General features: G+C 36.9%; 18 protein-coding genes, 2 long non-coding RNA genes and 1 other non-coding gene across 39 annotated transcripts in view; 9 read left to right on the top strand and 12 right to left on the bottom strand.

The window, feature by feature from the left end:
* LOC113046644 (uncharacterized) overlaps positions 1-1,234 on the bottom strand; it is a 4,846-nt gene extending 3,612 nt beyond the window's left edge. Inside the window, exons 1-2 of one of the 2 annotated variants that reach the window (XM_026207509.1) lie at positions 1,100-1,234; positions 1-353 (exon numbers count right to left, since the gene is read on the bottom strand). The exon at positions 1-353 is cut by the window's left edge and continues 470 nt beyond it. In XM_026207509.1, coding sequence (XP_026063294.1) covers positions 1-266 — 266 coding nt within the window. In that variant the 5' untranslated portion in view covers positions 267-353; positions 1,100-1,234. Of the gene's footprint in view, positions 556-1,099 lie in introns of those variants that run through there. The other variant, XM_026207510.1, reaches the window with a different exon arrangement.
* An 8,478-nt stretch (positions 1,235-9,712) lies between these two features.
* LOC113046646 (C-Jun-amino-terminal kinase-interacting protein 4-like) lies at positions 9,713-43,132 on the bottom strand. Of its 6 annotated transcripts, none has more exons than XM_026207513.1 (31): positions 42,539-43,132; positions 38,008-38,128; positions 35,412-35,482; positions 35,039-35,130; positions 34,571-34,721; positions 32,705-32,788; positions 29,334-29,493; positions 28,707-28,797; positions 28,391-28,512; positions 26,906-26,917; positions 24,846-24,903; positions 24,611-24,763; positions 24,283-24,337; positions 23,761-23,891; positions 23,364-23,420; positions 23,111-23,275; positions 22,595-22,724; positions 21,120-21,209; positions 20,854-21,006; positions 20,175-20,340; positions 19,708-19,929; positions 16,399-16,582; positions 16,192-16,314; positions 14,753-14,833; positions 14,472-14,539; positions 14,243-14,391; positions 13,946-14,117; positions 13,329-13,442; positions 12,780-12,959; positions 12,424-12,540; positions 9,713-12,178 (listed from the first exon to the last, which is right to left on the bottom strand). In XM_026207513.1, the coding sequence occupies exons 1-31, from the start codon at positions 42,836-42,838 to the stop codon at positions 12,042-12,044; spliced, it is 3,909 nt and encodes a 1,302-aa protein (XP_026063298.1). In that variant the 5' UTR covers positions 42,839-43,132; the 3' UTR covers positions 9,713-12,041. The 6 variants fall into 6 exon arrangements, with proteins under 6 accessions (XP_026063298.1, XP_026063301.1, XP_026063297.1 ...); XM_026207516.1 differs by having other exon boundaries at positions 32,705-32,785; positions 42,539-43,131; XM_026207512.1 differs by having other exon boundaries at positions 20,175-20,346; positions 32,705-32,785; positions 42,539-43,130.
* A 2,113-nt stretch (positions 43,133-45,245) lies between these two features.
* On the bottom strand, positions 45,246-48,860 carry LOC113046647 (ER lumen protein-retaining receptor 2). Its single transcript, XM_026207517.1, has 5 exons — positions 48,637-48,860; positions 47,842-47,942; positions 47,517-47,675; positions 46,924-47,176; positions 45,246-46,284 (listed from the first exon to the last, which is right to left on the bottom strand). The coding sequence occupies exons 1-5, from the start codon at positions 48,725-48,727 to the stop codon at positions 46,250-46,252; spliced, it is 639 nt and encodes a 212-aa protein (XP_026063302.1). The 5' UTR covers positions 48,728-48,860; the 3' UTR covers positions 45,246-46,249.
* Positions 48,861-50,212: 1,352 nt separating this feature from the next.
* Positions 50,213-52,260, top strand: LOC113046648 (40S ribosomal protein S2). The gene is made up of 8 exons (XM_026207518.1): positions 50,213-50,235; positions 50,669-50,806; positions 51,039-51,128; positions 51,263-51,370; positions 51,465-51,638; positions 51,719-51,878; positions 51,963-52,054; positions 52,136-52,260. The coding sequence occupies exons 2-8, from the start codon at positions 50,672-50,674 to the stop codon at positions 52,214-52,216; spliced, it is 840 nt and encodes a 279-aa protein (XP_026063303.1). The 5' UTR covers positions 50,213-50,235; positions 50,669-50,671; the 3' UTR covers positions 52,217-52,260.
* Positions 52,261-53,755: 1,495 nt separating this feature from the next.
* On the bottom strand, positions 53,756-55,959 carry ndufb10 (NADH:ubiquinone oxidoreductase subunit B10). The gene is made up of 4 exons (XM_026207519.1): positions 55,696-55,959; positions 54,350-54,488; positions 54,130-54,269; positions 53,756-53,926 (listed from the first exon to the last, which is right to left on the bottom strand). The coding sequence occupies exons 1-4, from the start codon at positions 55,841-55,843 to the stop codon at positions 53,841-53,843; spliced, it is 513 nt and encodes a 170-aa protein (XP_026063304.1). The 5' UTR covers positions 55,844-55,959; the 3' UTR covers positions 53,756-53,840.
* Positions 55,960-59,126: 3,167 nt separating this feature from the next.
* LOC113046653 (acylpyruvase FAHD1, mitochondrial-like) lies at positions 59,127-60,547 on the bottom strand. Its single transcript, XM_026207524.1, has one exon. It carries the CDS (start codon positions 60,372-60,374, stop codon positions 59,691-59,693), a length of 684 nt encoding a protein of 227 aa, XP_026063309.1. The 5' UTR covers positions 60,375-60,547; the 3' UTR covers positions 59,127-59,690.
* LOC113046652 (hydroxyacylglutathione hydrolase, mitochondrial-like) lies at positions 60,194-65,184 on the top strand. Of its 2 annotated transcripts, none has more exons than XM_026207522.1 (9): positions 60,194-60,212; positions 62,325-62,488; positions 62,561-62,625; positions 62,740-62,857; positions 63,035-63,143; positions 63,623-63,726; positions 63,902-64,003; positions 64,085-64,164; positions 64,268-65,184. In XM_026207522.1, exons 2-9 carry the CDS (start codon positions 62,384-62,386, stop codon positions 64,365-64,367), a joined length of 783 nt encoding a protein of 260 aa, XP_026063307.1. In that variant the 5' UTR covers positions 60,194-60,212; positions 62,325-62,383; the 3' UTR covers positions 64,368-65,184. The 2 variants fall into 2 exon arrangements, with proteins under 2 accessions (XP_026063307.1, XP_026063306.1); XM_026207521.1 differs by lacking the exon at positions 60,194-60,212 and adding an exon at positions 61,178-61,318.
* Positions 65,185-65,455: 271 nt separating this feature from the next.
* Positions 65,456-70,839, bottom strand: narfl (nuclear prelamin A recognition factor-like). The gene is made up of 11 exons (XM_026207520.1): positions 70,696-70,839; positions 69,644-69,739; positions 69,401-69,544; positions 69,193-69,325; positions 68,982-69,116; positions 68,790-68,908; positions 68,038-68,167; positions 67,871-67,943; positions 67,663-67,800; positions 66,511-66,668; positions 65,456-66,183 (listed from the first exon to the last, which is right to left on the bottom strand). Exons 1-11 carry the CDS (start codon positions 70,759-70,761, stop codon positions 65,942-65,944), a joined length of 1,434 nt encoding a protein of 477 aa, XP_026063305.1. The 5' UTR covers positions 70,762-70,839; the 3' UTR covers positions 65,456-65,941.
* Positions 70,840-71,226: 387 nt separating this feature from the next.
* LOC113046654 (hexosaminidase D-like) lies at positions 71,227-79,405 on the top strand. 2 transcript variants are annotated; one of them, XM_026207526.1, is made up of 14 exons: positions 71,227-71,791; positions 72,384-72,471; positions 72,584-72,866; positions 72,945-73,054; positions 73,848-73,935; positions 74,055-74,219; positions 74,340-74,523; positions 74,863-74,934; positions 77,000-77,204; positions 77,319-77,401; positions 77,509-77,584; positions 77,663-77,758; positions 77,861-77,950; positions 78,568-79,405. In XM_026207526.1, exons 2-14 carry the CDS (start codon positions 72,392-72,394, stop codon positions 78,764-78,766), a joined length of 1,731 nt encoding a protein of 576 aa, XP_026063311.1. In that variant the 5' UTR covers positions 71,227-71,791; positions 72,384-72,391; the 3' UTR covers positions 78,767-79,405. The 2 variants fall into 2 exon arrangements, with proteins under 2 accessions (XP_026063311.1, XP_026063310.1); XM_026207525.1 differs by having other exon boundaries at positions 71,231-71,791; positions 72,318-72,471.
* Positions 79,406-80,095: 690 nt separating this feature from the next.
* Positions 80,096-90,661, top strand: LOC113046655 (transcription factor E4F1). The gene is made up of 14 exons (XM_026207527.1): positions 80,096-80,241; positions 81,428-81,537; positions 81,813-81,903; positions 82,115-82,260; positions 82,358-82,478; positions 82,574-82,726; positions 84,286-84,395; positions 86,812-87,036; positions 87,123-87,237; positions 87,326-87,543; positions 87,621-87,819; positions 89,044-89,177; positions 89,860-89,892; positions 90,012-90,661. The coding sequence occupies exons 1-14, from the start codon at positions 80,148-80,150 to the stop codon at positions 90,348-90,350; spliced, it is 2,088 nt and encodes a 695-aa protein (XP_026063312.1). The 5' UTR covers positions 80,096-80,147; the 3' UTR covers positions 90,351-90,661.
* Positions 90,662-93,931: 3,270 nt separating this feature from the next.
* LOC113046656 (delphilin-like) lies at positions 93,932-119,162 on the top strand. 3 transcript variants are annotated; one of them, XM_026207528.1, is made up of 24 exons: positions 93,932-94,614; positions 94,792-94,833; positions 95,301-95,554; positions 96,524-96,856; positions 97,269-97,423; positions 104,302-104,577; positions 106,571-106,656; positions 107,378-107,447; positions 108,249-108,536; positions 108,690-108,841; positions 108,919-109,050; positions 109,189-109,295; positions 109,396-109,570; positions 109,708-110,063; positions 110,183-111,901; positions 112,250-112,337; positions 113,588-113,677; positions 113,884-114,080; positions 115,539-115,694; positions 115,903-115,989; positions 116,134-116,263; positions 116,465-116,583; positions 117,161-117,325; positions 118,345-119,162. In XM_026207528.1, exons 1-24 carry the CDS (start codon positions 94,527-94,529, stop codon positions 118,426-118,428), a joined length of 5,349 nt encoding a protein of 1,782 aa, XP_026063313.1. In that variant the 5' UTR covers positions 93,932-94,526; the 3' UTR covers positions 118,429-119,162. The 3 variants fall into 3 exon arrangements, with proteins under 3 accessions (XP_026063313.1, XP_026063314.1, XP_026063315.1); XM_026207529.1 differs by having other exon boundaries at positions 93,933-94,614; positions 108,922-109,050; XM_026207530.1 differs by lacking the exons at positions 93,932-94,614; positions 94,792-94,833; positions 95,301-95,554; positions 96,524-96,856; positions 97,269-97,423 and adding an exon at positions 102,483-102,667 and having other exon boundaries at positions 118,345-119,160.
* A 2,466-nt stretch (positions 119,163-121,628) lies between these two features.
* On the top strand, positions 121,629-125,749 carry LOC113046658 (uncharacterized). Its single transcript, XR_003276135.1, has 2 exons — positions 121,629-122,516; positions 122,630-125,749. It is a non-coding gene; the product is annotated as an uncharacterized LOC113046658 (long non-coding RNA).
* LOC113046657 (rho GTPase-activating protein 17-like) lies at positions 125,121-158,900 on the bottom strand. Of its 5 annotated transcripts, none has more exons than XM_026207534.1 (21): positions 158,555-158,899; positions 153,335-153,374; positions 146,730-146,834; positions 146,577-146,653; positions 145,487-145,598; positions 145,323-145,399; positions 144,931-145,048; positions 144,776-144,844; positions 144,354-144,435; positions 143,806-143,933; positions 142,297-142,408; positions 141,885-141,966; positions 140,810-140,890; positions 140,610-140,723; positions 140,405-140,496; positions 136,857-136,992; positions 134,669-134,899; positions 132,265-132,404; positions 130,445-130,822; positions 127,371-127,417; positions 125,121-126,631 (listed from the first exon to the last, which is right to left on the bottom strand). In XM_026207534.1, the coding sequence occupies exons 1-20, from the start codon at positions 158,605-158,607 to the stop codon at positions 127,410-127,412; spliced, it is 2,235 nt and encodes a 744-aa protein (XP_026063319.1). In that variant the 5' UTR covers positions 158,608-158,899; the 3' UTR covers positions 125,121-126,631; positions 127,371-127,409. The 5 variants fall into 5 exon arrangements, with proteins under 5 accessions (XP_026063319.1, XP_026063317.1, XP_026063316.1 ...); XM_026207533.1 differs by having other exon boundaries at positions 126,499-126,637; XM_026207532.1 differs by lacking the exon at positions 127,371-127,417 and having other exon boundaries at positions 158,555-158,900.
* A 3,253-nt stretch (positions 158,901-162,153) lies between these two features.
* LOC113046660 (chromobox protein homolog 8-like) lies at positions 162,154-165,612 on the bottom strand. Its single transcript, XM_026207537.1, has 5 exons — positions 165,470-165,612; positions 165,271-165,314; positions 164,812-164,877; positions 164,639-164,705; positions 162,154-164,458 (listed from the first exon to the last, which is right to left on the bottom strand). The coding sequence occupies exons 1-5, from the start codon at positions 165,536-165,538 to the stop codon at positions 163,727-163,729; spliced, it is 978 nt and encodes a 325-aa protein (XP_026063322.1). The 5' UTR covers positions 165,539-165,612; the 3' UTR covers positions 162,154-163,726.
* A 2,823-nt stretch (positions 165,613-168,435) lies between these two features.
* On the bottom strand, positions 168,436-172,978 carry cbx4 (chromobox homolog 4 (Pc class homolog, Drosophila)). The gene is made up of 5 exons (XM_026207538.1): positions 172,653-172,978; positions 172,515-172,558; positions 172,146-172,211; positions 170,784-170,850; positions 168,436-170,391 (listed from the first exon to the last, which is right to left on the bottom strand). Exons 1-5 carry the CDS (start codon positions 172,719-172,721, stop codon positions 169,135-169,137), a joined length of 1,503 nt encoding a protein of 500 aa, XP_026063323.1. The 5' UTR covers positions 172,722-172,978; the 3' UTR covers positions 168,436-169,134.
* A 10,401-nt stretch (positions 172,979-183,379) lies between these two features.
* On the bottom strand, positions 183,380-187,873 carry LOC113046662 (uncharacterized). Its single transcript, XR_003276136.1, has 3 exons — positions 187,630-187,873; positions 184,544-184,619; positions 183,380-184,029 (listed from the first exon to the last, which is right to left on the bottom strand). It is a non-coding gene; the product is annotated as an uncharacterized LOC113046662 (long non-coding RNA).
* Positions 187,874-193,176: 5,303 nt separating this feature from the next.
* tbc1d16 (TBC1 domain family, member 16) lies at positions 193,177-212,111 on the bottom strand. 3 transcript variants are annotated; one of them, XM_026207541.1, is made up of 13 exons: positions 211,965-212,091; positions 211,737-211,850; positions 207,853-208,059; positions 207,208-207,619; positions 201,388-201,576; positions 200,731-200,878; positions 199,843-200,007; positions 199,502-199,650; positions 196,446-196,580; positions 195,338-195,524; positions 195,066-195,245; positions 194,276-194,422; positions 193,177-194,011 (listed from the first exon to the last, which is right to left on the bottom strand). In XM_026207541.1, exons 3-13 carry the CDS (start codon positions 208,025-208,027, stop codon positions 193,745-193,747), a joined length of 2,154 nt encoding a protein of 717 aa, XP_026063326.1. In that variant the 5' UTR covers positions 208,028-208,059; positions 211,737-211,850; positions 211,965-212,091; the 3' UTR covers positions 193,177-193,744. The 3 variants fall into 3 exon arrangements, with proteins under 3 accessions (XP_026063326.1, XP_026063325.1, XP_026063327.1); XM_026207540.1 differs by lacking the exon at positions 211,737-211,850 and having other exon boundaries at positions 211,965-212,111; XM_026207542.1 differs by lacking the exon at positions 211,737-211,850 and having other exon boundaries at positions 207,853-208,109; positions 211,965-212,092.
* A 1,094-nt stretch (positions 212,112-213,205) lies between these two features.
* Positions 213,206-222,992, bottom strand: gaa (alpha glucosidase). Its single transcript, XM_026207543.1, has 19 exons — positions 221,912-222,992; positions 221,336-221,487; positions 220,990-221,155; positions 220,808-220,904; positions 220,605-220,724; positions 220,406-220,524; positions 218,747-218,878; positions 218,506-218,616; positions 218,234-218,347; positions 217,334-217,418; positions 217,132-217,249; positions 216,880-217,013; positions 216,480-216,631; positions 215,409-215,557; positions 215,185-215,326; positions 214,722-214,820; positions 214,480-214,644; positions 213,512-213,664; positions 213,206-213,413 (listed from the first exon to the last, which is right to left on the bottom strand). The coding sequence occupies exons 1-19, from the start codon at positions 222,434-222,436 to the stop codon at positions 213,351-213,353; spliced, it is 2,796 nt and encodes a 931-aa protein (XP_026063328.1). The 5' UTR covers positions 222,437-222,992; the 3' UTR covers positions 213,206-213,350.
* A 152-nt stretch (positions 222,993-223,144) lies between these two features.
* On the top strand, positions 223,145-238,292 carry LOC113046665 (transportin-2-like). 2 transcript variants are annotated; one of them, XM_026207544.1, is made up of 25 exons: positions 223,147-223,286; positions 224,523-224,622; positions 225,008-225,083; positions 225,222-225,371; positions 225,825-225,931; positions 226,157-226,290; positions 226,379-226,460; positions 227,150-227,272; positions 227,349-227,467; positions 228,864-228,924; positions 229,108-229,279; positions 229,490-229,642; positions 230,962-231,187; positions 231,847-232,018; positions 232,099-232,185; positions 232,269-232,376; positions 232,452-232,610; positions 233,803-233,890; positions 234,025-234,123; positions 234,224-234,319; positions 234,528-234,603; positions 234,690-234,789; positions 235,453-235,527; positions 235,637-235,778; positions 235,867-238,292. In XM_026207544.1, the coding sequence occupies exons 2-24, from the start codon at positions 224,524-224,526 to the stop codon at positions 235,742-235,744; spliced, it is 2,670 nt and encodes an 889-aa protein (XP_026063329.1). In that variant the 5' UTR covers positions 223,147-223,286; position 224,523; the 3' UTR covers positions 235,745-235,778; positions 235,867-238,292. The 2 variants fall into 2 exon arrangements, with proteins under 2 accessions (XP_026063330.1, XP_026063329.1); XM_026207545.1 differs by lacking the exons at positions 234,224-234,319; positions 234,528-234,603; positions 234,690-234,789; ... (1 more) ...; positions 235,637-235,778; positions 235,867-238,292 and having other exon boundaries at positions 223,145-223,286; positions 233,994-234,125.
* Positions 228,967-229,035, top strand: LOC113047689 (small nucleolar RNA SNORD41). Its single transcript, XR_003276347.1, has one exon. It is a non-coding gene; the product is annotated as a small nucleolar RNA SNORD41 (small nucleolar RNA).
* Positions 238,293-238,995: 703 nt separating the features above from the next.
* LOC113046666 (transmembrane protein 104-like) lies at positions 238,996-282,194 on the top strand. 2 transcript variants are annotated; one of them, XM_026207546.1, is made up of 10 exons: positions 238,996-239,305; positions 239,604-239,692; positions 241,722-241,843; positions 245,054-245,135; positions 245,914-246,010; positions 246,109-246,189; positions 250,061-250,160; positions 250,976-251,072; positions 266,762-266,855; positions 280,646-282,194. In XM_026207546.1, exons 2-10 carry the CDS (start codon positions 239,648-239,650, stop codon positions 281,407-281,409), a joined length of 1,482 nt encoding a protein of 493 aa, XP_026063331.1. In that variant the 5' UTR covers positions 238,996-239,305; positions 239,604-239,647; the 3' UTR covers positions 281,410-282,194. The 2 variants fall into 2 exon arrangements, with proteins under 2 accessions (XP_026063331.1, XP_026063332.1); XM_026207547.1 differs by lacking the exons at positions 238,996-239,305; positions 239,604-239,692 and adding an exon at positions 239,943-240,011.
* Positions 282,195-288,358: the final 6,164 nt, after the last annotated feature.

Genomic DNA, 288,358 nt, shown 5'->3' on the forward strand with positions numbered 1-288,358 from the left:
ACAGATATCTGGGTGTCAGGCGTTTCATTAGCTGGTAGCTGCACTGGTTGCCAGTTTTTACACCCGTAGCTATCTAGTCTCTTCTTTCTACACAAAGTATCTTCTTCACTGTTGCCAGCTGCTTGTCTCTTTAAAGAAAGTGATTTCTTTCCTCTCCTCACATTGTCCAGTCTGTTAATCAGCTGTTTGATGACTGAATCATACCCACTTGCAACAACTTCCCCTTCAATAATATCTTTGAATGCTTCAGGATAAGCCATGGCCATCTTCCGTGCAATCTCAGTGATGTGTTTTTTAACATGTGTTGGACATAGTGTTAATATTTCACTCACTACCAGTCTTACAGAAGTTATCTGTAAGGAGAAAAAAAAGCATGTAAATATATGAAATTTTAGCCAATCTACAAAAATACAAAGAAAAATATTGACAAATGTATTATATCTATAGTTCTGAACCCTGTCTGTGTCACCTGTGAATTCCTATCAGCGAGTCCCTATCAATAATCCCTATCAGCTTCAATAACAGTGCTTTAATATAGAAGGTTGATTAAAAGTGTCTTAAAACAAAAGCTGCTCGAAGAGGGAAAAGTGCCTAAGAACATAACATTACTAACGCTTCATATCGCCCTCGGAGGAGTTTAGTCACTTTAAGCGCTTGTTCTCATGAATCTGATTTTGAATTCAGAATTTTCATCCAATCTCGCCTAGGAAAATAAAATATTTTGAGCTTTTAGACGACGCCTACGATTATGAATCGTAACTTAACAGTTAAAGACTTAATTTTCCTCAAAGCCATCCAGTTTTCCCTCAGGGACAATATAGCTTAACAAAACCTACAACTACAAAAAGTATGTGGTAAGATTCGGATAAATTCTAGCAAATAATAATAATAATAAAAAAATAAAATAAAAAACGACACAATACCCAACGTTATATTTGAAACTTTTGAAGATTTTAAATGACTAAGGGCACTGGTCAAAGCGCCAAAGTTTGAAACGCTGGTTTAAAGATTCAAAAGGGTAAACATTCTAAATGCTAGAACTCCGATATAGTAAAAATAACATATAATAATGACAAAAATGATAAAACATGAACTTTACCTGCTTATTTTCACCTCACATCGAAGATTGACCGTTGCGTGAAACTGAAGGTCGAGTGATTCCTTTGGCGCGCGCAGCAGCCCCACTGCGTGCTTAGATGAGAATGTATCCTTGCGCTAGGGCGGGAATTCCTTCAGTTCGAATATTTAAAATATATATATATATATATTTTACATTTAAATATCAGCTTATTATATTATTATATCACATTATGAAACGATACTGTGAGAATAAATGCGTAAAACACTAAACTGAGCAGAACTACTTTGACAAGCGGAAGAAGATGTGTTCAGTCAGTTGACAGAAGTATGGAAATACGATTCTTTGATCGAATTGATTCCTTTGGGAAGTAAGTTTTCAACAACTATGAGTTGTATAACTATAAGTTTCATAAACTATGAAAACACGTTAAGAAGATGACAAATCCTAGGTTAACGAGTTATTGAGACTCTGCTTAGAATAAGCTGACAAAAGAAAAACCTGTGTTTGCTTGAGACAAATAATGGAAATTCAAGGCGTAATTTGAGAGTGTGATGACATGCCTGCACTGCCTTTTGCCAGGATCCATACTTTTGAAATCAATTTGGAAACATCTCACACCACAGACGTATATTTACATTTCAACAGGGACAGTTTGGTTCGTTTGTGTTAAAAACGCGACAATCCAGCGTTGCAATGTCCTTTTTTTTAATTTATTTTTTTATAAAGATTAAATAAAAAATAGGCCTTCGGCTACATATAAATGTGCTGATCTGTTTATTTATAAAGAAATGTCTTCATTAAGACATGCTTTATTACAGTAAATAGTACTAAATACAGTACCTCCTGATAAGCTCAGTGAACCTTTGTACAGCTGTTATATATATTTTCTAATAAATATGAAATTATATTATTAATGTCACACACACAAATACAAATATATATAGCACACTGATTTTGGTGTGTTATGTGGAAAAAATCATCAAAAAATATTTTTGGGCCATTATGCACATTTACATGTTTTTCATTTTACATGGGATATGTACATTTACAGTCTTTTTCTGTAATTTTACAATTTTAAACTGTATTTCAAAATTACGTGAAAAAACTGTAAAATAAAACAGTAAAATTCCGTAAATTAACAGTTTTTTTTTACAGTGTACTCAGCATTTTCACTGGCCACAATTTTTTTGTTGGGAAATAATGTTTTCTATGACTGTAGTCAGTTGCATACAAAAAAAAAAGATTTTCGCCGATTTAAATGCCATTTTCCCTAACTGTACATATATGCGTCATCTTTCATATCAAATTCTTAAATTTTATATATAATTTCACAAAGTGCCTCTGTTATGGATTTAAAAAAAAATGTAATTTCATGTAGTGTGTGACACAGCTATAAACGAATGAAAACATCCAGCAAAGTTTTAAATCTGAATCGACTCAATCAAGTCACTGAAACGAGTTGTTTTTTAAACGAATACCAAGCAATTTCATGTTGACGTCAACATGAAACATTAGCATATTGCCCGCCCACTTGTTGATATTTGTTGACCTGAAAGAAAATGCAAATTCTATCTTTGTCACTAGCCGATAGGTGATTGATAACAAACGCTGCTTTATCAGGCATTACAGTCATAATGAATGAAAATGAGACCATTCAGACAGATCACCAAAGATTAAAGTCACGCAAAGGAAGGGTTTGGAAAAATGAATGGTTAAACCAATCTTTTGGGAGTCGCTGAGGAAATAAGGTAACAAAATAAATGCATATTATAAGACAATGAAAGTTTTTTGACCTTGCATGCATCTCAACCTGTTGTTGGGGCCTACCAAACCCAAAATATGAACCTTTCATTACCCATAATAGGGGCACTTCAATATGACAATATATGGCTGTACAATCAAATGAAACCAGTATCAAAAAACCTATCTATCCACTGTAGAAGAAACTGTGGCATTTGGATGCATTTATAAAGACAGGGCACTCTCCTTATAGCACAGATGATTTTGACAGTTGACCGGAAATGACTGACCTGGCTTATCAAAAACCAGGAAGTAACCGTCTATATAGTCCAATATCCCTCACTTTTCAACATGAGGGTATTATTTCAATTCACATGTCACAGTTGTGAGTTTGTGTCGCACCAAAAATGTTGTACTACTAACGTCAGGACTGATTTAACACAACAACTGCTTCACCTCTGCAGTGCATCTACAAGGATTGCTCAACCTCGCTGATGGAATCTCTTGTGCTCAAAATAGCTCTAAAACACTTCCCTGGTGTGGGACAAAAGTGTACCAAGATGAGCGTAGTTCCTCAGATGTTCTCTTGAGGGGACAAGACCTTTTACATTTCATTCTCCTCCTGGGTAGAATGAAGGAGGTTTGTTGAGGACGTCAGGAAACATGTGACACGTTTCACTCTAAAGAGCACATTCTGTACCTTAGTGGTGACTTTTAAGACAACTACTGTACCACTATTACTTTTGCAGTTTTTTTTTTTTTTTTTTTTTTACAGTTAGGGATTTCAATAAACCCATTGTTTTAAAAACTGTGTTGATTATCCCATCCTACACCTTTCATGCTACAGACATGAAAGACATCAATAATTACGCCTGTTGTATGTTATATGTTACCGGTTTCTGATGCAGAAAAGCTAGTTCATGCATTCATGACCTCTAGATTGGACTTTTGTAATGCACTTCTAGGTGGTTGTCCTGCTTCGTCAATAAACAAGCTACAGGTAGTCCAAAATGCAGTGGCTAGAGTCCTTACGAGGTCAAGAAAATATGATCATATTACCCCAATTTTACAGTCTCTGCACTGGTCACCTATTCAGTTCTGTATCAATTACAAATGATCATTACTTACCTATAAGGCCCTAAATGGTTTAGCTCCAGCGTACCTAACTAGCCTTCTACCACGCTACAACCCATCACGCTCCCTAAGGTTAAAAAACTCTGGACTTTTGGTCGTTCCTAGGATAGCAAAGTCCACTAAAGGAGGTAGAGCTTTCTCACATTTGGCTCCCAAACTCTGGAATAGCCTTCCTGATAATGTTCGGGGTTCAGACACACTCTCTCTGTTTAAATCTAGATTAAAAACGCATCTCTTTTGCCAAGCATTCGAATAATGTATCTTTTAAATTGTGGCTGCAGTTGTATCTGATCAAATGTGCATTCTTATTCTTTAGCTTGGGTTAAACTAATTAATTTTACTTTGGATCAGCAGCTATGCTAATTATGTCTCTATTTGTTTCTCTGGATTTACACAAGCTCCAGTCTGGATCCAGAACACCTGAGAAGAGACGATGCTGACCCTCAGAGGACCCCAGATGATGCTAACCCTGAATCAACAAACAGAGCTAACAAATATTGCTACTTACTATGCAATCACATTATAATTGCTTTTAATAGTGTTCATCTTCTGGTTGACTATGTCTTGTATTAATTTTTTCTGAAAAATCCTGCCATATGTACATAAACTGACAGTCGCCACTTATAAGTTACTACTAAATATTGTAGAAACTTAATTTTCTGTAAAACTGCTTTGTAATGATTTGTATCATAAAAAGCGCTATTCGAATAAATACACTTGAATTGAACTGTTGTGCTTCTACTTTTCTTCATGATCAAATTTTGGCATTTAAAAAAAAATAATTTAATCGATATTTTGTGGCTCTTTAATGTATCTTGACAGATCACCGTAGAGCCTCAGTTCAAGCGTCATGTGAATCAATCATCTCTTCCTCTTTACAAGTTATAGCATGAAATAAACATGAATGAACATCAGAAGGTATTTTATTTCAATCAAGGAAAGTCGTCAATAATATGCATTATTTTTTCAAGTTTAAGTCCACCAAAGTTACTCTCCTGTTTAGTTTGTTTGTTAGGCAGAAATAGCAGATTCAGCATTCTGATTGGTCAGATCGCATGTCAGTCAAACCCCCAGCGAAGGGTCAATTTGTTATAGGTGCTGTATGTACCGGTAGTAATGACTTAGAACCACATCGCAGCTCCCCGGACATCCACCCCGGTAACACAGCATCAGATGTGAGAATATACCTGGCTTTTTATATTCTGTCTTACTTCTGGTAGTCTACTTGTGCTCTTAGGGAAATGTTGTGTACTTTTGACCTGTCAAAATCACAGAGCAGGTCTGTTGGAATTTTAACGTCCCGCGACAGGTTTTGTTCTAGAGAAACGTCTCGGCTGCTCTTGTTCTAGTTTTGTGCTCTGCGAGCCCCGCTGTGGTTATAAGCACTGTTCTCCAGGCATTTCCCCAGAGACTGTCAGGATAAATTTAGGGGCGCCTTTGTGAGCCGGGCGGAAAAAAACATGCTGAGTACACACACACACACACACACACTCACTCACTTTCTACCTCTAAATTTGGAGGACTGCAGTGCAGGGATATTAAAAAGCGTGACTCATTACAGCCTTCAGAGGCCTTGATAAATTACAGACACATAACAGGGCGGATGGGTCAACGGATGGACAGTAATGAGAGGAATAACAAACTTCAGACTCACTTTTACTTCATTAATAGCCCACTGAAACCACACACAGACTGAGCAGAGACAGCAGAGGCTTTATACCTTGTTAAAGGAATAATTCTTGCATCATTTACTCTCCCTCATGGCAATCTGAACCTGTAGGAGATTGTGGAACATGAAAAGAGATGTTTTGAAGAATGTTCAAGCTGTTCCTTTTTAGGAGTTGTACAGACTAATTGACTAGTTCACTTGAAAGCTCTGCCACGATGTTTTAAAGGGCACCTATTTACAACATTTAATATAAGTGTCAGATGTCCCAAGAATGTGTCTGTAAAGTTACAGCACAAAATACCACTAAGATAATTTATTACATCATTTTGAATTGCAAGCAGAAACAAGCTGGTTTCATGCATGTCTCATTATATGCAAGCCCTACAGGCATATTTTCCAGAATAGGGCTGTGCCTTTACAGATCATACCAGAGATACTCTGCTAAAAAACACATCTGCTTGGTTTTGATTATCTGTTTTTCATCAATCAATCAATCTATTTGATTGTCTATTCTGCTGAAATCATGCATTTTAAACATTTTAGTTCAAACTTCCTATATATGTTTTTCAGAGCGCACACATACTAAATATGCACACAGTAAGCAGCATGTGAATAGTAAAACTTTTGTACTTTTTGGAGTACTCTTTCATGTCTTATTGTGCTTAAACTGTCAAATACACACAAGTTTACATTAAAAACAAAAGTTACAAAAACACAATCACGCGGTTAATATGACCCAAACAATAAAGTAAAAACATAATACCCTTCAATGCTCTGAACTGAAAATATATATAGATTTAATAAAAGGACATTTCTTACTTGAATGCTGCTTTTAAAAGCTCTGTGGTGAAGATCAACATGCCTCACTTAGGACAGGGTCTCTGCTAATACAGCAGTGTCAGTCAACAGTCATGGGCGGGGCTTGTAAAATGTGATGTCACATTTGACAGATTCTGTAAACAGCTTGTTCTGAGACACTGCTCATGATTTTTAGGGATAAAAAATAAGGGGTGTTTTTTTTATCATTATAGGGTGTTTGACGTCAGTGCCAAATCTGCTCCTGCATGTCAATTTTGAACATGCAGAAGAATGAATGACATTTGAAAACCAAGTGAGCAAATAAGGATAGACTTTTAAATAACACATGAACTGTTCCCTTAAGAAATGCCCTTTTATAACCTTTTAAAGAGGTTTATTTTATTTTAATCAACCTAAAATGTCTGTTGTTTTAAGGTGGTGCTTTAAAATAAAATTGGTTAAGATAAATATAATAATTATGTTATTAAAGCGACAGTACACCCAAAAATAAAATATTCTGTCATCATTTAGTCATCCTCAAGTTGTTCCAGACCTGTGTGTTTCTAACTGTTAAGCATAAAAGAAGATACTTTCTAGAATGTTTGTAAGTAAACAGTTAACGATAGCCACTGAATTCCCTTTGAAAGTCGACAGGTTTGGAACAAGAGAACAGAATTTTCATTTTTGGGTGAACTATCCCTTTAAATGTTTCTACAGTAAGAATATGGGCAACAAATAGACAGCAGTGCAAGTGATGATAAACAAAGCACTGGGCAACACTTCAGCTGTTATATGTGTGTGTATAAATATAGAGATACCAATGCAATGAACAAACCTTTCACACTCTTCTAGCTCACACATGAGCTCGTGATCCTGGCCAGACACACTAACACCTCACCTAAATATACAGCACTCAAAAGCACATGGTCACTTCTATGTTTAGATGGCTCTTCTGAGGGAACGTCCTGCGGTGAGCAGGGGAAGGATAGCCCTCGTGCTCCTAAACTTTACATGCACCGTTTGTTGCACGCACACCACTCCATGTGATTCATAATTCCCGATTCAGCCGCAGGGAAACCCTGACATTTTCCTGGACGCCTGAAATGTTAGCGCTGCCCTTTGACCCGTGTCCAACTCATCTGAAATAATACTTTTTGCACGCTCTGTAGAAGGACATACTCAAACCCTTGTGAAAAAGAAGTAAGCTTAATTGTACTGGATGTGTACTTCAAATCTTAAAAGCATATTTAAAAAAATAATGCACTTGAAGATAATATAACATTAACAAAATAAACTTAAGTCCACTTTTATGATTATGTTTCACGCTTAACACACTCAAGTACACTTTTAAAAGTGCATTTTGAAATAAATTGCACATTATTTAATTGGTTTAACAATCTTTTGACATGCTTTGAAACATGCATGCTTGGTTTGATATGCTGACTAACACAACAAAGAACAAATAAAATACTTGATTTCATTTTAACTGTAGTTAAACAGGCTGGAAACTTTAACCATATTTCAAATACAATAGCTAGATGTAATTATGAAATTACATTTAAATGTGTATTACATAAGTCCTACTTTTTGTCTTTTATAGAAACTGCATTCTAACTCCACTTGGCTCAAAAATCTGACGGGTAAGTGCCCAATGGTAATAAGTGCTCTCTCTCTTTTTTTCTATGCTAAAAGTGTACTTCTTTTTCACAAGGAACCCCAAAGGACTGTGTGTACTTGGTGTACATTTGAAGCGTGCAAAGTCCTAACACGGTCTAAATCACATTAAAAGATTATAATACTCACGTACACACTTGGTACTTTCTAACCTTGAGCTAAGGAATCTGAAAGATGTTAAATAACTGTGTAGCTTCTGAAAGGCCTGGAGACATTATGAAATCAAATCACACATTTTAAATCCTTGCAACAACAACAAAAACAAAAACCCTTAACATGCACCAGATGGTAAAACCAAAGACCTGAATGATTGCCATATTCATATGCTATGTTCATTAAGGAATATCGTTATGTTTAACAATAATTAAAAAATTGTATTTCAAAAATTGTTGCATGTTTAAAAACGGCATTTTGATGAGTTTGCAAATGATATTAAAATGAACACAGCTAAAATATGACGACAATAACAACAAATGACGGAGGTGTGGGATTCTGTCCTCTAAGTGCGAGTGGGCAGCTGAGCAGAAGAGCCTCTCTTATGTAAGCGCTGCAGCTCTGTTTCTGTCCATCTCGCGCTCTGTTCCCATCAGCACGTGCTGCTCTGGGCCTGCGCTGCCACCTGCTGGACAAACGAGGAATGGTGTTTTTAGCTATATGGATCAGCGACGTAAACAGTACCAAATCTGTAATTCCACAGAGTCAAACATCGAAATTAATGTATTACTCTGAAGCGCATTATAGGTCCCTGATGGTTTAAATACCAGAGGGTGTCAGCAGAAAGTTATCAAACCGATTTCTGTAAATATATCCACAAGGACTGATGTTTTAGATCGAAAATAACGAATACCTCAAAACTAATCGGAGCTATTGGCAATACTTCGAGGTGTCTGTACTGTTGATTTCCCTCCAAAATGATGTCACTTACTGAAGTATGATGTCATTAAGAACGTCTTTTTTCTTTTTGTAAAAAAAAAAAAAAAAAAATTATTGACGAGAAATGAAATGCAAAAATAAATAAATACATTTTAACAATGTTCAGTGTTACAAATGATGAATTTTTAACATTATATTTAACGAGCTCTACGTTTAAAACATGAATTAAATAAACCGTTAAAAAATTCTATTCATTTGCCCATTTAAAAATACATTTATTTCCATTTTTGATTTCTATTTGTTATAGTATCATTCCTAGTCCTCCAACAGGATCTCGGGTTAATACTGACAATATAGAAAAGTTTATGAAATAATTACCAGTATTAATATAATTATTACCAAAAATATTATTTTAAACATTTAATTTACTTTATATATTAATATATTTATATATTTCTAAATTATATATTTACTTTTTTTTTTTTTTTTTTATTATTATTTTTCTTTTTTTGAAAACCTGGATTATCAATCTTAAAATCTACCTATAAAATTAACTCATTTTCAATTTCAAAAATTGTGTTAAGTTTTACCCTGAATATTTTGAGACATTTAATTTGGGACATGAAATAAATGTAATGCGTAACGGGAAAGACTAAAGAAATGGTTTAAACACACAAACATTTTTGTGAATGAGACATCACAACATAGACATATGAACCAGAGAATAAAATTGAGACAGAAGGTGAATTCCCCATGAAATTGATTTTAATAGAGTTTAAAAATAAGGCTATGATGCAGTTTTAGCAAACAGTAATGACGAGCTGTGACACACACACACAGCCAGTCCAGTAAGATTTAATGGAAATAAGCGACAACACACACACACACACACACACACACACAAATGCGGTAATATTTCTCAATATTTCACACACTCGCACATATACACACAACCACCCAAAAAGATGGCTATAAACAAAGTTGAACTAACAAACTGCAGAGGACTTTTAAAAAAAACATGCATAGCTTCATACAATAAAGGTGTATTTCCCAATGACCTCCGGAGGTGATGCGGTCTAATACTGTCAACATTATAAGTCAGTTCCTTCAACATGAAAACATCACTTCCTAAAGGTGTCTGATGTCAAACAAAACAACGATAGCGTCCTTGTTCACAAACATGTAAAAAGTTACATTCTGAACCGCAAAGTTCATTATGAAAATAAATACTTAGAACGGCAATGACAATGATATAAAGATTCCCTTTGTGTGTCAGAACTGAAAACAAAACAAAACAAGAGACCATAACCCGACCCATTTCCACATAAAAAGTCAAATATCATGTTGCATTTGTTTCAGCAGACATCAAGGTACAATAAAAGTGTTGTACAGACCAGATACAAAAGGAGCGCATTAGAAAACTCAACACACTCGAACCCAAGCCTGGGACACACAATACAGACAAAACCCACATTAATTATCTGAGATGCTTGGTGCTGAAGCAAACAAAACTAAATCAGACACACTACAAATAATTTGTTATACAATCCCTGTCAATTATTAGTATTTTTTAAATTAACATTATTTAGTCCGTTTCTGTCCATTCAAGAGAATCACAGAACATCGAAAAGCCTTGGCAATGCTTAATAATCGATAACTAGGCTGTTTAGTATTTGTTATTTGTTCTACGTTTCATCCGTTGGTAAAAGGGCGGATCTTCTCAGCGGCTATAAACACTAGCGCATGTTGTTCTTTCCAGAAATTAGGCATGTCTACTGTATGTTCAGTATGTTTTTAAAGTGCCAGCAAGCTCTAGTGTGAGGGAGCTCCGGGGCTCCGTACAGGAATGATACAGGACTCATGCAAATACACACGTACAGATGCCATAAGGTGCTGAGACACCATCGCTCACCAGATCAGCGCCGTACAGATAGCAAAAATAGCTCTCTGAGTTTCTATATACATGAACTACACAATGCTACCACTGCAATAGTGCACAGAAAAACCTCCGATCAGTTCTGTGAAGAACAAAAACACAAAACATCTCAAGCAGCTTACATCAAGAAAAAAACATGGCCCTAAAGTAATCATGTAATGTAAACTGTTAAAGGGGTAGCTCACCGAATAATGAAAATTTGCTAAAAATGTACTCATCCTCGGGTCATCCATGATGTAGAGGAGTTTGTTTCTTCATCAGAACAGATTTGAAGAAATGTAGCAATATAGTACATCACTTGCTCACCAATGGATCCTGTGCAGTGAATGGGTGCCGTCAGAATGAGAGTCAACAGACTTTTGGTGCTTCTGACCAAAATACCAAAATCCATGTTAACACTTCTCGAAGACAAGTATTTAATTGGAAAAAAAAAAACAATATGGATAGAAGGTGTTGTATTTTGACCAGAAGCAATGGTTTAAAGTTAAAACTCCGTAATGATGGATTTGTGTCTTACAAACAAACTGCTTTTTACCTTTTATCAGTTGTTTGGACTCTCATTCTGACGGCACCCATTCACTCGATGCTAACACTTTGAAGACAAATTTTTATTTGAAAAAAACAACAACAATATGGATAGAAGGTCTTATATTTTGACCAGAAGCAATGGTTTAAAATTAAAACTCCGTCATAATGGATTTGTTTCTTACGAACAGACAGCTGTTTGGACTCTCATTCTGACGGCACCCATTCACTCCACTGCTGAACAAGTGATGCAACACAAAATTTCACCAAATCTGACAAAAAACTTCAGGCCTTCTTGGAAGGGTACATTTTGATCAAATCTTCATTTAGGATTTCCGTATAAAGTTGCAACATAGCTGTGGACGGCTTCATGTCAATGTTTGGTTCCTTCATTTCAACACTGATCTACTTTGTGTCAACGCCAGACTCATATAAAACAGTAAAATGAAATGAACATCTAAGCACAGATATTAGAACTCATTGTGATGTAGGTATTAAGAACAACACTATTAATAATAATAATAATAATAATATCTGCATTAATAAGAAAAGTAAAATAATAAGCCCATGTGGGTTGACCTAGAGTTCTCGGTTGAAGCTGCAGCAGTGATTTATAAGTCACTGCCTAAAGCAACCTGCCAGACTATAACATAACTGCGCTCAGGTCTGGCAGGAGCCGACTGCAGCTTCAGAGTGGCTTCAGCCGATTCCTCCTCTTCATCTCGACCCAAACCACCATCCTCATCACCTGAGAGAGGGAAAAGAGAGCCACTATTATTACGTCCCCTCAGTAGTATCTGTAGTATCACTTTAAAAACTAGACAGCTTAATTAATAATGTTTGCAAAGGTATGATAACATTTCACAATCATAACTTTTACTGTGATTTTGAATATGAATGTGGCTTGAGCCCTTTATGAGTGAACTGCAGAATGTGCACAACTACATGTTGACATTAAAACATGAAGGAGAGATGTCTCACTGGAGCTCTTACCGATCCTAAAGTCGATGTATCCCTCTCCTCCACTCATGATGAGCATGCTCTTGCCGTCTGGGGCTGAAGAGTCCGAGTTCTCCGTCGTACCTTCAGCTCCTGGCACAATAACCTGACCTGAAGCACATCGTTAACACATGAGCACAGGTTTGCACTTCACCAGCCATTACATCAAACACCACCGCTTTACACATTCTGTAGGAGCCAGTGTACGCGTAACTAACCACACAGTTGACTTCTAAAATATCAGGTTTGGACAACTTACAAAACCTTTCGTGAAGCTGACTTCATCCGTCATGAGGCCTCCCCGTCAGTCTCTATAATCAATACTGAGGCACTGTGTCACTATATCTAACCTGGGACAGTGGCGAAGAATTTAACAGCGTCTCTGTGGCCGTGGAAGCAGAGCTGAGCGTGTGCCATGGAGCAGTAGGGTACATACGAGCCCGTCAGCGCACCATCCACAGTGTCATCGGCGTACACTCGCACCGCCCCACCTGGACGTCCGGCCATCGCTCCTACACTCTTATGAGATGCTGCGGAAACAAAAAGATGCTTGATCATACGTGTCTAAAGCGTTTAACAGAGCACCGGAGACACCGTATCTCACAGAGCAAATGCTAAATTACTGGGAGACACTCATTAATATTAAAGCAAATTTGGGCTAGATGCAGATTCACTGTTGACCAGCCCAGAAAGATTGAAAAACAGTCGAGAGAGTGGACGATCTGAGAGGAATTAAGAACCTGAGGATGAAATACTGAACAAAGCTGAGCCAGATCCAGCAAAGAAGCAAAGCAAGAGTACGGAGACATGAGAAAGACAAGAAGAGACTGAAACTAATGCTGCCTTCAACATTGAATACTGTGTGTGTGTGTGTGTGTGTGTGTGTGATATCGGCTTACAGTCTGATAAAGGGATAGAGATGATGACACCATTTCCTGTTCCCACCCACAGCCGGTTACAGGAAACCATTAGAGCCGTGATCCTCACAAAGGAGAAGCCCAGTTTTCCCGTTCCTGTTAAAGACACGAGGAAGTGCATTCAATTGTTCATTTATTGAAAAGGGCAATATAAAAGAGCTCAGATCTTATTTCTAGTGTTTTGTCGACATACACCAACATTCAAAGTGTTGGGCTCAGTAACACTCTTTTGTGACAGCAAAGGCATTTCCAATGTAACAAAATATTTCTATCTCAAATAAATGCTGTTCTTTTAACTTTCTTAACATCAAAGATTCCTAAAAGGTTTCCAAAAAATAAAACATAAAAAAATATCGTCATGATTTCTGAAGATCATGTGACACTGAACACTGGAGTAGTGACATTTTACAATATATTCAAATAGAAATAGACAGTTATGTTAAATTGTAAAAACATTTCACAATAGTGATGATTTTTTTATATGACATATGATATGAAACAAGATGTGATAAGACATTATATGGATATGATATGAGATATGATTTGATATGAGAGGTGGTCCCCATGAACCTAGAAACATATATTCCCAGAATTCTCACCTAACATTTTGCTGACGTAAGGTTCGATGTCCACGTCCTGGAGATGCTGGAAGGTGTGAGCGTGGAAGAGGCGGAGGGTGGAGTCGAGCCGGATGGACACCCAGATACCGTCCCCCACCCAGGCCAGCTGACGCACCTGACTCTCCTTACGCGGGTGGGCGTCAAAAGACTTCTGTCTCACACACAGAAAAATCACAGACAATCACAAACAATTTCATCAAATTCTATCTATCTATCTAATACTGCATGCAACACATTTCACAATATGCATATGAAGACCAAGACATAAATATGAACCTCTATTTTCATGGCTTTGGGGTGAATCACATAGATCTTGTTCCTGTAGCCGCACCACACACCATCGTGCACGACGGTCATGCAGCGGATCGAGTGATGCGGCCGGCCGAGGTCCAAGAGGTGGTAGTTGGTTAAGTCCCACTGGCTGTCTGTAAAAGCAGAACGAGGGTGGTTTTAACAATTCAAGTCAAACTGAGAGGAGTTCCTTAGTAAACTGACAGTGTCTTACCAAGACCTCTGTGAAAGATGGCCAGTGTACCGTCAGCCAGAGCCACCAAAACACGGCCTTTCACATGTCTGAGTAGAGAAATAATGGTAAGGATCACTACAACTCATGTTTGCTGCAGTGGTTTCTTATATATATATATATATATATATATATATATATATATATATATATATATATATATATATATATATATATATATATATATATATATATATATATATATATATATAAAAATTAACTAAATTTCAAAAGTTACAGTGTATTCTTGAGTTTGAACTTACACAATGTTCAAGATGGAATCCTTCAGCTTGACAGCATGGAGACACTTCCTCCATCGAGCGACAGACGAGTGCACGTATAAACTACATCAAAGACATTTGTAAATGAGAAAAGTTCAACTCTCAGATTGCAAAACACCGGTGCTCTGATAGTGTGTGCTTTTAACATCAATCTACATATTTTTTTTCAATGATGTGAAGTCATTGTCCTGTAGATCTTGGTCAAAGTACACTACATTTAATTTGGCACGTTGATTGTTCAGCTGACTTTAATAAACCGGATTCTGGTTTAATTAGTCACTTCAAATCATCCAAAAAAAGCATGTCTAATTAACAAATTAATGATTTATAAATATTTTGACAGTGATAGCACCCTATGAAATATCTAAACGTTAATTTAGAATTTAAATACCAATGAGAAAGTGTCTTAATAAAATCTGTTTTAATTAGTGCTGTCGAACGATTTATCGCATCCAAAATAAAAGTTTTCGTTTATATACGAGTATGCGTTGTATATATTTATTATGTATATATAAATACAAATACATATACATATGTATATATTCAAGAAAACTATGTTTATATATTACATATATTTATATATAATATAAAATACAATAATATAAATTGTATATGTAAATATTTTTAAAATATATACTGCATGTGTGTTTAATTATATATAAACATACACATACATATATAATGTAAACAAAAACTTATTTTGGATGCCATTAATCGCAATTAATAATTTATAGCACAAATTTTAATTAACCGTTTTATTATTATTATTATTATTGCTTTATTATTATTATTATTATTGTTGTTCAATTTGAGAAGATATTTACGTCAATTTCTTCAAGTTTTAATCAAGCTTTGTATTTAGTCGGTTTGTATAGAAGACCTTTCAGTTTTTTTCTGTGTGTATTTGACAATAATCCACAACATCTGAGATGTGGTTCATGCAGAGTTCCTTCATATAGTGAGAGGACAGATGCTGAAAACACATGTGTAGTGAATGAAAAGCGTGCTGCTCACTCTCACAGAGACAAACAGAAGAGGCAGACTGCATATCTAAAACAAAGTCACAGATCCAAGTTCATATTGCAATTAAAATCATATTAATTGTGCAGCTCTACTTTTAATTAGTCTGATTCTGTGACATTCTCAGTTATACGGTATCATTTCATCAGCGTTTTCTGCATCACGGAACTCAAAGGACCCTAATTTGACTTACCACGAACTTCAAGTTGACAAAAATACTCCAGGAAACACGGGCTGTCAAACTGAGATTGAAAGACAGTACGGCAAATAGAAAAAAAACACTACTACTATCCCTGACAGACCTATTTCCTTTTACTAAATGATGGCATTTTACAAAGTCTGTTGTGGCCAGATGCTGTTTTATGTGTGTGTGTGTGTGTGTGTGTGTGTGTGTGTCTCACCAGCCGTTCTGAGCCCCCAGCCACATGGTGGGCAGCGCGCTGCTCATCCGCTGGATATCTTCTTTTGCCAGATTCGTCTTTCCACCTGCTGAGGCCGTGCCGTCCCTGTCCTGATCGGACTCCCTGACAAGGAACCCAACCAAGGATGAGTTCCCATCCCCACCTGGATATAAATCAGTGCTGATAAAGATACTGCGCCTGGCTCACCTCTGGTTATCGTTGCCTGCTGAAGCCCCAGAAGTCTCTGTTCCCAGTGGGTCTGTGAACACGTGCTCCGTGTAGATTCCTGGCTGACTGGTGTCCTGTCCCGGGCTCTCCTGCTCTTCCTCAGTGGCCTCCGTAGCTTCCTCGGCTGCAGGGAGCCCATCTTCACTGGGAGCTCTGGAGAGATCTACAACAGAGACACTTCTGTCACTTTACTTTTAACCCTATAAAACCTGCTTTATCATATGTGATAAGCAAATTCCTAGGGCCTTTAGCAACATGATCAAAACTTGAAAAATGCCCCTAAAGCTTTACTATCCTCAGTTGTTTCATGCACGATTGGTAATATCACCATCTCTGCTCATGCACCAGTTTATGGAGCTCCTACATGGTGAAAAAGCACTTCAATCTAATAGATGGAGATTTCATGCCTACTTACTGAAAGACCCTAATTTCATTTCATATTTTCATTCAGAATTTACTTTTTTTTTTACACAATTACTCATACCACAGAGGTTTCTCCTTCAACATTGTGGGAAACATGTCAAGTCTTTAAGAAGAAACTGGAGAGTGTAGAAAAACGGTGAGTACTGGAGTTGCAGCTGGCTGAGGCTGAGAGAGAGTACATACTGTATGAAATACCTCCAATACCAAGCTAAATAAAACTTTCGCTTTAAGAGCTGCACTCAACTCCTTTCTTACTCAGAAACCACGTCACAATATTTGGTTTGTCAAACAAAAATTGTATGAGCTTGGCAACAAAAAAATTAAAAATAGGGCTGACTTGCAAAATATTCAAAGATATGTCAAAGACTCTTCTGGCCAAAAACTATTTAATACGAAGAGTGTTAATCTTACATTCAAAAAGTTTTACACTAACTTCAGTTCAGTAGGGCTGAGCTGATTAAACGTTTTTTTTTTTTATTCTCCCCAACCTCTTTTCCTTTTAAATGGACTAGGCAGGTCTTTACCTAGCCTTAGCCTCAGATATCACACTCATGGACCGTTGGCTAAACGTCTGATGCATATGGGACACAAAAGTGGAAACACTTCAGGAGTGTCGAAGTCGTCATCGGTTTGGTTGAATTATACAGGATTTCTGGGAGACGTGTGTGTTGCGTTTTTTTAACGTTCCACCTGGAAACAAAAATGCTGTGGCGCCAAACCTCCTCACTAAAAAGAAAGCCGTTGTGTTTAAAACTGTGATGACGAGCACTTATCAGGATTGATTTTCAAAAGTATGTGAAGTATTTATAGTTCGCAGCATAGAATATTTAATATACTTCTGAGAGTTTTACACACCGGTCTGTTATTGTGGCGACATTTCCAAGTCCTGAAATGTGATGCTGAACAAAACAAACTGTGATTGGTTGTTTGACATGTCAGTCAAATGGCCTCATGGGCGGGGCTTGGCCAATGAAAGCAGCCACAGATTCCAGACCTTCAGCCTCAGTCTGAAAGTCTGGCTGTGCGAGACTAGGCTTTACCTATCTTAGGATATTTATTACTCCACTGTTACAGCAAATGTATAGGAATTCTTCTGAACCTCTTCTGTGATGGGTGCATGGAGATTTGGAAAGATGGACTCCACTTCCATTGTCTAAGGATAGCTCTGATCAGGATCTTTTATCTGGAACCGGAGGAAAGCAAGATTAAAATTGACTAAGATGCAACTTCCCAGAAATATAGGAGTTCTTGTGCTTCCGGCTGTACCAGCTAGCTTCCCGGCTTCTGTATCTTTTTCATTGGGAGAAAAATAATCCAGATTCAGCTTGGTTACACATTGAAGCATTTAATTTGGGTGATGGCCTGCCGGTCCCTTTTGGCCTGTATCCCATTAAAAAGATTTCCGGTCTAGGGCAGAACAGTATTATTAGAAACACATTACGAGTGTGGAAATTAATCAGGGATTGGGAAGGGAAAGCCAAAACTTTGTCATCTATTACTCCAATAAAAGGAAATTTAGATTTACAGCCTGGAATAATGGACAATGGTTTCACATTCTGGAAAGACGCTGGTAGAAGCACTATAAAAGATCTGCTTCAAAAGGAGGTGCTGTTATCACTGGAACAGTTGAGAGCTTCTTCAGGTATTTACAGATAAAGAGCTTTGTGCAGAAACATAGCATCCCTGGGTTTTCTTCTTGCCCCACTCCAACAGAGCAAGTGCTCCTGGACAACAGATCTAAGAGGTCACTAATAAAGCGATGTTATAAAGTGCTTTTGAATGGGAAAAAAGCCCATAATGAGGAAACCCTAGCTATTTGGGAGCAAGAATTTGGGCTGTCAATTGATACAGATACTTGAACACAAATTTGGCAGTATGTCGACAATATATCAATTTGTAACAGAACTAAAGAACTACAGTTCAAACTTTTATATGGTCTCCAAATTACTCCATTACGCAGGCACAAAAACTTTTCTCCATTTTGTATAAAATGTAAAATAGAAGTGGGTTACTTTATTCACTGTACTTGGAAATGTTAAAATATTAAAGCAAATCTGTGGGAGACTATCTCTTATATTAAGTATAGGATGCGACCTCAATCCACTTTATTTGTTGTTAGGTGTTGCTGATAAGAATATAAAGAGCATTTCGGACAGGAAGTTGTTTAATCTTCTTACTTATGCTGCTCGTAAGAGTATTTTACTTTGATAAACCGCCGACAGTGTCAGAATGGCATGAAGTAATATTTGATTTTCTTTCATTGAAATATGTTACCTACTGGTCAAAAAGGAAAATGGATGCGTTTAATAAAGATATGGACTCCTGTCTTTAAAGGTGCTGTATGTAGGATTGACACCGAGTGGTTGAACTAGGTATTGCAGTCCAGTATTGGGGGGGGGGGGGTGTCACCCAGCCGTCCTCCTCAGACTTAAAGATCCCGGTTGCCAGATTGACGACACCAACAGGAAAGAACGCACTTGACAATAAATGAAATAGAATACATTGTGTTTTCTGGCAACCAGGGGTGCAGAAATACAATTGGGTAAACTGGCAGTGGGCGGGTTTTTAAAAACCAAAACAAAGATCAACATTCCGGCCTGGAACACATTTTAAAAGTAGAATAACTGACTGTAGCATTGTTTTTCAAATAAACAAGCATGTTAACTTAGCATGTTTCTTAAATATCTGCAAACATAGTATGGTACTTTTATGCTTTAGTAAGGTCAAAATTTTAGATACAGCACCTTTAAGTATGTAGGTCCCAGGATTTCACATAACTTTTGGAAAAACCAGAGTCTGGACTATTACTTCTATAAAGAGTTGTCAAAATGACATGACCTCACTGATGTCTAAGAGAGTTCTTACCACTTCCTCTGGCTGGACTCTGCTCTGCTGACTGTTCGTTGGTGCCTGTGCTGCCCGCCTGAGATCCTGTGCTGGACTCTTCAACACTGCAGCCCACCGCTGACACGTCACTCAACACCCCCTCACTACCCTGAGAGCTGCTGCTGGCCAATAGAGCGTCTGGCCCCGCCTCCAGGTCCTGAGGAATCTCCTCCCCTGCAGGATAGTCTGTCTCCAAGACTCCTGGAAATCACAACAAAATACACAGACAACATTACTGGGATCATTTATATTTAGTGCCATTGACATTAGTTTCCTGAAGTGAATTGTAATCCTGATGTGAATTATTTTCCACTCCCATTTTCCTAATTTTACACTTGTAGAAAATGAAATGATTAATATAATTACTATTTTTTTATTGTACTGTATTATACAGTCACAAGGGGTGTACTAGTATTATACTGTTACAAGGGGTATACATTTCTGACCTGGTACGCTGGCGATGCACAGCACACATGAGTTACAGACGTAGAAGCTGTCCAGCAGGTCGTCGGGCCGCGTCACATCCATGATCATCACCTTTGTGGAGGAGTGTGTACTCGTACAGATCCAAACGCGACTGGACATCTCCACATGCACCGTCTGCTCCCGCTCCTGCTCCTGTCAACACACACAATATCACTGCATGAAGAACCAACACTGTCAATGCTGTCTACGAATGCTTTTAGAGGTACGTGTGTTTTTATGTGGATCTGATCCATTTTTATACATCACAATGACTCTCTCATTGAGAATTCAAGCCTAAATACCTAGTTTAAAATGACCACTTTTTAAGCTTTTTATTTAGTGAAAATCCACTTACAATGAAAGTCAAGATTTCTCACATCAAACCAGATTTTATGTAGTTTTTATGACAATTTTGCACACACTCTGTGATTTATAGGTCTTTGCCATAGTGTCTTTCTATATGTAAATGAACTTTATTATAGTTTCTTCGCATTTCAAATACGTTACATGACAGGGTATGTAATTGTGGGTGGTCAAATGCTAATGACTGAGCTCATACATATGACTAGTATTGTGTTAAAATATGGCTACTTTCTACATCAACTCTTTTATTTCAAACAAGTCCATGTTTTCCACAATATGACTATGGAAATCTTTTACCTTCTGTTCCTGCTCCAGCTGATCTAGGCTGCTCTGGGAGTCTTTACATTGTTTGGAGGTGTCTGTCTCCACCAAAGACGCTTCACCAGAAATGCCAGAGCTTCCCTTACATGAGCGTCCTCCTGACAGGTTCACTCCAGCTGCACACAGGAGCTGCGCAAATATTACATATTGATTAGACTTCATAAGACTTCATAAACCTATTGAAGTTAGGCAACAAAACAGTTGATTTCAATTATGATTTGAATTTATTTATCTTTCTTCACCTTCATAGAAGCATCTTTCTGCTCCAGTGGCCGGAGACACACAGGAACAGGAAGGTTTATTTTGTTTTCTGCATGGCCACCATTAGCAGCCTAAAAAGAACAGGATAACAGTACAATTATAGATTATTTTTTATTAAAAGTAGAAAATGTGGAATTAATAAAATATAATGTTGCAATGTTACAAATAGTTCTTAAGTGCAAGATAAGTACAATTTGAAAATGTTATAAATAAAATAAAATGTAAAAACATGAAAATAAAATAAGTTATATACATATATAAATAAGATCAGTGAAAATATGGAATAAATAAACCAACAAAATAACAATAATAAGAAATAAACAAAAATAAATAAAATGTTACAGGACAATTAATGATAATTTACAAAAATAAGTAGAAAATGTGTAAACAATAAAACAATCGAATAAAAGATGTGTGATTATTTAATCGTAATCTAAATCTGCTCCATTAAATTGTGGTGTTCCCCAGGGTTCAATTCTAGGTACAATCTTGTTCTTACTTTACATGCTGCCCTTAGGTTCTATTTTTAAAAGGCATGGAGTAACTTTTCATTGTTTTTATGATGATACTCAGATGCATCTACTGGAAACAGGACAAAAGGACAATTACACTTTAAGTTAAACTATGGATGTCAGCAGAATTTTTACATTTAAACTAAAGAAATACCTAGGTAATTTGGTTCGGAAACTCTGAGTTTCACATCCTCTCTGATTTGGGGCCCCTTTCTGTAAATCTGTAGTTAAGAATCTTGGGGTTCAGTTTGATGTATCTCTGAAATTGAATAAACAGATCAACTAATCGGTTAAGTCTTGTTTCTGTCAACTGAGGTTACTAGCTGAGGTAAAACCTTTTCTGTCACCTAGCAATTTTAAAAAGCTTATTCATGCCTTTATTTCTGTAAGACTGGACTACTGTAATTCTTTGTATGCGGGTGTTGGCCAATTGCTGTTAACTCGCTTACAACTAATGCAGCCTGCTACTGCTAGATTACTGATGAGTGTTAATAGACACCAGCATATAACACCCATAGAGTCATTCTTTGCCACGATGTTTGTTTTACTTGCTTTCTTCCTTCTGTGCTGTTGGTCTCCTTTTTATTAGTTTCTATTGTACAGCACATTGATCAACCTTGTGTTACTTAATTGTGCTCTATAAATAAATTAAAAAAATTAGTTTGAGAACAGCGCTCTAGCTGAAAATAAAAAAAATGGTCTGATAAGGTAAAAAAAACATACACACAAAAAAAAATAGCACTGTGATTACTTAGGTGCCTGCTGTACTAATTAATATATTATAATACTGGACCTATAAGGTAAAATAAAATTAAATGAAATGTATATTATGTATACTCATACGCACATTATACTCATAGCATTTTGATTTGCTTGGCTGCTCTACTAATAAATATATTATAATTCTGCATAAAATAGCATAAAATAAAATAAGATAGTATTGCCTTGTATTTTCCAGGGAGACTCCAGCCATGTGCTGTAACCCTGCCATCCTCCTTCTGCACATGGGCTTTCACATGCTCGTATTGGGCACGCTTCTGCTCCCGGCGGGACAGAGAAACACTCGAGTCCACCCTGATGGAAAAAGGAAAAAAATAAATAAAGAGGGGACGCTTATGAATTATGAAATGCTAATTAACACATTGGTGTGCTGCATAACGCCAGACAAGAATATCTTCATATTCTAGATTTACATGGATTTCAACTGGTGGGTCTTGATACCAAAACACTGTATGTGAGAAAACAATGCCAAATGCATATTATGAAATGCAACTAGTTATATGACACTTGACCCAAATACATGCATTTCAAGTTCGAATTTTAGGAACATTTTGGTTTCACTACATCTTTGTTGCTATATTGGTTTGCCAGTAATGCACATACAAAACATTGCATCCTGAATTTTATTTGATTTGACTTAAAAACATAATATTTTTAACAAGGTTAAATAGATGATTTACTCTTCTTTGAGGAAGTCGAACGCTTTGGACTTTTCTCTTGGGAACTGGGAGAAGGTGTTGCTCTTTTTCATGATGCTGGGTGGGTTGTACTTGACGTTGGATGGTAAACCTCTCGCTGGGTTGGTGGACGCTGAGGAACTGGAGGAACTGAACAGGCGACTGAAGCTGAAACAAGACATAGATAAAAACGGCTGTGATGAGCCCGAGCTCACATTTGTGATCTGTGTGACTAGCAGTTGAGATGAGGTCTCACAATTGCCTGATGCTTGACCTCTTCTTCTCTGCAACTTCTGAGCTTTCCCTTGAAGCTCTGTGGAAAAACAAGACACATCACTGTAGGAGAGCCGAGAGCTAGCAGACAGTCTCCATGTGGCGGCACGGGGCTTTTGTTCAAGAGCCAGGAAAAACTGGCCTACTTTCTTGGACAATTAGTTTGAGAACAGAGCTCAAGCTGAGCATAAAAAGCAAGGTCTGGTCAGACACCGTCATTAAAAATGTGATTTGCTTGGCTGCCGTACTAACAGTTATATTGTAATTTTAGACCTACTAATAAAATAAAATAAATACTCATAACCATTTGAAATTTAAAAAAGGAAAGAAAAGGGCTGTAGAGCAAATTAAAGCTATCCGTTCTTCAAAGCACTGTTTACCTGATCATTTCCGTCCACCTGACGGCCTCCTGCAGCTCCATCAGTCTCTCCTTGAACTGGTTTCGCTCCATCAGGACTCGGGCCATCTCCACCCGCGTGAACCTCCTCCTCTGAGCTGTGGGCACATCGCTCTGCGGACACCCAGCGAGGTTACATGGGGACACGAGTTACATACTGTACACCGTTTGGGCATAACAATTATTATTTTAACATGCATTAGTCAATGAATTTTGTTTGAAATAAAATAATGAACTAGAAAATGAAGTCTAAATTTGTTGCTCAGGAGTCATTTCTTTTTATTATCAATGTTGAAAACAGTTAACATTTTTGTCAAAAAGTCATGTTTGCTTTTTTCAGGATTCTTTGATGAATAGAAGAAGTTTAAAAGAACAGCACTTAGTCGTAACAAATGTCTCCTGAAACAGTGCAACAATCCTTGCTGTATATCAAATTGTTAATTTTATATAGCATTAACCTCATTGACTCTTATATGTATTATGATATTTAAATATTCATACATACCTCATCTTCCTCTTTAGTATTGTTCTGTTTGGCCACCTCTGCCTCAGCTTTCACTCTGTGTTATGAAATATTCTTATAAGTCCCCCGTTTTCAGTGCAATTGTACAATCTAGTTACATATTTAATTAACACAGTCCAAATAGCAATAGCTTCGCATGAAAAAGACACACGTTAATGTGATAAACCACCTGCGGCTATTAACCTGAATACGTCGTGTTTGATTTATTTAAAAATTCGGCTGCTAATGCATGATAACTAGATCCAGGACAACTGCATATGAATGCATCCCTCAGGTGTTTTTGTATTATTTGGTTGAAACAATGACTCACTTTTTGAGTTCCTCCTCCAGCTCCTTGTTTTTCTCCTCTAGTTTGGCTTTGGCCTGCAAAACCGTATCCAGCTCCCCCTGAATGACCTCTTTCTCACAGGAGAGCTCGTCCACACGAGCGATCAGATCGTTCTTCACCACATTCAATGCATTTCTGTGCACACAAACAATGCAGTGTCAACAACAAAGTGACATAAACCAGTAAATAAACTGTAAAGAGTTACAATATTACTCACTTTGTCTCAAGCAACTGCACATTTTCCTGAATGAGGTGCTCTACCTCACGACCCATGCCTGCAAAATACATCACAGAAAACTCTAATAGCAGAACAACAGAGGCAAACTGATGACAAAGCAATAATGTGGTAAAAACTTTGGAGATGAGATTTATGTGCCCTGTGTTTCTCAGGTTAGACGGGCCATATGAATAGTCTTACCGGACAGACTCGGGTGTGAAAGCGCATGCACTGCGTGTGTTCGACAGAGAGACAGACACATGGAGAGTGAAACAGGAATGGACAGCTGTGAGGTGAGAGTTAACAGGTCACAGAAAAACCAAGAGGGGCTGGAAAGAGTGGAGACCACTGACAGATCAACCACATTCAGATTAGCTATAACCAGACCCACACAGAATCTGAGCCAAGTTCACTTAATATTATGGCTAATGTGACCTACAAGACAGCTACTAACATTGAGTGTAGTAGGGGAGACCAGGCATCAATTTGTGAAAAAGATTTAATAAAAACTGTAATTTTGTCATTTTAAGTAAGTCATTTTGGGGTATACAATTATTATTATTATTTCATTTTATTTTTGGGACGCTCAATGTTACCGTTACTATACTATTGAATTCTGTTCTTTTGAACTTTTTATACAACAAAGAATTGTGAAAAAAATATAAAAATTAAATACATTTATTCAAAGAAAAATGTCATTTTTTAAACATACTAAATCAAAACTAAATCAAAGCTAATTTCAATAATATCTCATATTATTCAAGTTTTCATTCTATTTTTATATGTAAAGGAATTAGTGAATTGATGGTATCAAGGAAAACATATTATTACTTTGAAGTGTGTTTAAATTTTAGACAATTATAATTTTGTGTTATAATTTTTTTTAACAATTACCTCAATGGAGATGATTGTAACATTTTTAACTTCTCGTGTTAACTTAAATATTAGAATTAAATTATTCTAAGTGAATATCAATTGTACTATTACTATTAAAATATACATTAATTTCTATTTCAAAACATAGCAGAAAGATATGGCAGTCTGTTTGTGCCAATGAACAAAAAAATAATAAAGTTGATTGTGTTTTAATCTTAAAATTTGGATATGTTTTCTCACAATTGCAAATTTACATCTCGCAATTCTGACTTTTTTTCCTCAGAATTGCATGATATAAACACAATTGTGAGTTATAAAGACAGAAAAGCAGAATATGAACTAAAAAAATTTGAGAAAGTCTCAAGACTTTTTTAGCAAATGCGCATTTGTATCTTGCAATTCTGACTTCTTTTCTCACAATTCTGACTTTTCTCGCAAAAACAAGTTTGCATCTCGCAATTCTGACTTTTCTCGCAAAAACGAGTTTGTATCTCGCAATTCTGATTTTTCTCGCAAAAGCGAGTTTGCATCTCGCAATTCTGACTTATTTTCTCGCAATTCTGACTTATTTTTTCACAATTCTGACTTTTCTAGCAAAGGTGAGTGTGTTTCTTGCAATTCTGACTTTTTCCTTGCAATTCTGACTTTTTCACATATGCAAGTTTATATCATGCACTTTATCATTTTTATTTTTTTTATGTGAGTTTGTATCTCACAATTCTGACTTTTTTTTCTCAATTGTGAGAAATAAACTTGCAATTCTGAGTCATAAATTCCAGTTCTGAGGGGGAAAATATGTATATGTTATCAGAATTGCAAGTTTATCTCACATTTCTGACTTAGTAACTCAAAATTGCGTGTTATAAAGTAAGAATTGTGGGTGGGTAATCACAATTACGAGATACATCATAATCAGTGCAGAAAATTTAAATATGTCAGCAGATTCTGTGTAGCCTTGAGTCTAACACCATCACCCCATTCTGTGCTACATCATGCTACCGTAGGTGAAAATGTTCATATCATGTTGCTGCAATACGGTTGGCACTATTTGCTACTGTATGATTCCATTAAAGGGGGAAGTATGGAGAGGTATGAGGAACAAGTGAAAGATTTAGATACAAAAATGATGCTAATTGAAACACAAGCAAAGATTCTCTGACAGAAAGAAGCAAGGTATTACACACCAGAATACTCCACTGCAGTTAGAGGGAAGAACAGGGCATAGAGAGAGAAATCTAGGTCAGTTCAACATGCAAAAAAGAGCATCATGGTACTTTGCCACCATCACAGAGCTCAACTCATTATGATGGCAAATGACACATATTTAAAGGAATAGTTCACCTAAAAACTAAAACTTGCTGAAAATGTCATCACCCTCAGAACATCCTAGATGAGGATGTTTCTTCATCAGAACAGATTTGGAGAAATTTAGCATTACATCACTAGCTAACCAATGGATGCTCTGCAGTGAATGGGTGCCATCAGAATGAGAGTTCAAACAGCTGATTAAACATCACAACAATCCACACCACTCCAGCCCATCAATTAACATCTTATGAAAAGCTGCATGTTTGTAAGAAATAAATTCATCATTTAAGGGATAGTTCAACCAAAAGTGAAAATTAGGCTGTTTTACTCACCCCTGAGGCATCCTAGGCGCACATGACTTTCTTCTTTATTAAGTTATATTAAGTTAGTTAGTGAGTTATATTAAAAATTGTTTTTGTTCTTTCAAGCTCTATCATTGCAGTCAGTGGGTGTTGCATTGCTTCAGTGCAAAAGACATGAAATAAAAAACGCCCTTCATTAAAAAAAAAAAAAAAAAAGTGTCTCACATGATTCCGGGGGTGAACAAAGGATTAAAGTGATTATTACATTTTGAATATTGATATTTTTCTTTCACATAGACTCATAGAGGTTTATTTTTTAAGGGAAGGGCACTTTTTATTTAACTTCTTTTGGATTGAATCAATGCAACACCCACTGACTGCAACGAGCTTGAAAGATCAAAAACAATTGTTAATATAACTCTGGATTCGTCTGAAAGAAGAAAGACAAATACACCTAGGATGCCTTGGGATTGAGTTAAACGCAGCCTAATTTAAATTTTTGGGTGAACTAACCCTTTAAGGCATTTTAACTTTAAACCATTACTTGTGGCCAAAGTACCATAATCCATTATAATGATCAAAATTCACAGACATATTTGTTTCAAACTGTTTTTGCTCGTAAACAGTGCTTGATCTGAGCAAATTTCTCTCCTGATTCAGACAGGATGATTTTTTCACTGGAGAAAGAAATATTAATGATAGAGGACTCTGAATTTGTTACATTCGTGTAACTTTTCACTTCACTAGACATTCACTTATAGACTGGAGTGGCGTGGATTACTTGTGGATTATTGTGAGGTTTTCATCAGCTGTTTAGACTCTCATTCTGACGGCACCCATTCACTGCACAGGATCCACTGGTGAGCAAGTGATGAAATAATACATTATCTGTACATACAAATCTGTTCTGATGAAGAAACTCATCTACATCTCTGCAAATCTTTTAACAAATTATTACTTTGATGTTAATAAAAATCAAGCTCAAGTTAAACTGTTTTATGCTTGTGTAATATGTTTTCCCCTTCATAATATCTAAAACACTAACAGCAACGAACGTACCCAACAGATCTGCTCCTTCATCCACATCTCCAATCAAACCTGTCCCTGCTGATGACACTTCTTCAAAGAGAGAGTCTGTATTTCGGTCAAACGCCATGTTCTCAATCCCTCGGCTCGGGGTGCTTCAACACATCAGCAACGAGCACGTTACATCATTCAATTATAGGCCAGCCCTGCATTTAGGATCTGATACTTTAATATGACAGCATAAAAATGCAGTTACCAGAATCCTATTAAACCTAAACAATATATCTGGGCATCATAGACACATTCAAATGATTTAGACACACTGTTTGATCGATGGCTTATTGGCTACCTTGAACCTTTACATCCGAGGTCCATGTCCAGCTCTGGTGTGGACTCAATAATGGCCTGAACATCTGACTTTTCCTCATTATCAGCCAGACCTGAATAATCAAAAATGGACAAATGCGTGTTTAATGATCATTTAAAATGTGATCTGCAATGCATTGTTTGAACTTTCTATTTATCAAAGAATCCTGAATTATTTTTTTTTTGAGTTACCACAAAAAATATTAAGCAGCACAACGATTTAAAAATAATAGTTTCTTTAGCAGCAAATCCTTATATCATCAGAATGATTTCTGAAGGATCATGTGACACTGAAGACTGGAGTAATGATGCTGAAAATTCAGCCTAACATCACAGGAATACATTACATTTTAAAAATATAATTAAATAGAAAACAGTTATTTTAAATTGCAAAAATATTTCACAATATTGCTGTTTTTAAAGTATTATTAATCAAATAAATATAACCTCACTGAGCATAAGAACAATGTTACTGACCCTAAACTTCTGAAAGGTATTGTACAACTCTAAATGAAGTTTAGACTACTCTAAATTATTTGAGTAACACAGAGCAATTTTAGAGTAATTTAAAGCTGTGGCCCTTTCCATGCACAGTAAAAGAGCTACTAACCCGCAGAGACGCTCCTGGTCCCTGGAACAGCCTGAACCTCTGTGTTCTTCCAGAAGCCCTCTCCATCCTCTCTGTGCGAGTCCAGGGCCAGATCAGAGGCCGTGGTGGACATGGGAGTGACAGACTTTGAGCCGCCCTGGCTGAGGTCAGACAGCTCATCCTGAAATCATTCAACACACACTGCTCATTACCTGAAGGTCAGAGGTCAGAGCTCAGGGACAGAGGAGAGAAATCAGCATGAAAACACAAACGGGGTCGGGATATTCACTTAAACTCTGAATATTTGACAAACTGAGGTGAGACCAATGGGCAAACAAACACACACAGGACAGACGCAACAAAATATAGAATGGATGGCACGGATTGTAGACATCAAATTTTTTTTTTACTAGTGTCAAATAATAACCAGACAAATCAGTGTCAGCTCAGGCTAAAAGTATTAAAATAGAAGACTGCAAACACAAAAAAAGGCAAACACTTGACAGCTCATTGATGCAACTGCAAGAAAACATAAATAATACACAAAAATAACAAAATAACAGCGATTAGAACAATGCCAAAAAATGGAGATCGACCGATACAGATCATTTTTGTTTTTTCAAGTGTCTGATAACTAAAATGCTGAAATATTTTAAATATTACTAATAATATTTTAAAGTTAAAATTTCTGCTTTTTGATAATAAAAATGCACATTTACTTTTTTTCCAAATACAACTATGTTATGCTATTATATTAATGCAAAGTTGTTTTGTAACACTGCAGTCTGATTATTAGGATACATATTTAAAAAAGTTATTAATGTAGTATATTAAATAAAGTGATCTATACAGGTACTATACAATACTTAAGAACTGATAACAGAAGAGAAGAACAAAAATCAATCCAAACCAATTATCAGTCAATCTCTACAAAACAGTACTACAAAAACACACCCCAAACAACAAAGCAAATATCATTTACACTAGTAAAATAGGTAAAAACACTGCTGTAAATGCAACACAATTGAAATTAATTCAGTATTTAATAGAAAAGAAGAAAAACTAGTGTTGGGGGTATGTATACTGTAGAAAACCCATGTCTACAGTACATGAATCTACTAAAACTGACCACCTTTGCCTTGTTCTATGTACCCAAACACTCCAAAATAATGTAAAACTAGCATTATTTTCCCACTATACAAAAATCAACAGTTACATTTATTAGGAGTGAAGAAATAATGTAACATTTCTTTTAAAGGGGTTCATGAACTGAGAAACCAAAATTGACGTAAGAGGTCATTGTACTGTAGGTTTCAGAACTTTAAACTTTCTTGTTAGTCTAAAAACAGCTTATATTCAAGCCAGTCTGCCAAAATCACAGCTTGGGTAATGTTCTGCTTCATGATGTAATAGTGTGAATAAGCACCGCCTCCACAGAAGATCATCAAAGCCTGCTTCTACATCACTGCCTGTTTAGCCCCGCCCACCGATTCACACATGTAGTGTGAATAACAAGTGAGGCGAACGCAGGTCTATGCAGTAAACAATAAACTTTATTTGATCAACTTTATTCTTAAAGAGTTGATGAACTTTATTTTTGAGGAAGTTCCAGACCGTGTCAGTAGGAACTTGGTCCTTCGTTTATTTCAATGCGGATTCATATACAAACAAGGCACAGTTTGCTACAGGATTTTCAGAAAGATTGAAACTAAAAGACTATGCTGTGCCGAATATATTGAATCTGACAGTAATGTCGCACCACACAAGTGTGAGTAACTGTTTTCATTACATGGGCACTATTGCTTTGTACGTTATCCTATGATATGTACTGAGTATTTAGACATTTTTAACCTAAATCACAGCGGCGTCCATCTGTGAAGGATGTAGGCTGTCAAACATACACAACTGTTAGACAATCAATTCATCATCAATCAGGACAGAAAAAAACAGCCTATTACTTCTAAAACATGATGTTTTTGATGTAAAAATATTGATAGCATTATAAGTAGACCTCAGAGAACAGTACAAACAATATTAAAAAAGGCAGTTCATGTCCCCTGTAAAAGTAACATTCCCAAACACTGGTTAAAACCAATTCATAACGACAGTATGTGTTACAACTAAAGACATGTTATTGTCAGCTGAGCACAATATTAGAAATGTCCAAATGATAAATGAAATCTAAAACAGGGAGAAAATGAAATGACATGCTGTGAAAAAGCTAAATTAACACCATGCATTAGCTGTATGCAACTATATCCTAGATAACAAAAAATATTTGTGCATTATTCCATGGTAACATGCTCTTTTTTTGTTTTTAGGATTTATTACTAATCTGGACTAGTGGTTGACCGATATATCACCAAAGCCAATATATCGGCCGATATTTGGCATTTTTCAAATATCGGCATCAGCCGATAAGTTTTCTTCTTGGTTAATGTGTTATTTTGACGGCACTCCAGACATTTATTTTGACGCCGTTGATAGCAACTTTTTATTTCAAATTATGCTGCACTTTATGCATTTCCCCACTGTCATATTCATGTCATTTTCACTGTGTAACGCATGTAAAATGAACGTTGCCTTTGCATTATTTGAAAAATATGATTCCCAATGCACACAAACTTGCCAGAATACTGAGCGCCCTGTGTTTACTTCCCTTTTAATTATATTTTTATTAAATATCTATTTGTCTGTGAAAATTAATTAGTCATCTAATGTACAAGTATGTTTATTTTACACATTTATTTGTGATCCTGGACCACAAAACCAGTGTTAAGTGTAATTTTTTTAAAATTGAGATTTATACATCATCTGAAAGCTGAATGAATGAGTGCAAAAAAATCTAAATACTGAGAATATTGCATTTAAAGTTGTCCAAATGAAGTTCTTAGCAATGTATATTACTAATCAAAACTTAAGTTTGGATATATTTATGGTAAGAAATTTACAAATTATCTTCATGGAACATGATCTTTACTTAATATTCTAACGATTTATGAGATGAAAATTTATTTTTTGCATAAAAGAGAAATCTATAAGTTTGACCAATACAATGTTTTTTGGGCTATTGCTAAAGATATACCCCAGCAACTTAAGACTGGTTTTGTGGGTCACATTTTTTAATACACTGTCAAATGATTTAAAAATGTCTTTAATATTAATAATAATAAAAAATATATAATTATATCTGCCTCCCTGCTTTCCAAGATATCGGCATCGGCTGTCAAAAAAAAAAACAATATCGGTCAACTACTAATCTGGACTTTCTACATCTCTGTAGTTGCATGCAGTTAAGACACCAAACCACATTCTGTGAATAAACTTTCGGACTATTAGAGGACAACAGTGATTTGCAGTACACACTGTCCGCCGGCACACAGCCTTGCTACCTTGCAATCGTCTGCCAGCGAGTCCCAAGCATCCAGAACATCCTTACCATCCCTTTTCTTTGGAGTGTCCTCCGCCTCCAACTGCTTGGACAAGAAAATTGGGATGTGGCATCTTATATTTGTTTGAAACACAAAACACAACAGCGCTCTCATGTGTTTGTGCTGTGATCTAGCATTGGTGGTTGGGAAAACACAACTCTAATGTAACATTATTATGCATGAGAACATTTAAAGCAGCGATCCATACAAGAGAGCTTGAGATTCTTAATGTTGCCATGTTTCATGCAGGTGAACGTGGATGTCGAAGCATCAAATCAGTTCACGTAAAGGAAAAAGGACTTTAACATTAATGGAATGAATGTTCTGCGTAAATGACTCTTTTCAAATGATGCATTTCTTTTGGAAAGTCATAGAAAAAATATTACGTTTTTTTTTTTTTTACTATTGGAAACAATGTGAACACAAAAAATATATTTGTTTTAGTTTCTTCACCTCTATAGAAGAACTTCCTGTTCTAAGTAGGGCTGTGCAATATTTATCATCGGAGATAATATTGTAATTAGGGCTGGGCGATATATCTAACGATATGATCATAAACCAGCCAAGGTACCAGCACAAATCACCCTCAATAATATCAAATTGTTTAGTTATTGTTATTGAAATAATCCCAATAAAAACAAAGAGATTAAAAAAAAAAGTGTTGACAGTATTGCACACCCCGTGTTCTGAGAACCCTGGAAATGTGAAAAGGGTCCATTTGACGTTCCTTAAGGAACACTACACTACACTTTTTTTTTAAAAAAATAGGCTCATTTTCCAACTGCCCTAGAGTTGAACAGTTGAGTTCTACAGTTTTTGAATCCATTCAGCTGATCTCCACGGCTGGCGGATGAAATTTTACCTTCGCCGTACCCTGGGTGCACCAGGCGCAATGATATTACGCAGCGTCTGAAAATAGTCCCAGCTAGGTCACTTCCAATAAGCCTATTTTCAGGCAGTGCTCAATTTCACTGCGCCTGGTGCAACCAAAGTTCCTTGATTATTACTACAGAATGAGAGTATAGGTCCTAGCCACATCAGCCTCGGAAATTGAAACTTTTCCTTTTCTGCCGGTCTTAGTACACGATGTAACTACAGAAGAGTCAAGTTTTAAATAGAAAAAATATTGAATTTCTTTGGTCATTTTTTTGTGAGATGCTAACGGTCTAATCAGATTCAATGATCCATGCTAAGCTAAGCTAAAAGTGAGTAAGCATTGAATCCATTTCAAACCATTCATATGATGAACTGCTAAATATTTTCAGAATTACTGCATATTACACTGCATATTACTGCATATTACACACACACACACACACATATATATATATATATATATATATATATATATATATATATATATATATATATATATATATATATATCTATATCTGTGTGTGTGTGTGTGTGTGTGTGTGTGTGTTAACATAGTAACTTTGACCCTCAAGTCAATGAACTGTAATCGCAAGCCCTAAATTCTAATTTAAACTTGTATTTTGGTAGTAAATTTGATCAAATAGGTCACTGCAGACGTTCAAGGATGCTTAAAAATGCGTCATCACTGCTTAATGTTTCCATGGCAACATCTTTCAACCAACCACTGCTCATATTTTATATTCATATTTTATGTACCTTTACAAAAGCAGAGGATATCCCCACAAAACAAAGACATCAAATGTCTATCTATCATCTTCTCTCCCCAGAGTTCTTTCATATCATCTGTCTATTATATCAGTTATTTTCTTCTCATGGCCTGGTGTAAATTCCCTCGAAATATGTTTTGGTGATAAAAGAATGAACTCTGATGAAGTTGTGATGTTCCTGTACCTTGAGGCTGGCGTTAGAGCGCTGATGACTGAGGTTATTGAATCTCCAGCCCTCCGTCCCAGGAGTCTCGGCTCTGCTCTGGATGTCAGGCGTCAGTGAAGAGCCACCGCCGGACATGGGGAAGACTCCCAAAGACTTGGGACGCTCTTTCCTGTTTAATGTTAGCGGCGAAAGGTTGTGGGTTCGATTCCCAGGGAACACGTGTTAGGTAAAAAATGTCAGCCCTGAATGCACTGTAAGTCACTTAATATAAAAGCATCTGCTAAATGCATGCATTTATTTAGTTGATTTAATGAGAAAAGGATCCAAACTAATGTATCATGTATTAACATAAATGTTGAATTCAATCGATCTTTGTTCTGATGTCATTTAATTTTACATAAACAATCATGAAAACTTTTTGAAACAACCACATGATGGTGTCTGGTGTTTTTTTTAGCACAGATAATAGGATCAAGTTGATCCTACCGAACTCGGCCAAGTGTCCCGGTGTCAGAGGTCTCTCCTCCCGTCTGCTGCATCCGGATCCGCTCCACATGCTCCATGTAGTTGTGGATCATCTGAAGAACAAATGAACAAAAAGTAGGCATATTAATTGCCCTTAAAGAGTTGCAGGTAGTCTGTAATGCTCACCAAGGCTGCATTTAATTAATAAAGTAAAAACATTAATATTGTGAACTCTTATTAAAATAACTTCTATTTCATATAATTCCTGGGAACCCAAGCTGCCTATCAGCATCATTACTCCAGTCTTCAGAGTCACATGATCGTTCAGAAAAATTAATCTAATCTGCTGATTTGGTGATCAAAAACATTTATTATCATTTGCTCTCTTTCTTACCTCTGTGTGGCGCAGGTGAAGGGAATTATACTCGCGCTTCAGTTCAGCCTCTCGCTCCTCTAATCGACTTACTGAGAAAAGAGGAGTAAGAAATATATTAAATAAATCCGGAAAGATTAACTCGTTCAACAGTACAAGTGTAATTTGCAAAGACTTTAGTGATGTCTTCTTATAATGTCTAAATAAACTGCTTTTAAAAACTTTGAAAGGCAATATTTTGGCTTTTTTTTGCATGCAAAATGTTAGTCTGCGATGTCTTGTAAACACAAAGTACAAGCTTGGAACAAGGGCCTTGAGATAAATGAGGACAGAGAAACGAGGCTAATTATCACAGCCATTGTCGTAACAGGTTAGAAAACTCCCAAATGACCGATGACGACCCAAAGTTCACTGTACAGCTCTCAAAAACCATGCGAGCCAGCCTCCCTCTGGCCAGATTTAAATCTAGTTTGATCAGGCAAAGCTGATGCTTTCAGTGAGGCCTTTACAAATACTTGCAGTTCTGTAGAGAGAATATCCACAGAGGATATTAAACAGGCTTGATTTAAGAGGTGGCACAAAGACGTAATCCACTTTTAGCTGTCAGGTTTAAATCTAAGCCTGCAGCAGATCTGCCCAATGTGTCCCACAATCACACCGGCTAATTCACTTTGTACAGACTTCATTTCAGCACCATGATTTCTAGTAGAACTGATATCCATTTCAAATCTCAGAAAAGGCTTTGCTGGAAACGCACTATTAATTAGTTGCAGAATTAATTCATTAGTGCCAGACATCCATAATTAGCACGTTTTGGTGCTTGACTAATATCATTATCACCCACTGGCCTATTCCAGCACACACGCAGTCTGAACTGACTCTGGTTTAGATTTACTTTCCAGCGAGAGAACACAATTAATGCTATTCAGGGCCACAGAAAACACTGCATTTAATAAGAATTAAGAGATAAATCACATGAACAAAACTCCCTAACTCAAAGTCAGAATACTACAAGCAAATTCTGTTTTTGATTCTTTTGGAAAAGATGCAATGCATCACTAAATTTGGTCACAACTTTCATTTGGCTATTCTGATGTGATTCATAATTATTTTCTAAAATACGGAGAGGAGAGTTTCTGCATGCATGTGATCTGGAAAGAAAATTACTGCTTTTTAAAGTTACATTAATAAAGGTTGTTGTACTTTTTTAAGTTGTTGTACGTACTGTTTTAAACCGTGCATGCACAAACACACTCAGCTACTGTTACCTGTACACAGTAAATGACTCTTCAAAAAGGGGTAGTTCAACCCAAATATTTGCTGAAAATGTACTCCCCTTCAGGCTTCCATGTTTCTTCATCAGAACCGATTTGGAGAAATGTAGCATTACATCACTTGCTCACCAATGAAGTGAATGGGTGCCGTCAGAATGAGAGTTCAGACAGCTGATAACAACATCACAATAATCCACAGCACTAAAGTCCATGTAAACAGCGCTCAATATGTGCATATTTCTCTCCCAATTCAGAGTCTTTTTTATTATGGAATGCATAAAATAACAGATTAAAGCTTAAATGACAAATTCATTTATAAAACTAGCTTTTTACTTCTTAAGATAATATTTTTTTGACTGGAGAGGTGTGGAGTTACTTGTGCATTATGGTGATGTGTTTGTCAGCTGTTTGGACTCTCATTCTGACGGCACCCATTCACTGCAGGTGAGCAAGTGATGTAATGCTAAATTTCTCCAAATCTGTTCTGATGAACAAACAAACTCATTTACATCTAGGGTGGCCTGAAGATGAGTACATTCTCAGCAAATGTTCATTTTTGGGTGACCGGTTCCTTTAGATTAAAGGTGCTGTATGTAGGATTGACACTGAGTGGTTGATTTAGGTATTGCAGTCCAAATTCAAAATATTAGAGAGGGTTTTTTCACACGGCCCCTCCTCCTCAGACTTGACGCAGGCAGGTTGCCAGATTGATGACACAAACAGAAACTAGTGCACTTGACAGTGAATTTTAAATGAGGTGTGCTGTGTTTTCCGCTAAATGGCTAACTGGGTAAACTGGCAGGTTTCATAAACCAAAACAAAGATCGACATTCAGGCCTGGAACACACAAAGTAGAATAACTAACTGTAACATTGTTTTTCAAATAAACATGTTAGCATGTTTCTTAAATGGTGTCTTATGGTATTTTTATGCTTTAGTAGTCAAAAACATCCTGTACCTTTAATGAACAAATGTAAATGGAGATATGAGCTACACTAGTGGACTATGCACAGAAACCAATACAGCACGTTTTACATTCATATCCATGCCAGAAGCAAATTAGACTGATTTTGAATTAATCTGTTGAATGCTGACACAAATGCACAGCAAGAAAACCTTGAAAATCATATCTGTGTAAGATAACTAGTACCCAACTACTTCACTTTAATGGAAATCTCGACAGAGCTATGGACATTAGCTATTTATTACTAAAACAGAAGGACTTTAAGAGCAGATGCATGGACATATTACATGTAGAAGACATATGTGAAGGTTTAAAATACTGTCAGATCATGGAAGTGTCAGATTGAATGAGAAGAGGGAATAAATCAGGCGATTCTTACTCTGGTCTGCATAGTTCTTGATCTTCAGCTCCAGCTGACGGGAATGTGATGAAAGACTTTCCAGATGGGTCTGCAGATCCTTCTTCTCTTGCTCTTGGGAATCTTCCAATTCAATGAACTTCTGCTCACAGAAAACACAAAGAACAAATTAAATATTGCAGAATACATTTATTTTTCAAATAACAAACAGGCCTTATAGGATTTTGTTTTGTTACATCATGAAAATCAACGGTAAGTGGTATTTGTCATTTAAAGGAAGGGGACATTTTCAGTCTTCAAGGATGAGTCATCAATATTTCTGGTCTTGTGTGTGTCTGCTAAAATGAACTTTAGTAAGCTAGCATAATGATTATACACTAAACAGACTAAAAGCTACAAAACTTCAAGCGGAAAAGGCACTTTAGGATTTCCGCAAATTAGTAGAATGCATCAAAAATAGGATCAGGAATAGTATAAATTTAAAGTCACATTATCTTCAGTTTTATGGATATTTCAGCACTCCATGCCTTTTTATGAGCTGAGGACCAAAATTAAAATGTCAAATCTATTAAAACTCACACAAACAAGGCAGAAAAGTTCTAAGGATTCATTTTATTAAACTACATCCAACATGTGCAAAATAATAAAAACAATAATCTATTATGTGAAATATGGATACATGGTTGACCAAAGTGGCTGATGCTTTTTCAAAAGCTGATGCTGAAATATAGAAAGTACAGTAGTTGATATAATGACTGCAGATAAATGACTGAATGACAACAAATTTACAACATTGCTTAATGTAAAAAAATGTGCTTAACAGTTAAGTGTAAAAATTCACTAACCAAATTCAAAACCTCGAGGTCAGCAATATTTTTTTTTGTTTGTGAAAGAAGTTTGCTTATCTATGCTACATTTATTTGATCAAAAACACAATAATTTTCAGCATCATTACTCCAGTCTTCGGTGTCGTATGATCCTTCAGAAATCTTTCTAACATGCTGATTTGCTGCTTACAGTAAATTAATAGAAAGTTCAAACAAACAGAATTCTATTTATTTGAACTAGAAATCTTTTGTAATTTTATAAATGCATTTCCTGTCACTTTTGATCAATTTAATGCATATTTGCGGCATAAAAATAGGAATTGCTTTCAAAAACTCTTACTGACCACAAACTTTTGAGTGGCACAGTGTAAGAAAATAGCAAAAGGTGCATCATGTATTGACAAAACTGTAAGTTTCTCAAGCAAAACACTGTGAATCCAGCAAGAGTTTTTATAGCTGGTCGCAGGAAAAGACCCCTTGACCTGAGAGTCATATTTTGAGGCATTTTCCCCAATTGGAATCTCTCTCCTGCAAATCCCAAAAGAACACATGCTCCGTCTCGGGAGTACAGGGGTCTCCCGGAGAGCCTGGTGCAGTGTGAGTATCTTACAAAGGGGAGCTGTTTCAGTGTCACTTCAGGTTCCCGTCACACTGGCACGAAAAAACTCATTCAGTGGCCCCCTGAGCGCAGAGATCAACAAACATAAGGTTCAAGTCACATTCAATTCCCCTTCATTTTCAGTGACACACAAAGCTCTCAAACACAGTTTTAGTTGCAAAGTTCAAGACGAGACATACGCTACAATGACATGATAATATATACAGTTTCTGTTTTCTGAGTAAATATTCTGTAAAACATGGGGTCATGTCATCTTAAGTCAATAAACTGTACTATATATATCTGCATTATATCAGACACTGTTCTCTCTAGATATCAAAAATATCATCATCATCCATGGAAAAACTCAAATTAAATCAATTCACTAAATTCAATTGAATTATCAAGGAATTACAGTATACAGGTCCTTCTCAAAAAAATTTGCATATTGTGAAAAAGTTCATTATTTTCCATAATGTAATGATAAAAATTAAACTTTCATATATTTTAGATTTATCGCACACCAACTGAAATATTTCTGGTCTTTTTTTGTTTTAATACTGATGATTTTGGCATACAGCTCATGAAAACCCAAAATTCCTATCTCAAAAAATTAGCATATCATAAAAAGGTTCTCTAAACGAGCTATTAACCTAATCATCTGAATCAACTAATTAACTCTAAACATCTGCAAAAGATTCCTGAGGCTTTTAAAAGCTCCCAGCCTGGTTCATTACTCAAAACAGCAATCATGGGTAAGACTGCCAACCTGACTGCTGTCCAGAAGGCCATCACTGACACCCTCAAGCAAGAGGGTAAGACACAGAAAGAAATTTCTGAACGAATAGGCTGTTCCCAGAGTGCTGTATCAAGGCACCTCAGTGGGAAGTCTGTGAGAAGGAAAAAGTGTGGCAAAAAGGCTGCACAACGAGAAGAGGTGACCGGACCCTGAGGAAGATTGTGGAGAAGGACCGATTCTAGACCTTGGGGGACCTGCGGAAGTTTAATTTTTTTTCTTAAAGAAAATTATAAGTGATAAAATAAATGTGTAAGTTCAATTATTAAAATAGCTAAAACTAAAATATAAGTTAAAATAAAAGCTGAATAGAAGTGTTTAAAAAGCTAATAAAAATTACAAAATCACAAAGCAGCAAAAACACTAAGATTTTTATACAAATTAAAATGAAAACTACAAATATAAAGCTAATGTAACATATGAAGAAACTACACTGGTTTGAGATAACATAATAGTTCAATGTCTTATTTTAACAATTATTACAGTGTAAAAATTTACCACATTATTCCTGAAACCCGATTAAGATCCCAAATGGTCTTAAAGGTTTCTCTAGTATACCAGTGAACTGAGACATGAGAGAAAGTTCAGTGTTTTCAGCACAACTGAATATTGATCTGAGCCTTCTGTCACTCTGCTGTTGGTAGTGCAGTCTGTCGGTCATAATGAGATGCATCCAGATCCTGTATCAGTACACTCACAGATTAATGCAGCTCATAGCTCAGACATATTGCTCATAATCCCAGTTAACTGTTGCTGTGTCAGGAACACATAAAGCCATTGGGCAGCCTTAATCTGTCCAAATTCAGGCTAACACACGTTGAGAAGAGAACTTTACAATGTAGTATACTCTTATTTCCAAAACAGATTAGAGTCACATTTACTCACACACTTCAACTGTGAAAGGTTCATAACTTAAAACTAATGACACACCCAATACTATTTCAACAGTTTAATGTGGAAAAAGTCACCTAAAAAAGCAGTGCACATGTGTTTCTGTTCATGATGACAGACTATTACATCAGTCAAACCCATGCCATATATGGACGACTTGGACTAAATTACACTCACTGAACATTCTGTCACATGAGATGGGGTAAGAGGTCAAAGCGAATCCTATTTTTAGCTTATTAGCCTAAAATTAATGGAATAGCGCAATTCATGGTCAACAAATGTTGTGATCATTAAAATACTGCCATTTTTAGAAATGAATAAGCTTGTGACAGCCTGGCTAATTTGAAAACACGCAAGACACCAAAATGATAAATATGATAATGAGATGTTTTTAAATCCACATACAAAACCACTGCTTAAAACTATCAGACTTTTGAATCAAAACCTACAGCTAGCCATCAAACAAAAAACTATATTCTAAGAACACTCTGCTAATGTTATGAAAACGTTATTTCTGGATGGTCTCTGAATGTTTGAAATGTCCAGTTTAAAAAAAACAAAAACAAAAACTTCTTGGTTATGCAAACGTTTCATTTTATAATTTAGCTAACTTTATGAGGACATTACCTCACACAGGTAACTTAAAGTGATAGAAGAACATCAAACTAAAATGTTTCCTAAAAAGCGTTCTATGAAAAACTTATAAAATAACGTTTTTGTGCTAATGTTATTAAATAGCAGATAACTTTGAACGAACATTCTATTAGCGTTCTCAGAACCTTCTGAAACAGGTAACATTTAAAAAAACGGATGAGCATCCAACTAAAATGTTTCGGAAAATACTTTTTATGAACAACGAATAAATAACGCCCTTGTGTCAATGTTTTCACAACATAATTAGACCAGATTAACTTGAACATTCTGGAAAAGAACGTTTGTTCACAACATTGGCAGAACACTGTGACAACTTGCCCCGGTCTCTCCTCCCGTATGACACAGAGGAAAGCATCTGTCTCTGTAGCATGCATGTTGTTCTGTAGTTACATGCTGTTTGCTTGCTTGTTTACGTTGTTTTCGATCTCTGGTCTTTACTTACGAGCAAGCAAACAACATGACTGCGCCACTTCTATTAAACGAAATGTCTGTACATTAAGTTCTAGCCATCAGCACGGACCAGACAGACCCTCAGAGGGCATAATAATGACCCGAAGCACCTTAATGCATATTTATATCTTCATTCACTTGAGGTCCAACTAAGGCTGATTCACCCTCAAAGGTCAGAACTGGCTAAACAAGGCATGACAAAACCATAATGATGATGATGGTGGTGGTGGTGGTGATACGTGGCGGCTGCAGCTGTGATGATGCTGCAAGAAAACAAAGATGCCAGGCTCCCGGTGATGATGTTTGGCGCTAACTTCAGCCTCCTCGTGCACTCACCTCCTCGGCGTGTTTCCTGAGCGCTTTCTCGCGCTCGTACTGAGTGACCAACTGCTCGTTGTCCTCCTTGAGGAGCTCCAGGTCCACCTCGTGCTCCTGATTCTCGGCGAACACCGAGTCGAGGTTCTCCAGCACCGCCACGACCAGCGGCATCAGCTCCTTCACCACGTCCTCGTCGTATTTGCAGATGAGCCTCTCGAACTCGCGGTAGATGGAGTTGGCCAGGCCCGAGACCCGCTCCGACATGATCGCCGACGTGCCCGGATCGTCCTGGTACACAACTCCGTCATCCAGCTCCATATTGCTTCCTCTCCAGAGAGACTGTCCTAGATCTGACGTTAAACCTCCGCTATTTCACACCAACGTGTCTCGGTTTATATCTGAAGAATGATAGCTGTATTCCCGTTATGTTCTCCAAAACACGGCCACAATGGCCCCACGGAAGTCCAGAGTCCCTCCCTGGACCCGGCCGATGTATTACGTGGAGTATGTTTTTTTCTTTTTTCTTCCCGCGGTCAAATATAACAGCTGAGCTGTTGACTAGACAATCGCGCGCTGACGTCACGCTCGGTACCGTGAGACATGATAGGGCAAAACCTGTCCCACAACATTACCTGACATTATATTACTTTACATTTTTTTTTATTTAAGTTTCATATATAATGTTATATATAATAGCACAGATCCCACTTTGGAATGAATCAATTAATAATTGATAATAATGAATTGAGAACTAGACAAAATGGCAAGATACGAATTATGGGGATTAATATTCAGTCCACAAAGGAACTACAAGTTAATTAAAAAAAATAGTAATAAATAGTCGCATAAAAAAATTGCGTCATGTTGCGTCAAAATTGCGTCAGGTTGCCTCAAGTGGCAATACAGTGGGGGAAATATATATTTGATCCACTGCTGAATTTTTAAGTTTACCTACTTACAAAGAAATGAAGGGTCTGTGATTTTTAGACCAAAAAACACAGGGAAAAGAAAAACATTATATAAAAGGTTAGGAATTGATTCGCATTTTACTGTGAAATAAGTATTTGATCGCCAAGCAAGAAACCCTTGTTGACAAGCACACAGGTAAGATGTTTTTTGTAGTTGATCGCAGGTTTGCACACATCTCAGGAGGGATTTTGATCCACTCCTCTGTACAGATCATCTCTAAATCCTTAAGGTTTCTTGGCTGTCATTTGGCAACTCAAAGTTTCAGCTCCCTCCACAGAATTTTTTACAGGATTGAGGTCTGGAGACTGGCTAGACCACTCGATGACCTTAATGTGCTGCTTCTTGAGCTACTCCTTTGATGCCTTGGTGGTATGTTTCGGATCATTCTCATGCTGGAACACCCATCCATGACCCATCTCCAGTGTTCTGGCTGAGGGAAGGAGGTTCTCATCCAATATTTTACATGCCCCATTCAATGGCCCCTCAATGCAGTGAGGTCGTCCTGTACCCTTAGCAGAAAAACAGCCCCAAAACATAATGTATCCACCTCAATGCTTAACTGTAGGGATGGTATTCTTGGGGACATAGTCAGAATTTATCTCCCTCCAAACATGGCAAGTCGAGTTAATGCCAAAGAGCTAAATTTTGGTCTCATCTGACCACAGACCTTTCTCCTAAGCCAATGTCTACCAATGTTTTGCTTCGTGACAGTTGTCCCAACTGCCTTAAGATCATTAACAAGCTCCTCCCGTGTATTTCTGGGCTGAGCTGACATTAGTTCTTAAAGTGACAGGACTAATCTGTGTTCCACAGGGGCACATGACCTGTCTGTGGGAGCAAAAAATCGTTCTGGTTGGCTGGGGATCAAATACTTATTTCACTCACTAAAATGCAAATCAATTTCTGACCTTTATATAATGTTTTCAATGGATTTTTTGCTTAGTATTCAGTCTCTAGCTGTTAAATTAATCCTACTATAAAAATTACAAAATCAGCAGAGGATCAAATAAATATCTTCCCCACTTTAAGCTGGAATAAGTAAACTTTGTTTAATAGAGCAAGAGCATCTAACCTTACATTACGTTGCAGACTTACATTACTTGAGTTGTGAAAAGGCTATAGTGTCTTCTGAACGGTTGTGAGTTTCATAAAGCACATTAGAATGGTAGACATCACTTTATAATGGTTTGTGGCATTTTCTCATGACAGTTTATATTTAAATGTAACTCCTTATAGGCAAGTGTCAGTTACTGGTGGCACGTTTCATTTTTTTATTTTTATTTTTATTTAATAATTTCAAATGATACACCTGAACTGTCAAATATGTGCAAAAAAAAGAGCGTATTTATGTATTTTAATGCATTGTACAAAGCAGGCTACTGAAAATAAAATTACAATGAAAAATACACATTAAGAGGCATTAGACACATTTTGAACTCAATATTTGTTTCAAATGAACTGTGATGTAATAAATCGTATGCTTGACCACAACATACTGTTAATTAATTCAATATCATTCTGCCATTAAATGGGTTATGCAATCTACCATCTTTCATTCAAATTTAATATAGATTATATGATAAATGTACAAATATATTTTTTTTTAATTTAAAAATATGTTTTTTAAGAATTTAAACTTATGTAATATGCTGCTCCACAGCATGTTCAACATTTATTCATAATTATTCATGCAGTTTATATGACCTTAATTATTCAAAGTCATGGAAAAAGTGGAATAAAAGGAATAACACACAGATCATGTTCCTTAAAATATTTATTGAAGACATGTAAAAACTAGAAAAATAACTGTAAACCCTACAGCAATGCCTGGAGAGGGGAAAACATTGGGGGTGTTGAACTTAAAGAAAACAAGTTGTTGTCCATGTATAAAAAAAAAAAAATCTACACTACAAAACTCACTCCAAAATGTGCTTTGACAGAATCCACATCACTAGATTTAATGATCTTACCATACATTACTGCATTTCAACAAGCTGATGTTTGCAGGTAATAACTGAATATTACAGCAAGGTTGTTTAAATATCACATATCATTGATAAATGTTGACATCCTAAAAAAAATACGAGTCACACAAAGAGAACTGTGCTAAATGAAACACGCTCTTATTTACAGTTGACTCGTTGCTATGGGGGAATCAGCAAGAATGGTTGAGTACATAAACTAAAATACAAATAAGGCATTTATGTAGATAAAAAAAAAATGAAAAGGGCTTTCTTTTTGAGCACAATTTTCATTGGTGGCAAAACTGTTCATTGAAACAAAGGATGATTTTACCACATGTACAAATGTGGGGAAATAAAAAAAGGGATATAATCATTTGAATTCATGAACACACATTTGATCCCCCCTCCCCTCTTAAATCAGGAAAGAACCACAAATTTCTTCGACACTGGGAACTATTTTATAATCATGGACAAATTTACAATTATGCATTTAACTGTTAATGTGTACAATACACTGTTTAATATTTCAATACAGCTTGCATATAGAAAAGTGTTTTTTTTCTTCTTTTTCTTTTCAATGGCAATAAAAAAGTATTGCAAGATGCTAAAGACAGAAGAAAAGTTTGCAAAAACGTCCTCGTTTCTGTAAGGGGGTGGTTGGCATCCAGGCGGAGAGAAATAAAACAGTGATTGAACTGGCGTTATGCGGTCTTTGTCTTGGGCATCTTGCGGTGGCATCATTGGCTTGTGCCCCTCTAGAAGTCTGATGGAGACACAGCTCTCTGTTCTTTGGCACTTAAGCTGGTAGACTCAGCTTCTTTCCTTTCAGTACTGTGGACCAGACGAAAGAAAGTCAGAAAATGAAGCAGGAAGATTATTTTTTTTCTTCTTCTATTAAAACATGCCAAATCCTAAAAACGGAGGCCAAACAAGTGCTAATACTTAAATTAATACATGCATTAATGTTGAGGGATACACATAGGTACCTTTCCTAAAGTAATAGTTCACCTTAAAATGAAAAATGACTCCAGTCCAGTAATAAATGTATTATAAAGTGAAAAGCTGCATGTTTGTAAAAAAAAATCCATTATTAATGCGTTTCAACTTTTAACTGTTAAGTCTGGTCAAAATATGGAAACTGCAATCCATAACTCTTCCTCAGTTGTAAATGTCCATAACCTATTGTTCTCTCAAAATATAGGAGCACACACTGTTTGGGACCATTTTTGCATGTATTGCATTGCTGCTTGATCTATGCATATTTCTCTTCTGATTCAGACAAGACAACTGACAACTTTTTTTACTGGAGAAAGCAATATTATAGATTTGTTTCTTACAAATATGCAAATTAACTGTTGAACTGGAGTCATGTGGATTACATTATTGTGATGCTTTTATCAGCTATTGGAGTAGGACCACCCAAAGTAGATGTCGCTCATACCCACAAACCTTAAAAGGGTTAAAACTCACCCTTTGTGATGTAAAGGTAGAAGAAGTCACAATAGAGGATAGTCTGGACCACCCCAGCCACGATGGCAATCATGTCAAAGAAGCCCTCGAAGTAGAACCTCCAGATCCAGTTGAAGAGGTAGAGGGCACGGTAGACCCCCAGACAGAACAGATAGTGGGTGGTGATGGTCTCGGCCTCGCCGGTCTTGCTGATCATAAACAGCTGAGGCAGGATGGCCACAGACTCAAGGTAGATGGAAAAGGTCCACAGAATCTGATAAGAAATGAAAAATTCATACAGGTTTGAAACTAAAAATAAATAATGAGAGAATTTTCATTTTTAAACAAACCGTCTCTTTTAAACTTAATTTACAACAAACTGTAATTTGCTTATTTCAGTATCTATTAATTGCAACTAATTGCTCTTATTCATTTTTTAATACACTTTATTTGTGTGTGTGTATATGTATATTTCTCTTTCTGTGTATAGTGTTCGGAATTATTATGATTGTCGTTACTTGCAGATGTCTTATAAAGGTCCAAATCAAACCTGGCGAGAATAACATTTATGATGGTCGAATGCCCAAATGTGCCGTGAAGACTCCAATACTCACCTCCAAAGGAGAGAAGTCGTGGTTGACCAGAAAGGCGAGACCTCCCACAGGAACCACAAGAAACTCAATTCTGAAAGTGTCATGGTTTCCATCATAAGTTGCCCTGAACTTTGCATAGATCAGGTAGACTGTGGCATACGCACATCCGACGTAAATTATCTGTTTTCACAGAACAGAAACAAAGAAACTGTTTGACTACAAGAGGTCAGAGGACATATAAACCCATTTACGCCGATGTGGCAAAACATTGATTGTGCGATCGCTGATATCTAAGATTGAAAAATCCATTGCTGTGTGCATGTAAGAGTTCATTCTATGCCTTTACCTTCATGCAAGTGTTGTACAGAGAAATGAAGGATGTCAGGAGATCCAGGTACCGAGTGGTGAACACCAAGGCAAAGAGTATCTGGCTCTTCCCAGAGATACCTGAGGGCAGAAATATTTGCACTCAGACAACTGCAACTTACAAGTAAATAAGAGAACACAGCAGCAGAATATCAAACTCATAAACGGTGCAAAAGAGTTGAATCTAGGTTCTCTAGATCTTTGTAAATCAAAAGTCTGATGTCAATGTATCTAGTCTACCCAGATGACCCACACACAACTACATGCACTGCCACGTCAAACCAAGGAATGCAGTGCATTTTAGGAACGTATGGCAAATAAAAGGAGAACGAATTTAAAACGAATAACTTCAAGCATAAGAAATAAATACCTTTTAACTATTATTAAACTGTAGTTAGTAACTAGGCCACAAGTTTCACATATTTCAGTCACTCAGAACAAGCCTGTGATGTTTGATACCCTTTGAATCAGTATGCAAAACATTAACGATCACAACATGTTAAAAACATACTGATCGGTCCATTTAAACATAACTTTCATTGTCAATTTCAACAAAAACCGAGCCTTCAACAGCTTTCAAGTCAAGCTAACCCACTAGCTTGAAGGCTACACTAAATGCACTTCATGTTATGCTTCATGCTTGAATTATAAACTCACAAGACTTTTCCGACAGCTCAACCCAGTCTAAAGTCTCCTCTATCATTCGTAAATACACATATTGAGAACGACACGTATGAGGAAAGTATGTTCTCGTGCGAGTTTTACGTTAGCTCACCTGCGCAGGACCTGGTCTTCCAGATCTTGAGCAGCAGGATGATGATGGCAGCCAGATGAGACAGGTCTCCGGTCAGCCTGAAGATGTTCATGATGTCTTTCTCTCTCTGGCTGGGTTTAGTGGTGTGAAAGAAAGCTCGGGGCGAGTGCGATATCTGTGAACCGGCTCAATGCCGCTCTCCTCCAGAGCATTCCTCCACGAAATATGGCGAACGAGGGGCGACGTGGCCGCTGGACGTGACGTGGCCAACTGAAACCACTATGAATTCTGGGAATAGTAGTTCATGCGACTCTGGCCGTGCCCACTGAGGCTCCTTACAAACATAAAAAAATGCTAATCAAAATAATATTATATAGTTTTTTTTAATAGATAGATGATAGATGAACTTTGTTTTCCTCTTCAACATCGCATTTCTTCTATTTAGCACAGGTCAACAGAAACTGGATTGTTTTAGTCTAGACTAGAGGATGCATTTTTAAAGCTATTGTAACTTCTTATACATCGTAAAAACTGTTGTGAAATAAATAAAGTTTCACATTTAATTCAATGTTTGTTTTAGTTTTTTTTAGTTTTTTTTTTTTGGCAATTTCTAATAAAGACTTTCACTACCAGCTTGATTTGAAAAGCCACTTATGGAAATACACACTGTAGAACCAGGACCTGACCATCAGCTCTTTTTGTCAGAAGCAGACTCTGGGGTTCATAACCGTGCAGCAGCTCTGCTGGATGTGGGCGCAGGCAATCGGATAGGGAACCATTTTAAAAGTCTCAGGTAAGAACTAGCAGAAGATTCAGCACAACCTTAGACCATCATAATTTACATGTGTCAGGATGTTCTTGCTTTAAAAAAGTCAACTCTATCATTAAATTTGCAGACGACACCACAGTGATTGACCATACACACACACCATTCACACATACTCCTCCCCCTCTCATAACTACATCTGACTGATTTATTTATTTACTACAAGCAAAAAACTGTGCACTCCACTTGCACTACTGTTTGTTCATTCAGGAACACTAAGTAATCCATTTGCACACTTTGCAAATATTTTCTATACTGTACTGTCCATTGCAATAGTGTAAATGATGTTCATATGTTCATAGTTTCTGCCTATCATGTATATACACTTTTATATAATCCATCTGTATAGTATGTTGATAGTACACCTATCTGTATATCATACAGATAGTATTTAAAATCTGTGAATTATGTCCATAATAAATATCTGTATAGTTATTGTACATACTGTAGCCCTTGTATATTCTGTAGTCACTGCTTATTGCACTTCTGAGATGCTAACAGCATTCCGTTGCCTTGTGCCTTACATGTGCAGTGACAAAGTTGAATCTAATATTTTATATATATACAATTATATAATTAGATAAAATCATATAAAATTAAAGTAACATAGTGCTTCATACGTCTTTTTAGCTTTTCTGTTTCTAATATTGTCCAAAGTCTCTGCTAGAACAGACGTCTCGACTGCCGCTAGTGGTCGCCATTATCATGGCTGCGATCAAATATCGCGATGTTTGCACTTGAATAAATACTCCGCGAACTCTCGTAGGGCCTTCTTCTTCCTGCATACACATCACGTAAGTGAGCACGGGCGTCTGTCTTTGTCGAACAACATCTGTCTACATCTCCGACATCACGAGATAAAATCTCTTCATTTGTGTAGAAGACGTTTGTGTGCGTCTTAGTAACACTATGATCGCGAAATGAATTTTGTGAATTAAGCGAATGGGTTATTTTTAGAGCAATTTTATGTAATGTTAGATGGTCTCAAAAATGGCGGGGCACTGATGTAGCTAGCAATTTATTCTTAATGTAATTAACTGTATTATACGATTCTTATTAATTACTCAATTTCACATACGCACTTTGGCTATAAAGTCCATGTTGGCTTAATGTCATGTTAGGCGATTGTAAAAGGGAGTTGTGCGATACACGTGCGTTTGTCTTTATCATGTTTCTGACATTCTAGTCACTTGTTAGTGAATTGACGGTTTTTTTCGTGTCTTACAGCAAATGGCGGACGACGCCGGTGGTAGAGGAGGTTTTCGTGGGGGTTTCGGCACCGGTGGCCGGGGTCGCGGTCGTGGTCGAGGCAGGGGCCGCGGAAGAGGACGCGGGGCCCGCGGAGGAAAGTCTGAGGACAAGGAGGTAACAGCCAAACCCAGCTCCTGCTCTGACGGTTTCTAGATGTGCATCAAACAGTATTCTATTAAATAAATGCATTCTAATTTCTATCATACACCATGTACTGTTATGTTGGACTTTTATAATGGCTTTACTGCATGTTCTCTCAATACTGTTGTAAGTAGCTGTCAAACAGTTTAAAAGTGTAGTTGTGGTCTGTGTTCATTAACTAATGGACTATTTCTGTTTCATATAGTGGGTGCCTGTGACCAAACTCGGTCGTTTGGTGAAGGACATGAAGATCAAGACCCTGGAGGAGATCTACCTGTATTCTCTGCCCATCAAGGTAAAGTTGGCAAAATAATATTCACTAGGAAAGAATAGCTGTTACTTACAGTTCATTGTGACTTTAAAGTTACCAAAAAACCTCCACAAGGTGACTTTGGTTTTTGTAAAACCTGTTGGGTTTCTGTCCTGTAGGAGTCCGAGATCATCGACTTCTTCCTGGGCTCAGCGCTGAAAGATGAGGTGCTGAAGATCATGCCTGTCCAGAAACAGACCAGGGCTGGTCAGCGCACCAGGTTTAAGGTGACACTTCCTACTTCCTGAGGGTTATATACTAGTCCGATTCCCTTTAATTTTAACTATCCTTGTTAATGGTTCGTGTTTCTCAATCCTTTAGGCCTTTGTTGCTATTGGTGACTACAATGGCCATGTTGGTCTGGGAGTGAAGTGCTCCAAAGAAGTAGCGACCGCTATCCGGGGCGCCATCATCCTGGCCAAGCTGTCCATCATTCCCGTCAGAAGAGGATACTGGGGGAACAAGATCGGAAAACCACACACCGTGCCATGCAAAGTGAGTCTTCAAACATGGTTTCTCGCTCCGTTTGACTTTGTTTTGGAAGGGTTTTAATGGCCGAGTGTGTGTCTGCTCAGGTGACCGGTCGCTGTGGTTCGGTCCTGGTGCGTCTCATTCCCGCTCCCCGTGGTACTGGCATTGTGTCCGCTCCCGTGCCCAAGAAACTGCTGATGATGGCCGGTATCGACGACTGCTACACCTCGGCCAGGGGCTGCACCGCCACTCTGGGCAACTTTGGTAAGGGTCTTTCATTTGAACCACCAGTGTTTCAGGATAAAAGTCCATGCTTGAGCATTTCGACGATGTCTTTTCTCATCGCAGCCAAGGCCACCTTCGACGCGATCTCAAAGACGTACAGCTACCTGACCCCTGATCTCTGGAAGGAGACCGTGTTTACCAAGTCTCCGTACCAGGTAATGTGTGTTTTCACACATTGTTCCTGTTCACAAATGCATCATGGTGTTGTTGAAACTGAAGTATCCGTTCTGTTTCAGGAATTCACTGATCATCTGGCCAAGACTCACACCAGGGTCTCTGTTCAGAGGACTGCGGGAGCTCCACAGCCAGCCTCCTAAACTTTGTACAATGGATTGAAATAAAAGTCCAGAAAAAGAACCAACTTTCAGTCTGTGGTCTGTTGTTTGACATTGTGAAAGCAAATGATTTAAGAACTCTTTAATTTACGTGCACAAAACTGTCCCAACAAAGTGGGCAAATTAAAGTTCTCCGGTGTTATCAGGTGTTTTATAATTACCAAGAGATTTGCGATGTCTATACCTGAAGGGGTTTTAAACATTTGTAGCATCATTTGTGCATCAAAGCTAAAGGCTAGTCAAGTGTCTGAACATAAAAATGACAGCTGTTTGGTACACATGATCTTTAGGGTGTCTAGTATAAATGTATGCGTTCACATATATTTAGTTTTGCTGAGTGATCATAGAATGAGTAAAAACTATGATGGTCACAATAGTGGCCGGTGGGACTTGGATATACAATATAAATCTAATTGCAGTTGCTAGTGAAAATGACAATAAAATGTTTCAGTGACATAATATAACTAAATTAAAAACTCAAATGTTACAATAAATTTAAAAAATGATGTTGTAATACTCCAAGTATTAATATAAAAAATATATATTTTACAAAAAAAAAAAAGTAACCAATTTTTTCTTTAAACTCAGTGTTCCTGTCAATGTTTCCAGAGTTTTTTTATGCATAATAGTAACCCTAGAATGTGATCATACAGTTTAAAATCGCTATCTAGATATCAAACTCTTACTTTTATGACTGCAGAAATATGTTATTTCAGTACACACAGTATCCCAATTGTGACCGGACAAAAAACAAAAATTTTTCACACACTTTTCCAAAAATAATTAATAAAAATTATTATTATTTCAAAGGGTTACTATTGAAACATCAATTGGATATTTTCATGTCTGGGAAAAATTTGGGATTAAATGGGTTAAGTTAACCCTCTTTGTACAATGTTAAAAGGATAGTTCATCCAAAAAAATTAATCTGATGTTTATCTGCTTACTCCAAAGGCATCCAAGATGTAGGTGAATTTGTTTCTTCCGTAGAACACAAACTAAGATTTTTAACTAGAGTTATAACTTTAACTCAGATTATCGGTTTTATAAACACCCATTGACTGCCCTTATGTGACTGACAGACTGCAGCGGTTTGAATTAGAAATCTTCATTTGTCTTCTGCTGATAAAACAGTCACCTACACCTTGGATGCTCTGGGGGTAAACAGATAAAATCTTTTTTTATCTATTTTGGGGTGAATTATCCCTTTAATGTGTACCTGCTGTCCAGTAGCTGCCCCTGATTTCAGTAAATCAGAAACCAAATCTGAACTTGGCTGGAACAAATGATATTTATAGAAAAGTGTATCGTGGATTTATAGACTTTGAGCCGCAAATGCCAATAAGCCATTACATATCAAATAAACTATAATACGTTTTTTAAAATGTTGGAAACATTTATACATAACACAATTGATATTAAACAGAAGCATAAATGTGAATAAATGTACAGAAAAGTCATAAGTAGTAATAACCACTCTGAAACTGACTTGTTCATTAAATAACAACAGCTACTGAGAAGTCTCTTTCCAATAAGCTTTATTGTACACTTTGATACACCGGTGAGAGAGACTGACATAGGAAAGCCCAAGGAGAGCTGTATAGGTTTATGCCTGCTGTTGCTCTGCCATCATTCTCTCCTTCTGTTTCATCAGACACTTTCGTCCGCTAGCGTACGCACCAAGATCCCCATCTAGAAGAATTAAAGATATTAAGAGCCAGAAAATAACTCGTGGACATTTCTATAAACGCTTTTGATTTCCTTGTCAACTTAAAAGGCACTGTAGGCAACATCTAGTACAACTTACCTGCTCCCATGGTGTTATATATTGAATGTATTTTAAACGACACTGCTAATAGCAAATGAAAAAGACTTCTATCAGACATGATACTCACAGCGTGACTGAAAGGCCTTGGAAACTTGCTCAAACTGCTGCAATTCTTTATAACAGTTCTGTCTGTAACTGGGACCCTCACGCTGCTGGCAGGCCCGAAGACGCTCCTGGATCACCTTCACGATCTCCTGATCCACCTTACTGCAGACAAAGAAAAATACTTTATTATGTAATGCAGTGCTTAATGATATAGTACTACAAGTCCTTCTGAAGCAACATACTAGTCTCTTCTCCACTGCATCTCGGCCTCATAATAGCACACGTAATCTCCCTCCTGGCACTGGGTCAGCTCAGGAACACGGCGAAACTTCTGGTGGTAGTAGTGAGACTTCTTCCCGCTCTGGATGCCTTCGACGGCCTCTGGTAGATCAAGAAGCAGGGCAATTAAATAAGGCTGGTGAATTACAAGCCAAGCAGACTTTGGTTGCCATTTCGTTTGAGTCATTAAAAATTAAAATAAGCTGGAAACTCTCAGGCCATCCAAGAGATTGTTTCTTCATGGGAACAGATTTGGAGAAATTCAGCATTACATCACTTGCTCACCAACGGATCCTCTGGAGTGAATGGGTGCCGTCAAAATGAGAGATGATTAAACATCTGATTAAAATAAACTGAATTAATCTACATGACTCCAGATAATAAATTAATGTCTAATGAAGCAAAAAGCTTTGTTTATATACAAATTCATCAAGATGTTTTTAACTTAACACCAGCTAAAATATTAATCCTCTATAATATTGCTTTCTCCGGTGTAAAATGTGCCTTGTCTGAATCAGGAGAGAAATATGCACAGATCAAGCACTGTCTATAAGAACAGAAAACAAATATGACAAATATATAAACAAATATGTTGGTGGATTTTGATGTGGGAGGACAACAGGGTATGAACTTTTTCACTACAAGAAAAATTATTAAGAATTATGGACTCGCTAGAAATGTTGGTTTAAAGTCAAAAACTCCTCAATGGATTTGGTTCTTACAAACATGCAGCTTTCCACTTGACAATATGATGGACTGGAGTCATGTGGATTACTTTTTTCATGTGGATGTTTTTTTTAAGATGTTTGGACTCTCATTCTGATGGCACCCATTCACTGCAGAGGATCCATTGGTGAACAAGTGATGCATTGGTACATTTCTCCAAATCTGTTCCTTGGATGGGTCTGAGTGAGAGTAAATTTTCAGCATATTTTGGGGTAGACTATTTCTTCAATGAAGTATTTCTTTAATTCTGATAAGACAATAAATGAAACTAAACCAATCCCCCCCAAAAAACCCAAGAAAATCTAAATAGTTAATATTTCCAATACTCATAACTCAAAAACTGATGCAACTTAACATAAGGGTTAAACGTTTGTGTTTGATATCAAACAACATGGACACTTGCACTGCACCTGGCGTACAGCGTGAGTTTTCAGAAATTACGTCCCCTAATACAAAGGTTAAAACACAAATGCATGTCCATAATTTCACTTTGACAATTCAAGGGTTACTATATCTCAGCCTGGATGAATAAGCATGTGTAAACAAGCAGTATCTCAGATGCATTAGTGTGGAGGCGCTTCACCTCTGAATGTAGTCACTGGCAGATCCACCGAGTAGTAGAAGAGCTTCGACAGTATTAAAGCTGGATTCGGCAGAAGCGACTTTCTATCCTCCACCGGGGTCCGACTGGAAGGCTCTGGATACACATCTTTATCGTGATCTTTCGGCATTTTCGACCATTAATTGGAAAGGAAGTCTCAAAAATCCTTTAATCGACCTCAAGCTGCCGTCGCTCTCCTCCACAGTGCGCATGCGCGCTTCTCACAACATGGCGAGAAAGGTCATCAAACTGTGACGAATAAACCTACTGTCTATGGAATAAACCGAGCGAAAATGACTTTGATTTGATTGAATTCTAATCGTTTTGATTAAACAAATATGCCATTAATCCGTTAAAAATAGTATTTTATCTCCAAGATTCGTTTGTAAACATCCAGGTTGAAGGTGAAAGGTTATAGATGCTGTTTTATCTTTCTACAAGTAGATGTCGTCTTTGCACTCATATGATATTGGATACATAAAAGTTGTACTGTACATTATAAAACTAAAATAATAATAATAAATTGATTTATAAAATATAAATACAAATATTTTAATATGTTTGATTTGTGCATGACCCTCTTGTTTTATTCCACAGTCAAGAATGAAGAACAGAAGAGCCAGATGTTGGATAAGCATGTGAGGATGTTTCAGTGAGAGCGCATGGAGAAGCTCGGATGTGTTTTGTGTGTGGATGGCGTGTGAAAAGCTCTGATGAAAAGCCCACAGAGGAAAGATCAGAGAGCAATGATGTGTAAACAACCTCGTGGGGAACACGAAGAAGATCACTCCCAATAAATACGCACAATGCAAGATCAGATCTTTTATAATATTCATGATTTACTCAATTGTACAGAAGTCTGGGGTCAGTAAGGTGTTTTAATGTTTTTGAAAGAAGTCTCTTTTTATGCTCACCAAGGCTGTGTTTATTTGATAGAAAAATACAGTACAGTAAAAAAAAAAAAAATAATATTTTAAAATGTAATTTATTCCTGTCATGCAAAGCTGAATATTCAGCATCATTACTCCATGATCCTTCAGAAATAATTTTATTCTAATATTCTGATTTGATGCTCAAAAAAAACATTTCTTATTATTATCAATGTTGAAAACAGTTGTGCTGCTTCGTATTCTTCTGGAAAGCCATGATACTTCTTCTTTAGAGTTCAAAAGAAGAGTATTGATTTCAACTAGAAATCATTTGTATGCTGAATAGAATTAAATTAAAACAATTAAATAAATAAAAAAAACTTACTGACCCCAAACTTTTAAAGGTACATTTGATCTTAGTTATAGATCAGTTACCTTTTAAAGAAAATCATTTGGTTAGTTGATAACATGAGAATCACAAGTGCTGATTGAATCATTTCTGCAGCCCCACTTGGTCATGTAGAGATAATCTTTTAGATATTGTTTAGCACATTTACCTCTTGAAATAATTCATCCAATAGCATATTTAGAACAATAAAAAGATGCAAACGACTGTACTGTAGATCACCGTTTCAGTCACTGCAGAGATTTCAATCACTAAATCTTGCCTGCATGTAAACTTTTGGATATTTCTGCTGTTACATATTAAACCCAAGAGATGTACAAAGTCTAAACTCCTCAGCGAAGATCTCTATAGAGGTCAATAAAAGCAACCTATGCCAGGACTGCAAATGAAATATTTGTGTTTGTATGTGGTATTTTATTTGCATTTTATGGGTTAACTAAGAAAAAAACATTAGCTATAAATAGAGATGTTCCGATACCCTTTTTCTCTTCCCGATACCGATTCCGATACCTGGGCTCAGGGTATCGGCCGATACCGAGTACTGATCCGATACCTGGGTGTGTATCTGTATATACAGCTGTATATACTACTAGCCCTGTGTAAATTGCTAGAATTTTTTTATGGTGTGCTTCAGACAGATCCCTCAATAAAACATGAACAAATACATGGTGAACTACTGTATTTATTACAGTATTTTTATTATCTAACATGAATTTGACAGTATTATTTATTTTCTTATGCAAAAAAGAACTTCAAATGCAGCCAAAAATCTAACACCGCAAACTAAAAAAGGTATTTAAGTTTTACAATATAACTGTATAAAAAAACTGCAACAAATAAGTCTAGGAATATAAAAAAAGATCTATTAATCAGATAATCTCTAACAAGTAAAAAACAAGTAAAAAACAAGCAACCATCTAGGCATAATTATTATTATTATAGAGATGTATTATTATTACTGTAGGCTACAACAGTAGCTTTATATATTGTCAATTTACTCATGTAAACCAAACATTTATTTTAATGGGCTGCCATGAAGATCTTTGAGTGTCTGTGTTTATGATATGACAGTATTCTCAAATGAAACGGTAAATTCTCATGAAGTGACGGTTTATGCGTTCGTGTCCTCATGACACACAGCAGAGACTACAAAACAGCGAGCTCTCGCGCATCTGTGCCAGTCACCCACAGAGATGTAGATTTTGCGGGAGTAATATTTAAATAGTATTTTGCAGTTTAATATTCACAGACACTAGTATATATTCGGCTACTGTCTGGAGCCCTGCGTTTTGACAGAACGCAGTTGCCGGTACTGAATATACTCGAGAGTCTGTAACTACCGGTACTACAGAGACATACTGCTAACCACTGATCTATAATATAGAAGCGGCTTCACTGTCTTTTGGCAGTTTAGAATGTGATGAGTGATCCAGTCATATATATAGATCAGGGCTGCTAACGCGTTTTCATTTCTTCTTTGCTGCTCTAAACAGGGGTTGCTTGTGGCAACACAGCACAACTTCCTGTGTTTTCAATGCATTTTGAGCAGCGAAGAAGAACCGTGCAGCGGTTAGGCAAAGCTTGCGGTCATAACTAGGTCTTTTTTAAGAAAATGGTATCGGATCGGTATATGGGTTCATGTACTCGCCGATGCCGATGCCAGAATTTGTTGTGGTATCGGAGATATTTCCGATACTAGTATCGGAATCGGAACAACTCTAGCTATAAACATTTAATGTTAATTATGAACACTGATTTACTCCTAGTGAAACCACATCTGATTTTAAAAACAGCCTGAATGTTGTAAAACTGTATAACAATTACAAATGGCTATTAATAGTTAACAATTTTTGGCTACTATTATAGACCTCCTTGAGCTTAAACCATGCACCGTGTCATTATTCAAGTATCATTACTCGAGAAAAGTGCAACCACATGCAGATTTTTCTACATAATGTGAGACGGGGCTGCTGTTTTCATGTTTCTTTCTTTAACTGATAAACCATATATGTGACCCTGGACCACAGCACAGGTATATTCAAAGCAATAGCCAACAATACATTGTATGGGTCAAAATTATTTATTTTTCTTTTATGCCAAAAATCATTAGGATAATAAGTAAAGATCATGTTCCATGAAGACATTTAGTAAATTTCTTACTGTATATATATATCAAAACTTAATTTTTGATTAGTAAAAAATTAAGAACTTTTTGGACAACTTTAAAGACGATTTTCTCAATATTTGCACTCTCAGATTCTAGTTTTTCAAAGAGTTCTGTCTTGGCCAAATATATGTTCCTATCCTAACAAACCATATACTAATGGAAAGCTTATTTATTCAATAAAAAAGACCCTTATGACTGGTTTTGTGGTCCAGGGTCACATATGTCAATAACCTAGTCAATCTGAGGTGAGTAAAACAAAGCTGCTCTGATTAAAGAACATTTAGACCTTATAAAATGTAAATGTGACCTGTCATAACTTATAAGACCAGCGGGTCAAATAAAGCCAATCAACCTCAAATAATTTTACAGAAAGACAATGGCACAAGATCTCCAAACAAAATACAAAAAAATATTTAAAAAATAAAAAAAACATCATACAATGTTTCCAGTTCAACTGACTTTAAAATCACTGTGTCACTTCTATTGCAATGGCTGTGCTTTGCAGCAAACTGTCTTCAATTCTAATTTAAATCTTTTAAATCTTTTTTTTTCGATCCACTTTGAACGTCATAGTCACAATGCCATCAATCCCAGCTTGAAGTTCATCTTGTTCCTGGACACTTGACACTCCTTTAGGGGTCCCAGTGAGAATGAGATCACCTTCCTCCAAAGATATGATCTGGCTGATGTACTTGATGAGATACGGGATGGAAAAGATCATCTGGGATGTGCTTCCATTCTGTTTCACAATATGATTCACCTTCAACCACAGGTTGATGTTCCCCGGGTCTGGGATCTTCTCCTTGGGAATGAAGTCACTGATGGGACATGAGGTGTTAAAAGCTTTGGCCAGGGTCCATGGAAGACCTTTGGACTTGCATTCGTCCTGAACGTCCCGAGCTGTCATGTCCAGGCATAACACGTATCCAGCCACATGGTCCATGGCTGAAGACTGAGGAATGGCAGTTCCTCCTTGACCAATCAGCACCCCCAGTTCGACTTCATGGTGGAGGCTGCTGGTGTAGAAGGGAAGCAGGATAGGAGACCCTTCCCTGACGTAAGCAGACGGGGGCTTCAGGAAAAGCACGGGTTCGCTAGGAATCGCATTTTTGAGTTCGATGGCGTGATCTTTATAATTTCTCCCGACGCATATTATTTTCTTTCCCCATTCCCAAAAGCGAGCGATATTCCTTGTGCTCATTTTAGAGACCAACACCATGCAGTGAGACCTGCAACCGGAAATAAAATGACCTTTGGTCGCTCGATTACGAAGGGCGGTTAGAACAGGGCGAATTACCTAGTGCAAATAAAACGAACAAGAAACACTTGTGTGTAATTCAGACCAGAAGACATTATTCGTTCTGAACTTTTTTACAAAAACTATTAAAACTTTTACTGTCTATGGCTAAACCCGAAAGCGAAATTAAAAATTCTACTACGGAGAAGGCTTAGCTTATGAATATTAATTACGTCTCGCTAACGTTCTTGAAACCTGCCCAATGGCAAGAGCTGCGTTATTGAATATTAATGAATTTGTTCTGACGCCACTAGTAGACTCTCCAATGGCAAAGTTTCGATTTATAACTAGTCATACGGTTTATTTCGATTTACTTTACAATGTCTCCTATGTTGTTTGTTTGTTTTTGTTTTGTTTGGGACTCCAGTTTCAAGGACCGTTAACAAAACTATTTGAAAAAATGGGGGAAAGTAAACAAAACAAAAACAGCTGGTAAAAAATCTATTTCAATAATATATTTGCGACATGTTTCGTCCCTCATTTTGTTCTAATTTTACTTTTATAGAGCTGTAGTATGTAGATGAATGCTGTAATTACCTTGCACTTAACTGTAATGGAATATTCATAAAAAAAAAAAAGGGAATGAATATGAAGGGTAGCCTTCACTATAGTAGAAGTCGTAAATAACCATAAATACATCGCGCATTACAGCAGCACGCGCGACACTCGCCAGTTTTGGATTGGTTAAAACGAGAGGTCAAAGTTAAAAAGTGGGCTGATTTGCACGGTAAATCAGACTTTGCACCTCCTCCTCCCCGTGCTGCTGACTGTAGTGTCAGACAGCTGTAGTCCTGATATGTGGTTCAGGTCGCTGGCGGCGAGTGCCTGCGCTCTCGGTGTCCTCGGAGCTGTCACGCGCAAATTCGGTATGTTTACACGAGGATCTTTTCTCGTGCATGATCATAATGACCTGCCTGTCGATATGTAACGATATGTCAGCGCTGTCAAAGAACGATTGGAGTCAATGTTTTTATCTAGTAAAGATCTAGTTGAGTTTTGAGTCAGAGAGTAGAGTTACATCATCTTGGCTGTTGAAATACGTCATCGAGCACGACATGTTGCATGTATGCGATGCACGATTACAATGATCGCATTATATACACATTATACAGAATGCAACACTTTACATGTCGTGCGTGCGTTAGGAGGAGAGAAGCAATTGTAAACACTGCGGGCTTTCTGATTTTTTTTCTTTTCTGCGTTGTAAGTGCAATTGATAGTTCCGAACAATTTATCAAAGATTTCTTAATTCTCACTTGTGTGATGTTAATAGGGGTGCATTGCAATACTATGCCATACATAATCTTTTACAGTATTGCATAGATGCAGTATGGAGAGAATGACCCAGCATCAAAACATTGGGCATAATAGATATGTATTTATTTTCAGAGATCAATTAGGCAGATTATGATCCCGACATGTTCTGATGTTAAAATCAAAACGCACACCAAGTGGGCACGATTTTGCATTTAGACGATTATTAAACGAATAAATGTTATAAAATGTATTTAATTGTAGATACACTACCGTTAATTACAGTGCAGATATTTATCATGTCACACAGTATTTATATTTCAAATAAATGCTTTTCTTTTAAAACTGTTTATTTAAAAGTGAAATTATAAAAAAAAAAAAAAGTCAGTTTTCACAAAAATGTGAAGCAGCACAACTCTTTTTTAACACTTATAATAATACGAAATGCATCACATCAACATCACTGACTGAATTCTGAACGATCATCAGATCATTATGATTTTTTGAGCTTTTACGAATCAGAAAATTATATAAAACCATACAAAATTTGATGTACGGTAATGCACAATCTGTAATTCGTGCTGGAGCATTTACTGATCGTGGACCTCTGTTTTCTAGTTCCCACAGCCTTGTTTGACTCCTCTCTCAGGAAATCCTCTCTGGTGGAACAGAGCGACATGAAGGTAGAACTGCTGCCCGCGCTCACCGACAACTACATGTACCTCCTCATCGATGAAGACACGAAGGAAGCAGCCATAGTCGATCCAGTGGAGCCTCAGAAAGTAAGAAAATGTCACTGTGCGCATCACACATTACTGACTATACAATAGATTTATAATTGTCATCCGTCTCAGGTTGTAGATGCAGTCAAAAAGCATGGCGTGAAGCTCAAAACCGTCCTGACAACCCACCATCACTGGTGAGTCACACCTGGAACAAACCACAGTCATTCTATGTTTTATATATGTATGTCTGTATGTACGTATGTAGTCTATATGCACTGATATGACAGAAGTTGTTCTGTAACTTGCAGGGATCATGCAGGAGGTAATGAGAAGCTGGTGAAGCTCATGCCGGGACTGACAGTGTACGGCGGAGATGACCGAGTGGGAGCTTTAACTCAGAAAGTCACTCACTACAACACTTTCAAAGTAAGGCTGATTAATATCATATATATACTACTGGTTAGTGTGGATTTTTTTTGTGTGTGATTAATGTTTCTATTCAGCAAGGATGGATTCAAATGATCAAATGAAGTGACATTTATAATGTTATAAAAGATTTCTATTTCAAAGAAATGCTGTCAGTTATTGTTGTGATTATTGCAGGTGGGCTCTCTGAATGTGAAGTGTCTGTCCACGCCGTGTCACACCAGAGGTCACATCTGCTATTTTGTAACTAAAGAAAACAGCACTGAACCCCCAGCTGTGTTTACAGGTGAGACATCGTTTATACACACCACTAATTAAAAGTTGTACGATTTTAATTTCAATTAAAAATATAATAATTCTAAAAGAAGCGAACTCTTTTATTCAGCAAGGATGCATTAAACTGTAAAATAATTGTGTTCTGTGTTAATATATTTTCAAATGTAATGCCTGTGATGGATTCTTTTTAGCATCGTCACATGATCCTTCAGAAATCACTCTCATATGCTGATTTTTTTATTATTTTCAATGTTGAAAACAGTTGTGCTGCTTCATATGTTTGTGGAAAGCGGGATCCATTCAGGACTCTTTGATATAGAAAGATCAAAAGAACAGCTTTTCTTTGAATCAGAAATGTATTTTTTTTTTGTAACATTATAAGTGTCTTTAATGTGACGTTTGATCACTTGAGTGTGTCCATAATGAATAAAGCAATATTTCAACACTCTGAAATTAGTTTTTTCGTTATGTTCTTCACATTATAAACAGGCGATACTCTGTTCGTGGCCGGCTGTGGGAAGTTTTTCGAGGGTACCGCTGATGAGATGTACAAAAACCTGATCGATGTTTTAGGCCGTCTTCCTCCAGAGACGGTAAACAGAAAATCTCTGCCCTAGTGCTATAAAAAGTTACAGATGCTATAAAAAGTTACCGATTCTTAAATCGTAAACGCTATTGAACTCTTTAAACACCTTTCAGTCACTGAAATAGTTGTTTTAGGTCATCAAAAGTCCCTTGTTCTGAAGTCACAGTGGGCTTTTGTTTCAGCGTGTATACTGCGGTCACGAGTACACCATCAATAATCTGAAGTTTGCACGGCATGTTGAGCCAAATAACGAGGCCATCCTGAAAAAGTTATCATGGGCTAAGGTTATTAACTCTTCTTTAACATGCATTCACTAATATGATCATAGCGCTAGTGTTTGAATAACCTTTTCTTACACTGCTTAGGAAAAATATGATAACGGAGAGCCAACCATTCCCTCTACGGTGGCGGAGGAGTTCACATTTAACCCCTTCATGAGAGTGAGGTATGAGAAATAATTCCTGACTGTACATCATATTATATTATAAGCCGTCTTGCTCCATCTACACAAATTAACTTAAAATCAATACTTTGTGTTTGTACTTCAGAGAGAAGTCAGTACAAGAGCATGCTGGGACCAGTGACCCGATTGAAGCCATGGGAAGCATCCGTAAGGAGAAGGACGCCTTTAAAGTCCCGAAGAATTGAGCTTTGCAATGGTCATCATCAGCACTACGCTTATATCTGCTCATCACTTGACTAACAATAGCTGGACATGCAGAAACTTAAAAAAAAGCAAAAGCACAATCATTGAGCTGGTTTGTCTCTTCCATGTCTTTTCTTTAAGGAAGCGTATCGTCTTCAGTGAGCAATACACGGGATTGTTAACCTGTAAAACAATGTTGTTTAAAACATTGCTGCAAGCAATAGATCAGACAAAGATGTTCATGAATACATTTATGCCATTGATTCGCATTTAGAGAAAACGTTTTGTAGGCAGTTTTATTTACGTAAGATGACGCAGGTTTTGTTTTGGGAAGATACTGGCCATGAACCAATGTAATGTGGTTCAATTCTAGTTCTGTTTCGAAAAGTGTTTGTCTAAATGTGCAATTTATTTTGTAAATCAAAAGTAATTATTTTTAAGATGTTATGAACAAAGCGAGGTGTTCCAGCAAGATTATATTATATATTCTGAAGTCCCTGAATGATTTTGAATGTAGAAATGATTGAACACTGTAGACTGGTTTCAGCTTTTCGCCTTGTTTTAGCTCACCCAGTTATTGTTTCAGCTGAACTTGCACTTTTTGTCATGAAAAATAACAGATATTATTAATTATAATTATAGTGCTCGAAAAAAATAAAGTCTTAATGTAAACTGACATAGCTGTTTTTTTTTGTTTTTTTTTCATAAATCCAGCTACAATCTTGATTAATGATGTGTTGTTTTATTACCTTATTTTGTATAAAACAATATTAAGTATGAATTTTCTTGTTGCAATAAAAGTCTTCCAACCTTCTTGAATCGGTTGAATTACCAAAAGATTTAAATACAATTGTGCATAATAAAATTATAAGAATTCAAAGTATGAAATTACTGTTTTAAATGTCACGTATCAATGAAAAAAAAAAAACAGTATCCAGACTAATAAAATACTTCCAATTTAATATGCAATACGTTTTTTTGTTTTGTTCATTAAAAAAGCAATCAAAATACCTATATTAATGAAAAAAGTAAAACCATCTCATATACAGTATATATATATGTGTGTGTGTGTGTGTATAAATCAATAGAATTAAAATATATTTATAGTTTATTTTCTCCATAAATAGAATTACATTCATGGAATGACTTATATATTTATTATCATCATAAATCAAAGAATATTTAAAAAAGAAGAAAAGGTATAATTTTCAGTGCATACTACATAGTAACATCTACTGCATTTTCTTTGCCTTCAACACTTTGAAAGAAACAAACTCTCAAATACACGAAAGAAAGAAACAACACAAGGCAACACTCATGGACGCAGAAAAATTGCCTCCTGCTATAAGACACACAAAGACCAGTTTGACCTCAACCTTTTTCAGCGGATACTTTATAGAAGCATACTTGAAGGAAATATAACTTCATCTGTTTTATCAAACATAATCACATTTGCTAATGGCCTGTCTATAAGTGTGTAGCTGGTGTAGTGTCAAATGCACCTTGACTTGTTAAAGTTTAACTCGACTTCGTCAAACATTTATCAGAAGGCAAAGAAGCAGCGTCTCGTGGCTCCTCACCACTTTATACTGAGTCCACTGGTGTTTTTCTCTATGGCGTGGTACTGCGTGTGCAGCAGCTGTCTGGCTCTCTCCCGTCCCACGCTCTCGATCCAGCTCTGGTAGAGTTCAGCCACTCGTGAGTCCTGCTCTGGCACCGAGGCACGTTCACCGTGGTACAGCTCCTCCACCTGCTGCAGCAGCTCTTTGTTAGTTTGACCTGATGAAGGCTTCAGCTGACCGCCACCGTTCAGACATCCTGCAGAACACAACCCAAAGTCTCATTACGCTCTACCATTAATAGGTTAAGCACATGTAGAACAGATATCATTCTAGAGAACGGGATCAGAATATTATCCAAATTCAACAGTGACAAAACCGTGGCCCACAGAATTTCACTCTATGCCTACGAAAAACCTCTAATTCTACAACATGTAATACAAAAGTGAAATAATCATATTTTCCTTCAGTGATGTTAAAAAGCAACACTTTTTCTCACATGGAGGCATCACATGGCGTGTGTTGAGAGGTAGCAGGAAGTTTACAGAAAGAAGGTTTTTAAGCACTTATGGGTGTCACTTCTGACCTGACGGACATGCCATCACTTCCACAAAGTGGTAAGGCGACTTTCCACGTTTCAGCTTCTGCACCAGGTTCTGGATGTTCCTGAAGCCGTAGACGGCAGCGAACCGCAGCAGAACCTCACCGTCCTTCTCTAGGGTGACTTCCTGGAAGTCTTTGTTCCTTTTTTTTTTTTTTTTAGGGGGAGGGAACAGAGACAAATCAAAAAATGAGACGTGACCAATAAACTATAGTAGCACTATAGGTATTTCTGGAAGTGTTATGGTGAACAAAAACATTGATTCTTTTTAAGAATTTTTTTATTCTCTTTAAATAAAATGTGAAAAGTGATGCATTATTCCTTAAATCACCAGTACTGCGGTATCATCATGGTTGAGTCATTTATTAGATGTTAATACTACAAGCCAAACGATTGTCTTATTAGTTATTATACTGTCATATAATTCATATAATCGGTCGTTTCAAAACTACTTTCTAGGAATTTCTACTCAAAACGATTCTTTAGAAGAACTAAGCATTAATGAAAAATTATATTGGCTTTAGAAATCATAGTAGCATGATTTAATACATTTAAAATGATTTAATAAAATGAATATTAACTATTTACAGTAAATATCAATAAATTCTTTACACTAGTTTAGGTCAGTAAGATTTATTTTTTTATATTTCTGAAAGAAGTCTCGCCAAGGCTGCATTTATTTGATCAAAAATACAGAAAAAACTGTAATACTAAATTACATAAAAGTCGCCTATTTTAATGTGGAAAAACTTTATTTATTAAGTTTATTCCTGTAATGGTAGAGCTGAATTTCCAGTATCATTATTCCAGTCTTCAGTGTCACATGACCCTTCAGAAATCATCCTAATATACTGATTTGATACAAATTTAAAAATCTGATTATTATCAATGCTGAAAGATTTTTTCCAGTATTCTTTGATTAATAGATAGTTTAAAAGATCTGCATTTTTATTATTTGAAATGGAGATCTTCTGTAACAACATGAAAGTATTTTAGATACATTTAATGCGACTTTGTTAAATAAAGGTTTGAATTTCTTTAAAAGAAAATCTACTGACCCAAAAGTTTCTTTTTAACAGTGGTGGAGAAACAAGAGATCTGGGATCTTTGTAACAATACTGCTGTGTTCAGACATACTTCATCGTCTTGTAAGTGAGTTCATCTACTTCAATCCCGAACAGCTGCTGGGCGGCATGTTTGTAGATGTGATGAAGGTATCCTCCCGATCCACTTCCTGCGTGACGCAGCAGCTCCTCTCCACATATGTTACTGAACCTGAAACACATTCACAGTCAGATGAGTCACAAGTGCTAGCCGGGTTTCCCTGCCAAACAGAAGAACTTACATCGTGTCTAAAGGTGCCACTTCCACGTCCCTCAAGGACACTTTCTCCTCTTCCAGCATCTTCAGCACTTCACCTGTGAAGCAGACACATAAACCCTGAGGTCTTATGGCTCTAATCTAACCCGTTTTCCTTCAGTTCCTGATTCTGACCCTATTGGATTCCCTCACCTGAAGTGATGACGCAGTCCACCTCTCTGGTCTCGTTCTCGCTGAGGTAGAAGTCAGGTCTGGAAGCCTCGAGTTTCTTGTCATAGCAGGGCATCACGGTCACATGGTAGATCTGCTGTGGTGGGACGCCCTGTCAAAGCAAAAGAAGGAGAGGCAAAGTCTCATTCTAATGTGCTTGATTATTGGCCGTTTACTGGAATAATAATTTAATTCATATAGGGCTTAATTACATTCAAAATAAAAGTTATATGCGTGTATGTATTATTTATATGCACATGTATACATTTTTTAAATATTTGTATTTACATTTATACTCGTATGTAATTTATATTACATACAAATTTAAATATTTTGTATATAAATCTAACATATATTTCCTTATTATATACTGTATGTGTGTGTATTTATATAAAAATAATAAATATACTCAGTACACACACATATATTATGTAAACATTTTTCAATTATTCAACTATTTTGAATGCGATTAGGTCTCTAAATTTAATGCATTAATATCTGATGTAAATTAAAAGTATGTTTACTAGTATATTAGCTTTGTGCGAGTAGACCAAAAAGGATTAATAATAACAAATAAATTAACTATATATTTAAACTACACAAAAACAACTATAACGCATGAAGCGGTCTCTAATCAAGTCTAAAAATACTTGTTTTTAATGTGAGACTTTGTGTTTGCCACAAAGCATCGTGGGCCGTTTCTCCCTCTCTGACAGACGTTTATTGTTCGGTACCTTCTGAGAGGCAAAATAGCCCTTGACCAGAGACCCCATCATCTGCTGCGGCGAGCGGGTCGTGCTGATGTACGGCAGGATGAAGTCACCGTGAGTCTTCTCAGCATAGCAAATCCAGCCTGAACCAATCACAAACGATCATTTAACAAGAATGAATCCATATCGGACCCATAATAAAACCGATGCATCTACCTGGACAGGCAGACGCCAGCATCGGTAGAGCCTTCTTGTCTACTTCCCTCCGTCTGAATCGCTCTAGAAACTCCCTCTGGCTTTCTAACAGGCTGAAGGAGCGACTGAAGCTGGTGTCAAACACGTGATGGACACCTGAAAGAGCAACATGCTGTTTCCTTGATCTCAGTACAGACAGGACGGTGTCTTTGACTGGTGGGCTCAATCTCACCCAAGTTCTTCAGGAAGCTGGTGAGTCTACGAGCCACTTCGCTGCTGCTGAGAGCGTAGTGTGCTGCTAGAGAGGCTCTGGACTGAGGAGACACGGACACCACCACCACCTTCTGCTCGCTACTGCTGACCTGCTGCTCACACAGACACAAACACGCTGAAGGGGGAACGTTCATTCGGAGTGAAGCTGCATTAGTGTAAACGCGCACCCTATTTTGACGCAGCACGCGGTTCAGCTCCTCGTGACTCTGCTGGGTGATCAGGACGCTCTCCGCAGACGTGATGCAGCCACTGCAGGCCAGACAGTCGTTTAGAGTTATCTTCGCTTTCTCCAACTTTTCTCTTTGACCATCCTGGGGAACAAGCATTCATTTATCATATCGGACGATTGAAACACAGACAGGGCTTCCACAATGCAGGCTGAAAATCAAAGTCGCATCGTTTGTACTCACCTGATGGACCTGGAAGTAACTGCCATCATCTTCAATCTGGATTTTAGCCACAGATCTGCCCTGCTTCTTTTCCACTTTTACAGGCTTCACGCATTCCTGATAAATTGGACAAATGGACACCAGTGAAATTATATTTCAGTACGACTGTTCGAAAGATAGGGTAAGTCAATACTTTTAGCCTAGTCGATAATTGAATTTAACAAATGTGAAAGTAAATAAATTAATAATGTTGCAAAATTCTATTCGATATGTTTTTTCTCTTTTATCAAAAGACCCTGGAAAGTGTCATCATTTCCACAAAAAGTACAACTGTTTGCAATATATAATCAGAAATGTTTCTTGAGCAGCAAATCATATCCGAGTGATTTCTGAAGGATCATGTGACACTGAAGACTGGAGTAATGATGATGGAAATTCAGCTTTGATCTCAGGAATAAATTACATTTAAAACATGTTTAAATAGAAAACAGTTTTTCTATATAATTATTATTTCACTGTATTTTTTTTAATCAAATAATGCAGATTTATTGAGCATAAGATACTTCTTTTAAAAACAAAATCTTACATTTTAAAAACAAAATCTTACATCAGCAATGACTCTTAATTAACTGCTGCATTAGCAGTAATTATCAGTGTTAAAAAAATTTCTAGTAGTCTATAATAATGATATAATATATTATTTAATACATATAAATAATGTGGTTCGCTGTTTTGTTATCCAATGCAGTGACATCCAGACATTTCAACGTGGCTGAAGTGTAACATTACAGCTTCCAGTATCTGACTTTGCAAATAAAGTGAGCCTGAACTTGGGAGATCTAATTAAATGAATGTCCTTGATAATTAGCATCTATGGTATTTACACAACTTAACGTTATCAAAAAAACTTGTCAGGAACATTTTGTAATTTGTGTCGTTATCTACACGATGTTACATGCGTTTAGCTTATGGTCAGCTGACCGGTGTTATTTGCCCATCATATCGATATAAAGTAAACGAACTGATAATAATGTGTCTGTTTCAAATGTTACATGCAGAAACATGGTTAAAACCTGAGACGGAGTGATAAAATCATCCAGATCCGTGAGCTGAAGCACTCCACTGAAATGGGACGCCATTGTTGTTTGCTGCGACCCGTATTCCTGTGAAGCGGTTGGCTGGGGTCTGTGAATGACTTCTGAACCGTCCAATCGTAGGCCGCTTGAAAGTGTCTCTGACCAGTCGAAGCAAACAGTGAGAGGCTAAGGGCGGGACTTAAAGATAAAGGCAAATATGAAAGGTGTCACATGTCTTACTGCTGCTGAAATCGATTCAACATCGAAGATTTTTCATCTCGACGGTTTTTTTGCATTCAAAAGATAGGATAGAGAAATTTGAACATGTCTCATTTTAAGATTTCCATATCTTCATATAAGACTCACATTTAAAGACACCTTATTTTAAAATCCTGAAAGAGAGAGAGAGCGAGAGAGAAATCGTATTTAAAATTAAAATAATGCATTGGATCTGCAATATAAGAAAATATAACTGGTAAAATATATTATTTATATGTGTTTTGTCTTGAAAAGTAAGCATATATCATATGGTAAGAAAGCATTTATATATAGTAGTCCTTTAATTATGAAAACATAAAAAACTGCATGTAAAATTAATAATTATACAAGGCTGTTTTAAAATAAATATATCTTGTAACACAACAGGACTCTGCTGTCACTTCTTGACATGTTATGGCAACTATCCAAATGTTATTGTTTTTTAAACCAAATTAAGTAATATGATATAACAACCTTAGACTGTATCCACTGTCTTTATTTAAGTGCGCATTTACTCGTGATGTTACGGTCCCTCGTTGTTTGATGCTCTGGAAACCGGGCGCCGTAAAGCGTCGACGTGACGCGCACGCTTTCACTATCATGCTGTCATCATCCAGGTGCTCGCTCGGTCAAGTACGAAAAGATGTCTGCCGACTATCTGTCACCAAATTATCAATTCAAATAACCTCTTGAAAGCAAGTCACGTTAAACAGGTTGAACTGGTCGCGTTTTTCAACCACACTAATGCACTTCATACGGAAGTAAATCTATGTCCGCTTATATGCTTCATAAGTTCATCAAGTCTTTTACCTAAAGATTAATGGTCATCAATAGAGTAAGTATACATTTCACTGTTTCTTAAACATTACGATAACATTCATTTATTTTTAAAGAGTCGTGTCAGCTGTTTGAGCAAGATAAAAACAAAATCTATTTTACTGCTAAAGAGTACGAATTGTGAGAAAATATATTAAATGCATGCTATGTCATTGATCTATTTTGATTATTGATGCATTCCCACATTATTATTATTATTATTATTATTTAAAAAGACCAAGTTTTCATTTGCATTTGTAAAGTGTTTTATTATTATTATTTGTCGTACTCTTTAGCATTAAATAGATTTCTTTAAATGCATAAACTAGGGCCATTTGCATGAAAGGTTTAGACTGGTCTTATAAGTTATTCAGTTAAATAAAAGCAACTGCTAGTCGGACTTAAGGCACTGTCTTGATATAGAGGTTAAGTTTATGCAACTGGCCCCTGATGTGTTTAGAGGTGCAGGCTTTTCCATTGTCATTTAAACAGGGAAAGATTCTAAAGTTTTTCGTTACGTCTCTTGATTTCCAATGCAAATTTAGTTTTGAAGGTCACCGGAGTTCAGCACCTGTCTTCATTTCTATGGTTTATCGCCTTCGCCTGCACAGAAGCAGACATGAACACTCAGAGGTGTATGAGGTTGATCGTGGGCTGCTTGGTGATTGTTGCCATGGCGAAAATGTTCCTTCGTCCCAGGTGAGGTTTGCAGTTCTCGTGGGCTCTCCTTGTACACGTGCTTCAGCATCAAGCCATGCTTCACTGTCCCAAACAAGCTTGTGATTAAACTTTACTTACCCTCTATTCATAGCTCAAGCAAAGGCACAAGTTCAGACTCCCACCAAATCATACAAGGTGGTCCTTTCTGGGCTAACCAGCATATCCCACAGCTGAAATTGGGTCACAATGAGGAGGATCCTGTCAAAAAAGAACATGCCGACAACACAGAGGTTCAGCCGGAGGAAAAAGAGACGATCCATTCAAACCAAGAGGAGTTAGAACCAGAAGTTCCCGATGATACACCCTTGGCTCCATTAAAAATTGTGCACTTAGATCTGAAAGGTGCCGCACCCAAGGTCAAATACCTCGAAAAGGTAGGAATGTGTGCAGACAAGTGGTAAATCGTAATAATAGTTTGTTTTTTCAAAGTTTGCTTTGATGTTCTTTTGTAGATATTCCCTCTATTGTCAACTCTGGGTGCTACTGGGATATTGCTGGAATATGAGGATATGTTTCCTTACGAGGGGGAGCTCAGCATTCTCAAATCAAGCTTTGCATACAGGTGATTCTGAGCATCTGATTAACTAAACCTGGCTTAATTCGACTCAGTTTGCCCACAAATGAAAGGTCTTTTATTATGTACTCAGCCTCGTGTCATTCTACACCTGTACGCTGTTATTTCTGCTGCAAACAAAAGGAGATATTTGAAGAATATTTACCATATGCAACATTTTTCCAAAGAATGACGGTGAATAATAATCACCAGTATTATTTATATACTTAATTTGAATTATTTCCTATTATAAATGCTGTTATAAATATGTTATATGTTTTTTAATCTTCTCTTCAAACTCAGAGTACCATTTATGTATTGTTTTATATTCTTCTTAAATTATTCTGTTGCATGTTCTCATTTAAAAATATATATATATTTTAATGTTTTAAGTATATTATTAGAATTTTAGTACTTCTGAATATTTAAAGTTTATATAATATTTTGAGTTTTCATTTTTATGTTTTGTTTGTTTATTTTAAATAATCTCATTTAGCTTTAACCAATTTTTTATATATATAATATTTACATTTAATTTTATTTCAGGTTCATTTTAATTACTAAAGAACATTAGCACGCATGCCAAGCCTCAAAGAGAACCAAAAAAGAAATGAAATATAATATAAATACCATAGAAATAGTCAAAACATTTAAAAGCAGTCCACTGAAGCTAATTACAGTAACTTACACGAGGAACAGATTGACATCTAGGTGAACTATTGCTTTATTATAGTCCAAGATCATAAGGTGATGATTTGTTAATCCTTATTTCTCTTGCTTATTTTAATTGTTTCTGGGAAAGTGTGGAAGATATCAAGGAAATGAAGTCTCTGGCCAAACGGCACAAGCTTGAACTGATTCCTCTGGTGCAGGTGTTCGGACACTTGGAGGCAAGTGCAGAAGAAGCTCACTCTCACAGAAACTGTAGCTTTTTTCACTTTAGGAAAGCAGTAGAAGGCACAACCAGTGATGGTGGTTATGTTGATGTCTTTCTGTTCACATTTCACAGTTTGTCTTAAAACACGAGAAGTACTTCAAATTAAGAGAAGTGGAAACGTTTCCCAACAGCCTGAACCCCCAGGCCCAAGGAAGCATGGATCTGGTTCAAGACATGTTAACGCAGGTCATGAAGAAGCACCCAGAAGCAAAGTGGTTCCACATCGGTGCTGATGAGGTTGGTGGAGCTTTATTCCCTACGGATCATTGAAAATAGTTGTATTTCATTTCGTTTTTGATTGAGCTATTCCTTTCAAATGTAAGCTCATATCTACTACTGTGGATGAAATACATGTAGGTACGTGGCCTGGGCGAAAGTGAAGATTCGAAGCGCTGGCTGGAAACCAACAAAGGAGACTTGGGAAAGCTGTTTCTCAATCATGTGACCGCAGTTGGGAGATTCATGAACAAACTGAAGCGAGGAATCAAGCTGATCTTGTGGGACGACATGTTTCGGAAAGTTAGCTCCGACACAATCAAAGGTACACTGAGAGAGTCTGCAAGCCAGTGAACGTATGTTTGCCATTCAAATACCAGCTATTACAAGTAAAACTCACTTTTACTGTAATGTACAGTACTTGATATTACAGTATTAGGATTTGTTATAGGTGCGCTGTAATTTTTAAGACTTAGGGTTAGGGTTAGGGTTAGGGTTACAGTGACATCTAACGGTTTATTCTGTAAAGTTTTAGGTGGGGGGGTACTAATATACAGTGAGAGGTAACTTAACCTGGCAGGACAAAGACTTTCAAACTTTCAAAAATACAGTGGCAATAACAAAGTAGTGCTTTTTGGTCATGATGTGGGTTTTTACATTTTAGAATCAGGTTTGCAGGACCTTGCATCACCAATGATATGGAAGTACACCCCAAACATGGATGTGAAAGAGATCGGTAAGGCCCTGCTCTGCTTCTCGTATGAAAATAGCGACCCGATTCATTCGCTTAAAACATCGTACTTACTGGGAAAGAGTCATCTGTGCAAATTATTCAGAGGAAATAGGTTTCTCTTGGTAATCTTTCAATCAATATCGTTTCAGAGATCAGTTTTGAATATATTATAAAACATTTTTTAAATGTTTGACTTAAGAATTGTATTTTTTAAATACAGCACACATCATTCTTATCAGTACACTCATAGGCCATATGACCAATTAAACATGTACATTATGGTTCAAAGTTTTGGAGTTATGTTTTTAAATATATAAAATATATTTGTTTTTTTGTATTAAATAAATTAGAAATAAATTAGAATTTTATTCAGCAGGGATGCATTAAATTAATGTGACAGGGAAAATCATTCTTTGAACTTTATTAATCAAAGAATCCTGAAAAAGGTATTGCAAAATAAATTACTAAAGCAATAAGCCCCAAGAAAACGGTCATTTTATATATTGTCTTTTTTTTTTAAACGTTGAATTTAAAAAGATTAATTACTCATATCCCAGTATTATTTTATGACATTTATGTGAGAAGGAAATATAAAGTAATGTTAAAAAAGGCCAGTAAAGATGGAATTTAACCCAATAAAAATTTTAAGTAATGTTTAAAAAGCACAAGGCAACCAACTGCATTCAGACAAACTCTTTCTTGTATTCCTTTAATGAGCAGTCTTCACTGAAACTCATTCAAGTTCCTGCAGGGAGAGAAAGATTGCAGAAAGACTAAAAACTTTAATATAGGACAATACGCTATTAAGGTGTTTCTCACATTATCGAACTACAAATATAGCATAACTGCCTATCATCTAAAACTAAACTTTAAAGGGTTAGTTCACCCAAAATTGAATGTCATTAATAACTAAGACCTCCATTTATCTTTGGAACATTGTTTAAGATATTTCAGATTTAGTCCGAGAGCTCTCAGTCCCTCCATTGAAGCTGTGTGTACGGTCTACTGTCCATGTCCAGAAAGGATAAGAAAAACAAAGTAGTCCATTGTCAGGGTTCAGGTAGAGGGATGAGGCGTGGACTCAATGATGCAGAGAGAAGGGCTCTTTCATTGTAATAATAATAAAATAAACAAAGATAAACTACCCCGTAGGGAAACAGAGAAAACTTGACAGGCAAGGAAAGTCAAGGCACGATGTGCACAGACAAATATTTGACAACGAACTAGCAACCAGACTGCAAACACAAGGACAATAAATAGGGTAGCGAGGGAAAATACATCAATAATCAGGTACCAAGATGGGTGGGGTCAAGACAATTGACGAGAGCACATGGCAGATCGAAACTAGGACAAAAGCCATTTGCTCACACAAAACAAAAACACAAGCACATGGTCAGCAAACCAATCACAAGCCGTGTGCTTGAATTAGACACAAACAGCAGCTAATGAGCATACCCATAAGCCAACGAAAACTAAGCTGCGTGCAACAGCACAAGACAAAGTAGAACAAGAAAGCACGTAGCTGATAACTCGAGCTGCGTGCAACAATACAAGACAACACTTGAGGAGAGTATCAAGGCTCTGTCACGAAACTATCAATAACACTAGACTGAAGTGACATCATGTCCATGTGACACCAGATGGTCAGTTAGAACAGAATCGAAAGAGAAGACAGTTATTTTTGGACCAAAATGTATATTCGATGCTTCAACAAATTCTAACTGACCCTCTGATGTCATGAACGACCTGAGGGTGAGTCATTAATTACAAAATTTTTGCCCAATTCTTGCCCAAAACTGCTGTAATTTCTTTAACTTTCTGGCGAGTGTGCTTGAGAAGCCCTGAAATGAATGGGATGTTTGGAACAATTGGCTGCTTCGTGACACGCTTTAGTAACCTTACACTGGATCAAAACTCTGATGAATGCTCTGACGTAAACAAAGAGGTGTATCCGTTTTATAAATAAAAAAAACCACTGAATATTTAATAAACATTTAATTTTATACAAAATCTGTATAGAAAAACATAGTAATCATTTAAAAACATTGTGTTTAAATATTGTTTGTAGGGAACTATATCTCTAAGTATGAACAGGCTGGATTCAAGGGTGTGTGGTTTGCTAGCGCTTTCAAAGGAGCCTCTGGAATTGACCAGAAATGGACCCCAATCAGTCACCATTTAAAAAACCACCTTCAGTGGCACAAAGTCATTCAATCCATGCCGCAGTACAAGTCTGTGGGATACCAAGGCATTGCTCTGACTGGCTGGCAGAGGTGAGCCTGCAGTTTTACAGAACTGTTTCTTCAAATACTTTGTGCCATCAAACATGCATTGCCATTATACCAACTTCTCAACCTTGAGCATTAATAAACGTATGTGTGTTGAAGGTATGAGCATCACACTGTGCTGTGTGAGCTTCTCCCTGTGGCCATCCCTTCTCTGGCTGTCTGTCTTCAGACGCTGAAAAACGGTGAGTGTCTGAAGCAACGGGTTTTATTGAGTGTCTAACATGCTGTTTCATAAATGAGTTGAATCACATCATATGTGATATACTACAAAGGGTTTTGTTTGCATTAGGTTCATTTGATTCGGAGGCAAAAAAGGAGGTAGAGCGTCTCCTTGGGTGTCAGATTGAGCTGAGCAAAAATGAGTGGTAAGAACTAGTTCATATATAGACCTATGTGAATCGATTGTGAGGTATGTAATGGATACTGTCTTGACCGTTCTGCAGTAAGGGTGCATCCTTTCCTGGCTCAGATGTTTATGAAATGGTGAAGAAGATCAAGGATGACCTCGAGAGTTCAGTTAAAAAGATCATGCAGAACTAGTGAGTGACCTAACCTGAGCTCAAATGAGCATAAGCTTTCAATTCTTTGTCTTGAACATCTTGTAGCTTGTGCTAACATTTTGTTTGTCCTGTGTTTTGCAGCCACGTCAAGGGATCCTTCAGTCCATATCATCGCAAACGTAGCTTTGGAAACCCTCGAAATCTTGCATTTTTCAAAGATGGACTGAAAAAGTACCCTTTTTCTTTTTAGAACTGGCATATTATTTGATGCATTTACTGGCAAAAGTATTGTTGTTATATTTCTCATAAAAAATTGGTTATTATTTTTGGGATACAGGGTTCCCACAGTCATAGTGAGCCACTTTGTGTCAATGAATTTGTCAGAGATTTTTCATCAATAATGTCTAAAAGATTCATTTATGTATTAGTTTATATCAGAAAAATAAATAAATACATCAGTCTGACTCAAGAAGTCTTGTAAAAGTCATGGAAATTTTCAAAAATGATAACTGAAATTAAAACCATTAGAACTATTTTGTTCGTGTTTAACTACTACTTTAAGTTAAGTACTGAAACAAAATTAAAACTTGTGTAGACATTAAAAAAAACTGAAAATTTTAACTGAAATTATAATGAGAACAGAAAATAGAAAATTAAAAGCTAATCCGAGATATAGTAAAACAAATTATAAACATTTATTAGTGATGAACATTGAATGTTTGCAGGTTTGTGCAGGTGATTATTATAAACCATGAACTAGAATTTCTGGTTAAGCTTGATTATGCTGTTAGGTACATAAACGGAAATATAGTAACCTAAATATTTTGTGTTTTTTTCCATCTTTTCAGACTGATGGATGAATGGGATTCCTTTTTACTGACTTTCCGGCAAAATATGGAGGCAATCTTCTACCCAGACACTTTAGAGGAGTGGTTGGAGGAGAATGTCAACGAACACATAGACAGACTTCATGAGATGGTGGTTGATGTAGAACGAATCATTAAACTCAACGGACAGCCAAAGGTTGATCCTTCGAAAGAGAGGTGAAACAGACAAGAGGACCAACAGGAAAGACGTTCCAAAATGTGGCATTCGCACATCCTACAGTTTTTCTACCTCGGGGATCTTCCTTGTTTCCTGAAGGCTTCGCTGGAAGTGATGAAAAGATAATGAAATGTTGCATAAAAGTTCTCTAATTACACTGGGCATGCACTATTTGAAGAAGTGGACTCACTAAACTGCATCTATGAATTTATTTAATCTGGTTTTGAGTTGACTCAAAATAATGAAAGTGATTTGCCTTTGCAGTTACACTGGTAGAGCTAATGTTTTTCTCTTTCTTTTTTCAGTGCATATGTCTAGGGATGCAACATGACCAAACTTCATGTCTTTGACATGCAGAAAACTGTTTAAAATGTGGTTTTAAAATTTTTACAATTGCAGAATGTGGAATCAGGTTACAACTGAGAGCCTTGAGTAAAGTATATTTAGTGTTTTTATCACTGTTACACATAAAATCCTAAAGTAGCTATAGAAGCATTTACCTCAGAAAACATTAAAACTGGAAACCTGCTGGTTAAGTGACTAAGTGGTTAAGGAGCTTTATCACAATGCCAGTAATGCAACATAATTAGCTATATTTAATTTGTGTGTGTGTGTGTGTTTACAACATTAAAAATAAATAAAGGGTAATGTTTTTTGTACTGTTTTCACTGTTTTATTATTGCTAACTCTTTGATGGTGTCTATGCTTTCAGTATAATTCAGATATTATATTCAACAAGGGATTATCATCGGTTATACAAGTTTTTGCCTAATCAGATATATTACTCTGTGGTGTGAGATTAAGTTACCGTATTTAATGAATGTAAATATAAGAATATTTACTGTTGTATAGTCCGACTCGCGAGCGAATCATTCTTTCCCATTCAGATCTTCTGAATAGTTCAACATGTTCACAAACCCAGTCCGATTCGTGTTCGGTCTTGGTAAGATTTACAAACTAATCATTTTTATTAAAGCTATCTCTGTTTCATTTGTGCTTGATAAAACTATAATCAAGTCGTAAATAACACGTTGTAACTTGTAACTTTTCATTTCCCCTCATCTGTTTACAAGATATAACTACACAAACTAATTCTGGAACACATGAAATTACATTTAAAACTTACAAATATAATAAATAATGCGTTATTAATAGCAGTGTTTTTAGATTATGGATGCCAATCGCTGATCCGACTCTTTGAAACGATCCATTCAAAAGAACCGATTTGACTGGAGAAGAAGAGCGCGCCTTTATTTTGAATCTCTTATGACGTGCTCGTTCTCCCTCCCCTCTCCGCCCTTCAGTTGTTATGACGACGAGGTCGTAAATCCGCCATGTTTTCCCTGTTGAAGCGTTGCGACAGAAGACGGAGGTCTGGAACGACATGACTGAAGAAAATAATAATACGGCAGCAACAGAGACCGACCAAACGGAGCATAGCAACATCATCACCATCCAGACCACACTCGGAGACGAAGGTAGAAACAGTGCGATTGGACACGGCCCCATGAAGCGAGAGCGAGATTAAATGTGTGGGCCTGACTTCGGCTCGTTCAGTCACTCTAGAAGAGTCTGCTGGAGCCGCGATGTTAGATTTGACAAGCATGTTTGTGCTGCTGCTAATGCTGCTCAGCATCGATCTGTACCTGATGGAGAGCTCACAACACCAACACTGTCAAATGTTACCGTTTTTAACAGAATTTTGGCGTTTATTTACGTATGGACACTCTGGCCCACTCTGGAATTTCACTTTTACATTTACATTTAGTCATTTAGCAAAAAAAAAAAAAAAAAAAAAGCTGGGTACATTTTTTTTTAGCCTGAATACATTTTTATTTTATTGGGATAAAAGCGTCTGCTAAATGCATAATGTACTTTTAAAGTTTAATTTAATTTAGCAGACGCTACTTTTATGTATATTTAAAATAAAATCTTTGTCCAACAAAACAATGTGCAAACACATCAAAGTCGTTTGCACCTCAAATTAAATATATATTTTATTATATTAATAATAGCATACTCTGTGATCGAAATGACGTTTTAAATATTTATTGATAACTGCTTTCTCTTTGTAAAAGGCATTTTAAACAAGTAATGTTTAGTAATAAATGAAATAAATAATAATAATAAACAGAATTTATAATAATACAAAAAGTCATAATGGTAAATATAAAACTAAAAACGAATCCGAGATATTAATAAAAACATTATAGTTTATTTATATTTCATTAATAAATCTATAATAGTATTTGTAATAATTATAAAATTAATGTATATTATTATTATTAATAAATAATAATATTTAACAATTAAAATGTTAACATTTATTTTTTATACATTTATTTTTATTTTAAAATATTGGATGCAAAAAAAAATTATAATTGAAAACCGTTATTTTAAACTGTAATGAAAATCTTTCTATATGCTGTATAAATATATATATATATATATATATATATATATATATATATATATATATATATATATATATATATATATATATAATAAAATACAAAATATTGGATGCAAAATTGATGCCACGATTGTGGGGGAAATTGTATAGTTTTAGACTGATAAATATTTGTTCATTTCATGTAGATACTTTTGCAATATGCATGATCTGCCAAGCTGAAGTGAGATAAAAAATTTTGCCTTCCCTCTCAGATGAGGATATTCATAAATGTGGGAGATGTCTGGAGGAGTTCTCCGCTCTGGATGCTTTCATCCAACATAAACTCAGCAGGAGCTGCAAGCATCCTCAGCAGGACCATCAGGTTTGTGTCTTATCATATCATTCCTCTTTTTATTGCATCATTTTATATCCAGAATGATTGATCATGTGACACTAAAGACTGGAGTAATGATGCTGAAAATGTAGCTTTGCATCACAAAAATTTATTATTTTTAAAATGTATTACGATAGAAGATAGCCATTTCAGATAGTGAGAATATTTCAAACTTTTGAACAGTGGTGTATCTGCACCATAGACCCAAGATGCTGTGCAAAATGAGGATACATCAGTGCTCCTTTGTCTGCCTCTTCCCTCAGGCAAATGTTGTCCCAAATGAAGGGGCTTCCACTGATGTCAAGCTGAGTGAAAATGATAGTTCATCTGATGAAGGGGGCACATCGAATGCAGGTACCACACTTTTTATTTAGTAAAGTCAATATAATATCAATTTCATTGTATTGAGGGACTAGATGTCCTCATTTTAACTGAACAGGACCAGGGCCAAACAAGACATCTATATACAAACTGTACAATGGGAAGATTTGGGTCTGAAAAGAACATAATTTACCAATCCATCTGTCTTTGTTTGGGTACTAAATGAAGTCGCTTTGTTCTTTAGACAAGAGAGAAAAAGCAGCAGCTGGAGGAAAAAAGAGAAGCCGTTCTCCAAGTGAGGATGACAGTACCAGTTCTGCAAAATTGGTTTGGAAGTTAAACGCAGAGGGACGATACATCTGCGACATATGTGAGAAGACCTTTAAAACGGTACAACATTAGATCATTTTTATGCATTTGAATACTTACCCAGTCTGCGAATATGCAAGGAAAACTCACTCCAGTTATACATTCGATCCATTTATAGACAAATATTCTGAGAACCCACATGTTCACACACACTGACCAGAAGGACTTTAAGTGTGAAATATGTCAGACTGCTTTTAGGACCAAGGGTTCGTTGATCCGACACAAACGTCGGCACACAGGTAAAACTTAGTGTTCTTGTATTGGACTCTGAGTTGGGAAAGTTATTTATGCAAGTCTTTCACAGCGACTATTTTGCCATCATTTCCTCTGGCAGATGAGCGTCCGTACCGCTGCAGTCAGTGTGGCCTGGCGTTCAGAGAGTCCGGAGCTCTAACCAGACATCTGAAGTCTCTTACGCCCTGCACTGAGAAGATTCGCTACAGTCAGTGTAAAGAGATACTTGTCAGCAAGGATGGCGTTCGGAAAGGTATTTTCATAATTACCTTTTCAGTGATAGGTGGGTGTCATTTAACAGTTGCTACAAGCTTAAAGTCACAAAAAAGGAAAGTTGCAATGGATGTTTTCTTTTAAGGGGCCATTGCACGACAACATTTTCAGCCAAAAACGGGAAAATTTGAATGCCTTTTGCCTGTTCGTTTATACGACAACAACGTTTTGGGCACTGAAAATACATATTTATGAAAACGGGTTTGAAAGTACAAGTTTTTGAAAACGCCACCATTATCATTTCCGTATAAACACCCAGTATGGGAATCTTTAAAAACGGTGACGTCATGTGCGTGTGTAGTACGTGTTGGGAATGTAGACATGCACAGTTCGTGTCAATTTTAAAGGCAAGAGCGAACATACATACACAGCAATGGCGGAGTACATAGTACTGTTGTTGCTGATTAAGAGTTTGCTAATAGTGAGGATTTACTGCAACAACATTACAACCAATAGCGGCCACAAGCCACACAGCGCCAACTACTGGCTTGGCACATGTAATACAGCGTTTTTGGTCATTTTTGAAAATATGTTGCTGTGTATATGTGAAACCTTTAAAAAATGCAAGGGAAAAACTTATCAGTTTTTGACTACATAGTTGTTGTGTAAACATAGCCTAAAGGGGGTTGCACACCGGACGAGAAGCGCCGCGCCGCGTCGCGCCACGTCTTTAAAATTCGAACACATTATTCTCTATGAGTGTACACACACCGGCGGCGCCATTCGGCGTCTGTCCGCGGTGCCCAGCTACGACTGAGAACGCTGTTCAAATTTCTGCCGCGCCACAGAGCGCCATCTGCATAGTTTTATATTAAAAAAAACATCATATTTGTTTCAAATCGTTGTTCATACATTACACCAAGATACCACTGCTGCAAAATACTACTTATATTAGTTGTACAGCTTAATTAAAATGTAAACATATATAATTAAATGTATAATAAACGTAGTGCTTTTAATATTTTATTTTTCTCTTGAGACATTTTTACATACGCGAAATATTAAAGTATTGGCCTGTGTAACATTTGCCTGTCAATTAAGCTTTTATCAATTAAAAAATTATATTTAAAATAATAATAATAGATGAAGCTAAAACTCACCCATCTTGCTGCGAAATTGAGCTCGCGATATAGAATGTGCGCGTCCGGTATGCGATACCTCGAGTTGTCCTACATTTGGCGTGACGCGGCGCTTCTCGTCCGGTGTGCGACCGCCTTAAGAGTGTAATGGATGATTGAATAGAAAATGGGGGGGTTGAGATGTGATGGATGAACGGGACTTTGCAGGGTTCAAGTGGATTAAATGATTGGTTAAGTGTTGCATGTGTCTATTTTTTCATGGGAAGATCAGTTATGACCACCTTTTATTTAGTATTGCAAGGTCACAAAATGCATGAATAGATCAAATCTATAACGTGCATCCAGAAATTGATGGTGAATGTTCATTTCAGGCTGACATTTTTAGCTGGTTTGTTCATACCATGATAGAGATAAATTTTTCGCAAGAGGCTTTCTGATTGATTTGCTGTTATCATTCTAGAAGTTCAGCCGTCGCCTCCTGAACCTGAGAAGGAGCAAATTCCTGTCGTGAGGGTTGTGGAAGCTGGTCAGGAAATCATACAGATCCAGGTGGTAGGACAAGTGCAACAGGTAAGACACTAACAAAACTAGCATGTTGATTACAAATATTCATGGTGCAGAAAAGCATGTTAGTGTCACTAATTAATAAAAAAACATAACGGTTCAGTTGTATTTTAGGGAGCTGGAATTTAAAGAAAAATGTTTTATGCATTTAAGCAAGTCTCAACAATAGGACCAAAAGCTGATTTTTCTTTTTGCCTTCCCAACATTGATAAGACAAAGCTATATTGAGCATGTAATAAAAACAGTTACTCACACTTCTGTGGTGTGACATCAGATCCAATACAGTCGCCACTGCACAGTTTTAATATTTCTGAAAATTCTGTGTCGAAATTGTGCCATGGTTGTGAACAAATCTATTGGATTTCCATGAACTAACAAGAAGCATTTTTTTGCAATTTTCTTGCAATTTTTTGTATTTCAGGTTGAATAAATTATGAGAAAATATAATTCAACAAATAACAAAAGTATGTTTCTAAACAGTGTCGGGGGGGGGGGGGGGGGGTGACTAGTAACATGTAACAGAGGAATTTAATTTAGTTAAAAAATAAATGTAACTATTATTTGTTACAGTTACTGAGAAGAAATGATAATTATGGTAAATTACAGTTACTTATGAAAATGTTAACCATTACAAAGGTGGTTAGATCTGAATATTTTCACATACAGATTTGAGTTGATTTCTTTCCCAAATTGCATTGACTGCTCTAAATTAGGGCTGCCCTCGGCTAAGGATTTTTCTTGTTGACTAGTAGTTGTTCATTTTGACCATTAGTCGACTAATCGCATGTTTATTAATAAAACATTACAATCATTAAAATGAGCCTTTGATTGGCTACATAGCCTAATAAGGGCTCAAGCGCACGCATAAAGCTTGCCACAGCACTCCGACAGAAGTAATGATTATGAATGTGTCAGGGAAAAACAGTAAGGACGCTGCATTAAAATTTTTAATAATTTGATAAATTGGTGCTTTCTTCGCTTTAGGTTTAAGAGATGAAGTCAGCGACACTGACTCATCGTTTCCGCAGCAGTGATGCGCCTGTATGCATGTTTCATTCAGATTACATAATCGGAGTATATTTGTTTTCCATTTTAACTGGTTCATTTTAAAGTAAACATTTCACTTAACATAGATATAATTTTTCAATATCTGTAAGGCAAAGATATACACAGAGTTTCGCGCTCAAGTTCACAGAGACCGAGATGGCAGAAAGCACATCCTGGTGGCTTTATTTTACAAAAGCAGGTTTTGATGCTATATAGGCTTTGCTGCGAATTACTGTACAGCTCCACACTCCACGCGGACACTTGAACAGTGCACATTTTTCTGATTGAACAGCCATGTAAAGTTGCTAATAAATATTTCAGACGATAAGCCATATTTGAGGTCGAAGAATGATAGGCGAGAGTTTGGATGTCCTGCACAATGCACTGTATTACCACAAAGACCAGCCGTTAACGATCTGTCCGTCACTTCACCAATGTGAATTTTAAGAAAACAAATTCTGTGACTAATATAGTTTTGGTTGACTAATGTATAGTCGACTATTAGGGGGCAGCCCTACTTTAAAATATGAGCAACCAATGTTTTAGGAGTGTAGTATACAGAATTGAACTATTTGACAACTGTTAATTTCTATTTGCGTTTATGTATATGCTTTATTTTTAAAATAATTTTTAAGACTTTTTTTCAAGTCATTGTTAGATGCCAGTATTTCCTGTCTGATTTGATTTCAAAAACAGTATCATAGCTATTAAACTATATCTTATGCTTTTAAATCTGTATTTAACCTCAGAATAATCTCAAAGTAACAAGGCGCTAAAGTCTAATTTTGTGGTGGCTGTGCTTTAAAACTGATGAAGTGATGAAGGATTTGAAAGTCTGACAATAATCAGTGCTGAGCACTACTGTAAGGTTAACCCTGCCTGCTTTAAATGTTTCACAATGAGCTGAAAAACGTTCATTAGAAATTTTGAAAAGTAATCAAATGTAATCAGTTACATTAATAAAGAAATTGAAATCTTTACACTACCCGTTAAATCTTGAATAGCGTAACATGTAATCTGTAATCTATTACATTTCCAAAGTAACTTTCCCAACACTGATAAATCTAGATAAATGCTGTGACAAATGTTGTTCATTTTTAGTTAAGGCTGCCCAAATCATTACTAATGTTATTACTGACAACATCTAAAACAGTAGCAAATGTTAAAAAAATTAAACCTTATGAAGTGTTGCATACGTAATATATTATTAAAATGGCTAACATGCTAAACTAAAAGCCCCCCCAAAAATAATCTTTGTAAGAAGTAACTTGTACAAATCTAGCTGTTCGGACAAGTACAAGGACATTTGTTTATACGTTCAGAAGTTGTGTCTCGTTTCACACTAGCGTTATTGAATCTCCTCTGTCCGTAACAGGTCGTGTCTCAGCCTCAAACTGCGACACTGGTTGAAGCCGACAATCTGATCTGCCAGGCCATCATAAACTCTGGCATCGCGCTGGAGACCGAAGCCACCGAGGCGGCCGAGCAGGCAGAGGCACGGTCACCTAAAGCAGTCCTGCAGACTCCTGAGACTGACGCCAGACTCACTGAGATCCAGGTGACGGAGGAATGTGTGGAGACCGTGGCCGAGGAAACACAAGTGAGTTTCTTAGATTGTGACGGCATGTTTTATTTCAATAAAACAGCACAAATGAGACTTCCAACTATTTTTTTTATCCACTGTAGGATTCGTCTGTGAAGGAGGACGAACCTGTGGAGTCAAAATTATACAAATGTCCTCACTGCGAGCGTATGTTCAAGACACTAACCTACCTGAGGCTCCATGTCAAAGGGCATGTCGGTGCGGCCCATTCAAAGCAGTTTATTCCTTAACAATCTCTAATGTTTGTGGAATAGCTGAGTCTCTGAATGTTCGTTTCCTTCCTCAGGTTACAAGCCGTTTAAGTGCCTAACATGTCAGAAGGAGTTCCTGACGGGCCACGTGCTGAAGAAACACATGGAGACGCACATCAGCGAGCGGCGCTACAAATGCGGAGAGTGCGGCAAGCAGTTTAAAGCCATCGGACACGTGCGGGAACACATGAGAGCGCATTCAGACGAGAGGCCGTACCACTGCAGCTTCTGTGACAAGAGCTACAAGACCAAGGTGAGGTCAAAATGCAAAAGCAATATGCGAACACAGTCCTTCGTTTGTTAAACCACCGCATGTCTGTTGTGTTCCAGAATGCTCTGCAGGTCCACCACCGCACTCATGGCGAGGAAAAGCCATACGTGTGTCCGCACTGCTCCCGTGGCTTTCGGGAAAAGAGCGCTTTGGTGCGGCACATCCGACATCACACGGGAGAAAAGCCCTTTAAGTGCTCCAAATGCGGCCGGGGCTTTGCCGAGCATGGCACGCTCAACCGTCACATGCGAGCTAAAGGTTCATTAACATGATTCACTAAAATAATGCATTAATTAATCATTTTAAAACATGTCTCAACTGAAGTGAATGTTAGAAAACAACTGGTAAACATAAGGAGGACTTATAATGTGTTTTCTGGCATATTAAAAAGTCCTACATACAAGGTGATAAAGAAAAGATTAGCTATATGGATATCCTAAAATTTTATTTTTTATTTTTTATGATATCCAGAATGTGGATATTTGGAATGATTAAATGATTATTAATTTGATTATTAATAAAATGATTAAAATTGATAGTAGTTAATAATTATGAAAATCTAAGCTCACCAAAAAAAAAACAGTAATGTTGTGAAATATTATTACAATTTAAAATACCAGTTTTGTATTTCAATATATTTTGACATTTATTTCTGTGATGCAAAGCTGAGTTTCCAGCATCATTACTCCAGTCTTGGAGTCACATGATCCTTCAGAAATCATTCTGATATACTGATTTGCTGCTCAATTAACATTTATTATTATTAATTAAAAAATGAATGTTTGGTACGTTAAAAAATTGTTTTGTTTATAATGGAGAATATTAATATCAGAAAGTATTTTGTATTGAATTGAACAAATTTTTAAGGCCTCTCTTGAAATGTGAAATGACAAAATGGACTGTAAACCAGTGTATGGTTCATATAGTTTTGTTGTTTTTGTTAATATTTTGAATTCGATTTCATTTGTAAATTTTAATTTTTTTCCTTTAGTTGTCTACAGTATTTAGTATTTATTATTATTTAGTTGTAGTTATTACTATATAAATTTGAATTCTTACTAAATAATTGTAACTATAGCATTTTTAAAAATATTTTCTGTCAAGTAATGAAAATTTACATTCATGCATTTATTTAGAAGACGCTTTTGTTGAAAGCACCTTATCGTCTGAAGATCATGTGACACTGAAGACTGCAGTAATGATGCTGAAAATACAGCTTTGAATCACAGGAATACATTACATTTTAAAATATATTCAAATAGAAAACTTATTTTAAATTAAAGTAATAGTTTACAATTTTACAGTTTTTACTGCGTTTTTGATCCTATAAATACAGCCTTGGTGAGCATAATAAAAATAATGAAAAAGTCTAGCATAACTTTTACACATATAATTCTGGAATTCTTCTCTGAAATACACTCGAGAGACTCATTTAAGCTATTTTCAGACATGATGAAGTCTTACAGTGTGTGTGTGTGTCAGGAGGCTGTTTTGCGGTGCAGCAGAAGGACTCTGAGGGGTCGGGGGTCTCTGAGGAGGTCGTATCAGACGACCCTCATGCAGTGCTGGTGGAGTTCTCCTCAGTGGTGGCCGACACTCAGGAATACATCATAGGGGTAAACCGATGCACGCTGGGCTGTGTTTGCTTGTCATGTGACTTGATGTGCTGAGGGGACTAATATGTTGTCGATCGTGTGTGTGTAGATATAATTATATGAAAATGATTATATGAACAACATATACATTAAACAGAAAAGATCAATACAATTATTCAAATTGGTGTAATTGATAATGAAGGAAAATCTAACCAGTTAAATGTCTTTTAATCGTAATCTCTCACCACTTGTTACATTATCATTTAAAAGCTGGAGTAATTTTCTTTTAAATAAGTCTCTTAAACTCACCAAAGCTGCATGTCTTTGCTCAGAAATACAGTGGAATATTATTGCATTTTTGTTTTAATGTAATAGATTTCTTTGATGTAAAGCTGAATTTTCAGCATCATTACTCCAGTCTTCAGTGTCACATGATCCTTCAGAAATCACTCTAATATAGTAATTTGATGCTCAGAAAACATTTTGATTATTATCAGTGTTGAAAACAATTGTGCTGCTTCATAATTTTGACATTCTGACCCCAGACTTCCAAACACTAGTGTACATTTAATTATATTTTATACTAAATAATATGGATGGCCAAAACTAAAGATTAAAAAATATATACAATAAAGATAGTTGTTGCAACACAGTGACTATAATTTAGTTTAAAATACAGATTTTTATAATTTTTTTCTTTCAGGCACCAGCTGAGGAAGCAGCTCAAGCGGAGGAGGTGGCTATAATTCAATTTATCTTCATTTTTACAATCTCCCTTGCATCAATGTCAACTTATAGAAAATATTAGCAAGATCTAAATGGAGTAACTGATGTGCTCGATGTGTCTGACCTCAGATGGACAGTCACATCATGAAGGTGGTGCAGCAGATCGTCAGCCAATCACACGGAGGCCACCAGATCATCGTGCGTAACGTGGCCGCAGACGAGACCCCAGGCATCTCAGACTGTGGAGACACCATCACCATCGCCACGCCTGAGAGCCTGACCGAGCAGGTGGCCATGACACTCGCAAACGCCTTGAGCGACGGCACCATCCTCACCACGACATCAGAGGGCGCCGTGGAGACAGTGACCATGGTAACAGCGGAGAACATTGAGACGATGGAGCAAGAGGAGCAGTATGTCATCACTTCCCCCGACGAAGTGGAAATCCAGACCATGGTAGTGGTTTAAGATGCAGGATCTGTTCATTTAATATGTTTCTTTTATTACATGAACAGCCATGGCATAGCATTTCATTTAAATTTTTGCACTGCAAGGTGGATTCATAACTTTTGCTTATGAAAACTGTTAAAAGTTTGTGTTTTGGGGTTTAAACCCATTGTTTTCAAGCTGCACGTTATACTAAAGAACTGATGCCATTTTTAGGTTTTTTTTTTTTTTGTTGTTGTTTTTTTTCTCTGCTGCATGGCGTAAAATCATAAACGACTTTCATCTACTCATCATGAATATGTAACATGACTTGTTCACACCAATAACAGAGCCCATTAAACAACTGGCAGGAAACGAAAGTATGAAACATTAAATATATATTTTTTGTACCTCTGTTTTTCTTAATTCATTGATCAGTGCTCATTTTAGCATTCTTAGTAATCCATAACTCCATGCCTCAGTTTGTAAAAACAAACCAAAATCAAATGGGAGTCTATGGAGCAAGACTTTCTGGAGGGTTTAAAAACAGATTAATATACAGGTGCTGGTCATATAATTAGAATATCATCAAAAAGTTGATTTATTTCACTGATTCCATTCAAAAATTGAAACTTGTATATTATATTCATTAATTACACACAGACTGATATATTTCAAATGTTTATGTCTTTTAATTTTGATGATTATAACTGACAACTAAGGAAAATCCCAAATTCAGTGTCTCAGAAATTTAGAATATCACTTAAGACCAATACAAAGAAAGGATTTTTAGAAATCTTGGCCAACTAAAAAGTATGAAAATGAAAAGTATGAGCATATACAGCATTCAATTCTTAGTTGGGGCTCCTTTTGCCTGAAATACTTGTTGGGTCTGTATAGATTTTCTATGTGTTTGAGGTCAGGTGAGTTTGCTGGCCAATTAAGAACAGGGATACCATGGTCCTTAAACCAAGTACTGGTAGCTTTGGTACTGTGTGCAGGTGCCAAGTACTGTTAGAAAATGAAATCTGCAACTATATAAAGTTGGTCAGCAGCAGGAAGCATGAAGTGCTCTAAAACTTCCTGGTATACGGCTGTGTTGACCTTGGACCTCACAAAACACAGTGGACCAACACCAGCAGATGACAGAGACTCTTCTGACGTTGTCTGTTGTTCAAGAGTGGCTTGACACAAGGAATGCGACCGATGAAACCCATGTCATACGTCTGTGTGTAGTGGTTCTTGAAGCACTGACTCCAGCTGCAGTCCACTCTTTGTGAATCTCCCCCACATTTTTGAATGGGTTTTCTTTCACAATCCTCTCCAGGCTGCGGTTATCCCTATTGCTTGTAAACTTGTACACTACCACATCTTTTCCTTCCCTTCGCCTCTCTATTAATGTGCTTGGACACAGAGCTCTGTGAACGGCCAGCCTCTTTTGCAATGACCTTTTATGTCTTGCCCTCCTTGTGCAAGGTGTCAATGGTCATCTTTTGGACAACTGTCAAGTCAGCAGTCTTCCCCATGATTGTGTAGCCTACAGAAGAGACCATTTAAAGGCCTTTGTAGGTGTTTTGAGTTATTTAGCTGATTAGTGTGTGGCACCAGGTGTCTTCAGTATTGAACCTTTTCACAATATTCTAATTTTCTGAGATACTGAATTTGGGATTTTCCTTAGTTTTCAGTTATAATCATCAAAATTAAAAGAAATACACATTTGGAATATATCAGTCTGTGTGTAATGAATATAATATAATATACATGTTTCACTTTTTGAATGGAATTAGTGAAATAAATCAACTTTTATTTCTAATTATCTAATTATACGACCAGCACCTGTATGCTGAATATAAAAGTATAGATGTGCTTTTTCAGTAGAACTTTCCATGAACTTTCAGTTATAACTTACTGACATATTTCCTGCGCGTTTTTTGATGTTTCGTTGTTTACGTTCCTAACAGGAGTCCGGAAATATTTTTGCCCATTGAGGTTAATACGCGTTTTTGATCACTGTGGTGACCATATTAATGTGTGTAATTCACCATATAAGAAGTGGCAGACACATTTCAAAGTGTATTTTAATGTTTAGGGCCGTTGTAAGTTTGTAACAGGACATTTTTGCTTATTTAAAGGAGTCATGAACTGCCTCTGTTTTTGGTTTTGTACTGTTCTCTAAGGTCTACTTATATAATGTTATCAATATTTTTACATCAAAAACATCATGCTTTAGAAGTAATAGGCTGTTTTCTGTCCTGTTTTTAACCCCTTCATCAGAAAGCGCTGTTTGAATAGACGTGACGTAGAAGCAGGAGTTGATCTCTTGCAGAGGGCGGTGCTTTTTTTTCAGTATTTTTTGAAAGAAATCAAGAGTTCAAAAGATTGAGCTTGTGATTGATGCAGTGTGTGTTTCAGTCTATAAAGCCACATGGCTTATATATTCTTGAGAGTTTGCAAGCTTGAGGTTGATGTATTTTTCTTATATCCAGTGTATTTTTTCAGTCAGCGGTTGATCGAGGTGGGAGACACATTATTTTGGCAGATCGGGGGCATCATGAAGTTCTGGTCACCTTCACTATCCCATCAGCTCATCAGCACACATGCTGGAGTGCTTTGCCCCTTCAGGCCGTCACATATGCCCATATATAATGGCATGTTTCTGTTATTTTCTGCTATAATTAAATCCCTGACCTGGCTTGCAAATGATCCATTAAGAAAACATGTACCCTCTGGTTTGACAAGTTTCAGAGTGATATTAAATAGGATTATTAAGGGTCTTCTTGTAGTATGCAATGCGTTTTTTAAGATACTGGTTTTGTTTTTGAATTTTTACCTCTTTATTATAGCCAGCAAAAGGATAACAGATCCACAAAATCAAAATAAATGCAAATCAAATTTTTGTATTAATAATGAAGACCATTATTTGTTTATTTTGACAATTAAGCACAATATAAAAAAAGAAAAGAATTCATTTTCATTATTTTAATACCTTAATGTTTTTGTAAAAAGGTTAAAAGAATGTGTTTTGCACTGTTTGTTTTATGTTTATTAAAAAGTATAATTTTATTTTGTGTCAAAATGAATTAAAATGTAACTTTTTGTTTTATTTAGTTTCATTTTACATTAAATTTTTTAGTTTGAAATTTACTTTTCTAGTTTACTTTTAACTTTTTTTTATTTTGTGTTTTTACATTTGACATTTGTTTTATTTAAAAGTTTTAATTAAAAAAAAAAAAAAAAAAAATATATATATATATATATATATATATATATATATATATATATATATATATATATATATATATATATATAGTTTTGTTTTACTTTTAACATTTGTTTTATTTAGTTTGGTTTTATTTATATCTTTTGTGTTATTTCAATTTGATGTTTTCTTTTGAGACTGAAACATTTTTTTATTTTATTTTTAATACATGTTTTGGGAGATGTGCCCTTTTATTCAAAGTTACTTGCTGTATATTGATCTACAGGGAAGTAAACTGAGTAAGTATTTTATTTGCTTCCATATACCATAAGGTCACAAGTGGGTTCTGACTGCCCGCCCTGAGCATCACAGATCTTCTAATTACTTTTTGACGTCATGCTGCACATGCTATTAATATCATATTAAATCATACCTATAATTGCAGAGTTGGAGTTTAACCATTCCTGGTGTTCTGTGCTTGAATAAGAAACAGTTGGAAGAATGATAGCGAATCAGATTCTTAGCTTGGGAATTGGAGTTAAATGTACCAGACTGCATCTAACTGTACCACAGCATCTCTGAGGATCTGTAATCAGAGCGCCGTCCTTCGCTGCTCTGACAGGCAGTTTCTGGGTCACTCCTCAGCCCTGAGAGAGGGCCCGATCCACCAGCATCACACAGAGAGAGAGAGAGAGAGAGAGAGAAGTAGAGGGAGAGGGAGGTATTTATAGAAAAATGGGGCTTCACTGTACCTTTCTCTTGCAAAAGAATCATTAAAAGACCCAGCTAGCTTGTCCCAGATTTCTGCTCTGCACTCTGCAAGAGGGTTTGGACTGGACCAACTGAGTGGAGATGTAGAGCCACGGCTGCAGCCCTCTCCTGATCTTCACTGGACTGGAGCTGGCTAAACCTGCCGGACTGACTGATTTTTGGTAATAACGGAGCAGTGACTTGGTGAGGAGGTGCTGACCTGAGGTGACCTCTTACAGCTCGACTTCCACACAGAAGACCCAGAAACCATGATGAGAAGATTTCTGAAGAGCCAGAAGAGCCGTTTCTCCCTGCGCCAGAGCCGATCGGGATCCCGCAGTGCCTCCAAAGATTTCTGTAAGTTCACTATACAGAACACAGAGCTCTGTGAGGTGGGAACTGAGAACTGATTTTATTTTAGAACATATATTTTATTAGACAGTTCAGATGTTTATATATTTTGAACCTTACATTATATTAAATTTAATGCAGACATATACATAAACAAATTTATATGTTTCCTCAATTCCACAGACCCGAACCCTAACGTGCTGAGAGATTTCCCACTGAATATTGGTGCGTGAAGTAATTGCTTTACCATTTTATTTATTTATTTATTTAGTTATTATGTCACAAATTCAATTACAACAGCAGGTTGCAGCACTACAGTAGGTTATATGATGGAGTGCTGAAACTTAACTCAACTGTTGGGTGAAGATTTTTGCTTAAATTAAGGTGGGGATTTAGGCAGTCTTCCAATATTTGATTTTCCTTAAAAATACTTTTATGTTAAAAAAAAGCATACTTAAAAAATGTATACAGTTTATCAAATTGGAAAGATGTCTTTTGGAGTGAACATTTATTTATTTATTTATTTTCAATCAGATATATTGTTCAGTATGTTGTGAACATACATACGTACAAAACCTAAATCAATTTTATTTTAGAAATACTAAATAAAATGTTACTCTATTGGAAGCTCATTCTCAAATCTCTCTTTTTTTTTCCTTTCCTCTTATCTCTCATGTATTGATTTTTTCCAGAACTGGGTCTTCCAGCAAATAACCAGGGCTGGCCAGAGGACTTTGGCTTCAAGCTGGGTGGAGATGGTCCCAGTTACATCCTCTCTGTGGTGGAGGGCAGCAGCGCTTACATGGCCGGACTGCAGCCAGGTGACCAGGTTCTGGAGATCGACGGGCAGGACGTCTCGTCCCTCAGCACTAAAGCCCTCATCGCTCTGGCTCAGACCCTCAAGACTGTGCCGCCCAGCATTGGCGTTGTGTCTAGAATTGAACAGGCCAGTTTTTCTTCACTGACATGCCATTTTAACTGTTTAATTACAAAACAGACTTGAATTCAATTTCATTTGACCTAATTCAAGAGAAAAAAAAGCAGTTCATATGGTTGATTACTAAATAAAAAAAAAAAGTTTTGTCCCATATCACCTCTTAGATTCTCTCTCTATATAAATACAGTTGCCATAAAAAAGTATTTGCATTGCAACACATTCATTTTTAATCTAATTTTTTTTCTAAAGAAAAAGAAAAAATGAAGGTTTGAAGCATGAGGTAAGAATTTCTTTCGAAAGAAGTCTCTTATTCTGCTTTATTTGATCGCAAATACATTAATATTGTAAAATATTACAATTTAAAATATAGTTATTTCTTCATGTAGTTTATATTTGCATAGATTTTAAAATCCATTATATATTATGCATATATTAAATGCACAGAAATTTCTTCCTGTGAGTTACTTTGAGTATATATTCAATTATAATGTATTCCTGTGATGCAAAGCTGAATTTTCAGCATCATTACTCCAGTCTTCAATGTCACATGATCCTTCAGAAATCATTCTGATATGATGAATTAATATTATTTTCAGTGTTGAAAATGGTTGTGCTTTTTGCTTTTACAGAATAATTTGCATGGAGTCATAACACATTAAAGAATCCTACACACGCACACACACACACACACACACACACACACACACATATATATATATATATATATATATATATATATATGATTCTTTGATAGCTTGAAAGAGCAGTACTTCTTTCAAACAGAAATATTTTGTAACATGCTTCTTGATAAATACACTTTTAAACAGTGGTGTAAATATCTAAAATAATAATTTAAATAATAAAATGTTATATAAAGTGCCTTTGTTTTGTAAAAGAGACTTGGGATCTCTCCTAGTTTTCCTTTGCTTCTGTAGTGCAAACCAGTGTCACTCACCCTTATCCACTTTATCACCGCAGATGGACATTGCCCCGGGGCCTGATGGGCGTTTTGGCTTTACTATAGTGGGAGACAGTCCTCTGCTGGTGGAGGACTGCATGCTGAACTCTCCAGCCGGCCGGAGTGGACTGCGAGCTGGTGACTATGTGATGGAGGTGAATGGGATCCCAGTGAAACAGCACGAGACGGCGGCGGCCATGATCAAGGCCTCTCAGGGACGTACGCTGCGTCTGGGTGTGCTGCGGATCAACCGCTGGCAGAAACGCACCAGCAGCAGCATGAAAGAGACGTATCAGAGCAGAGACATGGTGAGGCAGGACCGCAAACATAAAGCTCTGGAGTTCAACAAGAAGGTCAGTCTCAAGGGGCACGGAAACCTGGCTCACACTTTAGTTTGGAGACCAGTTCTCACTAGTCACTATGACTTTTGCCTCTATAAATTTTTACTAATTTGCTGCTTATTAACAGTTAGTAAGTTGTTAAGTTTAGGTATGTGAAAGGATTAAGGGAGCTAAAATATGGTTATACAGTATAAGGCAATCGATATGTGCTTTATAAGTACTAAGAAACAGCCAATATGCTAGTAATATGCATGTTAATAAGCAACTAATTAATAGTGAGAATTGGTCCCTAAACTAAAGTGTTGACAAAAATTGTTACTCGAACCGCAAAAAGTTAGTTTGGACTGGTTAAACATCACACAATTGCATATATTCTTCACCAGAGTTGGTGAAGTTAAAATGGTCTGTTCTGAATTTTTTATAGGTTGAGGAGATTTTAGGGGAGGAGCCTGAGGTGAAAGAGAGGCTGTTTGATTTGCTGAAACAGTATGCAAATGAGAGGGATGTTGAAGGTCTGGCATCTACACTTCCAGAAATACTGCTCACCGAGGAACATCAGCAACTGATTGACAGCATCAGGTACCAATGAGCTTTCATGAATCCAGTTAAATGATCCGCCTCCCTATTTATGTATTAACTAATTTATTTATTACAAATTACAACTTTCACTTACATTTAAAGTTTTCTCTTTGTGTTTGGATGGGTAACAAGCCTGAAGAATATTTTATTTTATTGTTTCTAGCTCCAGATAAAAAAAAATCGTCAGCATGAGCCTATATTTTAAACGCTGAACTGTATTTTGTTTCATTTTGTTTATAATAACCTCAGTAAAAATATTTCTGAACAACTTACGGGAGCCTATATTTTAATTTAAACAGTAACAATTGGATAGCCCGTTAGGATTTAAAGGGGTAGTTGATTGTCCTTTCTCTTTTTTAACATTAGTTAGTGTGTAATGTTGCTGTTTAAGTATAAACAATAGCAGCAAAGTTATGGCGTTGAAAGTTCAATGCAAACTGAGATATCATCTTTTGAAATCTTGATAGTTTAATGCCTACAAAAACGGCTAATAGGGACTACAACAAGCTATTTCCTGGGTTTGTGACATCACAAACCCTGAGATTTACATAAGCCCTGCCCCCGGGAACATGCAACAAAGTGGGTGGGGCCATGTTGCATCACTTTAGAGAAGAGAAAGAGTTGTTGCCAATGCCGTCAAAACTAGGAGTGCACAAAACAAAATCGGTCCCACTTTATATTAGGTGGCCTTAACTACTATGTACTTACATAAAGAAATAAGTACAATGTACTTATTTTGTTCATATTGTATTGTAAAACACTTTTGCTGCTATTGAGGTGGGATAGGGGTAAGGTTAGGGAGAGGGTTGGAGGTATGGGTAAGTTTAGGGGTGGGTTAAGGTGTAAAGTATGGGTCAACAGTGTAATTATAAATGTAATTGCAGAAATTAAATACAGATGTAATTACATGTAGTTTTTTAAAAATATAAGTACAATGTAAAAACATGTATGTACACAATAAGTACATTGTACTAAATTATTAATTAAAATGTAAGTACATAGTAGTTAAGGCCACTTAATATAAAGTGGGTCCAAAAAATCTATTCATATATGAATTGGGATTCTGTATTCTTACGTTATTAATCCTGTTCAAACACTTCTTACAAAAATAATACAAGACAATCTTGTATTCTGCTGTATTAAAACTTTAATCAGGGTAAAAAAAAAAGTGTATTAAAAGCTAACATAAGCAGTAGCATTTACAAACAACACCATATTGAAAAGCATGAAAAAACAGCAAACAAACGTAGCATTAAGAGCCGCACTTGCACAGGTTCTGCGCAATCCTCTTCACTAAAATCCTCTACAATACAACCAGAGCATATGCCGCTGAGGTGAGGGGCGGGATGTTTAGACGTGCACTAGAGGCGGTTTAGCCAATCACAACACACTGGGCTACTAGCTAACCAATCAGAGCCCATTGCCTATTTCTGAGGGAGGGGCTTCATAAAAGAAGGAAATGATCAGCACGTTTGTCAGAGAAGTAGTGATGGGATTTATGGCTCTTTGAGGGGATCCGGATCTTCACGATCCGTTCCTTTCAAAGAGCCGTTCAAAAGAACGGCTCTTTTGGCTCTTTTTAAATATTTAGTCAGTTTTAAGAAGCCAGCTTGGGGGCATCTCAGTTTATCCTGGAAATAATCACTGGGAGGAATGATGAGGTGAGATTTGTAGTCAAATAATTAAAACTCAGATATGACACACCAATACTTATGTTATTCATACAATACCTACTCACAAATAAACATCAAAAACAAAGCTGGCTGCAATTAATTTCTGTGCAAAACAGCTTTTACTACAAACACTTCCACACAAGAACATTGTTATCACATCACACAAGAACATTTTGATAGAAAACAAAAAAATATTTAAAGTAGATAAAATTAGAATAAATAAAATGGAAATGTCTACATACTACATACTATTACTACTGTAAACTTTGCAAATAGGACATCAGCCCCTTCAAGTCAATGAACAATAAGTGGGCTGCAATGAATGTCTGTGCAAAACAGCTTTTAGTGAAACATTTCTATACAAGAACAGTATCACAAAAGAACATTTTAATGTTTTTAAAAGAACAAGTTTTAAATGAACACAAAATTCAATGTAAATAAATACATAGCAGTTCCTTACTTTATGGCTTTTTCTGCCTCTCTTTTTTTGTCCTTGGGCAAATTTAATATCATCACGCTGGGTGCGCCCCTCCCCCTATAACTGTTCTGCCTCGCGGAGGAGCTTATTTGAGTGCATCTGTGTGAAACACGCATAGGGAAAATGAATGACAGAAAGAACGGCTCCCCTCCAGCGCGACTCGGCTCCCATCGTTCATGTTTATGAGCCGTTCAAAAGAATCGGTTCGTTCGCGAACGTCACAACTCTACAGAGAAGGTACAGATCGGTGTGGAATCAGGGGGCAAGGAACTCGACCGGAAGTTGAAGTCGGGTGGGGGCTGCCATCTTTTAGCAGAAAAGCAGAAAAACTCCCCTTGCATTAGCATTCCCATTGACTCCCATTCATTTTGGCGTCACTTTGACAGCAAATAACTTTACATCTGAGGCATTTAAAGACTTCGTTTGTCCATTATTTATTTCTAAAGATACACAACAATGTATAAAGGGCTCCATTACCTTCTATGTTACATTATGGCCCCGTAGAAACAGTTTTTGTAAAAAATAGGCTAACGATTGCGTCATAACCACTCGACTCTCTGTCGCATTACCGTACAGACAGGAGGAGAAGCTAGAAATCAAGCCTAGAAAAAAAAACAGTACACCACTGCTTTAATAAAAATGAAGTTCAAGCACATCGGAAGAAGGTAGACATACATGAGGATTCTGGATGCTTCTGTTATATTGTGAATCAGGATTGTGTTGAGAGATAACATTGTTTCCTGGAAAAAGTCCTCGCATATTTTTTCATCAATAATTTTTATTAAAACTATGATAGGAGGTATTTAATTATTTCTTTTAGACATTAACAATTAGTTTACATAATATTTGATTTTAATATTTTTTAGATTATTTCTTGATTTTTACTTATTGTTAATTTATTATTATTCGATTTAATATTATTATTATGATATTTTGTGAAAATAAACTAAATAAGCAGTCTGTCCCTCTGATAGGTTTGCATTTGTGGGTTCTCTCTCACTGTAATAACTCGCTGATGAGGGTCTTTGTCAGGAGAATTCGATGCGTCTCATAGCTGAAATGTGTTCAGTTACACTGACGGAGCAGTTTTAACAGCAACCGCCCCATCACTACCAGTGAGGAATCATACCTGTGAGGTTTACTCGATAAAATATTGTTTCATCAAGTGCTTATCAAATATGCGTGTAAATATTTTTTTACGGTAAATACTTGGAAACTCTGAAAATGGGACCACTTTTAAATCACCCTTACTGCCATGAGGAGTGATTTATGAAGAAGAACAGCATGCTCCAGATACCTAGATTCACACTTTTCATCAGCTTGTTCTGATTAACCCATGACAGCCTTGTATTATCGGGAACCATGAACGCCTTCTTTAGCAAGTAAGAAATGTTTTTTTGTATTTTCACAAACCTTTCTTTTTAATGAGATGATTGTTGCATGCTTTCACAATGTTTTATGTGCGGTTTAAGCACTGAGAAACTATTGGTGATGGTATTATTTTTGAATATGATCAGATTTGACTTTGAATTGAATAGAGTGAAAAGTAGTTCAGACTGTGGAAGCCGTGGATTAAAAGATTTGAAAAGTATATATATATTTTTTTTTTTATCTTGCAATACAGTTGTTTTTTCTTGCAGTTCAGAATTGTAAGCTTTAAATTTGACAATTTTATATTTTTGTATTTATGTCTAATTCTGAGTTTACATCTTGCAATTCTGAATTACAAGATATAACCCTCAGAATTGCAAATTGACATCTCACAATTCGTGTCAGATATCAATTTAGAATTTGGACGTATTAACTGGCAATCCTATTGAAAAAAGTAATTATTGTAAGATATCGAATCAGAATTCTGACTTTTCTTACAATTCCACGTTAACATCTCACAGTTGTGACTTTTGTTGCCAAGTAATAAAAATGAAAAGAAAGTATTGCCACTATCTCACAATTCTGACTTTTTTCCCAACTGTGAGTTCATCTTTCACAATTCAGACTTTTTTCAATTTTTATTGTGTTAGTATCTGCAATTCAGACTTCTTTCCCTAGCAAATGCAAGTTTTTATGTAGTGTAGAATTGCGAGAAAAAAATATAAAAATTTGGTAATTACCATTTTTTATTATCTTATCCCATGGCAGAAACAAGCTTCCATAGCAGAAACATGTAGACTGAATGCATCTCAGTGACAGCATGACCTTTCTAGCTGCATCAATATCACTTGCATTTGGCATGAACCACTGCATTTTCACTGTCCACTCCGGTACTGATCAGCTTGTGTGCTGCGCTTCGTCCCAGCAAAAATCTGCCTAGTTCTCCCCATGAAACCTCCCTATTTTTAAGCAGCCTACTTTTTCTAATAAACCTCTCTTAGGTTCGTGACTCACCAGAAGTTTGCACAAAATCCACACAACTTTCTTGCTTTAATGTTTCCACATGAGGTACAACCCAACTAAGAGGACTAAGGGACCTTGCTTAGAATTTTTTGGGAATTGTTTCTTTGTGGCTTCAGGTTTTGCATTAAACTACAACTTTATATCTGGTTGGTGTCGGCTGTGCAAACTCTACTTTTGTCTTCGTGTCTTGAACTTGGATACTTGAGGATCTTCTAACTCGTGCACAATTATATGGATCGGATTGAGGAAGTCATGCTGACCTGTCTTAGATTTCCAGTGGGACTCTTTCTATTTTCTCACTCTCTCTCTGTTCCTGCTCCACTCTTTCATTCTATACTCTCTCTTCACATCTGAAGCAGCTACAACTTTGCCTCTCGACTGCAGTTGAAGGCATCTGGTCTATGGTCCTGAGACTCCTTTTTTACATTAGACTCCCCAAGGCAACCCAGCATGGAGATATGGGCGACCTTGCCAAAGTTGACTCGGTGATGACGTCATTGCTCCTCAAGTTGGCATCCCCTCATCTGGATACTGGAGAATAATGGCTTTTGTGATCATCCTCTTTTACTATCTGATTGGTTATTCCAGCTTTATGAAGACTCCTGCACTAAGATCAAGAACATCTCATCATTTTGTTTGAGGCGTATCTTAATTTAAAAGAGAGATGGGGCGCGACAGGGGTTTCTCCAAGCCTTTTCGGTAAGAAAAACCTTCTAGGATCACAAAGAAACTAGGTTCAGAAATTGAGGTTTAATCAAATTTTTAGATAAATTGTAGAATTTATGCTCTAGAAGTTCATGCAATATTACACTTCATAGGTACAGAACAAATCAAAAAGACATTCAGACTTTCCATTTGTTGTTACCATTTTATTTTAAAATCATATTTACTCCTCACTTGGCCTTGTTGTTGAGCTTGCTTTCTTTAATAAGGTATTTTCCATTATTTTATGTAATTTAAGACTTGTTAAGAGAATGTTAATCAGTTTGTAAATGCATGGCAGGCTTTGTTGATGTGAGTAGAGGCATTCCCAGATACCAAACAGGCTTAGAGATCAATCACATGTGTAAATAACATCTTTCATTGTTGAATAGTTCTTCATTCCCACCTTCATTCATTTTAAAAAGTGTGTCCTTGATCTGTGTTTCCCCCCCTCTCTGACATGGGGTTAATTATAGATTTCCTGTGACCTCCTTCTAATTGAGGGCATCCTGAACTAAATAAAAGTTAACTTTTGAGTGAAATGTGGATTTAAGTCGAATTAGGAGGATATTTGGGGATATTTTCGCGAGTGAATTCACTGAAGAGAGCATGTTATTGTAAATCTTCCATGACACAGTAGTACTTGAATACATTATTGGTTTGATCATGTTTGATTCATAAGCTTTAAATATTGGTTTTAAGTTAGCATTCGTTTTCTTGGATTGGAATGTCTCAGTACCGCTGTTGGACCCTAATCCCTTCAGATGCAGGAAACCCAGCGTAAATTGCGTATAGAATGGCTGTTTGTATTTACAATTGCTAAAATTGCAGTTTGTCGTCTTTTAAAGGACCTTTTGTTTTTGCACCGTACACAATTTTGGCTCCTGGTTGGCTCGCCATTTTTTGTCCAAAGTAAGATTTGTGTCCTGAAGCAAAAGCGGGTCTGAAGCAGTGTTTGAGATGATTGCAGCTGGAAGATTAACCCAGAACTGAAGCTCTTGAGCTGCTTCTGGGCTGTTCGTCCCCTCATGATGCTGTGTGTTGTGACACTGTCCTTCATGATGTATGGGCTCATTCCTTTTTATGGCATTTCTTTATTTTATGAGTCAAAATAGTCTAGTGGGTAATATATCCTATTTTGGTGATATATGATACATTTAATACTTCAGGTCAAATTTTTCACTCACAGATTGGGTTAGTAACCTTTGGTTTTAAAGGATGGTGAAAATGAAAAATTCAGAGAGGGCTTATATCACAGAGAGCTAAAAGCGCTCTCTCTTTCACGTTAATCATTCATCCTCTCGGGACTTTAAAAATGCCCATCAGACATCTTTCTGAAGTCACCTGCTTAGCTTTTGAAGTTGATCAAACAGGGTATTTTTACCCACCTTTCTACACAGGACAGAAAACAAACACTTTACTGCATCACATTAGCTCTTGTTTTTCTTTCATAGCAGGTCACAAACATCTCCGTAATCTGGTGTAATTATAGCAGACTTTCTCATAGCTGTCCCTCCTCCTCCATTTGCCTGTGTGTGTCTCCATGCAGTGTTTCTCTCAGCAGGCTCACACACGCCTGAACAGTTTCTCCTCTGTGACTCCGTCTGCTGTGTGTGTGCCATGTTTGTCAGGATCTTCATCCCTAAGAAGCACAGGCAGCGTTTTGATGAGATGGTCTCCCAGAGTTTGATGAGTCGCTTGAGGGGCCGAAGCTTCAGCGAGCACAGGAATAATCGGCTACGGCGCAGCCGGAGTGAAGACCACCCCGAACGGCTGCTGTCTGTGTCCACTCGGGCCAGCTCTGTGCCCCGGACCACCAATGAGGAAGTGGTCATGCCTCCTGCCCGTGGTGTCCGTAAGACCACCTCGCTCATCGCAGGCCATTCCAGCTCCTTCTCTACCCGCAGGTCAGTGGAAGAGTCACAGTGGGAACATTTACACTCTTTTCTTGTCTGCTTTTTTTTTTCCTGCATTTGTTACTGATGTGTTAGAATTTTTAATTCCCATTTGCTTTCCTGTTTTGTCCTTTGATGTTATATAATTTCCTGATTCAATTTTTGTTCATATTTTGAGTTGTCAAGTGTCTTTAGTAGTCTTCTTTAATAGACATCTACATTCTTAAGTTTTATGTATTCCAATAAATCAGATAGATAGAAGATTTCAATACGTATAGTATTTAATGTTTTATTTTATTTAAGTTTTTACATGATTTATGCTTTTATTAGTTACATTTTATTTTAAGGTGTTCCTGTTACAGTGTAATTATACATTTAAGTTAGTAATATTAATTAACACGTAACGTAAAAAACTTTTAGGGTTTGATTCAGGGTAAGCTGCATGTACTTTTTTATAATTTACTTTACTACTATAAGAATATGTAACGTGTAAAAAAGAACACTGTAAAATAAAGTGTTAACCATTTATTTTTTTTGCTATATTTTCAAGTATTTTTTATTAATTAGATTAATTTAATCATAGTACTAGGTGATAGATGGATAGATCAATTGATAAATTGATACATAAATTGATTGACTGATGCATTGATTTAAATGCATTTATCCCTTCTTGTTGGATTTCCGATTTCACAACTGCTGTGGGCTGGTAATTATGTAGATTTTATGCCACTGAAATATTTCACTCTTACAATTCATGTTATTTTCAGTCATGCTATTTGACACCTGTTAATGTGTGACAGTGTAAATATGACACATCAAGATTCGTCCTCTTCATTATAGCCTATATTATGCTCTAAAGATTACTAGACTTGAGTACAGTATTTCAAAAACAGGAATTAATTCTCTGTTAAAACCTGTGTCCGATGCATAAATAGGAAAAGGTGGGAGGATGTGAAATCCTGTCAATCATTAGTACAAGACATACCTATTGATATGTCTCCAGGAATGCAGGTGTAGTTTCTTTTTAATAATGTTGGAAAACTGAACGTGTGGCTTTATTGCACTGAATAATTTCTAGCTGTTTGCATAATGACAGCATATACACATAGATATTCTTTAAGCATATGATTGAAATTCAGAGCTTTTCTTACTATATGTGACCCTGAACCTCAAAACCAGTCATAAGTGTAATTTTTTTTTTAATTTATATGAATAAATAAGCTTTCCATTGATGTATTGTTTGTTAGGATAGGAACAATTTTGGTTGAGATACAACTGTTTGAATATCTGGAATCTGAGGGTGAGAAAAAATTCTAAATATTGTGAAAATTGCCTTTGAAGTTGTTCAAATGAAGTTCTTAGCAATTTATATTACAAAACAAAAATATTATATATTATATTATATAATATATATTTATGGTTGGAAATTTACAAAATATCTTCATGGAACGTGATCTTTATTTTTTACTTAATATCCTAATGATTTTTGGCATAAAAGAAAAATGTATAATTTTGACCCATACAATGTATTGTTGGCTATTGCTATTAATATACCCCAGCAACTTAAGACTGGTTTTATGGTCCAGGGTCACATATTATTAACACTTACTATAAAGAACACAACAAAACAGTATTGATTGTATAAAATCTGTAACATTTGAGTTTGAGACATTTTGTCCCTGTTCAGTAAAATTACACTTTTGGACTATTATTATGTAACATTGTGGTGCAGAATCTTCATTATGCCACATTTGTTACTTATATGGATACTATATATACAGTTGTGCTCAAAATTATTCCTATCCTTAGTAAACATGATCAAATAAGGCTGTGAGGCTGTGTATGTGTATTATATCTATATCATATAGATATTTTCCAGTAATATTGAATTAATATTATTCTAATAAATAAATATATTAGTTAATCTACATTATATACAAATTCTGCTTGACGTCTATAGGTTGTATTCACTTGTTTTTAAGATGTCACTATCATGTTTCTCTAGGACAGTACGGGTGTACAAAGGGAACCAGAGTTTCGGGTTTACTCTGCGTGGCCATGCTCCAGTCTGGATCGATTCTGTAATACCAGGTATGAAATGAACATAAAATGGTCATTATTGTAAGTTAAGTGTCTAATTTCGATGTTGAAACATTTAATATTTATTTAAGATGGATTAATTAATTTAGATTGTTGTTCTATAATATTATCCACTTACTATTTTCAAACAGTGATTTTTGTTTTCATAAGGGAAGTGTGTGTGTCCCGTGGTGCATTTAATTTTGTTGACATCAAACATAACAAGGCTATTTAAGAAATAATTTTTTTTTTTGGACATTAAACAAGTGAAGGGGAGTGAATTTTCAGGCATATAACTGAAGCAGATGACGTGAATGCTAAAATCATGAAAGTTCTGTCATTTCTGACTCATGGCGCCCATTAAAAAGTTAGGCGGCAGAAACTGGCAGTGTGCAAGAACAGCAGGAGATGAAAGAGAGAGAGAAACAAGAAGACATAACAGAAGACTCTCCACAGGCTGAGTCAGAGGGGCACAGGTGGTAGAGCTCCGACTTTATCTAGCACAGATCCTTTTAGATTCACACTTTTCCCACATCCAGCCCTCAAAAGCCAAAAAGGGACATCCATTCTTGGGCAGGAAGTGACAAACACCCAAGCTTCTTCAGTGTCTCGGCTTATATATCTCACGTCATTACAAAGGGCATTTCATGAACACAGCGTAATCTCAGTTGGAGCACATATGATCTGCTGTCAGCATTGACTTTCTGCTTGGTTTGTTGCCATTCCCCTGCAGGCAGCCCTGCTGAGAAGGCGGGTCTCAAACCTGGAGATCGCATCCTGTTTCTCAATGGGTTGGACATGAGGTGAGCCTTGGGTTGCACTGGAATACATTGCTTTTATTCTAATGTGGGACTGAAATAATGTCTAAAGCAAGAAACACTATTATTATGCATATGTGTTCTTCATGCTCATTATCTTTTAAAGCCCAATGCATACTGTGCAATTCCTATAACCCTAGGCTAAAATGTGAAGTTTTTGATCACCGGTTTGACATGTTTACTGAGAGCCAATTAATGGCCGTTGCGATCGAATTTAACCTCAGATGAAATTTCTGGTGTCTGAAGATTTGCCACAGTTCAGCAGTGTGACTTCTTCTATGACGAATGTCAAACTGTCTTTGTTTTTCAAGACAAGGCATGATCAAAATCAGTGCTAGAGATTTCTTCTAACTGCCATAAACTCTGGCGCTCTCGTCCTCCACTCACAGAATTCCTATGATATGTTGTCTTTGCAATGATATGCGCCTATGTTTTCAGCTGGGGGTGTAGTGCTGCTAACACCATACTTCATAAATACATCGGTATTGCTGTTGTTCATATACTTTTCATGATAGCCAACATTACAGCCCCATGTGTAACGCAGCAGAGTCACTGAACATGTATGGGTTGATAAGGTAAAACTCCGGACAAGTTTTCTTGTGCGCATCCATTTTTATCGCGCCTTGACTGTCGTATATTCTGACATTAATGACAACTGAGTTCCCACAGTGTGACATGATCATCATGTTCGTACAAGCTGGCAAGCAATAATCCTGAAGGACTATTAAAAATCGCTCAGTGTGAGTCAACATTGTGTATAGTTTGTATTTTTGTACATCCCCTCAGGAGCTGTTCACATGAAAAGGTGGTGTCCATGCTGCAGGGGAGTGGGGCAATGCCCAGCCTGGTGGTTGAAGACGGCCTGCCGGCCTTCACCATGACTGAACCTGAACAAGTGGAGGTTTCTCCACGCTCCCGTGCTCCTGTGCTTAGCTCCCTTCAGTGGGTCGCTGAGATCTTGCCTCCCAGTATCCGTGTGCAGGGTCGCACCTTCAGCCAGCAGCTTGAGCACCTTCTAACACTCCAAGAGAGATACACCATCTGCAAGGCCCTGGAGGCCTTCTTCCAGCACAGGTGAAGGACATACCCATGATATATTTTAGTGAAGGAACGAAAAAAAAGAAAGAAATGATATTCTAAGATAGAAATGTCTCCATTGATTCTCTGAGAACATTCCTGAACTTTGTGTGAAACCTGATTTGATTCATTTTTCTGCCGTGCCATTAGAAATGTAGACACTTTGATTGTGGACGTCTTCCCTGTGTTGGATACCCCAGCAAAACAGGTGATTTGGCAGTTCGTTTACCAGCTGCTGACCTATGAGGAGCAGGAACACTGCCGGAACAAGATCTCACGATTCCTGGGCTATAAAGTTACATGTGAGCCCTTCAGTCTGTATAGAGTATAAGTACATACATGTATGCATGCATGTATTTATTATTGGTAGTGTCAACAGCAGATCCTGAACCTCCAGCCCATGAGCCTCATAGGCGCAGCAGCTCCATGAAGGTGACAGGAACCACCTACAGGAGCAGTGTGAGGGGACGCAGCTCAGATGATCTGGTTATCGGCACTCACTTGGGAATGGGTAAGCTGTCTTCAGACACTATGTTGTATTACACATTGTAAGGACAGCGGTTTTCAATTTTTTGACGCCATTGATAATTATGTAGCTTTTTTAGCAAATTGAAATCAGAGTTAATAGGCTATTTTCTTACTTCATGAGGGATTTGCACTGAGCCAGTGGAGGTGGCACCTATGAGACTGACTCCTGGAGAGAGACAATCAGGGGATGGAACATCCCTACCAGAGACACCCAACAATCTGACTAATGTGAGCTCTTTTCTTTGATTTTACAGGTTTACAAAAATTTTAATGATTGAGTTAGTGCACTGTTTTCATATTAACAACCCTGTCCCTATGCTCTATCTAGCTGTCAGCTGTGTATGCTGAGCTGGAGAATGTCTATGCCGGGAAGAGATCCAAATCCCTGAAGAGTCGACCTCCTCCAGCTCCTGAAACTCTGGTTAACTTAGACGTCTTCCAGCATGCTTCCTCAAAGTCTGTCAGGACATACTCTTCCTCTCCATCTGTTCGGGCCACTTCAGGTATAGTCAGTTTTTTATTGGCATCGTAGCTTGTGAATTCTAGAAAAGCCTTGACATTCCTTGAGTAATAGGTAGGAGTTTCGTCTGAGGCAGTCTTTTATCTTTTTAACCTTTGCTTTTCCATTTTCAACTCTCAGGTAGCCGCAAATCTGCATCAGCACAGCCTGTACCTCCGCCTCCACCACCTCCTCCACAGCCTGACTCTTGGATGCAGGAGCCTCCACTGAGTCCCCAGTTCCCCTGCTACCCTCCAGGTCTTACCTCTCAAACCAGTGCTGAGTCCAACCCTTACATCAATTTAGACAGCCCACCTCTCTCTCCACCTTCTCCTCCAGACTACCCACCTAGTCCACCCATTCGGAAGAAGCGTTACACCTTCTCACGTCCACCTCGGACCCCTGACACAGATTTATTCATGGAGGCTCTTAGCGAGCAGTTGGGACAGCAGTTATCTGTGGATGACTTTCTGTCACCAGAGAATGACTATGAAGAGGTTTGTATATTAGAATGGTTAATTGACTTGATATTTGATACAACATCAGTGGCTAATCTTCATTGGTCTATTGCAAAAACTCAATGCTATTTGTATATTTCACTTCAAAATAAAACCAGGATATTGTCCAGCTGACATTCCAGAATGAGGAAGAGGAGGTAGAGGTGGAAGAGGAAGAGGAGGAGGAGGAGGAAGAAGAGGGTCCATACTTGCCTCCTGAGCTAAGCAGTCCAAGTGAAGTACACAGTAGCAGTGAGGATGCCAGCTCTCTTACCTACTCCTCAAGCTCAGAGCACATTCCTCCACCCCCTATGACTCCCCCTCCCCCTCCCCCAGTCCAATTTAATGACCCCCCTACCCCTGCTCGATTCACCCCTGACCATGCACCCCGACAGCTGACCTTCCGTCGCCACCCTGGACCTCCCCCGCCGCCTCCACCAAGAGCTAACCCACCTCCAAAAAGACAATCCATTCACAAGGTGTTGCCCACACGTGATGAGCTGATGACGCAGCACCAAGTCCTTCAGGAGCACCACTCCCTTCCAGTTCAACCAACAGCCAGCCACCCTCACCAATCTCAGCAGCAAATGCATAAATCTCTGCCCCCTATGCCCTCTCCAGAAATAAACCAGTCACCCATCCCTAGTCATGCAATATACGAGATGCACCATCAGGTTCATCCAGCTCACCAGGTTCACCAACACCACCAGGTACAACAGGATCACCAGATGCATCCAATCAATCAAAATAAACCAATCCACCAATCTCAGTCTATTAAAGTGCACCAAAGACACCACTCACACCAGAATATTCAGACTCAACTATCTAGCTCTATGGATAGGCTTGATAGGATTGAAAGAAAGGAATGCTCGGATAGGCATATCTATGGCATTCAGCCCCAGCCCTTGCATCCAGATCAACAAGTACACCATGCTTATCAGATGCATCAGAGTCATCAGGCTCACCTCTCAAGCTCCATGGATAGACTTGACCGACTGGAGCAGATCCAGCATTTGGAACGCATGGAGCGTATGGAGCGAATTGAAAGACTGGAGAGGGTGGACAGACAAATGCACCAGGCACACATGGCTCAAGCAGTTTCTCAAGCTGTTCAACCATCTCAGCAACAGTACCACCACCAGATGCACCAAGCTCCTCTGCCATCCCGCCACATTCACCAGATTGAACATATTCACCAGGTACAGCCAACCCAGTCAGCTCCTCAGTACCACCAGATCCACCAGCCCCACAAACCTCACCAGACCCAACAGATTCTGTCAACCTTCCAGCCTCATACTTCACAACAGCAACAACAGCAGCTTCAGCATATGCAGCAGCAACAACAACTTCAGCAGCAGCAACAGCTTAAGCAGCAGCAACATCTTCAACAGCAGCAACAGCTTCAGCAGCAGCAACATCTTCAACAGCAGCAACAGCTTCAGCAGCAGCAACATCTTCAACAGCAGCAACAGCTTCAGCAGCAGCAGAATCAGCAGCAGATTCAGCAGCAGCAACAGCATCGCTCAACCCCACAGATTCCTCCCATTACACAGGCCAGACATAGCCCTCAACCCATGTACCATGAACATCATCACCACCATCACAGCCACCAGGAGGACCAGTCCCAAACGCAACCACCAAGTACACCCCAACCTCAAACTCCCCACCCCACTTATGAGCCCACTGTGGAGCCACCTCCTCCTCCACCTTTACCCCCACCTTGCATGCCTCCTCCACTCCCAAAGGCCTCACCACAAAAAACAGACTCCAGTCATATGAGTGTAAAGCGGCTACGATGGGAACAAGTGGAAAATTCTGAGGGAACCATTTGGGGACAGGTACGAAGTTTCAGCCTAATAAGCTGAATCTTTGGTGAAATGCTTGTGTCTTAAATGGATTCAATGAATCTTGATGATTTTTTGCACCAGTTTTAGCCAAAGGAGATCTAAATCTCATAGTCACTTTATATTTGCAATTTCAAACATGCAACAACATGAGCCAAATTGTCAAAGCTAAAATCTCTGGTAAAAGTTGGAGGAGACCTTCCAAAAAGTAGAATGCCATTTGAGACATACAGTATATTGGTCCATTTTGATGATGAAACATTTCAGGATGCCCATCATCATGAGACTGTCTCAGTCCATTAGAATTAAGAATGTAAGGACAGATGTGGTTTCTCACTGCAGTTGGAAGAAGATTCTGATTATGAAAAGCTGAGTGACATGGTGAAATACCTAGACTTGGAGCTTCATTTTGGGACCCAAAAGAGCCCTGGTGAGTACAATGTGAGAAATACGTATAACTAATTTCCAAGAGAACAAAAAAGCTGCTGACGATCTGAGAAGGGAGTTTGCTTTTTTATATCTTTCAAAGAGAGAGATACAGTGTGGTCCATAGGTAGTAGTCACCATTTGTTGCTTGTAAAGTATACCGAACTCAATTTCTGTGTCTTCTAATACTTAAAAGCACCACCAAGTCCATAATTTAATGTGAGAAAATGAGCAACACCTGTGAATCTGCCCAGAACTGGCTGTCCTCCAAATCTGAGTATTCAGACAAGAAGAGCCATAGTAAAAGAGGACACCAAGATGCCTACGGCATGTATAAAGGAGTCAACTGAGATAACAATAGCCTGCACATTTGATAAATCTAGCTCAGACTAAAGTGTTGCAAGAATAAAGTTGGGGAAAACTCTTACTTTGGGATAACATCTTTATAGCACATCTTATAGAAGACAAACAAGATGTAGAGAAATATTCAATGGTCTTATAAGATGGAAATTAAACTCCTGGGTCAATGATCTTTAATATCATTTTTTTTTATTAATCTTATAGCTGTACATAAATATCCAGAAAAAATTATTGTCTTGTAAGTCATGCCTTTAATATTTTAGGCATTGGAGCTGCTTTCGAGTTATGTAAAAAAAGATGAACGCCACCACAATGTCGTAATTGGCAGTAGGAAACTTCTTCCCAGACTTTCTGACTTGCAGTGTGTCTATTTATAATGGTGAAAGCAAAATGTTATTGGTAATGAAGTTTTAAAAGCAAATATTGGCTGTACAGAGTATTTTTGTTTACTTTGGATGAAGAATGGTGATAAAGCTTGCCAGAAAGCACTTCTTCATTAGTCTTGCGTAGCCAGACCTTCATACCGACGACAGAAGGTCTGGACTCCATAGCAGCTTTTGTTGGCCAAGGACTGCCCAAAAGGACATCTGACAGACATGTAAAGCAACAAATCACAGTTTGTTTTGTTCAGCGTCATGTTTAGGGGTGTGAAATTGTAAAGTTGATGTCCCTACAGTCACAGACTAGTGTGCAAATGATTCAAGAACGTTGTTTAAGTTTATGATGGGATCATTGCTATAAACTCAGTGGATTTCTTACTTCATAAATGGGACTCACATCTTAAGTGCTTTCTTCCAAGGCTGAACGTATATATGACCTAACTATCCTTTTATCAGTTGACACAATGATTTCTATTACAAGTTCTTTTCACTCACGCTATGATTCATTTCCCAGTTTCTCTTCCTGAGCCCTCACCTCAAGTGGAGACTTTTAAGAAGAAAGACGTTGTGGAGATTCTCTCCCATAAGAAAGCCTACAATGCTTGTGAGTAGAAAACAATGCTTCATATCTTTTAGAATTACAGTGTAATGGGCTGTAAATGGAAATTGTGCTAATTTTGGTGGAGTTTTCTTGTAAATGTTTAGATCGGGGTGTAAAACACTCCTGGGGGGCCACAGGCCTGCAGAGTTTCATTATTAAGTTGTTATTTAGTTATTAAAATTTTTAAGACTCTTCTACTATCTTTATAGCCATCTTGATTGCCCATCTGAAGCTCTCACCAAGCGAGCTACGCCAGGTGCTGATGACGATGTCGAGTGAACGTTTAGACTCATCACATATTAAACAACTGCTCCTATATGCACCAGACGATGATGAGGTTAGAAAATACGAGCAGTACAGAGATGACCCAAGCAAACTCAGTGAGCCCGATCAGTTTGTTCTACAGGTACATAACAAATTATATCCATGAATATATTTATTTTCATGAAAATTTATCAGGTTTCTGTGGGTGCATTTGATATCATGATTATATGTCAAGTTTTTTTTTTATGTATATTGTTTATTTTAATTTAATTTAATATAATTCTAATGTGTGTAATTGTGTATATATAGGTGCTGGTCATATAATTAGGACATCATCAAAAAGTTGATTTATTTCACTAATTCTATTCAAAAAGTTAAACTTGTATATTATATTCAGTCATTACACACAGACTGAAATATTTCAAATGTTTATTTCTTTTAATTTTGATGTTTATAACTGACAACTAAGGAAAATCCCAAATTCAGTATCTCAGAAAATTTGAATATTGTGAAAAGGTTTAATACTGAAGACTAATCAGCTAATTAACTCAAAACACCTGCAAAAGCCTTTAAATGGTCTCTTAGTCTAGTTCTGTAGGCTACACAATCATGGGGAAGACTGCTGACTTGACAGTTGTCCGAAAGACGACCATCGACACCTTGCACAAGGAGGGCAAGACACAAAAGGTCATTGCAAAAGAGGCTGGCTATTCACAGAGCTCTGTGTCCAAGAACGTTAATAGAGAGGCGAAGGGAAGGAAAAGATGTGGTAGTTTACAAGTTTACAAGCGATAGTGATAACCACACCCTGGAGAGGTTTGTGAAACAAAACCCATTCAAAAATGTGGGGGAGATTCACAAAGAGTGGACTGCAGCTGGAGTCAGTGCTTCAAGAACCACTACACACAGACGTATGAGATGGGTTTCATCAGTCGCATTCCTTGTGTCAAGCCACTCTTGAACAACAGACAACGTCAGAAGAGTCTCTGTCATCTGCTGGTGTTGGTCCACTGTATTTTCTGAGGTCCAAGGTCAACACAGCCGTATACCAGGAAGTTTTAGAGCACTTCATGCTTCCTGCTGCTGACCAACTTTACAGTGTCAAAGCTCCCAGTACCTGGTTTAAGGACCATGGTATCCCTGTTCTTAATTTGCCAGCAAACTCGCCTGACCTTAACCCAATAGAAAATCTATGGGATATTGTGAAGAGGAAGATGTGATATGCCAGACCCAAGAAGTATTTCAGGCAAAAGGAGCCCCAACTAAGAATTGAATGCTGTATATGCTCATACTTTTCATGTTCATACTTTTCAGTTGGCCAAGACTTCTAAAAATCCTTTCTTTGTATTGGTCTTAAGTAATATTCTAATTTTCTGAGATACTGAATTTGGGATTTTCCTTCGTTGTCAGTTATAATCATCAAAATTAAAAGAAATAAACATTTGAAATATATCAGTCTGCGTGTAATGAATGAATATAATATACAAGTTTCACTTTTTGAATGGAATTAGTGAAATCAACTTTTTGATGATATTCTAATTATATGACCAGCACCTGTATATTGTGTATATTAGATAAATTTTGTTTTGTTTATGCTCAGATGCTATCAGTGCCAGAGTATAAGACCCGTTTGAAAAGCCTGCATTTTAAGACTGCATTGCAAGAGAAAACAGAGGAGATGAGGGGGGCCTACGACTGTGTTTTTAAGGCTTCACTGGAGCTCAAAAACAGCAAAAAACTGGCCAAGATTCTGGAGGTATTATTCCTTCATTTCCACCCTGGCACACATAATCATACAGTCTTGAAAGCAAGCACACATAAAGAAATTCATTCACAGATAAAAGATTGTTGAAGTGGCAGGCTTTTCATAATGCATACTCAAACACACCATGCCAGTGCACACATTGAATAAATATGATCTCCCTATCATGGCATTTATATTAACTTCCTTATTTTTTTTCCAGTTTGTGCTGGCTATGGGGAATTATCTAAATAACGGCCAACCCAAGACCAATAAAACAACAGGATTTAAGATAAATTTTCTTACTGAAGTAAGCCTCATCGCTGTGAATGCATCTTTTGCAGATGAGTTCATGAGGTTCATCGTTTATTTGTGTAAAGTTTATTTTTTTTTATATGTATAGCCTTTATTTTTAACATAATATATTTGTAATTCAACATTTTTCTGGTTGAAGCTCAGTACCACCAAAACAGTGGATGGAAAGTCAACATTTCTGCATATCCTGGTGAAATCATTGTGCCAGCACTTTCCAGAGGTTCTGGACTTTAGGAAGGAGCTTGAGATGGTGCCACAAGCAGCCAAAGGTGAAGATCTACTTGAGTGACCAGACTTTTTTTTTTATTCAGTTATGTGTGGATAGTCCACATATATTGATTCATTCAAACACCAATCTACACAACCCATGGTGCTTCTCATCGAGATTTGTCCAAGACATGTTTGTTTCCATAAAAAGATCTGCAGAGATCAGATCTCTTTTATATTTTTCATTGCTCTGTTCTCCACAGTGAATCAAAGGAACATCACTTCTGACTTTAATGACTTACATGCAACAATCCAGGACATTCGTTTAGCCTGCCAGAAGATGCCAGCCACCGCTGAGGATCGATTTGCCATTGTTATGAGTGTATCCTCCCACCAAAACATCAAAATTGACTATATATGAGCTTAGCATGTCTTCTACTAAATTTAACTTTGACATATTTGTAACTATAAGACTTTTCCAAGCAGATCCAGGTCCGATACACAAGATTATATGTGACCTGCCTGGACCACAAAGCCAGTTCAAAGTAGCACAGGTATAGCAGTAGCCAACATTACATTACGTTTCTTTTATACCTAAAATCATTAGGATAGGAAGTAAAGATCATGTTCCATAAAGAGATTTTGTAAATTTCCAACCGTTTTTTTTTTTTTTTTAATTAGTAATATGTATTGCTAAGAACTTCATTGGGACAGCTTTAAAGGCGATTTTCTCAATATTTAGATTTTTTCGCACCCTCAGATTTTCTAATAATGGTATCTCAATCAAATATTGTCCTATTCTAACAAATATCTTATTTATGCAGCTTTCAAGTGCTAAAAAAAAAAACTGTCACCTATGACTGGTTTTGTAGTCCAGAGTCAAATATACGCATTTCAACCATTGAATGTACTCGATATCTGCCACATTCGACACAAACCACCTTAACTACTTCATGTAGGGCTTTCTGGAAAACAGTCACCCAGCTGTGCAGTCTCTGGAGTCTCTGCAGCAGAGGGCAATGGAGGAGTTCTGCAAAGTCGCATCCTTCTTCGGTGAGGATGGAAAGGCCACCACCACAGAGAGCTTCTTCGGTATCTTTGCAGAGTTCATGGCTAAATTTGAGGTAGGTTTTGTATTAGACGACTTGATGGATATTTTCATGAAAATGTAGTAAATGAGGTGAACGCTAGTAGAAAAATGTATTGAGTATTGAATAAATATTGAATAATCCATAGACAGGTGGCAAAAAATAGGCCACTCTTCCTTCCCAGCTCTCATGAGATCTGTTTTTCTTCACATTCTGCTCACTTACAACACGACTAGTTAACAGACATAAGCCATGTCTCTTACAAAGTACAACAGCAAATCACTGATAAATCAAAAGTAATAAAAATACATGAATTTCTTTGCTGAAAAGACATTTTTTGAATAGTGGCTGATATTTCATTTTTGTTAGTTTAACAATGAAAATAATTCATGCTATATGCTGTGTACACTCTGTGTAATAAATTAAAGGTTATTTTTTGGCATCATTGTTTCTATGAAAACCTTTAACATCCATAGAACCTCTTCAATGCACAAAAGGTTCTTTATAGTGGGAAAAGGTGCATTAAATTATTAAAATGGTTATTTTAAAGAAATAGTTCACCCAAAATGAAAATGTACTCACTCTCAGGTCATCAAATATGTAAATGAGTTTGTTTCTTCATCAGATTTAGAATTTCATCACTTAATCACCAATGGATGCTCTGCAGTGAATGGGTGCCGTCAGAACGAGAGTCCAAAAAAAAATCACAATAATCCACAAGTAATCCGCACGACTTCGGCCTATCAGTTAACATTTTGTGAAGTGTAAAGCTTCATGTTTGTAAGAAACAAATCCTTAGGTGTTTGAACTTTTAAACCTCACATCCATTGGCGAGCAAGTGATGTAATGCCGATGATGTCACCCACATTTCTTCTTGAGTAGCCTAAGGGTGAGTACATTTTCAGCATATTTTCTTTGCACCGAAAATTTCTTTGAGAAACCCAGAAGGTTTTTCAGTTGCATTGTTATGAAAACCCTCTTTTGGAATCTTTATTTTTAAGAATGCAGTGAGGTTTATAAGCATATATGTATTTCAATGTGTTTGTTGTGTGTAGAGGGCTTTGAGTGATATCCAGACTACAGAAAACCCTCCACGCAGTCCCAGGAGCCCTCGCACGACCTCTCCTGTAGCCTGGTGAAGAAACCACTCAACATGAGGCAAACAAACTCGTACAATACAGACTTACAGTGCATAAATGTTCTCCTACGTACTGTCCACTCCTATACCTGTCCGGTCTAAGTTTAGTTATAGCCTTATGGTAATTCAAGGACATGTGTAAGTTATAGCAAGTCCAGGCAAGTTATAAAGCTGGACTCTCAGGCACAGACTGGACAGGAACGCTTCAGAGCAAATGTAAGGGAAAGATTAGAAATTGCTTTAAAACTTTTGAGCAGATTTGGTCTGGGACGTTTTTTACAGGATGGACTGTGTGATTGCTCTTGGCACTTAAAAACCAGGAATGGAGTCAAAAGTTGTGGTGGTGGATTCTGTAAATCATAAGTGCAGTTAGATCAGATATTTAATGTAACGTGGAATCAGGACTGTGAGTGTCAGATCTGACACTGTTGTTTAGGAAAAGTGCTTTAACAGTGTGTCTTAATTCTGCTTAAATGTATTTAATACAACCTGGGTTAGAGTTGTCAGGTGGTCATTGTACTGTAAACAGATATTTTGATGAATGAATGTCTTAAATGATAAAAAAAGTCATTTCTCATATGCAGAATGTTTAAGTGCAATATATTATAAATTGCTGATGAAGATTTCTTTTTAGAAAACTGCATATACAGAGATATATTATTGCTTTACTAGCTATGAAAAACAATGATGAGCTAGATTATGACTTCACTATATGCATTTGGTATTTTTAAATATGAACTTTTAATTAACATTTAACTTTAATGCTGCTTTAATTCCTTATATTATAAACAGTTGTAATGAATGTTGAAAGGATTATATGGAATATTCCGTATGATTTATATTAAACTATTTGAATGTAAAAAAAAAAAATAAAAAAAAAAAATATATATATATATATATATATATATATATATATATATATATATATATATATATATATATACATACATACATACATACATATATATATATATATATATATATATATATATATATATATATATATATATATATATATATAATGAAAAAAAATTAATTCACAATCTTCATCAAAGTTTTGGTTGCTTTTTCAGGTGTAAAACGTTTTATATTTATATAGTAATATTCATCATGCAAACTCATCTTTTTTTAATCACCACCGAATGTAAAGAACCAGGGGCTTGTAATATGAAAACTGAAAATGCATGCATGTGATCATAGCACATTTCAGTTATTATTATTGTTTATATTAATCTATGGGTCATTATTTCAATGTCAGTGAAGTAAAGCAAAGTGCTTCACAATGTTAAAAGCTAGTTTCATGCTCTCATCTTGGATGGGATGATAGCCCAAATAAAAAAATTTAACGACTTGAACTTAAAGTATGGAAGCATATGGGTAGCATTATTCAATTTGGGATGTAATATGCAAAATGACAATGCAATATTTAAAATGGCAATGCATTTCTGTATTTACATTTACATTTTCCAATACATTTGTGCAACAATGAGAGAGAACTATTTGCACTGTATTTATCAGTGGGACAATATTCATACAATACTACAACCTAGAAATAATTTGCAGGTCTCAGCAGCACGAATTATGTGCCCAGCTATATCTGATTCAATTCTTAAGCTAATTAACAGTGAGCGGTGGCTTCAGACATTAAAGTGCTTCACTCGCACTGACTTTTTTTCTGCCTGAAAGAATAAAAAGACCGAGCTGAAGGCGGAGCGATTCGACCAATCAGATGAAAGCAGCGTTTCAGCTCCACTCACAAGTGCGAATGAAATATTGAAGCCATAAACTGAAATGATCAAAACTTACACGGACCATCTGTCTTGTCCATGTTCTCTCACTTGAATCCTCTTCTTGAGATTTGAGTCTCTGACCTTCTGTAAGCCCCGCCTTGTTCAAGCAGTGATTGACAGGGCGGGAGGGGGCGGAGACGTGATCGGCTCGGAATGCATTTTCAATGTGCACTTTGAATTTTGCTACATTCATTGCGGGTCATTGAATGAAAATGCAATCGTAAGTGTCTTGACTGTGAGTGTTAATGCATTTAAGAAAAATAGCATTTAAATGATGAATTTTGCTTGAACATGTTAGACATATATAATCTTTTCTGTAATACATTTTCATTTTCATTTTGCAACTTATAAAGCGTTAAAATTAATATTCATTTTACATATTAAAACTGGTGTAGGAAATGACAAATGAAAATTATGTAATTTAATTTTCATTTTCATTTTGCACCAAACGTTGCACAAATGTATTGGAAAATGTAAATACAGAAATGCATTGCAATTTTACATATTGCATTGTCATTTTGCATATTACATCCCAAATTGAAAAATGCTACCCATATGCTTCCATACGACTTGAACTTAAAGAGCCATATTAAGGTGAATTCATATCTGGTGGTGATATTGTAAATGCAAAAAATACACAAACTACTAAAGTTATGAACTCTTACAGGGCAGCACAGGACTTTTACTATTGTTCATTTATTTTTGTTAGTTTGTTTTCCTTTCTTTTGTAATGTATCCTGTATAATGAATGTTGCTGCTTCTACTCTGTATAAGCGATGTTGCAACATTCTGTTGTCATTATGGTTTTGGTAATAAAATACCCTTACATGTTAACCAGCGTGAAGTGTTACATGAAAGTGAGTGGAGTTTGATCCCTTTGACTGGAGAGAGGTCATCTCTACGCTACTGAGAGAAACTTCTGGGTTCATTCACTGGAGACCCTCTTTAAATGGACTTTTACTAAGTTAAAGACCCCTGTCTGTTTCTAGTCTTTCATTTTGCTCCTCTTGAGATCTTTGATTCAGCTTTGTTCAATTCTGCAGGATGAGAAAGATAACTTTTCACTGTTGTTTTGTTTTTGATGGGTTTGAATGATATTTAATGTGCATGTGTGAACAGTACTGAATATTAATTAGTATCAGTAAGAAGAATTAATAATGAACAATGGGATACTATTAACAAATTATGCTCAGATTTAGTTAAGGTTGCTGCTGTTGCATTTTTACTTACCTATTTAAAGAAAAAAATATGTACATATGTTGTTGTTTAGTATTATATACTTGGGTATTAATTAGTATGAACGTTTTCCCCGGCATGGAAATATCCAAATGATGTGTCATTAATAACCCTTTAAAATAATAAATAATTAGTTTTTTCTTTTTGGGGGGGAAAAGTGTGTGAAAAATTGTGTTTTATGTTCGGTCACAATGGTATAATGTGTGTACTGAAATAACATATATCGTTTTTTTTCCCCTTGAAATATCAGCTTCAGAATCATTCTGATGGTAAGGAAGAAATTCTGTGAAAAACAACTGCTTTATGACAGTGATATATTTGTGACATTCTCATCCACAGAATTCGAAATGATTACTAAAACTATAGTCATAGCTATAGTTATAGTCATAGCTGAGGTCTGTTCTCAGCAAGAATGATAAGTGTGGACTTCTCTATTCTCATGAAACCAGATATGAGCAAGTCTCATAATCTGCTAAAGCATCTCTTGACTGATGATGAAGGTCTGACAGCAGAGATCTACATCGATGCGGTTCAGACTCTCATCATGGAGATCGGAGCCCTTATCCTCATGGGCTTCAGTGAGTGACCGTGGCAGTCATTGATTTAAGTCTTGAAGCCTTTAATACAATAATAATATACTCTTCTCAATGTTGCTGTGAAGGTGTTTTGGAGGTTGGCGGATTTCAAGTTGTCCTGGATAAGTATTCTCAGGTGTTCTGACCAGGTAAAGAACCAGCTTATTATTATTATTTTTTTGTTAAGGTGGTTTGTGCATGCTAAAGGAGGCTCTTTACTCGCTGCTTACCTCTTAAGTTGTGCCCTTCTTCATGATGGTGATTCCAGGCGTGATCAGCAGGATACTTTACCCCTGGGTGTGTCCGAAATACACCAAAGTTTAAGACCTCTGAACATCTAAAAGCACGATTTGTTATCTTAAAGTGTTTGTGAATTGTAGACGAGGTAGGCTGTGGAGACCCAAATGTGTGTAAACCAGTTTGTGGGAATCCGGTGGGCTTCTTGGGACATTGCTTAAACCAGACTGCTAATGGAGCTTCTCCTGCAGGTATCAGTGAGATTCCTTGATTATTTCCTCATATGTAGGTTGTTTTTCTTTAGTTTTCAGTTTCTAGAACAGGTGTCTGTGATGAATCGTTCTCTTCTTGTGTGTTTGTCGAGGTCTGAGGGGTTTAATGATGGCTGTGGTGTTGGCTGCTCTCTGACTTCCATATTTGACAGTTCCAGCACTATTTTCATCCATAGACCTTTGAGGAAACATCTGCCGCACTGCCTCCGAGTGGGAACTCCTGATTGTGGGAAGGTATGCCATCAACAAGTTGTTATCACGTAGATTTTAAAGGACAGTTCATCTTTTTCTCCATCCTGTAAAGGGCTATTTGCATTTAAATGTAACCAGAAAGACAAACATTGGACCGTTTACTTGGAAATTATAGATGGGTCGATGTCAACCTCCATTAATGGATAGATGTTACATTTTTGATGGAAATGAAAATTGGGTTGACATTCAATTTTATGTTGGCTTTGCAAACTTGCGAAGAGGTGGTCCATTTCTGGAAACATTTCAGAATTTCTCGAGACTTTACAGTATTTTTTGGAAACTTTCAGAAAATCTTGACTTTTTTTAGTAAGTGTCTGAAAGTTTTTGATCCCTTTGCAACCCTACTTAGATCAACTTGCATTTGGACAGACTCCTGGTTAATTAAAACTAATGAAATATCAGTGTCTAATGATGTTGTAATCTAATGTTGTGTGGATATTAACATTATGATGTTTTAGCATGTTGGTTTTTGATTGCCATAGGCTCACGATTGACTGTCAATGTTTAATGTCAATGTGATGTTTGAAAGAGATAGAATTTTGGTAACAAAAATATCAACATCAACAGTATTTGTCAATGTTCTCCATCAAATTGACACTGGCATTAGACATTGTCCTGACACAGAATGGCTGTTTACATTTAAAAGTACTCAGAAATGCTATAACATCGGACAGATGTTGATTTGGTTGGATGTCAGAACTTATATTCAACCAAATATCAACATCTTACAATGTTGGGTGTCTAGAACAAATAAAATCCTTCTTTTGTTGGTGAGCGTTTGTTTCTGGTAAATCAACCTAATTTTGTCATTCTACGACTGCAAATGCTAAATTGTTGTGCTCTTGTAAAGCTGGACTGTTTCAGCTGTGTGTGTGTGTGTGTTGGTGTCAGTGCTGTGGATTCCTCTGGTTCAGGCCAGCCAGGGAGGGCAGCTCTTCATCTACATCCAATCTATCATCATCAGAGTATTTGAGGTGACCTTTTTTTGTGGAAATTTTAGTTTGAATACACTACTTATTTATACTACAAAATGGCACAGAATAGTGCATAAGAATGCGATTTATGACACTTGGTAATCAGTCATTCTCATTCATTTTTCTGTTGTGTTGGGTGCATTCTGGAGTCTGATAGTGGGCATGGTGGTAGGCTGTAACTAAGTTAGCAACTTTGTTGGTTGCAATACAATTTCCCATTGCCAACCAAGGTGCTAACAGGTTAGCAACTATGCTTTTAGGAAAACGCACCCCAGATTAGAAAACATTTCTGGCTTCCATACTGTAGTATGGAGAAAAAGTATCATAGGAATCATCGGCTACCTTCAAATAATTGGTTACAGGCATTTTCCAGAATTACAATTATTGGGTGAATTATCTGTTTAATTTGTGAAATAAACTCATATAAATGATTTGGTATTTTCCAGATCAGTCGTTTGACGTGGTACACACACGATCCTGTGACAGAAAGCGGTTGTGGTTTCAGTTTTCCAGACGATCGAGGATGACCCACAATACTCAAAAGACATGGAAAATAATGCATATCCTTCAAAAGAGGGTACTTTGACCACTCCATACGCAGGCACAGATAAATGATGTTGTAAATTGTATAATTTATCCCGCTCTATTTCTTAGATAGTCCAGTTTTCCAGCAGAGGGAGACAAAGTCATTTCATATTTTTCAATGTTTTTAAATGAGGTGAAAGAAAAAAGAAAAAAAAAATGGAGGAACAGAATTATTTGTAAGCATACAATGACTCTAAGAATTACTTAAATATCTACATCACAATTAATATCTGAGCATCATTGATTTAGATAAAATGCACTAAATCTCCTAATTATATTCATGTAGATAATACTTGTTTTCATGTAATTCTGAATGCATTATTTGTCAGCAGACTCCAGTAGTTGTGCGTCCAGCAATGCGGGTTCATCTAAACTTAAATCTGTTCTGGATCTGTGGAATGGAGAAGCAGAGAGGAGAGGAAGACCCCTGTATAAGACACCTGGTAAACACCAAGCTCATCGTCTGTCTGTCTATCAGTGGCCGTGTTTCTCTTCGCTTACTGGCCACAGTCACTTGTCCTTTATAATGTATTGTTTATTGTGACTGCAGTGAAAGAAAATCTCCACGCAGTATGTACTTAATAATAAACCAATATTCTTATTTATAATATATCATCATAAATCAGTTGTTTCTTTTTTGCAACCAACACTTCAACAATTTGTCCCTGTTGTTTCTGCAACTTAAGCCGTATTTCAAAAAACAACTGGTTTTGATTTCTGTAAGCATTTTATTAGATATATAATCAGAAAACAGTTGCTGTGTTGAAAAACTGAATGTGTACCAACATTTATTCACTGGAGGCACTGGAGAACATGAAGTAGAATTCAGATGGAGGGAATGTGCACACAGATGTACAAAAGGGGATGAAACCGAAATAAAAATCAATATGTACAATTAAGAGCCAATTAAAGATAACATATCCACAGAAATAAAGACACATACTCACTCTTGAAAAGACTAAATGACTTTGGCTTTCTAGCTGACGGTTCCTGAGCTTGACTGATCCATTAACCCTTTCATTCACATTTATGTTGTCAGTGCTGTTTTTGCATTGCATCCAACATGAAATAACCCCCCCTAAAGCTCTGACACAGGATCATACGCTTTTTTATATATATAAAAAAGCATCTTTGGTCATTTTGGAGAATAAAGTATTTCATAATAGTACACGCAGGGTTTATTTAGTATATACACCACTAAAGTAAACCCTGTAAAAGACAGTTACAATTGTTAAAAACTACTAAACTAATACAAAAATGACTGTCATGTCATAACACTACATTGCAGTCAGTATTGCACCCCAGGAAAAATACTTAAAAATACAAATCATATTCATTTATTAAATCAACTGTACCTGTATAACCATTATGTTTCTTAAGCTTTTTTTTTTTTTTTTTTTTTTGTTAAACACAATTTTTGTGAAATCTTCAAAAAACGAAAGTATTGAAAGAAAAAAAAAGGAATGATTCAAATAAATGTGGAAAAAAAAGACATTCACCATGATAACCAACAAAAACATGAGGCGAATTGTGTGAGACATCAGTTTTTTTTCAAGGCACATATAAAAACCCTTGTTATGCAGAAAATCACTAAATTGAAAGACATTCATACTTGATTAAAACCCGAACTAGCTTTATGCTATTTTTGGATGAAATCAAGAATGTATAGCATGTTAATGTGCAGACTGTTTTGTTTTCCTGGTATATAGTTACAATGTGCCAGCATTGTGAGGACAGTGGGAGATCTCTATAGGGGTCAAAGTGAATAGCTATGTTCAGAATAGCATACTATCATACTATTTGTGCTGTATGTATCTACTATTTTCTGTAGGCTTTGAATACCCAGATGACCTACTATAAATGCACACTGTGCTGGGTACCATATCCCACAAGGCAATGCATTGACTTGACCTTCCATCTCCAGTGTGACGTTTGAAGCAACTTTGATGACTCATTTGATCATATATATATATATATATTTTTTACTTAAATCTGAATGCTTAATACCTATATTTATTCATAAGGTAACTGATGTCATCCTCGATAACAATAGTAAGAATACACTGTGCAGTAAGTATGCTAGTATTCTATTAGGAACATAGCTTTCCATTGTCTGTGTGACGACTGGACTCCGCCCACCTCACAGGGCGGTGCTTACTGATTGGTGTTCATCTTCTGTGAGCGTTCCTGTGGTTTCATCCTCCTCAAGCTCCGGTACCAGATCCAGCCCTGGTCCCGTCAAAGATCTCTCCTCTCCATCTCCATCTCCATCTCCATCTTCATCTTCATCTGTGCAATCAGAATGCACAGTCAGGATACTTCAAAGAAAACATTTGATCATATTTCCACCGAAATTAAACCTCCCAAAAAACTGACCTTGGCAAATCAAGAATGTATCATTTATAACAAGATGCACTTGGATGATATCCAGTATTAGTATTATTTTATTTAAATGATGAAATAATGAAAATAATGTAGTTTAGCGACACATATAAACCAACAACAATACTAATATGATATCAATATCTAAACATGATAAAATGTACACAGCTGTTCAAAAGTTTGGGGTCAGTAAGATTTTTTAATGAATGAAGTTGTCTTTTTTTAAGATTGTTTGAGGAATAGCAAGTATAAAGTAGTCACATTATAAAAGTATTGTCATTTTTGATCAATTTATTTTATCCTTGCTAAATAGGATTATTAATTATAAAAAAAAAAATTATAATCTGACCCCAAACTTTTAAAACTGTAGCATAAATCAAATGTAAAATAATCAATAATGTTAAATAACACAGTGTCTGTGGCACAGCTAACATTCACCCTGCAGAAGCAGCTGAGGTTCATGGGTAAAGAGTTACTGTATGTTTAGTTGCATAAAGCATGTGCTGGTATTTTCTCCTAAGACATGCCACAGAGCCACTGGTCAGGCAGCTTGTCATGCAGGTTGAGTTGCTGTTAGTCGGGTTAAACAGGCAGAGAAAGCATTCAGACACACAGCGACTGATACACCCAGAGTTCTTACCATCGCCTGCCACTCACACCACATCTCACAGGCAGAAGATCACACATCTGTAACAGTGCAACAACGACACAACATGTTCAAGAGATCAAACACTGATGACCACGACGACCAACCTCCAGCACAGTGAAGCCAATCACGATTCAGACGGCCGTGGACTTACAGAAAGCCAGTCTAATCACATCTCAGCCTTTTAAAGTCGACATGAAACATCTTCTGCAACCCATTTTACTTCCATAATATATCAACTGGATTATATGAGATTACAACCACCAGTGGTTGAACGTTTGGAGCGTTTGGTTGAACGTCTTTGATTAAAAATACAGTGAAATTGCTAAATATTATTACAGTTTAATTTCATTGCTCTATTAAAAAAATATCAAATAAATGGTGAACATCTTCAACTTCAAGCGATGCATGAAGTGTATTTTTCTTCAGATCAACATGTGTGCTAATGAACTGTGCACAATAGTATCAGGAATGTGTGTTAGGAAAGTAAAACAGGGTGAGTTTTGATTTCATGTTGGCTTTTCGGATGAAGTTCTGATGGCAATGAACCACCAAAAAGAGTGTCATTAAACACTGAAAGTGGTGATTTCGTTAAACAATGCTTGGGGCATTAATCACGGTGGTGGTAGTGTCATTAAACGTGGCAGCTTCGCAGCTCTCTCTCATGCAGATGCGGTGTGCGGTGAAGCAGGAGAGCGTCTGAACCTCGGCCCAAACACTGAAGGACTCCTGGCAGCTGCTGATGTTTCCACAACCGCTGGAAACAGATCCGTCTACTGCAGCTCGTGCTTTCACTGACCCACACTTACCACACAGATTATTACACACGACACATCCTACAGCCAGGCCAATGATGACAATTCATGTTATGAGCGAGAAATGTGAAATCCAGACATAAAGATGTGTGTGTGTGTGTGTGTGTGTGTGTGTGTGGCTGAAAGTCAATTTCGGTATTAAACACTAAACAGAAGACCTATGTTCAGTTCGGAGTTGAAATAATGGATGCCAGGGACAAATAAACATCACAACGGTGCTGAAAGCCATGATAAATAATAATAAATTATGATAATTAACTGTCACGGAAGATTCCGTTTTCCAAGAATAGAATTCAAAGACTTTTTTTCTTCTTTGGATACGTTTCTGTTCAACTTCAACAATGTTCTGTACAAATGCTGTCACTGGGGCAGTACCCTTTTCCAAAGGTCCACTTTTGTGTCTTTAAGGTACCAATATGTAGACGTTAGGTACAAAGGTGTGCCTTTTGAAAAGGTACCGACCCAGTGACAGCATTTGTATCTTTTTTTCTGAGAGTGTGTTTCAGAAGGACAAACAGAAGAATTAATCATCTGAGATTTTTATGCAAAATATTGAAGCCAAATAAAAGATACAAATGTAAACATTAATATTATATCCATGACATGACAGTCAAGGAAGGAATGTTTCAGGGTCAGTGCGAGTAAAGCTCAACTGACAACATCTGTGACAATCACAAAAAAAATATGTTAACTCGTTTCTTAACTTGCAAAAACTAAAAAATTGTTTAGTTATACATTTACTATGATTACTTTAGAGGCTATCATTGTAAGTGCATTTCTTTGTTATTATTATTGCTTTTATTTACAATTTTTCCATTTTATAATTCATCTGTATTTCCTACATGTCATGGATGCTGTCCGTGGAACATTCCTTTTCATATTTAATTGTATTATTTATTTGAAACAAAACATTATTTTGTTTCAAATAAATAATATAAGATGTTTTTTATCATTTATACACAATTACTTCTATTTTATATTTCAGAGGTATATTCGACATGCTATGATGCTGTCCACAGAATTTAACTTTTAATTTAATGTAAGCTGTAACATTCCTTCTCATATTTAATTGTATTCATTTTTTTATTATTTAAACATAAATTTATATAATTAAAATTCCCTTTTTTTTCATTTATTTAAAATTATTTCCATTTTATAATAGATAGGTATTTTCTACATGCCATGAATGCCGTCCATAGAGCTTAACTTCTATTTAACCTGGAACGCTTCTTTTCATATTTATTGTTGTTTTTATTATTATAAATAGAAATTAAATTATTATTAGTTTTGTATTAAAAATATTTTTCATTTTATAATTCAGAGGTATTTTCTACATTCCATGGATTCTGTCTATACAGCTTAACTTCTATTTAATTACCCTTCATTAATAATACAATTAATTATTATATGATATATAAATGTAATTATTAATATATTTTTTAAACCTTATGAAGCTTTTAGTCTTTTAGTAGCTTTTAGTTTGTCATGTGAACCAAGCTTAATGGATTCAAACGCTCCCTCGGGAGAGTTGTTTGACAGGGGCTTTCGTCTCAATAATGAGCTATTAATGAGGTACACAATGGACTGACACTGAACACCTGCCGTTTACACAGACTCTAGATGAGTGTGTTTCCATACTAGAGCTGATGGAGCTGTAGAAATGCATCATAATCAAACAATCAAAAAGAGTGCAAATGCCATCCATTGAGTGCTTGACGTTCCCATCAGGTTTGTACAGACAACTCCATTTCTGTAGTTGCGTGCATTTGCCCTCAGGAAAAGTTAAATGTGCTATTTTCTTTTGATTTTCCATATTTCGTTTCTATTTGTATTAATAAAGAAAAAAGACACACAATGTCATACAGCTTGCAATCTGGTCATATGCTATATTTGTATTTTCTAGAAATATAATTTCAGATTTATTATAATATTTGTATATATATATATATATATATATATATATATATATATATATATATATATATATATATATATATATATATATATATATATATATAAGTATTGAATTATACATTTATATATATTTATAATTATATTGGCTACACAATGTGCAATGTTTTGCTCATATGTTGTATTTTTTTTAGCATTAAATAATTATAATTCTAAACAATTGTATAAATTTATTCTAAAAGAACACAAATATTTATAATTGTTTTAATTATTATTCTTATTCTTTGTGTGTGTGTGTGAAATGTGAGCATGTTGTTGGAGTTTTGTCATGATTGGTCTTACCGGAGATAATCTTGGATCCAGAAACACAGACACCGTTGGAGCCGTCACTAGTTGGTTGTGGTGGTGGCGGGCCGGCGGGTTTGGGTCGTGCTCGAGGGGTGGGCCTGGGGCGCAGCTGGGAGCTGTCGTGAGGAGGTGTACCGGGAGGGGTGGGTGTTCGGGTTAGGGACGGTTCGGCTTCTTCTGTGCTCTGGGGGGGAGGCTGGGAAGGAGGCTGAGGAGGAGGGTGGCTGGGGGCCTGGATGAGGGTCTGAATGCTGCGGCGGGGTGCGAGGAGAGACTGAGGGGTGCTCGGGGCTGACGGCTGGTTTGGTGTGGGCTGGTTAGGAGCTGCTTTTACGCTCTGTCTGGGAGGTGCTGGCGCTTGTTTCTTTGTACCTGAAACCAAACGGTCCAGACATGTCATTAATGTCATTAATTCCTCACCTTCATGTTGTTCCAAACATGTAAGACCTTCAATCATCTTCAGAACACAAATTAAGATGTTTTATTCGTTGAAGCACTGATGTCACACGGACTATTTTAACGAGGTCCTAACTATGTTTCTGGGTCTTTAGCATGTCAGTTGTGTTGCTGTCAGAAAGCTCTTATATTTCGTCAAAAACATCTTAATTAGTGTTCAGAAGATGAACGAAGGTCTTATGGGTTGGGAACAACATGAAAGTGAGTAACTAATTAAAGAATTCTCATTTTTGGGTGTACTTTCCCTTTAAGGATGCACTGATTATTTTAAATAATTTGCCTCCAATTAATTATAGCTGAAAAAATGTCTAAATAAAAAATAGCTACAGTATAAAAATGAATATTAATTTCGAGACTTGCTAATGATTAAATGTAGCAGTTTTTCTAACTATTATTATAAAATGGATCGTTCCGGTCCTTGATTCTGATTGGTTGAGCCGCATTCAAAGCGGTTGTACATTACTCTACAAACATACACCTTTGTTTACATTTGTGTGTTACTAGGCATCCACTTTGTTGGAACCACAACTGTTTTCGAGGAACTACATTGTTTGGCGGAAGAATACTGTTTTTATTAATATCATTACACTTTATTTGCTCTGTTTTATTTGGTGAAACCTTACTACGTATATGGAATAACCGTTTAATAAAAGCAATAAGCCCCGTGAAGCTGTGATTTACAGTGAATTTATAACAGGTAAGGGGGTTTTTTACACCATGGCTTCAAGGGGCTTTATTTTAAAGATTAAGTTAGTAAAAGTAAATGTAAAAATTTAGGAAATAAGCATGCAAAATTGAATATATACATAAAAAAATATATAATATACAATATATACACAGTATTGTTTAAGATAATTTTTTCTTTTTCTGATAAAGATCTCTTATGCTCACCAAGGCTCAATTTGTTATATCGAAAATAGAGTAAAAACTGTAATCTTGTTTAATATTATTAAACTTTAAATGAACTGTTTTCTATTTGAATATATTATAGGGTGTAATTTCTTCCTGTGATGCAAAGCTGAATTTTCAGCATCATTACTGCAGTCTTCAGTGTCACATGATCTTCAGAAAACACTCTCTATTTAATGCTCAAGAAACTTTTCTTATTATTATCAAGGATGAAATCAGCTGTGCTGCTTAATATTGCGGTTTTCTACATTTCATATTTATTTTATTTACATAATGATCAGTGTAAACCATCCTTGCTGAAATAAACTGTTGATTTCTTTTACTTTTAAATGGAAGTGTACTCTACATTGATAGATAACTATTAAAAAAAACTTGAATATGATAACCAATATATTGCACATCCCTAATAGATCTGAATAAAGATATGAGGAAAGACAGTAAGTTCTGACCTCTGCGGCCCAAGAATGGACTGGGGCCCTTAGGACCTGAGGTAGGGGTCCCTACAGTCAGCGGAGCGGGCGTCCCACTCACAGCTCCCGGGCCGTTCCTCATGGCAGGGGGTGTGGATACAGGATCTCGGGCGATGTTACTGGGGAGAGAAGGAGAGCAGGCAACTTCTTTCATGGGATCACACTGCAGGACGTACACACAGGTCAGTTCACATGCAGGGACGTTAAAATGTAGTGGTCCAAGTTGAGTTAATGACTTGCACTGAAAAGTTAATACAGATATGTAGTGCATGCCTTTCATTTTTCACCCAAAAATGAAAATTAGACTGTGTCTTACTCACCCCTGAGGCATCCCAGGTGTATTTGACTTTCGTTTTTCAAACAAATCCAGTCGGAGTTAAATAAAAAATTGTCTTTGATGTTTCAAGCTACATTGTTGCGGTCAGCGGGTGTTGCATTGCTTCAGTCCGAAAGAAGTTAAATAAAAAGCAGCCTTCCATAACAAAAAGTGTCTCACATGACTCTGGGGGGTGAACTAAGTCCTCCTGTAGTGACTCGATGCATTTTTGTAAGAAACATATCCATATTCAAGACGTAATATTCACTTTAATCAGAGACAATTTATAAGAGACATGCCACTTCCTCAATCCTCAACACAACTATATAAGGAAAACCCGTAACGGCAAAGATGGCGGTTGTGTTCACATGTCCCGCCCCTCCCGCTGGAGAGCCAATCATCTGCTTTTAACAGTCAAGCCGGGGAACATTTAAGCCTATCGTCTGGTTCCACTGACGCATGCGCACAGTTGAGGATCCCTTGCGCATGCATAGTAAGGGTATAACCTGAGGGGAAGAAGGTGTTTTAAACCTTATTTTGCCAAGATGGCGGCAGAGTGGCACGGCTTGCCTAAAAGACACTTTCTTTTATGGATGAGCACTTTTTATTTAACTTCTTTTGGACTGAAGCAATGCAACACCCGTTGATCGCAAAGACAGAGCTTGAAAGATCAAAAAAAAAAATTTTATATAAATCCGATTTGTCTGAAAAACGAAAGTCATATACACCTAGGATGCCTCAGGGGAGAGTAAAACACTTTTTCATTTTTGGGTGAACTAACCCTTTAAGGAAAAACAGTTAGCAAAGTTAGCAGTTTTTTATTCCGCATGCAGTGCATCTTCTTCACTAAAGAAAGAACAAGCAATAGAGAAAGACAAGGCAGGACACACAAGTTCAAGCATCAGAGAATATTCTACAGAACAGAGACACTAGAAAGACTTTGGCCCTGATCGGGATAAATCAATTTTAGTCATTTTTAGTAATTTGATAGTAATTTGACAAACTATCCTTAACTTGAGATTTGAGTGGCGTTTGCTTCAATCTTCCCGATTGAATAAATCAAAAAAAGAGAAAACAGGTTGGGAGACTTGTCTTTATCATATTGGCCAAGGTTTTTAATTTTTATTTATTTTTTTATTTTTTATCAAAAGCGCTTTACAATGGCCTCCCTAAAAAAAAAAAGATGTGTAAAAGACAAAAGAAATACATGAAACTGTCCATAATAAAAAAAATATATATATATAAATATATATACACACACACACAAATAATTGGGATTAATCTAATGATTTATGATTTCCGAATAGTCTTTACAAAACAGAACAAAACAAATTATAACATCATGATTAACTTTTAATAATAAACTCTATTTTATTTTTTATTTATTTTGATTTATTTAAATCCTACACACAATACCAGCATGCAAAAACTCAAAATAAAAAATTATTCATCAATGTTTAAAACTTTTCATTATTTACTTTTTTTTTTTTTTTTGTCCTACATTTTCAGTTAAATATTTTTGTACACATATATTATGTATATATAAGAACTGAATTCAGGTAAATTGGAACACTTTTTTTATTGCCATTATAACAACAGGGGAAAAAATGTCCCAATTATCCTGAATTAATCCTATATATATAGAGAGAAGGGGGGTTTACTCATATTAAATGTGTCCCGGAAACTGTGAATTTTAGCAATGAGCATGTCTAGATCAAGGGTACAATGGTAGTAGCTTATATCTTTGTGGTGATCATTTTCTGATTTCAAAAGTGTTTTGAAGCAAAAACAACTTGAGAATGGCACAAGACGACGAGGTACATAACACAGCAACAAATGGCGGCATTTGAATTTTGCCATACAAGGTTCTCCTGAAAGGTTTATAGCCTTACTCTGCGATTGCACCCAATTGTTAACCATTCGACTGATTTTAAAGCAGTGCTTTGAAGCAATAATCAACAGAATGGCACAAAACGATGTGCACACGACACAGATTTCAGCGGCCAACTCCTGACATCTGGCAGCGGTCGGCGAGGTGAGGTTTTTTGCGGTCGCACCAATCCTTACCTGTTCTCCACAGTCTGCTGAACTAAAGGCTGAAGGGTCTGAGGAAGCACAGCTCCCGCCTGCCCAGCCTCCAGACCCCTGCCAGTGGGCGACCGAGGGGAGGGCTCAAACACGGGAACCCCCCCGTCGTCAATGGGAGGCAGAGGGGGCTGGAAGGTAGGCGTGGAGTGCTGCTTTTTATTTACTGTGCCAGCTCTACGAGGGACGATTTCCGGCTGTTTGTTAGCAGGGCTACAAGGAAGAGGGGAGACAGCATGAAACACTCACACCAGAGAGTGACAGTGGGGTATTAGTCTCCACAGAAGGGAAGGAGGAGAAGGACAGGACCACCACCTGACCACTGGGACATCCAGCAACCAGAGGGATTTGTTGGGAACGGATGAGATTTCAAATGGGTTGTAGAATTTAAGAATTCAGCATAAAAACATTTTCAACATATTAAAAATTATATATATATATATATGTGTGTGTGTGTGTGTGTGTTTGTGTGTGACAAGTTATATAGTTACGCCACAGAAACAAAATTCATACATTATTCACTCAAGCATTTCTTTAAAAAATGCTAATTTATTAAGGATCGCCGCTACTGTGTGCTGCTCTGAGACTCGTGATGGCTGCTATTAATAACAGGCAGTACATTTCTAGTATAGTGCACTCTATACAACTGAATGTTGCATCACCAAATTAAAAGATACTTATACTATAAATTTACATACGTTTAAATTTTTTTGATTTTATATTTTGCCACTAAATGCAATTGCAAACTTCGAACATTTTTATGTATGCTAAGCATTGTCCAATAGTAAAAAAGTATTGAATGAAGTATTCATTCATTAATGTAGAATTAATCAGTGGTTATATTGTTAACTAAAACTATTAACATTTGTTTTTACTTAAAATAAAGCTAGCTATCTATCTATCTATCTATCTATCTATCATAAGTATAATATATACATATATAACGTGTAGAATAATATATTAGGTGTAAATCTTAAACATAAAAAAGTTTCAGTTATTATTTTAAAACATTTCACTTTTTTTAAGTTAGTATTGTATATTATGAAAGCTGACAAATTGCTTTGTTGCTTTGGATAATAGCATTTGCAAAATACATAACTGAAAAAATTGCTAAAACATCAACTAAAACTTAAATGAAAATGTAAAAAATAAAAGCTTATTAAAATATGAATAAAAACTACTATACATATATGTATACAATTCTGTATATGTATATATATATTAGTGCTGTCAAATAAAATTTAATATTTTTTTACATAATATGTGAGTGTGTACTGTGTATATTATGTATACATAAATACACACATACAGTATATATTTTGAAAATATTTACATGTATCGACATTTATATTCTTATTTTATATTATATATATAAATATATATCATATATAAACATTTTTCTTAAATATATACATACATGTGTTTGTGTATATGATATAATACACACAGTATACACACATATATTATGTAAACAATTTTTATTTTAGATGCAATTAATCGTTTGACAGCACTAATATAAAAACTAGTAAATTAACACTGGCATTACTTCAGCTGAAGGACTCTCCCGTACCAGAGGCACAGAAACGTTCCCCTTTTCCAGCTCTGAGTGTTTGGTATGATGGCCTGCGGGAGTGACTCATTCTGAACATACCAAACCAACACGACGGGACTGAACACTTCCTGCTTTTACTCCCTGAATAACTAGAGCTGGAGTTATAGAAACTAGAACTGCATTTACTACAATACAAATTATTCATTCCTTTTAATGCTGCATTAGCGCTTTTGAAATGCAAGTCAATAACCTGAATTTGGCACCCAATTCATAATCATGAAATATAGCAATAATGTCTTTATACATAGCTAGGAGCATAAAGTTTATTTATTTCAGAAAGCATACAATAAGCAACGGTTGACAATAAACAAAGTAAAACAAAAAGCAAAAAAAAAAAAGCCAAACAGAAAATCTAAAGAAAAATGAAGCAAAACCACAAACAAACATGGCTGAGAGAATTGCATGTTGTCATATGGAATGAATACAATCTAAACAGCCCCCAGCTCTGGTCTCAGACTGTCTGCTTTGACTGTGACCGACTCACTGGCCACTACATAGGACGCAGACACTACTGTGGAGTTGGAGTCATGTCTGTAAACGCGGGGATGAGACTTGTACCTGTCTTTGCGGGCTGTGTCAGAATCGAGCGACCCCTGGCTGCTAGGGCGTCTCCTGTCTATGGTCCCGGCTTCTAAGTCAGGGGTCCCCGGGCACCCAGGCAAAGCAAACATGCCTGAGACATTGAAGTCCACATCTGAAGAGCCAAAGAGCAGAGATATTAAGACACAGCCATGACTGAGTAAAAGCCAACTGATCTTAAATAAAGACAAGGTTAGTTCCAATTTCTAAACAATCCAACATTTACAGACATATTTCCAGCACAAATATTGCTGCTTCTCTTTGATCCAATCTGAAGCAGTACTGCTTGCATCTTTTATGGATAATGTAATTCCATGCAGTGTTGTTACAGTTAACTAAAATTAATTCTGAAACTATTGCAAATTATTTGCATGCAACTGGATTAAAGCTGATAAAATAAAATAAAATAAAAAATTTATTAAATAAAATTAAAAAGCTCAAACAACTTAAAACAAATTTAACTCCAAAAGCTAAAAAAAAAAAATGCTGGCAAAAAACTAAAATAAGTATGTACTGAAAGTAATAAAATGACTACATTACAACTGAAAAAAAAAGATAATAATAACGAAGCTATATGATAATAACATTAAAAATTAATAAAAATGACAAAAACACAAACATTTTTGGTAATAAACCTGGTACTGAATATTGCTATTCCATGTTTTATTATACAGTCAAATATAAACAGACATATAAACACATATATCCAAAGTCGTTTTGGATAAAATTGTTTGCTTAATTCATGCATTTAAAAAAATAAAAATAAAAACTTACATTTTTTTTTAAATGAAACCAAAAATAAAAGTTAAAATTATAGGTCGACTGATATATTGTTCGGCCGATATATCGGACCGATATTTGTAATTTTTTAATATATCGGCATCGGCTGATATCCGTGTTTAGAAGCGTCGATTTAAAGTCAGGCACGTCGGCGGGCAGCCCCGTTATTGGCGCGGTGGAAAGTGCTGCTGCTGCCACTGCATGTGAAGCACCCCAAGACAAAACTTTTTGAAGATTCAACAACTGCCCTGGGAGATAAAGGTAGTCAGAGAATTTCACTCTGTAAATGGGGTGGAGAAGTTTGCAGCTCTAACAAACACTGCAGCGTGATTGAGAGCTCTGTTACTCCGCCCCGCTCACAGACAGCACCACGCTCGGAGAGACAGCTGTCCTGGAGCTGCCCAGAACGGTGAATAACATGTGGTCGGAAGCATGGTTTGATGCAGACAATAACCATTTTTCCATCCAAGTCATTTGTATTTAGGGATGTCAGTATTTCATAATTTCCATCATCGATCGTCGTTTAAATTAACGACCAAGTAATAACCTTAATGCTGCAAAATGCATCTGCAGCAGTATTATTATTATGTGCAAAAGCCACTTGGAAATAAAGCTTTCTCACCCAAATTAAAGGGGTTTTGGTCTGAATAAGATGCTAGTAGCAGGACTGTAAAATGAATAAATGTGATTATGATCATTTAATAAAATGAAGAGAGCGCATCATACGTTTAAGATTATTTTACTTTGTTGACCGTTTCCCGTCAAGGAGAAAACAGGGAACCTCTTTCAATGGTTTCATGGTGCTCATTGTTGTATTTTAAAATGCAACTGCAATGTTTTCAAATGACACTATAGTAGTGGTGCAACGGATCATCATTGATCATTGATCCGTTTGGATCAATATCTTCGGTTCGGCACACACGTGACCCGGGGATTGATTTATAAAAAAAAAAAAAAAAGGTTGCGCATGTTCAGTCCACACTGTTCAGTGATAATGCCGAGCGGAGGAGCTTGAACGCCCCGCGCATTTTGGCTTCCCTGTCAGATATAATGATGAAGGAAAGAGGTTAGAGTGAAAAGATTGTGCCAGATCTTTATGAACAGGAGAAGAAAAAAGTTGTGGATGAACTATCCCGAGCATCCTCTGTTGCGCTCACCACAGACGGGTGGACGTCCAGGGGGACGGAGAGATATGTGACGATCACTGCTCATCACAGCAGACTGGAAGATGAGAAGTCCTTATTATTATGTTAAAAAGAAGATATTATGCCATGTGCACTAAGTTGATTTCATATATTTTAATTTAATAATTTAATGTTAATAAAAAAAAAAGACAAAACGTATGTTTATTTGTCTTGGCCTTTTTTTTTTTTTTTTTTTGCTAATCCGAAAAATGCTCCGATCCATACGAGGACGAGCGAGCGCGGGTTTGGTTAGATGTATTTGGAGGTTATTGCTCACGTCTCGTTCTGCACATATCCAAATGTTTCCATATTTGCAATGTATCTGAATGTTAAACTATAATTTTTTTTTTTTTTTTAAATGTAAACTAGACGGAACATCCTCTTCACATGAGCAAAACGTCCTTGGCATAACAGCAGAGTGGACCGGTATACTACGGTCAATTTAAACTGACCAGTGTAACCTTTTAAATGTTTGGTTGACCGTACTTTATTTTAATAATGAACAGACTGCGATGTAAGTTTGAAATTAGAATGCACTTTAGATGTTCTGTGTCATTTACACCAAACACAAATGTTGCTAGTTGCTAGTCTCTTTGCAGCACTACTGTTATTTATTTTTCTATATTATTTTTTTATATTTTTCAGTTTAATTGATTTTTATTTCTAAAATTGTATTTATTTAAATGTATATTTAAGTTTACATTTATGTTCCAACAAACTTGAAAAATTCTACTTGATAAATGCTCTAAAACTTTTATGTAAATGATTGACTGATGATTGACTGAATTGATATTTAATACTTGGTCAGTTTATTGATTTGTTTGGTTAACTTTGGATAAATTTAGTGCGATTGCAGTGCACTAAATTAAGATTCGAGAGATGGTTCAAGCCAGTGCTCAATAAATGATAAGTTTAGAAAAAAATTGTTGTGGATCCACTTATTATTAGTGTGACATTTTAGCATGCAAATCAAGGGGAAAACTTCAAGATATCGGCCCTAAAAATCGGCAGCACATATCGGCCATTGGCTGACCCTGACCTCTAAACATCGGCATCGGCTATAGAAAAACCCATATCGGTTGATCTCTAGTTAAAATACTAAAAATAAATACTTTAAATACAAAAAAAAATCTAGATGGAAGATGAAGTGAAGCTTTGGTTGAATATCAATAGATTTTATACCGTTTCTGAAAAGTATTGATAAAAATAGTTCAAACTAAATTTAATATTTATTAACAAGTTCTTAGCTTTGCAACCGTCCAATGCTCATGAATGTAAAATTGTACTTCGCTGCATCTGTTGTGCAGGTATATGATTATAAACATGGTTATTTACAACTGCATTTTCAAGTCTGACTTCTTTTCCAAGGAGGGAGCTGGAAATTCCATGCTTGAAATTTCCGAGCTGTAAAAGGCAGAAACAGCAAGCAGCATATTCAGCTATGAGCATTATGACCCTAAATCTCCAGTGCACTTCTCCTGAGCATCACATTTAGGATGTCAGGCGTCTGTCTGCCTATCTAGACAGTTAAAGCTCACTAGGTTTTCTCCATGGTAGTCTTACCTTCAGGGAAGAACCAGCTAGCATGGTTGATTATCAGCTCTATTATAGACACCACATGGACGGAGGTAGTAGCTGCCATCTCAGCCAGGCTCCTAGAAGAACAACAAAACTGTAACATATCAAACCATTTCACAAGAAACAGAAACTAGGACAATCATAATGTAAATTGTAATGTGAGTGGATTGCTCTTGGGTTTGTGTCTCACCCCTCTGTCTTGGCCCACAGTAAATTGGGTCCCAGTACGATGGCGATGTTGCTCGCGGTCATCTTATTTACGTCACTTTCCAGAGCAAGCTTTGCAAGAAACTTCACCAGGTACCTTCACAGACGCAGATTAGCGTGTTACGATCACAAGAGTCATTCCAAGTCAATGCTGAAAGCTTAGTGTAGTAGTAACAAGCTGACCTAAAGTTGTTCTTATGCGCTTTTGGTAACATGTCACACACCACCCACAGCGCCTGAAGCCTCTTATCAGGATCAGAGACGCTGCAGAACAGAGAAAACAAGAGGAAAACAGAGAGTAAACACTTCTGCTGTATCTACACACACACACAGATCAGTGTAACGGAGAGCTCAAACACATGAGCTTATGAGCGCTGACATCAGCTCTTTCGACGCTCCACCTTCAATGACTGTTACACATGATCACAGCTCCAGAGATGACTCATTATATGGGATACAATCACAAATGGATATGTCATCACCTATTTAGCATGTAATACTGAGACGTTTCCTCAGGCAGCATTTTAGTTTAGTGGCCAAGATGTCAAATATATGAAATATAGCAGTCCTCACAAAATATCCAACTGATATAATGTAAAGCCTTTTGAGTTATTTGAATGGAACTTCAGTGTATTTATACTAGTGCTGTCACATATTTTGTTGTAGAAATCAAAACACTGGAATATTCACAGCAGGGATCAAATCTGACGACAAAGCAAGAATTTTATGTGAATATATATATTTTTTTCATTTTGGGTTGTATCTTGCATTAAACCGAGTGAAATCTTTATCTATTTTTTTTTTTATTAATACGTTTTTATTTAGCAAAACTGCTCAAAAGTGACAGTGAAGACTTTTACAATGCTACAAAACAAATAAATGCTGCTCTTCAGAGCTTCCTATTAAATCAAAGTGTCCTGAAAGACAAAATGTATAATGGTTTACACAAAAGTATTATTTCTGAATGGTGCTATATCTTGAATTAAAGCATTTAAATGCCTGGTTGTTGGTTTCGATAAATTACGACCGAGAAAGAATTACTAAATTAGTTGCTCTTCAAATGAAGTCATTTGGTCAGGCTGGGCTAAAATAAAACCTCAAGTTTCTCACTTCTCACCCCTCCCTGCTATTTATTGTTTGTTTGCTAATACGGTTTTATGCTCATACCTTAATTAGTCATGCAAGATTGTTCAAGGTTTGATGATACAAAAGCCCTGAAGTGATGGACTTTGATGTATTATATGTGAATGTGCTTTACCTGGAGGCTTGGATCCACTCTTCATACAGCTGGTAGGTCATCAGAGGTTCAGGCAGCTCCCTCAGGTAAGATTTCAGGGCTCCTAAATAATCATGGGAAAACAAGAGCAACACCAAATGGATTTTCAAACCCTCAATTCTGTTGCAACATGAAATGCAAAGTGGATTTAGACTCAGTTATTTGGCTAATAGAGGTGGCACTCTTCACTCTGGTGAACGGAACTGAAAAGTTCCAGGTTTCAAAATAGATCAGCGCCAGAATTCCACAACCACATGTTTTAAAATCAAACAAATCCAGTCTCGTTTCAAATTTTGGGAGTCATTCTAAATACAAAGATGCTAAAGATCTCTGTAACTAGCTGCAAACAGACTACGTCCTTTTACAGTGTTATTTGCGAAAAAATGTCTGGTACCGGCTACAGCGTGAGGGTCAGAGTAAAACTCCTCCAGTTGGGAAGTGGAACAGTCCAGTGCCGCCTTTAACTTCTTCAGTTTTGAGGCTCCGGCAGCGATACGGAACAAGCCCTGGCACGAAAGGAAATGTTGTAAACACACAAGGCCTCTGCAACATGCAGTGCAATCTAAACTGAGATGCTCATGTTTAAAAAATGACTGGAAAGGCTGTTTTCATATGTGTCAGTGATGGTTTCACAGGGAAATGATTGTCTTGTTTCACTGCTATTATTAGTCTGTCTTCAGCCAAAAAGCAGAAGTGAATCAGTAGACGTCTCTAACACAGATACACTGCCAACAGCGTCGCTCTCACAAATCATCAAGGTCATCCAGACCCATCCATCCATCCATCTATCATCCATCCATCCACCTATCTATCTATCTATCTATCTATCTATCTATCCCCCATCCATCCATCATCTCTTTATCATCCACCCACCCCACCATCCATCCATCATCTTTGTCATCTATCCATCCACCCCCCACCCATCCAATTATCCATTCATCCATCCATCTATCTATCTATCATCTACCCACCCATCCATTTATCATCTATCATCCATCTGACCATTCATCCATCCAATCATTTATCCACCCACCTCTCATCCATCATCCGTTTATCCATCCATCTGTCAAACCATCCATCATCTATCATCCATCTGCCCCTCCATCCATTTATGAATTCAAACATTTACTCATCTGTCCATCAGTCCATACATAAATCCATCCATCATCTAGACACTCACTCACCCAACCCCTCCATCCATCCATCCATCTATCCTCCATGCTTCCATCCCTCCATGCATCCATCCATCCATCCATCCATCCATCCACCTATCTATCCATCCATCATCTATCTATCTATCCACATCCATCCATCAATCATCTCTTTATCATCCACCCACCCCCTCCATCCTTCCATCCATCTATCTATCATCCATCCATCCACCCACCCCCTCCATCCATCCATCATCTTTGTCATCTATCCATCATCCATCCACCCTCCCATCATCTATCCATCCATCCATCCATCATCTATTTATCATCTATGATCTCTACATTCATCCATCATCTATCCGTCTATGCATCCATTCATCTATCCATCCATCCTGAAACAAGGGATAAAGACCAAATATTAAGAAGATCTTGCCTGCTAAATCAACACACCTGTGAATTTATGCAAACATAAAATGTTAACTTGCACCCCTCTTTTATTTGGATTTTGACACATATGCAACTTCAGTTTTTAAATCCACATTTAAAAAAAAAAGAAAAAGTGTCATCCATTTAAAACGGGTCCTGTACAAAAGTGCCCTTTGCAAAAGGCAAACATATTGACCACTTCCCTGAAGATCAGAACTGTCTGCCATTGTGTGCAGTAACAAAGTGCATCGACTTCCCCTCTGAATGAAAACCATCTTGTCTTTTCATCTGTGGGTTCTCATGAGTTGTTTCACAGCGTCAGATACCTCTTCCTGCATGCCGGTTTCCAGCAGCATCATAATGCAGGCCTCTAAGGGCAGAGCGATCTCTCTGCTAGTGCGCTTCAGATGTTCTTCCAGAGCCGTGCCAAACGCTGGCTTCTCGGTCCATTTATCTGTCAGATGATGAGATGAAGTGAGAATGATTTGTGTTATGGCAGGAAACATTTATGAATCATCACTAGGTGGATGTGTGGAGCACAGATTCTGTAAGTCAGGGTGATTTACAGTGTGAGACAGGATACATTACAGTGCTGGCCACCAGGAAGCCTTGAAAGAGAAACAATGATTCATAGCTTGATGACTGGCCAGATCTTTGGGTGAATCTCATAAAAACATATCTCATAAAAAAAAAAAAAAAAAAAAAATACAAAAATAAAATGGATCTTTGGGTGAATCTCATAAAACCTGTCAAAAAACATGTTTGGGTCATATCTGATCAAAAAAACACAAAGCACATTCCCCATAATATTCTGCGTGTTTAATTGCTATTAATAAGGTCATAGTTTCAGAAGTGTGCAGAGTGAATATCACACCTTGCTGTGAATGTATGGTGGGCAGGACGCTCTCGATGGACGCCAAAGCTCTTCTGTGATATTCAGCTTGAGCTTCTAACAACTGTCAAGACAAACACACAGAAACTGCACTCGTTTTCTATTTTTGTCTGAGAAGAGGAAAGGTCAATGACTCAATTATCTACTAATTGCCTATACACTTTGTGCAATACAGTATATAGGCAACAGCTTTATTCATGCAAATGAATTCCACTGACTGGTTATGATAACTACTAATGTACAGTAGAGCAGGAAGACCTATGAATACCACTGCCCTTTGACCGATTTCTTACTGATAACCAGTGGAATACTTCCTGCATCATTCTGACGCCTTATTTGCAAGTTAAATTCATTCATCCAGTATAAATCTAACATTATGTGTCTTATGTGGTTAAAGCCCTTACCAGCACATAATAGCGAGCATATTCTCCTTCCTTGGAGGAAAAGCTGTACATATCTGCAGCCACTTGATCCTAAAGATAAAAAGAGATCAGGCTAGACTGAATGTGCTGACCAAGGTCACCTAGAAACCTCAATACAGTCGGACTCATACCCATACCTTGCATATTTCCATTTTGTTCTGAGCTTCGTCCATCTCCTCCTTAAGTATGTCCACTTTGGCAGCCATTGCTTGAGCATTAGCAGCTGTCGGAAACGCCTTTGTGGCCTGCTGATACCTGTATAGTTTAAAGTATATTCATTTTCAGTAGAACGTGTAACATTGTGAAATATTATTTCAATTTATATTAACCGTTTTCTATTTGGACACATGTTAAAATATAATTTATTCATGTGATGCAAAGCTGAAATTACTGCAGTCTTCAGTCAAACATTTGCAATATTACAAACATCTTTACTGTCACTTCTAATCAATTTAATGCATCCTAGCTAAAATACTATACAGTTATACAGTACTGTATATATATATACACCATAGCAAACTATACACACCTGGCTTTTGCAGAATCAAAATCCAACACAAGCTTGGCTAAATGTTTCCTCTGCTTCAGGATGTTAGGAATCTCCACCTTTTTTGTGCAAGCACAAAAACAAGATAGTAAACCTACAGCGTATGTTTAAAAGCAGGTTATCTGCATGTCTTTGGCTTTACGTACCTCCGCCAGCTGGTTGAGAGGCTCCAGAAAATCTCTCTCCAGCTGAACTTCATGTTGGCTCTGCTCCAAGGCCAGTTTGTTTTCAGCATCTCCACAGACTTCCATCATCTTCCTGTAGATACAATATCAGTAACAGTTAGCATCATGCTGCCTGGTCGCGTTTGTTATTCTTGAATGCTAAACAGATTCTAATAATAGAGCCGGGCATAATGGGCAAAAATATTATCACAGTATCCTTTTCCATATCATTCGATATTGATTCCTATCACAATATTGATTTTGAATAATTAATGAAGGAAATGCAATCCAAGTGTTTGTTAGATCTTGAGAATGAATGCTAAGTATACTCTACAGAATCTCCACTGATTCTGCGTTTATGATTTATTATTATTTCACAATGCACAAATGTGTAAATAAAATTCAAATATGTATTTAATAAGCAACCATTAATTTGGGGCCTCTGTTTATGATTTAACAATGCAAAAAAACATTTTTTTAAATAAGCCTAATTGCATTTATTTGTAAGACTTTTAACAATTTGACCAGTCTTTTAAAAGGTGATTAAACTGAAATATATTCATAACAAAACAGTGCATTTTTTATTTTGTCAAAAGGTGCTGCACAACCGAACTCGTATATTGTATAAATGTAAACATGGTTGAAAAATTAAAATAAAATAATAATAATAATATCAAACACTCTTGCTAATCTAACATTATCAACCAATCATCATCATCAAGCAGCATGAGGTCACATTTTCCATCATGAACAATAATAATTGAACGTCCCATCACTCTATTATGAATTTCACTGGACTACCAAATGTTGTTGGGTAATGATGCTTTCCACAGATCAGGCTCGTAAATACACTGCCTGGTGGACAAAACAGATGACTCAGGGATGTTTGGTCACATGTCTGATGAGAACAGAAACGGTCCCTGAAAGCGCTGTCTCTGTTTGACTCAGAGAAGAGTGAATGTTCAAGGTTCCCTCATTATTGGTATGACTCACAGGTCAGATGGACCAGATTATGGAATGGTTTTGGGGGATGCGTATGTCTGTCAAAGGGTCAGAGAGTTCATAAACTCACCCGATGAGGGACTCGTCTCCAAGCTGACTTCCTCCATCCAGCATGGATTGTGAAAGGGCTGTGATAGGAAGCTTTTTCTAAGAGGAAAAAAACAACTATTTAGAAGCGTGCACTATGGAGGGAACTGGAAATGTAAAGGCAGCTGTTACTTACATGTCTCTTGTCCACATCTGAGCCCACGTTGCTCTGCAGACACATGACCATCTTCTTGTGCACATTATGGGAGACCAATCGCATGTTTTCAAGGCGCCGCTCGATCTGTAATATAATGCGCACATTTGAATCAAATTTAAAGTTCACCAGGATTCCAAAAGGAATTGAACCAATAGAACACTAATAATCACGCTCACATGTACACCTGTTCTGCATTTCCTGCAAACGCTTAGTCACTTGAGTCTTTGCAAAGTATTGTATATCCTGCACACTAACACCCTTTAGAGTTTCCCGTTCTTGTAATTGTGCCTCTTTATAGATTTCATATGGACTGTGATTCTAGTACTAAAGGACCATTTCGGATCTGTTGGTTGTCTCAAGCTTCATGCAACATTTCTTAAAAGAAAAAAACATCCCAATCACAACCCTTTCGAAAAGACCAGGTTAGATCAGCATGAGTTCATAAATTCAGCCTGGCTAGTAACCCAATACAGCCATGCTGCTGACCACCAAAACTGGTGGAAGTATTCAACCAATACTGGTTTATAAAGGAAGTCTTGTGGGGAAGCCTGATGAGGACACCATCACAAGTCACTTCTGCTCATCAAAACAGCCATTTAATAGCTTTTAAAATTGTATTAGCATCATTACTCCAGTCTTCAACGTCACGTGACCTTCAGAAATCATGCCAATTTGCTGCTCGAGAAACATTTCTTATAATTATTTATGTTAAAAACCTTTGCTTAATGCTAATTCTTTCGTAGGGGTGGGCGATACACTGGTAGATATGATCAACGAGTAGAAATTTGTCAGATGACTATCATCTCGATCACGGTTACATGCTCACTTCACGTTGCTGTGCTACTGTCACGAACGTCTACTGTTTGCACATGTTTTTAGGTGTTGCGTTTGGAAAAAAAAAGCAATGTTAAGCTGCTGAAATGCAATCAGCAGTGAAAGAGAACTCATCAGTTTCTGAGAGGCGCATGCATGTGAAGACAGTGCTCATCGAGCATGGGAGTATTGAAAAGAGTTTGGTTATTTTGGGCGTTTTTCTTGACAGGACAGTGGAGAAATGACAGGAAGCGAGTGGAAGTGGAGAGGGGGGATGAGATATGGAAAGGTCCACAAGGCGGGACTCGAACTCGGGACACCCGGAGCACAAATTATGAAATCTGATCTTTCTGATCTATCTGGGAAAAGCAGAAAAATTTAGCTTTCTAGTTGTTTCTCCATTGAGCAGTCATAAACACAGAGGAGACTGGATTGGAAAAGCTTTTAAAGTGGACAATATAATTAAAGAATTAAAGCTACAGTGAATGTGAGGAACCATCTGGTGGGCAATGCTGCACCGTGGCTACATTTCTGCACTGTTCCAGTAAAAAGTGGATGGCACACCTGCACATTTGCACTTTAGCCCACACAAACAGCCTACATTTAGAGACAGCTAGCTGTTCACCTACATCTTAAGATTCAAATGTACAGTATTTATAGTTCGCACCTCCCATCTGATTCTTTTCTTCCTCAAACCCTGGCCTCAGTGTGTTGATTTTGATGCATTTCTTAAATTAATGTTAAACTAAACCCCCTTCAACTTTAACAGCTTCAGGAATGCAAAATCTTTTTCCGGTACTTTCAGAAGAAAATTAGGCCAGTATCAAGATGTGTTTAGAGTTTGTACACCATCCACTTCAGCGGTAATGGCAGAACCGTGTCTGTTCTGTTACAGCTGGCACTGAAAGCTGCCAAACTGGCTGGCTGTTTTCTGACTGATTTCTTTTGTCCTCACATGTATGCGCAAGAGGCGAATCCTCAAAGTGTGCCTGACAGTCCCATAAATAGCTTCAGACAGTCGCAGTGGAACTGAAACTCTCCGTGTGAGGTTCTCAGCATCTCAGAGTCATGCTTTTGTCTGCAACTCAAACACATCTCAATAAAAGCTCACCACAAAGACACAGGAGAAATGTAACCCATGTATGAAACCTACACTCTGCGCTGTTTATTTTTGCACACACTGTCTGACGGTCTGTGTTGCTTCAGCATCTGATTCACTAAAGAAATCATGCAGATCAAATAATGCTGCAAACACAGCACTGAATTAGAGCAGTTTGTCTAGTCACAGTTTGGTAGTTTACAGCACTGCCAGAAATCTAGATTAATATCATCAAATGGTTAATCACCTTCTTTCATGATTTACAGGAGGGGGTCATTCATTTTTCACATAAAGCCTGGTAGATTTGGACAGTTTTTTAAATTAATTTTAAAAAATGGCATTTAGTATTTGCTTGCATTATCTGAGTGTAATATTAAAATTGGTTTGATGATCTTAATCTTTTAAGTGTGACAAACATGCAAAAAATAAAAAAAAGGAAGAGGGGAAAAAAAAACTTTTCACAGCATTGGTGTATGTGTGTATATATATATATATATATATATATATATATATATATATATATATATACACACACACACACACACACACACACACACACACACACACACACACACACACACACACACTCAGATGCACATCTTTAAAAAAGGGTTTCTGATAAATATTGCATTTATAATGTAACCTTCCCACTCTTTTTCTATAAACCAGCGATCAGATTTCAGATCTCAGTTTGTTAATGGAATGAAGAAAAGGGAAAAATGACGAGGAAAAGAGCTGCATTAAAGATGTTCTGCTTCCAAGCAAAGCAACAATTCAAGACAAACAAGAAATGATGACAGGGTCAAATCTCCCACTGGAGCCATTTACACAATACTGACTGTGAAGATCTTATTGATCAGCTATTGCAAGACCACACTCAAGCTATTTAAGGGGACTAAACCTCACTCCCCGATCTCAAGAGACGCACTAGCTACAGACGCTAGTGGCTGTAGCCGTTTAGCCTCCTTGTTAGTGCGTCCGCCTCCCATGTCAGAGACCCGGGTTCGAGCTCCTGCTCGGATCAAGTGCGAGGAGCATCAGAGAGGACCCGGGAGAGAGGGGTTACACATACATACATACATACATACATATATATATATATATATATATATATACACACACACAAAAGTGTATGTTTATATGTAACAATCAAATAGTTATATATGATGGTTATATATGGCATTACCGCTCATATATCCCACGATCTCATTTATTATTTGCATTCACACACACACACACACAAAAAAAAAGGAAAATAAGAAGAATAATTAGGGAAAAAAGCATATTAGGAAATGTTTGGAAACTTGAATCAGATATATTTATAAAATAAACAACAAATAATACAACTAGACTACATACACCCAGTTAAATAAATTGCAACAGCAGTATTTGATATTAAACAAGACTTAAAATATTGTGTTTGTGTCATTTTAATTAGTTTAATATATCTATGTAGCTTGTATACATTTTTATTTATTAGTATTATCTTGTGTTTTATTCATTGCCGGCTTGTAGGGGGAACCACAGCTTCCCCAAAATTTTGAGATGAAAATGGGAGGATGATTTAATGTTAATAAAATACACAATTCATTTCAGTTCATGTCTTCTTCGACATTTCACAGCTGTTATACCATAGCGTGTTACTGAAGTTGGTAAGCTCTTGTCTATCATGAATGTGCTGAATCTGCTAATGTAAACACAACCACTGATATTAGAGAAGGGGAGAGAGGAGCTTTCGTGCCTCCGTTGGTAAAAAACATGATGTAAAACATCATGAAATGTAAAAAAAAAATGTAAAAACATAAAATTTGGCCAATGAGCATTGAGTGTTCGCTTTCAGCGCTGAGGAGTGTTGAGAAAAGAAACCTTGTAGGGGATGCTAGACTCCCTTCTGGTATAACAACCAATCATCATAGAGACTTAAACTACATGATATTAGTTTAAACGTCTCCCGCTACGCTGATAATGAACTATGTATTTATGATGAGAAGCGATATTTAATATTTGATCACCAAAAGATTTACCACCCTGTCATTCAAACAGTATATATACAAATTAAAAATAATGGGAGAACACCCCTAAGCTGGACACAGGCTACAGTGGTCGTTTTAATTAAATAGCACAAGAGGCAGCTCTCGTATAACACAGACTTTTGAGAAGGGATGGATGTTTGCTTCAAATGACAAACCAAGTAAGTTAAGCTATCTGTTGTTATCTGTGTTGTTTTCTTTACGTATTCTGACCAAATGCAACCAAAAAGCCATTTTAAAGTGGTTAAGCAAATAATAATAATCTGTAGAGCGTTTAAAACCCACGAGCCGCCACTGATTTTATCTAGTGCTGTCAAACGATTAACCGCATCCAAAATAAACGTTTTTGTTCACATACTATACTTACATGTACTGTGTACTGCATATATATATATATATATATATATATATATATATATATATATATACACACACACACACACACACACACACACACACACACACACACACACGTGTATATATTTAAGAAAAATATGCTGTTTATACATTAAATATATTTTTATATAATATAAATTACGCGAATATAAATATATACACATGTAAATACATGTAAATATTTTCTATGTGTTTGTATTTATTTATTCATAAACATACACAGCACACACACACACACACATATATATAAAACGTATTTTGAAAGCGATTAATCACGATTAATCATTTGACAGCACTACGAGTTAACATTTACTGTATTGCAAGTAACTTTTTTTGTCATTGGTTTATAGAAACCCTCTGCAATTAAATTGATCTGTAACTCTTCTCTTTTTTTTTAAATTTAATTTACATGAATCATCCATACTAAACTGCTTGGGACTTTCCGATACTATATACATACACAAATCTATTTTAAGAGAGTATAGGATTATTGCTGCAGTTCTACACAATGCAATGTGACTTAAACAACAGTATTTAGTGACGATTTATTGGTTGGAAAAAGTGTCTCATTACTTGAAAACAGCTACATTGTTTTGTTACGCTGGCAGTGTAACTCCCCAACGCTGGTTTACAAAAACATCAACCACGATCACAGAAACCAGCGGCAGGGCAGCTCTAACAGAGGCCATCTGCCATTTAACCTGGCAGACCTTCAAGATCTTCTGACTCATTTCAAGAGGGAGCTTACGGCCCATTATCATGTTTCCTTTCCCTCCTGCAAACCCGAGACGGCGCAAGTCACAGAGCAATCAGGCAGTTAAACTTTAACCCTGGGACATGGAATGCATGAATGAAGGTGAAGGAGCAGCATATAAAGCTCTGGCGAGAGTCTGTCTGGCTTCAATGATTTCCCTTTAGCTGTGCAGTGTTTTACACGGGCATGTTTCAACATGAGCTGCTTTTTAAACAATGAGGCAGTGATAGATTAGATTGATTTGTTTTGAGTGAATGTTTGCATCGGAAGACTTTGGGTGTCATGCAGTAAAATGCACATATTTAGATTTATGTGCATAATTACCAGCGTCTACATACACCACAATAAAGCTGCTAGGGCTCGGTGCTTTTTGAGCTATTTTAGGCTTTCCTTTGTGAAAACATGGGCAGTCTGGTGGTAGAAATATGAAAATCAGTTCGTTTAAGACAGTCCGGCCTTGCTTTCCAGTTATCTGCAACCAGCCAAAAAAAAAAGGAACAGGGAGGAGTGTGAAAGATGAGAGATTGTGGGAAAGAAGAAGAAGAATGTAAAGGACCAAAAGTCAACCGAGATACTCACTGAATGTAACAGAACGCATAAGAGAAACGGTTAGAGAAACTCTTAAATAAGAGCTAAAGTCATACTAGAGCACAACATCTGCTTTGTTATGCCTTAATATTCATTCATACATGTTCAATATTGAGATTAATATGAATACATACAGAAGATATGTAAAGGATCATCTACGATCAGCTAGTCTGCTAAATATAGACTTTTTTGACCAGTTTGCTACTAAACTACTAAACAAACACACAAATAAAATAAATAAATGTAAATATTGATGCATAAATGATATGTCAGGGGAAAAGGCTGTGGGGAGATATGAAATGACTTACATATTTAAGAAATCATTTGACAGTGGTTAATTATATTTTTTAATTATTATGCAAAAATATCTTACAGCCGAATCAGAATTAAGTATTCAAGAGAGCCATGAAATAAAACATAATAATCATATTATTAAAAGGTGGAATAAGTCATTCTTAATTCTGCCTAGAATTATCAAAGAAATATAGTTTTTGCTAATAAAATAATAATTTTAATGAATTTTAGGGTTATAATGGTTAACTATAACTATAAAACTATTAAAGAAATGTCATTTAATTTAAATGAAGCTGACAAAGTATACATATTAGATGAAAATCTGAAACAATGTGAAATTTAGAAATGTTAACTTGGCAACTAACTGCAATAAGTTTGCAAAAAATAAAAAAAATTAACTGAACTAAAAATATAAAAATGTGTACTAAAAAAAAAAAAAAAAACTGACCAAAAAAATGGTAATTTAAAAAAGCTAATTAAATGCTTTTAAAATGTTTAGACATAACACTAAAACAACACTGGTGACTCCAAACTGGGATGCTGGGTGATTTGTGCAGTCATTAATAGTTGTGATAGTCATGATCAAGTCACGGAAAGACAAAATATTCACCATAAGAAGGTCATCACTCAGTACTTCGGTCTTCTCTGCTCTGTGAACAAAAAAAGAAAAAACAATGTTTGGTTATACAGACAGACTAAACGCTTCATGTGACTGCTGCTGTTCCTCAAGCAGGTTAGGCCAGTATCACTTTAAAAAAGCCAAACAAACATGCAAGAACATAGCTTTGGGTAAAGTCTTCACTTCACATGAAAAAAAATATCACTGGAAATAACACTCATCATCCATTCAAAACATCCACTGCACTTCACTTTTCCTTAATATCTAAACAGCACTTATTTTCCAACTGTGTCAACAAACTGTCATTTTGGCACACATGTCAGAAGAAGGAAAAAAATCCACTTCCTGAATCCACATTGTTTGTTATGGCAACAGCAGTAAAGGGGGCGGGGCTGTTGATGCTTTACACTCCACTCTTGTCTGCAAAAGGGGTGGGGCTTCATAACTAATGAGCAGAGACTCCCTTTGACCAGAGGCCATAAAACTATCACAAATCATACTATGGGGACATTGTACAGTCAGAACATCAATATGGCATTGGTGATCGTTTCAGCATTTTCATTTCTATATTGTTGTAGGAAACTAGCTGAGTCTGTTTTTTTTTTCATGTGGTAAAACTGCTGAGCCAGAAGTCTAGTTAAATTCTAGTCTACTTTTATAGCAAAGAACTTTTATCACCACACAACCAGTCAGAGATGTATAAAGTACTAGAGACCCATACTTGAGTAAAAGTACAAGTGCTCTATCAAAAAAGTGACTTGAGTAGAAGTTGAAGTGCTCTTTAAGCACCACACTTAAGTAGAAGTACTAAAGTATTCAACATTTTTGTACTTAAGTATTGCAAGTAGTCTATTTTAAAATGTACTACTCAAGTACTGAAAGTAAAAGTAGAAGTATTGTGTTATGTAGCTATTAAAGAAAGTAAGTTAGTCAAAAGTTTGAACATTGTTTTTACCATTTCAAATGATTAACCTAAAGGACAATCACAATTCCTTTGACTGTAACTTCTTGTAAACAAAAAACGGTCACTAGAGTTGGTTCGCCCAATTTGCAAAATGATGTCATTAATAACTTGCCCTCATGTTGTTTCAAAGTAAGACATCAGAGGGTCAGTTAGAATTTTTTGAAGCATCGAAAATACATTTTGGTCCAAAAATAGCAAAAACTACGACTTTATTCAGCATTGTCTTCTCTTCCGTGTCTGTTGTAAGACAGTTCAAAACAAAGCAGTTTGTGATATCTGGTTCGCGAACGAATCATTCGATGTAACCGGATCTTTTTGAAACCGTTCACCAAATCGAACTGAATCGTTTTAAACGGTTCGCGTCTCCAATACGCATTAATCCACAGATGAATTAAGCTGTTAACTTGTTTAATGTGTCTGACACTCCCTCTGAGTTCAAACAAACCAATATCCCGGAGTAATTCATTGACTGAAACAGTAGACTGACTGAACTGATGTGAAGAGAGAACTGAAGATGAACACCGAGCCGAGCCAGATAATGACTCGTTCACGAGTCAAGAACCGTTTCTGTCAGACGCGTCCGATTCGTGAAACGAGGAGCTGATGATACTGCACATGTGTGATTTAGCGTGAAGCAAACCGAAACACAGAGCGTCTGAACCGAACTGATTCTTTTGGTGATTGATTCTGAACTGATTCTGTGTTAATGTTATGAGCCCATGTGCAGTCAACGCCAATGACGCCATTGCGTTGAGCGCAAAAGAATCGGTGAACTGTTTTCTTCAACTGGTTTATTGAATCGAACTGTCAGAAAGAACTAACGTTACTGGTCATCCGAAAACCGATGCAACCGGTTCTTGACTCGTGAATGAGTCATTATCTGGCTCGGTTCGGTGTTCATCTCTCTCTTCACAGCAGTTCAGTCAGCATGCGCAGTCTTCTTAATCGCTTGATTCGCTCAATGATGTGCCAGCTTCATCAAACCTGCCATCTACAGTTCTGGCAGTGGTTTGTAATGGAATGATTCGTAACATCATAATTGTTACAAGTAACGATGCAGCACATAAAAAAAATATCGGAGTAAAAGTAATAAACTCGGCGAAAATATGTACTGAAGTAAAAGTGGAAGTAGGAGAAAAAAATTATACTCTAGTAAAGTACAGATACCACCTTTTAGTACTTAAGTACAGTAGTGAAGTAGTTCTACTTCGTTACTATACATCTCTGCAACCAGTGCATCTGCTATTTATGTCTACAACATTCATGTGATGAACTGACACACAGAGATCCCTCAGGGCAAAGGGACCTTCAAGGTCAAGCACCATGGTGATTATTCTGGTTGATTAGATCAATATTAAAGTTCTTGACAGATATTACACGTTTTGTTGAATGCCATGTACAACCATTTTTCTAAAAGAGAGAACCCAAGAGAAATAACCAGAGAGCAGTAGAGAAAACTTTGAGAAAAGCCACAAAACGGGTCACGTAACAAGAGGAAAGATCCCGTTACACAGGCTTGAGAATGACCTCACGCTTGGCAGGAGGGAATTTTTAGATTTGCATCAATACTGAATTAGCATTGATCCTGTGTTCAGCAAATACATATCGGGTTATGTGTCGCCTCAGCTAACATTTCACACACATTCAATGTTGAGAAAACACCATACATGCTATTCTAAAGATCCATCTAAATGGAGCAAGATCGCTCACTTAAATCCATTAATACCTCAGAGTAATCGGATTCTGAATATGAAACATACTGCGTCATGAGTATGCATTATTTAGCACAAGATAACTTGATGTAGTCAAGCTTTCTTTAGATTTGAAATCACACATAAAAATGCATAATTCAAAACCATACTGAAGCAGAAGTTAATTGGTATATAGAAACGTGAATTCTATTTGCTGCATATTACTGACATATTACCGACTGGTAGCCTTGAATGAAAACATAGCATCTGATCAACAGTACTGGAACTCACATCTTGCATGTTTTCCCTGTTCAGAGCTTTGCAGGCCTTTTCAGTTCAGTAAAAACATTTGACCATACAAAAAAGCGGTATGTTTACTGGAAAAGATTCAAATCTCTCTCGATTATGTTTGTTGGCATTTGGTCTTTCAACAACAGAGATATTGTCACCTCCTTTTTATTTTTGATGACTACATTTTTGCTTTAAAAAAACTAATCTACAAACCCGCTTGCTCTAGTTCCAACTCCGGCTCTCAGAGGAAACACTGTCAGCTAACAAAACATACCCGAAGAACGTTTTGCTGATTAAGTAACGAAAACATTATTTCCGAATGTTCTGAATGTCATCAAATCTTAAAAACGTTAAGGGAACATTCCATTTGATCATTTTGCAGGAGACACTTTGGTAATGTCTCTCTGAACATTCAAAAGTAGTGAGATAAAACGGTGCACAAAAAACATTCCCTGAACGATGTTTACATACAGTTTTTGTGCTAACATTTTGAGAACATTATAGATAACTTTAAACATTCTATTCATGTTACTAAAAGAACTTTTGGAAGAACCTTTCCAGAACATTAGCCAGAGTTCTAAGAATGTTCCCTGATGTTAGATCAACTCAGATCAATGACTTCTAATAAAGCATGTAGACAGAGTGCCTCTCGCTACGATTTTCTTTTGACCAGCTCGCTGAACATCTGGTTTTGGTTTCAGGAAAAGAAGGAAATTCTATGTTCACCCTGGATCTATGGACAGCCCTGCTTTCTGCACCATAATTACTGTGTGATTTATACATACAGAAACACAAAATTAGCAAGAAATGACCCAGTTTTAGAAATTGCAACCGGAGTGCGATGTTTTGGATTCAACGGTGTATTTTTGGTGCAGTTTCTGACGTGCATCTGAAACAAAATCAATTCCATTTCCTGCTCGATTTTTACATTTTCCAAGTTCAAAACTTGACTAAAGTATGCTGCATCACCTACAACATTTCTCATATTTAATCAATGACTAAAAGTGACCCGAGTTCAAATGAATACCAAACAATGTCCTGTGTAATTCGTCACTGTTAAATCTCTGACAGTGTTTCCTTTTGCCGCAGAGGCAAAACTAACTGGGGCCGTAACTTAACCGACTGTATCAAAACGTGGCGTCTCTCTGGCCTGGAAAGCCGCCATGAGAGCTGGCCTGACTATTAAACCTCCGACTCTGGATTAGCCCAGATCTGCATTCTCCATCAGACGCTCTTAAAAGACTGAGAGAAGCGAGTGATGAATCTAGCAGCTGCCTGAGACGCTTAACTCACAGCAAAAGACCAGTGAATGTAAATAAAGGCAATTTCTTGGCGAAAAACAAAGTGCTAAAATCAAGCTCGATGTGAAAAGCATCTAAGATATCTTGACCTTACTTAACCCTTTCACCCTCACAAATATGCAAAGCAAGGCAGCCATTCTTTGACAGGCCCTTGATATATCTCTGCAGGGAAACCAGTCAAGACATCTCAGATTTCCTCTTACTGTTTCTGAGCAAGTTTGTTGAGATCTGCAGAGATTAACTAAAACTAACGATGTCCTAGTTTGCATTAAGAAGGTTAGTAGTTCCAGCTACTTTTTAATTTTAGGTTACAGTATAATATAATACCAATCCTAACCTCTACTTTTTCATTATTTGTTTTTAAATTATTATTCATTCATATTTAAAACTGCAATGTTATGATGGCATCTAAACATTTATTATTATTTTTTTTTTGTCCACAACTTGAAAATAAATATCATTGGATCCATATATCAGTCAATTTTCCACTGTTGGTGCCTTCCTAATTATTGTTAAATTAGAAGTACACATTACTGAATACTCGCTATATCATCTTAGCAAAATTCACTTATCAATCAGTGGTATTTTTATACAGTTATTATGTTGTATTTATTATTTCAGTCAAATAAGTGTTAATATAAAATAGCGAATACCAAATGCAAATCTCATTCTATCAGTCCAGTTCAGTAATGTACTTACAGTAGGAGGCTCTTTCTACACGCTTTATCAAACACATACCTTTACATAGTGGTCTCATTAATAAAACAACGTGTCGTGGAATAATAGCATGTGTAGTTTATAACTTTGACCACCTCAGACCTTGCTTTTGAAGCGCTTGTGCACTTTAGTTTTATCACAATTCAGTCCCGCGTGCTTGCGCGTGACACTCCCAACTTTAGTGTGGACGTTTTTACACGACCCACGGTAGAAACAATGAAAAAGAATCAGTATATAACACACTAACCTGCCAACGGTCTGGTTGGCGAGCTGTTTCATGCGGTTGAACTGTTTCTTCATCTTGAATCGTCTTCAGCCACTAACATATAAAACTTGGAAACATCAGTCGCTTGTTTTATCAAAGTGCCGCCCGCGCACGCGACGCTCCCATTACGCGCGCAGAACTGGATCCGAACCGGGCGATCTGTTTTATTTACTGCTCATATTCATTTATAAACCGTGCGTCAAACGTGGTCCATTCGTTTGTCATCCTCTCGATTTCTGGTTAGGTCAGTAAACAGCAGTAACGCCGAGGAAATAGGAAGTGCAGTTCACTTCCCTGTTGTGGAGCGCAGTGGGTTGTGACACATGACACCTTGACTGAAGGATTCTGATTAAACTGGATGGTTAACACTCTGCTTTATGTAATCAGGTGGCTAACACTATATGTTTCAGGCTCAGATTTATGGTAACAGACGTTTTTTAGTTGCAACATTTTCTAAATAAAAATTAATTACATTTAAAGCCATTCATTGTGTTTTATAAAGTTACAGATTCAGGCCTATTTAGATTTCTCTGTAATAGCGCCATCTTCCGTCCAAAGCGCAATTGCAGCCAAAAGCAGTTGATCTTACATCGCAGAATGCGCATAAAAATAAACAATTAAAATTGAACAAAATTTGTGCTAATATGGAAATACACGCTTATGCATAAAATAAACAGACTAACACAAATTAGGGAATAATCTGCCATATAAAAGGCTCTTGAACTAACCCTAATAAGCCTGACTTTGGGAATAAAAAACTTTTACACACACACACAAAAAAAAGTGTTGTATATATTTGATTTTTGCTTCTATGAGATATAGTATAATATAGGATAACATTGAACTCATACTTTTTTTTTTTAATCAGAGGACCAAAATAAGCAAAAATGTGGAATTATTTCAGTTGTTTATATTTATATGGCAAATTTTAAGATTGAAATTCTGATCGTTTGTAATGTAAGATGTAAATGAATGAGATCTTCATAACAGTAGAACAGACTAGACTTAAAAAAGGCATATAATGAATATGATATTTAAAAGTTCCGTTGTATGAACAAAGCTCTAGTTATAATTAAATCACGTATAATGCAATTCAATACAACGATGACTGAGACATTAACAAATAAACGTCCATCGAAAGCCTGATGTATCACATCTACAAATGTTTTATATAGGCTAACCTATGGATAATCTAGTACTATTGTTAAAAGATGAATATAAACTGTAAACTGTAAGCAATTTGACATCGAGCAAGTCAAAATAATCCTTGCACATTTAAACCACATTTATGTATTTAAATCGAACTGATACGCGTTCATACTGAAATATCGGTGTCCTATGTTTTATTTCCCCGATTAGACTTTGATTAATGTTGTCTGGTGCCACCTAGTGGACGAAAATCCTACATTTCCAAGCGCCGAGATTGAGTTTAGGCCTTCTCAGTAAAGGACGAGACTTTCATATTTGTTTTTGTGATCAGTGTTGTCTTTTTACCTCTTGTTGCAGAATAATGTTAATTTATAGGCTAATTACAAATAAATGCGATAAGAATAGGGTAGTCAACACCTTTTGCAACGCTTGAGCAAATTTCTTTGAATCTGCCAGATTTCCGTTTCAGTAAGTAACGAGGAATAGCACAGTGCAAAACAATTACGCTACAAATCAGTGTGATATGATTGTAATGAGGTAAAATACATAAATAGCAGTTTGAAAGGTCAAGTGGCATAAGGGACTGTGTTTGTACACGTCTAGTTTAACTTAGACGTGTTGGTAGATTTCCTTGTTTTCTATAAAATCAGCACGGGTTAAACTTTCTGGTGTTTAAGTTTCTCCTAGTTTCTCCACTAAATTATCTGAGTGCACAAGCATGTTACATTTTAAGTACCTTAGGCATATGTATTATTTTCCACTGGTCAACATTTTACGCTTATTGTTAGTCTTTTCAATTTGAAGAGTTGCCCTAGAAGAAGACGTCCTTCAGCGTATTGGGACGCAGCCGCTGCAGTCTGGAGATGCAGGCGAGCCTCAGAGGGAAAGAATGGCTGAAGACAAAGTGGAGCTTGACACCAGACAGACAACATGATGCGAGTGAGCCCAGGCTGGTCGAGTGTGTGTCTGAGCTGTCCTGTGTTGTGTCTCGCTCTCAGTGACGGGGCGGTGCTCATCGCATGTGGGAGTCACAGAGATCAGCTGAGAAGAATGCATTTATGCTGTGCGTGGCTGCCAAAATAGAACCCAAAAATAAATGTCCTACATATAAAAAATAACACAAAAAGTTGCTTTCAATTGCTTTCTTATTTGTATGTAGGATTTACATTTAAACTAAACTAATTTTTATTTCATTGTAATCTTTATTTTATTTTTAATACGGTTTAACCCTTCTTCCGTCTTCATGCAAACCATGCAATATAATACTAACGTGTGTGTGGGTGAAATAATTATATACATACATAATTTACAAATGTAGATATTTAAATAAATAACAAATAATATTTTAATAACACACCGTATGATGTAATATATATATATATATATATATATATATATATATATATATATATATATATATATATATATATATATATATATATATATATTAAATGTTGTTATATTAAAATATATTGCTATATAATAAATAAAATGCAATACATTTTAAAACTACATATATAATTATCCATAATTATCCAAAATATAATTATATATATATATATATTTATAAGAAATGTTATGAATTATATTTAGATATTAATGATATATTTAAGATGTATTTATTTATTTATATAGCTAATTATATTTCTTTTTTATTATATTAAATTCCATTTTCAATAAATAAATTAAATGAATAATAAAGTTATCATGTTATATAAATTCATCTTATATATATATTATATATCTCTGTTAACCTCTTATTTTTTCTTCCTGTAAATACACTATCCACTGACCCCTGCAGTTTCACCAGGATGTGACTTGCTTGATCCGGTCTGGTCTAGTCGGGTTTTGTCCCAGTCCTAAGCCCTAGAAGTTGCCTTGAATAAAAAGCATCTTATAAATAATGCAATGATTTTTTTCCCCGTTGTGACATGATGGTTCACATTTCAATCCAGCATTCACCTCCTCTGCGGAGGAACGGTGTTGTAAATGAACCTGATCTCCAGCTGACTGGATTTAATTGGTGCAGTCATGACCAATGCAGTTATGAAACATTCAATTCAATGGATTTGACATGTTTTTCATGCTTGCTTTCAGGCAATGATCATGTTTTTCATGCTTGCTTTCAGGCAATGATCTCAGATGAGAAATCATGTCTTCTGTGGGTTTCAGCGCTGATGTGTCCGTGCTTGAATCCTGCAAGAGCCCTGACCAACTATCGGAACATATGTTCACTTTTAATAGCTCAGTAATATAGGTGTCAAATATTTGGACATTGAAACTGTCGGGCTAAAAAAACAAACTGTTTGACAGTAATGCGCTAAAATAGTTTAAAAGATATTCATTGCTATGATACAAAATACAAAAGTTCATTTGAATAGGCTACTCAAAACAATATTAGCCATTTTCAATTTATTTTAGTGTAAAGTATTGAATTCTTTATGTTTCAGATGTTTATTTTTACATTAGAATTATAAAACACAAAACACAGATAGTCCAAAATTAACCCAATGGAAATATGCAGTACAAACACGGGGAAATTTGACACACTGAGCAGTCTGAACATCTCATTTGAAGCAAAAATCACAGTTTATCAGTGACAGACGGGATCAAAACGATTGATTCATTAATCGATTCAAGTTCATGGCACCACATTTATCCTTTGTAGTTCTGCAATTACTGAAAAATATTGAGAATTTCTGACAGCGGGGTTTGTTTACAGACATTAGGGGCCAGTATGAAATCATTTCTTTCTTTAGAGATCCTTTAAAAATCCAAATACAGAATTTACAAATTGTGCGCTAAGACACTTCTGGCACTGCATGTGACTTATTATTCTTAATTATACGATTTATAAAATTAAACAATTGTAATCTAATAATATTATATAATATTATGTTTATAATATGTTAGATAATAGAAACGAGATTAAAAAGGAGTGAACATCTGAGTTACGACGAATGATTGTTTTTTTGGCCAGCTTGTTTCCACTTTTTACAATTTTTGAATTACAACAGCGTACGAGTCTTTCAGACGATTTCAAATCTTTCAAAATATGCCGACATGCTGTTTAAAATATTATATATCGGTTTATTTTTGTCCGTTTATAAGCACTGTCTGTAATAAAAACCCGATTTATAGGACTTCCGGGTTTTAAAGAACGCGTAAATTAAATTATTTTAAAATGATAGGTTAAAAATAGGTTTTGAATATATTATACATAGCTAGCCTAAATTACACTTTTATTTTCGATGTGATACACATTGTTCTCTCTGCAAAAATACTTAACTCTTAAACAGGTTGACATCATTTCAACTTAATAGGGCTATCATGTTTAATGTATCACTATTTGCAGCAATCAAACACGCTTTCGTTTTTTGAAGGGGGAAAAGGATCGTAAAGCAGCTTCATATTGAAATGTTTAAATCCACATGTTCATCAGAAAAACGAAATATAACGAAATACGAATCTAAACCATAAATGCTTGTGCCTTATACATTTAGGCCTAAAATGAGCCTAAACCGGGTTTGATTACATGTGTAGCTTATTTCCCATCACTCTTTTTAAAGGGTGTGTTTTAATACAGACTACTGTTTGGAGCTTCAAATATAAACAAAATCTAACCAGAAAAATACCATACGCTCATAAAAGAGGTACTAAACAACATGTCCCTTAAAAAGGTGCATTAAGTAATAGCTAATGTGTTAACAGCATCTATACCTACATTCATGATAAAGCTGAAGAAGGCAACCAAAAGAAGGAACCAACAGGTTACACACAATCTGAGAAATACAAAAATAAACTTCATTTTCATAGAAAATGTGAATGGAAATGGAAGCTAAACATAAACTATATATATATAGATTTTTTTTTTTTTTTTTGCATTATGTACATGATTGCAAGACTTGACATTTATAGACTATAAATGATATAGAAATGTATGACGTTTCTAATTTGATTACAATGTTTCATAGACACACATACATACATAAACTAAAAATCACATCATCTGTTTTCTTTGAAGAAACCTTTGTCCGTTGAACTCTCTTTTATGGTGACAGTCAAAGAGTTACTGGTTACGTCAGTAACAACAATTTTCTCCATGTTCTTCAAACAAGGCAGCCAGGACTGATCGGTTTCGTCGACAAAACTCAGAGACAGTTGCTCTCTGGTTTGAGCGGTGGATCGAAATAGACTGTTTTGGGGAGGATGTTTCATCTTGGATTGGTTTATGGCACCACTTGAGCTGTCCTTCCGTCGATGTCCCACAACACCTGGCCCAGGTTTTAAGATGGTGCCACCATGTGTGAATTTGACATCACTTGGCTTCTGAACGAGGCTGGATTCTGCTGGAAACTTTTGGGTTACATGGATGACATCACAGTTCGAGGTCTCTCCTGATCTCTCGGATTTGGAAGGACGATAAGATAACGGTTCATCTGCCTTTCTTTTAACACCTTCAGTGGATGAACCTCCCGGACGCAACTTTGGCTTTGGTCCTCGCTTTTTTGGTGAGCTGGCAAAATCCAGTGTCAGTGGGTCTCGCTCAAAATCCGGTGGACGAACACGAACACTTTCGCCTCTGTTGATGGTGCTTGGTGGGAAAATCGTTGGCACGACTGTCCGCAGTCCCTCACGGGCTCTGGGAGTCACAATCGGTTCAGCTACTGGGAATGACACATGTAAGTCTCGAGACATTTCCCGTCTGAACTCGTAGTTTTTGCCTTTTGCTTTTGCCTATGAATAAAAGGTAAATATAATTAAACAATTTAAACACATGAAACAAATGGTTCCAATGCATTATAGTGCAACAGAATTAAAAATGATAATAAATGCTTTAAAAAGAAAGCCAAGAAAAAGCTCATAGCAAAGAAAAATTAAGCATGCAAGTATGTATAGAACAAAAAAAAAAATCACCTTCATTAAAAATGTTTCTGGTTTAGGTCCCCTCTTTTTTGGACCATACAGCTCTCTCTCGCGCTCTCTGTAGTAAAAAAATTGAGAAAATAATACTTGGAAAAGCTATTTTTAAACGTCAATGAAAAGTAATTTCTCTACCGGAATTACAGAAATAACGAAGAAACGTTTACCTTTCTTCAAATGCAGCGAAAAGACGCTCGTCCAGAATATTCTCCTCTGGTTCCCAGGTGCTGTATCTGCACCAATAAGTGCATGTTCAATTATTCGCCAATCATAACGCCCAACATCATCTCAAAGCACAGTTAATTTACACATTTATTAATAATGCGTGCATTTTTTTTCATCACTTATTTTAAAAGATGTTGTACGTGCCTGTATAATATCGATTAATACATGTAAATACGTTAATATTTTCACATTTAAATGTATACATTTTAAGTTAACATGAATGTTTTTGTTTTGTTTTTATTTCTCTTAAATGTCTCCCTTCACTGGCCTTGTCCGCTAACGCTCGCACGAGCCCCGTTACACAGTCCCCGCTTCAGCCGTGCTAACACTCAGGAGCTCGGGGAGCTCCACACATCTCCTTCCCTCGCAACTACTGCCGATAGCGTGTCATTACCACTCACTTCTGAGACCAGCCTTTCCACTTGACCAGATACTCCATCCGTCCCTGCGGGTATGAGCACAGGGAGACTCAAATTAGCAAGCTAACGCTGCTAGGCTAACCTATCGCATATAAAATGACACTTGAGCGAGCATAAACATATAATCAGGCGACTTTGTAGCAGCGCCGAGGCCCCGACGAGCAGCCGGGTGAGCACTTACTCTCCTGATGCGCCGTTTAATGATGGATTCGGCGGCGAAGACGCGCTCCCCGACGGCGGAGAGCTCCATGTTTACTTCAACCTCAGCTCTCTGCCTCAATAACGCTTGCTGCTGGATAGCCCATAATACTCTATCCGAAGAGACGTCATCACGTTCTAAACTGTTGCCATGGCACCGCGAGTCTACGACGGCGCGGGAGTGTGTGAGTGGAGCTGCACTCGAGGAGGGGGAGGACTCAAACCAGAAGTGTCATTTATCACCGCTGTTTTGGAAACAAATACGTCGTGTTTATTTCACATTCTTGTCCAGAGTAACTGCGGTCACGGCTTTTTACAAGTCCCCTATTCGTCGCATATTTACGGAAATTTAACGGCACTCTTCAGTGCGTCTAGATACGGCATGTTTCTTTTGTTGGCGACGCGTTGCGAGCAGGCTAGATATTGTGAAAAACAGCGTTTTATTTGTTTGTTTATATTTAATAGGACTGAAATCCAGACGCCCAAGCGCTTTCTTTATTTAAAACGCAGTGGAGACCTGCACGAAACGCAAATATGTGCCCGAGTGCCTCCATATTGCTCTCCAAGTCAATGTCATCCTTGACAATTTTAAGTAAAAAAGAAATAACAATAATAACAGAAATTTTAAATTAAATGCAAAAAACGAAATAAATAGTCATAAAAAAATTATAATAAAACACATAAATACATAACAATTGTAGGGCTTGTCATAAATCCACATTATAGCCTATAGACTGATAAATCCAAATTTCTAGACTATATAGGACACGTTTCAATATTTTACAAGCGCGCTCCGAGATCTCTCTGTTTAGACATGAAACTAGTTCGACGAGCTCAAGTGTCGATATATTCGAGCTGCTGCATGGTCATTTTCGCTATAACCTACACCAAAAGACTCTCATAGCTTTCTTAAAGGATTTTAAGATTTTTTAAAGATGATTTATAAATCAGTAGCCACATCCGAAATTGGCTTTAGGCCTATAGCCTATAATATTATATATCATTTTCTTTCTTTTTTTCTTTCTTTAATACATGTAATTAATAATGATAATTATTTTAAAACAAAAACTCGAGTAAGCCGAGTAATAATAATAAAAAAAAGCTAATAATAATTCTTGTAGACTAAATCGTTTCAAATATGACAGTCAAGTCATATAAAAAAATGCTTCTTGTAGCCTACAAAAAAATGTATATATGAAAATACATATGTGGAAGTTTAATAGACTGTCCTCGACAATAAAACGGACATTATCTGCAAACTGATACGATTAATTCGATTTTTGTCCGAATCGTTCGATGGAACGGATAAGAACAAAGTTCCGTCATGTTTTGGATTATTGGTTTATTTGTTCATTCGATGGATTTAAATTAGGCTATCGAAAAAAAAAAATCCTCATTAGTACATATTATTAGAGCTATTATTATTATTGCGATTATTATTATAACCTATAGACTAATTATTATTATTATTTAATTATTATTATTAATTATTATTTGTAGCCTATTATTATTATTATCTACTAAGAAAAACCAATCTCAAACTCGTTTTTATCAAAAAAAAATAAATAAATAAATAAAAAAATAAAATAACTAGGTCTATTATATTATTATTTATGACAAGAGTGACAGAAACTCCGAAAATCCGAAATTAATAATTTAGAATTTATAAAATATTAATAAAATAAAATATATTTTTAATATAAATTCGATTTGTACCATCAAATAATCCAACATTATTTTCAACAGATACAAAAACTGAGATTCATAAAACAGTCAAACTGAAGGCTAAACAAAATTCAATCGTATAAACACGACAAATAAACAACAAAACGGGATAATTGCCGTTAGCTTTATATTGCGACATGTTTAATTATATCTTCAATAATACAGCCTAGTTATTAGTCCCGGTTTTTTTTTTCAACCAGTACAGTTACAGGTATTTTATCTTAAATAACATAAAGATAGAGATTAGGAGGGAAATTATTTTCATTTATTTATTAATGTAATTTTAATATTTAGAATAGTTACCTTGAGCAGATTTTATTTTTCCAAATATCATGTTTATATGGAAACAGGTCAAAAACAGCCTATAATCTAATCTAATCTAATCTAATCTAATATAATATAATATAATATAATGATCCTGTCATGTATCTAATGCTTTGCTGCTATATCTTGTTGGAACGTAATTTGGGGCAGAATTATAATAACACATCTCACAATGGGAGAGCTCTTCATAATATGGATCCAAGGTTATCACTTGACCTAATATCACATATAAATCATAAGAAAGTATGTCAAATGCATGATCTTCTCCAGAACTATGACCTATGTGTAATAACCTAATGCTATTGTAAAACATTAACTTTCCATTTATTTTATACAGGAGGCTAATCAGGGCAGCAGGATGAGGGGTGGCCTTCTGGTCAACATATAAGGCACAGATGTGGAAGCGTTTTATTAACATGCACTGCACCTAGGAGGCAGCATTGCTATATTTCACTTATTTATATGAGCCTCTACTATCAAAGCAAACTATAAACTGGTCAAATATTTTTCTGCTGAAGTCTCTGGAAGCATTAAATCAGGCAAAATGGAAAAAGAAAAAAAGAATGACACATTATAAAACAAATCATTCATGTTTATTATTCAAGTTTAATATTGGTTTGAGAAGCATTTTCAAACTGACAATTCAAAGTTAGCTATGCATAAAACATTATGCATATAAATGCCCTTAACCTTAATGGCATTATTGTGTAATTTGTACATTAGATACTGTACATCTCATTGCGTACCTACAGTACATTATATTAACTGTAAATTGATTCCAATTCATACAAGACCTATAGCATTACACTGTAAGCATCAATCTTACATTTACTTTCCGGACATATATAACAGATTGCATGTTCTGATGATCTCTGACCACAGTCATACTGCTGTTACAGAATTATTCTGCAAGATTAAACGGCCTTTATTGAGTTATTTTAAACTGAATTTATTAACAAGAGATCCAGGAGATGATAAAGTGCAAATAAACTTCTTACAGAGAGGGAACACCACACAGTCCAGTTGTTTATCTAGCATTGCACAGGAAGACCTCACAGGCCAACAGCATCTGGAAATCCAGTCAAGTAAAATAGTTCAGCAAACCTTTTTAAAGGAAAAATCATATACATGTATGATGACACCTTTCCAATTGACTCCAAATGTATAGATCTCAATTATATGTACATCTAAAATTCTGAAATCACCTATATTGGAAGGAAAATTCAACATGTGGTCCAAGATGTGAAAGGTGTGAGTATAAGTGCATTAAACTTAAACTTCCTCTTCAATTCAACCAGTGTGCTTTCTCCAATAGGCCGCTGTGTTTCCTCAGGCAGCATTCAAATTCAAAAGCTTTAGAAGCTATATTACACGCTATACACTTATGGGGTTTTAAATTCAATTTCCACAGCAGCAAAATCTCAACCATCTCAATGTTATGCATTAGAAACCATTCAGCAGGCATCCAAACAAACATATATAGTTTCTTTGCTTAAATGTCTCATGTGTTATCAGGAATGGTTATGATCAGTGCATCTGACACGAGTCAACTTTGAGTTGGTTCAGCTGAACTAATGAGAGTCCAATGTGTTGTAGTCTTTATCCTTGAATGTATTCCTTAAAGGTCACGGTTAAGCAGTTCGTAGTGATATCGGTGATGATAACGTTACCCACAAATGGTTTACCATGGCTGTTTGTTTTCTCCACTTGCGCTGAGCTTCCTGAAACCTTCTCCGCTGTGGGAAACTGCTTAAGAGTTTTGGTTGGACCACAGCTTAAATCAATAGGCTCTTCAGGAATGGGGTCGCTAAAGTCATAACTGTAGGCTCTGCTGGCGAGACTGCGGCTGTAATGCAGGTTCATAGGTTCTCTCTGAGGAGAAGAAAGCACAGTGTTTGGTGCACTGATGCTCCTGGAGCTGAAGAACTGCTTACAGTTTCTCACTTCCTCTTTGGGTTCTGAGAGGTTCCTCTTGCGGTGATTGAGTTTGGTGTCCGGGTGGGCTGGGGCAGCGTTCTCTGCGTTTGGTTGGTCACATAAATCTATCACCATTTGTTCAGTCTCTGAAGGCGTATCTTTTGGAAGTTCTGCCTTTTTGGAGGAGGTTTTGTGAATGCACTCGCTAGACGAAGAAAATGTGCCGGCGTTCTCGACAGAGCCGTTCTCGCGGCCTGCTGAAGTTTCAGCATCAGACAGATTGTCCGTTTTATTCAGTGTAGATTTCTCATTGTGCTCCGCGTCCATTTTGGAAGCATCCTTGTTTTTTACTTTAGATGAATGCACACCTTTGTCCATGTATTTGCTCATTACAATGACAATTCGTCCGTTTTTGTTTTTGTTCTTGATTATTTTCATCTTGCTGCTGATGCCGTTAGGAAGTGCAAACTCTTTGGCGCTCGTCTTGAGTGCCCGCTCCGCTTTGTTCCCATTATCCGGCAGGCTCTTGAGCTCGATGGACAGATCTTTCACTTTACTCAGGCAGCCGGAGTCTTTGTTCCGAATCCACTTCTGATGGAAGGCTGGAGGGAGGTTCCACCCTTTGTTGGAAGGGTCTTGAACCTTGACCTCTTTGGGTCGCGTGAGTGGCGTGTCGTACATCTTGGGGTCCGGCTGGTAGTGATGATGTTTCTTGCTGTTCAGCTGGTAGAAGTGCTTCTTTTTCCCGCTCACGTGCTGTTCGAGGGAGATCTCCCTGCAGCTGGGCTGGTACTGGTGGTGTTTTTTGCTGTTGAGCTGGTAGTGCTGCGGCCGTGAGTGTTGGATCTGGAGGGGCTCCACTTTGGGCTGGTTCTCCTCATCCAATGATGTGTCCTCAAGACCACCCAGGATGCTTGATCTACGGGCAAATGCAGGAAGCTGGAACAAAGAGAGAGAATTTATTGACTTCACAAAAGAACTTAAAGTTCATCAAAGCTAACACATTTAGCTTTACTCTAAAGGTAATAATGGGCTTTAGTATGGGCCTTACTTTGTTTTGAGCATAGATATGCCATTCTAATGAATTTTTTATAGGTAAAACATTGAAACCAACTAAAGCAGTCCATAATGGTCATCATCAAGTACATTAAGATGCACGCAGACAGTAAGGAGCCATTGGCGTACAATTATTGATTCATAATGAAATGGAAGTTTTATCCCAACCATGCACAGAAATAACCTAGGTCATAAATAAGCAATACTTTTACAAAAGATATTGCCAACTTATGCACCAAATGGAAGATAAAAGTGTAATTGGAACAACAAGATACCTGGACAAGGGGGTGTTTGGATTTAGGCCCTCTTTTGCGATATCCCACCATTTGCTCCTGCCTTTCTCTGAAAACGATGCATAAAATAGATATAAATTCACTATTTTCAACACAACACATTGAATATTGTCAAAACCGTTGGGTTTAAGAACAGCTAAAACTGCTAACTGTGTTAAAAAGCTCATTAATCTATTTATGTGCAGCAGAGCCAATATTCTCATTTACTCTTAGAATTAAAGGTTCTTTATTGGCATTGACTGTTCCATGAAGAATCTTTAACATCCACAGAACTTTTGCATTGCACAAAAGCTTCCTTTCTAATAAAGGATTTATACAAATATTTTTTACACTAAGAAAAATGTTTAAGAATTTTCAACAAAAGGTTCTTTGGGAACTAGGAATGGTTCTTCTAAGGCATTTTGTAACTGTTCTTTTTAAGAGTGCAACATTCAGATCACAAGCCACAGTGGATCCCTCTGATCAGCAGGTTACAACACAAAACAGGAGAACAGTGGGTAAAATGACACTCTCACACTTCTAGTGCAATTAAACCAGTGAGAGCAACTCAAGAAACATCTTGCGAAAACTGCGATAATCTAAATGTAACAATTTTTTTTATTCTAGAGATTCTGGAATGCTTTGATACTCATTCGACTTTTATCTTCAGAACAGTGGGCTCAGAGAGGGGTGTGTGAACATCACAAGACCATGGACAAAGCAGATTAGATCATAGACTTGAGTGTAGAGGGGTGTAGAGTCCAGTTGTGAGAGCAGTACGGCTAGTTATGTATTTTTCATATATGAATGTATGACTTTCTTTGATCTAAGCTGTTCCAAAGCATGGTTATTTTCAGTGCTGCCCAAAATAGGGGTTCTCAAACATTTTGACATAAGACAATATTAAATTTTCTTTTTTTTCTGAAATGAGAAATGCCAGTGTATTAAAGTGTGTGTGTATGTGTGTGTGTGTGTGTATATATATATATATACATATATATATATACACACACACACACACACACACACACACACACAGCCCCTTTGGAACTGTAATGGGGCCCCTAGAGGGTTGTGGCCCCCTGGTTTGAGAACCACTGCCCTATAAATGGTAGGAAGAAAATGAAATCTTGTTTAGGTCAATATACAATGGCTCATTCATTTTGTAGGACTAGCACAGGGTAATAACAATGCAGTGTTTCCAAAACTGGATAAAAGGCAAGCATCAAGAGAGTCTTTGTAGCAGTCAGACCTGACCCGTAGGGCTGCCATTAATCTTCAGCTAGACTGTGCAGGGCTTGGCCCCGCCTCCCGTGACCATATTTGGTCATTACCACAAGTTCAGTTATATGTCCTCCATCTCACCTGTTTTGGAAAGCCACAAGAAGGCGCGGGTCGAGGATGTTTTCCTCGGGTTCCCATGTGTTATATCTGTAAAATTGACGAGAGAATATGAAAATGTAATTAACCATATGGTAAATGCACCGCGTGTTGCGATAAAATGTAGCATTTTTACAGATTACCCCGCAAAAAAAAAACACTTTTTTTGCATACAGATAATGTAAACAAATAAATATATGAGGATATTTCATTAAATACAGTACAAATACAAATTCGCTCGCGTAACATTTGTGATGGAATCCGTAAAAAACAGCCCAGCGCGACCGATGTAGGATAGGCTACCGGTTAACTATGCGTCTAAAAATAAGACATATAAACCAATTAAACACTTACTTGGCTGACCATCCTCGCCACTTCACCAGATACTCGATTCTGCCCTGAAAAACGACGAAAATGCATTGGGTACAGAAACAACAAATACATCCTCCGTACCATTTACGGTAACGTTGGTTCTAGTTTGACCAGTTTTACCTTCCGTAGGCGCTTCTTTTCGATGCCCTCCACCGCAAAGACGTGCTCCCCGACGGCAGGTAGATCCATGCCGCTCCGCCGCCCGTTTGAACACAACGAGCCCAATAAGATCTGCTTCACCGCGACGCGCTGTGCCACCGCTGTGGCCCGAGATTAATTTGTCGCTCACCCCTCCTCTTTCCCTCTCTCTCTCGCTCTCTCTCGTATTTGTCTCCACGTTAAGCGGCGGGCACTGGAAAAGCTCTCTGGTGCTGCTACTACACAAAATAGTTCATGCAATAGTGAGCCAAGGCAGGCGCGTGACGTCGGCGCGCGAGGAGGGGGAGGCTGAGAACTGTGCCAAATGCAGAATATAAAGCTCTAGTGTGTGTGTGTCTGTAAACGGTGTTTGCTTGCGGTAATTAAGAACAAGTTGGAAATAAATGTGCATGAATACAGCCTGCTATGGGGCAGTCGTGGCCTAGCGAGTCAGACTTGTAACCCGAAGGTCGCGGGTTCGAGTTTTAGGTCTGACAGGGATTGTATAGGTGGGGGGGAATGTCCAGCACTCTCTCCAGCCTCAATAACACGACTGAGGTGAGACCCTTGAGAAAGCCCCCGAACCCCCAGCTGCTCCCGTGGGGCCGCAGCATTGCTCCGGGTGTGTGTTCACTACGGTGTGCTCTTGGATGGGTGAAATGCAGAGCACAATTCCCACTATACTTGGTCACAAGTCACCTCCTTTTCTTTAAAATCTCAACTAAAAAACATGTTATATCATATTTATCTATATATCTAGCTGTAATGCATTTTTTTCTATTATGTGTTAGAAACAGGTTGTGATTATCTCTCCATCTAAAATGCACTCTTAAAGCAATTCTATTCTATAAAAAAACAATAAAAAAAACCAACAACAAAAAAAAAAACGGTTCATCAAAATTCTCTTTATTTTTTTCCCACGCAAAACGCTCACAGGATAGAGACTTAACATCTATATATACAGCTCTAAACATATACACGACTATTAAAGGCACCAGTACCTAAATTAAGCAGCCGATTACCGCCAGCATAGCCTACATTAAGCCCTTAAAGCTTTAACATCGCTGACAGGAACCACATAGAGAGATAAAACACCTGTGTACATCTCTAAAGCTGTACATCATGTAAAGGAGCTGTTCTATTAAAGGCTCCTCAGTTTAACTCCAGAATGTAAATTAACCACTCGTATACCGCCTTCATAGCTGAGCGCACTGTAATGTTTTCGCTTTTATAGCCTAAAACTGTATGTGAAGCAGAAAGATTAGGCAAACTTTCGCACAGCTGTGAGTTCTAACTCGCATTTCCTAAAACGCAATACATTAATTATCACACCTTTATCTTTATGATTATCACCAGCGAATACAGTTCAGCAGCTAGAGGGTTAAAACGAGGTTGCCGCGTCAACAGTCAAGATAATCTCCATATATGGGCATGAAAAAGAAAGCGCAAATATATCTGGTTCTTGTGGTTTATTGCTTTCATTACATGCACACTTAAATGTTCACACAAAAACACAATGTGTCACACATTATATGGATGAAAAGTGTGTTTTGATGAAGAGAAAATGATCGTCGCGCTGCATTTCTCCTCAGAGCAACACACCCTGCTGCAGTAGAAACAGACAGTATAGGCTAGAAAATGGTTGAATATGTTAACGACGGAGATTGGTGGGTCCACACCTGCTTTCACATGAATATCTATGAAATGTAGTTGAATTTCACATTTTCATAATATAGCCTATAGGTTAAAATTTAACCATATAAAATCACCTCACCTCATGTGTTTAGCCCAGTAAAAGATGAAGGCTATTAGAAAATAAATCAGTAACCTCCGTTGCAATGCCACATTCAATATTCATTTAATCAACAGCATGCAGTAGTTAAAATGAGTATTTAACATTTCCAGCAGCCTACTGCAGCAGAATCAGAAACACTTTAGGAGATGCACGCTTTTATCTAACAATTTAGCCCAGATTCAATCTGAAAACATTATTTCAGATAGGCCTATTGATGTTCAATTTCATACAAGATGGACCAGCATTATTTTGTGTTGTTATGGTCCTCACATCTGAACATGTTATAGCTTATTATTTGCAGTAAAGTATAGTATTCAAAAAGCAATGCAAATTTGCATATCTGGATAAGAAGTATTTATGAAAAAGTACACCATGCAACAATATCCAGATGACCGATTCCATTGTGATTCTTATATAAATAGACACTTTGCAATATAGCCACAGGTGCTCATGAACTGCCACATTTGAAAAGATGAAAAATAAGACACAATAAAAGAGTTTTACTGGAGTCTACTGTACCATGTAGAACCTTTAACATCCATAGAACGTTTTCCACTAGACAAAGGGTTCTTTATATTATTAAAATGATCTTTATATCCAGAAAACAAATATGTCTTTTAAGAACGGTGCACTGAAAACATCTTTTGGAAACCTGTTCGAAAAACACCCTTTTTGAACCTTTATTTCTAAGATAGGTGGAGCTTTTCAAGGTAGGGACCGAGAAAGTTGTTCCTCATGGTTAAACAGCACTTGTTTCACAAAATTAAATTATTTTCATACATCTCATGTCAAAGAACCCAAAGGCAAAGGGACAATACCAATGAGGTGGATGCAATATTCCTGACAATATATTTATACTGCACAATAAGAAGTAAACTCTTAAACAAATTCAGTAGCTACATCCAAGTGCAAAGGAATTCCAGACACAGCTCATGATAATGACAATGACCTTAACCATTTCAAGTGGGCACTGGTTGACTGGGTGGAAACCTCTCTAGGAGATCTTAAACTGTGATTGTTGCAGAGCTTTTCCATGTATGGAAACTCATTCACCGAACACCCAAAATAGGGGTTCCACATATTGAGTGCCAGGCACCAAAGTGCTAAAGAAAGAAAGGGATTGAGAGCGAGAGTGAGAGAGAGCAGTGTGTGCCAGACTATAAGTGTAGCCTCCTTTGCCCAACCAAGCGTCACATTTATCCCACTATAAAGGGTCATGGATGAGGACTGGTCGAGGACTGGAAGGGGTATTAGAAAATGTTAAGAGGGGCCTACAGGCAGTCCATCTCAGCTCAGGGAGCTCATTAAATCCCAGCATCCCAATGATCTGATATCAAACCAGCATGCAATATGACAGAAAATACATTTCTGAAGAAGTTACATGAGCTTTATTTACAAGAGCTCTTAAAAATGGCGCTATGTTCAATGATTATCGAGATTTTCCGCAAAACATGCCTTAAGAAAGAAATGTGATTACAGCAAAGAGTCATTTCCAATTTATTCGTCATAGCTGCAAAGCCCTTCGCATGCAGTCAGAATGCAAGTAATTTGCGCCCATCGCTGCGAGCTTCAACTTCCATTATTTTTCAATTATTACAAGATTGGTCAGATAAAATAGAGTGTCTCTGTTAATTTTCTGTCTTTTTTCATTTATTGAGACGCTCTGTCTATGTCATTGTCATGCATGTCGCTGGAAGGAGTGTCTGCTCATCAGAAAGCACCACGGCACGCCGCTCCTCTACCCCCAGAGCACATGAAGGGGGTTGGGATTGTCGGCTGAAGGGGGAGGGGGTCCAAAACAGACAGAGGAGTCCCCCAGGGTGCAGAGGGATCCGGCAGGACTGCGGTGGCTGACCTGTCAATACTATATCATGCAATGAGCCATGCTCTCTCCTCCATCCATCTACACTTTGGTCTAAAATACTGTATACTGTCAGTAAAGATATATAAAGTGGTAGGACAGCTGAATATGTGCCGCTATAGTGGGCATCAAAGCTGCTGAGTGGCAATTTAATTCTGATTCAGCAAATGGTTAAAATAGATACTGATAGTTCACTGAATGTAAAAGGAATCAAATGTATTTTGGACCCAAGCGTTCTTCAAAATGTCTTCTCTTGTGTTTCACAGAAGAAAGAAATGCAGGTTTGTAATGAAATGAAGTAAATAAATAATGACAGAATTTTTGGGGGGCTGAACTACACTCTTAAAAATAAAGGTTACAAAAGAGTGTTTTTTTCCAGGGTGATGCAAATGAAGAACCATCCAAACAAACATTGAATGAACTGTGCTTAAAAATAAAAAACAAATTCCAGTATGTAAAACATTTTAATAATCAGAAGAACCTTTTTCCACTATAAAGAACTTTTGTGCAATGCTAGATGAAGTGCTCTTCATGGATTCACGTTGCCTTAGATGTTTGTCCTGAAAATAATGAAATGCATGCAACTAAACCATTTCGCATCTATTAGAAATAGCGAACATTTTCAGGTTACCAGTTCGTTTCAGAAGAAGAACAACCTCTCAAACACTCCTCTGGTTTGTCAAGATCTCTCAATATGATCTCAAACATCTGTCAGCAGGATCTCACTAGACCCATCCATTCATTTCGCAGCTCTCCACCCTTACGGCATGTCAATGATTGTCTCCATTGCACACTGAATTCTCCTTAGGAATTTCTGGAGGAAGCTCAAAGGAAAAGTTGACACATAAATAAAACATAAGTGAGATCTCCATTAAGTCTTTTGCAACCTCTGAGCAATAAAATGTTCCCCTGGGCAGTATCATGCAAATCTAGACTGGCGCATGTGTTTAAGTGTGGAGTTGGCTTCGCCCTTATTTTCCGCCCCTCTCGGGAAAGACAATCTGACTGTTTTCCTTGCATTTTAATTTGGATTTCCCTGGCAGCGGAGCTCAAGGTATCCTCCATCCATCTCAGCCTTGGTCTCAGGGTCACTGCAGCTATTTCACGCAGCAACCTTGAGGTCTTGGTGGCTGATAACCATTGAGCTGGTGTTACAGCGTAGCGCATTCACTTGGGCAGATGAAACCAATCACATACATAATAAAATGACAATCGTGGATGTGCCAGGGAAGATGATGGAGCATATTAAAAAAAGAATATCTTGAACAAACGGTGATAGGATAAATGGACAATGCAATGCAGTTTAGTGTGGTGCTCTATCTATATGGAAATGCAGGCGTGTAAGACTCTGCCAGGGAATGTCGAGCGGCCCACACTGGTGATTGGGGGGGGGGGTGTTTGTTTCAAATTGTGATTTAAAAGATACAATCACACGGAATTACAATGAAGACTGTGGAATTGTCAGGAAAGAATAAAATGTTCTCCTTTTAAACAAATTACAAATGGTTTAATTTTAAAATGGCATTCACATGTGCGCAAAAAAATAAATAAAAAAATAGTACAATTGCACACAAATACGAAGAATAGATATCTCCAGCTCTGTGAAGTTGCTTGCTGCTTGGCAACACCAAACACTAGACTAAAACACTAAAAGTAGTGTTTTAGCTGGAAGCAATGGACTGAAGTTAAAAACATCTTGTTAGTGGATTGGTTTCTTACAAACATGCAGCTTTTGTCTTCACAAGATGTTAACTGGTGGATTGGAGTTGTGTTTTACTTGTGGATTATTGTGATGTTTTTATCAGCTGTATGGAATCTCATTCTGACGGCACCCATTCACTGCAGAGGATCTATTGATGAACAAGTGATGTAAAGTTGAGCTTCTTCAAATCTGTTTTATGATACGATGTATGATGTTAGATATCTCCAAATCTGATTTTTAACAGATTTTCATTTTACTTTAAATGTGATGCATATTTGTCACTCGTACATAAATGAAGCAGATAAGATTTCTACAATAGAAATAGAAATGATTCAAATACACAATAACTAGATGTACTGTATATATTTATCATCAATAAATCCACTCTTTTAATCTTATAAATGAATTGCAATTGAAAGTGTTTTCACAATGGACAGATTTTTTTTAATGCATTAAAATTAATGCAAAAATTAAATTTGCAAATAAATCTTACCTGCTTCATTTATGTATGACGTTTGTTAAGTTTGTTTTAAAATTATATAATTCAATTTTATATGCAATTCAAATACATAATTCTTAAATGTAAGTCTTTTTTAATGAACAGTTACACTACTGAACACCTTGACATGCATATTAATTAAACACTTTTTTGATTAGACTATAGCATCCAAAAATAACACTATCACATGTTATATTGGCTGTAATTCCCTCTGCACATTTAATAGATTTGCCTGAGCACATCTGATGGTTATTTAAAGAGAAAGCCATGGATTTTTCATCCCCATTGAAGAGAATGGTAAATCAATAAGCTTGTATTCAAATCATCCAGAGGGTGAGGTGTATAAAAGAAAACAAAGGTAAAAACAGGAGAGATATTTATTTTCTGTAAAATAGATGCCTTGTGATGTTGTGATGTAATATTATCCAGCACAAATTTCCTGTATGCGAGTTACTTGCTAAATTGCAATGACCATCACAATAGCTGCCGGCCATAAATCAATATGAGACTGAAGTTGTTTACAAGCACAGCTCAATTACCGCATGGATGCCGCTGGATAACATGGATGGAGGTGTTTTGGTTTGCTGTGTTTGTTCTTACAATGAATTCCTTCTGCTGGCAGGCCTTTGACATCAGACTCAGAGAGCCGCACTTCTGGTTCTCCAGTTCTCTTTTATTCTCTGTGCATCAAACACAATATATGGATTCTGGTGGATTTCATGTTTTTCAAGAAGGTGCTTGTTGAGGGAGCGTTTGTTTTGATACAATGGTTGCTATTGTTTTTATAATTAATGAGGTATGCTAAGACTATATATATAGACTATATATTTGCAACACAGTATTATCAGTAGTTCTTTCCCCCTTGGCACTGTTTTGGGCCATGTGAATTCACTGCTGTGGTATAAGATACACACAGTGAAGCAGAATAAGCCGATGTTTATAAACCCCTCACACATGAGTTTGTCTTGCTCTTCCTGGAGCTGGGAGCAGTAGGACACACGCTCACACACAGATCAGCACTGACGCAGGTACGCAGAGCGCTGAAACAAAGGCTTTGTTCTGACCTCTATCCCCTACAGCCTGTCACAGCATCCAGCCACAGGAGTCCTTCAGCCCTCTCCTGCTCCTCTGCTGGGGTTTCACAAATCTCTGCCACGCAAAAACAATCAGGACTGCAGAGCTGAGGCTCCCCCATGAGAGGAAGGAAACCTGTGCTGGAATACACTACAGAAACCTTCCCTAAATGAACACATTTGCATCTGTCTGTCTTCATTTCTGTCTATCTATCTATCTATCTATCTATCTATCTATCTATCTATCTATCTATCTATCTATCTATCTATCTATCTATCTTTTATCTGAATAAACACTGAAAATATTTATTCTATATACTACACCACTTGTGTGCATGCTATTTTTTGAAAGCATAAATAGTGCAGATTATTTAATGTGGATTTAAAATACATGACATTTTCAGCTGCATGCAGATTTGTACAATCTGTTATTTCCACTGCATTTAGACAGAAAATGAAGCAAAACAGAGCAGTCATAATTAGCATGCAGCACTGTTGAAGCAAGTCGAATTAATGTCCTCCGTATTAGATAAAGAGAAATATTGCTATTGATCAAGAAGAGCAAAACAGGCCTCTTATTGATTCATTTTGACACCGCAACCATGTGCAGTCAATATAAAATTACAGTATAATTTGAAAGTGAATGAATTTTTGCACTTTTAAACTGTGCTTTTCATTTAACCATTAGTTTTCAACCACGTTTTTAATGTCACAACTGCTTTCGGAAAGAAACGCCTGGACATTTCTGTGAATTTAAACGTCACCAAGGTGCAGCTGATGACTAAGAAGTCTGAACACACACCCAATGGAAAGAAAAACACACACGAAGATGAAATCAGTGGCTCTCGCAGCTTCTCTCAGCAGCCACGTGTTCCCGTCTTATTAAAATGCATAAGAGCAAATGAGATTTGGGAAGCTGCTGAAAGATGCTGCGTATAATCCACTTCTCTCCATTTCGCAGCGGAAAGGGTTTTGACGTAGCATTGATGTGCTCAGCCGCACCTCTGACTCATTAATATTCATTGATGATGTTTCTCCCGCTGCGAGTGGCGGATATTGTGATTATGAAGATTTGGCTGTGTGAGCTGAGGGTGGGCTCTGGAATTCGAGGGCTGGGGGTGTCATGGGTGTTCATTATCTATCCTTCGGGAGATGAGTCACATACACTCGTGAACCTCGTGACTCACCGAAGCCTCTGATCCTGCTCACATCAACAGCAGCACAATCCTCCCAAACTTCAAACAAAAGGACGACACATGTTTGAAAGAGCTACTTGAGGCGTTCCTGCAGAATTGTGCCCTTCTTCTGCATGTTGACGATGAACGCTCATTTACATTTATTCATTTTGCACATGTTTTTTTTTTCCCGACTTACAAATGAGGAAAAACACATGCATATTATCATGAAGGAGACAACATTAGCAGTGCCAGAATTCAAAACGTCTTTCATAAACCAGAATAAGTCTGTGTAACTGGACAAAGTCAGTGAATTATATTAAGTTAAGTCATTGAATTTGATCTCTTTTTCAGGAAAAAAATGAATTGTATCTATATATATATATATATATATATATATATATATATATATATATATATATATATATATATATATATATATATAAATGTATACACACACACACACACACATACACACACACACAATTTGTGGTCTAAGCTTGATATTAAATACATAAATACATGCTGTGCATGTGCCAGTGTTTTTAGCTGAAGAAATGACTGTTTGTGCTGTTATTCCCAGGGTATGTTATTATGTTCCGCACACTCCTGTACTCTCTTACACAAACATACATTAATATGAAACAAATGCAAGAGGGCAGCAGCTGCCAAACAGCTGCATGTAGGGGGTCAGCTGTCCACCGCACAACTCTCCGTCCACACAGAGGTGGATCCAAACCACAGGTGCATCACTCTACCAAAGACAAAACCTGAAAATAAAAACACCTTCAATATATACAGAGGCCACCAAAAGCACTTGTCACATGAAAATGTCTGATTGTATTAGATCTTGCAAATTTTAGTTTCAGTTCACCTGGTCTTTGAGTTTTAGGTGATCCTGAAGAGCTTGATCAGCTGGTTCAGGTGTGTTCGATTAGGCTTGTAACTGTGTGTCAGATAATTGCTGGGGTTTGACGATAAGCTCATACTGTCCAGAATGAAGGAAAAGTCTTTGTTTCTTGCAGTAGAACAGTTAATATGGTTAGCTACAAATATGGTTACACTGAGAAAAAAAAGGCACAAATCTATATTAACTGGTTTTGTTCAAGTCCAAAATATTATTTAATGTTACTGAGCCAAATGATATGGAATAATTTATACCAAAAATATTTTTATGGGTTAAATCAGCCAGAAATAGCTATTTTACTCTTGTGGGACAACTTGAACTTGAGGGGTTTTATAGTTAAGTAAAACTACAAACATGTTGGTTACATGTTAATAATCGTAAACTGAAATAAAATATACAAGAGTTAGTTGCAAAGTCAACATTCCTCATTCTTATTGTTTAACTACTAAAATAACTAAAACATATTAAAACTTTCATAAAACCTACCTAACCCCCCCCCCCCCCCCCCCCCAAAAAAAAAAATCACTAATACAAATGACAAAATACACAATAATCTTGCCCAGAAATTACCTAAAATTTAAATATTTAAAAGAATCTTAATGATACTAAAATAACATACAGTATCTTGAGGAAAACTAACTTCATACATACTAAAAATGACCAAAACAATAAAAGCAAAAGTGAAGAAAATGTAAGTTTCTGCAGCTTTTGATGCCACTTGTTTTGAATGTTTTGTCACTGACTGCAATAACATTCAGACATTTCTTTGGGGTCACTGGACAACACATTCCTATGCCTCATAATTATAGGGTTTGTGCTTTCAAAAGTCGCCGTCACTGTCATTTGTTTTCTTTTAACACAACATCGAGACTGCAAGCTATCGTGCCCCTATTCTACCCTTGAAAATAGCCATCCCCAGTCACACACACACACACACACACACAGTCGCATTCGCATGCTAATGCTGCTTTAATCTGAGCTCTCTAATAGACCACCATGGCAACAGAGATACAGCACTAATGAGGAAGAGGTACAGGTTAATGGCATCAGCGACTCTCTCTCTTCCTCACACACCGTATAAACATCAAACCTCCTTATAACACACATCATGCGTTAAGAGAAGATGCTCTTAAGAGCCATGCGAAGTGTTAATAGGTCTGTCAGTCTCACCTTGTCACTGTGTGTTTGACACTACAGCGGGCCTGACGCTCATTTACAAGCGAATCAAAACCATTAGGCTAATACGTGATTTAGCGAGACTCTCATTTAAGACGGTCAGTGAGGGAATACTCATCTGCACACACACGCACACGTGCAAACATTGCTGTGGGCTGTTATCAACATGCCCTTGAGCGGAGAATGTAAAGTGACGTGTGTTTCCCGCTTTCTGTCCATCCAAAACCTGCTCTTTACAAGCAACAGACTTGTGTACCAGAATATAAATTACATCTGTTTTATATACTGTGTGTGTCTGTAAACACATTTCATTTATACCCAAATAAAGTTAATTTCATTTTAATTTATGTATTTAATTTACAGTTTTGGAATCATGACCCCACCCCTACCCCCCATTTAAAAAAAACAGATTTCTATATTAACATATTTTACAATATAATTTATTCACGTGATGACAAATTCATGTTAAAATTACATTTTAAGAAGAATTAAAATAAAAAAAATAAAAAAACAATGGGAATTTAAATGGTCATTTTGCAGTGTACTTTTGCAGCCTCAGTGAGCATAAGAGACATTACAAAGATTTAAAAATCTTTAAATATTCATAACAACAGCGTGCATTAATATTTATGAAATGAAAAGGCTCTCATTTCTTTTAAATGCAGTACAGCATGCCACTTTAGGAACTTGAAATGTCTTGAATCACGACCATGTTACAATGCATAACTACAAATAACAACAATAATAATAATAATAATGTGGTCTGATGTCCAACCATTCAGACGTATTAATGTTTGGAGAAAACATTGTTTTATGTGATGATCTGAGCAGTCTCCTCGTGGGAATCATTACTCCTGCTAATTGCTTTTCAAGGCTGTATAATGGCCAAAGAAACATTTCATGAGACCAGGTGCACACAATGTTCCTGTAAAACATCCTAAACCCTCCAGACAGCGTTCCAAAAGACTGGAAACAGAGAATGTCCCTGCTCTGTGACAACTTTTGGTCACTGGCAGCCCTGTAATGAGGTCACGGCTCAGCATGCTGGGATAGCAGCGTCCCTTCGCATCCTCCTTTGATGATCAGAGACGAGGTCCAGGTGTTGGCGTCCCACTCGCCGCATCTGTTTAGTTGTGGTTGCGAATGGCAACGCTGGCTTGTGCTCTGAAGGCTAGGACATAGAGATGAAAGAGGAAAGAGAATGAAGCAGGGAAAACCATGAATGAATGAGCTATCTATCTATCTATGTGATAATGATACTTTTTAAGATGTCATTGTTCAAACAAATGCAACAAATTATTCTTCCAATGTATTATTCTAGTCGTACACTCTTAAAAATAAAGGTGCTTCATGATGCACTTTTTCTGATTGGTTCCAAAAAGAACCTTTAACATCTGAAGAACCTTTCTGTTTGACAAAAGGTTCTTTGTGGCAAAAGAAGGTTCTGCAGATCACAGAAAAATAAGAAAGAGATGGTTCTTTAAAGAACCTTTGACTGAATGGTTCTTCGTGGAAGCATAAATGGTTCTTCTATGGCATCGCTTGTAGAACCCTTTGAATCGCATGAAGAATGTATATTAATTATTATGACTGTAACCAATTAATTTTTTTAGCAAAAGAGAGAAAGTAAAAAAAGAAGAAGAAGAAAATCCTTTAACATGGTCAAAATAATTCAACTGAAATACCTGCGTGACATGGTCTATTAAATGTTGAAAATGAAGCAGACTAATCACACGAGGAAGGTCTCTGGAGACGGCAGAGCTGAAAAACAATGGAACAAGTGCTGGGGAGGGCGGCCATGTGTGCTCAGCTGTTTGTGATGTGGCAACAATTGCTTTTCTCAGCTTCATTTCAGAAACCACAAATCGTTCTCTAGGCTTTGGACAATCTGTTCTTCCAAGACTGTTTTCACAACATGAAGCGAGTGTCATTCATCAGATCTCACAAGTACATTTTTTCCAACATATGGGGCTTTTCGAGAAAAATCAACTATTCTGACTCTACATAATACACATGCTGAACCAACAATATCCCATTTACTGTTGTCCAAGTTAGAGCGTATTTCTAGAAAGTTACAGATTACAGTTTCTGATGTTGCAAATTTACACTTGGATAAGAGCATTTCAATCAGGCTAAAAGTGAAAACACATCCTCTTTTACTGTACAGTATCTAATCCAGTGTTGGAATGAGCACACCAAACCCGAATCAGTTTCACACCCAGAGAGTGTAAAACACACTAATCCTATGAATACTGTACTGCTGCTGGAGGAAATGAAACAGATGACAAGAAAAGGCATGAACTGCAGTCAACTCTTTTTTTTTTTTGTTGCATGCATTATTCACTTTTGCTGCGTCATGGAAAGAACGACAGGTTTTCGCTGGGTCTCATTTCAGAATTCAGCTCCCTGGAGAGAGCATGTGAACAATGATTTTCAGTAGAAGAACAGTAATCAGCCGTGGAAAGCTTAGAGACAAATATGTGCAGGTTTAACAATGTTTTGAGTAAGCTGAATCTGAAACTGGAACAATCAAAACATTAACGCTCTGCCAAGATCATCGCATTCTCCTCTGAAGAGCTCATCCAGCAACTCTGAACTCGATCCTCAATCGGTCAGTCAGCAGACTTATTTGTCTGATTAGAGGACATGCTGCATGCTGTCCTCTGTCCTAAACACATCATCTCTATAAAGGAAACAGTAGTAATAGAAACACGTGACATTGAATTACATACAATGCATTATATGTACAGTGGCCTGAAATGTATTTGGACTCTTAAAATATCTGATTGTCAGTGCATTAAATATATATAAAAAATGTGTCAGCTTCCCCAACACCGTTTTTATCAATTGAAGCCTAAGTAGAAATTTATAGTAAAACTGATTAATTTATTCTAAATACAATTATAATTCATAAAATTCGTCAGTTTGTCTGAACGAACTGATTCACTAGAATAAGTTGGACTTTCCATCGTTAAAGAGAGAGGAACGTTTAAAAGGGTCATATGATGCGATTTTAAATTTTTCCTTTCTCTTTGGAGTGTTACAAGCTCTTGGATCATGAAGAAGATCTGTAAAGTTGCAAAGACTAAAGTCTCAAATCAAAAGAGATATTCTTTATAAAAGTTAACACTCATCCACGCCCCCTTAAAACGGCTTGTTCCCACATCTCTACATCACTATGTGGGAATATTTGCATAACGCTGCCCAGATGTTCATGCAAAGAAAGAAGGTATACATTTAATTTTTGTTGCAGTTAGAGTTGTCTCTGCTTCATCATGCCTGGAGCTGATCCATGCTGGTCGCTCAGGAAATACATCAGCTTTGTACTGTGGCTTTCACCATGGACGCAGCGGCATACAGCCCGGGGTCGTCACATGTAGTTACCGCAAGACCAAGGTATGCTCCTTCGTAGAATCAGCCGGGAGCACCATTCTCTCAACGTTCTCTCTCCGTTCCCTCGAAGCGAAACGACTTTGTTTGGCCTTCCAAAAGAAAACACGACTAGAAATCATGTTTATATCACGTTTTTAATGGGTTTTATGTTTTTTTTCTCGTCGCACTGGCCGGACAGGGCTTCACAAAATGTTAAGGGGCCGAACATTTCCGTCACACGCTTGAGGTATTCGGCCAATCACAAGGCGCTGGATAGCTGGCCAATCACAGCACACCTCGCTTTTCAGAGAGATGAGATTTGTGAAAATTGATGCTTTTCAGAAGGCGGGGCATAGAGAAGAATCAATAATGCACAGAATATGGAAAATAATGTGTTTTTTTTTTTTTTTACCTTAAACGCATAAACACATTTCATTACACCAAATAATGTTTTTTTTTTTTGCAGCATCATATGACCCCTTTAAGACAAACTGATTCAATAGAATGAATCAGACTTCCAGAGCTTTTTTCAGAGCGAGAGAAGTAAATGATTTACTAGATTAAATTAGATCTGCCATGAAAGAGAAAGAAACATTTTGGACGAACTGATTTACTAGATCGTTTACAGCGAATCTATTACTGATTTTCCAATGCTACATAAAGAGAGAGAGAGAATCGTTTAGGACGCGACTTACTGGAAATGTTCAAACCTTCAGGCATTACATTAAACAGAATAAAACTATTTATGACTAACCGATTCACTTTAGGCTTTCCAGCGCTTCTGAGAGTCGGAGCGAAACCGAATCACGATAATGATTCACATTTTCCAGCACAATAGCTACAAGATGAGAACCGTTCCATCAAATGGATTTCGCATCCATTAGCTGTTTTAAATTCACTGTAAACCACGGCTTCTTGGGGGGTTATTGCTTTTATAAAATGGTTATTCCATATAAGTAGTAAGGTTGCCGAACAACACACAGTCATAAACAAAGGTGTATGTTTGTAGAATTTACAACAGATTCGAACACGGCTCAACCAATCAGAATCGGAACTATTTGTTTCATGATAATTTTGAACCTTTTTTTAGCACTTAATCACATAGAACGAGAGCCGTTTGGGAAGAACCGATTCAGTAAAATAATTCGAACTTCCCAGTGATGCAAACAAGCAAGAAAGAGTCGTTTAGGACTAAACACATTTGTTTTAATCGTTGAAAGTAGTAGTTTGTCAGTACACAACGTGTTTTAAATGTATAATCTATATGCTACTTTTTGTCAGCTATTATTACTGAATAAACTGTTTTTTTTTTTTGTTTCACAATACAGCTGATGTGAGCCCTCAGGTGCATCACGCGGTGAATGCCAGCTCATCCAGTGTTTCAAATGACTCACTTTACCTCAGATTCCCACTGTATCAACCCCCACAGAAACCTACAGTCACGCTCACGTCTCTCTCAAGGTGTTTCCATCACCCTGCTCTTTGTTAGATTCACGAGCGGTCGGGATCCTGTCCGTCATGGCGGGATTTCAGAGTCGTTCCCGACAGAGGAGGGATAGGGTGACTCCGAGTGGGGGTATTTTTCCGACAGAAAGGATTCCCTGAGTGAGGCTCTGATTACGGTGAACCCCCGTCACGAGGACAGATGATTATGACAGAATCACGTCAATGCAGTTTGTGTAGGCTATAAACAGTGGGAAGCATATGACTCAAACAGCTCGAGTAGGCTGCCATCATTGAAGCATTATACCACGCAAAGACTTAGAAAGAAAATTACTGTATGTATAGCCGATACTTTCTGTTCTGTGCTGTTCATTTTCCACTGACATCATATTTAAATTCACAGTGACTTTCACATCTTTGTGACATCATAGATAATTTTGGCAAAATGTTTGAATTTTTTTTTTTCTTTGCAATATTTCATTTTCTGAACCTACATTTGAAACTCAGAATATAGCAGGCTTGACATAAAATTCTATTTAAAAAATAAAATAAAAATTGTCCTTGGCTATTAACATTTGTTTCAGATATATGAGGGCGATTTATTAAAATTCACACAGAAACTGAGATATTCATTCTAAAACTATGTTGTCTGGGTTGAAATAAATGCCTTAAGAATAAATAGCCTATAAAGTCAGTTTGCGAGACTTGGTGTTAATAGTTTAAGAATTTCCATGGAAAAATTAGTATTTGTGATGTACTTTAGGAATGACAAAATCAGCAGTAACCTTTTCACATTAAATTATTAGTAAACATCATTTTCTGAGAAATACCAATTCAGAGTTCCAGTGAAGTCAAAATTTAAGACACAAACTTCCTGTTTTTCATGCATTATTTGGAGTAGAACTGAAAAAGAAGATCATTTAATGGTTTAAAGTCATTAGTCTTTTCTCAGTCCCGAGCTCCTTCTATTCTTTGTGTGGGAGGGTGTCCTACAGAGATCTGTGCAAAGGTTCAGTGAATAATCCTTGATAACATCTGGGTGTGATTCATAATCACGCTAAGCAAGAAACGGAGAAAATCTCTTCTCTTCGAAACAGCCTGTATAGACTTGTGAGCAACATTAAACACATACATGAAGATCCCAGCCCACAGATGTTCCCCGTCCAACCTGGTGAAATAAAATGAATAAGTGACACAAATTTACAAAACAGGTGGATTAATTTGAGTCATAATTGCTGCTTAGTCCTAAAACTGAATAAATAAAAAGATGACCTTCTTGCTTTCAGCTGATCAGTATCTGTTCAGTCGATAGGAATTGATTAACAGGGGTTCAGATTGAGCGGAGAGGTGAAGGAGAAAGGTTATGAAAGGTCAGAAGAACTATTAATAACATTCAAATGGAACTAGTCAAATACATATATATATATATATATATATATATATATATATATATATATATATATATATATATATATATATATATATATGTTTCCATCAATTGATCCCAGTGGGGAAATTCAGGAAATATCACTGCACAATCATAACATCTAATTAAAAAAATATATATGAGGATATGTATGGGTGTGTCTCTGTATTCACGGGGCACTTTAACCGCTCAAGTGCTCTTGTTTATCTGAGCTGTGTTGATCTGGGAGTTAAAGTGGCTCCCTGGAAACCGTCGCCAAGGAAAGAACCGGCGGGAAACACACCAGTCCCACTGGGAACATTCTCCAGCTTAAATCTCATAAAGATTTGATACATCTCTCTGCTGTTGAGCTTAAATCTTATTTATTGAAACTCACGAATGCTGCATGGGATTATTTTCAAGGCCTGTACTGTTGAATAATTAAATGTATGATTTTCTAATCCTGGTACAGAGCACAGCTCATCATACCCTTTGCTCAGAAGCAACTTTGACTATGCTTTTTGTTTCTGTTCTTGATGTTTAAGGACAAGTTGTGATGAACCTAGTTCCACTGATTATGTCGATACAATCACATGATAGTCCTATTAAATGTGCCATGAAATAAATAATTTAATAAAGAAGACATTTCTCATTTAGTTTAATTTGATGTACTTAACTAAAAATCAGCTAAATAAAAATATAAATTAAATATTAATAAATAAATTAAAAATAACAGAAATTAAATAATTGAAACATTAGACTGAAATAAAAAAAAACTAATATTTATAAAAGACAAAACCAAAACAGAATTACTCAAACTTTAGCTAACAGATAACTAACAGATAAGTAATGAATCAAGCTTATGAAAATAACTATATTTTGGGTCATGCAGTCCCACAACTGGCTGTGAAATCTCCACTGTGGTCTCTCAAACACAGACGCACACTAAAACATTTATTGTGTCAGAGAATCTGGTAAAATAGTGTAGTCTGGGATTGTGTTTTTGCTAGTATTCATGTACTTATGCATTAATTAACCCAATCAGGCTGTTTGGACACACAGACCAGTGATCTTTTAAATTGGTTTGATTAAATAGCTGAAAATGTGCAAGATCAGAAATAAAGGCTAAAATTAGCTTGAGAGAGAATATCAAACAAAATGGCAGTTATATGCGTCTGTGTGTGTGTTCCATATATATATATACACACGCACACACACACACACACACACACACACACACTGATCACACTGCTTTAGCTTTGGCATTCTACATAATCATACAAAATATAAATATACACACTCCCTGTTAAGCTCACCAAGGGATAACAGACCAGTATAATGGTCTTTTATGCTCACCAAGGCTGCATTTATTTAATCAAAAGTACAATAAAAATGGTAATATTGTGAAATATTTTTTACAAATAATGACTTCTGAAGGATCATGTGCCTCTGAAGACTGGAGTAATGGTTGATGAAAATTCGGCTTTGCGTCACATGAATAAACTACATTTTAAAATATATTCAAATAGAAAACAATTATTTTCAAATGACAATGATATTCCACAATATTACCGTGTTTTACTATATTTTTCATCAAATTAATTCAGGCTTGCTGTCATTCGCCTCAGAGTTTATTAGTACAGCGGTCTGCTGCCGGCGGGGCTGGTCTGGTCCTGATAATTGATAATTAGGGGCAATAACACAGCAATGGTTGCAGTTTCACTGTAGGGGGCTTCGCCTGCAAGCAGTCCTGTCATTCAAAGACCGAGGAGGAGGCACAGCCACAGGTCTGAGGGAGACCAAACACTTAAAGTAGGTCAGGGATAAAAACACACATACTAAAACCCACTTTCATAAGGTCTGACATTTTTTCCAAAAAGCTTTTTTTGTGATAATCCATGGTAAATGCGATATTAAAGCAGTAATGTTAAACAAGGACACAGGTCTCATTTAATAAAAGCAACCTGATACTTCTAGGAATACAATCAAGGATGGACGTGAAACGGCTCATGATATCTTCCTGTTGCTACCTGCATCGTGTTTTTATCAGATTTAGCTTTCCAGAAATAGCGCGCTCACAGGAAATGGAAAAGGTATTTTTGACTTCCATTATGGAAAGCCAAAGGAAATTAAAGCTCATTCCAAACCTCCGGCCTGTATATTTTAACAGTCAATTGGCTAAATGCATATATTAGCTCACAACAACTGGGTCTTTTAGTCGGGTAAGTGTTTGCTTTTATGTGTGTTCTTTTGTGCTTTTACCAAACAGAACGAGTGAGAGATGGACTGTCATGTGTCCTGACATTTTTGCATGTCATTGAAAAATAAGATGATGCAAGATGATTTGCTGGTTTTGCTAAACAACCTGCAACAGAAAACAGTATACAAACCAACAATAGTGTTTCTGATAGGCTTTTACGATCATACAGACTACGATCTAATCTTCTTTCTGTTAAACATAAACAAGCTGCTTAAAAAAAATAAAAAATTCCACAACAAATGTTGTCTTATGATGTCATTTTGCTGGGTGAATCTCACAAAAATAATTAAAAGGCAAAAAGAAGAAATTGATATTCTGATATCAACATGACATTATTTTTATGTAAACAAATAAGCAAATTTTCCTCAAATTAACTGTAATGCATCTGGATGTTTTAATTATTTTTGTAGGCAAGTTCAAATTTTTACTGTATCACAGTAAAGGTTGAATAAGAAATTACTGTAATATATATTTTTTTATTATATTCAGAATAAAATGAATGCAATAAATCATTAGATATATTAATTCCATTATTAAATAAACTGTAATTTTCATTGAACCGGTAATTTGTTAAGAATAGAATTTAGTCCGTTTAACCAGTTTTTACATATGGCAAAGATATCAAAACGATCCCATTTACACAACTTCACGAAAAGGACTTAAATTGCCATATTATGCATGCTGGGCCTAGTTGTCACGTAAACACTACATGTAGCCTAGTACACATAAAACGCATGCGCATGACATTTTCATAAATTTGTGCATTTTGAAGTTGACACGGATTAGATATTTGCACTTTGAACCCCGTTTTTGTTTTCAGACAGCCAAGGTCATGCAAGAAAATGACCAAAGTGCATATGTAATAGCCTATACAATTTTAGGGGCAGCACCTCAGACTGGTTATAATCCACGCTTAATTTAATATGGCGCCTGGTTTCTCTGTGAAAACATTTGAATGTTGCGCATTTTTGAATTAAGCACCTAAATCTTGATGAGAATTTTAAGCTTGAATTAAAATAATAAAATAGCGTGTTTCAAAACCGTTCTCATTTTTTTTCTTTGCTTGTTTTCACCACCTTGTGTTTCACGTTCTCACACAAACATCCTTTACATGCGTCATTTGGTGTTGCTGATGAGTAGCCTAAGTAAACGTGATATCCTCTCGATGTAAAACACCCGCGTAATCAGCAACAGCTTTGACGCATATAAACATCACCGTAAAGCAGCGGGCAAATAGATAGGCTACCGTAAATGGAAAGTGGCTCTCTAATAGTTTCACAAGCATGTCATCATCCCCAAACACTTTCTAGATCCCTCAGAGAGCAGCAGCCTATTCGCCTAATGGCTAGCGAAAGCCCATAATGCCTGTCACTGAAGGAGACCGCATATTGAGAGGAAGAGCTGGTCTTAAACGAGTCTAATGTTACCTTTTGAAAGCAATTTGCCGATATCTACCTTTTAAAGAGGCTCTGGGGAACCGCAAATACGCAAGTGCACCTTCTCGTTCACGCGCGCTCAAGCACGGAGTCTAATCTCCGAGAGCGCGCGCCATCGTCAGATAAACTAATTAAAGTCAAACTCCCCCTTGGGTTTTTTAGATTTAAGCTCATTCTGTTCTGGAGAAGAAGATTAAGAACTTCTGCTATAGCTGCGGGTTTACCACATCAACACGGACGCAATATTGCACAACAAAAACACAAAAATGCTAATAGCTTTTACCTGATTTAACAGGTAGGCCTACATTAATGCTCAGTTGGTATATGTAATAGTTAACATTATTTTAAAATAATATTACGGTTCAAACTCAATCGCCAGGAAAAAAAAGTAGCTTAGACATGTCAGATAATAGCATCAATTTTAATTTCACATTGACTTCAAGATCTTCAAGGATTCGACATAAGAGGAAGATCTTCTCCCATCTCTGAATCATAATATTTATTGTGAGGATATGAAAGGCATAGATGATCATAAAACAATGTTCTGATGCCAGAGAGCCAGTGAGAACAGTATCCCACTTCCTTTTGGCTGATTGTTTGATGAGAACTGCACAAAAAAGAAACGAAAAATGCAGTAAAACACAAACAGAAAAAAAAAACCTTCGACTGTGGTAACAAAACAAACAAACAGTAACACATGCATACATTGTCGATATATATATATATATATATATATAAAAAAAATAAAGCCAAAAATATTCAGAGATGTCAGTTTTCAAGATGTGACTTCATGAAAAATGATTGTTTGTGATCATTTTACTTGTGAATTACTGATGAAACACAAGTTCCTCAACCTCTAAATTGGTACCCTTCATGCACGAGGCAGTGATTCATACCAGACGCTCAAGTATAACACAACGGCTCAGAGGCTAAGCCTTATGGGTAAGGGGCTTCCTGAGGTGTGCTGGAGTCAGGAGTGCTTGTGGAAAGTGAAAATGTCTCGTGTCTTGAAGCCCCTCTTGCCCTCGCTGGGCTGGTTGGGGCTGGGTAGAGGTGGGCTCTCGGGGGTGGCGGTGCCTCCATAGGGGCAGCTCTGAGAGTCGGGATGCTCTCCGGAACATTCTATGGCCGGGATGTAACGGCTGTCCCACATTCCTGGCCCGCACAGTTTACACAGGTCGTGCAAGCTGCAGGGGATTCTGGGAAGAAGGCGGAACTGATAGAGCAGGCTCCGAGCCTAGGATTAGAGACAACGAGAGAGAAAGAAAGATGGACTCAGAACAGCTTGTTTGTACCACAATCTCTAATCTTGAGAAATATTTCTCCAGAGATGACAGCATGTTTGGCATGCTAACTTTTGTTGCTGTAAGAAAACTATGTTTTGTATGCAGCGCTAGAGAGGCGCATCACTTCTGGATGGCACAAAGACACAACATACATAACCATGAGGAGCTCTGTCAGCAGTGTGTGTGTGTGTGTGTGTGTGTGTGTGTGTTCATACCTTCCTCAGCACCAGCTCTCCATTCATGTGCATGGAGAGGTTACTAAAGTGCAGCAGCATTTGATCTGTAGCGAGCTGCTGCTCTGTGACATCATCGCCGTAGAGCACGATGATGGCGACACACAGGAACAGGTGGAAGTAGTCCGTCTGTCACAGAACATGCACAGAAAACATATAACTGCATCCTTGAAACACACTGAGCCAAAACAGCCAATGAAATGACAGATTCTATAAGCTAGACCAATCGTGAAGGCCAAATTAATGCATATAGAGCCAATTAAAAAGCAGTAAATGTTGATATGCAAATGAGGGGGGCAACGAAGAGACAAACCACTTTGCTCCCCGAGATCACCTCGTTATTACCATGCCAATGTATGCAAATGGATTCCGTGGAAACCTGAATAATTAGCATCTCATCTTCATTAGACACTCTGCCGATCCTTAAAGTGATACAGACACCCATTCGTTTATCCAAACGGGGAAAAATTTGCATCAATACAGCGAAAGGGCATTTAAAGAACAACTTCGTAACTTCAGAGATTTCTACATCATGCATCGGTTTGAACTTTCACCCAAAATCTCCTTGAATTCTTTGAGTAAGAACACTTAATACATTAAAAAAAAAGAAAATTGAGGAAGTCAAAAAGAGAAATAAACTTCTGCAGTCGTACACAAGGAGAAACCAGCATTAACACAACACGAAAAACACAACATTTAACCTATGAAGACTTTTCAAAAATATCTCCTTATGTTCATTCAGACATAATGAAGCCCAGTGAGTGTGTTGTACCTGATAGTGTGCCCAGCAGGCCTCCCACATGCGCAGGGCTTCAGCATCAGGGAACTCACGCTTGAAACACAGAAGAACCCAGCGGTGGCAAAACAGCAGCTGAAGGCCGTCCTCACCCAGCCGGGTCAGATGCTGGTGGAAGCGAGGCAGCATCAGCCGCAGGAGCTCACGCAGGTACATCTGGACACACACACACACACACGTGCACAGAACTATAGCAAATAACACGCTGAATATTAACAACAACAACAACATTTCATTCACACCCTCACCAGCTGCCTCTCCATATCCTCGTCTCTAGGAGAGCTGATGAAGATGGTGTGCTCCATGAGCCCCACGAAGCACCAGAACGTGTCGCTCTCGTCCTGGATCTCGGTCAGAAGAGGAGCCACCAGGTCGGACATGCCCTGACAGTAGCCCATGTCTGGGTTAAACACCGCGTAGTTCAGCAGGATACGCCTGGGAGACAAGTGGACAACTGTAACTTTGGGAAACCTTATAAATAATTAATTGAGTAAAAAAAAAAAACCTACCACTGGCTTTTTGCAGAATGAATTAATATTTTGTATTATTAATGGAATGGCACAGATTTATATCACAATACACTGAAATAGCCACAACCAAAGGAGAAAATACTCATCTAAAACCAGTGGCCTTTTTGAATAAACTTTTGAATAAACTTAAAAATGTATGAATGTCAGTTCAATTAGATAATAATAATAATAATAAATAAATAAAAATAATAATAATAATAATAGTAATAATAATAATAAGGAACTCCCAAGGACTCTGTTTGAGTCCCAGATGATAAACAAGAGAATCTCAAGATAAATTAATGAATACAATTAAATAATAATAAGTACTGTTACGTTTAATTAAAAGTAATATTTACAATAATATACTATCATATATTATAATATAATGGACATTTTAATTCTGACTTAGCAGCTTACATGTTTTAAAATTCTTCTCAGATAATAATAATAATAAGAAGAAGAAGAATTAATTTAATATTAGTAAAATAAATTATTATTATTAATAATTACGATAATAAAATTCAAATAATAATAAAAAAATTACAACAAAAATATAATGACATTTTAAAAATGACAGCAGCTTACATTTTTTATTTTCAAATAAAAAAACAATAATAATTCAATATTATTATAAAGAAAAATATTATTAAAAGTATACATTTAAATAATTGTATTTATTTCATAATTATTAAGTCATATAATATCATAAACATTTTAAGTATGATGTGGCAGCTTCAGCTTGGTAAAATCCTATCAAAACGGTGTTTTCAAATGCAAGCAGATATATTTGTATGGGAAGAGTGAGCTGTTTCTGGTCGAGTGTCAGTGATTCAGTTTCTCTAACCTCATGATTTCTACATTGGGGTTGTTCTCTCCTCTAAAGAACATGTTGCTTCGATCAGTTCTGACAACATCTTTATCAACAGTGAACTGCACCTTCCTCCAGAAGTCACTGTGCTCCTCTGGACTCATGGACAACCTGACGAGGGAAACAGAGAAGCGGAAAAGATCAAGACAAGATGCACATAACAGAAAAGAAAAATATATATACAAAAACATTAAATAAAAAATACGAATGCAAAAAAAGAAAAAGGAAGAAAACAACCAAATGAAAAAACAAGGCAGTCCCATTCCCATCCTGAAGCATGGCAGTGCCTCTGGCTGTAGACGTCCTCATAACAAGCAGGTGGGATTTCATTAACACTGTTTGTTTTGCTGGAATTGATGCCAGACCTGATGCAACCTCATGTAAGTGTTTCGAGACCTGTGTTTATGTGAACTACTCCCTCTCTGGCCTCTCGAGGTTCAGAGCCCTCACTGCTCAGCAACATCCTTCACACACACACACACACAATTAACCTATTCATTACTAAAACACCAACAAAATCATCATTGCAAGAGATGAAGAGTGTTGACATTATGGCCATAAAATACACTCATTCATTCACTCACTGTAAACACTGAAATACTGCTCATACTTTTATAGCAAGAATATGTTTTTACTACATAAAATATATATAATGGTATAAAACTTATACGATTTATATTTTTCACTTACAGTTTTATTACATAAATCATAATAATTCTAATTACAATATATATGATAATGTTCAATATTCAAATAATTGTAAAAAATATATATTATTTGATATTTTATTTTCTGTAATGTGTTAAAATTCATTTCTGTACACACACACACACACACCGTAGGTTATTATTTAAATAACAAATATAATCGCTGCAAGATAAGTCTTTCCATTACTGTAATAAAACACATTGAAATACTGTACATATTGCTACTATACATATTTTTCCCCAAAATTTTCTATGTAAATATTTTTTTTACAATATTATTAACAACAATTGTTAAGAATAACAATAATGTTATGGACATCAGTATCAATATGAGGTTGTTTTGTGTCAATTTTATGATTGCCTAATAGCTTAAAGAATACATTTCATTTTATTTTAATAAGTCATTCACTGATTGTTTTTTTTTCTTTATTTTTTGTTGAAAAAATTGAGTCTTTAAAAGCAATAATACATTTTAAAAGCACGGCAGTATGTGTACTACATTGGGATTAGAAATAAAGCAAGAAAATATGCTCAAATCTGAAACACAAGCAGTAGGCTTCATAAGTGTTTTCTATCAATGGCTTGACAAGGATTTAATTGTTTAAGTGAATCATTTCCTCTGAAACTCATTAAGACGCAGAGCGCATATATATATCTGCACACATTTATTGATTGATTATGGCTCGGCTATTAGAAAATCCTTCAGAGACTCACAGTGAGAAAAAAGACAGTACAGCCACGAAAGTTATAATCATTTTAATCAAATAGCAATGCGATAATATAGTTCCACCAATAGAGAAGAAAAAATGGACTTTCGTTGCCAAAACACATTTGAACAATTCTGGTTGTTGAAATCATGAAACTGACTATTTACAGTCAAAAAGTGCTCAGCCAGACCTTTTTAATACTGAGGCAGAGATATGAGTGAAAACAACATTAAGCGGTTAAAGTGGTTAAAGGTGTATTTAGCCGCTGCTACATTGATTTGATGTAATGATCCCGAGTCTCCGAGTGATTCACCAACCACAAACCCAAACAACATCTAGCTAACTAGAAAAGCTGGAGGATAAGCTAGCCAGATGTTTCACAACAGCTCCGTTTCCATAACAAATCTCCAGTTTCAGACTCCAGAAATATCACATTTAGTAAACAACGGGTTATGCCAACCAGCCAATTCGAACAAAAGTGAGCAATCTAACAACTGGGTGTAGCTCGGTGCTTTTATCCTGACATCAACAGAAGTGAGAGAGCTAGCAATGACAAGTCGCAGCTCTCTTAACTAGCAGTAACAACGGTAACATCAGTGAAACGCACATGAATACGTTTATTTATTTATTTTTGTATTGGTTTTGAACAGACAGCGGTTCAGTTAAATGTTAATAGTTTTCATTATACTTTTACAGTTTTATTATTTAAAAAATATAATAAAATCATTTTAATTTATACATGCCTTTGATGATATGCAAAACTATACGTTAAAATCACCAATATATGATCAATTCTTGAGTATACTGGAATTTAAATTCAACCACATTTCAAACAATTTACAACACGTGTTATTAACTTATAAATAATCTTTTAACTGTTAAATTATGAAAGCTTGTTTTGCACCCAACAAATAATGCAGCAAATATTTATATGTATTTTTTATAACCTGTGCAAAATAAAGTGCATTTAATGGATTCATATGCATTTTTGGAACTGGTTGATCATAGGGCCTCATTGATCTGAGCTTATGCACCACAGTTTTTGAGTGAAAAAACATTATTTTGGGATAATTATGGTAATGTTCACTCAAAAGCTGAGGTGCATAAGCTCAGATCACTTATGAGCAATCAGAGTAAAAAAAAGAAAAGAAAATAGAAAATAAAATAAATACAAAACCTGTGCTAACTGAAAGAAAAGTTTACAAAAAATATAATTGCATAGACTATAAATATTATTGCCTTGTTAAAAAAAATAAAAATAAAAATAAAATAATATATATATATATATATATATATATAGATAGATAAAAATACAAAAAAAATGTTATACCCAGTGTGAGGTAAATTCTGAAAGTTTTAGGCCAATGTGATTACATTTTTGGGAAAAGAAAACCCTTCTTTGTCAAAATGATTGGAACATTGAAAGTTCTAATTGAAATAATTGCAAAAGGCGACAACTATGACTAAAGCAAGACAAATTCAAAATGCGTAACACTGGTTTTTATCTTTTTATTGGCAGAATATTAGAAAGTAACAGGGAAAGCATGACAGACTGCTATGGTTGAAGGAAAATGGGTTTGGAACTGGCTTCTAGATCCGCACTAGTCTCTCCACTAACCTCCTCTGCTGGATCTCCTGGTACTCCACACGTTTCTGCAGTCTCCAGGCTTCCCGCTCCTCAGACGTGGAGTCGTAGCTGTAGTAGTGCAGCAGGAAGGGCCACACCTCACCACGGATGGATGGGTCAACACCCCCGAAAAAGATCGCCTGAGAGAACAAAGACATTAGGTCAGCTCTCAGAAAAAAATCACATCATAACAAAACCTCTATGACATTGATGCACATTCCAGACAAATATTGCTACAACAACCCATTATGCCATTCAAATATGAAGCACTGAAAAGACTTCGACAAGTAATGCTGATTCTTATTTGATTGACAGCTGTCAGTCAGGCTGACCTTCCTGAGCTTGTACTCCTCCAGCACCTGCCCGTTGTTATTGAGATGCCGGAGCCAAGAGCTGACGTCCAGCCGCCGATACAGACGCTCCTCTGGGTGCATCTCAGCAGACGGTAACGTGGGTCTACGGATAGAAAACTGCATACATGACTTCTCATCCGACACCTGGAGCGGGAAGAGGGTGATACAGGACAGGAAAACACTGCATGAGCAAGATGTGTACAGTACCAGCAATTAACTATCGGTGCCGATTAATCGGCAAAACGATACATCGGTTGGCCCCTACTTTTATCTCAAAATTGCGAGTTGATCTTTTTTTTCCATAATTGAGATATAAACTTGAAAGTGCAAGTTTTAAAGTCAGAATTCTAAGAAAGACTTTTTATTATATCGCACAATAGTTTTTTTTTTCTTCTCAGAATTGCAACAATTATTTCTTAGAATTGCAACTTAATCTTGCAATTTTTTCCTCAAAATTGCGACTTTATTGCAATTTTTAATTAATTAATTTATCATGAGTTATAAAAGTCAGAATTGGGAGATATAAACTCGCAATTCTGAGAATATATCAGTCTCCATTACCTCAGAATTAGACTTTATAACTCGCAATTATGAGGTTATTTCACACAATTCTGAGAAAAAAAAGTCAAACTCAATTACCTATTTTTATTCAGTAATGGAGAAAATAAAAAAAATCAAATTCCAAATTGTGATAATATTTCCCAATATTACTGTCTATACTGTATTTTAAGCAAATGAGCATAAGAGACTTCTTTCAAAAACATTAAAAAATGTTTTACAGACCTCAAACTTTTGAGCATTATTGTGTAAGTGTGTGTGCCTTGCATATAAATGTGCTACTGATGAATGGTGCTAGACTCTCCAGACCTGGTCTTTGAGCTGCGTCTCCCTGCAGCATTTCCACTGCTGAAACACCTCGGCCAGTTTATCCAGCCCCGCGTGGTGGAAGTGAAGGATCTTGTACTGGCTCTCTCTGCTGGCGATGACCAGCTGGCCACAGGTGCAGGCCTCGTCGCTGGAACACACACATGAAACACAACACACATTCACAGGTCTGGTTTGAACACAAGAACACATCCTGGAGATCAGGGGGAAAATGAAGGAAAAAAAATCAGGATGTGAGCTAGTTATGATGATTTCTCTATTGTTTGCACTGACTTTTTCTCAGTAATGCTATTTGTTATATTGTATTTCCTCTTCATAAAAGGACTATTAATGCACATTTTCCAGAAATATTCAATTTTTATTCACACACACAGAAATATTTTAATATCTTGAACAAAATCAGCCTGAGGTTAAGGAATAATCATTTATATCTTGCAGCTATGGCTATAACTAAATTTCCTAAGATGAGAGCAGTAATGTAATATAAGGAGGTGAATTAAATATATGAGGTGTTTCATAAGACGGAATCTTATGAAAAAGATTCAGCACAACATATTAAAAACAACTGCAAGAAAAAAAACAAATCTAAATGAATGGATATTGAAATAAACTCTGGACTCTTCTAGGATCCCATCTGACCTGAAGAAGAGACGCAGTGACCTCATGTGACCCAGGTCAACTCTGAACACCCCACATAGATGCTCTAACGCCATGACTTTATGCTGCTCCTCCCAACGATATCCCTGTGATTGGCTGCTTTCATAGGGGGCGTGGCTGTCCAGACTGGAGGCGGAGCTTGCAGAGTGAGCCATGGGTTCATCGCACTCCCTGAAATGAATGGTATCGCTATTAATATTGATGTAATAAAAAGCAGATCAAATACTAAAATTGTGATAGATTAAAAATGCTTGAGAACCTTCTTTTTATTTTCCTATTTTCTGTAAAGCTGCTATGGAACAATGTGTATTCAGTTTGGTTCATATTCATTTGTATAGCACTTTCCACGATAAATATTGTCTCAAAGCAGCTTTACAGAAAATGAATGTTTCTACATTAGAGTTAGGAGAGATCTGTTATCAGAGGTGACTGCACATATGGCAGAAATGTACAGTTTATACAAATCATGCAGTTAGTAATGCAGGAACAGTGGACATATTAAAGCAATGATTACGCAATGATTACAAAAAGGAAATTTGGCACTTTTGGCAGTGCACTGTAAAAAGTGCTATGTAAACAAATTGAACTGAAATTTAAGGTGGAATCCACAATTATCTCATTATTTTTGCAATTACATTTGGTGTCAATAATGCAGAAAAAAAATGTCATTTGCAACCCACCTAACTCTTGTAATGCAATGCATTCATGAACAAAACTGGATATTAAATTAAAAGGAATTGGGGATTGATTGGACTGTGAAATGACAGTATTACCCCAAAAGTCATTTCAGATATGAAATCAAAAGATAAGAGAAAAACCCTTTTTCTTTAAAATAACACTGAATAATTAGAGCAGAAATGTGTATTAAATACGTCTTTAAGACATTACAAGAATATAATAAGAACAATAATATAAAAATGAGATATATATATATATATATATATATATATAAAATATTCTGTCACGCTTTATATTAAGGTCCAATTATCAACTTATAACTTAGTTATAGTGAGTTAATAGTGAGAATACTGGCTAATAACTAGTTAAAAGTGAGAATTGGTCCCTATACTGAAGGTGTTAACACATTTTCTACAAATAAAATGTAAAGTTAATGTAAAAATACAACTCAAAGCCAAATTAACTGAAGTTAATTACCTGTTATCTAACTGAAGCCCTTTATAAGCTCTACATGACAGCTTAATTCAGCTGCTCTCTCTACTGTAAACCTGCACATCAATTCATTCGTTCTGCCCTGTGTCTTTAGTGTGAAACTCAGCGACAGCTGTAGGGATGTATACCACTGGAAGTGAAGAGGAATGAGAGGAATGCTGGGAGGTCATTGTGCTGGCAAGAGCCGAGCAGAGACACAAATCAAGCAGCCTGGCAGCCAATTTCCCCTGACAACCCTCCTCTCTCTCTCTCTCTCTCTCGCTGTGAGCGTATCTCCCTGTAACTGTCTCTCGACCTCTCATGTAGCCAGAGCTGTAACCTGAACCGTGGGACCTCTTCTCCTCTCTCACACTCGTCTTTTTCTCTAACAGAGCACGTCTAACAGGCCAAAAGCACCTCCAGACACGTCCCCTGTCACAGATCCACTGTGGGAGCCGAAGGTTTATGGGTCATGTGGTATTTGAGAGGTCTCTTGGAGTCCACACTACAGCAGGATCACACACATGAGGCCATATGGCGGGCTGAGGCCGTGACAGACAGCGCACGGTGCAAAGTTACATCTCATGTTCTTTACAGACCCTTGTTTTCTATTCTGTGAGCCTAACAGTGGCTTTACGAAACAAGAACAATAAGGGGACCAAACTGAACTAACCAACTAGCTAGAAGTTAGTTGGTTCCTCGGTTAGATGTTTGGATGGATAACCACATAGATGTTTATGACGAACTGAACTAAAGTTGGTTGATTCATTAGTTCGACACAGAGGCACAAAGATGTTAGTTAGGAACAGGAGAAAGTAAGGTAATTATACTTAACTAACCAACTAGATGGATAAAGCTGGTTGGTTGAGTCATTGGTTAGTTGGGAAGATAGATAAAAGTAGATGTTAGTTAAGAACAGAAGAAAATAAAGCAACTAAATGGAACTAACCAACTAGATGCACAAATAGAAGTTAGTTGGTTGAATGGTTAGATCAATAGTTCAATAAATGGATAGCTACATAAATGTAGCAACAGGAGAAACATGAGGAAATGGTAAACTAAATTAAATCAACCAAATGGATGGATGGAAATTAGTTGGTTGATTGGTTAATTAGTTGGATAGATTGATGAATAACTACATAGATGTTTGCTAGAAGAGAAAGTATAAAATAAGGTGACTAAACTCAACTAACCAACTATGGACAGAGACGTTAGTTGGTTGAGTGGTTAGATGGGTAGCCACACAGAGATGTTTGTTAGGAACAGGAAAAATTATGGTAACTGAACTAACCATCTAGATGGATGAAGTTAGTTGGGTGATTGGTTTGTTAAATGGACAGGCACGGATACATTAGTTAGGAACAGGATAAACAGTAGAAAGTACGGTACACGGTACAACTAGTTAACAACAAATAAGGTAACTAAACTGAACTTGGACGGATAGAAATTAGTTGGTTGAATGGTTATATTTCAGTTGACAGATTAACATTAGTGTTAGTTAGGAACAGGAGAAACATCTGTAAATAAGGTAACTAAACTGAACCAACCAAACAGATAGACAGAAATTAGTTGGTTTATTGGTTAATTAGCTGGATAGATGGATGAAGAGCCACATAGATGTTTGCTAGGAACATGAGAAAAAAAAAGATAAAGGTAACTAAACTGAACTAACCAGATGGATTGATAGTGGACTGATAGTTAGTTGGCTGATTAACTAGTTGAACAAATGGATGGATAGTGACAAAGATGTTAGTTAGGAACAGGAAAAGTTAAGATAACTAAACTGAACTAAATAAATAGATTTAGAAAGTTAATTGGTAGTTTAGTTAGATGGACAGATGGATAAACAGCCACATAGATGTTAGTAAAGAACAAGAGGAATGGGGGAAATAAGAGGACTAAACTGAACGAAGCAAATAGATGGACAGACACAAGTTGGATAATCACATAAATGTTAGTTAGGAACGGAAGAAACATGAGGAAATAAATTAAACTGAACCAACCAAATGGATAGATAGAAATGAGTTGGTTTAATAGTTTGGTATTTGTAAAGATGGATATATATGTATAACCACATCAGTGTTAATTAGGAACAGGTTAAATAATAGAAAATACATGTAAATAAACTGATGGACAGATAGAAGATAGTTGGATGAATGATTAGATAGCTGATGGATAGCGAAATAAATGTTAGTTAGGAACATGAGAAAATAAGATAACTAAACTGAACTAACTATACGTACATAGTCCGTTGGTTGATTGTTTAGTTAGATGGACTGATGGATAGCCTCACTGAGGTTAGTTAGGGACAGGAGAACAATGACAAAACAATTCAGACAGACAGATAGATAGTTAGATTCAACTAATGACATTTCTGTGTGCCCGCCCGGCCTCCATCTATCGGTGTTATTAGTGGTAGCTCTGAGAGTTTGTACTAGTATGAGTTGAGGGAAGTTTTTCCAGGGACTGAACTCCCGCTGGAACAGACACTATCTCTCAGGGCCTGTTTATTACATCACACCGAAACAAATGCCCCAGAGCCAGAGCTGTCAAACACGGTTAACACATTACTATTACATCATCCTCAAGCAAAACATGACCTCAATGGGACGGGATCTACAGTCTTTTCCACCTCTGCCACCCACAAGGTCTGCTTTCACCTCCAGCTTGGTATTTTTGTAAACTCTATTGTAAAGTCTATTCACTCTAATGAAATGCAGACACGGACACAGTCATAACAGAGAACATTTACATATTTCATATAATAATAAAAATAATAATTCTAAAAAAGACACAGGGTGGAAATAGTCGTTAAAAACAACAAACTAAAGCTACAAAGGTTAAAAATGTACTAAACCACACATTGAGCCAAACCACGACAAGGGAGTAAAAGAAAAACGACATGAAACAGGGGAGGAAAACATCTAGTAGGGAAAAGCACATGTGTGAGAAAGCAAAGGAAGAAAACTTAACAGGCCGAATAAAGGAGAAGTCAAACATAAACACTAAAGGACTCAAAGAGGAAGTGGAAGTCTGAAAATAAATGGCAAAAAAGCAGGCCAAAGAGAGCCTTCTCCACCCAAAGGAACCGTTCATCACACACCCAAGTCAAACACAAACCACTGATATTCATGATCCGATGGGCAGCTCAGGACATATAACAAAGGGAGGAAATCAAGCTGAAAGAGGGAATGCTAGCTGAAGCAGCTGGGGGAGTGAATCTGGAGAAGTTGACCGACTGAGACACTCGCTGCCAGCCTGCTGAGAGCTGCACTTTCTCGCTCTTTCTCGTTCACGCGTATCGCCCTGTGTCTCCACCTTGTGTCCACAGTGGAGCATTACAAATATCACATTCACAGTGACCACATTTCACCTACACGCATATATTTGTTTACATGTATACGAAATGAAAATACTTTCGGTAACCAAACAGTTTGCGGGTAGCCACGGACTTTCACAGAATGAAGAAATACAACGGAAGTCAATGGCTACGAGCAAGTGTTTGGTTACCAACATTCTTCAAAACATCTCTTGTGTTCTGCAGAACAAAGAAACACGTATGATGACAGTTTTTGGGTGAATCCTTTATCCCTTTATCTAAGGTGAATAGATGCTCAAATAAATAAATAGGTGTGCAAATATAAATATATATATTGTTTCACATTGCATGTTATTTTAAAATGGGATGCAGTGTATAATACTGTGTAGTATGCAGTAGTCATGTTGGTATAACATTACAAACATTGGTTGTGAAAAACTGTTGTTGGTGAAAGCGTTCTATCGTTACATCTGTGCTAACACTTATGAGAGATGGTCTGTGATCCCAGGATGCTGTAGAGGTTCAGAACAGGAACACATGATGCTGTGTAATAAGGCATGCTGAGCTGATCTATGAATTATGAATAAGCTCTGAGCAGCTCCTCTTACTACACACAGACCTGCAGCAGCACAGCATGTACATGACAGACGCATGCTAACATTAAAAGATCACATAGTCTAGAGAGACGATACGAAGCATCACAGCTATTTTCAACACTGATAATAATCAGAAATGTTTCTTGAGCAGCAAATCAGCACATCAGAGTGATTTCTGAAGATCATGTGACACTAAAGACTGGAGTAATGATGCTGGAAATTCAGCTGCGCATCACAGGAATACATTATATTCGATTTGAAAACAGTTTACATTGTAAAAATGTCATAATATTACACTTTTACTGTATTATTGATCAAATAAATGCGTTCTTGGTGAGACTTTCAAAAATACTTTAAAAAAAATTCTTACTAACTACACTTTTAAACGCTAGTGTATGCAGAAACTATTTTAATTAATGTTTTATTTATTTTCTCTCTCTCTCTCTCTCTCTCTCTCTCTCTATCTATCTATCTATCTATCTATCTATCTATATATATATATAAAATGTAATGTAATTATGAATCTGTCAATTGAGAATGAACAGCTATAAAACGTAGCTCATAAATCCATTTGTTGCACCGCAGGACATTTATTATGAACCAGTGAAGACCCCCCCCCCCACCCCCCCCAAAAAAAACCCTTTTAAGCTAAAATCTTAAAACTAATTAAAAACAAGGACAAATGGATACATTTAAGTTCCCTGGCACATTTGTGTGAGGTGTGTGTGTTCCTCTCACCTGCTCTCATTATCCAGGAAGACGGAGCTGCTGCTCTCGCCCAGAGCCTCGCTGACCGGCGACAGGCAGAAGGGCGAGGAGAAGGTGTCCGAGTCCGAGCCGAGGGTGCTGTCCCGACTCACCTCGTCCGCAGAGAGCTCGCACGAGCCTTCATCGCCCTCTTCCAAAAGCTGCTGGTTCTGCTGGGCTGGCTCAGGCCCCTCTTCATCCTCCTCTTCCTCGGGGGCGGGTGGCGGGCGAGAGTGGCTCCGGTGGGCTCGGCGGCGCGGGTTGCGTCGGACGGGTGAGCTTTCGGGCGTGATGTAACGGAGGGCCTCCTCGTCCTGCCGCTGGATGCGAGAGTTGGGCACCCAGGTGAGGATGAGGGTGGAGCCGAGGGTCTCGTCTTTCTCCAGGTGCACACAGAGGTAACCTGAAGGAGGACACAGTCAGAAAAACTCAAAATGGGTTTTATATATGTTTATATATATATATATATATATATATATATATATATATATATATATATATATATATATATATATGTTTGAAGTACACAAAATATTAATACAATTGCAAAAATAGACCGTGAATGTACATCTAATATCTGAAATAACACTAACAAACCATTAAGTCATTACATTTCAGTTGATGGGTGTGTTGTACCTGGGTGATGCTCAGGCAGTCCGGGCACAGGCTCGGCCGGGTGAACACACACGTTGTTCTTGGAGAAGATGATCTCTCCATCCAGCACTGTCCTCGATCCTCCCGTGCCCACGTTAAAGGTCAAAAGGTCAGAGGCTTTGGAGGATGCACGTCGCAGGAGTCGACCGAATGACATCTCCTCCAGTGACCGCTCACTGCTCCCATCCTCTGAGACAGAAACAACAAGACAACCACCAATCAGCCGGCTTCTTCCTTTTCTAAAAAAAAAAAAACAGATACTCACCTGCCAAACAATAAATATTATACAAATCAGAATATCATAAGCTGCATCTCATTTCAGAGGCTTATTTGTCAACCACATTGAGGCGGTTTCATTTAAGAAAAGCAACTGTGATAAAACGACCTAATTGATCTAATCCTGACAACATACGAGTTATATATAAAGTCCCAGTCAATCCATGTCACCTTCTTGAAACTAACAGCATGGTAATTTGTGACTAAAGCCACACACAGACACACCTTAAAACAAACAAGACACACACAAATGTGCCAACTCACTCACTGGAGGAACCCAAAGCTGCAGCAACAGACGGAAGGTTCAGCGCGCCAAATGGTAGAAGAAGAAAAAAACACCACGTTTATAAAACACTTTATTTTCTCTTTATAGCTGCCAGAGTCTCAATAATGTTTAAATGCTAACAAGCCAGTCGATTAAAGTGTGTGAAACTTAACATTTCATCTAAAACTACTTTTGACACAATTGTCTAATTCTACATTAATTCCTTTGGACCTCATAAGTTGTGCTATTACTACTCCATGTTGTATTATTTTTGAAAAGCCCTATAGTAAATCCTAAGCTTTCAACTTGAGCGTGCCACTCGTCTTGCTCTGTTTGTTCTACTGACATGCAGGATTCCTCAAATTATTTTCTGAAAGCCAGAACACACAACACTTAGATCTGAACAGTTTTTCAAACACTAGTCATTATGCACTTGTCAAATTTGTAAATGTTTACAAATGAAAAACGGCATCATACACTAAACTTAGAAGAACGAGCAAATCTTAAGAGAAGATAAATATAGAATAAAGAATGAAAACGGTTTGAAAAGTTCAGAGTCTGAAGCTAAAACAAATCGGAGGCTGTGACTGTCAAACGATTAATTGTGATTAATCGCATCTACAATTCAAGTTTTTGTTTACATAATATATGTATGTGTACTGTGTGTATATATTACGTATATATAAATACACACACGTGCACGTACATATTTAAGAAAATGTGTTACGTTTATATATTAAATATATTTATATGAATATAAATGTTTACATGCAATTTTTTTCAAAATATATACTGTATGTGTGTATATAATACTATATATATATATATGCAGTACACACATATATTCTGCAAACAAAATCTTTTATTTTGGATGTGATTAATCGTGATAATTCGTTTGACAGCACTAGACTATCATGCACTATACGTGAATCATGATTTTATATAAAATCGGTCAGACCAAATCTGCTGACTGGCTCTGACTTTCGGTATCCAGTGTCAACAACAACAAATGTAAATTGGGGCAAAGATTTGAGTAAAAGTCATGCAGAGTATATTCCAGCTTTAAGTGAGTTACTTGAGCCAGTAAGCAGCTAAACAGAAACCCTATCAGCCTAGCAATGTCATTAAAATCTGCAGTAAAATACTATACACTTTAGTCATTTCGCAGGACTGTTTAAGTGTCCTGCAAATACACTAAAATTTGATTTAAAATGGTTTCAAAATTTTAAAGCATCTAAAACATAAAAAATCCCTTAAACACTGGTTTGTCACAGACTAAACATGATGTTTGTGGCTGAAAGGATCAAACAAAAACTACGGTTTTCAAACAATATATATATTCTTCTTGAATTGAAGGCGCCAGTACGCTGCTTTAGATCACTGCAGCCCAATTTAACCCCTTGCTTGTCTTTGAACTGCACTGCATAAACACTGAAAGCCAATTTAAAAGATGTTTCAAAATTCTGAAGCATCTAACACATACACGTTCTCTTAGAAATCCATATTTCAACCTAAAAATTGCATATTTGTCAACTACACAAAAACAAATTGCGCAACATTCACAGTCATCCATCACTCGTGACAAGAACTTCCTCAGGACGGATGTTTTGTTTCAATCTTCCTCTTCTGTCTAGTGGGTTTATTTTTTCCTGTCTTAATTAACGGTACCCAACTCTTCTAGAATGGCATTGCTCATCTTGATGATAAAAGGTCTACTTCCCATTACAAATTAGAGAACATGAATGTTTCTAATTGCAAACAATGTTGCAATTATTATGAACAATAAAATAGTTTTAAGGCTGAAGAGGCTCGTTAAACAACCAGTGAACTTCCAACAAGAAACGAGTCTTGTTAAGACAAATTAACCCAATACTACTGAATTTAAGAGAGGAACAAGTTTGTCCAGTAAAGTCGCCTTAAAACTTAGGAGTTCATCTTTCCTTCAGTTTTACAGTGACTATTCAGGTGGATGCATGGCTGCATGTATCATATGGCTGTAATTACAGCGCAAACACGACTCCAGCGAGTAAACATGCCATATCATTGCATTGCACTAGCAGACTCACAGGCCAAATCAGGCAAAAGTGAGTGTGTACTATCAGGAGCAGTGCACTAAGAAGAGAGTGTCAGCAGTAGAAGCATGTGTTGTTTCTTCTCGGAGCTGTCAGCACCGCTGCAATCTCTCGCTCTGGCAGACATCAAGCTCCATACAACAGAACAACAACTACTTCACCTGGAATGCAAACAGAAGATAATCTGGCCTTCAGTTCTTGCTATTCCATCAAACTGCACAATGATATAAGCTCACTCAAAAATAAACATTCCCTCCAAAGATGCACGGCTTTGCCTCTTCTGTGCAACACAAATGGAATTCTGAAGAAGGACCAATGTAATGATTTAACTGCACTAGGCAAGAGATGACATGATGCTTCTCTTTTACTAAATTAGCTGATGCATATCAGAAATAGAAGCACATTTGGTTGCATTTTATTCTGACAGTGAGCACCTGTCAGAGACGCTCTAGGCAAATGTGGCTCATCTCTATCTGGGTCTGTCACTCACTGACTATGCATAATATTTTCTAATTAAACGGAGGGTCTCTAAAAATAAAAAATTATATAAAAACAATATGTTTGTATGTATATATAAATTTTAATTAAAGGTGCCAGAAAGCTGATTCGTGTAATGGAAAACAATAATAAATAATGGCGCAGGATTTCCCTACAGTTTTCGCTAGAAATTGTTAATATGTTTAATGAACAATTAAAAAGAAACAGCAAGTATCACACAGACTTAAACATGAAATTCTACAGTTGAAAGAATGTAAAAAAAAAAAACCTTACAAAAAAAAAAAACAACAACTACTATCTTCTAAAAAACATCTCTTTGGGGCTTACTTTATATTAAATGTCTTTACCATTTCCTAACACTACAATAAATAATTTGCTACAGTGCACTTATTGTGTAGATACATGTATTTGCACTGCACTTATAATAATTAAAACATAAAAAAATAAAATAAACATCCCTACATATAAACTGGGACATCTAATTGTGTCCCAAAAAATAACATGCCAGACATATTTTAATTTTTTGGGGGGTGAACTATCCCTTTAAGAAGTGTCATAAAATAATTTACTTGGGGGAAATTATATTTATCCCAATGACAAACTTATAAGTCTTTAGCAATAAACTGTGTTGTGTGCATGCCCTAACATAAGCATTACAGCAGGTTAAATTTCTATAACGGTATATATATAAATGTACATATATATGTATATATAACGTTCAGGCCTGTATCAGCTGTTACATCAGGGTAACTGACCTGTATCAGTGTTGTATTTTCATGGATAACCTCTCTCGTCCCACTTTGAAGGATCACGTATCTCGTGTGTGAGGGTTGATTTCAGACGGAAATCGTGCTGCTGTCCCGTTATATCTGTTATAGAGGGTGCACTGCTGTACCCATATGGGACGCTAACTAAACTCCTTCCAGTAATGACAGCCGAAGGAACACATCTGTGATCGAACAGCACACATGCAGCAGTCTTACCTTCAGCACCAGAAACGAATACAGCCGTCGCTACACGTCCATATCACAAGCGGCGCGTCCGATCCAGGCTACGGTGAATGACGCGCGTGTTTATCGGTGACACTTCACTCCGCACGCCGCCGCTGACGTCACGCCAGACTCGACGCTCCGCCCCATGACATTCCGCTGCTTCCGGAACGACGCTGCGCTTCCTCTGAACGCAACGCTCGACCCGCTTATAATAATCTGTAGACGACAGAGAACATAAGAGGCACATGTTTCTGTTGCTAATGTGTTGGGATTTTCATTTATATAAAAAAGGTGTATAAAACTAAACACACCTGAAACATAAAGAGATAACGTGCATAGACATTATGATAAATAAAAATTGTAATCATTGTGTTCTCGAATCACTAAATGTGATATTTATAATTAAATGTGTGCGTGGGTACCCTATGTGTGTGACCAGTCATAACAGTGAAATTATAAATGATTCACCTGAATAAATAAGCTTTACATTGATGTATTGTTTGTTATGACAGGATCATATTTGGCTGAGATACAACTATTTGGAAATATGGAATCTGAGGATGAAAAAACTAAATAAAAAATAACATAAAATAAATAAATAAAAATATTGAGAGTTGTCCAAATGAGTTTATTAGCAATGTATATTATTAATCAGAAATTAAGTTTTTATATGTTTAATTTAAGAAATTTACCAAATATCATCATGGAACATGATCTTTAACTACTATCCTAACGATTTATGACATGAAAAATGTATTATTTTTTTTTGACCCATACAATGTATAGTTGGCTATTGCTACAAGTATACCCCAGCCACCTACTGTATATTAAAATGGATTTAAATCTGAGCTTAATTTGAGAAAAATACAGTGCCCCTACTGTGCATATTTAGCTATATATTTATTTGTTTAATATAATCTTATAAGCAGAAGACCAACAATAACAACAAAATAATATTCTTCTTATTATTATTTCTCTGACATGTAAAATAAACCCTTTCTACGTGTACTGGGTTAGGCTAAGTGACACTTGTCATAGCACTTGCATATTGTTGCTCTCTTGTTGGTCTTGATTGCTCCTATTGTCATCATTTGTAAGCAGCTTTGGATAAAAGCGTCAGCTAAATGACTAAATGTAAAAGGAAAAACGTATGGATTATAAGAAATACTGATTATTCTAATTCTTCAGTCACACAACAATGAAACATTAAGAACATTTAACAAAAAATATATTTATTTTATAGCACAAAACTATATTTAAATGGCAATGACAGTAGAAACATGCTGTTAATGATAAATGGGTAAAAACATTATATATGCATTCATATTGCATAAGCAAGGAACATATACACAGCTATATAACAGCAGAGATTTCTCATCAGCTCCACTTCACTGTGATCATGGCTGTCATGGGGAGGTCCAGACCTGGCACTGTCAGAACCTGCAACACACACACACACAAATTCACTACCTCATGACAGCTTTTTGAGATCAACCCATTTTAAAGATCAGCATGAAACACAAGCACTTGATGCATACCTTGGTGTCTGGGCTGTAAGAGAAGACATGAACCTTTTTGCCATTGGCCCACACGGCTGTAGGTGGAGCCTGGACCCCAAAAACACGCACTTCCCCGAGGACCAAACCATCGAGACATCCATTTAATTTGACTGGCTTACTGACCACATAAGACTGCAGGGAAATATGACAGAATCAAACAAACAACAGAATACATTTCAAATTAATGCACACATTGACCAGAACTTTTGAGTGTTCTTCAGTAGTCCATTTGTTTGATGGGGTTCAAATGATGTTCTAGTTGAAGGAATAGTTCACCCAAAAAAAAAAAAAAAAAAATGTTACTCATCATCAGGCCATCCTAGATGAGTTTGTTTCTTTATCAGAACAGATCTGGAGAAATGCATTTTAATTTTAAATCCTCACCTCCGGTCAAAATACTAGTCTATAATCCATAGTCCAATAATTTTGCTTGCAAACGGTGCTTTTTCTCTGCATATTTTGCTCCTGATTCAGACAAAATGACTTTTTTCAAAAGAAAAAGCAATACTATGGATATGAATCATATTTTAGCCAGAAGCATTGGGGAAAAAAATGATGGATTTGTTTCTTACAAACATGCTGCATCAGTTGATGGACTGTTTTTATAATCTGTTTACACTCTTATTTTGATGGCACCCATTCACTGCAGAGGGTCTATTGGTGAGCACGTGATGAAATGCTTCTTTTTTCTAAATCTGTTCTGATGAAGAAACATCTTGAATGGTCTGAGGGTGAGTACATTTTCAGCAAATATTCATAAAAAGTGCATTGAACTGCCAGTCAAAGATCTGGTAAACACAACGCTTGCTCTTTTCCAATTTTAACGCCTGATGAAGCAATTCACGTTGGATTGCTCTAACACAAGATAACAATTGGAAACAGATGTTCAATAGAAAAAAAAAAACCATTCAAGTCAACATGAGGCCAAAATTCACCCTATTTTGTACCTCTTCAGCAAAGAACAGAACATACGAATAATTTCCACGCTCAAAAGTGTCCAGACTTTCCCCATCGTCCCAGAAGAGCTCCCCTTCAGCCCAATTCCCCACAGACAGTGCCACGATTAGCGTGAAGGGATTCCTGCGAGATGCTGTGGTCGTCAATGCAGGGGCCTGAGAAACAGATAGGGATGGCAGAATTCACTTGCTACACAACAAAACACACAAACATCGCTAGATCTGGTCTTCACCTGCTGCGGGATGATGCTCCCTTCTCTCACATGAACGTTAATGGTGTCTAAAGGAGCAGGGAACAGAAAGTATTGCCCTTTGCTGTAACATGCTTCCCCCTATGAGAAAACACAGAGGATTCAATCACATATAGATTTGTCTTAAAGGGGGCTTTTGAATTACATTGTAGCTTTGTAAACAAATCACAACGTGACGCATGCTTTGAATTTTATTTAAAAGCGTCTACAAGGTAAATCCCAGAGAGCTTAATACGGTGGGCCAAAGGGAGGATGGAAAATTGTTACAGTATCAAGTTCTCATTTGTAATCATTAGGAAACTACATTACTTGGCATGAACTAATAGAGAGATACACTTATGAATTATAAATAAATATTCCATTAATCTAAGGAAATGTTGCTTTGATAAAATCTATTAATGTCTCGATTTAAATATGTAGCGCATAGTATAAGAGGAGGGATTACATTGTTCAGACTGTACCAAGTCCCCGGGGGAAGATAGGCCGTCACCTCCAGCGCTCCCTCCTCCAGAACGGGGCTGATGAGCAGGGAAGCGCCCCACAGGAACTGCCTGTCAATGGTCTGGCAGTTTGGATCAGTGGGGAACCTGAGAGAACCAGCAAGTCTCAGTAAACAGGTGACCGCTGAGCTCAGAGGAAGAGATATTGAGCTGAAATGAGTGTGTGTACTCAAGGAAGAGCGGACGGGCCACGGTGCGGCTGGAGGTGTGTGTGTGATGGAACAGGGTGTAGAGGAAGGGCAGCAGAGAGTAGCGCAGTGTAATCACAGTCCTCATGGCATCCTGGGCCTGCTGGCTGAATACATACGGCTCTTGGGGCTGGGGGTATGGAATATGGGAAGAAATATTCATATACTGCTAATATTGCAACAGGCTATATTTTGGTCACACTTTAGTTTGGGGAAACATTCATACTATTAACTAATTATTGAGTACAACTTTTGCATAAAAAAATGCTGCTTATTTTTAATAAGTTGTTAAGTTTAGGTATTGGCTATGATAGGGATGTAGAATATGGTTATGCAGAATAAGGCATCAATATGTGCTTTATAAGAACTAATAATCAGCCAAAATTCTAGTAATAACAGTCTAGTCAACAGTGAGAAATAGGTCATCAAACTAAACATTTACCCATATTGTAAATTAATAATATTCATTCAGAAAATACCCAGAAAATTATTAAGCAGCGCAACTGTTTTTAACATTGATAATAATATAAAAGTAACTTGAGCACTAAATCAGTATATTATTATATTAACATATTAAAAGTTAAATAATATATTAAAATGAAATGTTTTTAAATGATAAATAATCATTTACAATATAACTATTTTTATTATGGTAAAGTGTTTTTGATCAAATAAATGCAGCAATAAAAAAAACAATAAAAGTTAAATAGAGCTATATATTTTTTCTCCATACATTAGAATGAGTCCTGTTTAATGTTTTTCTGTGAAAACAAATTATTAATATCATACATTTGTACCATGATTTACAGAAGTTACCCACTAAAATGTCATTCGGTTTAACAATAGTTCATATACCTAAAATATCAGGAATATTTCCAACAAGAATCGTTAAATAACATTAACTATTTAAAAATGATTTAAAATGTAACAAAATTCAGTATGATCACATTTTCTTTTAAATATTTTAATAAGACATCTTGTCTTATATCTATCGATTTATCAATATGTATTTATTTCTCTAGCTGGCTTTAAACTGTTGACTGGTATCTCACCGCATTGGGTCTGTCATTATGGTTTCTCATAAGGGGGTAAAAGGCTCCAAGTTGTGTCCAGCGCACACACAGCTCTTCAGTAGTGTCTCCACCAAACCCACAGACATCAGCTCCCACTAACGGGACGCCATAGAGTCCAAAGAGGAGCACACCTGGTCCAGACACACAAACACAGCAATATGCTAAGAGCAGGGACGAAACGTACTTGGTTTGCAGGCTTTAAAAATAAAAAAAAAAGACAAAGATGTTATATAAAAATGGAAATCCACACATTTTCCACACAACTGTCATATCTGGGAGGCCAGGTTGCATTATGAATATCTCATATATAGTACATTACATTCTTTGTTTGCGTTTAGCATGAGTGTTTTAGCATATGCTTGTGGTTGTTTTCTCTCACCAGGTATTGAAAAGCGCAGTTGCTCCCAGTCACTCCGCACATCTCCAGTCCAGTGTGCAGAGAAACGGCCCAGTCCTGGAAAAGACGACCGGGACAGGACAAACGGCCGAGTGCTCTTGACTTTCAACAGTGCCCTGAAACACAAATGAGTGGAACGCTGGTAATCATGTTAAACCATGTCAAATGTCTCTGTTTCCCGATTAACTTTCATCATTTAAGGTCTTTTATGAACTGAAGGGGCATTTCTGTGACCTGTGGGTGGCGATGGCCTCGGTCAACCCATACAGATTGTGCAGATTGTAATGACTGGACAGATACTGCTGTGCGGACACACACAGCGTTCCTGAGTTTAACTGACCTCCGATCACACCTGTAAACCCACACACATCAATAACCATCAATCATCAATAATAGTCATTTTTTTAAAAGTATATTAAGAGTTTGCTATTCTGACCTGGTGTATAAGGTGGTTTCTCCAAGTCAGAGTCAGGACACCCATCCACAGAGCCCTCCACGAAATTTGACGGCTCATTCATGTCCTGTGAGTAAAATTTCAAAGGAAAAGTTCTATATAGTGTATATATGTTCTGCTAAATTTGGCCACTTTTTCAACAAAAACTGAATAAATAATAGGAATAATAAAATATAAAACTTTTTTTTTAAAATAAAAAATTACTTTATGTATATTCAATTTACATAAAGAGTAAAAAAAAACTCTACATATGGACGACCCTGGACCACAAAACCAGTCTTAAGTGTCAATTTTTCGAAATTGAGATTTATACAACATCTGAAAGCTGAATAAACAAGCTTTCCATTGATGTATGGTTTATTATGATCAAACAATATTTGGCTGAGATACAACTATTTGAATATCTGGAATCTGAGTGTGCAAAAAAAATCTAAATACTGAGAAAATTGCCTTTGAAGTTGTCCAAATGAATTCTTAACAATGCATATTACTAATGAAAATTCGGTTTTGATGTATCTACGTTAGGAAATTTACAAAATATCTTTATGGAACATGATCTTAATATCCTAAAGATTTTTGGTATAAAAGAAAAATCGATCATTTTGACCCATACAATGTTTTTTTGGCTATTGTTAAAAATATACCCCTTAAGACTGGTTTTGTGCTCCAGGGTCACATACAGAGATCTTAAAGGTACACTAAAATATATTAAACATAAATAAGAAATAGCTTTTTAAAAAACATTTCTTTTTAAAGCTTTTAACTCACATTCAAAATAAAAATAACATTTATGTGGCCCTTTTAACATCATGCATATATGTTTTGTTACCTTTGTAAAACACCCTTTATATTTGATTTAAAATGAAATCCGTAAACACTCACTATCCAGAGTCCATCCACAGGTACCTTGCTGTGAAAGACTCTGATGCAGTCCATCCACCAGTCCTGTGTTGTGGGATTGGTGAAATCTGGGAATGCGGTTGGACCCGGCCATACCTGGCGAGAAAGATACAAGATCCCTATGCTGCCCTCCATATACCATAATGACTATAACACTGCTAATAATACAACAGAGCAGGAAGAAAATACATGCTGTAAATGACATTATCATGACTAACTTTAAGTGACGATAACATTTCATGTGTGGTACTAACCTTTCCAATAAGGATCTGTCCAGTGGAGTTTTTGATGAACACTCCCCTCTTCAGCCCGTCATCAAAGGGTTTGTATGAACCAGGAGGACTCGCACTGCTGATGCCTGGATCCTGACACAAAAACACATGCTATTTAACACTGATTTGGCTTTATTTTTTACTAAAGATACTAATAGCCCTGATATTTGAAGACAAAGGATCAAGCGCAAACAACACAAGTTGGAAAAAACCATCCACGTACCAGAATGAGCACATACTTCATGCCCAGCTGATGGAACTCTTCAACCATTTGGGGCAAATCTCCAAATCTTTGAGGATCAAACGTAAAGACTCTTCTTCGGTCTGCATAATCAAGGTCATTCCACTGTACGTCCTACAGAGGAAAATTTAAGGATTATTGTGTATATCTTTTGACCTTTCATTTCCGGTACCATGAATGAATCAGAAGCCATGTGAACAACAATTTTACACAAAACTGGATTCAAAATAACTGATATTGTCATGTGACAACAGTATAGGGTCATTCCATGTCAAACCAACCAGAGGTCCTCAGTTAATAATGGTGATTTTAATCATTTTTATTTCTGGTGAAACAGTATTTGTTCTTCGGACACTCCTCTTTAAAAGAAAAAGGATAGGCTGTATGAAAAGTGACCCACATTTGGTTTTTGACCATTGATAATGTGTACAGTTTAACTATTTACTCTTGGAGCCATACTGAGATCTCTGGAATTTAAATATGTAAGGAAACCACACACACACACACACACACACACACACACAAAAGGCTTGTTCCCATTTTAGAATGGTCACCATTGGCATATACTGCAACAAAGATGGCTAAAGTGAACATATTTTATTAATAGGCCTACCAATATCTCTGTATAAATAAGATTTAATAAAAGCTCGACTCCTGTAATTTGGCTGCAAATGTCTGGCGAAACCTGCCATTTTGACCCCCCTCAATAAATATTCATCCTTGGCATTGAAGGGATAATTGATGCAAAATGTAAATTATGTCAATAATTTCTCACCCTCATGTCATTCCATATCCGTCAGACCTTCGTTCATCCTCAGAACACAAATTAAGATATTTTTGATGAAATCCGAGAGCTTTATGATCCTCCATGGACAGCAACACAACTGAAATGTTCCCAGGCCCAGAAATGTAGTAAGAACATCATTAAAACAGTCCATGTGACATAAGTCGCTCAAGTTGTTATTTGGTTTTATTTGCACACAAACACTATTCTCGTAGCTACATAAAATTATGGTTGAATCACTGATGCCACATGGATTGTTTTAACAGCATCTTTACTACCTTTACGGGTCTTAAACGTGTCCGTTGCTGTCTTTGGAGGGTCAGAGAGCTCTTGGATTTCATCAAAATATCTTAATTTGTGTTCTGAAGATGAACAAAGGTCTTAAGGTTCTGGAACAACATGAGGGTGAGGAATTAATGACAGAATTTTTGGGTAAAATGTGGCTTTCATCACTATGTATTGCAGTGTAAGTTTCTGATATTTGGCTGAACTCACATAGAATGACCCTAAAGCAAACTACAGTTTAAAAACTACTTATTAAAATATAGACAGTGAACACACAGTACTGTATATACTCAAACCTTTTGACTCCAAGGGCTCCCATTGTCCACAACAATATTCAAAGCCCCCCTCCATTTATGTTTACAATTTCTACCTGATAAAATATTTTAGAACTTGGTGTGTATATATTCATCATTAATGCAGTTTTAAGATGGTATTAACTTGGATAATTCATGGTTTTAAAATTAATTTAAATGTAAATAATTGTAAGTCATCTTAAGGCCCACTTGGAAGTATGCTACAGTGTACCCCCCACCCCCCAGCTGAGAAACACTGGGAACAACAGGGGAACATACTAGAGGGATCTTGGCCTGGCGCATGAGCTGTACCACAGTTCTCGTCCTGTTGGTGGACGTATAACCCCAGCGACAGAGGTGGAAGCCCAGAGACCAGTAGGGGGGCATCATGGGATAACCTCAAATGACCAGAAACAACAACTTAAGTTGCCTTGTGTGTAAAATACAATTCTAACACAGCATGTAGACTGTTAAATACCTATAACCTCATGGTACTGCTGAACTACACTCTGAGGACTTGGGCCTAAAAAGATGTAGAAGTCCAGTATTCCTCCGACAGTCGCCCAAGTTAATGCTGGAGCGGGCTGCAGGAACACTTCTGCAATTGGCAGGTTATCAAAACTTTTAGTCTTAAAAAGGAGACATAATACGCCATTTTAGACAACAACAAAAACACTGTACCCATCGCATTGCTGTTGAGAAGAAAGACTCCATGTGCCTGTCCATCACCTTCTTGGACCAAAAAGAAAGGGTGGGAGCCGTACAGGTTGGCGTTTCTCTACAAAGGCCCATATAAAACATTAAATACAGCTGCAAACAAAGGGCAAGTTAAAGAAGAATGTGAAATGCTATGAAGGTCTTACATGTGGCGCCATGTCTCTGTTCCATAATGAAACAGAGGTCCAGTTGAGGTCCAGTGTGATGGGGGTGTAATGTTCACCCAGGCCAGATATCACAGAGGAAGCCATGCTGCTGGAGAGCTGGAGATACTGATCTGCAAACAGGAGCGGGCCTATTGTAGTATTCAGACTAGGAAAAGAAAAATGCAATGCATTTGTTCAATAATATTAAAATTAAAAGAAATTTGTTTGTGGCAAATTACAAAACTGTTGCCATATGGTTCAGTGGGCTGTCATTGACTGCCAGTAACAATACAAGCAGAAAACTTACGCAAATAAAAGTAAGAAAAGAAAAACTATCTAAACTTACAGAACCCGGCCATTGGATTTTCGCCGTACAATGAATCCAAACGGATCTGGTTGGAAGTCAACATCATAGAGGGGGTTCTGTATGTCCTTTTGGCCCCTGGATTGGGACGTCACAAAGGGAACCTCATATCGTGGAGATGCTGGATCTTTCAGCTGTGTTAAAGTGAAATTAGTAAGATAAAGTAGGAATGGGTCATCTAAAGGCTGTCATCTAAAAAATACAGATGTTTGAACAATTTACAACTGACATTAAAATGTTTCTAAAAGTAAAAATTTGTAAGCAATAAAAACAATGCAATTGTTTAAGATGTACAACATTTTGTGCTGTTATTCATATAATAAATATCTAAATTATATATTAACAAATAAAAAAAAAAATGAACAACTAGTCGCAGACTATTCCAGCCTTAAATAAAGCTAAATTAAATATTTCCAAAATTAACAATTTCTGATGCAGATTTCAGTCACAACTGATTCAAGCATTTATGTTTGCCAGAATTCAATGACAGATCATCTGACTGTATTACTGAGAATACCTTTATGATTTGTAAATGAAATGACTACATGAATTGCTCACAGTGAGGTGAAGACGACCCAGAGTCTCAGGCATCACATCTAGCTGCAGTGTGGGGATGTCCCGGGGCAGGTATGAGGGTGCAGAACGGGCCAGGGTGGCTCTTTGGCCCTTCTCTGTGGGCAACAGGGGCCCCATCTTGTAGCCTGGGTAACGAACTGGGTAGAAACACCACGGTGGTCCTCCTAATCCAGACCGAGGGAGAGGCACATAGCAACATCCTCTTCCCTCACAATCAGCCCGGCTCAGAGATCTATCACGGCCACAGCTGATCCGGCTCTCCACAGCTACACCACACTGACCTCTGACTAAACTAGTGTGAGTCCTGGGACCAGCAGATACATTAACATCACTGCTTAAGTTCTTTCGGAACTCGACGCTCCTGTATGAGATGTTTGAACTATGCTGCCATTCTGCTGCTGATGGAAAAAAGGCAAATGAAAGGTTCTTGTCCTTGAGCACCATAATAAGAAGTACAGAAGTCAGTAGTGCAAGAGTGTGCAGGGGCCCACAGCAGATCCTGGCCATTAAAAGGGCTAAGTTTAACTGTTCTTGTATTAAACACAGGTTTATCAAGCTGCAATGATCAATACAATAACTAGAGATTGTAAAACAAGCGTCAAAGGGAAAACGAAAGAAAGAGGGTAAGATTATTTACTGTCGTGTCAGCACAATAAATGGCTCATCTCTTTTTCAAAGCGGGGGAGAAAATGACGCATGCGCAATTGCGCACTCACAAAACTTCACAACCTAGTTTGTCAAACGCAGCATGATGATCCAGCTTTAAATAACGCAAGCGAGATCTCACTCCGGGCGCCGCCATTTCCACGTGACGTCACGACCCTGATGATCAGCGAAATCGATGTTTCCTGTTTTATTAGAGCGTTTTTATTGTGCTATTGTATTATATGTTTATTAATTTACATTGCATTCATTTTTCTGGTTACAATGTTATTTCTTGCCTTTGCTATGCTTATTTTATATTGTTATTTTATTATTAGTGTTATTTATTTGTGGCAAATTGAACGTATATTCTTGCACTGCTTAGTTTATTTTTTATCTCATTGCAAATGTGTAACGATACAGCAAAAATTCAGATATACCAGAGAATAAATGTTGGTTAACTTAAGTTCGACCCATATCAGTTTGCATAAACATGTGCGTAGACATACAATTTCAATTTTATTTATATTTTGGTCTCTATTACATGTATTACTACAAACTCCCTCGCGGATATTGATTTGAAACTGGCTACAGTGTGGCGTTGACCGTCACTTCCTCGTTGTAACGCTCGCTCTGCGGAAGTGTTTGAAATCGCAGTTGCGCGAGACGACTAGCGCTGCACGAGCTGATCGATAGGCCTCCGCACGCGGCATGTGTAAGTGAAAACGACCTAGTTCTCATCATTAATAGTATTTACATCATATATTATATATACAGGGAGAGTTTAACACAGTATTAGTCGGTAGCATGGATGGGAACGAGTATGCATAATAGATTATAGGCGGACACTTCATGTATGTGTCTAATCCTGTTTTTGGGGAATTAAATAGCCTTTACTTGTTACCCCAGGATTTACAGTTTCGCATGAAGTTCATATTATTTTGTGCTGGTGTTATCATAAAGGCTATTATTAGGTATTTGTGCGGCTCGTGTGTGAGGTTTTCTCACCACACATGAGGAGAGAGAGCAGGCCTCGGCGTGGTATGCAGGCTTCACCATGTGCACTGCTGGCTTTTTCGTCCTTTGTCTGGATTTAATAACGAACAACAATTTAGTCAAACATCTGATAAACGTTTTTTGTCAACTTTACTCCGGTTTCAACCATTTTACTGAATTGCGTAAACTACGTGCATGAATTCTCCGTTCACAAAAAAACCGGTTCGTCATTAAATTTAATGTTTGAGTGCCCAAAATATAATACATGTTGAACAGATTGTAAAACCACTTTACATTCTTACTAATAGAAGTATGAAAAAACTAGAACTATGTTTTTCTCTCTTTTAAAAGAAATTGAATGATTTTAAGAAATAGATTTGAATGATTTCATTGTTACTTTGATATACATACAAGAATAAAATGAACTGAAAACAAAAATGACTTATTTAGTATGAAATTGAGATCAAACTTTTCCTGGAAGCTCTTAAATTTGAAATTACAGTAGTTTTTTTTTTTTTTTTTTTTTTTAAAGAGAGAGAGAGGTTTTCTACAGGTGATTGTGTGTCTGAAATGGATTTATCTTTTGTTATCACCAATAAACTTGCATAACATTCTCTCCGTTTCCATTTGTTTGCTTTAACCTTTGGTTAACCAAACCAAAGTTTGTCTCCAATCACTGATATAGGGATTACACTTAACATAATTTGGCAGGTTGTAAACTGTTGCATTGATATTGTATGTTTATCAATGCCTTCTAGTGTCCTCAACAGCACAGTGCATAATACACAAGGTGATCATAGTGGACTACACTGCTCTGCAAAAGTACACAGACCACAAAGTGGATGAAGTTGTTTTGCAGTCATAGTTGTCGCAATCGTTTGATATGAGGAAGTGTTTCATGAAGACACGAGGCAGGAGAATGTAATTGTTTGTGTCTTGTGTGGTTTCTGCGTAGGATGGAGTGGCAGCCGGATGAACAAGGCCTCCAGCAGGTCCTGCATCTCCTGAAAGACTCCCAGTCTCCGAACACCGCCGCGCAGAGAGCTGTGCAGCAGGTATCCTCATCCCCATCTTCACACACAATATCTGCTGCCAGTTACACTTCTAAAGGGATGTGTGATGTGTGGGTGGTGACCACACTGATATTGTAAAGCTGCCGGGTTTTTTTTGTAATTATATATAGCAGTATGACAAGGATGTATTGAATTTAGTGTGCCAGGTTTCAAAAGCACTGACTGGTTATCAAGCTTTCTCCACAGTGCAATAATATGTTTGGATACCTGATGATGTGGCATAACAAGAAACTAATTATCGGCTGTGGGGCGTTTGCATGAATGCTTTCTCAAAGTATCATTCATGTGCATATTATACAGTGACTATTCATGCACAGTCAGTTACCATCATAGTAATGCCTTAATTCTCCTTCATTTGAACTCTCAGAAACTAGAGCAGCTCAACCAGTTTCCTGATTTCAACAACTATCTTATCTTCGTCCTGACGAGGCTGAAAACTGAAGGTGGGTGTCGGGTTCGTTTTATTTTTATAAAGCTCATTGCATTTTTAATCATCTTACACGTGTGGGTTGTTCCATGAGGGTTTCAGCCATGAATTTGATGATAAAATGGTCTGTTTCCTGTCGTCTTATGCTCTTCAGATGAGCCCACTCGATCTCTCAGCGGTCTGATACTGAAGAACAATGTAAAGGTTCACTATCAGAACTTCCCCCCTGCAGTCGCGCACTTCATCAAGCAGGAATGTTTAAACAACATCGGGGACCCTTCCCCTCTCATCCGCGCCACGATCGGTGAGCCTCTCAGCCAAAGGATTTGATTTTATTAGCTAGAAATCACATTTTGTGAATGCAGTCTTAAAAACCACTTGGAAAAAGGTCTTTTGTTTACCAAAGCTGCATTTAGTAAAAAAAAAAAAAAACAGTAATACTGTGAAATCGTAATTAAAATGTAAAGTTATTTTAAAAAAGTGAGTTATTCCTGTGATTTCGTTACTGCAGTCTTCACTGTCACCTGATCCTTCAGAAATCATCCTAATATGCCGCTTGTTATTAATGTGCCGCTTTATATTTTAGTGCAAACTGTGATGCATTTGTTCAGGATCTTTTAATTTAAAAGGAAATTCAGTATTTATTTGAAATATAAATATTTGTAACTTTATAAATGTCACTTTTGATCAATTTTATGGGCGGTCAGTGCTAATATCTAAATTTTCTATGTGCTGATTCTTGTCCGTCTGTGCTCAGGCATCCTCATCACAACGATTTCCACCAAAGGGGAGCTGCAGACGTGGCCGGAGTTACTGCCTCATCTGTGCAACATGCTCGATTCAGAGGACTACAACATCTGTGAGGTCAGTGCATTGCCTCTTCATATCCGCTTTAACTTAATCCTTTCTTTGTCCTCTCACTCGTTTATCCTGCTTTTCCCCTTCTATTCTGTGTGCATTTTCCTATGCAAATGTGTTTGGAAATGATTCAAGACGTAGGCAAAGTGGTTCTGGTGCTCTCTGTATCATGTCTAGAGATGCTCCAGAGTTGTGTGACTTGTATCTTGGTTCGTTCTCGTTCACACGCAGGGCTCGTTCGGAGCTTTACAGAAGATCTGCGAGGACTCGTCTGAGCTCCTGGACAGCGACGCTCTCAACCGACCCCTCAACATCATGATTCCCAAGTTCCTGCAGTTCTTCAAACACTGCAGCCCCAAGATCAGGTCGGTCTGAGAGAGGATGGACGGTGGTTTTTCATGTCCTACGTTGAATTGTTCTGGGAATCTTATGCTTGTTCATGTGTGACTTTAGGTCTCATGCTATTGCCTGTGTGAACCAGTTTATCATCGGAAGAGCACAAGCCCTGATGGACAACATTGACACCTTCATTGAGGTACCTGCAGTTGGAACGTGATTTATTCACGAAATACATTTACATGGGACCTGAATCATAGAACTCATTTATTCAGATGACAATGTGTTTTGTCATACTATAGAGCCAAGAACTTGCTGGTCAAGTTGTTAGTCACATGAATGTCATTTGCAGACAAAATGTCTTATTGCTTGTTGTTATATTATTATATCCTAATTCAAAATAAGAAAATTGATGTGCAATCGAATAATCTCAAATTATGGTCATTTAAAGGTTAACTTGAACTCTTATTTACATAGTTACTTGACCTGGCTACTTGTTTGACAATTAACATCATTTATATAATTAGTACATAATATAAAAAAATTAAAAATCTTGGAAAATTAATATTCTCATGACATTACCACGAAGTACAACAGTTATTGTACAACATCTTTTAGATTGATCCCTTGTAAACTCGCAGATGTGAAATTAAAGCACTCGCAGATGAAATCCCACACAACTTTGGTGCTAAAAAAAAAACAAAGGGTATTTCGGCTGGTACTTTTACACTGGTGGTGGGAGTAAAACGCCAACATTTCCTGATTCAGATGGTACAAGTCACTGACTAGCCCCTGTAAATCTTGAAATAAGCCCCAATAACTGTCTGAATATGGCTTTACCATGATTGCATTGTTTTAATCTGTTGTTCTCCTGGCTTGTTACTCCAGAGTCTGTTTGCGCTGGCCGCAGATGAGGAATCGGAGGTGCGCAAGAACGTGTGCAGGGCTCTGGTCATGCTGCTGGAGGTGCGAGTGGACCGCCTCATCCCTCACATGCGCAGTATCGTTGAGGTGAGAGCTTGATGACCCAGAAGTGATGTAGATCTGGAGCAGTCAGAGATGCTGATGATGTTGACTCTTTGTGCAGTACATGCTGCAGCGCTCACAGGACCCGGATGAGAACGTGGCTCTGGAGGCCTGTGAGTTCTGGCTTACGCTGGCTGAACAGCCCATCTGTAAGGACGTCCTGTCTGGACATCTTGCACAGTAAGTGACCTTTCTCTTTTCTCATGAGAGTCTCACCAAGAGAAGTGTGTTTGCTTCAGTCTCAAACCCTTCACGAGCAACTGTTCTGAACTGTGACAGACACATGCAGAAGACAAAGACACATTAATGGGGCAAATGGTAGTTCCATTGATTTGATAGCCCTCCAAAAGTTAGATAATTGAACATAAGAAACTATACAATGAAGCGTGGTATGCTCCATACATTGTTGCATACATTGCAAACATGAAATATTAGCATCCTGCTTAGCTTCTGTAGTATGAATTGAGTTTTTCTTGGTTACACAGGATGTTTATTTTTTTTTCTTTAGTGTAAAATGCAGTGATAAATTAGTAAGTCCAGTGTGTGTTATGTAAATAGTGTATTTTACTTATTGTCACTTAAGATCTGCCTCAAATTATTTTTCACATTCTCTGGTATAAATTAATGTGCAAATGAATTTGAACAATTATTATTAATGTATGTAATTTAACAGAATTTCTTTAAAAGCATTTGCTAAAATGTTATACATTAAGACATTAAAAAAAAAGATTATAGGAGAATCTCAATTGCTTGGCTTGTTATTGCCTTAATTTTATTATTTTAAAGTTAGCTTTTTCCATTTTAAACTAACATAAGACTTTCAAATCACTAAATAGCCTTTTTTCCTATTTTGATTTTACAATTGGCTGTTTTTTTATTTATTATATAAATTAAAATAATTCCCTCTTTGAACATTTAGCCATTAAAATGAACAACCGCACCACAGCAGAATCTCAATTGGCACATTTCTTCTGTTGCGCAGTATTTGGCAACTGAACTTCCTGCCTGTTGCCTTAGAAATTACAGGGTTTCCACGCTTCTTGAAAGTACTTGAATAACAGACACTTGTTTAGTAGAATTGTGCTATTTGGTAAATGTTCCTATGTGGATATCTGCAATATCATTAACAATACTCGTTTATAACCATCACTAATATGGCTGCTTCTTAAGATCTTAGGTCTATGATGTGTTCTGTTATTGCGTAAACTTCATTATTTGAAGTGCACTACGGTCCAGTAATCGCAAAAGGCTTTGTGCTCGTTACTTTTTAATAAACAGGTTTTGGTGCTCTTAATGTGGTAGGCGCGGTCACTTTAGCGCTTCAGTTCAAGGGGAAAGTTACCCATTTAATCCTTCTCTTTACTACTATACTATATAATGAAGATGAATTAACATCAAAATTCAGACTATTTTATAAGAGAGCCTACAGTACAACTTACTGACATGTCTCATGTAAAAGCTCATTCAGTGTTTCAAACTGCAATTTTATTTAACCGATTAAGAATAACAGACTGAAAGTGTGAAAGACATACACTCACTGACAAGCTAGTCAAACTCTTTCTTTAATCTCTCTTAGACTGGTTCCTGTTCTGGTGAATGGCATGAAGTACTCTGAGATTGACATCATTTTGTTGAAGGTTAGTTACTTGACTTCACAAGAAGTCTGCACCAGCCTGGCCTCGGGTGTGATGATAACATTATCCCTGATCCTCTCCATGATTTTCAAGTATTCATACTGTCTGACCCAAGGCCTTTGACTCAGTCATCACTGTCCAGATTTGGCAGTCGTTTCATCACCTGACCTTCTGCTTCCTGTGTAGGGCGACGTGGAGGAAGACGAGGCCGTGCCGGACAACGAGCAGGACATAAAGCCACGCTTTCACAAGTCTCGCACCGTCACCCTTCGGCACGAGGGTACTGAGGGTGAGGAAGGAGAGGAGAGTGATGAGGATGACGATGATGACGACGACAGTTTGTCCGACTGGAATCTGCGTAAGTGTCTCGTAAAAGAAACCAACCTGATGCTGGTGAAACCCTGCCTGTTTTTGTAAGGTTGTTTTCTGTGGAGATGATTACACACTATGTCATGAATGTCAGTGATGTTTAAGTATTCATACTGTCTGATCCACAAAAAGCTTTTGAAGCCTAAAGTTACACTGGTGCTGAGTGAAACCTCTAACCCCATGTGCTACATCTCTGCAGGAAAGTGTTCGGCGGCTGCCCTTGATGTCCTGGCAAACGTGTTTCGGGATGAGCTGCTGCCCCACCTGCTTCCAGTGCTGAAGGAGCTGCTGTTCCACCCGGACTGGATTGTTAAAGAGTCTGGCATCCTGGTGCTGGGAGCCATCGCTGAAGGTAGAACACAATGAATGCAAGAATGGTGTAACATTGTAACCCTGTTTGTGCTAAAACTGGGCTTTGTTCTGATTTGAATGCTAGAGTACAGTTTAAGACTCTATACAATAATAATTCATGTTTTTAACAGTAGTATGCAACTAACTGAGGTGAGGTCATGTGACCGTTAAGCACATTTAATTCAGCTACATCATATTTGGTCATTTTGTGCATTTTGAGCTCAATTTTGTTTGTAAAAAAAAAAAATATCGATCTATGGCAATATTTTAAACATCGTTTTGTTTTCACTAAATGATTTATTGTTAATTTAACACAAGTCTTTTTTTTTTCTCAAAGCAAATCTCTTTAAAGGTCAATGTAAAACAGATAAACACTCGAATCACAGTATAGCAGAGTTCAGTGTATGGTTTTAGAACTGTAGACTAAATCAGCGGTCCCCAAACCCCGGGCCGCACAAGAAAGAATAAATAACTTGCATTAAAGCTGCAGTTGGTAACTTTAGGCGCTCGCGTCTGGCGGAAGAACATTGTAGCCGGAGCTACTTCTCTGTTTACATCTATGGCGAGTCAGGCAGGTACTGTGCTACTCTGCAGTGATTCAGGATGAGACAAAAACATTGATTTATTAGGGGGTAGAGAGGATGCTATTCATGTTATGTTTTTGGCGCGATGTTACTAGAACGCTGCTTATAAAGTTGCATACGAATACACAGTGGATTCAGGTTTATTACTATATTTTCAATATACCACACTTTTTATGCCAGTCGTATAATTTTATTTTGTTGTATTTATCCATCACACCTTAAAGCCCGGTCCGTGAAAATATTGTCTGACTCTAAACCGGTCCCGGTCCACTAAAAAGGTTGGGGACCGCTGCACTGAATAATTAACATCATATCTTAATCTTTATGACTTAATTTGCACCCTCATATTCCATGCATGCAAAAATAAATTGTGTACTTGCATATTATACCCTACTATTCAAAGGTTTGGGGGTCGGTAAGATTTTTTTTTTTTTTAAACCCTCATGCTCATGATCTGTTTATACTACCATTTAAAATAACAATACTTTTACTCCTTCCTCCAGTCTTGAGTGTCACATGATCTTCAGAAATCATTCTAATATACTTATTTGATGGTCAAAATCATTTATTATTGTTGTTATTGAAAACGGTTGTTTACTATTTTTGTGAAAACACATAAGTTTTTCTTATTCCGTACTAGTGTATTAAATTGAAATCTCCTTAAATCTTACTGACCTTGAACTGTGGCTCATCAGTGTGTATCCTCGTTTCTGAGCTGCTCCTCTCTTGTCCTCAGGCTGTATGCAGGATATGGTGCCGTACCTGCCGGAGTTGATTCCTCACCTGATCCAGTGTCTCTGTGATAAGAAAGCGCTGGTCCGCTCCATCGCCTGCTGGACTCTGAGCCGCTATGCACACTGGGTGGTCAGCCAGCCGCCAGACCCCTACCTCAAACCCCTCATGACCGAGCTGCTCAAACGCATCCTCGACAGCAACAAGAGGGTTCAAGAGGCCGCCTGCAGGTGTGTTAAACAAAATACAGCCTCCAGACCAAAATAACAGCTCTTAAATCTGTCTTTCTTGCAGCAGCCTTTAACTAATAAATTGGGATAAACATCACTGGTGTGCATTTTAAGAAGAAACAAAGACACTGATATGTTTTGAGATCAGTCAGTGCAAGTTTCTTTCAGTTGAAACCATGTTAAGCCTTACATCACTGGTGTGCATTTTAAGAAGAAACAAAGACACTGATATGTTTTGAGATCAGTCAGTGCAAGTTTCTTTCAGTTGAAACCATGTTAAGCCTTGTCTGTGAAACTTTTGAAGAGTACACTACAGTGACTAAAACAAATAAAAGCTAAATAGGAAAAACAAAACAGACAAAATGTCAAAATCACATAGGAGTTAAAAAAATTAAATAAAAACTGTAGACTAAAAAAGCTCATTTAAAATATTAATAAATACTACAGTCTCACAAGTGTTTGTTTGGCCCCTGTCCCAACCCTAATAGCTATAGAGCCCTCTTAAACACACCAGCTAAAACAAAGAAAGCCCAACATAGATTTTGAGTGTGTGTGTGTGTGTTTTTAGATACTTTTCAGTTTTTTCTGTTCAGCCTGGACAGAGCTTCTGGAGATGTATCGGCATGTTGAGCTAATTCTTGGGTTTTTCCTTCCATCAGTGCGTTTGCTACTCTTGAAGAGGAGGCCTGTACAGAGCTGGTCCCCTACTTGAGCTTCATTCTGGACACGCTGGTGTTTGCCTTCAGCAAGTACCAGCACAAGAACCTGTTGATCCTCTACGACGCCATCGGGACCCTTGCTGACTCTGTGGGACACCATCTTAACCAGCCGGTGAGAGCACTGTGCCTCGGAGTGTTTCGAGAGGAACATGTTCAAGAATCATAGTTACATGTGAACGTTTTGTTTAACAGGAATACATCCAAAAGCTCATGCCTCCTCTCATTCAGAAATGGAATGAGTTAAAAGATGAAGACAAGGATCTGTTCCCGTTGTTGGAGGTAAAATAGTTTTGCAAAAAGAGAAAAAAAATCATACTTCAAAACTGAAATGTCTTAAGGAGTTTGTTACTTTCTTATTTTAGTGCCTGTCTTCAGTGGCCACAGCACTACAGAGCGGCTTCCTGCCCTACTGTGAACCAGTTTACCAGCGCTGTGTGACCCTGGTCCAGAAGAACCTCGCTCAAGCCATGGTCCGTGGAGAACGAACAGTTGTGGTTCTGGTTCATTCCCCTGGTCTTGAGCTTTTCTTTCTGTTCTTGTTGCAGATGTATAACCAGCACCCTGACCAGTACGAGGCCCCTGATAAAGACTTCATGATTGTGGCCCTCGATCTGCTCAGCGGTCTGGCCGAGGGACTCGGAGCTCATGTAGAACAGCTGGTCACACGCAGCAACATCATGACCCTGATCTTCCAGTGCATGCAGGCATGGCCTAATCAATATTTTCAATATTTGAATTCAATATTTTATAGTGATCAATATTTCAGTTAATAACTGAATGATGATTATGAAAATTATAATGATGATGATTTTTGTTGTTATTGAATACATTTAATACGTGTGTGTGTGTGTGTGTGTGTGTGTGTGTGTGTATACATATATGGATATATAAAATATATTAACATTAGAAATACTAAAATAAGTTTAGTATTTAATATGCAAATATTTAATATCCTATGTTTAAAAATCTTTATCAAATAGGAAATAGAAAAATAAGCTTATATAAAACTTATTTTAGTATGGTGCGTGTCTATATAATTTATGGTTTAATTTTATTATAAATGTAATATAATTTTTTTTATCTATTATGGTTTAACAATAAATAATGTATTATTAAATGTATGTATTGGACTCTTAACACGTAATCTGAATTGACTATCAAGCCAAACCTGATTATTTGTAGTAAAATAATTTTAGTAGGGCTGATTATGACACGATCATAATTGTTGATCATTGCCGTTTATAAATTATGACTATTAAATTTGACATTGAATGATGTTTATACCATTGTTTGATGCAACTGCATGCCGTATTTTTATATGAAAATAAACAAGCTGAAAACACTTGAACTAAAAAAAATGTAGTGCCTTTTTATAGTATTTACATTTATGCATTTAGCAGACACTTTTATCCCTAGCAACTTACAGTGCATTTATTCATTATTAACCAGCGTGTAGTATTAAGCCTCAAATGTCAACTATACATCAGATTGGTTTCTTTAAATTATAAAGTAAAAATATGAATGGTATTACAATGTTTTAACTAATACTGAATTTAAAATAATGGGAAAAACCCTTAAAATAACATGTAGAAAAAAGGGAAAAAAAAACATCTTAAGCGGGCATAATGACTTAAGTGGACTTTAAATGATTAATTGCCACTTTGAACGATTACGTAATTGTAGCATCCGTAATTGTAATTGCAATGTGAAACTCTGTTAGTTGTGCAGTCCTGATTTTCAGTTATTCTTCTTCCTTTGCTCATGTTGTCTCAAGTGCATCTGATTTAATCTGCTGCATAATAACTGTGTGGAAAATGTAACATGAATTTGATTTAGAAAATCTAATTGTGTGTTGTATGCACAAAGCCTAAAGCTGTATTTCTGCTCTAATTAAAGGACACCATGCCAGAAGTGCGTCAGAGTTCGTTCGCTCTGCTGGGGGACCTGACTAAGGCATGTTTCCTTCACGTCAAGCCCTGCATCGGTGAGCTGTGCTCTTTGACTCTACTGAGTGAAGCCTGACACATGGAGAGCTGCTTTCTCATGCTAGCTGTTGCTTCTGTGTGTGTGTGTGTTGTGCTGGTCAGTTTGTCATTGGTGTCCGTTTACACTCTCTAGCTGAGTTCTTGCCTGTGCTGGGCCTCAATCTCAACCCGGAGTTCATATCGGTGTGCAACAATGCCACATGGGCCATCGGAGAGATCGCCATACAGATGGGTGAGTGTTTATGCACTCTCATATATGAATTACCATTTCATATTCATTAACGTGCAGTTATTTGCTAATCTAATACCACTCCTGTCTGGTGTTTTTTCAGGTACGGAGATGCAGCCGTTTGTGGCCCTGGTTCTCAATAGCCTTGTGGAGATCATCAACAGACCTAATACACCCAAAACTCTGCTGGAGAACACGGGTAAATGCACACAGCAAGAAGAATTCAATAAAATCACACGAAATGTATGATGAACTCCAATAACAGACATTCGAAACCTGAATTATCTGTGGAAAGTGGTGTTCTGATTGCTGAAGCTTGGACTGCAGCCTTTTTTAGCTTGAAACTTTGAAAAGCACTCATGGCCCTTTTCTTGTACTTTTGTTTTCTCTGTGTGTGTGTGAAACAGCCATTACGATTGGTCGGCTGGGATATGTGTGCCCACAGGAAGTTGCCCCCATGTTGCCGCAGTTCATTCGCCCTTGGTGAGATGTTGATTTAATTAGTGTGATTTAAACACAAAAATCTGCTAATCTTCTGAAATAAACTGCTCTTCATTTGTTCAACGTAGGTGCACGTCACTTAGAAACATCCGGGACAATGAAGAGAAAGACTCCGCCTTCAGGGGCATTTGCGTAATGATTGGGGTAAATCCTGGAGGTGTCGTACAGGTGAGGATCATTCAAGACCAAATCTGTTATGCCATTTTGCGAGAGCGGAGTTATTATATATTTTTAATATTTATTTGATTTGCTACATTAACCATAGTAACATCTATGTACCCAATCATTAAAATGCAATAAAAGCAAAAATGTTCAACACATTTTCAATGTAAATTAAGCTTCAATTCAATAAAAAAGTTGAATTTAACTCGATCTAAATATGACGTTCATACTTTATAGCGATATCAGAATCAAAAGCAATATAAATATAACAATTTTTCTTCTACATTCTCTTACGTGCTTACGATAAGAATTTATATAATTTGTTAAATTAAAATAAATCTAAATAATAAATTGGGGTTTTGGCTATAGTTTCCATACTCAAAAAGTTCTTCCATACTATCAAAAAATAAAACCAATATGAATATAATGACATAATTTCTGTAATCTTTTTCTGTATTCTCTTATGTACTTACTACAATAAAATGTCAACAGAATTAATCTAATTGATTACATTTTAAATAAATTATAATAGTGAGTTGGGCTTAACGTTCCATACTGTATAGCAATATCAGAAATAAATATATAATTGAATGTATGTTTTCTCTCTCCTTCTGATGAACTAACTACAGTATGGTTTAATGCAATTTTTTTTTGTTTTCGGGGATGCAGGACTTCATCTTCTTCTGTGACGCTGTGGCCTCCTGGGTAAATCCCAAAGAGGATCTGAGGGACATGTTCTACAAGGTACAGATCCTCTTCTTCTGTAACAGATATTTAATGGGTTCACAGCTGGCCAAGATTGAAGCACAATTGTCTGCTATGCTTCAATAGATTTTGTCCATGTCTTGTCTAGATTTTGCACGGCTTCAAGGATCAGGTCGGTGAGGATAACTGGCAGCAGTTCTCTGAACAGTTTCCACCGCTGCTGAAGGAGAGGCTTTCAGCCTGCTATGGTGTGTAGACACCACCCCGCTGACATGGGAACCAACTATTAGGTGAGGAGAGCCTCTGTGATACAGTAGAGCATCAAACTGAAGCAGCTTTGGCCAATCGTTTGGAACAACACACTGTTTTTATTTGCAGGTCAAATCTACGGGAGGGTTACTGGGGAACTCATCCATGTCTGTTTGTGGGAACTACCTGCTGTTAGAGCCAAAGACGTGTGACGGTTTGTGATCTGGAGCGACCCCGCGTCCTCCAGCTCTGTGCAAGAGGATTCGAAAGAGAGTTAATGTGAAATCAGCCTTTTTACTATCACCGCTTGGCTTCTGACTTGCTCCGAATGGGAATAAAAGCTGAAGCTCAGGGATCTTGATCCGGGAGGGAGGGTTCGTTCAGGCAAGATTCACCAGCTGCTTATAGGACAAAACCACGCCATTCACAAGCCTGGCTTCTCCGCTAGACGCCAAAAGCACACACACAAACTGCAACGAGCGGCATACATGTGCCTGAACCAAAATTTGTTTTCTTAAAGCGACAGATCACCCGAAAATGAAAACTTCCAATGTCTCTCAAAACAAGTGTATATCATCTCTAAGATGTGGAATAGCACAATTACTCTTTTACATGTACAACAAAAAGTGCGTTATAGCTGCAAAAGTTATGATTTTAAAGTAGTTACGCAGTGTTTTCCCAGTCTCCTGAAGCCATGCAGAGGTTTGCTTGAGAAACTGGCTGAAGTGAAGTAGTTATTCGCTAGAAGCTGTGATATACACCGCATAAGTCACCATCAACTTGTTTTAATGGGAAATTTTCATTTTGGTGGTGTCCTTTCGTTTTAAAAACTAAGTATAACACAAGTTCTTAGGGTTGACTGATGACAGACGCATGCAATCATCATGACACAAGTACATATTTCCGAATTATCTGCCTGCTTGATTTCTTTCCACAGCTCCGTATTGCATCGATCTGTCTTTTCATTCCACAAAGTAACGGCTTTCTTCACGTATCGCTGAGAATTCTGCTGTAGCCAGTAAAGGAACCGTAATGGAGGTGTTGATTTAGGCCACGTTTCGTTAAGCACATACCTTGATTTGTTTCCTCTCTTCTTTTTGCCAATCTAAAAAGTGCATAGCGAGAAAGGCAATGGGGATTCTTGATTAAGTGACGAGTAATAATTTTTCCTAATTGATTGTTGTGATCTGTAGTCTGTATTTAAGCATTATTATTATTCTTTTGTTGCAAACGTCACGTAAAGATCCTGCACCAAGAAATCATTGTAGAGAACGAGTGTTTGCCTCTGCTGCTTTAAAATAAATTTTAGGGATTTAAATAACTGTAATGCTTAAGGAACTTTAGTTAGTGGCATTATTGAAATGCACTTTCTCTTATAAGGTCTATTTGTTTCCCCCTCAAAGATGGGAACCTATTGAAGTTATGAAGGCTGTTTTTGTTAAGAGTAAGGATGTTGGCTTGTGTAAGGACAATCTAATTATCACGACGGAGAAAACGATTTCTTTAATGACCTTAAATTAAACATGGAGTAAAATTTTAGCAAAGCAACTAACCTGTGTTAATGGCATGTGAAGTGTTATGATTCTCCAGGCCACACAATATGCATTTGTCCCTTGTAGACTGATTTAATTTCAAGGATGTGTAATTGCAAGTACATTGTGTGTCGATGGGGTTTAGAATTTAGGAGAGGTTTCCCAAATCTTTTTCCCAAATTTTTTTTAGCCGCTTTGAGCATATTTCAGCTGTTGTTGTGATTTTAAAATGCCTGTTCAAGCAATATGCATGTTCATCTCTACGAATATCAGTTGCATCTAAAGTTTATTTTCTCATTAAACACTAGCTCTGATGATCTTGTTTTTAAAATAAATACTTAATTTGTTTTTATGGTGCTTTTTTTTTTTTTTTTTTTTTTTTTTTTTGTATTTAACAGATTTGGTAAGCAACCCTGATAGACATTTAATTCAAGGTAGAATAACTCGAGTTTGACCTTAAAATGCAAAGTTGATATTGTAAAATTGTGTGGTCTGATTTGGAAATCATGCTGTATTTAGATTTGATTCGTTAAAACTGTCAAATTAAAAGCCTCACTTTGTCATAGATTAATGCACTGATGCATTTGCTCCTGTTACTGTAATGATGTTATGCTGCCAAGCAGACCCGTGATCCACCAAGACCTGTATTTTTTTTTATTTTTATTTTTTTTTTACTTTTGCATTTTATTTAAAATTAAGTATTTTTGTTTAATTGTTTAATATGCTTTTGTTTAATATATTTTGTTTTGTGCATATGCACAAAGATTTTTTTAGACTTTAAAAGTTTTATTTTTGCTTTCTTTTTGTTTTAAAGAATTTTATTTATTTGTTTTGGATTTTTCTTTTAATTTTCTGCGATGGAGAAATGCGTTTAGCTTATGATTTTCAGAAAGTCTGCTGAAGCATTATGATGTTTACCTCACCCTTCCCAGTCCTCAGTTTGGATGTAGACTTGTTTTTCCACTAATCACCTTTCTTCAAATTCTTTGAATGGGGAAATAAACCTTTTCTGTCAAATAAAAACAAAGTGTGGTCTCTCTTTTTCTCCTTCAGCTGTCTAGATGTTGACATAATGGTCTGGCCAGACAGAAACGGTCTCAAAAAGATGGAAAAAATGCGTACACTAGTGACATATTGTGCACTTAACTGAATGCCCTAGCATTTCTGTCCATACTTTACTGTATGCAACATTTTTTTTATCCATAGTTCATGACAACTGAAATCACTCCCCCCACTTTCTATTTGGAAATTGTCTAAATATTGTTTTATGAATTCAGGTAAAACGGTCACAGAAAAGTCCCATTTTAGCAGTATTATTAAAACAATCGTAGTAATTATTAAATCAGTGTACTAATCAGATTTTTATTAATCAAGGAATCCTTTAAAAAGTATCACATTAAAAAGGTCAGCATGTTAGAATGATTTCTGAAGGATCATGTGACTGTGTAGTAATGATGCTGAAAATTCCGTTATTTAAAATAAAAACCGTTATTTTAGGTTTTAATTTTTTATTCAATAATGCAGCCTTGATGAGCATGAGACAAATGTAAAATCTCAGTGATCAGAGTGCACTGATACGATATTTGCAATGAACAGAATAAAATATTTTAATTGTACATTGCTGATTAAAGTCGTTACTGTAAAAAAAAGTTAAATCTTTGCGAGCGTCACAAAGCGTCTTTTTCATAAAACGTCACTACTTCCAACCAACCAATCAGCAAACACTTCCTATCTGCTACGCCTCACCCCCTTTTGCAGGGACACGCTTCCTGCTGACGTTCTGTGTGCTGTTTATGTTTAATGGCTATATGGTTTCCCAAACAGAAGAACTTCTGCAGCCTGTCTTAATTATCCGCTAATGACACAATGAGGAGGAGCGCACGATGTGCTCCGCTTTGTTATTAAGTCGCATTCGTTCGCGAGCCGCGTCGCTGACCTGAGGACGTCACAAGAAAACAGTCTCAATCATTTCTAACTGACGTTAGCGTTATACAAACCTCACGCTTGACAACTAAAGTCGCCCCACACGGTGACAGGTGAGCCTTTACTTTAGCGATATGACTGCTTTTAAAAAGTTTTCTCTCTGAAAATGATATCACCGCGGTGAAACAGTCACACAAAACATCGCAAAGCAGTTGAACTGATTAAGAAAACGAAGTAAACGTTACATACTTTTTAAATCTGCCATATTCTGTGACCACCGAGTGAATATAACGTTAAATAAATCATGAACAACGGTTGACACTAGTCATGTTACTCTGGCCTAACGTCACTCAAGTCCCTTTGGTAAAATTGCAGTGTATTAAATATTAAAACAGTCTTTTCTTTCTTCAGGGTGGTAATTTTTCGGGTTTAAGAGTGGTGTTTTTCTCTTCGAGATGGCTGGAGGCATTACAGAAACAGGGGAGCCTTACTCCCCATTAGTAAGTATTACATTTGACCAAGTAAATATTGATTTAACCTACTTTACATAAACACACTGGCCAGTTGAACTCTTCTGTACACTCCGCTCTTTGTCTTGTGACAGTGTCATGGTACTGTGAACTATCAGGTCAGGTTGTCATGCCATGCATTCCTACCTGCATTCATAAAATAGTTCAAGACTTAAGAGCGTGTCAGTTTTAAGAGCACTGCCTGAGACCACTGAAATGTAGATCTGTTTGCACCCTTTCTTAGGCTTTGATATCCAGATAATGAAAGCTAACAGTTGTCATATGAAAGGCACCTAAACTCCTTGTCACTGTAAGTCATGTGATTTCGAACCACTCACTTTGTGTTACTCATTTAAAGAGGAAATGAAAGCTTAGGAAACAGGAGAAACATGCTTGCGTGCTTTAAATCAGCAGAAACCAGCACATGATCCAGAACTGTGTGTTTTTGGCATGTAGTCTAGTGGGTTAGTTGAACTGCTTTTCCTATTTTACATTTTAATAGATTAATTGTGTTAAATGTTTTATATTTAACAGTACTAAAGATATTTATTATAAAGTAAAACTAACAGACGAAGTGTGAAAACCGCGGAAGACGATTAAACGAGTTTATACCTTATAATTCTGTCTTTTTGTCTCATAATTCTGAGACAATGTGAGACATAAACTCAGATTTGCAAGGAAAAAAAGTCAGAATTTGCAAAATATAAGCTTGCAATTACTATAAAAAAAGCAAAATAAAAAATTGTTCCGTGGCTGAAACAAAAACCAAACAGCAAAATATAAATTTAGAAATTCGGTGAAAGTCAGAATACCAATAAAAATTAAATTAAACTAACCTGGATTTAGGACCTGCATTTAATTTTTGTATACAGTTTAAGATCTTTAATGCAAATGAACGTCTTTTGATTGTGCCATCCCAGAGAAGCACAAAGTCACTTTTATGGACTTTTAAATGAAATGTTTCCTCCTGGTCAATCCGAGCAGCTGAGTCCTTAGCCATCTTCAAGAATCGGCTTAAAACACATCTCTTCCATCTTTATTTGACCCTCTAACTTTAACACTCACTATTCTAATTCTATTCTTAAAAAACATCTAACCACCTTTCTAATCTTTTTGTATTCTATTTTCATTTATTATGCAATTATGTGTGTGTGTGTGTGTATATGTGTGTATATATATATATATATATATATATATATATATATATATATATATATATATAAGATCTCTAACATTAGCTTGCTCTATTCGTTTTTTTTATTCTATCTGTTTGTTTTTATTATTATTTAAAAGCCCTTGCTACTTGTACTGTGTTAACCTAACTGAGACTTGTTATAGCACTTATATTATATATCAATGCTCTTTTTGTTGTTTTTGATTGCTTCCACTGTCCTCATTTGTAAGACGCTTTGGATAAAAGTGTCTGCTAAATGAATAAGCGTAAATGTAAATGTAATGCAGATTTATTGTATTGTTCCCAACTACAAATATATATATATATATATATATATATATATTGCACTGGCCTTTATTTGAAAACTCTAAGGAAAGAGTTGACATGAGTATAATAATTCTTTGAAATAATAGGAAAGACATCAAGTTTACAGTAAGGTACATAGTGTGTCAGCATGAGTGTACACTATGTCTTATCTCACGTTAGTTAATGGGAAGTATTTTTTTTTTTTTTTATATGATCAACAAGGGAAGTGCTCATTAGTTTCTAATGGAATCAACGGTAAAGTTGAGCTCATGGCTAGTTTACAGTAGACTACATAGGTGATTAATATGTTACTTGTGCACTCAAGTGGGAGAAAATGCAGTGCATTTCAAATGAGTTATCACACACATCAGCTTATTGAATTGCACGATGGTGATGCATCCCAGACTCATCCTCTTTACAAGAAAGTAGAACAGAAAACAGACAGATGATGTGTGTGAGAACTTGAGTGTCTCTTGTAATGAATTTTCTCTGAAAACTTTTTGAATCTGCTATAGCCGTGTTTGTTTTGTGTTCATGTAGGTTGGCCTGGTGTACATGTTCAATCTGATTGTTGGCACTGGTGCCCTGACCATGCCCAAGGCCTTTGCAGCAGCTGGGTGGGTTGTCAGCGTCTCCCTCATCACATTTTTGGCTTTTATGAGGTATGACCCCCTCTAGGCTCTTTTTTTAATCATCCATCACACTCCCTTTGTTCCTCTCTTTTTCTATCTTAGAGGTATAGTGCACTAAAAAATGAGAACTTGCCATCCTTTACTCATCCTCAAGTTGCTCCAAACCTAGGTTTGGGTGCTTCGGTTAAACTGTTTCTTAAAGATTGCAAAAACCAACTTCCATCAATTGCTGGGTTTTGTTGAATCACGGTGATAAACCCTGCTTGTTTTTTTTTGTTTTTTTTTTTCGTGGAGCCATATAAATCAGCCTTGAGCATTTTTAGGTTCAAAAAAGTGCATTATGGCCTCTTCACATCTATAAATATAACTATTATGATAACTGTGTCAAAATCTATAAGCATCCACAACGAAGCACGGCGATTTTCTGTGTATTATAAGCGCGCTACAGATTAATAATCTGCCGCTTTAAATGCTTGAGCTCTTTAAAGCAGGATAGATTCTGATTAACTCTCAATGTTTTTATTTTCATCAGCTGCGGAAAAAAAATACAATCTGGAAGTGATTCCAATGATATCTTTTTCAGTGTCATTATCATTATAGTTGTGGTGTGGACTTCACAATTATCACAGAATTAGAAAAATAATTGAAACCCAAAGTCCTATAGGCCTTTAATGCTGTGATAAACCAGGGTCCACATTGCCAAACAGCAGTATAATGGAATCAATGATTCAGTCAAATGATTACTATGCACTTTAGTGTAAGTATTGTATCTTATGTAAACATTTAGAGAATAAGTGATAAATGTAAAAACAGTGGCATCCTTTGTGAACTTGAGGAGAACTGCCTTCACACATCCACTGCAAATCACCTTGATTCATTTACTCCTGGTTTGCTTAGCATTTACACTGTCATTTTATAACACCGAACCTAAAGACACAGGCACAACTTGATTGAACAGCTTTCATGACATACATCTTGTGTGCTGGTCTAAATGCATTTACATGTGTACAAATAATGCTTCTTTACCAGCTGGTAAAATGTGTAACTTAGTCAAAACAGCACATTTGGTTCGTGTCGCATTTATATTTCAGAAACTTGTTTCATGTGCACCAAAGTTTAAATACACTCTAAAAGTCATGGCAAAAAAGGGTCAGAAAGCAAAGCTCTTGAGAAAACATTTAGCAGCTTTTGTTTTCAGAAACCACTTGGCCGTTTTTCTTTTGCCGTTTTCTTATTGCGAGTCTTAAGTGCACACCTTGCAGCTAGGCTTGATTATTTTGGGGTTTCACATGTCAGGCTGTGCGTATTAGATTTCCATCACTATTCTTTGTAGTGCTTTGCAGTTAGTAAGGGCATGAATTAGCGAAGTCTGATTCTCTCCGTCCTCTTGTGTGCAGTGTGAGAGCACAGCCATGCACTCGCTCATCTTCAGCTGACTCCTCAACCCTGTTACCGCTGCTGCTGGTGCTGTGGCCATCAAAGCACATTTATCACCTCTGCCAGCTGTCTGAGTCACTGACAGAGCCCAGGAGAGAGTTATGAGTGGTTAGATCAAACAGGATGGAGCTGTATATCAATGAAAGAGACCAGACAACATTGGGCTTTAAGTACAGGTTATAGGAGGTAGGGATGTTCAATTCGGTTATTTTTCCTAACTGACAACCGAAGCTCGTTAACCGATTATTAACTGTTAACCGAAAATATTATTTAAGTTACAATTGAATTAAATTAGAAGGGATAAGTGTCTGTGACCCATTAAAAATAAAAAAATTTGTTTCCTGGGGATCAATTTTACATATGCAACAAACAACAGAAGATGAGGATTCAAATGGTCTTCACATCACGCACCTGCAGCTCTTCTGCGAGCGGAGAACAACATAATAAAGCTAGGCTCTATATAGCGAATAAATAGGCCTATATGAGAAATATAGTTTCACATTAATAAATTAATGAAAATGAACAAAAAATGCATTCATATTTTGTGCTGCGCAGAAGTAAACCGATTGCGGAAAGCAGTATCCTGTTTTTGTTAGGCTTATTTTACGAACAAAGATTTGTTTTTATTGTGAATGTACACAAATGACTAATAGGAGAAGTTGCGTCCACTGTTAGAAGAAAAAAAAATCAAGTGTTGGCGCTGCATTCGTGCTCACAGTTAAGCTTTGCTAATATGGCAATGCAGCCTGTTCATTATCATAATAAAATGCAGTCAGTCAAACATATGGGTAAAAACACACAGCTCAGTTTAAATGTTATAAAATCTGTGCTGTGTTATCACTCTACTGCCATGATGTTATGCAAAACATTTAGTTTTACCTGAATATTGGAACACGAGTGAAGTAGGCTATAATAAATAATAATTTGGCATTCAAATTCATCGCGAATATGGTAATGTTTGATTTGGTGTCGTATGAGAGACCCAAAATTGGTTTAAGTTTCGTTTTAGCCTAAACGAATTCGTTTTTTGTTGCTATAGCTTCTTGTATGCTATTTTTTTATTCTTGTTCTTTAAAGATCTGTTGTGGAGCGAGGGTAACTAAAATAGCATAGCTATGTTTGCAGTGTTTATTATAATGTTTGTAAACATTTAGCGTCGCCATTAGGCCTATTTCTGAATGAAATAATAAAATGTGACTTAATATGCTACGCGCCGTATGTTTTTTTTTTTTTCTCGAAGAAGAATTTTTTTGTAACCGCTTAGCATAGCCTATTTTAACAATGCAGCAAACCCTTTTAATTATTTTTATAAATTACCGGAAATAAATAAATGACTTTTTAAACCATTTAACTGATTGTATTAATCGGTCAAAATTGTTAACGGTCGGTTAGTGTGTGAACATGAACATCCCTAATAGGAGGAGATGGACGTAGTATGTATTTATGACATACAGTTGCAATTTTTGCACCAAAAATGAATGATATCATTAAAAGTGTCTGTGTTTGTGTATTATATTACCTAAAAATATGTATCGTTTAATTTTCTGTTTGAATTACTGTAGATATTATTGGTTATGTTGTTGTTGTTGTTTTCCTATTGACCACAACAGACATCATTTCAGATGGGGAAACATATTGCATTTAGTGAAAGAAAAAAATGTTTTTAAAATAATCATGATTACCATTTTTTTAATGTTGTCGTTCAGGATTTTCTTCATGATACCAGCCAGTGGCTTCTTTCTGTATTGTGTTTTGCCCTGTTCTTGTTTTATTCTTGTATTGAGCTCTTCTGTCTTCTCTCAGTTTCATGACCACCACATTTGTGATTGAAGCCATGGCCGCTGCCAATGCCCAGCTGCGCTGGAAGAGGAGAGAACAGGAAGAGGTTAGTAACTGCATCGGTTTAATGCCAGCCGAATAAGAACATTATGTTCTTATTCAGTCTCAGGTCATTCCCTATGAAAATTACACTGATCTTGGAAATGTTGCACGTTCCACTGCAGGTAATCAAGCCAGAAAGTCGATGAAGCTTTGAACGAGACTGACCTATCAGTGAATGAAACCGGGCCATTAAGGGCAGAAGTACTAGAATAGTGCTATTATTTAAAGCAGACTCAGAACGAGGCCAATGCTCAGTGTGATTCTAGACCGTTTCACCAATACAAACAGAATATAGAAAACCTCTCTGGCAAGCAATAAATGGGCCTATGCAACTTTAAAAGCAAAATGTTTTTATTCATATCTAATAGATCATCTGTTGTCTGCAACAGCATGTGTTGTGCATATATTATGCTCATGCTGAATAAGCATGCCATGACCAATTTTGCAGTTTAGCATGACAAATTGCTACTTTTGTTTTTGTTTGGCACATTATATTGTGCACACAGCTTTTTAGCTGAGTGAACTGAGGCAGTAATCAAACATTTTCTCATAAAACGTCCTCTGTCAGTCGTATAGAACATAGTCTTAAAGGACACTTCACCAAAGATATAGATGTTATCCTTTACTTTCCAAACCTGTATATTATTACTGCACAAAAGAAAAGTAAGGCTAAATGAAAGCACAATACAATGAAAAGTCAATGGGGACGAATGGTTTTTGGTTAAGAGCATGTTTGTTCAATAATTAAACGAACCATTATTTTTTGTCACAACCATTTTAAGGTTAATGACAGCGACTCCAACTCGGACTATTCAGATGATGATGATGTTATCCGGGGACGTTACGAGCCTGTCGAGACGCGGCCCATTCTCTCTGTCCGTAAGTGCTGTTTGCGTTGTTTTGTGTCTTTGTCAAGATAATGATTCGCAATGTCGAAATCTTAAGCTCACTGCTGGTTTTGTCATCTGATATAACAGAGCGTGCTGCGAATATAGACCACTTTGACATTGTCGAGAGAGTCGAGATGGGACAAATGGCCTCCATGTTTTTTAATAAAGGTAAGAGTTCCTGCATCATTATGTGCTACAATGTAATCTTCAGTTAAGACATTTAGCTTTATGTGGCTATTAAAACAGGCCTTAAAGGATTGCTTCCGAAGGTCAAGTTTTGCTGGAAAGTTAAGTCACGGTGAACAAGGTTATTGGCTGCTAATGTGGTGTAATTAGAACTAGTTTCAATTACTTTTGGTTGTAATTACCTCACTCTAGATCTGTTATCTACTTTAATGTAAGGAAAGGTGAGGCTTGCTTCCAGATGGAGAACCCAGGTAATGAGAATCTTATGATGAATATGAAGAAGACGTGTTCACCTTGAACCACAGACCGAAGTGTCATTTATACAGATTCCTTTTTTCAGGTTTCTTGCCCTCTGAAGCATTATTTCACAAGCAGCGCTACGCGAAGGCTGACTCAGCAGTGCCCAGAGCAGCCTTGTAATATCTCAGCAGCATTGCTTTTGGCATCTTTTCCAAACCATCAAAGAAAAGCGGACATCAGAAATGGTCTGCTGCTCTGTTCTATACAGGGTCGGAAATTTAACCAGGGGGCTAAGAAGATGCCACCAAAATTCACAAGTCCCCCCAAATTCAAGACAAGGGGAAAAAAATGCCTTTAGACAATTAAACTGTATCTAATACAACTGTTGCGATTTAATGTCAAATGTGAAAATGAATAAGTTACCTCATATTTAAACCTGCTCACGTTTTACACAATTGTTTTGTTCCAAAAAACATATTGTTCCAAACCCGAAAGACCTTCGTTCATCTTCTGAACACAAATTACGATGCTTTAGATGACATCTAGGAGCTTTCTGACCGTCCATAGACAGCAACACCGCTACCGCTTTAAAGACCCAGAAAGGTATTAAAGAGATCATTAAAATAGTAATATATAGTCATCACGTGACATCAGTGGTTCAATGTCATTTTATGAAGCTACGAGAATTTTAATGATGTTCTCACTACCTTTCAGGGTCTTCTTGAACGTGGTAGTTTCCTTGCTCTCGTATTCCATCAAAATATCTTAATTTGTGTTCAGAAGATGAATGAAGGTCTTACGGGTTTGGAACGACATGAGGGTGAGGAATTAATGACAGAACTATCCCTTCAACTTACGGTCGAGTTAGCCTTACTAGAAAATGAAGAGCTGTTTTCCCACTTAAAACTTTTTTTTTTGTATTCTATTCATCAAAATTAAGAAGCATTATTAGATGCTTTATTACAAGAGCAATAAACTACAATAAAACAGTTCTTTGTAATAAATGAAAACAAATTCATTTAGCTTTGTTTAAGCTATTTACGTTATACAGCATAATGCTGTTGTCGTATAAATATGCCATCTTTAAGCAGCATTAAGCAGTTTGTCTATATAAACTTGATGATCGATGCACGTTGAGAGAATTATATTGGTAATTGTATCCAGATTAATTTAATTTAATAAAGAAATACCCAAGTACAAATATTGCACTATAATGGAAAGGTTAATTTCTGACCCTGGTTGCACAAGTCCACAGCATGTGAATGCACACTGAACCCGCTAGGTGGAGCACTCGTTACACCCTCCAACACGCACTCACTTCTGATGAACACAAACACACTCTTGTAGCTTCAGAGCTTAGTGTTTCCTCAGCTTGGACGTCACACACACACACCCTGTCGCCTCTTCTTTATTCTGTTAAGCGTGACGTGCTCGCTTTGCTCTGACCTTTTCCATTGTGGGATGGAGTGAAGTGCACACTTTGGAGGTACACTTGGGAGAAACTAATGACTACCTGAGCAACATAGCAGACTCTGATTACAAATGTATTCAATTGAAGCGTAACTCGCTGGGAAGAAGATTAGTATATAGTATAGAATACTTTATTACTGACCGTTTTAAATATATAATACTCATTTGCCCTCATGTCTTAGGACATGCTAGTCCAATCCATGAGCTGCCATTCAGCAGGAAGAAACCACAGACTTTTATGTGCCAAAATCAACTGTAGTTCGAGCTTTTAATGTTTGTGAATGGACTTTCAGATTGTCCAGGCAGGTGGGAGGTGGTTTTTAGAGAAAAAAACAATCAGCGACTATTTGTTTGCAGTTTAAGGTTAAAGTGGAATATGAATTCGCTTTGGTCTGAAATGACCAACGGGAAGCCTGGCTTTCCCTGGTTTCATCATCGGACTGCTGGTTTATCAGGGATGTTCACAGTAACCGGTTGATTAGAAGTCAGCTTCGGATAATGTCACCGAGGAGATGAATTAGTTGATGATTGATTGAGTTTTTTGGTGCGCTTGCTAAGACTGTTACTTTTGGCTCATGATGGGGATTTTTTCAGAGCCCTAACCAAAAGTGTTAAACTTTGGTGCATAACTGGTCTTTCTTCGTTTATGTTACATGTATGATTGTGATTGAAATCGTGCAGCTCATTAACAAGTCGATTAGTTTTCAGAGTGATTGAGACAAAATCCCACATTTTGTTTTCCATGCTCAATTTTTCTGTTTTAATATTTAGATCGCCTCACTTAAGTTATTCATTACCCAATTTCACTTTTTAAAAACAATATATTTTTTTGTGTGTTTTGTTTTTAAATGTATTCTAGAATTTAGAAGACTGTGCAAAAAATCGAATGCGATTTATTTATTTTTTAATGCACATCTCATCAGTAAAGATGCTCCTGTAATTAGAAGTATATCTCCAGCACGTGCATTCTGATCAGGGTTGACAGGTTTTCGCAACAAATCCTGCCCAGTTGCATCTCAAAACTAGCCCAATCACGTTTTCAGGAGGTTCCCTGATAAAAATTGCTTCCCGTGGTTAAAATATACTTTTTTTTTAGGCAGGGTTGCCTTGGTAAAATTCACATTTTAGGGGCTAAATATCACGTTAATGGTATTGGGGTTGCTTGAGCCGCGGACATGAAAAACAACCAAAGACTTGGCAACACTGGTTCAGGTGGAGCGGCAGTTACTACAGAGAGCCATAGTCTACCGACAACTAACACAAAATCGCTTTCAAAATCGAGAAAGAATCGCCTGCGATTTTAACATCGATTTTGTGTAGATTTGTCAGTGAATTACGGCTCGGTGTAGTAAATGCCAACCAGTGTTGCCAAGTCTGTGGTTGTTTTTCATGTCCGCGGGTCGAAGCGACCCCAATACAAATAATGTGATATTTAGCCCCTAAAATGCGAATTTTACAAAGGCAACCCTGCCAAAAAAATTATATTTTAACCCCATTTTCTAAATACATTTTATACATTTTGTAGCACTTTGTCTGTATTGGTGTTCATAATTCCCCATGTTTTCTTGCAGGTTTGCGCCACTCGTCTTCGTAAAATGAACTGGAACTGACCGCAACATTTGCTGCTTTTTTATTTGGAGGAAAAGATGACTCGGTTAAGCTTGTTAAAGAGAATATCTTCATTTTATTCTTTATTTAAATAGAGTTTTAAGAGTCTGAAAGCTCTAGTCGACTTCTGAGTAATTAATGAGCTTATTGGTCGGTTGAACCGTTCGAGATCCTTGATGATGAATGTGTGTATGGTAGCCCATGTGTTTCCTCTTGAATGCTCTCCGTCTCATCTCCAACTGGCAGGGACTGATTGATGGATGGATGGATGGAGGAACAGGTGAAGAGGAGTGTGGGGTTAATGAAGAGAAGAGCCGGGGGAATTTCGTAATGAAGTGCTTGTTTCTTTAATTAGGATGATTTATACATGCGTTTAGTGAGTATAGAGAGTTGGGAGGAACATCAGAGGAATCTTCTAAGGAATGATGCCACCCATCTTCTTGTTCAGTCAACATCTCCACCTGTTTGTATCTGACGTGATGTTTTATTTAAAGCCATGAATCTTCAGAATGACAGATGCTGCTTCTTTCTGCAGTTGGCGTCAACATGTTCTACATCTGCATCATTGTGTACCTGTACGGAGACCTGGCCATTTATGCCGCTGCTGTACCTGTATCACTGACGGAAGTCGCATGGTGAGTTCAGGAGGATCCCATCTTGCTATTGTTCTAGACATTAATGAGTGAAACATTAGTCCCACCGTTTAAAACCGGACTTATTTCATGTTACTTGCAGATCAAGTCATAAAAAGTCAACAAACTTCTTATGGCAGACGTTTTCACATATAAGTTTATGTTTGAACTTATAAGAAATGTTTAAAGGTCTGTTCACAGCAAGATGCATTTTTGATAAACTGCGAAATGCAAATTTGATAAACATTTTAGAAATCCATTGAACCAAACATTTGTTTGGCATCAGTGTGTCGTCATTTTTTTGAGCCGTTTTTCATTGGTTTGCAAAAATAGCACAAATCGCACCAAATTTTTGTTCCAAGCATTCATTTTGGTGTGAACAGACAATTTTATCATAATTGATAAATGAACTCCTAAGGCCTCACAAAAAAATATCCACATAGACACAGCGTGCTTTACTCTGTGTTGCTTAAAGCGTATCATTCTGCGCACGGGACGCTCATAAGTGCTTTGTGCTGCTCTCTTTTGGAGTCTTCCATATACTTTTGCACAATGAAAGTTTAATAATCTAATGTATAGCACAGTAAAGGAGGCAGCAACATACAGCTTGCAGAATCTGCCAAATGTTAACTATTTTACCAAAATAAGAGGGATCATACAAGATGCATGTAATTTTTTTTTTAGTACTGACCTTAAAAAGATATTTCACAAAGTTTACATGCCCTTGATTCTTAATACTGTGTTGTTACCTGAAAATACTTATCGCCTGAAATGAATTTTCAGAGGTGGGAAGTGTCTAATTGTTCGCCCTCTCGCAGTGGGAATCACTCGTGCAGTGCTGGGAGAGTGAAATACAACGACACCGATTCGTGCTGGGGCTCCGTAAGACGCAAAGATGCCTACAGAGTGTTTCTGGTGAGTTACAAACACACACGCACCTCGTTGGCAGCACTTCTGTCTCGGCAGGGTGCTGGACTCACTCCGGCTGAAGGTAAGAAAGACAAACGAGACACTTAATACTTCTGCGTAATCTCTGTGGACTCCTCGCCTCGTGCGTATCAGGAGGCTCTTGAGTGCCCTTGAAATTCACATAGAGCTACAGCGCAAGACGCCGGTGTGATTTCCTCCTCGGCTTTAGTGATTGATGTGCTGATTCATCCCGCTCTGCTCCACCCTCCTTCATCTCTAGAAATGGGGGAAGTGGCTGTCCCGTCTGCCATTATAAAGCATTGTTTCAGCTTTTTTTAATCTCATCGCATGGATAAGCCTCTTACTGCGTGTTAACCACAGGAAATTATTCTGATTTTAGAATATGTGCTTGCTCAGTTTGTCATCTCGTGTTGAGTTTTAAGACGAGGTCACATGCCGTGAAATCATGTATGTTGTGTGTCGGCTGTAATTGTAATTTCGTTTATTAGATCATTTCTGTACGCAGGCAGTTAGGATGCTAGAAGACAGAACCCAAATCTTCCATTCCCAAACTCTGAACCGTTTGACTAGAAAGCCATCATTCATTTTCCTTCCCTTAATGCCCTTAAATAAATCATCTTTTTTCTTTCTTTTTTTTTTTTGGAAAAGATTCAAATTCATGAAAGATTAATCTGGCCGGTTTATGAGCTGAGTGTCACTGGGGCTGTTCTGTTCCTCTCACCTTAGCCTCCAACTGTCTCTGTTGTTGTGAGAGAGCAAAATTGACCAATTTTGAGTCTGTGGAATGACCATAGGGCCCAAATATCTGAGCCGCCAAATTTATGAGCTTTATCAGACTAGATAAATCTATGCCACAGGATGTTTAACCAAGCAATTGGCAATTCTTGTTAAAAAAGGTATTCTTATAATCGTAATGTTAAAAACAGTGCATTCTTTAAGTGTTCAGTACATAAACATTTTAATAATGCATTTTTGTTAATATATTTAAGTGTACAGAATTTAGTTTATTCTAATTAAAAATAAATAAATAATATTGTGTCTGGAAGGGAAGGTTTTCATCACTATGTGAGATTAATGTGAAGAAACATGTTCTGCATTACAGTATTGAGATTTTCTGGCAAAATATGCTTTTTTGGAATGGACATGAAAACAAATCTTAATAAATATCCTAAAAATAGGATTTTTTAAAAATTTTTTTGCAAATTAATATTTCTTAATTTTGAGACTTTTATTTTTTATTTTGAAGAAATATGAGGCATGGTTTTTTTTGTGAGATTCACCCTTTAAGACTGTGCCATCAAATTTGCCCCATCAGCAAAATTTAACATGCATTGGTACTTTAACATGACCACAAAAATGTCAGGTCACATTTGCATGCAAATGACTGACATTTACATAAATCCCCCATCTTTGCACTAACTTTTTCATTCTCATCGTGTACATGAGCTGGCCTGAGTTAGTTCATCACTTTGATTGCTTTTTAATTGTGTTGTTAATTAGCAGTTCCTCACTGACATTATATATATTTCTTTCAAATCAATGCAAGTTGGTCTAACAGAGTCCTTGTTATTTATCTGGCCTTGCATTCTGGATTAGTGCTGATCGTGCAAATTTATCCCCCCTCCTATTAAGGAGACGTAGCTCAAATCTATTCCAGGTGCCATGATGTGAGAAAATGAGAAGCTCTAACAGTTTCACCTGTTATTATATTTTAAATCTTCATAAATGCAATCAATTTTTGGTCGTCCACTGAAGCATGATGTTTCTAGCAAATATTCCAGATTATTGAATCGTGCCCATATGCCCTTGTAACATGTCTTATATATTTTCCTAAACGATCATACTTTTTAAACCTGCCTTTAAGAAAGAGTAAGATGCAGATGCGTTAGTTTTTTCAGCTTTTTGGTGCATCTTGACTTTGACTTGAAGCCGTACGTGGTCTGCCTGGGAATATTTGCAAGTGATGGTCAGTTGTATCCCCTCGTGGCCGGCGGGATTGATGTTTGACACATTAGTGCAGCCTCATGGCATAAGCTTTAGGAAAGAAAAAAGGGAAGATTAAGAGGGATATTATGCCTCCACATAACACCTTGCCTCACTATAATCCCTGAGTGGGCGGCAGACCGTGACACTGTTCTTTCTCTATCTGTGACACACAAAGAGGGATGTTATGGATGTCTTTCTTTTAGGGGAATGCAGCCAAAGAGTTTCCAGCAATGGAGTGTGCTGGACTAAAGATCCTCAAACTGCATATGTCGGCAAAGGCCTTTGTAGCTGCTGTTCTGCTTTGTACTGGTTAACAGCTGCTCACACCCAAAACAACACAACCATACATTGTTTAAAGCTTCCTGATCTTTATTCTGACATTTATAGCAGGGATGTGGGTCAGGATGGATGACTAGGTGTCTTTTCTTTTCTTTTTTTAAGTTGTGGTGCTCTGACGTGTATAATCAATTTGGTAATGGAACCAGCTGTGATTGGTGCCATAAAATTGGACCGTTTCTTGTTTAAAGTCTTTTAAAGTCAGAGACGAAACAGAGCGAGAAGGCAATCCTGTGACAGTCTTGGGCGGTAACAGTGGAGCGATAGATGCAAGGCACGAAGACTGTTCAAAGTCTCCATTAATCCGTGATTGTAGTAATTTAATGTGTATATATTTTGAAAGCATTGAATTGTTATTCATTCGATTCTTAGCGTTTTAAATCGATTACTGTCCAAGATCGGCGATTCACGATCGATGCGTATGAATAGTTAGGATTTGTAATCGATGCATCGAGAAAACGAGTGAATTGTTACACCCAATTAAATTTACTAGTATAATTAAAATTGTATTTATATTTGTAGGCGTGTCAGGGTACGTAGTATAAATCTTTTCGCAACGCAATGGGACCCAAGGCAGTGATGTATTACATCTATGATCAAATTTACACTTCATGTTATTTATGACTCATTGCACATTAGTTTTCATAATGGACAGTGTGTGTGTAACAGCATGTGCTTAAATAATTCTGTTCTCTTCTCATTTCTTCACAGTTTTAAGTGTTGTGCAGATCAATGCAGTCACTATTTTATCCCATCATTTAAAAAAAAAAAAAAAAAAAAAAAAAAAAAAAAAAAAACTTCCAGCACTTGCTGTTCTGGTGGCACAGCAAACAAAGAGCTATTTTTGAGCTCTGGCTCAACAGCTGTCCCTGAGCAATGCTATATTTTTAAAGTCCAAGACGGATGACACAAAAACCTCTGAAAATATCAGGGCTGCGGGACAAGGACAAAAAATGGAATTTCAAAGCAAAATTATATATATATGTATGTGTATATGTATTTTACCCTTAATCAAGCAATTTTGTCTGTTGTGAAAGACTTCAGTAGATCTATTTGGGTTGTCTGAAACCGGTATGGCTAAGGCAGAGTTTAGAATAAAGTCAGACAGGTCTGTCTGCCTGGCAAGTAGCAGCTTTGATCATTAGTAAAGGTCCACACTGTGTAAAACTGCCATCTTATCTGTTGTTCATTGCAAGCTGTTAAGAAGATCAGTAGACTGAGACTTCATCTGCTGTTGATTCATTTCAGTGTCCAGTTTAAAAAGCTTTTTAAAGAACCAGAGGTTCTGTTCTGGCTTTAATGGCATCTGACCATTAGGCACTAACACGCATCTTTTGACCGGAACTTTGTCAAACAAGCACAAGTTCAAGACCTAGACATCATTGATTCATTTAGGAAAAGTATTGAGAGCCTTCCGTGGATCTGCTTATATATGGAAGGGATAATGTGGAGTGAGGCTGTAAATTATATCAAGGACAAGAAAGTGTCCTCCTTTTTCTCATTGGGCTGGTAATTATTCTGAAGGGGAAGCAGGATTAATGGCTGTACATGATCACCTTTATTCTATGGGTCCTTGTTAAATGAGCTCATTTCCTTAACTATCTTGATGGGAGGAACCTTTGCACCAAACAGTAAGCTATGACTCTTATAAAGTCATATGATGGTTGTTTAGATTCTTGTGGCATGAACAAAGACACAGTCAAGTGACCTTAAATTGTAATTTTGTCACATTTTATTTTCCCCTTAAGTCCACAACTTTAGTCGGGGTATTCTGTCATACTTTCTATTTATCAGTGAATCCTGAAACAAATTTAGCATGGTTTTCACAAAAAATGGCACAACATGTGATTAATAATAGGAAATGTTTCTTGAGCATCAAATCAGTATATCAGAATGATTTCTGAAGGATCATGTGACACTGAAGACTGGAGTAATTATACTGAAAATTCAGCTTTGCATCACAGAAATAAATACACTCAAGCTCAGATTTGTTTTTCTTGTCTTTGGGAAAATGTACTTATGACTTAAATGGTTAGTGTGACTGTCATTAATTCCTCACCCTCATGTCGTTTCAAAACCGTAAGACCTTCGTTCATCTTCAGAGCACAGATTAAAATATCTGTGATGAAATCCGAGAGCTTTCTGACCCTGCATAGATGGCAACTCAGCCAACACATTCAAGGCCCAGAAGGGTAAGCAGAAATTGTTAAATTAAGTTATTTTTTTATTTTTTTGTGCGAAGCATTTGTAAACCTTTATTTACTATATTATACTCATTACTACCATTTAAACTTTGTCCAACTTGGTGCTTTCATACAAGTTTAGATACAAAGAACAATGACAAACTGTTTTAAACCTATGGTTACTTTTACTTTTACAGCAAAATTTTAGAGTTGACAGCAATAGATTTTGATTTCGCAGCTTTCTTTGAGAATGCGCTGATTGTAGATGGCACTGCAGGAATAAGACAACGCAGATGGTTTAGTGGATATTAGCACAGCAGGACGAGGAGCTTGAGCAGTGGCCCATCAGGGGAAGAGTCCTCTCTCTAATCCACAGTGGGACCATCGTGCCAGTGCAAACACTGGCTGACCCACAGTCACACTGACGATTCTTGCCAAGCGGGGAAGAAGTTGTCATGAGGACTAAGAAAAGATGTGGCAGGGGAAGTAAATGCAGATAAAACAAACTCAGCCTTGGGTTAAGATGATAATATACCACGTCTGAAGCACATTTGACGGCTGTTTGTATCTACTGCAGGATATGCAAGGATGATCTGTCACAATGCTGTAATATTGCGGTAGTTGATTTCACAGTGACAGCTCTGGTCCCAAATGCAGTTTAGGATCCCACAGCTGTTGCTCCATGTTTTAGTGTGTCTCATTTTAAAGATCCCATGGATTTACACTGAAGAGATCGGAATATCATAGACTTTGACCTGTAAGTAAGCCCCCAACCACCAGTGTTTATCAGGCCTGTTGTAGCCCCTTATTATAGTTACTTTTAATTTCCCATAAGTCAGTTTCTGCAAGCTTAACTTTAGTCCATTGAACAGCTTGCATGTTCACCGGGAGTTTCCTGCTGGGTACAATATTGTTCTAGGGTTGGAAAAGCTGGTTATCTGGTCCAAGGACATCGCAGAATGATGTAATGGTCTTCCTCGGTGGGTGTCAGGACGAGGCTGTACGTGATTTCCATGAAATGAAATCCACAAGCACAAGCCGAAGTCTCTTTATTAAAACATCCTTGCGTATGTCACCCCGAACAAGCTACTTGTTTGACCTTCATTCCACATGTTTTTTGCCTGAAAGGGGTTTGGACTGTTGTTCAGGAGCATTTTAGATTAACAAATATATTTGCAGTACAAGGTTGGAGATGATGGCAGTGGATTTGGAGGTTTACTTCAGATTTACTTTAGAACTACAAACCTGATTCCAAAAAATTTGGGACACTGTACAAATTGTGATTAAAAAGGAATGGAATAATTTACAAATCTCAAACTTATATTTTATTCACAATTGAATATAGATAACATATCAAATGTTGAAAGTGAGACATTTTGAAATGTCATGCCAAATATTGGCTCATTTTAGATTTCATGAGAGCTACACATTCCAAAAAAGTTGGGACGGGTAGCAATAAGAGGCTGGAAAAGTTCAATGTACATATAAAGAAACAGCTGGAGGACCGATTTGGACCAAACTTATTAGGTCAATTGACAACATGATTTGGTATTAAAAGAACCTCTCAGAGTGGCAGTGTCTTTCAGAAGTCAAGATGGGCAGAGGATCACCAATTCCCCCAATGCTGCTGCGAAAAATAGTGGAGCAATATCAGAAAGGAGTTTCTCAGAGAAAAATTGCAATTAGTTTAAAGTTATCATCATCTACAGTGCATAATATCATCCAAAGCCTCAGAGAATCTGGAACAATCTTTGTATGTAAGGGTCAAGGCCGGAAAACCAGACTGGGTGCCTGTGATCTTCAGGCCCTTAGACGGCACTGCATCACATACAGGAATGCTACTCTAACGGAAATCACAACATGGGCTCAGGAATACTTCCAGAAAACATCTGCTGGCTAAAACTCTATAGGTCAAAAAAGAACAACATATGCTCTCATCCAGACATTGTCTCTTTCAGGGAAGACCTTGCATTTTCCAATATAACAATGCCAGACCACATACTGCATCAATTACAACATCATGGCTGCGTATAAGAAGGATCCGGGTACTGAAATGGCCAGCCTGCAGTCCAGATCTTTCACCCATAGAAAACATTTAGTGCATCATAAAGAGGAAGATGCGACAAGGAAGACCTAAGACAGTTGAGTAACTAGAAGCCTGTATTAGACAAGAATGGGACAACATTCCTATTCCTAAACTTGAACAGCTTGTCTCCTCAGTCCCCAGACATTTGCAGACTGTTAGAAAAAGAAGAGGGGATGCCACACAGTGGTAAACATAGCTTTGTCCCAACTTTTTTGAGATGTTGATGTCATGAAATTTAAAATCAACTTATTTTCCCCTTAAAATGATAAATTTTTTCAGTTTAAACATTTGATATGTCATCAATGCTGTATTTTGAATAAAATATTGAAATTTGAAACTTCCACGTCATTGCATTCTGTTTTTATTCACAATTTGTACAGCTTTTTTAGAATTGGGTTTGTACTTACCTAATGGAAGAAATATGATATTCATATCGGTATGAATCATTGACTAGATTTTGAGTTATTTGGTGGAGATTCTCTTTTAGTATTTCAGTCACAGTTTCAAGCCATGACCTGCCATTGTCTTTGACTGCTTAAAGCAGTGAAGGTCTGAATGTTTTTTTTATTTTATTTTTTAAGAAAATTAAATGAAAATGAAATTGACTACATTGAAACAAAACTGACTACAAAAACTGTTTCATGTTTTTAAAAACTATATATTATTTTTAGGTTCAGGCTTGCCATACCTTCTATCAACAAAGTTGATTTTTAGACTCATTTTGATATATAATATGTATGTATGATAATCATTTGCTACTATTTATTTGTATTCTGTATATGTCTTTTCATCAGACTTTTTCTTTAATCCAAATCAAGCAAACTGATGTTTTAATGGTTGTTTTAAATAACCCTGTTTTTTTTCTTTCCTTTATCCTTAATTTTATTATTTCCTTTCTTTTTAGCTTTTCCCTTTCCCTTTGTGATTTCTTTTCTTTTTGTTTCTGTCTGTAAAGTGGTTAATCATAGTTGATGCATGATTGGATTTCTAGCTAACAGGTTGTAAAAGTCATGTCAGCCCCGATCTTGGCGAGAAAAAGATTTGACTCTATTTAGCATTCATTGAATTGGACAAAACCGAAAGCTCCATGGTTACAAGAGAACTAAGTGAACTTTGGTGAACTTGACACAGTATTACAAAGTCATGAGAATTAGACCTGCTCCTCAGTGGCTCCCGCTGATTTAGAAAGGTTTCGGCTTTGATTTACACCACAGTTGCCAGAGTAATCATGCTGTAAATGACTCTTAATGGACGAATGGTTTCTTTTAAAAAATATATAGACATAATTTTTTTACGAAAGGCCTTTGGGAGAGAGCTGTTGACCCATGAATGGTGGAGTAATGCAACTGTCCAGCCTTAATGAACACCGCCTGACAAGCTCTTCCATAGTGATTTATTGGCTCTGTGACCGTTAGAAAAACTGATTGTGTGATATGAATGAGAGTGAGGAGGGTTACACCCATTCCAACACACTTATTAATCATTTTTACACAATTTTTTTCTTAAACCTGGCTCTCGAGTTGGGAAGCTAATTGGTATGTATTAGTCTTAGTTTTGAGCTTGTCAAATAATTAAACTTGATTTTTTGTGCTGCGGTTGAAATGTAAAGATGAAAGTTTAGTTACTTGTGTCATACACAAGCTTCATGTCAGTTAGTAAGCAAAATGAGAAAGGAAATTGCCCAACAAATCTGTTTTATTGTATTTAATATGCTTTGTAAGTGAAGAAAAGGTATTTTTGGGAAATGTTGTCATGGATTGAGACCAACAACCAAAATATTTCAAGGACAAAAATCAGTCTGTGGTCTTTTGGCCTTTCCCACTGTAATATTCAAGCAGACAAAACCCATGACCTCTCCAAAGATTAATATATACTCTAATGATTTTAGGACACTTCCTGTCTTAATTTGGAAACCTACTGGGACAAATTAATATTTGTGCTTTCTGTGATTGTGAAGATCGATATACAGAAAGATCTCTCTGGACCGCTTTCAGTTTCCCTGGAGTTCTGAGCATATTTGCTGCTTTTTATATAACATTTGCACAGATACCTTATTGGATCATCAGAAATGATTGGGCAGAGACTGAATGAGCCAGAACCTGAACCATCATCCCCTTATGGGATCTGAGCATCTTATGATGAGTGTGATTTTACTGATCTACTGATGCCTGAAAGTTTCCATTTGTGCTAATTTTGAATAAGTTAATGTAAAATATCGGTTTACAATCATGCCATGAGTGTCTTTAAAAAGCTTTAGGCTTGTTCCATTGCACATCCTGGAGAGTTTTTATCAGTTATTTTTGTTGTGTCTCATGAATTTAAAGTATTATTTTTAAATCCAGTATTCAATTAGTGCCAATATACCTACCCCAAAACCAAAACACTTAATAATCACTTTTCTTGTTCCACTAAAATTTTCAGTTTGCTTTCTTCAATGCATTTGTTTTGATCCATTTCATTAATTGAGCTGTTAATTGTGATGGCTTATTGCATCTCATTTTGCAGGTTAATGACGCCGCTTGACCGATACAATGAGCTGAAAAAAAGCTCAATTACAGAGTCATTATTGGTTCCCAGTTTTTACGCTGGCTTCGTAGCAGGTTTATTCTGCCTAATGTGTGTCTTATTAGCCCGTTTCACACTGATGGCTTTCAATCCAAGGTCAACTACAAGACTCTAAAGTTTGAGGTTTGTGGGACGTTCAGATAATGTAGCATAAAAGGAGTGTTGTAGTTAAATGTTCTCCTGTACATTCTTCTATGCATGTATTTTTGTTAATTAAGTTTGTTTCCGAATGCTTATGGTTTTGAGTGTAGGTTAAACATTATTCTCTAGTCTGTCTGTTCTGTTAGGTGATGTGTAGCAGTGTATCTGCTTTCTATTTGTTGATCCTGTCTAGAATGTCTAACAAAGATTAGCAGTGGAGACAAATGCCACTGGGATCTTGACACTGTGGGGATTGGAAATATAATCCCTGTTTTGCATGTCGCTATCAATTGAGTTATAATCCTACATTCTGTGACGCCACATAGGCCTTCCCAGAGACACAAATGTCCACTAGAGACATCCACACTTGGTACATCTTCAGTCAGAGGAGTAACCGGGAAGAAAAACATACTGGTTTTGCTCACTACACACTTTAAATAGAAGCTAATGTGTTATTGGGCGGTTTCTGTGCAATTCAGTTCAATACATGCGAGTATTACAATACAAGGGCGAGGTATGTACTTTTACAAAAATAGTTTGTTTTTTCAAACAGGAAACTCAAGTCATAATGCCAATATCTCACTTGCTCAGAATTTGATGTCTTGCGCCGTGACACCATCCCCTGGTCATCGATTGCTTGGTTTCATTTCATATTAATGCGATAAGTCAAGTTCTGCTTTTCCGTCAAGCTATTCACCTTTGCATTTTCTCATTCAATTTTTTTGGCTTATCTCATTTCAGTCAAGTGTTGGGTTTAGATGAGCACAGTATTGCTGAATTTGTTATCTGATATTGCTTTAGGAACATTGCAGTCACCCAAAAAAAAAGACACCCAAATCAGTCAGAATGCCCCAATGAACACAATTTTTGGCCTGCAAAAGAAGGACAAAATTAGCATGGAAATTGGCTTGGTGTTTACCCAGCAAAAAGATGTTTATTGTGAAAGATGAAATTGATTAAGAACAGCATTAAATGTGCATATTGCCTTTTGAAGGAAGTTGTATAAAACCTATTAAATATTCGGCTAGACGGATTGTATAAATTGTACAATGTAGTTTTTACCACAATGCACTGGCAACTAATATCAGCCACAGTTTCCTTAGTGCTTTATTATTTTTAGAAGCATAATTATATTAAAAAAATACTACTCCCTCCATTAAACATGCATAATCAACTCATGTAGTAAGTACCATTAACCGACAGTAAGAACTTTGACTGATTAATACAATCAAATGTTTTAAATATATATATATATTTTTAATCAAAATAGTTTAACAGGTTTGCTGCATGGTTAAAATACGCTACATGTATAAAAGTTGCGTTTAAAAAAAAAAAGTCGCATTTTATCATTTCATTCAGAAATAAGCCTAATGCCGACGCAAAATGTTTATAAACATTATTATAAGCACATTAAACATAGCTAAGCTAGGCTATTTTATTTCCCCTCACACAACAACAAATCATATTCAGAAAAGAACAATAAAAATATAAGGACGCTATATAAATGACAAGCCAAAACTAATTCATTTAGGTTAAAACGAAACTTAAACCAATGTTGGGTCTCTCATTCAACACTAAATCAAATATGTATTTATTTGAGATGTAGCCTATTTGATGCCAAAATATAATTATGTAACCCTGGTTCTGTAAGCCACTTCACTCGCGTTCAAATATCCATGTAAAATAAAATGTGTTTGGCATAACATAACATCACGCCGGTATGGTGATAACACTTAATGGCACAGATTTCACTACATATTTAAACTGAGCTGTGTTGTTTTCCGTATGTTTGGCTGTTTGACTGTATTATGATAATAAACAGACTGCACTGTCAAAGTAGCAATGCTTAACTGTGTGCGCTCATGCTTGCGACACCGGCGCTATCACTAGAATTTTTTCCTTCTAACATTTTTTTTTCTTTCTACTGTCTTTGTTTCCTTTCGCGCACCACAAAAATGAACTAAAACGCTGCATACTAAGCTACTCGTTAAACCGTTTTTATTTTATTTATTTTTTGTTACATTTTTTACAATTGTATCTAATTTGCATTGCTGGGGCTTAGAGGAACAACCGTTCTGCCCCCTTTGTGAGAGAATTGGCAGGCACACTTGAACATATTCTAAGTTGCTGTAATATAGCTTTCACAGGTGGTCGCTATCGGTGGCGGCACGATCAGGTTCTCAGGACGATAGCAGAATTCATCAGCAACACTCTTAACATCTGCCAGAGGACAGGGCTGAGTAGGAATGCCATTCATTTTGTCAAAGAGGGTGAAAGACCAACTAGAGAACATCAAAAGGCAACTTAGGTTTCCTCCTCACATCACAGAGAGTTCTTTGTGGCCTGACATTGTGCTGTGGTCAGACTCACTAAAAAATGTTCAAATGCTTGAGCTCACCCTACCATGGGAAGAGCGGATGGAGGAGGCCTTTGAGCGGAAAAGAGCAAAGTATGAGGAACTGAGGAGCAACTTGCAAAGAAAAGGATGGAAAGCCAAGTATTGGCTGGTGGAGGTTGGGTACCGGGGCTTTGCAGGCCAGTCGCTGTACAGGGCATACATGGCACTCTGAATATCAGGAGAGAGGTGAAGGAAAGCAGTTAACCCCAAGATAGACGCAGCTGAAAAAGCATCTAGGTGGATTTGGCTCAAGAGGGCAGATCTGTGGGTTGCTGCTAGGGCACAGTCCGGGGTCTGATCAACCCTGGTCAGGTCACCTGGGCGAGAGTGTATGATATTCAAAAGACCCGAAACACCTTGTGACCCCAGGTAATATCACCGATGATGTGTTTCTAAAAGCACAAGTAGTTTAAAATAATCTTGTCTGTTAACGGGTGTTGATTGTTGGTTAGGAGGTAATAACCGAAACGAACATCCCTAGTAATAATGTTGTACTGTGTAACAATATTTTTTGAAATAATTACTATTTTACAAGCGGTTAATCTGAATTTTTTTTCAGAGTTTATCTGAAATTATTATTAAATGGTTAATGATAGTACATTTATTATTGTTGTTGTTATACATTTTTTATTTTGTATCATCATCTTGAATGTTATTTAAAAATGGTAATGTTTTATGTAACATCTAGTACATTGTTACATTACAATTAATATTATATATTACTATAATTATCATTATATTGATTATACCATTATTATTATTTTTTAATCACATTTTAAATCATGCCATTGATTTAAAATGCATTTTGATTTTAGACATGAGTTTGCAAAACTTTAACCCCAAGCATAATCCGTAGCAATAGAGATGCATTCCTTAGCAAACAGTGATAACACTTTCATGGCTTGAGTTTCATGTATGGCTATTTTATGCTAATATTGTTAATTACTGAGCTCTGTGCTCTGATAATAAGTACAGTATGCCACAGTGCCTCTCTTTGTCACATCTGAGTCACCAAGCATCCCGCGGCTCTCGCTCTTTCTCCTTCCCCTGATGCCCTCTCTGCCTGGACCTGTCCCTCCATTTCTCCCCTCACATCAATCTATTGCCAAACTTCCTTCCTGTTGTCCTTTCCTGGCATGCGTTGGGCACCAGCTTGCCAATGTTGCACCATTTTCACTATCAGCACCAGCAACACTCGTGGAATGAGATGGGGAATGGAAATCCGTTACTATCTCTCTGCCCTCCTGGCATGCGTGGACGAGCTCCTGTCAAGTTTCCAACCTTTCTGCCAACGTCCTTTCTCAAATCGGAAACTGCAGCATATGTTATAAGTCAGGCTTTAGATGAGGAGCTACAGCAGGCCCAGCCGTCAGAGTTGAGATTGGCTAGCTTAGACATTGCCTCCCATAAAAAAAGCTGAGCTGTTTTACAGGGTTTATGTTTTCAGTTTCATTTTGTGTTGACGTGAGATTGCATTTGGTATTTTATGGCTGTTCTGGGATGTAGCAGTTCTGCTTGGGAGTAAATGGTTAGGGCTCATGGTTAGGGTCGTGGGTGTTTCCGACCATCGTGGAACAAGGGGTTGGTTGTATATTTTTGTGTGGTGGGAGTGATGCAGGCATGCATGTCAAGATAACTCATGCTGACAACAATGCATTATGGGAATTCATCAAGGTGGATGCTCATTTCTTGTAGTATTTGCTCTATTGGGTGCTCCCAGGTGACTTTTTTCTTTTCTCCTTTTTATGTTTTTTTTAAATATATTTAATGATTAATCCCACCTAATATTAAAGTTTTTAAATATACTTTTATATTGCAATAATTTGAATAGTTTAACAAAAAAAAATTGCGCACACACAGAGACAACCATATACATAAATATTAGCGGTGGGCCGTTATCGGCATTAACGTGCTGCGTTAATGTGAGACTCTTATTGGGCGATACAATAAATATTGCCATTAATATATTCTCAAAGTTGGGTTGGGAGCTGGGTCTATACTACGCGAGCAATGATGACTTTCACCTATGTTGAGAGCGCATTATTGTAGCGCGAAAGTACATTAATATAATGTGCGAGCCCCGAGTCTCTCTGCTCGCTTGTGGGAACTAGGCGTGTGTTCTTTCATACACGTTGCTCTTGTAATCGCGATTGCACTGAACACGTTACAAGAGCAATGTTCTGTATCAATGTATCTGAGAGTATGCGCCCAGTGAGATTTGCATATTATATTAATGTACTTTCGTGCTACAGTAATGCGCTCTCGACATTTGACAGAGAAATAACGCCATATTCTGGAACAGGAGATGAGCCCCTGGTCTAATGCACCACCTGTCTTGAGAAACCCGTTCTCAAAGACTTAACGTTACTTTTAGGCATTATTTTATTTGGGTAACACACGTATTCTGAATGCCTTCGGCAGAATTCAAATGAGCCATTTTAATCTAGATTAATCTAGATTAATTCCAAGATTTAAGTGAGATTAATCTAGATTAAAAAAAATTAGCTATGCCCACCACTAATAAATATGTATAAGCAAAAGTTCAGACCACTTATTTGCTTGCCAACATGGTTGACAGCTTAAAGTACAATCACAGTTTTAGATCGATTAACTGCGATACCGTCTAAGATGTCCATTCAAACTGAAATCATAAATCTAGGCAATGTGCAGCCAGTTTCAGAGCAAAATCGAAATGGAGAAAAACACCCTTCAGTACCGCTCCTCAATTATTACATAAGTCCAAACCTTTTTTGCTGGTAACTGTTTAACTTCTGCCCTATTGTTTCATATCCCATTACAACCATTTATAGGAACCCCACATGAACTTAGTCTCCTGCTCTTTTGTCTTGTCCCTACAGGGTTTTAGCTTTTGACAGCCTCTCTGTCAGCTCTTTTATCAGGACAAACATACAGGCATCATGATGGACTGTTATCTCACTCTCATCCTATCTGACTATACAAAAACCAAGATACTCCTCACCTCTCAAGATAAAGTATGAATGGTGTCATGATGATTTACAATTCACTCTTTAATAAGAGACATCCATCAATTTAGCGGAGTGTGTTGAGCTCTGTTTTTAGCCATTAATCTGTCTACTCAACAGGACATTAAAATTGAATCCTTTTACTTAAATTAACATTCCTGGTCTAATTGTGTTCGAAAAGGGATAGATTTTTTATTCAACTGTGTTGGCAAACATATCCGTATACTGGTGGCCTGAAAACCAAATCATCATATGCAAAATAGTGAGTCAGAGCATCTGTGATGTACCAGAAGAGGCCAGCTGAAACAGATTAGAGATTACTTTCAAGACAAAAATAGGTCAGGAATGTTAAAAATGTATTTTAGTTCCTTGCTTAAACTGTGATTGTGTTTTTAATGGAAATTGACCTAAAATGGGTTTCACAGGTGGAAGACATTAGCCTTGTTAGAACAGTTGTATGTATTTAGGAAAGGTACCTTCATGCCAAACATGAAAACATTTTTAAAAACACAAGAGATGTGATTTTTAATATTGTGTAGTTATGTGGGACATTCAGAGTAAATTCCTTGCTCGCATGGTCAAGCACACCAGGACTGGGAGGTCCAGTACTTCTTGCTGCTGTCTGTAATGTTTGTAATGTTCATATCAAAGAGTCTGGCATCAACACTTAACCCAGTGCAGTTCATTAGAAGTGAGTCATGAATCTATGTGCCTGCACACACAAGCACATAAAAAGTAAGTATGTGTGTACCATGAGTCTGCTCCACAACTCCACAGATCTCCATAGAATTGGAGCACCCATCGTTCATGAAGTCTTATGCGTCAGTAGCCCTATGTATACACTTCAGTTGTGGCTGAAATAGGTGCTACATTTGGTAGTTATTTCAGATAAAAACCACACAGATCTGTCTAGGTATCCTAACAGCACACTGTTTTTACCGCAAACTGCTTTTTGCTTTCTTTGACTTGCTTTCTGTATTTTTACTTCACTTCAGGCAATCTTCACACTGTTGTTGGGGCCCTTCACCTTTTTCAATGCGCAGAAGACCAAATACCTCCAGATCCTTACCTCACTAATGAGATGGATTGGTAAGTTGTTTACTTTTTTGTTTGGTTTGTTGTTGTTTTTTTAATTAGTTTTTTGTATGTTTTTGGTTTTGTTTGTTTTATTTGGTTTTGGTGTTTTAATTTATTTTTTGTTTGGATTTAATTTATTCTAAGGTTTTGTTTAGATTTTTTATATATGGGTGATACTTATATTTTTCTATTTATTCCTATAATTTTTTTTTTTTTTTTTTTTTTGCAACTACATAGCCTAAAACAAAATATTCTCTAGTATTCAAGTTTTACCTTAGGGAGAAAATAAATTATGGTGATTTGTTAATGTTTCTGTGAGTAACTTGTTTTTGTGAAAGCTTCAATTATGATGACATAAGTGCATTAAGTTTTTTCTATTTTTTTTTATTTCCTCATTAACCGTTTTTGTTTACTTACTATACGTCTCTTAAAGGTACGGCATCATGGTTAGTACGTTGCTCCCCTCCTCTGCAGTGTAGCCAGGGTCTGTCAATCATAAATGTGTCCCGCTCCATGTCTTCGCCTTCTGTCTCCCTCATACTTCAGCCTGACAGGCTAGACAGGCCCTCTCAGGCGTGATTGGGCAGTCACTTACCAGACGACAGGCCCAAAATAAAACCGCCCATCCTCAAATCACAGCCGCACTGAATCGTGGCTTCGCAGTGGTGAATGAACCTGTAAAATGTACAAAAGCATGTATTCTTGGGCGCACATTCGCAGTGCTCATAGACCTTTAGAGAAACAAGCATACGCCCTTTTGCTCACCTTTTCCGGTCATTAATTCACAATGAGATGTGAATGAGAGTCATTGGCTGTTTGATGCGTTTCCTAATGGCTTCATGGGTCTTAAGGCAAAAAATGGAGGCAGTTGTTTAAAATTTATGTATCAAGAAATGTATAGACAAAGTACAGAAATCTGCTGATTAGCATGTGCGGCAATATTTCTGCCATCTGTGTTTTAATGCACTGCCCATTTAAGAGCACTATAACCTGAGGGGTGAAGTAGCTTATCCTGCTTACTTCAGCAACATATACCGCTGAATGAATGCAGGTGATGAACTCCACAGCAGTGCTGTTATTTCTCAGACTGTTGAATGGATTCCTGCTCTGTTAGTCGTGTGAATCAATATGGGCTCATTTGCATCATGTATGTATTATGTATGCTTCCACTCGATCATGAAAGATATCACCGGTCTAGCTGGCCACTGTTTGCTGTGTATCGCAGTTTATTTTTTTTCTTTTTGTGGAAATACTTCACTGCCCTGCAGCAAAGCGGCCATTTTTTCTGTCTGTGCTGCCCTTATCATTTTTTTTGTTGCTGTTTTTTCCTTCCTCTATTCTGAATCTCCAGAGAGCTGAAGTAATTATTTGATGATGCATTCTTCTCATATTTAGTCTACAGTATGATTTGAAGCCATTAAAATGTCTTAAATCCACTTTTCCAATCTTTTTTTTAATCCTTAAATATTTTGCATAAAACTCCTTTTACTTTGTCATCAAAATGATTGCATGTTATCATTATTAAAATAGTTTTGTTACACAGTATTAATTATTTCCTATAATAAGAATTGTTACTTTTAAAGCTTCAGTGTTAGTGCTGTTATATTATGTATTTAGTGAACTAATATTAAAATATTAATGTCTATATTAGTTAAAATTTACTTTTTCATCTTAAAGTTGTAAAATTGGTTTTAAATCAAGCATCAAATTATGTCATACAATTGAATACATTTTTTTTAACGTTTCAAATTATTTTTACAGTGATTCAGAAATTCTGCAGTGGTACTTATTTTCCAGCTGTGCTTATTAATCATTCTCCCAAGCAGGACCAAATTGATTCACGGGCAAAACAAACAGACAAGTCTTAAAACAAATGAAAATCTTGTCTAAGCTTTAGATTGGATTGAATTTTTAATGTGATCCAGCAACAGTCAGTGGTTTTAGTTCCTTTTGACTAGCTGCTATTAACAAACGCTTGGCCATTTAATATGCACAGTGATCCATAAACGATCTCAATTTCTAATTAGTGTTAAAAGAAATCAGCCTCATCTGTGTTAATGAAACTTACTTTACCATAGATTGAGGCACTGGTATCTATCCCAGAGGAGAAACACAGATAGACAAATCTAATACAAAGCATGATATCAGTTTTAGTATTTTAGACTCTCATTTGACAAACATTTGCATTGAATATGAAGTGGCTTTTTTATTTTGATTGTCTCGAAATTGTACTAAGAAAATCTGTTTATTTATTACTCAGCTCTCCAGAATTCTTGATTCTGATTGGTCAATCACTGCAAACATTTTTTTTTTTTGTATAATTATGCTAAACTGTATATTTGACTAGTCCCTTGTTACTGAACTCCTACATATAGGAACAGTTTCTTGTCTCTTGTATCACTCCACAGCTCCCTTTTTTCCCACGTAATACAATAAATTGATCTCAAATCAATATTTCCTGTCCATTTAGTTTAATCATTAAGTGTTCTAGTAATAACATGGAGAATATGCTTAAGCAGTCATCCCAAAATAAACCCTTTCCAAGTGATACAAGACCCTTGCCATCCTTTTAGACTTTTTGACCAGCTGACTGAACTTTCATCCGTTATGTAGTAATCATATTATTTCATACCAGAACCCAAGCTGTTAAAATTACAACACTCTTCAACCATTCTTCCGCTTTTATTGATTAACAATGGCATATCAATAAATCAGTGCAGCCGTCAATAGGTTGACCAGTCGCCCATCATTTCTTTTTCTCTTCCAGTTCTCCCTTTCCAGTCTTGTGCTTTTTCCCATGATCCTCTCTGCTCTCAGTCATTACTCACAGCAGACAGCAGGTCAAGCAGGCATGTCCCCTGTGTGTCTCTGTTCACCCATAATGCACAGAAGGAGAGACCGTGCCTGCTCCTGTGTCAAACAAGATGTGGTACGTAGGGATGGGTTCAGTTGGTGTCAGGGGAGCCACTTTGTGTTTTAGCCTCGACGCCACCCAATACCTGCGCTGTCCTCTGCTCAACCAGAAAACAGAGCTCAATTATTAGCTCCAGGACCACAGCAGCTTCATACTTGAATTAACGCTGATATGAAACCTCAGCAGTCTCAGAAGCCATAGACTCTTCTTGATCGCCACTTGTATGAAATTCACGAAGCACCTTGTTTACCAGGAACGCAGCTATGACGTCTTGTATGCAGAGCTGTGCATCTTCACATGCATTATTTAAAGGCAATTTTATTGCGGGGGTCATTTAAATGGGAAGGATCACCTCCTCTCAGCACTGAAGTAAAGCGCATTTATCAGGTTTTGACGTGGAGAGCGAAATGAGTCGGTGAGGTTGCCGCTTTAATTCATATTTAGTGTGAACGGTGAGGAACGGACAAAGGGCGTGTGATCACTCACTGGAGATTAATGACTGCATGTTGCATTGCTGTGGTGGGTTATTGAACGCCCCTCAGGGACTGTATTACTGTTAATGGTGCTACAGCAATATGCTGAAGACTTCAAAAATCTGTTGTTCGGGTTCAAGATATGATTTGCATCATTATATATGTAATGGTAGAGTGCTAACAAGGTCATGGCTCTATTGCACAAATGAGGTTCTGTTCCCAGGCAGTGCATGAATAAAAAAAAAATGTATGGCTTGAATGCAAACTAATTCACTTTGGATAAAAGCATGTTTAATGCATACATGTAATGTAAGGAAATGTGTATATATAAAGTTGATTTGCAATAGGTGCAGTGCAGTGCATAGAATCAATAGTTGATTCCTTCAAATATTTGTGAGCACAAAAAAATAACGTTTAATTAAGTTCTGTCTTTATTTTGATAGCTTGGATTGTGGTCTTTTATCCACAAAAGCTCACTATGACCCCAGCCATTTTTTTTTTAAACTACTAATCACTGTGATACCACCAGTTACAATTATATTCTAGATAAATTGTATCAATAAGTTGCAGCCCTATTTCAAATCGGCTTGTGTGTGAACAGCAGCACTACTATAAGGATAGCTCCAGTGCTACAGTATGTAAATGTTAAGGTTTTCCCCATATTAATAGGCGTCCACTGAGGGTTTTTTAGGTCAGATATACTGTAAAAGGTCCTGCAGCAGTGTAGTCTCAAGGTGTTCTGAAATATAGCTTTGCCTTAATGAATACCACAGGAAATGGTTCAGCTCCCACAGTCTGAAAATTGCTCTCAAGGAAAATGCTTTGTGTCTCTCATTTTGCAGGGCCTGCAATATGGACAGGCTACAAACTACCATACACTGCTTTCCTTAACAGGCCATAAAACCTCTCGCTCATTTGCTTGAAAATGTCAGAGGATCATCAATTGGTCTGAAATGGCATAGTTTGGATGCTTTTTGCTGTTTTGTTTTTGTGTAAACTGTGTCCAAATAAATTTTTGACTCTCTTAAGCCTGTGCTATGTATTGATGCCCACATTTGCTTCCCTTATGGGTTTCTGTTAAAACTTTAATTACTTTAACAGTTAGGTGAGGAATAAAGTTTAGGGGGTTGGGGAGATGTGTGTACCATATATATTCACCCTCTGTCACATAAGCATTTTCATTTAATAATTAACAGAAATAGATCACAAAGACAGTCCAAAAATCTATTCATGCTCATTCCAAATGACTTTTTGGCAGTAAATAATAGACTATTAGTAGGGGCTCTGTTGTGCTGCATACTATAGGTTTTAAAGAAGCCTCACCTAGACTGCATGTATTTTATAAAAAAATATATTATTAAAAATTTAAGGAACTTTTCTATTTGATTATATGTAAAAATGTCTTTTTTCTGTGATCAAAGCTGAATTTTCAACTTTCAGTCTTCATTGCCACATGATCCTTCAGAAGTCACTCTAGTTTACTGATTTACTGCTTAAGACACATTTATTGTTATTGTCAATGTTGGAAAGCGTTCCATATCGTTTCAGGATTCATTGATAAATGGAAAATGTATTTCTTTCAAATAGAAATCTGAGCCTGAAACCTGGGCAAGGGAATGTTCCAGCCTGGGCAAGCATGCAAGGTTGTTGATCTAGCAATGCGATTACTGTAAGTTACTAAATAACAAGTTCCATAAGTTTATGGAATGTGATTGATTGATACTATCACAGATGGGATGTTTTTGACGTCTGCCTAATGTACTCCCCACTCACCGTTCTGCATTCACACTTGATGGTCACAGCTGGTCATGTGACTCAACATCTCACGGGTGCTTTGTTAATGAAGAGTGTCCTTCAAAACCCAGCACACCGTCCTTTGAGAAATCTTTAGCAATCAGACATTTTGATTGTAATGTCATGACGAGTTTGACTTTCCTGCATGAATTTTATATATATATATATATATATCCTCCTTGTCTCTCCGTGTGTGGTGTCTTCTAGCCGGGCTCTGCTGGTGTCAGAGACAAACATATCATGATGAATAAGACTTGAAGACACAGATACCAGTGGCTTTTTCCATGGCCATCAGCATGTACACTGAGGGAATTTATAGCGTGTGATGAATCACTGTGCTGTATGTGGTGGGATGCAATCACATCTCATCCCTAAACAACAAAAGGCCTCTGTGCTGAAGGTTAAGCATCTATACAATGACTTAAGTTGTGTCAGGAGTATTTGGATTAAGTGTGCCCTTGATTTTCTTTTCTTTTTTTCTCTCTTCTACCCTCCTATTCTTTCGGTGCAACTCTTTTGTACTCGGCTACTCTTATGAAAAGGAGTAATGCATCTTGAATCTGACTACATCCCATCCATACTTGTATCCTCTCTGGTTGGGTCTTCCATTAAATTATCTGTCTCTGATGTTCCCCAGTGATTTGCAGTTCCATCGTTGTGTATGTCTGCGTTTGTCCTCTAGTTGAGCTCTTGCGTATCTGATTTGCTATATTAAGCATATTGCAAAATGAAGGTTACCTGTTAATGCAGTTGTTTGCCTTTGGCTTTGTGCTCTGTATTTCACAGTCCTTCCTTCCAGACTTGTACAGTATTTGTATAGTGTGACCAGATGTTTAATATATTATACATTTATATATATATATATATATATATATATATATATATATATATATATATATATATATATATATATATATATATAAAGGGGTTGCACGACTACTGATGTCTGCTAGTCGATTTCTTATAAAAAAAAATACTCTATTTACTCGACTACTCGTGGTTCATGCTACTGTAAATGAAAAGACATGATGAAATAGTTCTTATCAAGCAACGATTATTAATTCATAGCCTTATGCAAAAATTACAAATGTAAATTGTCAACTTTATAATAATGACATTTACATTACAACAGCCAGTGTTTGTATCTGTATTTGTATATAACAATTGCAAAAATCTTCACATTTGGATACAACTTTGGACGGTTACTTGAAGACTCTTATGACTATCTTTTTTTTCATATTATCACTGAACAATTATGCCGTGTTAAACTAAAATAATGAGTATCATGTAAGCAGAGAGATGTCATGACAAACGTTTAGTGATCATTTGAACTCGACTGAATTAATTCAATGCTCACATTTTCATTACGCAGAACTCTTTAAGCAAGTCTTTTTGTGAACTTCACTAAACAAATGTGCATGTGCCACGCAAGCCAGCAAAAGATAAAGATGCAAACATGTAGGCCAAGTAGAAAATGTATCTGTATTAGGGCTGGGATAAACGATTCTTTTTTAAACGATTAATCTAGCGATAATTTTTTCGATGCATCAATTAATCTAAGGATTAATTTTTTCAGACCGATTCGATTTCGATTATCTCCCCATTAATTGATTACTAACAATTTATACATGTTGATTTACATATCTGAATGAAAAAAAAAACACGAATTCCTTACCATTGCAATATATGTTTATTGCTCTTAAAATTACAAAATAAAAGACTGACTAAAGCCCTATTCGGACGGGACTAGTTTTACAGGGGGTCGTTAGAGAAATCTGCGTTTCACAGATGTACTTGGTGATTTTAATCCCGTCCGAATCTGCCACGTCTGTGTTTTTCTCACACAACCTCTGTGATAATTCCACAGCAAATTACCTACCGTTTTTCAGCAAACTCTGTGATCCTCTGAGAAAACTAATCCCGTCCGAATGCGAATGTCTGTGATTGCCGGTGATCTTTTATTTCACAACTCGTTTCCTTGTGTGTTTTGGCCAACGTGAATTACCGTAGATGCTCTTACCGCGCGGATGTTTGATATATTTGCTTAGCGGCAAATAAATAATAATAAAAAAATAATACAAATAATAAAATCAAGAGCAAGATCGCGTAAACTGTTAATACCGGCTATTGTAATATCAGCATCAGGTAAGATTACTTGCGTTCATTTATGTACTCAGTTACATAATGTTTTAATTACATTTAATAAAAAAAAAGAAATAAAACAAGTTAAACTAAAGGAACCACACATTAACATGGTTTTGCTATACTAGCCATTTAGTATTTATTGTGTAATAATACTAAGGCAATCATTCTGAATGAATGCAATGCACGCATACAGAGTGCGTGATCTCGGTGACGCCCAGATGCACAAATCAGACCCTCCCACCTCTGTAATAAACACGGAGATACTAGTCCCGTCCGAATTGGTACATGAAAATCACAGACGTCAGGTGGTAAGAATCGAAACTCAAACGTAGTTTAGAAAACTAGTCTCGTCCGAATAGTGCTTAAGAATGCATTACTTTGCACTTGTATAGAGATATGCATTCAATGAAACACATAGCTTACTGAAGCAAGCTTACTGAACACATAGGGCCTAGCTTACTGAAAAAAAGTTCTTCTTTCAGATGAAAATAACTACAACTTGATGTCTAACAGTAACCAATGTAAACTTGAGGGCTTTAAGCTATTACAGAGAGTGCTTTTCCAAAAAAAAAAAAAAATTAACAGTGGGAGCCAGCAGCCTGTCATGGAGAAAAAAAAAATCTCCGAATGCTCCACGTGAAACTTTGGCGTTCCGCCCTTTTTCTATCGTGTTTAATGATTTTGGTTAATATGCACAAGGGAGAGAGAGAGAGCAAGAAGCGCTCGTGTTGTTTGAAGACTGAGTGTGCACGCGCAGCCAGGGCTCCCTCTCGTATCTAAGCGGATTATGAGCCTACTCTTGAGAGAGAACTGGTTTGGTTTTTGAGAGACTGAGGCGCACAACGCTGCTGTTTGATAGGTGATATTACTCTTGCAAAGCTCTGATTTCTGCAAAATTACATATGTAAATTGTCAACTTTATAACAATTACATTTACATTTTCATGTAACAGCCAGTATTCAGGCGATCGCACACTCAGATTTTGGCAATTTTACACTTTTTTTGTGTATGAAGTAAGAAAAGTCATAAAGCCTTGAAAAAAAAACTTTTCCTCAATTTGCTACTAAATCAAACATAATCACTTAAGTTGGTCACTTTTATTTACTAAAAAAATGGTACATTTAATAGGAGAGGAACATATATTTTCTAAATAAATTTTTTCTTTTGCACCTGGTGTTAATAAAAGTAAATTTTGTATGCATCTTGGCTCAAGCTTAGTGCATTACAGTAAAATATGTATAAACTAGGGCTGGTAATTTAACGCGTTAATTAGATCAATTTATTCATGGAGAAAAATTATGCATTCAAATTATTAACCCATTTAACGCACTTGCGTGGATCATCTGCCATTTCATACAGTCGGTTGATGATTAATATGAGCCTTAGCAACAACTTACAGCAAGGTGGAGCCTGGATAATATCCCTAAAATTCAAGATATGGGGCAAAATGCCCCTGTTTTAAAAAATTTCATATTTACAATCACATAGTTAAGAAATATCACACGAGCTGTAGGCTAAGTGCAATATCACACTAGTGTAAATGTGATACTCATCTTATAAAACAGTTCATTAACAAGTTAATATTGTGTTATTTTGGACACAATGTTGTATGTTTTGCTAGATTTTGCCAACCAAAATATAAACACAAATCAGAACTGTTCACCTCTGAGCAACCCACAGTGGCATTTCATTTCTTAATCCAAGTTTTGAATGAATTTGGTGAACCATTTGGCTGGCGCGTTGAACCATTGGCCATAGTCGCAATGGACTTGAAGTGGCGCTGGACACACCAAACGGTGTATGACATAAAAGTACAGCGAGGGAGATTCAAAAGCACAAGGAGTTGTCTGCTCTCTAAAGCTCTTTGCGGTACTTTGATGTAACACACCGATCGGTCTGATGGTGATGACCCGCTTAAAGTCGAACAAGCCTAATGATTCAATGAACCATTCTTAAAGAACCATTTACTTCACTCCTCAATGAATCAGCCATTTGAACGAATCAAACGAATGAATAAATGACCCGATGACTTAATCATTAAGACATTTACCACCACCTACTTGCAGTTTTAGTTTAATATTCAGAGTTTCATTTCATTAAAGAAATTATTATATTTTCATAGTAATAATAATAACATTAAGAAAATAAATTAAAGTTATAGTTCACCCAACCAAAAATGGCAATTCTGTCATAATTTACTCACATGGTCCAACAGAGTATATAATAAGATTTATCAAACAAAATATTTCTTGCTGAACCTACTTTTTGTTATCTCTGTTTGATGCTTTGCACAACAATGACTTTAAATGATCTTTTCAGAGTAATTTTCAGAGTTTTATTTTTATTTATTTATCCTTTATTTAACCAGGAGAAGCCCATTGAGATTAAAAATCTTTTGCAAGGGAGACCTGACCAAGATAGGCAGCTGAATTGCATCACATCATTACATACGTACAAAGACACACAAAAAAACATGAAAATAAAAACAAATAAATTAACCACATCATTTAATTAATTAGATTACATTTTTTAATCACTTACCAGCCCTAGTATAAACAATAAACAAGAGAATAATAAACAAGAAATGAACATGTAATATTATTAGTAACTGTTCTTATTAATGCAAAGCAATAGTAATTTTATGATTAAATAATCTGTATTTTAATACTCCTGCACACCACCCCCAGCACTACCAAATCTCTCAAACTCTCAAATGTTAGTTTGGATCCCTGGGGTAATCAGGTATTTTGACGTCATACACGGATCGGTCTGCGAACACACAGATTCTGCTGCTGCTGCTGCCACCTTATGACAATAGATTTACATTCGAATTAGGTAGTCGGTCATCTATGACAATAGCTCATTGTAAAAGGATAAAAAAATGCCCTTTATTTTGTTTGCACTAATAAATGCTGCTGCGTGCCAGCTGCAATCACCAATAAAAAGTTGTTCCATATAGTTTTTTATATCGTCATAAATATCGTTATCACAAATATTCTTGAAATATTGTGATATAATTTGAAGGGCTATATCGCCCACCCCTAATGTATGTATATGGATACATATAAAATCTATATATTTACTTATTTATTCACATGGGCTGTTATGGAATGGTCACATGACATGTTGGTCTCTAGATTTGGTGTAAAATAAGACCTGTCTCTCACAATACAGATTCAGTATTTGTCGCTCTGTTTTGTTCTCCACTTTTTCCCTGAGTTTTGATTACTTTCCCAACCTTTCTAAAGTCACTCATAATAGTTATTTAGTCATTTGTGTACTTGAAATGAGGTAATTTGCAGTTTTCCTGGCTGCATGCATTCTCTCCTGGGACACGTACCCTTTTACTGCAACATCACTGTGATTGCGTTATTTGTTCTTTGCAACTAGTGAATTATTTATTCCCCTTACTTGCAGCCTGCCCTTGATTAATAGACTGAGATTAGTGTGACATGCACTCTGCCCCTTGTTTGCTGCCAGAATGTTTTACTCCTGCCAGGAAGAATGCATCTTTTTCCAACACTGAATGAGCATGGGTGAGAACACCTTTAATGCTAATGGAGACCTTTGGGTCAGCACTGCTGTCTGGAGCACCTCCGATTAATGGCACATCAGCTGGACTCTCAGATGTGTGGACAGACCCAATCCATTTCCCCTTTAAATCCAATGGCTGGCATCTCAGATTTACACCTGTGGTCCCTGACCTGACCCATGTGATGCATTAGGAAAGGGGATGAGGACTAATTATTACTACCTCTTAGCCATCTTTTATTTTATTTCTGAAATCTCTATATGAAGATCTTCAGGAGCAGCACTAAGCTTTAGATGTTTGAGATAATGAAATAGAGGAGATTACTCTTATGTTTTGGGTTTTTACCACCCATGTTCCTCTTCCTGGTTGTCTATGCAGGGAACATCACCTATAGAAGTTATTGGTCACTTTTTAACCAGCTCAGCGTTTTCCAGCAGCCTATTAGGTCCTTAACAGTCTCATCTTGCTCCGCATTGATTGCAGTATTGATCAGAATAGAAATACAGAAAGTCAGGCATTTTATTATAATTTTTTTCTTTTATCTAAATTCAGTATAGCCGAAATAAGGTAAAGCTTAAATAAGATAAATGTTAGAATAATGAGACCTAATAACATGGTGGCTTAATAATAGGGCTTTATTCTGAGTTTGACCCGTGGCCATTTCTTTGTGCAAACCAATCAGTCAAACCTAAGTTCAGTGTTAATAATGTATGTCCATTGGCGCTTATGTTGTGCACGAATACAGTGCTAGCGTAAGAGATTTCTTTCAAAAACATGAAATAAATCTTACCAACCACAGGCTTTTTAATGGTGCTATACCTTCTACTGCTAAAATCTAATTTTTTTTTTGTTTTGTTATAAAACCACTTTTCTTTACATACACATGTGCACAGTTTTAGTAGTTTGTAGGTAGGATGCACTACTAAAATTAAAGCTAAGATACACTATTTTAAAATGAACCAAAGACACCATTTTATAGCATGGATTTCTAGCTAATAAACCGGTAAAGTTTTGGTTTCTTCTTTTAAAGGGCCCATGGTGGGTGAACACTGGACGCACTGAAGCTGTGCGTCATGCCACAGTGTCGACAGACTCGAGTTGTTGCGTCATTGGCTTCCAATGTAGACATGGTGTATGAGCAGCAATCTGTCAGTGTGGATGGACCAGAACTGGGGATTTGTCCTCTGCTCAAGTCCATCATGACAATTCATAAAGCGCATAACATACACAACAGAGACCTTGAGATTTTTTTCCTTAATCTAGTTGTGTCCCAAATGATGGAAGATAAACTTGATATCTGTTCGTGCAGTTCATGCTGAAATGGATCTACTCAAATCCAATTTAACTGGATTTCAAGTCACATCCTCATGAGACTTGGATTGATTTAGTTAAAATCAGATTTCATGCTTTTTTTTTTTTGCTATTCAGGCTCCAAAAATAGGGATATGCTTAAAAAATCGGCTTTAGACAGGCCGTGTTAATAAATAACCATCTCAGCTTGGCAAACTCATTGTTGAGCCGAATTTGCAATATTAAGGCCAGACACCCCAGGTGAATAAAGAAAAACATCTATCTTTTCGAGATCACCATACTTCTCCAGTCATTTGCCCAGTTTCTTTTTTTGACATTGACATGCAGCTGAATTCGGTTGTTAGTTCACCTTTAAGTACTTAATCCTGTTTTTTACACACAGTTCAGTATTTTACACTATTTTGTATTTACGAGAGACAACTCAACTGAACTACTAGTTGTTATGATGCAGTAATTTAATCAGAGTGTATCAAAGTTGTGTGTCTCTTCTTTATTTACAGTGTAAGAAATGTTTAGGTATATAGGACTTGTCTCTGTGTCGCGACTATATTAGTTAAAAGTAGTGGATAACAGAATTCCTGAATCTTGGTATAGTTACAAAGGGGTCATTCATCATAATTTCAAGAGATTTTTGTTCCATGCACAAACAAAATGACTTCTGTTGCTTTACAGCTACGTGGAAAGTCAAATGTTTTCACAGAGGGGATTTTGAATGTCTTTTTGTCACTCCATAAATTTAGAAAATCATGGAAACCCATTTCTTGCCAATGAATAAAAAAAATAAAAAAAATTAATTGGGACTTATCTCAAATTTGGACTTTTTCTCTCAATTGAGAATCGAGTTTATACTTTGCAATTTAAATTTTTTACCCATCACAATTTAGATTTTTTCTCCCTTTTAAAATCTGACTACTTTTCTCAGATTTTTGCGAGTTTAAATATCAAATTTATTTCCCAGAATTTCTTGTTTATCTCGCAATTTTGACTTTATAACAAGAAATTGTGTTTATATCTGTATTCTGAATTTATTTCTAAGAATTGCAACTTTATTTCTCATGATTTTTTTTTTTTTTTTTTTGCAGTTGCAAGTTTATATTGTGCATTTCTGAGATAAAAGTCAGAATTTTGAGAGAGAAACTCAACAATTGGGAGAAAACAGTCAGAATTTTGAGACAAGTCACAGTTACCTTATTTTTATTTTTTATTCTGTGATGGAAAATGCTATTCATGTGATGGAAAATTCTGTTCATGAGCTTTTTGCAAGGAAAAAAAAAATTGCTAGGAAAAAAGTCAGAATTGAGAGCGTTTAAAGAGATTTTCAAGATATAAACTCGCAATTGCAAGAAAAAAAAAGTCTACATTTGAGAGAAAAATCCAAATTACCTTTTTAAATATTTTATTCAGTGGCAATTGTCAACTGCCAGAAAAATTTTAATAATAATATTCTGTGAAATATTAAGTTTTCCTTCACTAGTCTGAAACAACATTATGAAAACAAATATTCCAAAATCTCATAATTGACAAGTATATGAAAAAGAAATGTTTTTGACTATTGTCTTGCCTTAAATACAACAAAATCCACTAGATCTTCAAAGTCATATTGTGTTAACATGAATTTCTCGGTCTCTTTCAGCGTTCACCATGATGATCATCCTGGCTTTGATTCGTATTGGCACGGGCCACAGTGAGGGCCACCCATCTGTGGCTCAGATCTCAGGTGTGCCCAACCTCTTCGGGGTCTGCGTCTACTCGTTCATGTGCCAGCACTCGCTGCCCTCGCTCGTGACGCCCATCTCCAACAAGCAGCGCATGAGCGCCCTGGTCATGGCCGACTACATCCTCATCCTGTGCTTCTACAGCCTACTGTCCCTCACGGCCATATTCTGCTTCGATAGTTCTCTGCTGCGGGACATGTACACTTTAAACTTCACAGATAACTGTGACGTCCTGAGCATCCCAGTGTTGCGCTACTTCCTGGGCCTCTTTCCCGTTTTCACCATTAGCACCAACTTTCCCATAATAGCCGTCACGCTACGCAACAACTGGAAGACTCTCTTCCATCGGGACGGCGGCACGTACCCTTGGGTGGTGGACCGCATCGTCTTCCCGCTCATTACTCTAGTGCCGCCCGTTATCGTGGCCTTCTGTACTCACGATCTAGAGGCGCTTGTGGGTATCACAGGAGCGTATGCTGGAACGGGCATTCAGTATATCATCCCAGCCTTCCTAGTATATTTTAGTCGTCGTCATCTAGAGCCTGTGTTGGGAAGGGATGCTGTAAATAAACACCGGTCACCTTTCCATCATACGTTCTGGGTTTGGTTCGTGATATTATGGGCAACGTTCTGTCTAATGTTTGTGACGGCTAATATTGTCCTTACCGATGGCAAGAGCTGAGCGTACCGGCAGACTTATTTTGTCAAGCCGTGTTTTTGTTTTCATTTTTGAAGGGTGTTTGTTTGTTAGGTTTCATGTTAAAAGAATTCTAGTAGCTGAAGTTTAATTCAGTGTTTAAAAGGGACCAAAAGACGTTTCGGCATTTGGAGTTTTGACTTCTTTCGCACAAATCCACTATCCTTCAGTGGATGTTCTGTAAGGCAGGGATTATTTGAAAAAAAAGCTTTATTTAAAAACCATATATGATGTGCTCATTCAAAATGTCACTCGATGTGTATGTTCTTGAGTTATTATTGATTTTCCTCTTTGTTCCGGCAAATCTCATTAAAACATGATCGAGTCGCGCTCCATCCAAAAAGCAAAGAAAATGTATAAATAATAATAAATACAAATAAGTAAAATCATACGCATAGGAATGAAAAAGTCTTTGCATACCTGCTTAGCACATTTACCCCAAAATTCTATTCTGAGTAATGCTTATCATTTTTCTAATGCAGTAAATATAATATATTATATTATGTATTTATAATTGTTTTGCTTTTTAACAATGAAAACTGGTGGGAAGTTGTGGTTTAATCGTCTTTTTAAATTGTAGTGTTCTTAAGTGTTTATACATAATTGAATACCTTATCTAAATCTTTTTGATTTTGGGGTGAAATGTGGCCTTCACATTTTCTTGACTGATTTAATTTTACCGTCTGATTTCGCTCATCTTCGGAAGAAACAACAAGCTGGTGTGTCTTTGTGATTTTGGACTGAAAAAGTCAGCCCTCAAAAAAAAAAAAGTATGCCAAAAATATTCCTAATATTCATCATCAAAGACAAACAGACTGACAATAAGCGTTCCTTGTTTTCATCTTCCAAGATTGTTAGTGAATCACAGCTGGCATTTCCGGCGTTCCTAACCTCACTGCGTCTCCTGCGTTGACGGATGGTGACACCAGCGTAACGCTTGTCTGAATAATGTGCCCAGACCTGGAGTTCAATCTCAGTTCATCAGCAGATTGATCGAGGCATTGAAAGCTTCCCTATGTTGTCCATGTAGTGACGTCCTCCCAGAAGCTCTGGGCCTCTCAAACAGACCCTTAGGGAGGCAGGAAGGGAAGACGAAACAGATATTAAATGGACACGTCTGCCTCATGATCTACAGAGACTGAGATTTATCATGATCGATATGGAGCACCTCTTTGTGCCAGAGAGAACACATTCACACAGTTATTAATGTTAATGTCACTTAAGTTCTGACGAAGTTGTCTTGAGTTTGGCTTTAAATCATACCAAATGTACGGCAGCTGATTCTTGCATTTCGTTTTTGCACATTTTTGGTTCCTTTTGCTCCTTAGAGGGATAGTTTACACAAACGCATTATTCACCCCCTGCTCGTGTCATAGCAGACAATTCGACTTTTTATTTTCTGGCCATATAATGAAAGTCAGTGGGGTCCAGTGTTATTTTGGACCCCATTGACTTTGATCATATGGCCAAAAAGATAGAAATTAAAATCAGTGCGGTCCAAAATAGCTGAGCAAACAATGACAAAATACAACTTTAGCTGAACTATTCATATAATTTCTCTAATGATTTTCTATTTGTGGATGTGTATTCTCCATCCACCTCAGGTTTTGGTTGGCGACATGAATCTGTCCCAGACTTATTAGTTTGACATGCCTCTCTTCTCTCTTCTTTTTTTTTTTTCTCCTGTGTTGTCAGCGGTTGATTGGTTTGATCTGTGACGTGATCGCTGCTCTCTGTGAGAGCGCTGTCTCCTGATCCAAGAGAACTGTATCTGAACCTGCGCTTGAGTTTCAGCTGAAGGTTTAGGTTCAAACTGCTGTTGATTTAAAGGGAAATAAATCTGTAGGATTGTGTTTATGGACAGAATGTATGTCTCCTTATTCAGTTCTTTCTCTGGTGTGCTCCACAAACAAACTGTAAGAACTCATTTATGTCTCTCTAAAGCACAAAAACAAGTCATTTCACATGGGTGAAATGTTGTAATGTTACCAAATGCTCATGCAATATGTCCATGAATAAAACAAATGTGCCTTCTTTCCACCGATGCTTTCACAAATCTTTCTAGCTGTGAAATGTTTTTTTTTTCTTGTCTGTATGTCCTGTGCAGCCTGTCACTTGCATGTCAGTCACTTCAAATACTTGACAATCACATCCACCGATGTCGCGTTAAAATAAAAATGGATGTGCTCTTTTTGATCTCTGTGACTGACTCAAGCATTTTTTTATTCCATGGTTTGTCACTAAATAAATCAATAAAATACTAAATAAATTTAAATTTGCCATTTCATGTAACATTTTCATTGTCTCAAGATTTTCGTGGCATCTGTAATTGTCAAATGTGTATTTATTTATTTGTCTGTTTATTTATTTGTTTATTTATTTTTTTAAGGATTATGCAGTTTGATTCTTAAAAAAAACTAAACATTTATTTATTTAGCCATGAAAAGTGAAATTATGTTTAACCTAGTTGCCACTGGGCCAATATTGGCAGAAAATACCCTCCGTATTCCGTACTATATTGTACTATATTGTGTGTTTATTTAATATTATTCGAATTAAAAATTACTAAGTTGTTATAGTATATTTATTAGCCTGATATTACTATATTAGTTGTGTAAAACGGCAGAAATCAACTAGAGGAAAATACTGAACATTCACTCAAGGACATTTGGAATCTTTTCCAAAGTTTTCCGAGTTAACAAGTCTAGCTTTTTATTATTATCGTAAAGCTCTGAATTGTAATCCCAGCATGCCTGCAACAACCCCGTCCTTTTACGACGGTTCAGGGCTGTGTTATTGTAAATTAAAATGTCCCTCTTAGTTCATTCGTATTTCACTTGTTTTGCCTTGATTTATGCCACATTCTTGGAGCCGCTTGAAAAGGCAGTGCAGTCACTGGATTTCCCCCTCATTGGATGAAATGTGGCATTTTTATTGGTTCACACGCTTTCTGAATAGTATCCTACATGCTCTGAGTATTAATAGCAGAGGAGCCAATTACTACTTCATCATAAACCTTGCTTTACTATCAGCTGATTGAATTTATTTTAAAAATAAACGTATTCTCTGGTAGCCGTGTTTGAGCTGCCTTTCCTGCATGCGTTTGTGTCCTACCTTTAAGCTCTGCTCTACTGATTAGATAAAGAAGGATATTGATCCACACTCGCTCGCTGCACAAACTAGACCATCGACTATAGCAAACTGTTTCAAAACGAATGTACAGGGAAGAGTTTACATCTCAATTGTGGTGCTTATACGTCATATTTTTATCTAAAAAATATAATAGCCTTGACCCTTTTGACTTAAAAATGTAATAAAGTTATGGATATTGTTTAACACAGATTCATGAAGACTTCAGCTGTCCATGAACTGCATATTGAAGTACGGATCGTGTTGTAAACAGCGTTTTAATGCAGACTGTATCACTGTCTATTGATCAACCGTGAGACAGCTGCCGCTTGAGTTTTGCAAAGCGAGAGCCGGGACAACATGTCATTGTTTGATTTATGACTGTGCTTCTCTAGATGACACTATATTACAACCATCTTAATCATATTCTGCATAGTGGTTCTCAAACTGCTTTATATCAGAAAGGGTTGATAGATACCAGCGCTGACGAACTGACCAACAAGATTCGCTTTTAGGCCCCAATGTGACATCGGTACACTCCAAAATGAAAATAAACAATGACTAAAGTTTCACACGATGCTGTAATCTGCCTGTATCATTTTTTGGAGTTGACAGTCATGGACAACATCCACTTTTATTCATTAGGCTGGAAGAGCGCAGCTACCGTCTTTAAGAATAGAAAGAAAGGAACGTTTGGAGCAACATGAGGGTGAGTAAATGATGTCTAAACTTTCATTTTGAGATGAGCTATTGCTTTAAGAGGATTTTTGTGATGTGTGCCCATGTGAAAGATTTATATTTGTGCTCCCCTGTCAATGGTTTTACATGACTTTTCCAATAAATACTATTATTCTTAAGGGAAAGCATTGATGATAAATCTGATGATTGATGCTTAATGTTTCTGTTTATTGTGGCATTAGTCAACTCTTCATTTTGATGATTCATAATAACTACACTGAACTATTGATTTACTGCTTCCCGACAAAGTGAATTAATAGATTGGCAGATTTATATTGTATATTATATATGGCTGCTCCATAGTATTGATTGATATTGAGTGTCTTCTATACAAATGTATTGTAGTGGGTTGAATGAACTCGTGCACTGTCTTGCTCTCAGCGTTGATGGATGTTATGGGCCTGGTTGTGTTTATTTCAGACAGTTTAACAAGGCTTGGGATACAGGCACTAGATATGAAGCACATCTGTAACACATTACTGCTGCTGCCTGTCAGAATGATCAAGATTTTCTTTGAGGCATGAATTGGAGTAAGTTCAGGATAGTGTTCATTTTTAGATTTTTGTATTTTGACCAGTGTTGGGACGTAACTAGTTACGTGGAACAGCATTACGTAATTTAATTACAATATCAATTACGTAATGCTGTTACATATAACTAGTTACGCCCCAACACTGGTCAAAATATCAAAAATGATATAATAAATCCAACTTTAACCCGCCATGATTTATTTTGTATTTTTCTAGAAATGGCCATATGCACAAGTCAGGTTCTGGAAGTTTAAAAAAAACCTGATTTTATTTATAGACCAATGAGAGCTCGAAGGTTGTTAAACAAGTGTACACTTGTCTTAAAACCATCGGTTGCATTATTTAAAAAAGATTGAAAATTTTGGGCCAGGGAGATGTCATAATGGGCGGAGCTTCCCAGCTTGATGCTACAGGCATATAAAAACCACAAAGACAATAACATTTTGCTTGTGTTAGTCGTAAGTGGTTAGAATAAAGAAACTGATTGCTATGGAGGGGAAAGAAAGGAAGTTTCCATGTCTGTACATTGTCTAATCCTGTGTGTGTCTTATGAAGATATGCAGAGTGATTCTGTGTGGTCCATTAGTGCTTGTTCTTTCACACAGCAGCTGAAACCAAGAAGAATCAGGTGCTTAAAGCATCAGTGGAGGTGTGGAGAGAGAGAGAGGAATAGAGAGCTATATTTGATCTCAGTGATAAAGCTTGCTGTCAGCGCCGCTGCGCTGCATTGTCTGACGAAGTGCTGCTGCATGTGTGTGCCCCGCATGGATGATGAGAAACACTTTCACTCAAACTCTTGACCATGGACTGGTGCTCATTCACACAAATAATTAGGTTGAGTCCTGTTGTACACAGCAGGTTAAGACGATATAATGGGGAAATCTCGCATTCTGTTTTATTGGTTAATGCAGTAGCGGTAAAACCTCATTTGAGTTTTGTGATGTGCTTTTGTGGATAGTCCACCCCAAAAAAGAAAATTGAATCTCTTACTCACCTTCATGTTGTTTTAAACCTGTATGAATTCCTCTCTTCAGTTTAACATAAAAGAAAATATTTTGAAGAAACAGATGACAGTAGCCATTGACTTGTTGTTCCCCCATCCTATGGAGGTCAGTTGGGACCAACAACTGTTTGGTTACTAACATTCTTCAAAATGTTTTCTTTTATTCATATTTCATATGGGTTTGGAACAACATGAGGCTAAGTACCCAGGTGAAAAACAATAATGTTCTTAAAGTGCTCTTTTTGTACGCACTAATTTTGTCTAATTTTTGTTTCAATATAAAAATGATTTAGTACTTCTCCAGATAATCTTAAGAACATCTAAGTGTACGCAACTGTGCTATTTTGAGACACCATGAATATGAACTAAAATGTGCTTTTAACATAATATCTGTATTAAAAATGTATTTAGTTATCACTTGAAGTACAATGGAACCCATCTTTCATACACTAGTATGTTCTAGTGTACTACAAGTGGTAAGTAAATACATTTATGGCATTTATTTAATGCCTAGCACCAATTCGAAAATGATACATTAAGACATCTATACACACAAAAATGAGCCATTTGGCTCTCCATATTCCACTGCTAACGTCTCACACATTACCAAAACACAGTACAACCTGAGACTTGACCAAGGAAATGGAATTTAAAAAAAATTGGCTTGGAGCTTACTTGAATAATGTAATGATATGAAAAACTAGAAAATACACACACGCAAACACACACATAGCGATTCAAATGCTGACTGATCTCTTACAAAGGTGTGATTTTATATAGTTTGTCTCGACCATGGTGATCATATGTACAGTAGACAGGTTTGCAACCCAGTTAAGTTTTTAGGCAGTTAAGCATAAAAATAAAACTGATTAAAATAAATAAGTAGGGAAATGTAGAGCTCAATGTTCAGTGACAGCTGTCACATCTGAACAGTTCTCTGTTTGACCGGTCCGAGTCCTGCAGATGCAGTCTTTGATATAGTTAGCAAAAATGTGTTCATATTCTGACAATAAGTGTTGTTGCTTTTAATTTTCAAAATGATCAGTAGTGGGCTTTGAGGAATTACATTCGTTGAGTATTCTTGTACAAATGTGAAGTAGTAATAATTCTTCTTTTTTTTCTCACAGGACAGCAAAACTTACCAAAACGTTTTTTACAACATGATGCATTGTTGTAGATTAAACTTCCCAACAGTATATTTAGTAGGCAACTTTAAATGTAATAACCTTGAACATATTCAGAAGTAACAGTAACTAATTAACTTTTCAGAACAATACTGTGCATACCTTTACGTTTACGGATAGTTCAGCCAAATATTAAAGTTATGTGATCATTTACTCACCCTCAAGTTGTTCCAGGTTTGGAATTTAAATTTAAATTTAAGCTAAGGGTTTAAATTTGACTAGTAGTTTTTTCCCCAATAGGGTATTGGTAGTTAATAAAAGTAGTTTACTTAAGTATGTCAATATGTCTTCTGCTAATTACGTTGTCATAGCTCTAAACAGACCTCTGGACAGGGTTTAATGGTTTTGGG

This window comes from Carassius auratus, chromosome 28, assembly GCF_003368295.1.
Source record: "Carassius auratus strain Wakin chromosome 28, ASM336829v1, whole genome shotgun sequence".
Taxonomy (NCBI): domain Eukaryota; kingdom Metazoa; phylum Chordata; class Actinopteri; order Cypriniformes; family Cyprinidae; genus Carassius; species Carassius auratus.

Bases quoted from the DNA above. Each gene is read 5' to 3' on its own strand.
- LOC113046646 (XM_026207511.1), bottom strand. From the start codon at position 42,838: ATGGAGCTGGATGACGGAGTTGTGTACCAGGACGATCCGGGCACGTCG. The intron at 24,338-24,610 runs GTGAGTCATTGT...TTCATAACACAG, and splicing joins CTGGAGGAGGAACTCAAAAA to AGTGAAAGCTGAGGCAGAGG. The intron at 16,315-16,398 runs GTGAGCCAGGCG...GTTCCTTGTCAG, and splicing joins GCAGGCAACGATAACCAGAG to GGAGTCCGATCAGGACAGGG.
- LOC113046647 (XM_026207517.1), bottom strand. From the start codon at position 48,727: ATGAACATCTTCAGGCTGACCGGAGACCTGTCTCATCTGGCTGCCATC. The intron at 47,943-48,636 runs GTGAGCTAACGT...TTCTGCCCTCAG, and splicing joins GAAGACCAGGTCCTGCGCAG to GTATCTCTGGGAAGAGCCAG. The intron at 46,285-46,923 runs GTGAGTTTTAAC...TCTGGTCCACAG, and splicing joins CTACCTTTACATCACAAAGG to TACTGAAAGGAAAGAAGCTG.
- LOC113046648 (XM_026207518.1), top strand. From the start codon at position 50,672: ATGGCGGACGACGCCGGTGGTAGAGGAGGTTTTCGTGGGGGTTTCGGC. The intron at 51,129-51,262 runs GTAAAGTTGGCA...TCTGTCCTGTAG, and splicing joins TGTATTCTCTGCCCATCAAG to GAGTCCGAGATCATCGACTT. The intron at 51,879-51,962 runs GTAAGGGTCTTT...TTCTCATCGCAG, and splicing joins CGCCACTCTGGGCAACTTTG to CCAAGGCCACCTTCGACGCG.
- ndufb10 (XM_026207519.1), bottom strand. From the start codon at position 55,843: ATGCCGAAAGATCACGATAAAGATGTGTATCCAGAGCCTTCCAGTCGG. The intron at 54,270-54,349 runs GTATGTTGCTTC...CTTTGTCTGCAG, and splicing joins ATGCAGTGGAGAAGAGACTA to TAAGGTGGATCAGGAGATCG. The intron at 53,927-54,129 runs GTGAGTATCATG...TAATTCTTCTAG, and splicing joins CAAGGCCTTTCAGTCACGCT to ATGGGGATCTTGGTGCGTAC.
- LOC113046653 (XM_026207524.1), bottom strand. From the start codon at position 60,374: ATGGTGTTGGTCTCTAAAATGAGCACAAGGAATATCGCTCGCTTTTGG.
- LOC113046652 (XM_026207521.1), top strand. From the start codon at position 61,249: ATGTGGTTCAGGTCGCTGGCGGCGAGTGCCTGCGCTCTCGGTGTCCTC. The intron at 63,144-63,622 runs GTGAGACATCGT...CATTATAAACAG, and splicing joins ACCCCCAGCTGTGTTTACAG to GCGATACTCTGTTCGTGGCC. The intron at 63,727-63,901 runs GTAAACAGAAAA...CTTTTGTTTCAG, and splicing joins GCCGTCTTCCTCCAGAGACG to CGTGTATACTGCGGTCACGA.
- narfl (XM_026207520.1), bottom strand. From the start codon at position 70,761: ATGGCGTCCCATTTCAGTGGAGTGCTTCAGCTCACGGATCTGGATGAT. The intron at 69,740-70,695 runs GTTTTAACCATG...CCAATTTATCAG, and splicing joins ATTTTATCACTCCGTCTCAG to GAATGCGTGAAGCCTGTAAA. The intron at 69,545-69,643 runs GTGAGTACAAAC...CTTGTTCCCCAG, and splicing joins GTTACTTCCAGGTCCATCAG to GATGGTCAAAGAGAAAAGTT.
- LOC113046654 (XM_026207526.1), top strand. From the start codon at position 72,392: ATGAACACTCAGAGGTGTATGAGGTTGATCGTGGGCTGCTTGGTGATT. The intron at 73,055-73,847 runs GTGATTCTGAGC...TTTCTGGGAAAG, and splicing joins AAATCAAGCTTTGCATACAG to TGTGGAAGATATCAAGGAAA. The intron at 74,524-74,862 runs GTACACTGAGAG...TTTACATTTTAG, and splicing joins TAGCTCCGACACAATCAAAG to AATCAGGTTTGCAGGACCTT.
- LOC113046655 (XM_026207527.1), top strand. From the start codon at position 80,148: ATGACTGAAGAAAATAATAATACGGCAGCAACAGAGACCGACCAAACG. The intron at 81,904-82,114 runs GTACCACACTTT...TTTGTTCTTTAG, and splicing joins AGGGGGCACATCGAATGCAG to ACAAGAGAGAAAAAGCAGCA. The intron at 84,396-86,811 runs GTAAGACACTAA...TGTCCGTAACAG, and splicing joins TGGTAGGACAAGTGCAACAG to GTCGTGTCTCAGCCTCAAAC.
- LOC113046656 (XM_026207528.1), top strand. From the start codon at position 94,527: ATGATGAGAAGATTTCTGAAGAGCCAGAAGAGCCGTTTCTCCCTGCGC. The intron at 97,424-104,301 runs GTACCAATGAGC...CATGTTTGTCAG, and splicing joins CAACTGATTGACAGCATCAG to GATCTTCATCCCTAAGAAGC. The intron at 114,081-115,538 runs GTACATAACAAA...GTTTATGCTCAG, and splicing joins CCGATCAGTTTGTTCTACAG to ATGCTATCAGTGCCAGAGTA.
- LOC113046657 (XM_026207531.1), bottom strand. From the start codon at position 158,607: ATGAAGAAACAGTTCAACCGCATGAAACAGCTCGCCAACCAGACCGTT. The intron at 144,845-144,930 runs GTATGGGTATGA...TTTTATCTTTAG, and splicing joins ACAAAATGGAAATATGCAAG to GATCAAGTGGCTGCAGATAT. The intron at 140,497-140,609 runs GTGAGACACAAA...TTGTTCTTCTAG, and splicing joins CTGTGGGCCAAGACAGAGGG to GAGCCTGGCTGAGATGGCAG.
- LOC113046660 (XM_026207537.1), bottom strand. From the start codon at position 165,538: ATGGAGCTCTCCGCCGTCGGGGAGCGCGTCTTCGCCGCCGAATCCATC. The intron at 165,315-165,469 runs GTAAGTGCTCAC...TCATACCCGCAG, and splicing joins TTAAACGGCGCATCAGGAGA to GGACGGATGGAGTATCTGGT. The intron at 164,706-164,811 runs GTAAACGTTTCT...TTTTTACTACAG, and splicing joins TTCGCTGCATTTGAAGAAAG to AGAGCGCGAGAGAGAGCTGT.
- cbx4 (XM_026207538.1), bottom strand. From the start codon at position 172,721: ATGGATCTACCTGCCGTCGGGGAGCACGTCTTTGCGGTGGAGGGCATC. The intron at 172,212-172,514 runs GTAAGTGTTTAA...TCAATTTTACAG, and splicing joins TGGCGAGGATGGTCAGCCAA to ATATAACACATGGGAACCCG. The intron at 170,392-170,783 runs GTATCTTGTTGT...TCTTTGTTCCAG, and splicing joins CCAAACACCCCCTTGTCCAG to CTTCCTGCATTTGCCCGTAG.
- tbc1d16 (XM_026207540.1), bottom strand. From the start codon at position 208,027: ATGTCATTCGGTCGACTCCTGCGACGTGCATCCTCCAAAGCCTCTGAC. The intron at 199,651-199,842 runs GTCAGCCTGACT...TTGTTCTCTCAG, and splicing joins AGGAGTACAAGCTCAGGAAG to GCGATCTTTTTCGGGGGTGT. The intron at 195,525-196,445 runs GTTAGAGAAACT...CTTGTCTCCCAG, and splicing joins CCCAATGTAGAAATCATGAG to GCGTATCCTGCTGAACTACG.
- gaa (XM_026207543.1), bottom strand. From the start codon at position 222,436: ATGGCCAGGATCTGCTGTGGGCCCCTGCACACTCTTGCACTACTGACT. The intron at 220,525-220,604 runs GTATTTAACAGT...TGGTCATTTGAG, and splicing joins GCAGTACCATGAGGTTATAG to GTTATCCCATGATGCCCCCC. The intron at 215,327-215,408 runs GTACACACACTC...TGGTTCTCTCAG, and splicing joins GCCCGTCCGCTCTTCCTTGA to GTTCCCCACTGATCCAAACT.
- LOC113046665 (XM_026207544.1), top strand. From the start codon at position 224,524: ATGGAGTGGCAGCCGGATGAACAAGGCCTCCAGCAGGTCCTGCATCTC. The intron at 226,461-227,149 runs GTACCTGCAGTT...TTGTTACTCCAG, and splicing joins ACATTGACACCTTCATTGAG to AGTCTGTTTGCGCTGGCCGC. The intron at 234,320-234,527 runs GTAAATGCACAC...TGTGTGAAACAG, and splicing joins AACTCTGCTGGAGAACACGG to CCATTACGATTGGTCGGCTG.
- LOC113046666 (XM_026207546.1), top strand. From the start codon at position 239,648: ATGGCTGGAGGCATTACAGAAACAGGGGAGCCTTACTCCCCATTA. The intron at 245,136-245,913 runs GTTAGTAACTGC...AACCATTTTAAG, and splicing joins AGAGGAGAGAACAGGAAGAG to GTTAATGACAGCGACTCCAA. The intron at 246,190-250,060 runs GTAAGAGTTCCT...TTCTTTCTGCAG, and splicing joins CTCCATGTTTTTTAATAAAG to TTGGCGTCAACATGTTCTAC.